This window comes from Delphinapterus leucas, chromosome 10 (genome assembly GCF_059928025.1).
Source record: "Delphinapterus leucas isolate spDelLeu-1000000601 "Yukka" chromosome 10, BTC_Dleu_Yukka2, whole genome shotgun sequence".
Taxonomy (NCBI): Eukaryota; Metazoa; Chordata; class Mammalia; order Artiodactyla; family Monodontidae; genus Delphinapterus; species Delphinapterus leucas.
This window is the reverse complement of record NC_143138.1, coordinates 66,595,800-66,878,059: the sequence shown is the minus strand read 5'-3', so window position 1 is coordinate 66,878,059 and position 282,260 is coordinate 66,595,800. Positions and strand designations below refer to the sequence as shown.

Below are 282,260 nucleotides of genomic sequence, written 5' to 3'. Positions count from 1 at the left end.
CAAGCAATGCCCCTCCTCATCTGCTGTCCTGGACCAGGTGTTTCCTCACAATGGGGCTGGTTATGGAGGATACCTTGGGGCTTCCAGCTGTTCAGGCAGGGTCAGTTCCCGCTCCCTGTGTCACTTGTTGATCAAAGGCACAACCCCTATCCCCCCTTCCTCATCAGATAAGACTGCACACCCTGTGAGTCCTGGGCTCTGGAAAACTCACTCCTACCCATCTGCTCTTCCCACGGGTCCGCTGGACGAGATCTCCACAGCGTCCCATGCCAGCGACCCCTCGCCCCCTACCAGGACAAACCTCAGACAAACGTGCCACTTGGCAAATGGGGAGAATGAGGGCCCTGAGAGGGTCCCATGGAAAGTCTGAGTCAGAAGCAGCACAGCCCAGTTTGCCTGCGCTGCTCAGTCAGTCAGAGGGGCCTCTACGGGGAGGGGTCTCCCAGGCAAACCTCAGTGCCTGGAAGCCAGGTCCCTAAGCCCTAGCCAGGTAACTCCTCGGGTCACTCCAAGGTTCCTGGAGGGCCACTGCCCCATCACACCTAGTACCACGTTGCTCTCAAGCCCTTGCCCAGGCTGTTCTCCCACCAGGAAAGTCTCTCCCATCTCCCCAGGGAGGTTCTCCTGGTCCTTCTGGCCTGATTCCAATGTTGTCTCTCCCCAGAAGCCTCCCCTGATTGCCCAGCTAGTCTCTGTCCTCTAAGCTTCTAGGAAAGAACCTCTCTACCTGTGTCTTGGTCAAATGTCATTTATTCATTCATTCGGCAGACATAATGTGTGCCCAGCCCTGTGCCAATCGTTAGGCCACAGAGGCTGACATCTCCACACATCTCACACTCATTCTGGACCGTGAACTTCAGAGGGCCTGGTGGAGTCTCCTCTGAGCTAAGGGTGCAGAGCTGGTTCTGGGAGGTTGGGCAAAATGGACCAGACTGCCACTGAGCCCCTGCTTACTGGGTGAGTAAGCCCTCAATCCCACCCCCCATGCTGATTCGACACCCCAGTGTGGCCTGAAATTTTAACAAAATTGTCTCTAAGGAGTGGTAGGCTAAGCTTATAGGCCTGGGGCTGAGGGAAAGGGGTCACCTCAGAAGACCTTAATGGCACAGAGTCTGGGGGATCAAGTCCCTGCAGGGCCCAGGCCCACCCTGGACCCTACACCTTGGAGAGGCCCCATGAGGGCTGGAAGATGGACTAGAGAAGCATGAGTCCCACAGAAGTGTGGAGACCAGTGTGCAGCCTGGGCCGTGACAGAAGCCCTGCAGCTCCGGCCTTGCTCTCTAAGCAGCCACTAGGGCTCCTGTGGACATGGGAACATGGGCAGATGCAGGCAGGGCCACTGAGCTCTTTGATCTCACTGTGCCTCACTCTACCTACCCAACCATCAGGGCCAGCAAGGCTGGGGCTGCAGTATGAGTGCACACATGTGTGGGCAGGTCCCCACTGGCCCCATCAAGGACCCCCTGACTCCAAGCCTAGCGTCCTGAGGGTCTTACCCACCCATGGCCCATGTGCATTCATTTGCTTATTCTCTGGAGACCAGTTTCCTCATCTGTAAAATGAGAGCAAGTCCCTCATCTCAGGGTGCTGAGAGGATGAAATAAGCCACTAAGAGCAGATTGCTGGGAGCAGCATCTGGTATATAGGACACACTCTGCCCATGTCATCTTTGTTATGACTCATTGTTTCTCCCCAGTGGATGACAGAGAAACCCAGGGGCATGAGGGCTTACCTGAATTGCTCTGCCACAGGCTGGGGCCCCAGGAGAAAGTAGGCACCCTTCTCACCTAGCAGAAGTGTCCACTCAGGATGGGGCAGCCTTGACCCCCATATCCAGCCACTGCCTCAGCTCCTCAGGCATCCAGGACCTGTAGGGCAGCACACAGGATTGCCCCCACTGGAGCCTCTACCAGTAAAGACAACCTTACTGTCCTCCCTGGGAGAGGCCAGCATGCAAGTTGTCATGGGAATGTGGTGCTAGCAAAGCAGGCCACCTGGGACTCCCAGGCCACACACCTGCTTCCCTCCTTATACCGGCCAACCCCACTCTGGGCCTGACCCCAATGTCCAACCCACAGTTCCTCCCAACATTTATGAGCCAGGAGCTATTGGAGTTAGGAGGGTGACTCAGGGAAGGCTGCATAGAGGAGGCGACACTGTCACTGGGTCTTAAATAACCAATCAGAGACCTCCCAGCTTGATGGTTGAAGGAACAACTTGGGCAAGAGCCTGGAGGCATAACCTGTCAAGGTGTGTCCTAGAGGCCAGATTATGGGGCTGTCTTGAGGGGGACTCAGTGTCAGAGTCTACTAGAGGTATGCATGGGACAGGGGCAGGGGCCAGGGCCAGGGGTAGGGGGTAGGAGAAGTGGCACAGGAATTCCGTTTTGACTGACACAAGAGCCAAGAGGGCCCGAGCTGAGCTCAGCAGAGGCAGAGTGAGGGCAGATGTGGACCCCAGAACAGTCCTTGGGGAGGTGTCAGTCAGAGGAAAAGGCCCAGTGAGGGGACAGCAGGTGGCCCAGACAGCTGGTGAGCTAGTCAGAAGGGGAAGCTGCAAGGAACCAGGTCAACCCTTCCCAAGGAGCTGGGCTTGGGGGCTCCTATTTTTTTTTTTTTATTAATTAATTATTTTGTGGCTGTGTTGGGTCTTCGTTGTTGCGCGTGGGCTTTCTCGAGTTGCGGCGAGCAGGGGCTACTCTTCGTTGCAGTGCGCGGGCTTCTCGCTGTGGTGGCTTCTCTTGTTGTAGAGCACAGGCTCTAGGCGCGTGGGTTTCAGTAGTTGTGGCACGTGGGCTCAGTAGTTGTGGCTCGCGGGCTCTAGAGCGCAGGCTCAGTAGTTGTGGTGCACAGGCTTAGTCACTCCGTGGCATGTGGGATCTTCCTGGACCAGGGCTCGAACCTGTGTCCCCTGCGTTGGCAGGCAGACTCTCAACCACTCTGCCACCAGGGAAGCCCTGGGGGCTCCTGTTGACTCCCGGCCTGCAGACCTTTCTGCCCCTGAGCATAGTCTATTGGTAGATTGTGAGTTATCCTCCCCAGAGAGCTAGGATGCCTCCTCTGGAGAAGAAGCTGCTTTCATTAGGGATGGGCAGCTGGGAGGTTTTGAGATTTCCAGGAGGGCACAAGGCCATAGGTTGTGTCCCTATCATACTTTCCACACTCCTCAGCTTCCTAGTGTCCATCTCTATACACCTGACTGCCATTCAAGCACACCCCCAGATGTCGCTTGGGCTGGGGCAGGGTCAACCTGTTTCCAAGGCGGTCTGGGCTACTCCTGTCCTGGTACTCTTGTTCACAAATGGTGAAACTGAAGCCCAGAGGAAGGGTGCCTTGCCCAGCATGCCAAGGGGCTGAGGGCTTCAGCCCTCCGTGGTGTCCATCGGCCTTCCTCCCAGGTCCCCATAAATGAGAATTCCCAGCAGAGAGTGGGCTCAGACTGCCTTCCAGAGCCCTCAAACCCTCTCCACCCTCCTTGCTTTGTCCCCTCCTCGGGGTCCCCAAGCTTAGCTGAGCTTCCCTATCCAGGGCGCTGCTCCTGGAGGGTTCCAGGCTGCCTGCTTTTCCCTGTAAAGACCCTCCACCCTGCCCCCTTGAAGGCTTCCTGTGGGCGCCAGTCCCTGACCACCGCTCTGCCAGCCCTGCCTGGGGACTCCAGGGATGGGGTCTGATGGGTTGTGGCTCCTCCAAGGGCTTTTCTAGGAAGTAAATGTGCTGAACCAGGCCCAACAAGAGACGGGGAAGTGTGGGGAGAGGGGGCCCAGTGGGGTTGCATGGCAGGAAACGCAGGAAGACAGACGCCCGGCCTCAATCTCCCCCAGGGGTTGCCTGTGTTCTGGGTGTCAGACAAGGCTCTCGGCTACCCGGCCCCCACCAGGTGTGGGGCGTCCGGCAGCTCAGAGGTCCCTTTGTCCCTTATCTTTTCTGCCTCCTAGGTGGCAGTATCCAGATAAGCATCCCATTCGGAGCTGAAATTCCAGCCCGGCTGCCCACTTCCCCACCTGGGGGTCTGAGACCTGCCAGCTGCACACTTTCCCCAGGACCCACCCAGAGTGTACAGTCTACCCAGGATGCCCCAGCTGCACATTTTCCCCAGGACCCCCTCCCCCACCTGCATGCTTGGACCTGCACCCACACCACTTGGCCGTGCGGATCCGTGCCCCCACACACACACTCACTGTGGGCCACTTTGAGGCCCCTCCCCTTCCCCCATTTCCACCCTTCATAGCTGGGGGTGTAGAGGTTTGCTTGCGGAGGAGCCCCTGACCTACGGGAGCCTGAAGCTGAAGAGCTGACCCCTGTGTGATCCCAAAGACCCCCAGGCAACCCCCAGACACATACGGACACATCCCTGAGCTTCCTGGACCACCCTCTCAGGGACTCTTGTCTCCATCTCCCAGCCCCACTCAGCTTCTCTTCTTCCCCGTCTCCCCCCTCCCCCTTCATTAAGCCTCCTAAACCCGCCAGCTCCCTGAAGCAGGAAATTGCATTCTGCCAAGATTAAATGGACTTGAACGCCCTGCCTCTGCCCGAGCGGGAGGGGAGCTGAAAGGATCCAAGTTTGCTGGGGGGTGGGCGCCCCAGGACACCGAATCCCAGGTTGGGGAGGGGATCCAAAAGGGTGGGGGTATTTCAGGATGGGGTGGGGGCTTCCTGAAGGGCAGAGGGTAGAGGACAGGGACTGCAGGGAGGCAGGGGGCCGGGGTGCTGGCCTCTCCCCACGGCGGTGGGAATGAGACCACGTGGAGAGAGGAAGCCACTCTGGGGGGGTAGGGCCACGTCCCGATTAGGAAGGGGGAAGGGGTGGGTAATAGAACAGGGGCAGGGGGAGGGGTGGGAGGCATGGTGATTGCGAGGTGAGAGGGGATGCCTGTCAGGTTGAGATCCGACCTACAGGAAATGGAAAATGAACTTTGGGGGATGCTCTTACTGCTTTACCCAGAGGGAGGGTCACCCTCCCCCTGGCCCAAGATGTCATAGCAAGGATACAGTCAGGCCGGTTAGGGACCCCTGCGTACCCCACAGCCCCTGCCCCTGCACTGTCCGGAAGTCCCCCATCAGGAGACAGAGAGCACTGACAGTCCAACACGGGAAAGATGCATGAAGGTTGATGTGTCCCCTGCCCCCACCCCTAGGTAGCAGGGGAAGTGGAGGGGCTGAAGCCTTCTGAGGGGTGCCAGGCACAGAGTGCCCAGATCGTATGTCTGCAGGAGCCCCACACCCCGTAGATGGGGCACTATCATCCCCATTTCTCAGGTGAGAGCTCGGAGGCCCAGAGAGCCTGCTCCTCCCAGGTCACAGGGCTCCGCCCACCAAGCCAATGCCAGATAAGAGGGGCATGGGGGAGGAGCCATGCCAGTCCCCTCTTTCCCCAGGTAGGCAGGGACAGGGAGCTGCTGGACCAAGTGTGGGCCTCACATGGGCAGCTCCCACCTGGGGGCCCAGCCCAGCCCAGCTCTGCATCTGGGTCATGCCTTCAGTGCCTGATCAAGCCACGTGAGCTGGAGGAGTGGGAAGAACAGCTGGTCCAAACTGGTCAGGCATTAACCCTGGGACCACTCACCCCACAGTCATGACCACGGGCAGCAATACTTACTGAGCACCCACTGTGCGCCAGCCTGTCCTTGGCATCGGGACAGTGGTGGACACTGGGAAGGACAGCCCAGCTCGACTGGCATGGTGGCAGGGAATGGAGGGCCATGGGCAGAGGCCCTTCGTGTACCAGGAAGAGAAGACAGGTTGTCTGGGGAGGGCCCAGGAGAGCTTCAGCCTGGCTGAACATGGGCAGGCAGTGGTTAGCCATGGGGCTGAGGGGTGGGAGGTTCATGTGGTCATCAAGCAGGACTGGGACAAAGGCAGCTGTGGGACTCCTGTGAGCTCCAGAGCAGGGCTGGGGGCACTGCCTCCCCAACACCACCCCCCAGCCCCACCCCACTCAGGGCTGTTTGTTCAGATGTTGGTGCCCATTTCAGGCAACCTGAGCTAGGCAGATGGTTTCCCAGGAAGGAGGCTGGCTCCTGGCTCCATTCTGGCGGCTGGTGAAAAATGGGCTTCACCTGTCCAGATGTGGGGGAACTGATCCCTGTGTCCCTGGGAGGTGGGGCAGGTGTATGCCTAGCTAGTGCCTCAGGGGTCACCCTGGCAGGCCCCGGGGGAGGCAAACCAGTCCCTGGGAATGGGGTGCCTGCTGAGAAGGAAGACAGCTGAGTCCAGATAAGGCCAAGGGGACAAGTAACCCCCCCACACCAGCCTGCTCCCCAGTGTTCCTGGCCAGAATGTCCCTGGTCACTTCCTGGTTGGGTTTTCAGTCTCCAGTCAGATCAGTGGAGCCGGCTGCCCGGGAGATCTGAGTTGGCCTGTCCTTCAAGTCAGTGACAGGCAGTGACCCGAGGCCCTGCCACTGCCTCATCTTGTCTTCACGTCCCCAGGCTATCCATCATGAACAAGAGGTGGCCCCTGCACTCCCCTCTGATCTCCCCTCTCAACACCCTCCCCTGAGACCTCTCTCAGGGAAAGCCAGTCCAGACAGCTCCAGCTCTGAGGGGTTCTTCCCAGGTCCTGATGTGCCTCCTCCTCTGGCCTGCAGTTTGGAGGCCCTGGGACCCAGCCAGCTCAGCCCAGGGACCTGTCCTCAAAGAAGATAGCCTAGTCCCTCCTCCTTGGGATCCCATGTGTCCTGCATCCCTTATCACAGGTCCAACCACTGGATCGGCTTTGTCCTCCTTACCCATGGGACTGTGAGCTCTGGAAGGATGAAGACCACATCTGTCTCAGTCACACTTGGTCCCCAGGTCCTGGAAGCACTGGGTAACAGCTCAGTCAACCGACTGACCACAAAGCACAGGTACATTTCCAATGCTTTAAGGCAAAATCATTCATTGCCTCACACACACAACTCCATGTGCCCCTCTCTTTCCCAGGCCCCAATGTGGCAGGGTGGATGAGCATTAGCATTAGTATGGTTTCTGCCTGCCCAGAGCTCAGACTCTTCTTGGAGGACAGGGCTGGGACTGAGGAAATAGGAGCCATGCCCCTGGGCCCCACAGAATCCTAAGATGAATGGGCTGTCAGAGCATCAGGAGACCAGGTGGGCTGGGAAGTTGGGTCTCAGGTGGGTGGGTTGGGAGGGCTTCCTGAGCTTCTAATCTCCAGCTTGCTCAGCCAGCAGTGGGGACCAGCCTCCATGACACCCAGTGCCCTCCATACTTCCAGCTCTGATCTGCTCCCTGCCCCTGTGGCTTGGTCGTCTAAGCAGCTGACAGGACAATTCATATCCTCCACTTCTTAGCAACCACCCCTATAGATAGCCAGACAGCCTTAGCTCCACGCAGAGGGAACTGGACTCCACTCCCCTCACAGGAGGCCTATTCAACCACCCTTTGCTGTTGACCAGGCCTGCCCAGCCTGGCCTGGGCTGAGAGCCCTGCCCTGGCCTTCTGAGTATATGTTCCCATCCCAGTGCCCCTCCCCAGCTATGCTGTGCCCTGAGTTAGGCATTGCCCCCGTCCTCACCGTCCAGCTCCCAGGGCTGTGCAGATCGTGAGCTGTGGGATTTCAGATAGGTCTGCTTTCTGAAGCTTTGGGGTCTCCTGCTCTAGTTCAGGGATGCTTACTCCATGGCTGGCAGGTGGCTGGCAGGAGAATGAGGGCATGCATCCTGGGTTGGGGCTGGCATATCCCACAGGCTATAAATAGTTGCTGGCATTTCCTCAGCTTCTCTTAAATGCCCCCTGGGGAGTCAGGCTTCTAGGCCCCGATTCCTGGTTCTAAAGCCCCAGGGACCCCTTTCCACTGAGGCAGGGCAATTTGGCGTCTCTTCATATTCAGGCATCGGGATGGTCCAGGGATACCACCCATGGAGTGTGAGGCCTGTTCCCTGCCTGATGTGAGTACACAGGATGTGGGGGAGAGGGTGCTGTCTCTGACCCTAGAGAAGGTGCCCAGAAACTAGTCCATCAGGTGTCCCAGGATGGGGTGGTCTCTATTCCCATGCCACGGACACCCATCCTGCCCTGCCCTGCTGTTCCCCCTCTCACCTGCACCCCTCCTGTGACTCCGGATGGGGGCTCCAGTGCTGCACAAGCCTGCCAGGGCCAGCAAGCCTTCTTGGAGGGTCTGCCCAGCTGGACAGTCCTCTAGCTGATGCCAAACCCCCATCAGCAGCTCGCACTGAGTGTGGCTCGTTGGACGCGTGCTGCTCACAAGAGAAACCTCGGGCAGCGCTGCTCCTCAGTACTTCAGCTGCAGGCTCTCAAGTGTGGAGGCCCTGACGGAGCTGTAGTGTGGTTCAGTATCAGTTCCCTAATACTAGGAAGCTCTTCAGGAGCCTAGGAGCCACAGATGGCTGGGAGAGAGAGGGGTCTAGCCTTCTCTGGGTCCCATAACCCTGGGAGGGGGTCACAGGCTGTAGAGAGGAGGTGCCTTGGTGATAAGCAGAGAGACTGCAGGTGTCCACCAGCTGAGCGTGGAGCAGGGTGCCCCACCTGGGACATCCCCACTCTCACCTAGGGCTGGGGCTGGGTTCCCTCCTCCCCAGCCTAGCCTGGGGCTTCCCTGGTCTGGCAGCCTGGAAGGAGCAGAGACTGAAAGAAAAGTGGGCAGGTGGGGGTAGGGTGGCCACAACACTCCTCTATCCTCTTCCTCCCCAACCCCTGCCCCATCACCTCCTTCCCAGAAGTCTCTGGTTTAACCCCTCCTCCCCCTGCTCTCCCATCAGCTGACAGGAGAACAGAAAAGAGTTAACCATACTTGCTATGGAGAACCCTGTGGCTTTGTCTAGGCCAATGGAGTCTACAGGGCTGGTGGGAATAGTAAGTCATGAAAAGTGTCAAACACAGACTTTATTATCCTACACGTGGGGGGCCACAGACCCAGGTGTTCAGGCGCTTGTGGACTCTGTAGGGTCTTGTGGGTCCTTGGTGGGAAGGGCATGAGTGACCCCCACCCACAGGTGGCATGGACCCTGGGGCTGGGGCTACTATTTAATAGAGGAGATTGGGAAGGGCAATGCTAACCCAGACAAACCTTCCCTGCCTGGGGTGAGGGAGGAGCAGGAGGGAGCAGGCCCTCAGGCAGCGTGAGCCTCAACCTGGGGGGGTTCTCTGTAGTCTCCCAAGGTTGGACTGCCCATCTATGGCCTCAGAAGGGCTGTTGCCATAGGGTCTTGGCCCTTGAGCTCAAGGGACAGGTAAGCTGGAAGTGACTTCCCTTTGGCCTTGGCACCCACCTGCTGGCCCTGCAGTGCTTGGCTTTGGCACTCCACGTCCATCCTGGGGGAGAAGGGCCCCTCTACCCAATTGACTGATGGAGTAGGAGAACAGGCATAGGGAGAGAACAGGGGAAGTGGGGAGGATACCCTTGCTGCAGGACTCTCCCCAACTTCTCCTTCCTCGAAACCTCTTCTTTGCGGGAAGCTCTGCCTGTGGGGCACAAACCTGCTACAGAGACAAGTCAAAGAATGAAGGAATTACATGCACACGAGTCATGATGGGGCAGTGCATGGGGCTTGGGTTCCCATCATCCCCTATATCCAGTCTACTCTGATCAGGGGGGCATCCACCTGTCTGTCCTGGGCTGTTGACTCCTCTTTTCCCAGCCAGGAGGCAGGCCAGGGCAGGGAGGGGATGCTGGGCCTCATGAATTTACAATGACCAGACTAATGAACCGGGTTCCTGGGGAAAGAGGAGACACTAGTGGGGAGGGGGAGGGGGAGGTACTGGACAGTGTCTGCATCCCTCTCCCTCCATCCTTCTCAGATGCCCTCTGCCCAAATCTGGCCAGCACGGGGCTCCACTAAGCTAAGCTCCTTAGCACCAGGACAGAGCATAAACAACATCTGTCCACTATTGTCATGGAGTCTGGGCCCTGGTGCCTTGAGATCCTCACGTGAGCCCTGGAGACACAGCAGGGAGGTCTGGGAGGGTCCCTGCTGACTCTCTCTGCTCCTGCATAGCCATACAGGCTGTACCCTCAATCAGGCCTCCCAGGTGTGCTGACCTTTGCCTGCCCAGCCATGCAAAGCCCTCATATTCCCACCATGGACCTGGATCTGGACAGGGAATGGGGAAGAGGCTGCCCTATTCTCTGGGGTCTAGTCTGCATGGAGGAATCAGTGAGGAATGGGGCCCAAGTCTTTCCACCAGCCCCTCTGACCCTCCACCTCTGACTGGTGGCTGTGGGCCCCCCTCCCTTCTAAGACTCAGAGAAGAAAAGAGAAGAATGAGGTGTCTGAGGATGAGGATTCAGGGGTGGAAATTACCTCAACTGAATTTTAAAAACCCCTGGCTGGTTGCCATGGTAACAAAAAAGGTGCATCCCATTGCCATGGCAACAGGCAAACACCGAGGTTTGCTGCTGGGATTGGGGATTTGGGAGGTGGCCGGAGGGAGTAGGTGGAGGAGGCTGAGCCTGGGCTGGAGCAATTTGGAGGGGGGGGGTTTGCTATCCAGCCTGGGATCACCTACCCCCACACTTCCAGAAGGCCAGGCTGGGTGCCTTCTCCTGGCAGTGGGGTCAGAGGAGAAAATATTGTCAGGAATAATCCCCTAACCCCTACCACCCACTCCTTTCTCAAATGTCTCCGGCCTATAGGAGCCCTGAGTGGGATCTTGAGCCTGCTTAACCGAGCTCTTAACTGGGCACAGCCTTGGGCTTGGGGACCATCCAAGTCTGCGCCTGACCTCAGGGAGTGGCAGTCTGGGAATCACCATCACAGTCACTGGTCCCCAAGAAAGAAAAGTGTATGGCCAGGAATTAGTTCCATGAGGCCTGGAGGACAACTATGTAGTATACCCTGAGGACAGCTATACACACCTGGAGGGTTGCTAGGTACACCTGGAAGATGACCAAACATACGTGGAGGATGGCTTCTCAAGGTGACAGTCCTCTCCTCCAACAGCCTATAGCCTCCAGGACTCCAGCCCTATCACCAGAAACTTGGTTTAATGTAAGGGTTCAGGGAGGGACAGAAAGGCTCCTGTTCTGTCACCACTGAGGACACTCTCAGAAACCCCAGGACAGCCTGGCAACCAGAAGCACAAGTCACGTTCAATAGTTCCTGGTGTGGGCTCAGGACTGACCTGTGCAGCCATTGGGTCCCAACTGACCCTCTCACACCACAGGCTCCATGCAAGGGGCTGGGTATTCAGGTTTACTGGCCCCATGGCCTGACATCCTACCATCAGAGTCGGTCTCCGGGGTTCCCAGTGACACCAGAAGATGCTTGTTAGATACACCTGGGAGCATCTTGGCTCCTGGAGTCTCAGGCTTTTCCATTAATGCATTAGTGTAGCCAAGTTCAGAGATTATATGGGCTGCCAGTGACCTTGGAGACCTGGGTGTGTGTGTGTGTGTGTGTGTGTTTGTGTGTGTGTGTGTGCAGGTCAGCAGAGGAGGCGGGGGTGTCTACCATCCCAGTCTGTCAGCCTCGAGCAGGCTTGTTACATTCTAGATTTCCAGACCCACGCCCAGAATTCCCTTCTGCCGAGAGCATGGCACAAGAGTTCTGAGGAGACAAGGGAGCATCAGGGAGGCTGTGTAGCCCCATGTGACTATGTGGGATGGGTGGAGAGAGGAGTGAGTCTGTCTAGGGGAAAAGCACCTCTCAGGCAGGTAAGAAATGCCTCCCGCCGCTGGAGAAGCAAGAACCCAAGGCACTCTGATGACTCTTGCCCGTCCTCACGGCTGCCTTGGCCTGGTCTTCCGGGAGGCTGGGTACTACTGGGTGAAAGAGAGGCATGCCTTCCCTTGCTCCCCGAGCCCAAATGCCCCTCTCGCACGTAGGAAAGCTGAGCCCAGAAAGGACCTACATCAGCAGAAGCTGCTCCACCCAGCCCTGGGAGGGGAGATCCAGCCCAGGGCTGCCCCCTCAAGATCCTGCCTCCCCACTAGCCCAGCTGGCCCAGGTTAAGGAATTGCGAGGTCTGGACGGTCGACAGTGTGCGCTAAACACAAAACCACCCTGGTGAAGGCTCCAGGAACCCCGCCACCCACATCCACCCTGCTCAGCCAGTCTGCCGGAAGGAAGCGCCTGACTGGGGTCAGATGGGGCGATTATCACTCAGCACTGAGAAGGCGGCTAGAACCGCCATGGCAGGAGTTATGACTGGTGGGGAGAGGGCACCGACCCAGAATCCTGAGGGGGGCGGCAGCTTGGGTGCAACCAGGCCACACCTCTCACTTACACACACGTTGGGCACACACACAGGGACCACAGGAACAATGGAGCTGGCTGGTGGGGACTTTGGGACCTCTTGCCGCCATACACTTTCCCCGAGGTGGCTGTCCTCTCTTCAGAGTAGGGACCCTCAGGCTGCCCCCAGGTATGTGTGTGTGGGGGGCAGCCTGCTTCAGGCTCCATCCCCTCCTCGCCCCGCCCCCGCCCCGGCCAAGTGGGGTGCAGTCGCTGCAGCCCCAGGCCAGTATCTGATGTCCCAGGAGCTCCTGGAGCCACGTGCAAGAGGCCAAACCCTGCTGGTTCACCTGGGACTCTGCCCCGCACCAAAAGGAGCCTGGCCTTTCTCTCAGAGGGCTCAGCCAGGCAGCACCCAGCTCCCAGGAGGGATGGAGATCTGGGGCCCACTAGGCAGGAGCCATAGAGTGAGGGAGATAGGGACTCCTCCCCCAGGCTTCCTTAGGCAGCCCCCGCCCCCTCATCGCCAGCCCTGAGCCCCGCTTGGTGGCCTTGTGACGGTTACACACTGTAGGCAGGTTTGGAATTAATGGGTGACCCCTTGGATCACCTGGGCCCCACCCCTTTAGCCAGGAATGCCCAGAGTCTACTGGACTTACCATTAATGGCGTTCATTCATTCCCTCTTCAACTTCACGGCTTCTTTGAATACCTGAACTCAGATTGCTCCTAAGTATGGCTTTAACCCTACCCTGGCTACAGCAGTTGTCCACACTGAGGAAGGAATTAAATGGGTTCCAAGTACGGCATGTACCCTCCCCCACCTCCCCCCACACAAGACCCGCCAGGGTTGGGGAGAGAGACCTTGTTTAGTGTGACACCTTGGAGGAAACTCCCCTCCGGCACCCCCTGCTCCAGCCACAGCCCAGCCCAGGCCCCTCATTAGTATGGAGCTCAGGAGGCCTACCCAGTCAGGCCTGCCCCCACCCAGAACCGGACTCCTAGCTCTGCCCCCAGACACTCAAGTCCTGAGATTTTGACCCTGCCTCTCCCTCTAGCTCCCACGACAAAGGTTTGGGCTGGGAGGTGGCAGATCCTACTTATCTTGTCATAAATATTTATCAGGCTCTAGGGGCCAGAGCCTGCAGCTGACTTGGAGGTGGGGGGCTCGGGGCAGATGCTTCAGGAGGATCTCAAAGCCCTTTCCTAATGAGGGTGCTGGGAGGGGAGAGTGCCACCTGGGCCTTGGGCTCCTGGGGGAGGGGGTGGACAGATGGACAGCGGGACAGAGTCAGAGGGAGCCTGGGGGGACTTGGGCATGCTCCAGCAACCAGACCTCCCCTTGCACCCCAGGAATGTGGGGGAGGAGGAGTCAGAAGAAGCCAAGGCTACCAGAAACATGGCAGCATTCTTCCTGGACTGTCCTCTGGCAGAATATCCTCGAGAGCTGCGCTCCCCACACATATCAGCCCCCCCAGACTATGCTCCCCACAGAGTCCTCCCAGAACTGTGCCCCTTCCCGTTGCGTGCTCCCAGCTACATGGTCCTTCCAGAGCTGTGCTCCCTCCTGCACACTGTCCACAAGGAGCTGTGCCCCCATGTAAACCTCTCTCCACCGTCCCTCCTGACCCCACACTTTCCTCCTAGAGCTGTGCCCCAAACGCTACTCCATACTCTCCGGCCTCCAGAGCTGTGCTCTCCACACATTCAGGAGTCCCCTGTCACCCACCACGAGCCCCCACTCCTGGTCAAGAGGGACTCCTGACCACAGCTGCTGGGAAGCCCTCTGGCAAGCAGTGCAGACCCCATCCCCGGGGATCCTGGCAGCGCCTAAATTCCAGCTCTCCCGTGAGCCACGGGCACAACCCCCATCCCACCCCGCCTCCCTCATTGGCATGCTGGTGGGGCCCACAGGTGGAATCAAAGCGCTCTGCTCAGAGCCGAGCTGCACAGCAGGGAGCGGGGGAGCCTTTGTCTCCCCAGCCCTGGGGGAGGAGGGGAGCTGGGGCCGAGAGGACACATTTTGGGGTCCAGAGCCTCCTCCTCACTGCCACAGGCAGGCACAGCTGCAGATAAGGGGGGCAGCCTGAGCCAGTGAGCACCCCCAGTAGATAATGAGCGGCTGGGGGGAAGGGACAGCCTCAGGCACAGCCTGTGGGGGGAAGGCTGCCTCCCAAAGCTCAGTGCGCTCATTAGTGGAAGCCTGGGAGGGGAGGCAGCTAAGTGGGTCAGTCTCCCTCCCCCAGCCTGCCTGACAGGTGTGGGTGGGAGGGAGAACCGTCAGCCCATTGTACCCCATTGAAGTCGGTCCCACTCTGAGTCCCCTTTCCCTTCAACCCCCTCCCTGAGCCCCTGACCCTCCAACCCACCTCCCAGAGCCCACTTTCCCTCTCTGAGACCCCCAGGTGGCCTCCTCCCCTTCCGGAGCCCCTCCCCTTCTCTGCACTGCCCTCCCCCGCACCAGGTGCTGGCCCCTCAGTCAGCCTCCCCAAGGCATCCTCCAGACTGAGCCACACCTGGGAGAAATTGAAATCTTAGACTCTTCCCCTACCCCCACCGATGAAGCAGACATCCCTGTCCTGGACACGAAAGGCAGTAAAACACGGCTCTACTGGGGCCGGCGGGCGGAGGGCTGTGCCAGAACAAGCATCCAGATTTTGGGGCGGGAGCCAGGCAGGGTGAGGTGTGGGCTCCAGGCCAGGGCTTCGCTGCCCCCCCTACCCCCTCAGCTAGTTGTCCCTAGGCACTTCCCCTTGTATCTCAAGCTTCCCTCTTTGCCCCCGCTTCAGTTATGAAGATAATTGTCCTGGCAGATCTATCACAGGAGTAAGGTGGGCAGAGGAGGGATGGATGGGGGTGTACCACAGAGGCAGGGTCTTCTCCCTGCAGGGTGGGGAGGTTCAAAGAGACAGGGTCTGTTGCCTGGCTCCCCTCTCCCAACACAGGATAGAGCCAGATGAGCACAGGATGGGCAGCCTAGCTGGCGGTTGCCCACCCCCACCCCCAGCCCCCCTGCCTCTCCAGCCTTTGGCTGGGCCCCTCCCTGATCAAGGACCTTCTAGGGCTTCCTATTTCCTGTCAAGGCCACCTACTTCAGGCTCTGAGAAACCTCTGGACTGCCCAGCTGGTCTCGGGGCAGAGGGTATGTATGGTGCTCTGTCAGCCACCTTTGATGTTGCCGGGACACAGTTCTGGGAGGGGCTGAGTGACTGTCCTGGTTCTGCCAAGCCCCACCCCAGCCTGAGGCCCGAGGGGTCCTTATACAGTCATGAATCTCCATCTGACTGCACAAGGGTTAATCTCAGGGTGCCACCCCCTCCCACCACGTGTGCACAAATTCCAGGAACGCTTTCCATTAAGAACGCTGAGCAGATTTCATTTACATTAATAAGAACCAGAAAAATCTGAGAGGGGGGAGGACAGCAGTGTGTGGTTGCCGCTCACGTTCTGTATCTGAGTCTGGTAGAGCCTGAGGGGCTCAGGCTGGGGCTCCTAGTCTTAGAGGAGAGGCCCAGCCCAGTCATTGCTGGGGTACCCAGTCCTAAGGGAGAAGCCATCCAGTCCTAGGAGATCCCAGTCTGCGGGAGGAGGCAGAGCCCAGCCGATTCTGGGCACTCCTAGCCTGAGGAGGTGATCCTAGGGTCTGCCGGCCTGAGGGGATGGCAGAGCCCAGTCTTGGGTGGGAGAGGACACCAACCCATGGAGATGCCTAGGGGCAGGGACAGACAGAGCCCTGGGCTTCCCCCACGAGCTGTGGATGAACCCTATCAGTCAGGGTTTGCGGCAGGCCTTCTCTGAGCCTCAGTTTGCCACTCTGTTGGAGAAGGCCGCTCAGTCCCATCCCCACTAAGTGTAGCTGTAAGTAATAGAAGGGAAGGTTTTGAGCTTTGAGTTTTTTCAGGAGCACTATGTCCCCTTCCTCAGCCTCCTCTCCCCCTTCAGCTCTGCATTTCGACACTAGAGCTAAGCGGAGGACTCTGTTCAGTAAGCTCGGGAACCTGTTTAGGGTGGAAACCCCCAAGATCCACCTACCTGTGAAGGGGAAGCCGCAGAGGGACTGCGTGCATGTGTGTGTGCGTGTGCACGCGCACGGGGGGTACCTCTGTTCTGCCAGTCCGAGCCCTGCCCCACTGAGGCCTGTGAGCTCCCACCTCCTTCCCAGCTGCCAGACCAAGCTTCCTTTCTTCAAGGGTAGCAAGAGTCTGATTCCCACCCCCTTGGGCCAGAGCAGGTTATAAGTGTGTGCAGGGGTGAGCTTTCATGACTGGACCTGGCCTGCCCTTGTACAGGGAAGAGGTGTGGGTTGGGAAGAGGTGTGTGTGAGCTTGCATGCTTCACGCATGGGCGGGGTGGGCGCGGGAGGTTGGGGTCTGCAGGCATCTGCGTGTCCTACCCCCACGCATGTCGAGGGTGCTGGAGAAGCACTCCTGACTCTGCTGGATGACTATCCAGGCCTGTGCATGCATATGCATGTGTACTCTCTCATGCTTGTGCATGCAGTGGGCCACCCCTCAGCCCAGCCTAGGATTTGGGGAGAAAGGAGAAGCCCCTGCCCGGGTGCCCCCCAGGATTTGGGCCCAGCCTTGCCTTGCTCCAGGCTGGAGTTCTGGAGTGGGTGACCTGAGGCACTTGGCTGTGCTTAACCCCACCCTTGCACAGCAGGCCGGGGCTCCCATATCTTCATCCTCTTCCAATTCCCTTTCCCCCAATCCTGCCTGAGCAAGGGGATGGTATGGGGACACTTAATTGCATCCATGAATCATTCTCAAAGAGCTCCTGTCCAGCAGCCGAACTCAGGGTGCTGGTGCCTGCCTGGAGCGGGAGCCAGGCCTGGTGGCCCAGACTCTGTGGGGCTGCTCAGTCTGGCAGGAAAGCCGGCAGGGGTTCCGGGCCAGGCCTCCTGGCCCCTCCTCTTTCCCTGGCCTGCTGCGCCTGGCCTCCCCGCTCAGCATGCAGAATTCACCGGCTGCTCCTTGGCTGTCTTATCTCCTCGGCGGCCAGGGGGGTGAAGCGGAACCGACTCCCCCAGACCTGGTGGGCCGCCCCCACTCCACGTTATCTTGCCCCACAGCCTCCTCCCGCCCCTTGCAGCCGCTGCAGACCTTTCCTGCTCCTCTTCCTGGCATCCTCTAGGCCTTGCTTTGTCTGCAGTTGTCTTTTTTCCTGCCTCTCCCTGTCTGTCTTCTCTCTCCAGGGTAGTGGTGGGTGGGTGAGGGTGGTGGTCATCCCCAAGGCCGAGCTTCTCCATCTCTACCGGTCCCTTTGGCTGGCCCAGATGTCAGTTGGGCAGAGGTACCTGAGTCAGAACCTAGGCTCAGCACTTGCCAGCCTGGTAATTTCCAGCAACTGCTCTGCTTTGAGCCTGTTTTCTCTTTAAACTGGATGAAAATGATTCAGGGACTAAAAGTGGTTCAGAGACTAATCGGATGCAAGGGCCCTGCCCCTGGCTATGCCTCCTGCTGGAAAGTTCCCCCTCCTTCCAGCTTTTGGGAGGCTGGTTGAGGGCATGTGGGCATCCCCTGCCTCCACCTGAGAGCCCTGGGCAAGCTTAGCCCAAACTTCCTCTGGCTGTAGAGACAGAGGCTCTGGATCCAATGTGGGCTCTGCCAAGGGAGTATTTCTGTGAGTCAATAATCAGGCAAATGGGTAAAGAGAGTGTGAGAGGCAGAAATGCATTTTATCGACCACAGAAATTATTTACCTGGGTTGAAAAGAATTGCTAAGAGACTGAAGCACTTACTGTGCACAGGGCTAGCCTGACCCTTTGTCCCACAGCTGGGCAACAACTTTCCTTTCTAGCCAGTGGTGATCCCTGGGGGTAAGGGACCTGGCAAGAACCTGCAGGGGAACTTCCCTGGTGGCCCAGTGGTAAAGAATCTGCCTTACACTGCAGGGGACATGGGTTCGACCCCTGGTCAGGGAACTAAGATCCCACATGCCACAGGGCAACTAAGCCCGTGCACCATAACTACTGAGCTTGTGCGCCTCAACGAGAGAGCCCACATGCCGCAACTACAGAGCCCATACGCTTTGGAGCCTGCACACGCCACAACTAGAGAAGAGAAAACCCGCACACCACAACTAGAGAGAAGCCCGCGTGCCTCAACGAAGATCCTGCGTGCTGCAACTAAGCCCCGTCGCAGCCAAAACTAAATAAATAATAAATCTTAAAAAATAAAAAGAACCTGCAGGGCCCCAAACTTGTTGCCTATCCTGCTTCACACAGAGCTTCGAGGCCTGAGTTCTAGCCAGGTCCCCTTGAATCTCAGAGACCTGGAAGAGGTCCTAGGATCCTCCAGCACCCCAGGACTTGGTGAGATATGGTCCCAACGAGAGCACCTAAACGAGTCTAGCCCATAAATGATGAAGTGCTGCCACCTGGTGGCCACCAGTAGCACAGCCCTTCTCCAGGGTCCAGTCTCCAGGGCAATCTCCCCCCCATCCCCCCCCATCCCACCTGTCCCTGAGGGCATTCATCCTTCGGGAATCAGGATAGCCGATGGCTGGACTCCAGGCGCCCTTGAGACCTCCAGCCAAACTGTGCATGCCTGGGGAGCTTAGCTCAGGCCTGACTGCTCATCTGGGCTTTGAAACTCTTTTGATGCATGGCCATGACATCTGCTCCTGGATGGCCCTCAAAGCCCTGCACATTGCAGCAGCTGTCCCAACAAAGGGCAGGCTGGACTTGGGATCCCTGGAGGCTCCCTCTAGGTCAGCAAGAGGCCCTTCCAAATTCAGAATTTGGGTTTCCCTGATTGGGAACTTTGCACTGCTCTCACAGCACCCCCGTCGGTCATGGCTGTAACAGCGGTCCTATGGTCAGGGTAGGGCAGGGCAGGACATGACACAGTCATCCCTGGGCTTGGGGATGGAGTAGAACCTGACAGGCCAGCGGGGGATGCCTGGGCCCTTGGGCTTCAGCCTCAGGTCCTCAGGGGTTAAAGAGTCATTTAGCACTACTGGCAGGATCTCCCAAATACGGTCTTCTATGAGAGATCTGAGCCAAAGGTACAGCCTGTCAAACTTTAAGAAACTGGTCCATGGGTTCAGATGCAAGATGAGGGCTGAAGTCACCTGGCTAGGTATGCTGGTGACAGGTATAGCTGTGGAACAGGCTGAAAGTGGGAGAGGGAGCCGCCAGCTTCTCTCAGGATCTGATCAGAGGATGGACACTAAATTCATGTTTATAGGAAAGCCCATGCCAGTGCAGACAGCAGATGCTGTGGTCCAGAGCTGTCTTCATGGGAGCCTTGAGCAGCTGAGTACGGCAACTATCAGCACCAAGTAGGGCTGGGACCGATTCAAGTGCCCTTCCTGGTGTGGGGAAGTCAGAGGCTCAAGATGGCTGATGGAGGCCTGGCGCTCCTGCCAGGGCTCAGCTGTAGCTTCCCAGGGAAGAGGCTTACACTCACCTGCCCTTTGATGAGCTGGCTATACGTAATTAAGAGCTTCCCCGATTTCATAACATGTGGCCTCACCTGTGTGGCTGCAGCCTTCCAGGCTGGCTGTCAGATGTGTCTAATTAAGCTGCTTGCGACTGCTGCTCAAATGCTAAGAGAACCAGTGTCTGCAAGGACTCTGGAGTTGGGGATGGTATCTCCCCACGGCTGTCCCTGGAAGATGGGCATATCAGTTGGGCCCTCATTTGTGAGGTTCCCAAGCCTTAGCCCACAGAAGCCCAAGCCTGAGGTTTCTGCATTTGCCTCCACATCTCCCTAGCAAAGCCAGGCTCAACCTCTCTGAGGCAACCCCTAGGAGGCTGGGGTGAGGGCCCGTGCCCTGAAAGCTCCTCCTGAGCATTTTTCATCCTGATTTTATAAGGGCCAGGCCTGCCTGAAAACAGAAAAATATGACCATTCACAAAAGCCATGGAGGTCTAACTTTAAGAACAAGTTCCCCTTCCCTGACTAAATGCCAAACAGGGAGCCCAAGCACTCAGTTCAGCTAGATGGGCAGCATGGGTACCCCCATCACCACATCTGGTCCCGGGAACAGCCTCAGACTCAGACACACTTCCTGCTCTTGTCAAGCATGGTGTTGCTGGCCAAATGATGACAAGGACTGGATGACACCACCCTGAATGGAAAACCCTGCAACGTCCCTGACCACCTTACCTCCTCAGCAGCTGAGATGACAGCGGAGAAGTAGAGTGCTTTGGGGGAGAGAGATGGCCTCTCAGCTCCTCCACCTCAGCAGAGGTCGCCTGTATTGTGGCCAAAAGCAGGGAGGCTCTTCCTCACAGAGCAGTAACATGCCTACCCCCCACAGGTCTAGGATAGTCTGTGAAAAGTGAAGAAGCCCAAGTTCTCGCACTCACTTAGGCCTATACAAAGTAAGGAAGTGGAAAAGCCGACTCAGTTATGATGGAGTTTTCATGATGAATTTTCACACACTTCCTTCATCACCCCAAGAATAAAGAGACACAGACACACATTTTTCAAGGTATTTCTTTTGTAAAGAAGCCAGATTTGGCAACTAGACTGAAAATCTTCCAAAATTCTGTACAAATGTGTAATATACAAATATACACAAGGCTTTTGCCGAGAAAAGACAGCACAACAAATAACAGAGGCGGCTTTGGTGTTACATACCACCCTAGGGCATCTCAACACCCCCTAGGAATGCAAGGGGCTGATGGACCACAACATAGGCTACACATGTAAAACACACTACAATTACACTATGTACACTGAAGTATAAAAGACCCACTGTCCCCTTGGCCAGCTCATGAGCCCTCTGGCAGGAAGGCAGGCCATTCACCAGATAACCCATACTAGGGGGACTCCTTTAAGTGGGAGAACCTTGCAGAAGTGGTTTGCCCTAAAAACTATTAACAGCACAAGGCATGCCCTTAAACAGAAAGGTGGTCAGAGTGAATTCAAGAGATGGAACACTCCTTGTGCTCTCTGGAGCTCCTTGTCATATCTGTCTCTCTCTCTCTTTCTCTCTCTCTCTCTCTCTCTCATCCTCTCTTGAGTCTCACTCCATCTCAGTGAACCGGGCAAACATGGCCTTCCGGACAGCATCTTTGTAGGAATCTGCACCAGACAGTCCGTATGCGCTGCCTTTGGCTCCTAGGCCAGCTCCTTTTAGCCGGACTTGAGCCTGGGAGGGATAAAACTGCTGTCAGCAGCTGGCAGGTAGGGTGTGGATGGCTCCCTCTCTCCCTTATCTAACCCACTCCCTACTGAGCTGGACCACCCTCTGGAAGACAGGAGAGGAAGTTTTAAATGAAGATATGGATTTCTATATTGGAGACCTGGAGTAGGTTTAAGGACTGAAGGGATCAAATAGGTAAGGGAGACAGGCAGATAGAACCACACCCTCCCCTACTCCTCTGCCTGTTCAGCAAGCATTGTAAGGGCCCCAAAGCACAAAGCGTTGCACTGAAGCCCAGGGAAGCTCTGGTAATTCTGGGCACAGATCACAGCAGGACAGCTTGAAGTCAGCAGAACTCACTTGCACAAATCAACAGTAAGAGTCTGACCTAAGCTATGTTACCGGGTCAGAGAGGGAGCAATCACTGGCGGTGCTTTTGTCTAGAAGGCCAGTGGTTGAGGGCCTCTGCTCCTGAGATCTGAGTAAAGGATTTCTTACCATGGATGGAAATCCTACTAAATTATAATTTGTTTTATACATAAGCAAAATCACTTAGAAATGAAAGCACAGTACCTTTCTAAAAATCCAATCTAAGCTACACGGGTCTGAATTGGTATTAAATTAGGGTTTGTTTATAACAAAGGACATGGAAAGACACAGCCCTTAGGAGAAGGTAGGTTTTACCCAAAGATACCAAAAGACCAGAAAAATCAAGTAGGGTGCCACACCCATTCCTTCCAACTGACATCTTAAAAGGAGCGTGAAATATGGGAGGGCTGCAGAGAAGACAACTCCCACTGGGTCCTAGGCCCTCTGGGTTCTTCAATCTCATCTCATCTCTGGGATAAGCCTGCAAGCCACTGCTTACCTCAATGGGGGCTGTGATGCCTTGACACTTTCTTCCCAAACCTGAGCCTTCCCGCCAACCCATGGCCTGCAGCATCTTGTTGCCAATGTTACTGTGGTCAATGCCATCTTTGGTGGGCTGCTCGTAATTCCTGCCAGTGGCAAACACACAGTTACTTAAAAAGCCAGAGCCCCGGCTCACAAAGTGGAAAATGTGCACAACACATACACAGTGCCAGCATCAAACTGCTTCTTGCGCTTAGGTTCTGGAGGTTCTGGAATGCCGTACTTCTCCCGTCTTTCTGCAGCTCGATCCCGGTATTTCATCTATGTGAGAAAACAAACATGGTTAGAGATATTCAGACTTCAATCTGTAGCAGTCTCATGCACCCACACTTCAAGATTATCACCTCAAGTGCTTTCTTCATCTGGAGCTTGGCCTTTTAGAGTGCTCCCAAATACCACATGCCCTGTCTCCCTCGCTGCACTCAGTCATATCCAAAACGGCAGGTTTGTAGAGATGAACTGTGTGTGGAACCTGGGGTAGAACTATGTTTCCAACAACCAGTTTTATTTAACGAGTCACCTCTTGTCAAGCTCTTCAACCAGCCTGCTGGGCGTGGGCACAGCTTGCCAAGGTCCTCGAGGGAGAGGAGGGCAGAGCTGCTGTACCCCCTCAGCATTTGGACAGGCCCACCTCCAGGGAGACAGAGCCAAGGAGACTTCCAGAGACCTGTTCTACAGTCCCTGGGGAGACGGCACCATAAACAGTGGAAAAAAACAGGAAAGCAAAAGCCCTAACTACAGATACTATCTTGGGGTGAGAAATTTCAAGTAACTTGCTCACTGGTTCATCTCTAACCCATAGGCCTCTATTTGTATTTAAAACCCTGCCCAGCTGGCTCTCAACCTGCCTTGTCAACTACCAAATGACTGCCCATTAGTGGCCCCACAAGTTTCTCCTGCCCACTGCTTCCTTCCACATCACCTGCAATCATCTTGTGTCCTGCTGTTCCCTGGGCCTCATTTGAAGCTCCTCTCATTGTTCACAAAGGCTTCCCTGGCCAGGCCAAATGAGCTCACTCTCTCCTTGCTAAAATCCAGCATACTTCACCAGCAAGTATTTGGCACTCAGGACTTGTGAGCAGCCTTGAGCACCCTCATTAAGCGTCAGTACAGGGCTCACAAAGCGCACAGAGTTGGGTCCAGTCTACATGAGCCACAATGGCCAGGTGACAGGTATGTGGCAAACCCTACCCTGTCCCTGGGACCTGAAACAAGTGCTACAAATAAAAACCAAAGGCAGTTACCCCAAGACACTCTAGCGGCACATTGACCCCCATTCACCTCTCTCTCCCTCAGCTCCAAGGCTTCCAGCTCCTGCTCGCTCAGCCTGGATCGTCGGTAGATGTCCATGTTTTGCTATACGAGAGATTTTACAGACAGTAAGAATTCACACCTAATTTGAGATATCACATTATCCGTATCTATTATATTCTTTTTATTTTTTTTATTTTTTATTTTTTTGCGGTATGCGGGCCTCTCACTGTTGTGGCCTCTCCCATTGTGGAGCACAGGCTCCAGACGCCCAGGCTCAGTAGCCATGGCTCATGGGCCCAGCCGCTCTGCGGCATGTGGGATCTTCCCGGACCGGGGCACGAACCCGTGTCCCCTGCATCGGCAGGTGGACTCTCAACCACTGCGCCACCAGGGAAGCCCCAGTATCTATTATATTCTAAGAGTCAAAGCCTAATTCACTACACTACAGCATGAAAGCCAGAGCCCGGTGCATATGGAGCTGCCACGGTCCTTTCCACTCCATAATCTAGAACATACTATAATCAGGAGCAGCCTTCTAAAAGGCAATCATCTAATACAGGTATTTACTGAAACTTCACTACCGTCAGGGCAATCACAGCATCTTGCTGCCTCCCCTCCCTGCCTCAGATCAGCTCAGAGAAGCATGGCCACCTTGTGTAGGTCTGAGAGCTGCTGGTGCCTGACCAGGGCGTCTCTGTTTGGGAACTGGCGCCGGCAGAGCAGGCAGGCCATCTTCTTCCAGTCGGCCAGCTTTTCTTCTTCACTCTCAAGTCTCTCCACCAGCTCCTCTTCATTGTCACTGTCACCACTGTAAGCAGCAACCAGACCCCTCTAGGGACAAAAGGAGGGTGGGTCATTGGAAATGTACAACAGGAAGATAGCAATGGCTAAAAGTAATGCCTAATCCAAACTGTGAGAGTACGCATTACCCATACTGAGTGGAGCAGCCAGGTCCTCCAGTGCTGGGCTTGAGAGCCTCCTGGCACCAACCCTCTTGGGGCCCCAAGAAGAGTTCCTGGATGGCTGTTCTCAAACTGCTGACCATATTTGAAAACCCCAAATACAACAGATCAGAGTAACGGCCCACCCACATTAGTATCTACCAATAAAATACGTTTTTTTCTTGTCTTAATTTTCTCTTTCCAGTCTGTTAAAACTCTCTATTTACAAATGCAATAAAACTCAATTAACTGAGCTCAGGAATTCGGGCTTCATTCCCTGCTCCATCTCTCCAGCTCTCACACAGGGAAAGCAAAGCCCTGAACATGGATTCTATGTGCAGAAGCTGCTCCGAATACCCACTGACAGGGACCAATTAAGTAGAAGTCACATTAGCCACGATGCAGCTGAGTTTCAAAGTGAGACACAAAGCACAGATATGGTCTTTAAACTGGTGGTACTTCCTTACCTTGAGGGGATTCTCCTCGTCTCCATTTCGCACCAATTCGGGGATGAGCTGCTGCCTTTCTGCTAAGGCTCCCTGGGAAACAGAGAACACGTCATAAGCCTCAAATTTTACGTAAGTTCCCCTCATGAAGTAAGGTCATTCCTGCTACTGTTACCTTCTTCTCAAAGAGAGCAAAGCCAGCATCTGCTGCAGCAGATTCTCTCCTTTCTTCTTCCCTCAAAGAATTGACAGGTTGAAAGCTGTTTTTAAAATTTTCTTTCTGCTTGTTTAAACTCTTAGCCCAGCGTTCCATGTCTTTGGCAATCTAAAGTCAAACAACAATCACAAAAAATACACTTAGGTAGAGGAACTTAGAAAACAGTCTCCTATGCCATGAAAACAAGCCGTTATTGTAACAAACTGTAACAAAACCCCTTTTGCCCTTACCTTTATGAAGTACATACAACCAAAGTCATTAAAGGTCTCAAAAGTCAATGTATTTTAAATTCCATAAATAGTTTTTATGGATGGCCTCTATCAGCTTCCCATTGAAGTTACCTGTATAAACGACTTTTCCTCCCTGGACTGAAGCTGGGACTCATGCAGGGTCCTGCACTATGCAGGCTGATTAATGACTCTTTTCTTCCTGCTGCTCCATCAGAGGGAACTCTTCAGTGAATTCTTCTAACCGCCGAAAGGCACAGGAAACCCCATACAGCCTTATACAACCTAAATCTCAGGGACTTCCCTGGTGGTCCAGTGGCTAAGACTCTGTGCTCACAATGCAGGGGGCTCGGGTTCTATCCCTGGTCAGGGAACTAGATCCCTCATGCCGCAACTAAAGACCCTGCACGCGGCAATGAAGATCCCGCGTACCGCAACTAAGACACGACGCAGCCAAATAAATAAATATTAAAAAAGTCTTTGAGTCTTTCAGGATTTTTTTCCCGTAAGTACATAGGCAACTGACAAACAACATATGGTAACACTAAAAAATTGCAAAATGCTCTACAAACTTGATATAAATAAGATGTGTGGCCCCCTTTTAAAGAATCCAAATAAAGCAGATATAAATGCCTCGCCTCCCTGCCCCCCCAACAAAAAAAAACATAAAAATTAAGCCCAATATCCCAGAGAGAAAGATGGGTCTGCTGGATGGGTCATGACCTTACCTGCTGTGCTGTTTTGCTCTTGGGTTTCTCCTTCTTTTCCTTCCCCTCTTTTGCAGGAGGTAGGCCTGTCTGCTGGTGGGAGTTAGACTCCGCAGCCAGGACGTAAGTCTCCTTCTCTCCATCCCAGTACAGGTACTGCTGGGTTAAGGAATTGTAGTAGTACTGGGAAAAAAATACCATTAATGCAGATTTCTGCTGTGTTGAACCATTAACTTAAAGGAGTATTTTGTCAAAAACCCACATCAAAGTTGTTTTGTCAAAAAAACTAAACATAAAAACAAAGCATGCTGCAGACAAGTAATATTTTCTACATAGAGAAGAGGTGCTGTACACCTTGGTGTAGGTGAGGATGATGAACCAGCCAAGAGGTGTGAAACCTCTTGGGCAAAAGTAGAGTGTGGTTTCTTTTCAAGAGTCTAGTTCCTATTAACTTAATCCCTGGACCTGGAGGGTACCCAAAGAGAAACGCGTCTGACTCCTTTCCATAGACAGACCATTTACACAAACCAAGTGGCCAGAACAGGTGGTTCAGGAGGAGCTTTTTCTCATACGTCCTCCATGACAACCAGTTAACATGTCATTGTTGGGTTCAACCATACAGAACACGGCCTGTGGACATTCAGGCAACCAAATAGGTTTGTAAGAGGCTAGCTCGGGAGCCTGGAAGGAGGTGACATGTGAAGGAACTTGATCTGAAATTTGTGGGGAGAACCACAACAGAGAATAGGTAGCAGTTATCTCTCCTCTTCTCTATTCTTCAATCACTCACTCTACCTGCTCAACAGGGACCCAGGAGAGACTGCCTGTTGTATCTCTTCCAGGGAAGGTGGTGCGGGTCAGGCACAGGAGCCACAACTTCTATGGCCGCCAAGAAGAATGGCCTGGGAAAGGTCAGACTTCACAAGCAAGAGCAGTGGAAGAACCATGCACAGGCTCAGCCTCCCTGGCAGGTCCCACACAGCTTCACACCTGACTCTCAGAAACCACAAGCTCTCAATACCAAGTTCCTGTTAAAAGCACTTATTTTTACTGTTCTATATATACATACAGCTCCTGGTCATAAATAGCTGTTTATTTTTGGAGTGTTAATGTTGCTTTTCCTCTTTAAAAGTTATACACACCACCAAAAATAAAATATCACTCCACACATCTGCTAATTTCTATTCTCAAAAATACAAAGGGTTGCTAAGTAAAAGCCAGACACAAAAGGTCACATATCTGATTCCATTTACACAAAATGTCTAGAATAGGCAAATCCATAGAGACAGAAAGCAGACAGCATTTGCTGGGGTGGGACGGGATTAGGAAGTGACTGCTTAATATATAGGGCATAGGGTTTCTTTTCAGGTTGATGAAAAGGTTCTATAATTAGATAGTGATGATGGCTGCACAACACTGTGAATATACCACTGAACTGAACACTCTAAATGGTTAAAATGGTGAATTTTATGTTATGTGAATTTTATCTCAATTAAAAAAAAACAATATATAGTAAGAAAAAAAATCACAATTAAAATTTTTATCTAGTCTTTACATGAAGGTTAACAGTCACCTATAAATTTTAACTTGACAAAATAATCCATGGTTTAGGAGTAAGAATAGTGGCTACGGGTGGGGTTACTGACTGAACAGCAACAGGCACCAGAGAATGTCCAGTGTGCTAGGAATGCTCTCGTTCTTATCTCAGCGCTGGTGTATGTATGAACGCATATACATGTAAACATTCAAAGAACTGCAAGAACTGCACGTCAGTTTCATGCATTTTTCCGTATGTACATTATACCTCAAAACATGTATTTTAACCCTTAAATTACCTGTGAGTTGGGGTCATAGTACAGCCCTGTTGTCGGATCATAGTAATATCCTGAAGATTCATCATACTGGTAAGTGGACGTGTCAGGCACTGCTGCAAAAAACAAAATCCAGCATACAGTCATTCCAGGTAAGAAACTGGCTTTACTTTAAATTCTAAGCCACTGAGATGCAGCAGGCCTTAATGGTCTTCTCTCACATCCCCAAGTGTCCCTCTGACACCCACAAAGGGAGAGGAACTCTTATTAAACAAAGACAACAACTAGGACCTTCCAACTATCAACAGCCCCATGAGGTTTGGCTTACCATATTTGGTACCAGGAACTACACCAGTGGGGGAAGCGGCTGGGGCCTGTGTACTAGTGCTAGGCTGTGCTTCCTCAGTCTGGAAAGAACAGCAGCTTCAATATAATTTCAACTGTAAAGTCTCTCAAGAGAACTAAATCACTGCAATCATCCAGCAGGAAGGGCCCCCTGACAGACCCACTGTAGCAACGATCTAAGGCAATCCTTGATCAAAACACATGTTGACAACTTTCTTCCTAAAGGTCAAGTCGAAACATGCATAGTATAAATACACCGTTTGGAATCTTGCACTTAAAATACATACACAAAATTATTTTATTACCTAATAATATTTGACAGAGAAGTGAGACTGGAATGTGTATTATTCAATCCTAGCTCATACAGCAGGCAAAGACAATACTAGTATGGCAACACAAAGCTTCCCCAACAGTCACCAGTTCTGTATCTAAAATGACAGGATTACCGGAGAGCCGGGTGGATTGGAGGTCTGATTATATAGCTGGGGACTCTGAGATACTACAGCCGCTGAGGTGGTGGTCACCGCTGTGCCTGATAATAAACACAGGAGTTAGAAGAGCCAACGCACTGAACTCTAAGCCAAACATCCTTATCTGTAATGCCCAATCTAGCATCTTTGTATATGTCAGTTCTTAACAACCTAATTCCCAATACGTACTCTTGAACCTACGATATTTTCATTTTTATAATCCTACTAGAGTGTGACACACAAAGTCAAACATTCTGTATGATGGTTAAGAAGAAGGAAGAGAAGAAAGTCTCCATATCTGCTCTGGGGTTGCGAACAGATTTAACTGCCACACCTTTATAATTCTAGAACAACAACTGAAGCATAAGCTTTTAGAGTGACCCTTCTGATTAATGTCTGGACACCAGACTGCAGGGCCACACCGTCTCTGCTTACCTGAACCTACATGGTCACCCATGATTCCTAACAACACAGACAGGGAAAATACTGAATTCCAGGAATGAACATTCATCACATGGTCTCTAAGAGCTTCTTATCAGCTCCTGATGTACACGAGCAATCCCAATATTTCCCTAGGACCTTAGGCACATGGTGACAACCCTGAATGTGTCCTGTCCCCAAGTTTTGCAGGGAAATGGCCCTCATAGATTTATTTGGGTCTAGTGAGAACATCTAGTTCTATCTCCTCAATTGTATTTGCTTAAACAAAAATAAAGGGAATATGAAGTTTATTACCTGATGCAGATGATGCATCAGATTCCAATCCTCCAGCCTGTTGCTGATAAAACTGTTGGTAATCCTGTGAGTACTGTAGAAGAGTCCACCATTAAAGCTGCTATTCTCAGACACACTCTGGAGACCAGAAGTTGGATGCTGGTCAAATCTACCTACCTGAGCATACTGGGCGTAGCCATCTTGGCCTGGCTGCAGGTAACTGTAGTCAACATTGCCTCCTTCGCCACTCTGAGACTACAAAATATCAAAAGAAGAGGAAACACAGACATCAAGTTTTTAAAATGTCCTTGGAGAGCTTCTAAGGCAAGCACCGCTGGAGAGGTTACTTCTGTGAATCCGGGCAACACCACCACACTACACTGAGCAAAAAGATCCTCCATCTTACCTGGGTGGAAGACCACTGAGCGGCAGCAATGGCTGTACTAGCCACGGAGAAAGCACTGACCCGGTTACCATCTGGGAGGACCAAGTCTCTGAAACCACAATGATCCAATCATGTGATTCTATTTCAGTATGCTTCCAATCACTAATGCCACATTACCCAGAAAACAGCAATTCACTCCAGCCTTTGTTGGAAGGTCTCTAATGCCAGCAAGGCCACATTTCAGATGAGGAAGGGTTCCCATGGGCAAAGCCCTAAGTGGGCAAGTGTCCCTGTAGTATTTCTATTCTTCTTTGTACCCTTCCATCTAATAAGGTGTCTGCTGGATGAGCAATGACACCAGAAAGGGGGAATTTACATCGCTAGAATGAAGCTCTATATACATGAAACTGCATGTTGTTCTGGAAGTAAAGAATTATATCCAGATGGGTTTGCACCATCTTGAAGCAGTTTGCATAGCACTTATTCTCAACCCATCTGCCATGTCTCTCTTTGTCCTGCTCTGAAGTTTTCTGGCAACTGGTTATTGAGACAGGAGGGAATAAGCTCTAAGAAGACAACTGTATCCTTCCCAGCCAACCAGGAAGGATAGTGTCTCAATGTAGAGAACATGGGCTTTGAATGCAGTTAGCAAAGCATCCCTGGACAAGCACGCAGATGCAGCGGTTTGAAGTAAGGACAATGAAGCCACTCACTTTCTGGCACTTTTTGCAAAATCAACCCCAATAGTTTTGCCATCAATTTTCAAAGGAGGATGGAGACTCTGTAGTATCTGAAGCAGCTGAGAAGCGTCCTGAAGGAGAATGTGAAGAAAAACAATTTTGTCACATAATTGAAAATCTCTCTCTACTACCTAGCCCAGTCAAAGAAATATTAAAAAAAGAATAGCAATTCATTCTTATTTGCGGATATGAAATTGTGAGAAAAAAATTAGCCCTCTTTCCTCCAGGACATGAAGGTATCCAGTATTATTAAAAGAGTAAATGCTAAAACAGTCTAAAACAAAGCATGATGAAATGACAAAACTATGGCTCAACCTTCAGTTATCTACAGGTATATATGGTATTTTTACCACTTACTGAAGTCATCAGCCTATAATTTAGCACTGTAATAACTGTCATTTCTTAAGTCTTGAACTTTGGGCTCCAGGAGCCTTACACACAGTATCACAATTGGATGAACCACATTTGCCTCTTAAATCTCAGTTTCTTTTAAAAGGAAAGATTCAATGAACATCTCACCATTGCAGAAGACAGCTGCACAAACGCGAAGCCTCTGTTCTGCTGGGTCTGTTTGTCTTTTATGAGGCGAATGTTATTGACAGCTAAGGATGCGTAGGGAGACAGCGCTGTCATGATGGAATCCACCACAGTGTGTGGAGCTATGTTTCGAAGTATGATTGCTGCAGGTGAATGAGACAGATGACAGATACATGCATTCCCACAACCAATGCTTTTCAAGGCAGGTTCAAGTACAAACAAATCCATTTTGGGAGGTTTCTAGCATATTTGACCCTTGAATGCAGGGGGATGAGGGGTGCTGACCCCACCCCCATCCCAGCCACGCAGTCAAAAATCTGTATATAACTTTATAGTCAGCCCTCTGTACTGGTAGTTCCACATCCCCAGATTCAACCAGAGGATACTGTACTACTATAGCATTCATTGAAAAAACCCACATTGTTCGTTAAACCCATGTTGTTCAAGAGTCGACTGCATATCTTTCACACTTTGACATGGAGAAGATTCTAAAAACCAATCTTTTATGAGGCAACCTGAAGCTACTGCTCCTCATTAAAAAACGGCAGGATGAAAAAAACAAAACAAAAACAAACGGCAGGATGGGACTTTCCTGGTGGCGCAGTGGTTAAGAATCCGTCTGCCAATGCAGGGGACATGGGTTCGAGCCCTGGTCCGGGAAGATCCCACATGCTGCGGAGCAACTAAGCCTGTGAGCCACAACTACTGAGCCTCCGCTCTAGAGCCCACGAGCCACAACTGCTGAGCCTGCATGCCCAAACTACTGAAGCCTGCATGCCTAGAGCCCGTGTTGTGCAGCAGGAGAGGCCACCGCAATGAGAAGCCCGCTCACTGCAACTAGAGAAAGCCCGTGCGCAGCAACGAAGCGCCAGCCAAAAATAAATAAATAAAATAAATGCAAAATAAATAAATAAAATAAAAAAGGGTAGGAGAACAAAAACATCAAATGGAGGTTAATTTCCAACATAAAGGCCAAAAGATTACATTTGAACTTACTATCACAGTAGTAATCCACAGACTGAACTGATTCTGTGGTTCCAGGGGGCACTTCCTGTTCAGAGTCTACAAGAAAGGAAAGAAAGAGGAAGAATCAGTAACTGAAGACAAACAAACAACAAACCAATATAAAAAATACATTGAAATACCAAAGTTTTAATTTTAAGTAAATGTAGCAGTTGTTTTTTCTTTTTTAACCATTTGTGGCTATAGTAAAACCTCATTGATTTTGACATGAATTTTAAATGGGGAATGCAAAAATTGGGCCAGTGGAGGACTGACATTACCTCTATACTAAAGAAAAGCAGATGCAGAATGTAAACAAGGCGAGCAGACTTAATTTTGGAACATAAAAGAACTATTTGTACTCTCACAATCATCAGCAGGATCTACCTAACCTAAGGTAAGAAGGTTTAAGGAAAATATATAGGTTACTTGTTTAAATGCCCTACAACCTGTACTTTTCTTTAGGTTCACAGACAATCCAATTAGTCAGGGTTTAATACATATTCCCAAACAGCTGAATCTGGGCTTACCAAACTTGTCTGCTCCACATCGGAAGCATTTTAGTCTTTTCCTGAAATTGTTAAGGCAGCACTGGAAAAAAAAAGTTTTATCTTAGTTATTTCTCACAGTAGGCCGGGCTTACTAGTAACAATGTAGTAAGTTAGAGCAAGAGGGCCACGGGCAAGTCCCAGTGAGGAACAACCAAAAAAAAAAGCAGAAAGTGATACCATGTATCCAAGATAAAGGGATATTAACCTAAAAATTTAGAATGCTTTTACTATGTGAATTCTCCCAAGAAAAACAAATTTTGATGTATTCTGAAGTAGAATTCCATTTTTACCAAGCTGGGGAAAAGTTTTAGTTCACCCCAAAATCCTATAGCAAGCCACTGGCAAAGTTCTCCCTTATATCAGAAGAGCACCATAAGGACTTCCCTGGTGGTGCAGTGGTTAAGAATCAGCAACTAAGCCCGTGCGCCACAACTACTGAGCCTGTGCTGTAGAGCTCGTGAGCCACAACTACTGAAGCCCATGCATCTAGAGCCCATGCTCTGCAACAAGAGAAGGCACCATGATGAGAAGCCCGCACACTGCAATGAAGAACAGCCCCCATGCACAGCAACAAAGACCCAATGCAGCCAAATAATAATAGAAAAAAAAAAAAAGAGAGAAATTGCCAAAAGTTGAGAGCTCTAGAATTCAAGAAACCATAAAGTGAAATAAACTTAAAATCTTAATTGAAACACTGGGCTTAGAACCAGGATCTTAAACAAAATCTCTCATGTTTGAGGGATTCTGTCCTTTAGTACCTACTCAGGAGGACCCAAGAAAGTCAGAAAGTACGAAAATCACCTTATGATAAAAGCTGGTGATTGTGTACTTACTCATGTCCTTGTTTGGACAATCAAACAAACAAATAGAAAACAACAAAACCCCGAAAATCACCTTATGATAAAAGCTGGTGATTGTGTACTTACTCATGTCCTTGTTTGGACAATCAAACAAACAAATAGAAAACAACAAAACCCCAAGAGTTTTGTCTATTTGGGAAGAACGCATGCTTACCTTGTTACAAAGCCAATCTTCAAACTTAGGTCTGGGATTGCTATAATGCATTGCAATATGCTTTCCTTGAATCACCAGCTTTTTCTGTAAAAAAAGAAGTAATTAGTTATTCCCATTGTGAGGAACATGTGTCCATTTTCCCAGGGCAGAGCACACTTCGGAAAAATCAGTGCTCTGGAATTAAATGGACAACATACGGGGAGGACCAACCACCGCCACCTATACTCTGCCCATCCAATCCTTCAGATAGGCAGTAAGAGAATGGGATGCGGAGTAAAGGTAAACGGAGTCAGGGAGTGCTGAGAAAGCTGCCACACACTAAACGCTGACATGCACCAGGCCGTGTCTCCAGCAGAGACAGAAGTCCTAACATTCATCATTGACAGGCTGCCTGAGAGTGACAGTCTATTTCAAAAAGCAGAAGACACAACTCTCCCAGTTCTGAGGTTGTCTCCTACTTTAGCCCTTAGCATGGTGTCCTTGGGCTTCGCTTCACTTTTTCCCCAGTCCCCCATCCTTATGCAAAGTGAAAGCCTTTACATTTCCCCTTCCCTCAAATTCCTGCTTCAGGATGTGTCCTTTGGGCGACAATGGGAGGGGAACTCATTTTTAAAGGGAATCTGGTTACAATTTTCTCAGGAGGAACTAGTCTGAATGCCATCGACTCTAAAACAGCTAAATGAGATTTCTTCCTGCCAAGTGCAACCACGTCATGTCCTGAGTGACAGATGTGTTTTTCACTGAAATAGATGGTACTCTCCTTCAAGATGAGTAACCAGGAGGCCAATGAAGTTTCTTCAGGGGGTTAGGAAAAGTTTGTAAATGTTCATATACCACCTCATCCTTCAAGTCAACCATGTGACTAAAAAGGACTTAATTTTCAAAGGTCAAAAACTCTGAGCTGAATCAGTCTACCAAGAGTATACCCAGCACCTGCCCCCAAAGAGCCTTCATTTAACAGGCATATCTTTTCTTTTTCTTTTTTTTGGGGGGAGGGGAAGGGAGCAGGATGTTCTGACACTGTCAGAACAGATTTAAGTAGGAGGTTAGATATCCAAATTTTTTTAAAGGAGTCTAACCCCTCTAAACATACATACTGTTGAGTAATTTGGTTCTTGCAAATCCTGGAAGAGTTAAGACATGCTGTGAATGTTGTCTCTGCAATATCTAAAGACAAGACTGCATGTCTGGCCAAGAGGGAAAGAGCTGAAGGCCATCCACTCACTGTGTTGTAAAGAAGCAAAAATAAAGAAGCTGGCAGATATGTCAACAGATCATCCCACTAGGAGGGATGTGTGCTGGGGGAGACTCCAAACTATCACTGAGTCCCTAATCCTACTGGTCTTTTATTTCTGGAGTGAATTTGAACTGTAATGAAATATTACACATTAACATAGCTTTGTATACATTAAAATTGTGGAGATTTTTAAGTGTCTTACAGGTTTTAATTTCCTAGGAGTTTTAAACTCCCAAGCAAGTCATTCTGATACATCCACCATATTAAAAGATGCTGTCATGTAAAGAAAGCAGATTCACATGAAGCTTGTGTATGTCTGGTGTCCATGGTATGAAATGAATGAAGATCTACCATTATAAGATCAGGCTGTCACCTCTGGGTTAAGGAAATGAGAGGCTTAGAAATCTAACAAGTCAGTCAAAATGATACCCTCATTAGTGAGTCTTGTTATAAATGATAATAAATCATCAAAGAATATAACTCTTATTTATGAGTGACAAATCATAAAATGCTGCAGAGAAGCAACATAATGAGTTAAGCAGACTTCCCAGAATGCACTTGGTTAAGGCATTCAATACTGTGCTTTGGAGTTCTGGCAAAAAACGTTATTTAAGTGCCAAGCACTGAACATTATCTTGACAAACTGTAGAACACTTCAGTTAATGCTTCTTAAAGAATCATCAATGATTTGCTTTGAACAGACTATAAAAGGCATTCTCAGGGAGATTAGAATGTTAATGCCACTCTAACTAGATCAGACAGCAGCAGGACACCAGCTCCCAGGCTAATATCATCAGACTTATTGTTCAGAAATTCTACTGGGTCCTTACATAGTCCTTGAAGACCCACTGAGCAGTTACGCCTCCAGGAGGCTTGCAGTCTCCAAGAGAAATAAAAAATTACTTACAAAATGCCTGTAGCAGACTTCAATTATATTCTCTTCACTGTCAAATCGAGAGTTGGATAATCTAAGATTACTCTCAATGGACATAATAGGAATATAATCAGGTAAGGAAAAGGGGAATATTAAGATGTCTTGATAACTACCAGACAAATATTCAGTGGTTAACAAGGCCCTGCCAGGTAGCCATGTTTAAAGGCAGAGCAAATTCTGCAATGTAGTGCTTGGTACTGTATTTATTCTAGTAACAGCAATTTTAATATATACAAAGCTTTTCTTTTTTTAAAGTCACTCCTTTGGAACAAACCACTCCTTCAACCTTTTTTTTTTTTTAATTGTACAGACTTGTTCCATTTTCATGAATATCTAGACTTGGTGAGTGAAGCAACCTGATTGGCTTCCATCCAGCTGGTAGCATCTTGCAAGTGATAAAACTCCACGAAGGCGAAACCACGGCTTACACCTAGAGACAGCATTCAGATATAGACGGGATACTCGTGTTAGTCAGTTCCTTTATAACAGGTGAATCTCTCTCCCACTGCTTCAACACTGCGTGACAAAGCCAATTGGGAAGCAGCTTTACAAATGTGACTTGACTTGGGGATCTTCTTGATACTTTGCCATGGCAAGGAACCAAGCCGCCTGAACTAAATGCCACTCGATTTGATTCCACGCTTAAAAAGTAACCATGCAACCGACTACAAACAGTCAAACAAGGAGTTTATAAATCACTACTTACCGAAGGGAAAAAAAAGCCCCTAAAAACAAAGTTTTTAAAAAGGTCCTCAGATGCTTTCTAACATCGTTTTCAAACAGTCACATTCCTTAGCCATGGCAAACCTTTCATTCTGAATTCATGTGCTTGAAGACTGGGGATATCAGGATGTTCTTTAGGGACTGAGGTGGGAATGGGGAAGAGAACCAGAACAGCAGGAACTAAGCAAGCTCTCACCTGTTTTCCTCTTCATCAGCCTCACGTCCGCAGGCTGAGGGCCTTCAAAGGATTCCATCATTTCTCGAATCTGCACAGACAGGGATTTACACATTTACAGTTAAAGCTTTAGCCACAAACTATTCCACACTAAAGAGAGGTCAAAGACTAGGGATTACATTAACTGCTTAATTAACCAAGCTTTTAACTTCTATCATCAAAATGTAATTATTCTAAAAATAGAATAAAAGAAGGAACACTTCTCATAGAAACTGATGTACTGTAACAGCTTTGAAGGCATTCTTTATATGCTGACTGGGAATTTCCTCAGGCACAATTATTTATTTTGTGATATACAGTCTTGCTCATGGTATGCTGTCCCTCAAGCCTCCCTCCTTTAGTCTAATCTTGTTGTTCTTTGTACTAAAGGACCAGAAAGAAAGATGAGATTTAAAAAATGCAGAAGATATGTCACTGTCTTCTGAAGTACGCAACCAAGTATCAATGCCAAAAAATGAGGAACTCCCTTAAGATAAATATTTTTTGCACAATATCTTAAAGAAATAGCTTCCTTACATTTACATTAATGGTGAAAATTAACAAAGCTCATAACGTTCTTCGGTTCCTAGTAAATCAAAGTAAACAATTGGGCCTGAAGAAAGACTTCTGGCTGGTAGGTTTGTTATTGATGTCAGATCAAACCCTTACTGCAAAAGGCAAAATACATTAATAAATACATTAGTCTCTTTATCAATCATACCAGGCAGCGATACTCCCAGGGAGAAAACCAGGGCCAAATTTGTGAAACAGAGATTCTTCGTGGCCTCCACTTTCCATAATTACGTGTAAAGGCTGCAGGGTTATATACAGTCAATCCTCATTATTTGGGGATTCTGCGCTTGTGGATTTGCCTACGCATTAAAATTCGTTAACTCCAAATCAATACTTGTAAGTGCTTTCATGGCCATTTGCAGACACGTGCAGAGTAGTAAAAAATTTGAGTCACCTGATGTATGTGTTCCCGGCAGAGGTGATGCTCTGCCTTGTTTCAGCTTTCATACTGTAAACAAGTGTCCTACTCATAGTCTGTTTAGTGCCAAGTTTTTCACATTTTTGTACTTTTTGTTGGTGATTTCACTGTTTAAAATGGCTCTCCAAGTGCAGTGCTGAAGTGCTGTCTAGTGTTCCTAATGCAAGAAGGAAGGCTGTGATGTCCCTTACAGGGAAAATATATTAGAAAAGCTTCATTCAGACATAAGTTACAAGGCTATTGGCTGTGAGTTCAATGCTAATGAATCAACAGTATATATTAAATAAGGCACCTCTAAACAGAAATACACACAAAACAACAAGGTCATATATTGATCAGTTAATGTAAATGTTGTGACCAGAGGCTCACAGGAACCTAACTTTGTATTTCCCCTAAGAGCATGGTTCCATATCCCCAGTGCCTTTATAGACTGCAACTACCATAAATATAAGGAAAATCGACTATTTTTTCACAAAGAGTATGTATGAGAAGCACTACACTGAGCCAGAGCCAACCACCTGACTTGAGTTCATGCTTGGTAACACAGTAAGTAAAAAATCAGTCACCAGAGTAACTAAAAACAGTTTCTAAAAAGTAGTGATACAGTAACATACATAGTAACATAATTAACTAAAGACTGTTACTCTAAGAGTTCACATGTCAGTGGAGGACTAAAATAAAATGACAATACTGAAAGTGATAAACTGAAATTCAGGAGAAGATGAAATACTATAATTTTAAAAGGTTTTAAAGATCCCAATAAGCAAATTTTCTACAAATACTGCACAAAATTTGGCAACCTCAGAAAGTCTACTTTGAAAACCTGCCTTCTTAAGGTAAGCACTTCTAGTTCTCTGAGAAGCCTGAAATAAATAAGCATTTCAATCTTGTTTCATTACCAGAAGGGAGTGCCCCCAGAGTCAGCTAAGGCACTGCTCTCCCCATGCCACCCACTTCTTCTGCACGCTCCCAGGGCCACAGGCCTAAAAGACTCAAGGGAACAGTATGATCAACAAGTAAACTTTCCTCAACTGACTCCTGCAAGATTTCTTGTATCCCCTACTCCACATGCTCATGGCTGCTACCTGAGCTCAGCTCTGCCTTCTTTCTACCCCCTACCATTCTAACCTACATAGCTTTTGTTACCAGGTAAAAACCTCAGTAGCTTTCTTTTATACTTAGCTGGGCTTTCAAAGACTCCATCACTGGCCCCCAGAGCACCTTCCCATCCACCTCTCTCCTGTCAAAAGCTTTTGATTTCAGTCAAATCAAGCTGATTTGGGCCAGTCCACATCTTATCCTCAGTTCTCCACCAGACCAAAACATTTCTATCCCCCAAGAATCAACTCAACTAAAACCTCCCTGGAGCTCTTCCTTGCCCTCGACCAGTTAACTCAGCTCCCTTAAAGAATCCTCCAGAGTTACTCCACAGAACCACTTTCAACAGGACCTCTTCCAACACCTATCCCTTTCTACTCTGCATTGTCTTCATTATCTGCTGACCTTAGCTATTCATCCTTAAGCTTTTATGAGGCAGGATCCATGGTTCTGCATCACTATAGCATAGCAGTACACAGTGTAGCAAGTGTGCTGTGGATCACAAATACCCACTATTAATTCTAATATCCCATCTCACATTTGTCACTTCCAATGTTTAGAAGACCAAGGCTGTGTGAACTCAGTACTTATCTTTAGCTCTAAAATTCACTAAACATTAGTCAGAATATTACTCTGAATACTCCAAGACAATAGATACTGGCATAATGCATGTTTTATAAACGTATTTCAAAACATCATTCATTTCACAAACAACATTGGCTGAGCAGCCTCCTGCATTCAAGGGTTGGGGATACACTTAAGAAATTCTACCTGGTAGGTCAAGAAAGGCTTCAGGGACTTCCCTGGCGGTTCAGTGGTTAAGACTCCGTGTTTCCACTGTAGGGAGCATGGGTTCGATCCCTGGTTGGGGAACTAAAGTCCTGCATGCCGCACAGAGCTGCCCTCCCAAATGAAAGATGGAAGGAAGGGAGGGAGGGAGGGAGAGAGACGGAGGGGGAGAGGGAGGGGAGAGAGAAAGAGAGGAAGGAAGGGAGGGAGGGAGGAAGGAAGAAAAGGAAGGAAGGGAGGAGGGAGGGAGGGAGGGAGGGAGGGAGGGAGGGAGGGAGGGAGGAAGGGAGGAAGGGAGGAAGGGAGGGAGGGAGGAAGGAAGGGAGGGAGGGAGGGAGGGAGGGAGGGAGGGAGGAAGGAAGGAAGGAAGGAAGGAAGGAAGGAAGGAAGGAAGGAAGGAAGGAAGGAAGGAAAGAAAGAAAAGAAAGGAAGAAAGGAAGGAAGGAAGGAAAGAGAAGAAAGGAAGGAAGGGGGAGGGGAGGGGAGGGGAGGGAGGGGAGGGGAGGGGAGGGGAGGAAGAGGGCTTCAAGAAGAAAAAAAAGGCACACTGGTAGAACGGTGGACATGTCCAAAGTGGCCTGTAGCAGAAGCAAGTGGTGGATGTGGCTGGAAGGAATGCATGAGGGTCAGAGATACCACTGGAAATCAGGCAGTGCCCAGTACACCAAGGCCGTAGTTGACCAGTCTGAGAAGTGGGGAGCCAGGCTTTTCTACAGGCTTTTAAGAAGTTTCAAATGGATAATATAATTTCCATTAAATCAAAGGATGGCCAAATCATAAAATGTTCTTACAGATACAACCTCACTGAGTAAGTAACCAATTCAATAAAAACGTACTGGCTACCTTCTAATAGCTATTATTGAAGGAATAAGAACTGCTCCCTGTAGTTCTTCTGAAAACTCTACATTGAGCTTCAAAGCCTAAATACAAATGATTCTATCTGTGAACCAAGTTGAGAGAACTGAACCCTAATTACAGAAATGTATTTCACTAGATATTAGCTTGAGATATAGTAACACAAGAAAATAATGGTAGAAGCTCAAAGTTCATTGTGCCTATTGGATTGCTCATTAGAACTGTTGGTTCCCCTTACATCGCTCTCCGTGATGGTGATGGGAAGGCCGCGAAGCATGATGGTCTTGCTCTCCCTCTCATCACTGATGTCATGCCTATAGTCATGCTCGCCATAGTCACCATCTGAATGGTAGCCATCTTCGGATCGGTCACTGTTCCTTCTTTCACGTTCTCTCTGATTTACAATAAAGAAAACTGTAATTCAAATCACACTGGGCTTATTTATACCCTTTGATCCAGTCTCTCCACTTGTAATTTATCTTTAGGAATAGAGATAATACAAGAACTCCATGATGATGTTCACTGCAGTGTCTTCTAAAACAGCATAAAACAAAAAAAACAAGAACAGAAACCCCCAAACCTGGCAACCATCATTTAGTTCAGGAAGAATGGTTTAACAACTCACCAAACAGTATAACAACACACAATGAAACACTATTACCTGTTAAAATAAGATGATTATATGCATAAGAAAAAAAAAAAACAGTGCAAAATTATGCTGGTTGCACAATTACTGCTAAACAAAGCTAATGCATATGGAAAGAAATGTGAAAAAAGCTATGCTACAATGTTAAACTACAACTTTTAGAAACACCATCTGAGGCAAAGGGATGGTAAATAATTATGCCCCAATTGTCTCATCTTTAAAATGAGAATAACACCTACCTTATAGGGCTGTAGTGAGACCTGAATGAGTTCATGTAAGTCAAGTGCTCAAAAGAGTGCCTGGAGCATAGTGAGCCCTAAGTAAACCCTGGCCAGTATTTCTATGACTACAGGGCACAGTCTGTCTTTGAGGGTTATAGTCGACTCAGATTTCAGAATAATAAAGAGTTTGAATATAATACTCCTCTTGAGAGATTTCTGCACTTGGTATACTTATTTCAAGAATCTTGGAGGTTCTGTGCATATAATTCATAATTCTAACAACTCTATAAACAGTTGTTGGTCACTCACCTCTGGACTGTCATAGTCTCGGTAGTCATCATATCTATCACCCCTCCGATCATCACTAGATCTTTTGTAATCTGAGTCCCTCCTCCTGCTTCTGGATTCACGCTCATCACGATCATCCCTGTCTATGATGGACCCGTATCTTCCACTGCGTTCTGTTCTACTCACTCTGCCACGGAAAATAATTTTCATTTACTCTTCAGTAAATCATATTTTGTCCCTTTAGAAAACATGGTTGAAAAAACACACAACCCACATCTCAGTTTACAAGACATCCAACTAGTTCAGTGTATCCCTTAAAATTTATCACCAAATTCCAATTTACAAAGACAATGACTGGGAAAACAGCTATATCCCTAAGTACAAAGGTAGTTTTCAGGAATTCATACTAAATGTAAAAATATAGCTATCAAATGTATGGGTTTAATATTTTTGAGAGAGTCAAGCTGCCCAAGTTCATCCTGCATTTTCCCAAGCCTGTGGCCTACACATCACTCCTTTCATCCCTGATTTCAGATCTTAGTGATCAATCTAGACGGGAAGAATGTAATTATAGTTGTTCCCGCCAGGGACAGGTTCCAGGACCTGCTGTAGATACCAAAACCCATGGATGCTCAAGTCCCACAGTTAGCCCTCTGGTATACACAGTTCTGCATCTGCAGATTCAACCAACCACGGATCATGTAGTACTGTATTTATTGAAGAAAATCTGCCTATAAGTGGACCTGCAAAATTCAAATCCATGTTGTTCAGGGGTCAGCTGTATTAGCATTTCACTCAATTACAAAGGAGGACATGTCCTGACTCATCCACTCTGAAGGGTATCTCACTACTAAGAAATGGACCAACAAACTGGATAACCTGTCTTTTTTCCCCATTAGGCAGTTAACCAAGTTCATTTGTTAGATATAACTAGCACCATCAGAGAACATTATTTCCTATAACATCTGATTGATTGATTGATTGATTGGCTGCGTTGGGTCTTCACTGCTGTGCGCGGAGGCCACTTCTTGCTGCGGTGCGAGGGCCTTTCACTGCAGTGGCTTCTCCTGTTGCAGAGCACAGGCTCCAGGTGCATGGGCTTCAGTAGCTGTGGCTCACGAGCTCTAGAGCACAGGCTCAGCAGCTGTACATGGGCCTAGTTGCTCTGCAGCGTGTGGGATCTTCCCGGACCAGGGCTTGAACCCGTGTCCCCTGCATTGGCAGGCAGACTCCTAACCGCTGCACCACCAGGGAAGCCCCTGATTTATTTTTGATTACTGAGCAGCACTGGGCTTCACAGGAAAACCTAATAATAAAAGGCTTAAACCCATTTGACCACAGATATAAATAGTTCTTTCATAAATTGTTTACCAGGTTCTTAAAACTACTATGTAAGGACAAGACAAAGAGAAGGCTTATAAGGGCCTCATTTAGAGTATACAAATTTCATAAAAAGAAACAAATGAAACAAGTAGCCTAGGACTATTTTGAAATGTTAAGTATGTAGATGAGAGACCCCAAAACAGTAAATGTTAATTTGTTTGGAACCAGAGTACTGACAAAGCATTAAAACAATGATATCATGTGACATGAACACTTCATGAGTCCCAGTGCGCCATCAATTTGATCTATCACTGGGACTGGACTCAATATTAAGGAGGCAGCTGGATGTATAAATAAACGTTGTGTGTTTAAATCAAATGGTTTGAGTCAGAGAATCCACAGATGACACAGGAGTCAAATGCTCTCATCTTAATTCTTTACTAATTCTTTAGCAGTTTTCCTTTCTTCTTCTTTTTTTCTTAAAAATGTAACCCATGGTCCAAAGCTTCTCAGCTCTATAAATCTGGATCATCTTGTCATGGAGGGGACAATAACGAGAACTGGCATTCACTGACTGCTTTCTACAGCCCAGGTACTGTGCAAAGTGACAGACAGTATGATCTCCTAGCTTCTTCCAGAGGCTGTTTGTTATCCACACCGGGAACCCTCATGACTTACTATTCCACCCAGCCCTCCTTTGCCTAATTCTTTCTTACCCTTCAGGCTTCACCTTAGAGAATACTTTCTCCAGGAAGCTTTCCTGGCCGTTTCCAAGAAAACACATGTTCCTAAGTGTTCTAACAGCACCCTCAACTTCTTTTACCATAGCACAGTTCACACAGTATTTTAATTATCTCATTAAACTGTGTGCTTGTGAGAGCAAGTATCATGAAAGTGCTCACAGCAATGCTGGATACAAAACAGACACTCAAATATTTGTTTGATAAACAATTTTTAACAAATAGCTCAGTCCCCATTGAAATGCTGAGATCAAAGGCATGTAACAGTAATAACTTACCGTTTGTCTGAACCCATTGTCCTGCTGAAGATCTAGCACACTGCTCCAAAAGGTTCAAATTTTGTTTTTCCTAGGAGACAAAAGAGATAGGTTGCTGCAAGTCAGAGAGATCACGTAAGTCAACTGTTCCATAGCCGGAACACTACTGAGATTGGAATTTCATTAAACCATTAACAGTGGTTACCTAAGGTTGGGGGGGTGGGGAGGGAAGTGGGGACCAACTGTCAACATTAAAATCAAGCTAACATTTTGTTAACAGTGGGCATAGCAGGTAGGGGAAGCACAGTGAAAAATATGAGATTCCACATTCAATAACAAACCCATAAAAGGATACGAGCAGAAGGTTACTTCCCTGCTCCTGCTGTAGGATTACAAAGCAAAAAGGGCACAGCTGCAATCAGCTCCCTGTGTTCTGAATCAAAGCAACTCCATTGCGATAGTTGACCGTTAAAACATTAATCAAAGTGTATTAATACAAGGAGCGAAACGAAATTCAAAAATTACTTAGGAAAAACTTAAAACCTTTGAGAAGCCCGATGCTGAGTTGATTGAAAATCTACTCCATTTAAAATGCAACGGCTGATCCAAAGCTATCTCAAACAAGAGTAAACCTCCACACGACTTAATTCCTAGGTAACAATGATCATCACAGGTTCTTGAGGTGGCCAGCCTGGCTCAGCTACGCACCGGCGGTGATAAAACATCACAGAGCTGGACTGCGTTCGATGCGTGCGCGGTCCGAGAAACTACTTACAGCAGTCCCTGGCGCCTGTTCTAGGCAGGGGCTGAACGAACATTTGCTTAATTAATAAATGGAAGAGAACCATCCAGGAGAACCAGGCCCTAGGCAGAATCTCTGATGCCTCCCCTCTTCGCCTGGGCAGTGCCCGGACCCACCTCCGCGGGGTGTCGCGGCCGAGATGGCGGCGCCACGGCCTGCGCGACCAACTCAGGAGTCCGGCTTTCTCTTCCTGCCTGCACACCCGCCTCCCGACCCCCAAGAGGTTCCCAGCCCGTAGATCAGCCTTCACCGAACAGCTTTCCGGAGAGGGCTGATTCAGGTCAAGCTGCGGGGCGATGGCGGCTGGAGACTGTCAGGGCGCCCCTGAGAAGTACCCGAGGGACAAACGTCGGCTTCATGCTCAGCTGGGCTGGGTAGTCGGAAACACGTCCCGACAGGGGCACACTCAGAGCCCGAAAGAAGCGGGCCTCGGGCTGGGCGGGAGAACGCTCTCTGAAAGCTGACAGCGCTAGCGGCGAGGAGGGGCGCGGCTCTCCAATGCCTCCGGTAGCCCTTCGAGAGATCCGGCTGGAGCTGATCGACCGCCGCCCGCGGCTGACAGGGAGGCTCTACAGGGCCTGCTCCAACAGAAAGAACCGCGGGTCATTACGGGCGGCCGCCGCACTCACCCCCAGGAAGGACGGAAGCAGCAGCAGTAGCGGTTTTGTGCCAAGGGATTCCAACAGGGTACGGCCGCCTCACAAAATGGCGCCTCCGTCGACGGCCGTCTCCTACCCACAGTACCTCGCGCCTATCCCCTCCCCCCGCTACACGCTTCCTATGGAGGTGTCCAATCCGCGAAGGTGTCTGGCTGCGCGAGGGCTGCTGGGGAGTGTGGTCGCTAGGGCAACCTGTCACTTAACTACGCCCTGTGTCAATTTCCTGCGTATTTCCCTTTCTTCAAAACCCAGGCCTAATCTCCAATCTGCCTTTTGCAGATACGGATTAGAGCTTTTACCTTTATTAGGCATAGTAATTATTTGCTTTGCTACAAGGGCCTTAGAAAGTACAGTTTTCTTTCACCGACGCGGTGTAAACCATCACGTTTAATCTGGCTTTAAGAGAAGGAATGTAGGTCGATCACCTATTGCATTATTGAATGCTAGATTAGATTGGGCTACATGCTTTACAAATTTCTATTTTCATTTCATAACCTATGAGGTGGTTATTAAATCCATTTTTCAAGTAAGGAAATTGAGGTTTATGGAAATTAAGAGGATTTTAAAAAAATATTTGGTTGCATTGGTTCTTAGTTGTGGCAGGCAGGCTCCATAGTTGTGGCACACAGGCCCCTTAGTTGCGGCTCCAGGACTCCTTAGTTGCGGCATGTGGGCTCCTTAGTTGCGGCATGCGAACTCTTAGTTGCGGCACGCATGTGAGATCTAGTTCCCTGACCAGGGATTGAACCCGGGCCCCCTGCATTGGGACTGTGGAGTGGAGTCTTAACGCCACCAGGAAGTCCTTCCAGGGTTAATTTAACAGTTACTACTTGGTCGTCTAATAGAATCTCAAAATTAACACAGCCAAAAACCAACCTTGTCTCCTTCACAGCCTTCCCCACCCCATAGTTAGCAACCCCCTGCTTCCAGTTACTCAGGACAAAAACCTTGGAGTCATCCATGACTCCTTTTTCCTCGCACTCAATCTATCAGCAAATCCTGTTGACTCTACCTTTAAACTATATCTTGGATCTGACCACTTCTAGCTGGCTCAACTGCCGTTCACTTAGTTAAAGCTATTATCACTGTCCTTGTTTTAGAGAGTAGGTCACACTAACATGTCGCACTATAGATTCCAAACTATAGTGGTGGAACTGGGATTTAAACTAGTTAAGTTTAATTTGAGTCCACGCCCTCATTCATTAGAATGTAAACTCCAGAAGGAGAGAGACTTTTGTCTGTTTAGTTCACTACTATATCCCCAGTGCCTCTACTGCTGCCAGGCACATGGGATGCACTCAGTTGTTGAATGAACAAATGAATCCACTACCAAAGCTAAAAGTGCAACATTTGTGGCAGAAAGAACCAGGGATCCTTCAGCAATTCAGAGAGATATTTTGGACGCTCACTCATCAGTCATATGGTGGTATTTCTATGTATCCAGTTAGCATAACTTGCCCACTGGCATTATTTATAGATATAGATTTAGTGGAACTGATTTTTCAGGTCACATATACAGATTGAATAATTAGACCATGACAAGGCAGAGGAAGATATTAGATGTGGAAAACCACACTTAATACTCTTTTCTTTCTGGATAAAAAGAAATCTTTCAAGAATAAGTAGAAGGGGGACTTCCCTAGTGGTCCAGGGGTAAAGAATCCACCTTCCTGTGCAGGGAATGTGGGTTTGTTCCCTGGTCAGGGAACTAAGATCCCACATGCCACAGGGTAACTAAGCCCGCACACTGCAACTATTGAGCTCGCGTGCCTCAACTAGAGCCCGCGTGCCGCGAACTACAGAGCCCACGTGCCCTGGAGCCCGCACGCCAGAACTAGAGAGAGAAAACCCACACGCCGCAACAAAAGATCCCACGTGCCGAAACTAAGACCCAATGGCAGCCAAAAATTAAATTAATAAAATAAAAATAAAGAAAAAAAAAGAATAAGTAGAAGGACGTCAAAGAGATTTCAAACCAGAAGCTCCAGATATACTGGAAAATCTTTTCCTTGGAAAAGCATCTTTAAACATGTTCTAACTATGGCTTATCCTTCTACGTCGAGGGCATTAAGTGACTGACACTGGAAACTCTTTGGATAATTAAAAACATGACAATAGATGGAAAGGTAGGAATTTCTGGATTTTAGAATAATGGGTAACTTTTCTCTCTCTCCTCATCTCTATTTCTATCTTCCTATCTATCCACCTACCTACCTACCTATGTCTGTTCGGGCTGCTATAACAAAATACCACAGACTGGGTAGCTTGTAAACAACAGAAAATTTTTTCTTACAGCCCCGGAGGCTGCAAAGTCCAAGATCAAGGTGCCAGCATGGTTGGGTGAGAGCCCTCTTCCAGGCTGCAAACTTCTTATTGCATATTCACATGGTGAAAGGGTCTAGGGAGTTCTGTGGGATCTCTTTTATAAAAGCACTAATCCCAGTTATGACAGCTCTGTCTTCATGACCTTATCACTTCCCAAAGACTTCACCTACTAATACCATCACCTGTGGGGATTAGGTGTTGGTGGTGGTTGTGGGGGAAGACAAGCATTCAGACCATAGACTACCTACACACACATATTTTTCTACATTTTCATATGTATGTATGTATCTGTATATAATATCCAACTTATGGGGGAGTGTATATATATGTATATATATATATGCACACATATATATGTAAAACTTTTATCATCAGAATAAAGTAAGTGTATGTGACCCTCGGAACTCCAATATTAGTTTAATGATATTTAAAACTTAAATATAGATGGGTCATTGCAAACCCTGCAATGGATAATGCAGATGCCGAGAACCCAGAACTTGCTAGACTTAATGGTCACTAGAAGTCTGCTCATTTCCAAAGCAGTTAAACAAGCACTTCTGAGCATCCCTGAGGTGCCTGCTGGGCTGGGCTTGTCACCAGCCATAAAAGCTATATAGCCGTTCATAAATGGTACAAAATCATTCTTAAATACTTGAAGGAGGTGTCTAGAAAAAAAGATGGATTCCACCAGAGCAAAATGCCATCCTCAAAATTCTCTGGTACCTGACCTTCTTTGTGGACACTGCCCTGTTGAGTTCCAGAGCTGTGCCCCCAAAGGCCTGTCTGGCAGCTGATGTGAGTCTGGAAAAGTTTAACAAGTTCCTGGCCAATTAAGGAAAACAAAGACAACAGAATGAGTTGGTTTTTTGTTTTAAAGAAAGCCACAGATGTTCAACATAGAATAGAAGACAGTCCTTTAAGTTTGCCTTTACTACTTTTTTTTTTTTTTTGCGGTACGCGGGCCTCTCACTATTGTGGCCTGTCCCGTTGCGGAGCACAGGCTCCGGACGCGCAGGCTCAGCAGCCATGGCTCACGGGCCCAGCCGCTCCGCGGCATGTGGGATCTTCCTGGACCAGGGCACGAACCCATGTGACCTGCATCGGCAGGCGGACTCTCAACCACTGCACCACCAGGGAAGCCCTGCCTTTACTACTTTTTTGATGGAAAAAAAAAAAAGTTCTCTTAATGAAACGATCTTAGGTCTTTTTCTTAATTTCTCACCACTTGACAAAAGAAAAAAAACTAGTTCACATGTTTTGGTCCCAGGCTGGGAACTACTGCTTTAGAATTAGTAAAAAGGCTCATGTGGGGAAGAAAAAAAAAAAAAAGACAACGTGAGAACTCTTGCCTATACCAAGAAACCAAAATATTTAATTTTGTCAGAAATGGGCTTAAACTGAGAGAGATATACAATCAAAATTTAATTCAACAAGTATTTACCATAGACCTATGAGTTCAGCATTATTCACTCATTTATTGGGTGCCAACTGTGTTAGGCCCTGGGCCAGGCCCTAGGGATATAGTAGTGAAGAAAATTACCCAAGATCTCTGCCCTTATGTAGCTGGCATTCTGATCAGAGGCCTCAGGGAACCTCCTAGGAACATCTTAGGGTGACATACTTTTCACACCCATTCTGAGTTTCATACAATACCCAAAGTACTGCTTTAAAAATGTATGAAATACTTTAGACCTTATTTCCAACCATAACATCTCCACTAAAGTGGCAAAATAAAACCAGAAGACAAACCAAGACAAAACTAGGCAGTGGCCTAAACTAGTCCGGAGGTCTGAGTTTAAACACATCAGAGAAGATGCTGCTGCCATCAAATGAGAATTAAGTCCGTGTCATACCATCCCAGTAGCTTGCTATACTTCTCCCTTGCATCTCTCATCACATCAGAAATTGTGCAACGTCCATCTTCCCCAGAGGACTGAGTCCCATGGTCACAGAGACCCACACTGATCTTGCTATAAGCCCAGTAACAAGTAAAGTAGGCTTTCAAAACATTCAATGACCACTTAATAACTTGATGATGCTACTGCTGGGCAGCCAATAACCTGGGTCAACCAAGTAGCCTCTACAGGATCTTCAATACTGAAGCATTGGATGTGTTTCACAGCTCTGGTTAGGCCAAACAGGGTGACACAAAGTTAGGAGGAAAACCTAGTCTGACCAGTTCAGGACAAATTTGGAAACTTCCAAAAAATGTTTTGACCTATTCAGTGAAGGTCAGACAGAGAGTAATTGGACACACCATAGATGCACCTGCAGACCAACAGTTAGACCAGAAGGGCTCTTGGAGTACATCTGTCTGGGGCTGAAAGATCCAAATAGCCCATCTTCTAAAATGCTGCACTAGTGGTAGCAAGGCCCAGAACTAGGGGCTTTTGATCCCTAAGCCAATGTACTCCTGTTTGTTTTCCTTTTTCGGAGGGGTAAAAAGATATATTAAAGATTAAGAGAAAGGGATATATGGACACAGCATGGCAAACAATTTAAATTCACATTTACCATTCCTGTTGCTAGAAATGTTTTCTCCTTGGTATACTCCCACCTCTCCTTACCTCTCCCACCCCTCACTGCTCATCCTCTCCAAAATGCCAATACTCCCACTCAATTTTTACAAAACCCTCCTTGGTCCTGCCTTATGCATCCAGACTATGTCGTTAGACCAAGGGTTGGGAAAAGCCACAACCCCTGGGCCAATTCTGGCATGCGACCTGTTTTTGCAAATAAAGTTTTATTGGACCACAGCCAGAATCACTTGTTTGTGTATTGCCTGTGGCTGCTTTCTTACTACAAAAGAGCTGAGTAGTTGCAACAGAGATCATATGACCTATAATATGAAGTCTAAAATATTGACTCTCTGGCTCTTTACAGAAAAGTTCACAAACCCCTACCTTATACAATCAAGATGTTCTTCAAAACATGCAGTTCTAAGAAACATTCTTCCCCTGAGATACCTGAAAAGTGCAATTCTTAGTACCATATGTTCCCTTGAGAAATTATTTTTTAAAGTTTTAATAGGTGCCTAGGATATAGCAGTCTTTTTAATTATAAAGAATTAAAAACACACAAAAAACTCACTTTTGAAGCAAATTCTGTGAAATGGTATGAGTGATATGGTGGGCAATAAAGATTTGAAAGAGGGCAGACATCTCTTTGGAGAGTTCTAGCCATGGAGGAAAGGAAAAGCTGGGGCAGTGGCTGGAGAGAAGTGGTAATTCTTATTATGCCAACTTGCTGTGGTGACCACAATGTGTGAAGCAGTGAACATCCAGCAGACACTCAGAAAAAGAGCTGTCACAACACTGCCTCCCCCCGTCCCCCAACAAAGTCAGAAGAGGACTTCTGAAGGTCTAATGACTAGTAAACCAACATATGGAAATATGTTCAGCCTTAGCAGTTACAATAATGTGTGATGCTATTTTCACTAATTAGATTAGGAAAATAATTTTAAAAAATCTGACAGTATGCGTACAAGCCAGAGTTCAACGGTCACTGCAACCAGTCCACTCACACTGATAGCAGGCACTGTTCCAGGGCTCACTACAGCCCTTGTTGCCATTTCAGCATCACCTCAAATGGGCCCACACCAAGGGATTCTCTTCCTTCTACCATTAGCCCCACCCCCCCACCCATGGGAGAAAAATTTAACCACCAAAAGAAGTCACATTGAAAAAAAGTTTATTTAAAAAAGTTCTAGCAGCAAGAACAGTAACAAAACAAAAGGAGAGACGGACAAACAAAACAAGAAGGAGGCTGTGTCCTGTGGGACTTGTCTCCACTCTTTAATCGAGTTCTTTATACCGAGCAAACATGACTCTTCGCACAGCGTCTCGGTAAGTCTCATTGGACTGTCTCTTGCTGGTTCTTCCTGGAGCTCCCACATTGGGACCCCTCATCCGGCTTTCAGTCTGTAAAACAAAGACAAACAATGAAGTGGGCTCTATGAATTAATTAGCCTCAGGGCTGGTCTTTGACTATAAGCATTTCTGGACTAGTAAGGAGCAGGATATAGGAGAATTTTTAAAGAATGCTTAATAAACAAACACTCAAGATGAATAAGGAGGGTGGCGGTGCCATGATTTCAGGATACAGGATTCAACACCAGAAATGTGAGAAGCCCATCTCATATATGTGGCATTTTCAGACAAGGACTAAGACAACACAAAATGGAGAGGGTTCCCTCTTATCACCTTTTCTATCTTCTCTTCTTTTCCTTAAACATGAGGGGTGAGGCCCTTCATGGGACCCAGGACTAGTCTGTCATACAGAGTGAAGTAAGTCAGAAAGAGAAAGACAAATACCGTATGCTAACACATATATATGGAATTTAAGAAAAAAAAAATGTCATGAAGAACCTAGGGGTAAGACAGGAATAAAGACACAGACCTACTGGAGAATGGACTTGAGGATATGGGGAGGGGGAAAGGTGAGCTGTGACAGGGCGAGAGAGAGTCATGGACATATACACACTAACAAACGTAAGGTAGATAGCTAGTGGGAAGCAGCCGCATGGCACAGGGATATCGGCTCGGTGCTTTGTGACCGCCTGGAGGGGTGGGATAGGGAGGGTGGAAGGGAGGGAGACGCAAGAGGGAAGAGATATGGGAACATATGTATATGTATAACTGATTCACTTTGTTATAAAGCAGAAACTAACACACCATTGTAAAGCAATTATACCCCAATAAAGATGTTAAAAAAAAAAAAAGAAAGAGAAAGACAAATACCATATGCTAACACATATATATGGAATTTAAGAAAAAAAAAATGTCATGAAGAACCTAGGAGTAAGACAGGAATAAAGACACAGACCTACTAGAGAATGGACTTGAGGATATGGGGAGGGGGAAGGGTAAGCTGGGACAAAGTGAGAGAGTGGCATGGACATATATACACTACCAAACGTAAAATATATAGCTAGTGGGAAGCAGCCGCATAGCATAGGGAGATCAGCTCAGTGCTTTGTGACCCCCTGGAGGGGTGGGATAGGGAGAGTGGGAGGGAGGGAGATGCAAGAGGGAAGAGATATGGGAACATATGTATATGTATAACTGATTCACTTTGTTATAAAGCAGAAACTAACACACCATTGTAAAGCAATTATATTCCAATAAAGATGTAAAAAAAAGAAAAAAAAGACTGACAGCCTTCGGGGCTTTCCTGGTGGCGCAGTGGTTGAGAATCTGCCTGCTAATGCAGGGGACATGGGTTCGAGCCCTGGTCTGGGAGGATCCCACATGCCGCGGAGCAACTAGGCCCGTGAGCCACAATACTGAGCCTGCATGTCTGGAGCCTGTGCTCCGCAACAAGAGAGGCCCGTGCACTGCGATGAATGGCCCCACTTACCACAACTAGCGAAAGCCCTTGCACAGAAACGAAGACCCAACACAGCAAAAATAAATAAAATAAATTAAGAAACTCCTACCCCCAACATCTTCTTAAAAAAAAAAAAAAAAAAAAAAGACTGACAGGCTTCTCAGCTCTCACGTTCTTTGCCAGCAGTGGTGAAAGCCCAGCTAATAGGCAAGGACATAGCTCTGGGCCACAGAATGAGAGGAAACTAAGTATATGCCAGGTTCATGCCACCCCTAACAAGATGGAAACCATTTCACCTCCTCTGCTGAAGCCAATCCAGGATGGCCATATCCGAGGCCTGCCCCCTTCCTCCAGCCAGTGGCCTGTTGGACACAGCCTCCTTTGCTGCTATTGTCGATGCCTTCTTTACCAACAGGCTTACGATCACTGCAAAAGAAACATACATACTTAGACACCAGCACTTTCAAAGTGACATGCTTGTGAGCCCAATAAAAACCTCTGTCCTCTTGATTCAGATTTGCCTCCTCTTAAGAATATTAAACAGTATCTTTGAGTGCCTGCTATCTATGAAACTGGCTTTGTCCTGGGGATACAGAGATGACCAAGACCTGACTCTGTTCATGGGGAAGGATGTGAGAAGGATAATATGTCAACAGATGCTTACAGCACACTGAAGAGCTCAGCCATGGATGTAGCAACAGTATATACCTACTATGGAAATACAAACAGGGAACACAAACCTGAAGGGGCATCACCAAAAATGAGGAATTCTAACAGGAGGGTATACCTGAACTGGGTCTTAACAAATGAGGAGCTTGTGAGCTAGAAAAAGCATGGGAGGAAAGGAGGACACAAGCAAGGAGAAGTGAAAGAATACAATTTGTCCAGAGGAAGAGTGGCAGGAATTGATAAAAGGCTGCTTGAGCCAGATTGTGAAAAGCCTTGAACATCATGCTAAATCATGACTCTGTACTTCATACTTCAGGCAAAGAATCTCTAGAACCCAGGCCTCCCTTTAGGCAAGGTATATGTTCACAAAAAGGCTAGTTTTAGGAGATTTCTGTTTATAAAAGTCATTTTGGCGGTAGGGTAGAAAGACTGAAGAGCAAAGATGGGGAGTAACCAGTCCAGTTTGGAGGTAAGCTAGGAATTGGGGCAAGGCTTAATTATGGATGTGGCCACTAACGATACAGAGGATAAAGGAGGAAGATTGGGACAGACCAGGTAGACCATGATGCGATGATGTTACTACTCTGAAATAGGAATACAGCAGGTTTAGCAGGACTGGACTAGAAAATAATGTGGAATATAATATTGAGTAATTGTTTAGTGTGAGGAGGCTGAGGAGTGGCCAAGAGGATATGCCCAGAAGGTAAACAGAAATAATGATTTTTGAGCTCAGAAAACAGAAATGACTTGAGATGGAGCCATAGGACTTGTTAGCCTGTGAGTGGTGGCTAAAGCCTTGGGTACCGTAGGCAGTCCAAGTCAAGAGGATGGAGGAGCAAGAATAAAGGAAAACTGAGGGCAGAGTCCTGGAGAATATCTGGAATAACCCAGAAAAGGAAGAGGAGCAGGAGAGAAGTCTTAGAAGGAGGAGAGCCAGTAGAATGTGATGTGATGGGTGCTGAGAATAGAGAGGCATCTCTTTCTACACCCAGCTACACCCAACTGACTCAGGGCTAAGGTGCTCTTCCTCCTCCTGGCTGACTCCTTCAGTTTTGTCATCGTTCGGTGTATTTCAAATTGCAGAGAATGACCCAATGGGATGCTACATTGATTAAGTGGTCCCAACTTAGCACTTCTTACAAATGCGAATAGAATAGACTAAAATAAAAATGTCAGTGTTTATTGCACAGTAAGGAAGTATTTTTCATGAAGATTTCTTTTTCAGTTATTTACACGCATACATATATTCTGGGCCATGATTCAAAATAATCTCTTACTGAGGGCTGTGAACAAATAAGTTGGAACGCCAGAACCCCAGACCCCATCTAGACTTCTTAGGGGTCTTTCTCCATCAATCATCTCCCCTTTCCCCACAGGCATACTCTACCCTGGCTACTAGTTCTTTTGCTTACCAATGTAGAGACTTGTTCAAGTTTCACTAGATCAATACCCTGCTTAAAACCATTTCATAACCTCCCACTGCCCTAAGACAAAGTCTTAGCAAGGTGTTAAAGGAGCATGAACTTCAAGAACTGGACTGTGTCTGTTGAGCCAGCCTCATCTCCTTGTCACTCAACCACTTATCTTCAGTGTTCAGCCCATCAAGCTACTTACAACTTCTCAAATGCATCATGACCTCTCTCTCTTTCATCCATGAAGCATGCAGTTCCCTCCAATTGAAATGCCCTCCCCTTCTCCACCGGATTTCTGTGTCTGCCCTACAAGACAAAGTATCACCTAAGCCTTCCTATTCTCTGTTCAGACAGTCAAGGATAATACGTGTCTTGTCCACATGAATATTCCTTGCCCTTGGTGCAGTATCTGTACACAGTGGGCTATCAGCAAATTCTGTATAACTCCGGACTCACAACTTGGGAGCTCTCTGACTAGAAACAAGCACAGGAAGCTAGAGATCATATATTTCTATCAGCAGCCAACCATTTATTCAGCACCTAATGTGTGAGAATGGAGGTTCCCTAGAGAAAAAAGTCCAAGAGTGTGACATTCTTATCAGGCTAATACGGAGGTACAGTGTTACTGATGAGGAGAGAAAGGGTTCCCAACTATAGCCACTCCAGCCCTGGTTTTGAGCAGCTAAGCAGCCAGTGATTCTTACATGCAAACATACATATTCCCTGTGTTAAGACAGGTGGTAAAAAGGCTGGGGTGAACTTCATGCTCAAGAGTTCAGACAGAACCTGCTCCTGATAACCTCACTCCCCGAGAGAGAAAAAGGCAGCATGTTAGAGAAAGTGATGGTTTCATCATTAGGCTTGAGACCTAGGCTGAGTGAAGAGTTTCTAGCTTACCTGTCAGTTTCCCTGGAGTATTTAATTCGTTTCCTTTCTGGAGAATCAAAAGATTGGAGCTTTTCCCTGCGATCATTTCCTCTTTCTTTAAACCTTCCCTGTTGGTAAGCAGAAGAACAGATCTGAGACTCCCATCTGAGGGGGTGGGAGAGTGCGAACGCTTCACTTTATTCCCGATATTTCTTCTAATGTGAAGGGATTCAACTGGTAACTCCTGGAATCTCTCATTCCTTCAAACATTCTTCTTGAGAAAGTAGTGGCTTCTCTAACTGGTAAATTTGGGAAGAAGAGGCTATCTTTTCCTCTTCTGAGGAGGAGGTGCTCTCCAATACGCCTCCACAGGTGGATTCTTGACCGTCACATAAGACCTGTCATGGGCCAGTGAAGCCTGTAGCTGGGTAAGTGAGTCTGCCTAATTGGTCTAGATAGCAAGTCCATTTGGCTCTCACTCTAAGCTACTTCCTCCAACTTGGCCTTTAACAGTAAAAGATGCTATTTCAGCAGCCCTATCCAACGCTCCTTCATTGATTTTAAAAGCTGGGCAGGAAGGAGGAATGTTATTTCACCTACCCAAAGACCCTAACATCACCTTTAAAAAAAGCAACTTTATTAAGGTATAATTTATAAACTATAAAATGTACCCACTTTAATGTAGTTTGATGAATTTTGAAAAATATATACACCATCTTTTGGGGCTTCTCCGTTCTTTATCTTCAGCACAGCCTACAAATGCTACACCAGAAAGTAAAAAGAGTTGGGGGTCAAGGGAGTAACAAGTCACCAAATCTTACCTCCCGTTCTCTCCTCTCCAGATAGGCTAGCTCCTGCTCAGACTGTTTTATCTTCCGATGGATTTCCAGGTTTTGCTGAGAAGAGAGGGAGTTCTATGAGTGTAGGTCTAAAAAAAGTGGTCCTAGAAATGCTCTAGGCCTTTCCTGATAGCTGCTCTAGGACTGTAGCTCCTTTCACTGACCAACTCTCCCAAGTGATCACGGCACCATGCAAGCAACAATCCCTAACTGGTCTTGCGTTAGGCTCACCAATGGGAACCCAGGTTCTAACACTGGCTTGTCACATAGATTAGTTACATGTTGTGGCACAAGACAGAATTTTATCCTACTTCTCTCCAAAGTGTAGAAGACACAAATCTGGTTTATATCTCTTTACCTAAGGTAAAAATGGGAGAGGGGAATCTGACTACACCAGTGAAGAAAACCAAATGCCCACATGCTCTGCCTACCACCACTACCACCTGCCATCCTCAGATGCTATTCTCTGTGGGCACTATTCAAGCCCACAGAGAAACAGGAAAAGGAACTCCAAGGTCACAAATGAACAGATTTCTCTGAGAGTCCTGTACTCCTTGAGGGTCCTACACTCCTGAAGTGTGGCTCCTTCTGGCATATATAAGAAACTTAAGGTGTCCAGAGCAGCTCTTGTACAGAAAGGGGATTCTTTGCATTGGATTACTGCAAGGAAAGGAAAAGTTCTATAGTCCACGTTCCACTGTCCCAGGGCTAGTTCAGTTTGTGGATTCATCAGACCTCTGGCTCCTCTTTCCTGACAACAACTTTTTAATCTCTTCAGCAATTTATTAGCACTTTCATAAGAGAGCTGAATTTTAAATGTTTTGTCTGATGACTCAGAATTCCAGAAGGTCAAAGGAACTTGGAGGTAGTCTGTTGCAGGGGTTGTCAGAAGGAGCCTCTCAGAATCCTAGAAACTTTGCAGAGCCTCAACAGAGGCAGCTGGAAGAAGAGGTGTGCCTATCATCAAAGCAGAGCTTTTCAGCTTTTAGCTACATAAGACTTGGGGTTTTATATTGAGAGAAAGTCTAAATCTAATCCCCTCACGTGCTCTAGCAACATCTGCTAGAAAAGGAGTGTGAAAGAAATTACTTTATACTGAGAACACGAGTCCATCTAGGGGCCTTACTTGTCCAGAATTTGGCTCCTTGGCCAGTACATATAAATGAGAAGACTGCAAGGGAGGACCAATGTATGTCAGTTTAACACCCCAAGAATAGTTGTTGTGCCATGGCTTATAGCAATAACTCACTACATGAAGAGATGGCAGAATGTGACTCACGCTTGGGGAAAACCACACACTGTCAGAGCTAGATGGAACCAGGTGAAGCCACCAAGTATCAAAGAAGAAAAGGACCTTATCTGAAGTCCAACTGTTAGGTTAATGGTAGAGCTAAGATGAGAAACCCAGCAGGTGAGTTTCCTTTTCCACGACCCCTTCTCCTCCTGTCTTCAGCACAGCTTCCATGTTTGGTGCCCCAGCCACAGCCATGATGCTTGCCTTGGGTCTACACCCTGAAGTTTTTTGAAGGTGGGCACCATCTTAATGCAGAGCAACTCATGAACAAAAGGTGGAGGAACAACTCATTTTTGTCTTTTTTTTTTTTTTTTTGGCCGCGCTTTATGGCATGTGGGATCTTAGTTGCCCAACCAGGGATCGAACCTGCGGCCCCTGCAGTGGAAGGCGAAGTCTTAACCACTGGACCACAGGGAAGTCCCAGCAACTCATTTTTGAATTAAACTGATTTAATTAGAGGAGTTGGGGAAGATACAGGCTGAGGAGGACAGCATAAGCTTCTTTAGTCACTGTAATGCTCAACAGTGATAAAGAGTCAAAAGTTCGAAAGGTCAGGGCCCTTCCCTTAATACCTTGTGCAGGTCTGAAAGCTGCTGGTGTTTGCTCAGAACTTCTTTATTGGGAAACTGCCTTCTGCAGAGCAGACAAGCCAGTTTATTCCAGTCAGTGAGTTTGTCTTCTTCATTCTCCTTCTTGGTCAGCTCCTCCCGCTGCTGGGGCTGTGCTGTGCGGGGCTGTGGAGGAGGGGTCTGCTCCTCCTCCTCTTCCTCCTCATAGTCACTGTCTCCTCCATATTCACCCAGAAGGCCGATCAGTGGGTTTACCACTTTAGGCTGGTAGGAGAAGGCCAGGGATTAACGCAAACTCAACCTATATTTGGGGCCTGTTTTCTGGATATTCTGATATGGGCATCTCATTTCTTTTAGCCTGAATAATGAACTGGGTTCAAAATAGGCCCACTGACCATGTTGCTCATTTCCCAGATGGAAGCAACATGGCTCGAGCTTGACTTGTCTCCTTGTCCACTGAGATAAGCCAGAAAGTTTCCCTTAGGAGTGACTCTAGCAACAGAACAGTGATGAGAAGGAAGAGAAAGGGAAACTGACAGAGACCACAGGGAGAGTTTAAAAGTTATAAGTTACTTTTGAAGAGGCAGAGATAGCAACCACCTCCAAGTCACTGTAACCCATGGAGAAAAGGAAAGATAACTTTCATCAAGGCTACAGTAACTCCTAGAGCAAAAGAGATTTAGGAGATGGACTAAAAGCAACTGAAGGATAAACACTCAGGTAGACAGATTCAGCTCCTGAGTAAGGTAAAGACAAAGGCATGGTTAGGACAGATGTTATAGTGAACTGAATCAATAATGTAGAGCAGGCAAAAAGTATTTATCAGTAGCTTATAGGAAATGTTAAATAATGATGCATGATCACTGGCATATGATCAATCAAAATAAAAACAAACAGAGGGTCTCTATTGTTATATATTTATATTTAGTCGAAATAACTTGTGATTAGATTGACACTATCACTTAAAGGCATCTAAAAAATGGGTACGAGTGTTAGCATTGTTCACTCTGGCAGGCAAACTATAAAAATGACCATGCATGCACTCGACATCTAAGAGATTCTCATGCAGCACCAAAAGGTAGGAAACATCAGGGCCAGGAAAATGGGTTTCCTTGGTCATTTAGAAGAGAAGAATTAACAAGACCGAGATTCTAACTTAAAAAGGGCCAGTCTGGTGGGAATGTCACAAGGCAGAGGGAAAGAGGACAGATAACTGCCTCTGATTCTTCATCAATACCCCTATTAGCAGACAGGAAAATTTACCTCATGCTTATACTCAAGAAGAGTCTTGTCTGTGAGACACAGAGAGCTAAAGGACCAACACCAAAGTGAGGCATCAACCTTTGAACTTCCTTTCCCATTCGGAACCAGCCCCAGCCCTAGCCCAGTGCATCAGCTTAGCCTTACTGGTGGAGGACTCTCTTCCTTCTTCACAGTGGGAGGCAGAGGCTTCTTAAAGACATCTTCTGGGGGAGCTGTCCCCTCACTGGCATTTTCCTGAAACTGATCAAAATCCCAGATAATTTTTATATGATACTTATAAAAGCTGGGTTTAGAGTTAACCCTGTTGAAATGAGTCTGATTTTCCAAGCCTCTTAATTTGTGAAGTATCTGTAATGTTACTATAATGATTCCAAAATTAAAAAAAAAAACTTTAAAAACATCACATTTAGTATATATTGAGTGATTACTATATGTCAGGCACCAGATGATGCATTTATATACATTTTCTCCTTCAGCCTTTACTATAATCCTTCTAAATAGGCATTAATATGCTCATTTTACAAATGATTGAGAATATGGTTAGAAAGAATAAGGGGCAAAAGCAGAATCCAAGTATTAAGCCAGGGGCTTCCCTGATGGCGCAGTGGTCGAGAATCCGCCTGCCAATGCAGGGGACATGGGTTTGATCCCTGGTCTGGGAAGATCCCACATGCCGCAGAGCAACTAAGTCCGTGCGCCACAACTACTGAGCCCATGCTCTAGAGCCCATGAGCCATAACTATTGAGCCCATGTGCCACAACTACTGAAGCCTGCGTGCCCATGCTCCACAATGAGAGAAGCCACCGCAATAAGAAGCCTGCGCGCTGCAATGAAGAGTAGCCCCCACTCGCCGCAACTAGAGAAAGCCCGCACGCAGCAATGAAGACCCAACACAGATGAAAATAAATAAATTTATAAAGAAAACAAAAAACCCCCCACATATTAAGCCAGTATAACTTTAAAGTCTAAGTTTTCAGTGGTGATCATTTTGTAATGTATAGAAATTTTGAATCACTATGTTGTGAACCAAAACTAACATAGTGTTGTAGGGAAACAAAAGAAAAACATAACAAAACACCCAAACAAACAAACAAACTCAAAGAAAAAGAGATCAGATTTGTAGTTACCAGAGGCAGGGTGGGAGTAGGGGTGGGGAAATTGGATGAAGGTGGTCAAAAGGTAAGAACTTCCAATTATAATATACATAAATACTAGACATGAACAGTGCTGTATGTTATTTATGAAAGCTGTTAAGAGGATAAATCTGAAGAGTTCTCATCACAAGGAAAAAAACATTTTTTTCCTTTTATTTTGTTTCTTTATGAGTCAATGGATGTTCACTAAACTTACTGTGGTAATCATTTCATCATGTATATAAGTCAAATCATTATGCTGTATACCTTAAACTTATACAGTGCTGTATGTTTATATCACAATAAAATTAGAAGAAAAAAGTTCTCAGACAGATTCTTTCTCTATATATATGTATCTGCATAAACACTAGTAGTATTAGAAGGGGGGGAAAAAAAAGACAAGTTATGAATTAAGCCACAGGCTAATTCATCCATTTGCATTAATGCATAACTGGTGTCAGGGTGAATCAATATAATTCTTTGGAAAATAATTTGATTTTATGTCAGGAAATGTAAAAATGTTCATCATCTTTGTTCTTGAAAATTTATCCTAAGGAAGTAATTTAAAAAAGAAAAAATAAAATGCTAAATGCTGTATATTATAACAGAATAAGATTAGAAAGAGGAGACAAACAATGTAGGAATGATGAAGAAAACAAGGTCACAGTTTTACTACAAATTTTTACCATACAGGCATGGAAGTAATAAAGAGTATTATACAAACATGAAAAAATACTTATGATCAAATATAAAGTGAATAAAGAATAGAAAATGGTATCCCCTGCTACAATTACACCTATAGAAATGTGTATACGGAGTCAAGAACTGAAAAGGGATGTAGGAAAGTGAAACTGTGTGGAGCTGAGGTATTGGGGTTTGAGCTGAGCCACTTTGTTCCACCATCCACAGTTTCTGTATTTAGAAAAGAGAGTGACGACAGGCTGTAAGAGGCTAGTGGACTGCCTGCTTTTTTAGTAACTCTACACCTCAAACCCAGACCTCGTCTGTCTATGACTCTTTTCTTTTAATCTGTAATTATGTGGTGAAAAGGGAGCAGATTCACAAGTCCTCTTACCCTTGTCACCCCTCGGTCTTTTTTCTCCTTGCTATCTCTTTTAGACGTTTCCTTCCTGCTGCTTGACTTTCCTTGACTGGTGGGTTTCTTTTCCTTGATGTCTTCTTCCTCAGGTGACCCAGGGTCCTGGGGCACATAGACTTCTTGCTGCAATACAGTTGGAAACAGTTAAGTCTACAGAACGTTTCACTTTACCAGTAATTCCAGATCTAAGGAGCACAGTTCCCTTCTGAGGGAAAGAACAGCTCTCTCCCTCAAGCCTAAGAAGAGACCATATCAAACAATCGAAAACTCCACTTCAGGGGCCAGGATGTAGCCAGACCACTCACTGCCCATTTTTCCAAGAACAGCACTGTTCTTGCCTGTAATGCCACAACGCATTGATTTTCTATATGTATAACAGTTAACATGAAGATTATCATCTTTAAAATCCACCTAAATAAATATAACTCAACATAAAACCTGGACTTTTTAAAACAAGAAGTAGACATGAGGTACACATAGTACAACAGTGGAGCAGCTGCCTTGAATGGAGAAATATTCAGCTTATATAAACTTTTATACTTTTCATGTAATGAGCAACCAGAGAATACAGGGAATAAAACCTTCAAAGTAACAAATCACAGGTACTTCTCTCAAAAGAATCACTGACAAAATAACAAAGCCAAAAACTCACCTGGGTATTGGGGTCATAATAAGTTCCTGCCAAGGGGTCATAATAGTAGCCAGTAGCAGAATCATATATGTAGCAGTCAGATGAAGCTAGAGGGAATAAAACCAGAGCCAGTGTTAGTCCCTGTCCAATGAAGCCCTTGCTGGGGACTCATCAAGAACAATCTAAGAACGAGGCTGGCCAACCCAAAACAGTACAGAACCTGTAGATGATGCTCTCTGAGACATAACCCCTAGTCAACTGCATCTCTTGCCAACTTTGTGACCATAAGGATTTCAATGAATGAGTAGTCAAGCCAAAAAGAACAATAGAAATAAGACAAAGGTCACTCACACTGTTGTCCTTGTCGATTTGTATCTGAAGACCAGTCTGAATTTCTGCCACCTCCCCGCCTATCTCGGAAATATTTTTTACCCTATCACAGAAAGACAAGTTAAAATTATGGAACTTCTGATAGCCATTTACCTTAACAATTACCCACTAGAGAAAATTTAAGATCACTCTTTCAGTCACTTGAGGATTTTAATAGAGCACCCCCCAACTGCTGAAGCCTACCTGATAGTAGTGCATGTGGTCAGAATGGTCCCCAGAATCATTTCTGCAACAAACAATACAACATGTCTTGAGCCTGCTACCAAAAGCCACTTGAGGAGTGCCCAACCCTACAGATTTGCTGAGAAACTCTTTTCCCTCTTTTGTATGGAAAGGAACCAACCCAGACAGTAAGCAAGTCTGGTGATGCAGAGACTCCCGAGGGGAGGGGCAGTGGGACTCCTACAAAGCTATCGGCTGAAGCAAAACAGCAACTGAGTTGAGGATGCCAGAGCAAGATCTGCCCCATCCCTGTAAGCTTGCCTCTCTGATGCAGCCATTTCCCAGTTACCACTCCTGGGTCAAGATAAATGAAGGAGTAAAGAAGAATAAGATTTCCCAGCACTATGGGGGTATGAACAAAGTCAAGACAGCATTTTCTTAGGATTCCAAGGGGCAAGGATATATTGCGATTTTTTCCCTGCACATCCAAGACTGTACCATCACCTGGGACCCAAAGATACCAGAGAATCAAGAGGGAAAAAACAGAAGTACCTAGTACTGCTATTTAAAGGGAAAAACAAAAACCTAGAGTCAGAACAAGGCAAGCTTCAGAAAAAGAAAACATACACACGTACCTGAAGCAACTCATACTGGGAAAGCACCACGTTTTACTATCTGTCTCTCCAGCCAGGAATAAGAGTTTCCTCCCAAAAACCTGAGTGGGGGTAGCACCCCTCTGCTTTACCTTCGTTTTCCAGTGGCCAGGTTTACAGCTACCATCTTCCCATCAATGCTAAATGGTGGATCAAGGTTCTGCAAGATCTTCACTACGCGAAGAGCTTCCTGGGGAAGCAAAGACTCATTTGAACCCAAAGAAAGAAAAGGACATGTCCCTTGAAAGAAAACTGAACATGGATTTTCCTTCTCAAAAGAAAAATTTCTAGGGCTTCCCTGGTGGCGCAGTGGTTGAGAGTCCGCCTGCCGATGCAGGGGACACGGGTTTGTGCCCCGGTCCGGGAAGATCCCTCATGCCCCGGAGCAGCTGGGCCCGTGAGCCATGGCCACTGAGCCTGTGCTCCGCAACGGGAGAGGCCACAACAATGAGAGGCCCGCGTACCACAAAAAAAAAAGAAAAATTTCTAAACATTATGTTCTGGTCATAACTGTAATACTAAGAGCACACTGGCAAAAACAGGCAACTCTTAATGAAGGGTTGATCAGAATAATGGTCAGAGTAGACATCAGTTCTTGGTATAAATTTCAGAAATTCAAATCCTCTTCTAGTCTGCAACTGTCACTGCATCAGATTCAGTTTACAAAGTCTCTTGTGATTTCTGAGCATGAAATCTAAGAAATATCAATGACTTTCATTGCTATCCTGTGAAATCTAAGAAATATCAATGATTTTCATTGCTATCCTCACATTACTTCCATAGAAAAGGGCCCCACAACTAAAACTTCAAGCCACAAGAAATCTATTAAAGCAACACTTTGAGGAAAAAGAGGAAATGCTCTGTTTCCATCAAACATAAAACTGTGTGTGGCCAGGCAAAATGATTTTAAGAAATCAGAAAATTCACTAAAATCTTGAAAAGGTTTAGTCCTCAGATTTTCCACAAGTGACTAAGCTGTCACTTTATTTTAACTGGAAACTGTACATGCCACAAGACAAAAATGGATCTGGAAAACCACTCAGAGTTCCAACTTTCAAGGGCAGTCATTTCATCTGAATGAACCCCAAGAAAAGAGTAAGAGGGGTTATGGTACCAAGTAGCAAATGAGAATTCCAAGATTAAAGTCCTTCAAACCTTCTGGAGGTTTCTATAGCCAGCCATCCCTAGGCTGTTCTGAGGTAGTAGGAGGTGAGGGATCCGGGGGTGGGGGTGGTGGTGACGGATAACTACGACTCACCGCATGGGAGTCAAGGTCAATAAAGCCATAGGTGTGGCCCATGGGGCCTGTTCTGTTCTTGATGATACGGACGTTAGCAGTAGTAAGGCGGACGTAGGGCTCCAGCACTTCCACTATCACCTCAGGTGGAGTGGAACGATAGATGCGTTTTAGCATGATTGCTGAACAAACCAAGCACAAATGGGAGAGGAGAAAGGAAAGAGAGAGAAAGGTTTACATTTTTGAAGTCCTCAGAGCCTGAGAGTGTGTGTGTGTGTGTGTGTGTGTGTGTGTATTTTTTTTTTTTACTGCAGATGACTGCAGATGTTACCCTGCTCTACCAAGGCTGGTTCTATAACAAAATGCTAGTCAAATACTTCATATTTTTCTTCCCCAATACTTAGATATCTAAAGTTATGCTTTGCTGCATCTGAATAGCAACTTGCTATTTGGAGGATATAGATTACTTCAGTGAGGCCGGGAAAAGCATGAGCCTCTTCAATCAGGCCGAGCAGTTGTACTAGGGTGTAGGAAGCTGCTGGTCCAGAGCCACAACACAAGCAATCTATGTTCCAACCACAGTGGTCACGGTCTGGTACATGCCCCAACAAACCACTTACTTTTGCTTTCCCCATCCTGGCGTGTCTCCCCAGACCATGGCTCCTTCTCTCGGTCTCTTCGGAAGGTGAGCCCTTCCCTCCGCGAAGGAGGGAGATACCTTTCTGCTTCTCTCTTTTGATGTCCCAAGCGTGGTTCTTGTCCTTCTTCCCGCTTCTTGGGTTCAGATTCCTTATCAGCTGACCTTGGTTGGCTGGGTTGTTTTTCTGATGGTACTGGTATGGATGTTTTCTGAGGCTGAGGGTAGGTTATTAATTCTTGCTTGGCCTCTGTCGCTAGAGGAGCAGAACAGAAAGAGAATCTCCAACAGGTTTTATCCCCCCAAACACTGTGATTCCTCCTTACCTGCCACCAAATACTCATACTGGAATGCTTTTATTTTGTTTTGTTTGGCTGCACCACGTGGCATGAGAGATCTTAGTTCCCCGACGAGGGACTGAACCTGGGCCACAGCAGTGAAAGCACCAAGTCCTAACCACTGGACCACCAGGGAATTCCCTGGAATAGTTTTAAAAGTCAAAGAAATACCTACAAAAAAGTCCTCTGACAGACTTTAAGCATGGCTAATAAGACAGCATATAAAATAGTTAACAGAAGAAACTACCCAGTATTTAAAAAATTTAATCTTACGAGTTTTCTATCACTTCCCCAACATTTAAATCTTTCATGAGACCCTGATCTTTATTATTATAACCAATGATAGAACAGATCTGGGGACAAAATTACCAAAGATATGGCCCTTGCTAGAAGTTTGCTAGAAACACTTATCTCAAACGTGTATGGCTAGGGGCCTTGTTTCTTCCAGTGTTACGGTACTAAGATAGCTGCTCAAATTCTGTAAGACCAGACACCCTATTCTCCGGCGAAGCTAAGAAGAGACCTACCTGCACACAGCTCATTTATATGCAAATAATTACAGTGGGCAAATGTCCTTCAAAATATAAATGACTCATTTCAAATCTCTTTCTAAAGCAGGATAATTTGTCCAGTTAATTGGAGGTATTTCTGCAATTAATTCATTCTTAGAGGAAGTCATGAGGCTCAAAAAGACATTCTATGGGAGCAGTGTAGAGATTACTTAACAGCAGTGACAGGCAACCAATGAATACTTGCTATGTATGTTTCCATGTTAAAGTTGTTTCAGCCATCTTAGTGGTATGGTGCTCAAGGGTTTTTATAAACCATCTGTTCATTTGTTAGAGTAGACTGAGAAAGAAGTCTTTCTTGAGGGAAAAAGTACAATTTTGCCTAATTGAAGTAATACAACAAGCTAAAAATCTCCAACCTGTCCATGGGGAAGTTATTTACTCACCTTCCCATATGCTGGTTTGGTCTCTAGAGCATGTAGAGCCTTCCCCAAAGATTTTCAGAACACCTGCTTCACAGCCCTCACTGGAGAGTAGAATCTCCACTATAGGCCAAAAGCCCAGCTAAGGAATTCTTTGTAGGCGTGCTAAGTTCTAACCTTGGAACAAACAGATCTTTCAGAAGACTAACAGGATCCCAGCACTGAACTGTATTTTATGGTCATGCACTAGCTTTCCTTACAGAATAATATCAGAAAGAGGCACATAACAGTCATTGTTATAGGACTATTGTTACAGATGCCTTTGACAGACTCTTCAAGGTTGTTTACCTACAGGTTCTCAGGAGAAATTAACTTTAAAACCAAGTTACTGAGAAGCTGTTAGGTTTATTACTCTATAAAAATAACACAAACCCTCAATCCTGATTATTGTCTCTTGTTTATATTTTTACTGTTACTTTAACAAATGTTTTTGTGTTGAAGATCCTCAAATGTTTAGAACGTAAATGAGAAAATAATAACAATAGCAAATTATTCCCAATAACTTCAAAGAAGCTGGGGTAGGGTGGGTGGGGTGTCCACATGGACTAATGCTATGTAGACTCTTTCTCAATCTAATATCCTTAAAATGTATTCTGAGTAACAATACTACTGACATCTGGTCAGCTGTGTTATGGATAAGGAGCCCATAACCCATCTCATTCCCCTGGCAGAACTCTGAGATCCAAAACGATTTACTAACAGGTCACACGAAGTTAGCTATCACACTGCACTTTTAAGAGCTTTACAGATCATCTTGTATTTAGGGATGATCACTCTTTGAAGCCAAGGAAAGCATGAAATTTGTTTTGCTCAGTGCACAAAATAAAAACTACCACCTCCATCTCTACCACCACTCACCTTCCCTTGGGCACTTGCAGAATGAACATGAAGATCGGTGTCCACCAGTGCTGGCCTTACACTACAAGGGAAAGGAAAAGAATTCAAATTGACCAAAAAAAAATTTTTTTTTAAATCTTACTTATATCCAACACAGCAACAACTGCCAAAAAATGAAAGAAATAAGCCATATCCCAGATCACGGTAAAACCTAATCAGTCTGATGTCTTCCACTCATCAGAGCTGACGTGGACTCTGATGAGCTGCTGTTTGAGAGCTGCCTCTAACAGGGTATATGGACCTTGGAGCAGCCCCAAATGCTTTTGCTCTGGACAAGGATTTCTACAGGAAGTAAACTTGACTAAGAAAACTGGACTATTAAGTGGTTTATAGGATATACTGCCCTAAAGCTGTTACCACTCAGTCTGCATCCAAAATTTGATCCTGAACTGGTTATGACAACCCTATTCAGGCTTGGCTGGAACTGAGAAGAATCCAGTGATCAATTCCTTTCTCAAACACTGATTTTAAAAAGGGCACAGAAGGAGGAGGAAGATCCATAAGTAGTGTCTCTGGCAGCTATTCTGAGGATGTTAAAAGGAAAAGTTAATTCACTACCCTAGAACAAGGGAAGAGACACTTTGCATTGTGAATGTAGTTCTTCTTATCTGAACCTATGAACAAAAAGGCAAGTCTATCATTGCCCAACCCCAAACACAGCCCCAAACCTGAACTTTTGCCACTGAGCTCAGAGTGTTAGAAGGGCAGAGTTGACTGGTAAGAAACCAAAAGAGCAGGAACCATGAAAAGGATTCTATGAGTAGGGCCTTGTAGGTTGAGTAAAAGAATACCAAATGGAGAAGGAGAGAATAATAATAAAAGCAGCAGCAGCTAATGATTAAACAGCACACAGCATGTACTGGGCTTACTTTACTTTACATGTGGTCACTTGCTGATCCAAACAACTATTATCTCCCCAATTTGTAGATAATGAAACTGAGGCCTGGAGAGGTTAAATCACTTGAGCAAGGTCATTAAAGTCAATTACTTTATTGTTCCCTTCTCTGTAAGCAGATCATACACACAGCCCTGCCCACTGTCAAGTGACTGTGGTGCCTCCCTGTAGAGTGAGTGACTTCACTGTCAGCCTTGCCACATGTCTTGCTTTGGTCAATGGAGCATGAGTGAACGTGATCTACACAGGTCTGGCAGAAGCTTTAAGAGCCAATGCTTGTGTAGATGAGCGTCCTGTTCTTTCCCTTGGCCAGGAGTCCCGATGCGGGACTAACTCCTTCCACCTGGGTCCCAGACTGAGCCGCCAAGACGAACTGCAGCAACTGCCCACAGCCCCTGGACATGTAATGTGAGCAAAGAATATGTTTGTCAATGTAAATCACTAGGATTTGAGGGCTATTTGTTATTACAGTTGGCCCTCCATATCCACAGGTTCCACATCTGCAGATTAACCAACTACAGATCAAATATATTTCGGGGAAAAAAATTCCAGAAAGTCCCAAAAAGCAAAACTTGAATTTGCCACATGCCGGCAGCTATTCACATAGCATTTACATTGTATTATCTACTATAAGTAATCTAGAGATGATTTAAAGTACACGAGAGGACGTGCCTAGGTTATGTGCAAATACTACATCATTTTATATAAGAGACTTGAGCATCTGTGGATTTTGATATCAGCAGGGGGTCTTGGACTCAATCCCCCACAGATACCATTGGATGACTGTACAGCAGAGCTGTAAGTGGGGGAATCAGGATCCTAACCTGAGTAGGTATAATTTAAATACCATAAAATCCATCAGTTTTAAGTGTCCAATTCAATGATTTCTAGCATATCTATAATACAATCATCACCATAATCTAACTTTAGAACATTTTCTTCATCCGCAAAAGAAACCTGGTGGAGTCATCTCCCATTCTCACCCCCAGTCCTAGAGAATTAATCTTTTGCGTCTGGCATAGTCTTTTCCCAGTTCATTCATGTTGTAGCACCTATCAGTACTTCATTCCTTTTTACTGCTAAATAGCATTCCACTGTATGGCTATACCACATTTTGTTTATCCATTCATCAGTTGATGGGCATTTGGGTTGTTTCTACTCTTTGGTTATTATGAGTAATACTGCTATGAATTTTTTTAAAAGTCAGTGCATTTCACATCAGGCCAAAGATCACATATGCAGGGTTGGCACCTCAACTCTTCAAGAAAAGCACAAAAATTACAAAGTACCTCTGAAACAGCTGAACAAGTGGCCTGCCATTTTAGGGAACAATTTAACCAAGCTATTCTGTTCTTTCAAGCAACAGCCTTGGCAACAGCTATATAATTCTGATGTCAGATATTAACATTTTTGTCTGCTGGTTAACAGAAAATAGAGTTCAAAACTTTCCCTTTAATGCTAGCTCCCTCCATCTCTGATTATAAAATAAACAATACGTGTGCATTATAGCTAATAATGGAAAGTTTAAGAGACAGGGGAAAATCACTCATAATTCTAAGACGTAGAGGCAATCACTATTAAAATGCAAAATGTTCTCAAAATTCTAATGGCCTTTTTTGCAGAAATGGAAAAGCAGATCCTCAAATGTATATGAAATTGCAAGGGACCCTGAGTAGCCAAAACAATTTTGAAAAAGAAGAACAAAATCGAAGGACTCACACTTCCCGACTGCAAAACTTACTAAAGAGTTACAGTAATCAAAACAGCGTGGTGGGCTTCCCTGGTGGCACAGTGGTTAAGAATATGCCTGCCAATGCGGGGGACGCGGGTTCGAGCCCTGGTCTGGGAAGATCCCACATGCCGTGGAGCAGCTGGGCCCGTGCGCCACAACTACTGAGCTCTCACGAGCCACAACTACTGAGCCCTCATGAGCCACAACTACTGAGCCCACATGCTGCAACTGCTGAGGCCCGCGTGCCTAGAGCCTGTGTGCCACAACAGGCGAAGCCACCGCACCACAGCAAAGAGTGTCCCTGCTCGCTGCAACTGGGGAGGGCCCATGCGCAGCAACGACGACCCAACGCAGCCAAAAAAACAAAAACAAAAAACAGTGTGGTACTGGCATAAGGATAAAAATATAGATCAACAGAATAAAACTGAGAGTCTACAGAAATAAACCTATACATCTATGGTCAAATGATTTCCAACAATAGTATCAAAACCATTCAACGGGGAAATAATAGTTAATTCAACAAATGGTGCTGGGAAAACTGAATATCCACATTCCAAAGAATGAAACTGGACCCTTACCTCATACCTGGAACAAAAATTAACTCAAAATAGACCAAATATCTAAATATAAAAGCCCAAACTATAAATTTCTTAGAAGAAAACATATGGATAAGTCTTCAAGACCTTGGCTTTGGCAATGGTTTCATGACACCAAAGGACAAGCAATAAAAGAAAAAAAAATAGGGGCTTCCCTGGTGGAGCAGTGGTGAAGAATCCGCCTGCCAATGCAGGAGACACAGGTTTGAGCCCTGGTCCAGGAAGATCCCACATGCCGTGGAGCACCTAAGCCCGTGCACCACAACTACTGAGCCTGCGCTCTAGAGCCTGTGAGACACAACTACTGAAGCCCGCGCTCTGTAACAAGAGAAGCCACCGCAATGAGAAGTCCGCGCATCCCAATGAAGAGCAGCCCCCGTTCACTGCAACTAGAGAAAGCCCGTGCACAGCAACAAAGACCCAACACAGCCCAAAATAAATATATATATAAATAAATTTTTTTAAAAAAAGAAAAAAAATAGATGAATTTGACTTTATCAAAATTAAAACCTTGTGTATCAAAGGACACTATCAAGCAAGTGAAAGACAACACACAGAATGGGAGAAAATATTTGCAAATCACATATCTGATAAGGGATAAACATCCAGAAAATATAAAGAACTCTTACAACTTTTTTTTTTTTTTGGCCACACTGCACAGCTTGTGGGATCTTAGTTCCCTGACTAAGGATTGCCACTGCAGTCAAAGCACCAAGTCCTAACCACTGGACCACCAGGGAATTCCCAAGAACTCTTACAACTTAACAGGAAGACAGAGGGGAGGGATATATTGGAAGATTGGGATTGACATACACACACTACTATATATAAAATAGATTAACTAATAAGGACCTACACTGTATAGCACAGGGAACTCTACTCAATACTCTGTAATGGCCTATATGGGAAAAGAATCTAAAAAAGAGTGGATATAAATATATGCATAACTGATTCACTTTCCTGTACACCTGAAACTAACACAACATTGTAAATCAACTATACTCCAAAAAAAAAAAAGACAACCTAATCAAAAATGGACTTGAATAAACGTTTTTCCAAAGAAGATATACTAGTGGCTACAAACATAAGAAAAGATGCTCAACATCATTAGTCATTAGGGGAATGCAAATCATCATCATAATCATGATGATGAGATACTATTTCACACCCGCTGGTGGTTGTGAAATAGTTTGATGGCTACTATCAAAAAAAAAAAGGAATATAACAAATGTTGGCAAGGATGTGGAGAAATTGGAACCCTCAGACACTGCTGGAGGGAATGCAAAATGGTACAGCTGCTGTCTGTGGAAAACAGTTTATTGGTTCCTCAAAGAGTTAAAAAATGAAAAGTACCATATGACCCAACAATTCTACTCCTGGGCACTTCCAGAAGAACTTAAAGCAGGTTTTCAAACAAAAATTTACACATGAATATTCATAGCAGTCTTATTCTCAATAGCCAAGAAGTAGAAACAACTCAAATGTCCATCAACTGATGAACAGATAAACAAGATGTGGTATATCCATATAATATTATTCAGCCATAAAAATAAATGAAGTACTGATACACACTATAACATGGATGAACCCTGAAAACATGCTAAGTGAAAGAAGGCAGACACAAAAGGTCACATAATATATGGTTCTACTTACATGAAATGTTCAGAATAGGTACATTCATAGAGATAAAAAACAGAATAGTAATAGTGGTTTCCAGAAACTGAGGGAAAGGGGAATGGGGAGAGACTGTTTAATAGATATGGGGTTTCCTTTTAGGATGATGAAAAAGTTCTAGAATTAGACAGTGTTGATGATTGCACTTCATTGTGAATGTACTTAAGGCTACTGAATTATATGCTTTAAAATGGTTAAAGTGGTAAATTTAATGTTATGTGTATTTCATCACCTTTTAAAAAATAGTTAAATGTTTTCCTAAATTGACAGCTTAAGGTACTACATCCATGAACTATGAACACTTTGGTCAATGACAATCACAGCTATCCAAATTATATTCCAAAATGTAAAACTAAAACTTTTACTTAATTTTATCAAGTTCTACAACACTTTTAATGAATCTTGGTTCAGAAACTTTATATGGATTTTTCAAACTTATTTTTGAAACTAAACAGTAGCAATGAAAAAATATATTTTCATGCTCATTTGCAATCAAACTGGACTTCTAAAAAGAGTATAGCCTAAAATCTTTATATATGCCATTCAAGAACAATATGAAGTTGAAGAGAGGAAAAATACCATGGTACTTAAAGTTCTATATCCTTGGAAACCCCTGAATATCCAAAAAAAATGTGTATCTCTCACAGAACCAGCCTCTTTATATACATCATTCCAAACACTAATAAATCCTCTTTACCCCAGGAAGGGTAACTGGGGAGAGGTTATAAGTCAAGGGACTGTTTTTCTTTCAGTTCGTAATCAACAGAAAGCATGGCATATGTCCTTGGGAAAAGGTCTCCAACTACAGGCCCAGAACCCTCTATGGCCACAGGCAGTAGCTGGGAAGCAGAAATTATAGATGATCTTGCCCTGACCTCCAGTTCATCTGAAGTGAACCAAGGAAGAAGAGCTTTGCCCTTGGCAATGCATACTACACCAGGCAGCATTCCTGTAGACATGGAGGAGCTGTGATGCTGGATCCTTACTTCTAAGGAGAGGAATTCTTGGCACTTACCCGTTTGCAGTACCAAAAATCCAGGCTTGGTACATACTCAAGGGTGACCTCTTTGTCATGGATCATTAGAGTTCCCTGTAAAGACAAAGACAGAAGCCATTAACATTAATCTTTGGAGAAACAAAGAGACAGGAAAGCACAGAGAGCCTTTCCAGTCCCTAAGTTGAAACATTTTACAAAGAGTGGGCTTATTCACCAGCAAAAGGAAATGGCTGTTATAAGCCACAGACTTGAGACAGTGTGGCAGAGCAAGCTTAAGCTTAGGGAAAGGGAATGGGAGAAGGTGAAATCAGTCTTCAGCCTTGGCTCCTGTGGGTTGGGGCGCTGTCTTTGGGCAGGTTAGGCCCAGTCTACTCCTCCAGAGGTCATGTAGTCCCAGCACGTCCCCCACCTGGCTAGGGAGCTGGCACACTGTCAAGAAGCAAACTCTTTCCTTCTGAAGCACAGAGGCACAGGAGCCCTCTCAATTATCTTCTTTTCCATAGCTAACTCAAATCCCCTTGGTGAGGTAGTAAGGGCTCTTAACTTTGGTGCCTGAAAACTTTTTTTGCAATACTGCTGCATGGCAAAAGCACCAAAAGAAAGAGGTACAACACCGAAGACAGGAAGAAAAGAGGAATGTGAAAGCTTCATGGCAGGTCACATCCTTAGAGCAGGAAACTGAATGGCTGGTGGTGGCAGCAGTGGTGGTAGTGGCGGTGGTGGCAGCAGCATCACTGTGGTTTGGAGCCTTCAGAGTGAGCTGGCCATGAGAACTGAGGAGCAACCATTGGCAAATAAGCACTTTGGGAAAGCCTGGCACCAGAACAGGTGGGAAAAGGGGTTCAACAAGCCTGCAGTTACAGAGCTCCTTTGCCTCTGCATTTTGGACAAGACACGAATTCTTTCACACCAAGAAAAAAATAAATTTTGTTTAATAAACACTAGACAGCAGATATGTGTTAGAGCAGAGGAAAAAAAAATCTCTGCCTACTGACAAGGGACCCTCACCCACACTTGCAAGTGAACTAACCGAGGATGCGACTCTGGAACTAGCCCCTGCGCTGTGTTCATTCTCCGCCCTCTAGGGTCCTCTGTGTCTCCTCAGACAGGGCTCTGAGTTATACAAGGCATTTCTTTGCAATTGGACCTCAGTTTCTTGCTTGAATCCATACATCTGTCAAATAATGCTTTACCTCTCTGCTTTTCACACCAAAAGAGTCAAGAGAAATACATAGAATAAAATTATTGTCTTGTGAAAACAAAACAAAACAAAAAAAAAACCTGCCCACCTACCTAAGTCCTAGAATCTGGTCTCTGAGAATCAACTGTTTCGTGGTTTGTTCTCAAGGCTAGAGGACAATGATAATAAAAATTTGCTAACATTTTTTAAGTGCTTACTCAGAGCCAGAAACTGTTAAGTATGTTATCTCATTTAACCCCTAAATGATCCCATGATCATTATCTCCATTTTACAGATGACGAAACATGCTCAGAGAGGCAAGGTTACCCAGCTGGTGAAAGGGAGAGGCAGATTCACTTCTGGGGCTGTAGATAAGGGACTGCCTGCTGCATTTGGCAACTCCTGCTCACTCTTAGGGATAGGTAATCTGCTCTAGGAGCCAATCCAGGAAAGAGAAAAGGCTCTGCAGACAGGGAGGGTCGGAGGATTATCACTCTGCCAAGCTCTACCTATACAGGAGGTTGGTCAAGATGATACCCTTCCACCCAGAGGCAGTATATCATGTCATTTAAGAATATGGACTCTGGGTCAGGTTCCCTAAACTGGCATCCTGACTCCACTGCATGACCTTCATCAGCAGGGTCCTTAACTTCTCTGTGCTTCAGTTTCCTCATTTGTAAAGTAGGAATAACAGTACCTACTTCATAAGGTGGTTATGAAGATTAAGTAAATTAATACATGTCAAGTGCTTAGCATGGGATATAGTTAGGGCTCAATACCTGTATTTTGAGCCCTAAGTGCTAGAAAAGGACTAGTCACTCATTCATCAGATTAGCTACTCACTTCATCTTACTTGCTTGTCAGGTGATAATACTTCACACCCCATTTCAATCTACTGAAAGACTAAGCTTTCATAAGGGAATGGTCACTGCATGTCAGAACCTGTATCTTTATGACAGCGCTTAGTGTTAGTTTTCAAATGCTGGGCCAAATCTGATCAACCAGGCTAAATCTTGCTGGTCTTTTATTATCAGTACCAAGCTCAGTACTTGGTACAGAAAAGGAGCTTAATAAGCAGTTATGGAACGAAAAAAAGACTGAATGGATCCAACTATCCCTGGAAGACTGGAGTGCTTTAGCACACAGTGGCTCTAGAGGAAGGTACTGTTGTCGTGTACACCTGTACACCCAGTCCATAAAACATGTGGGTTGCCATTTGAACAGTGAACAGTGCCATCAGAACAAGGCACTACTGTGAATTGCAGTCAATTGCAAATTCTGATTGTACCACTTGGAGGCATCAGTAGACTCAGGAATTCCTAAGGCAAGGAGCACGTTATACTTATCAGATAACAAATATGATGTTCCAGAAGCTGTTGATGACTTTCTGTCAAGGCTAGGGAACTCGCCCTGCTAGGAGTACTCACAGCATATCAATTTGAGAAGATTACCTTCAATTCATGTGTTACAAAGGCATGCATGATTTCTTTTTTTTTTTGGCAGCACCACGAGGCTTTCAGGATCCTAGTTCTCGGACCAGGGATTGAACCCGTACCCCCTGCAACGGAAGTGCAGAGTCCTAACCACTGATTTCTTATTCCTCAGAGCCCCCTACAACTAAGGCGGCCCTTTCTTTTCAGTCTGCACATGGTTAGACATGAGGCTACCAGACACCACTGCTAAAGAATCCAAAATGGCTGTTAAACCCATCACTATTGAAGAACAGAGCCAATTGATTTTTTATAAATTTATTTATGGCTGCATGGGGTCTTCTCATCGCGGTGGCCTCTCTTGTTGTGGAGCACGGGCTCTAGGCATACGGGCTTCAGTAGCTGTGGCTCGAAGGCTCTACAGCGCAGGCTCAGTAGTTGTGGCGCACGGGCTTATTTGCTCCGCGGCATGTGGGATCCTCCCAGACAAGGGCTCGAACCCATGTGTCCTGCGTTGGCAGGCAGATTCTTAACCACTGTGCCACCAGGGAAGCCCAGGAGCCAACTGTTTTAATAAGAATAAACAGACACGGGATTTCCCGGGTGGTCCAATGGTTAAGAATCTGCCTTCCAATTCAGGGGACAAAGGTTTGATCCCTGGTGGGGGAACTAAAATCCCACTGCCTCGGGGCAACTAAGCCCACGCCCCACAACTACTGAGCCCATGCACCACAACTAGAAAGAAGCCCATGCCCCGCAATGAGGAGCCTGTGTGCTGCAGTGGAGAATCCCACGTACTGCAACTAAGACCCGATGCAGCCCAAAACAAATCAATAAATAAATATGTTTTTTAAAAAATTCTAAGAAAAAAAGAATAAACAGACACAAAAAACTCGAATGAGAACAATCAGGTTGATTTATGATTTGATTCCCCAGGTGTTATACAGCAGCTGCCCAGATGTACCAAGCACAGGGGTGACTTATACTGTACTCCTCCCCATTCCTGTCAGGTCTTTTGTTCAGATTTCATAAAGATATGCCAGTGTCTCCTAAGGAAACAACCTGTGGGGAGTTGGATTAATAAGTGGGTAGGATGATTTTGTAACTTTTTGGTTGATCACTTTTTTTTTTTTTTTTGCGGTACGCGGGCCTCTCACTGTTGTGGCCTCTCCCGTTGCGGAGCACAGGCTCTGGACGCGCAGGCTCAGCGGCTCACAGGCCTAGCCGCTCTGTGGCATGTGGGACCTTCCCAGACCGGGGCACGAACCCGTGTCCCCTGCATCAGCAGGCGGACTCTTAACCACTGCGCCACCAGGGAAGCCCGGTTGACCACTTTTAATTGTCTATTACCTACCACCTTCACACACTAGAATTTTTATTCATCATTTGAATTATTGGGTTATTTATTAAGCCACTTGAAGCAAAGGTACCATGAAGACAAGTCTGATTAACCACATCTGGCTTCTAAAGATGTACCACCACATATTTGAAAGTAAAACCAAAGACACCCCCTTTCTCAGTCGTGTTAGATTAGGCGTAAATTAGATTAAAACCTGCTAGAATCCTCCCAAGCCCAAAGCTCTCACTTGACAAAGTCACATATATGTGTCCCTAAGTATATTTCAAAGGGTCTTAATGTGAAAAAGCTGCAAGCAGCGAGAGATAATCACACTCCTGAAGAGCAAAGCAAGTCCTTACTCTCCACCTCAGGGACACTAGAGAGTAGCATATTCTGGGTCTGAGGGCTGCTAAATTCAACATTCACATTTCCATTTCCCTTTTCACCTGCTGCTCTTGGAGACTTCATAACTCCATTTTGTGACTGCTAACCTGTGAAAAGGACTTGGGTCAGAGAATTGAGGCTCTATCGTAACTTCTAGCTGGTTTATAACCAAGCCCAAGGATTCTTAAGGTACTGGGGAGGTACAAGAGAAAATGGAAAGGAAAGAACGTTTCTGGCCAGCAGCTTTGCATCTTTTCTGAAGATCTCCCACAAGCAGAGTCACAGTTATACTCTGTATTGAGAATATGATTGCTGTGTGACATAAAAGATCACCCCATTCAAATATGGAGAGAGAGGGAGACAGACAGGATCAAAGGCAGGGGGAAATTATGTGAGCCTTGTGAATACAACTCACGCTGAAGAATGAGCAAGCCCTCTTTGTAGATTTGTGCTTCTTCCAAACACAGGATGGGAGAATCAAGTTACTGGTGGCTGAGAACTGGTACTGTCTATCAGAGATAGTAATCTTTATTCACAAAGCAATTACAGTTTATAAAGGCATTCTTCACAAATGTCATCTTGATAAATCCTCACAATAGGACATATATAATACCTACTTCCACATGGGAAAGTATGGCTGAGATACATGGAGCACCCTGCCCAAGATTATAGAGCTAGTTAGCAACTTATATGGGACTGAATGTCAGGTTTTCTTTTCACCATATTGCTTTTCTTTGTTTTTAAACTTCCAAGGTGTCAGTCAACTCATAATACTTGCCACACCAAAGAGGTGGCTTCTCTACTGAAGCCCGCGTGCCACAACTAGTGAGCCCACGTGCTGCAACTACTGAAGCACGTGCGCCTAGAGTCCATGCTACACAAGAGAAGCCACCGCAATGAGAAGCCTGTGCACCACAATGAAGAGTAGGCCCTGCTCGCCACAAGTAGAGAAAGTCTGCGTGCAGCAACAAAGACCCAACGCAGCCAAAAAAAAAAACCAAAAAGAGGTGGTTTCTGATGAAAAGGTGCACAAGGCAAGTCTAAAGAAATTTACAGGCAATGGCCCCACAGGGAGTTTTTAGAGAGACTGCCATAAAGACTCTGTTTCTTGATAGCATTGCCAATCCTCCAACTGGCCTGCTCAAGGTGCTCTTTATGTTCTTAAAGTACCTACAATTACTTTAGGTGCTGTGTCTAAGACAAGGAGGGCTGCTAATAAGTACATTACCAGGAATTTCAACACCAACAACAATCAAATGGACCTGCTGAAAGAGTAAAGCAAGAGGAACAAAATAACAGGTTTAAAACAGATGTATCTCTTGGTAACTGTGGGAGATTGGTTTCCAGGACCCCCACGGATACCAAAATCCAAGGATGCTGAAGTCTCATCTAAAAGCCTCTAGTAGGGCTTCCCTGGTGGCGCAGTGGTTAAGAATCCGCCTGCCAATGCAGGAGACAGGGGTTCGAGACCTGGTCCGGGAAGATCCCACATGCTGCAGAGCAACTAAGTCCGTGAGCCACAACTACTGAGCTTGCGCTCTAGAGCCCGCGAACCACAACTACTGAAGCCCGTGTGCCTAGAGCCCATTCTCCACAACAAGAGAAGCCACAGCAATAAGCCCGTGCACCACAAGGAAGAGTAGCCCCCGCTTGCTGCAACTAGAGAAAAGCCCGTGTGCAGCAACGAAGACCCAATGCAGCCAAAAATAAATAAATTTATACAAAAAATAAAATAAAACAAAATAAAATGGTGTAGTATAGCTGGCCTTCTGTATCTGCAGATGCAGAACCTGTGCATATGGAGGGCTGGCCATATGTCATTCCCCTCAGTATAAAAGGGTAGTTTTTATAGAACTCTTTTGCATAGCAGCTAGGCTCATTCCTTCTGGTACAAGGATATGTTACAGTTCAAACATCTTGTAAAACTCAGTATCCCCAAAGGCCAAAACCAGAATGAGACAGAAAGAGAAAAGGAAAGGAAGGAAGGAGGGAAGTAGAGGCCAAAAATCCTGAAGGAAGTACACAGAATGCTCTGTGACACCTCTAGCTTGGCCCACTGACAACAACTCTAGCTTGGTCCACTGACTGCCATGTACCCTCTGCTTAGAATGGCCTTTCACCCAACAGAAGCTGAGTTGCCCTCTGAGCCACCAGGAGGGCAGCCACCTGATGGAAACTCCACCAGAAACAAAATAGCACTTGAGGGTCCAATTAATACTGAGGAGCAAAAATAGAACTACCATACGACCCAGCAATCCCACTACTGGGCATATACCCCGAGAAAACCACAATTCAAAAAGAGTCACGTACCACAATGTTCACTGCAGCTCTATTTACAATAGCCAGGACATGGAAGCAACCTAAGTGTCCACTGACAGATGAATGGATAAAGAAGATGTGACACATATATACAATGGAATATTACTCAGCCATAAAAAGAAATGAAATTGAGTTATTTGTAGGGAGATGGATGGACCTAGAGTCTGTCATACAGAGTTAAGTAAGTCAGAAAGAGAAAAACAAATACTGTATGCTAACACGTATATATGGAACCAAAAAGAAAAAAATTGGTTATGAAGAACCTAGGGGCGGGACAGGAATAAAGATGCAGATGTAGAGAATGGACTTGAGGACATGGGGAGGGGGAAGGGTAAGCTGGGACGAAGTGAGAGAGTGGCACGGACATATATACACTACCAGATGTAAAATAGCTAGTGGGAAGCTGCCGCATAGCACAGGGAGATCAGCTCGCTGCTCTGTGACCACCTAGAGGGGTGGGATAGGGAGGGTGGGAGGGAGACGCAAGAGGGAGGAGATATGAGGATATATGTGTATGTATAGCTGATTCACTTGTAAAGCAATTATACTCCAATAAAGATGTTAAAAAAAAAAGAAAAGATTGAGCAAGGAGACACTGCCCTCTGGGCGGCTACTTATCTGGATATCTTTTCTTCTCCAGACAAAAGCACAACAAACATGTTTTCTAAAATGCTCCTTAATAACACTGTTTACTGCCTGACCAGTTTATCTGTCATTTCCTAAGAGGACACAACCTACCTCTTGCTAAAACTAAAACCTTATTTGTGCTCTCTGAAGCAGTATGGCTGACCTGTGTTTCACTGGGCCCTACTCACCAGGCTCAGAGTTGGTGGAAGTAAGGTCTCTGTTCCAGAAACACAACACAGGCGCTGACGACACAGGCATCTGGTGCTGAGAATATATTCCACCCACTCCACCACCATTCCCTGCCATTCTTTTGTGTATTTTAAAGTAAGATCCCATAAAATGCCTCTATCATTGTGAAAGAAAATCAGTGATCTGCAGTGTTGGAGATGATTTCATTAACTTAGGTCCTGGAAGACTTAGGATGGATAGACTCATCTACCAGGGGATCTATGAAAGACTTCTATTCTAAGAGTCATTTGAGTCAAAAACAAAGAGGCAAAACATAAACAAACAAACAAATAAATAATCAAAACAGCCAAAAGTCTTTTCGTTCCTTGTGAGAAGATGAGGTCCTATTACAAAGACTGAGACTGCCAGGCAGATGGGGCACTCAGCAAAGTCCCTCACCACAAATATCTTACCATAAAGAAACAATTTACAAGCTCCAGTTAACAGTGCTTAGAATAATCAAACAACTGTGAACCACTAAAATGCAAATATTTTTGAAACTTTCAGTTTGTTATAATTTTGTATGTTTTAGAACAATGTTTCAGCCAATGTTTATAGAGACCTCAGTTTAGTTAAGATTTCCCTGATTATTCAATTACTTATTTCCAAATAAAGATACCATCTAGTTCTTAGTGGAAGTAGAAAATTAGGTTTGAACATATCTTACTGATATCCTCAGAATTCCTTTCAGAATTCCGGTTTCTATAACCTCCATTTTATTCTTTCATATTCTAAGGTGACTATTGTTCTAGATCCCCTGGCTCTTTTCTTCTGGGAAAAGTGGACCCTAAATTCAACATATACTCATGCTTCATTGTCTAGGTCTCTAAACTGAGTCACTGTAGGGGAAGAAAAAGCAAGTTGCTAAAATCAATGCGGAAAATATACAGCTTCTTATTTTGCTTTGTTTGCTGAATAATGTTCAAACCATTTCTCTCTCATTTCTTTTTCTTACAGAGCTGACGACTGGAGGTAGCAGGAACAGCCAAGAGAGCAGATGAGGCCCACAAGTCCTAAGACACTGCACAGGCCACACTGCTGAGCCTACCACAAAGGCTGCACAATATTCCCCAGGCATCCCCCAAAGAACCAGCAGCTATTCTTCTGGCCTCACGATTGAAAAGAGATTATTCCTCCTGGCTCTTTACCTACTACCTCCCACCCAAGAATCTTAGCTCTCTTGAAGGTGGTCTCTATTAGCCTCTCTGACTTCAGTGTCCTGGGCTCAGACACTTCAGAGAATCCTGCTAACATACTTTCTGCAGAAACAGGGCCTTGAAAAGATGAATAAAATACAAAGCTGCCAGACTTCTGAACACTCACTGTTCAACTGCCATTTTAGCAGAAGTAACCACCCACCATTCTTTATTTCTTAGTCAAAAAGCTACAGACCCACTGCCACTCTGACAGAAGCTACAAGACTAACAATGGAAGTTTCAAGTCAGAAAAGGTCCACTAGAACAAGTTGGATCCCTAACTCTTTTAATTAATTAATTAATTAATTTTGGGCTGTGTTGGGTCTTCATTGCTGCGCCCGGGCTTTCTCTAGTTGCGGTGAGCAGGGGCTACTCTTCGTTGCGGTGCGTGGGCTTCTCACTGCGGTGGCTTCTCCTGTTGCGGAGCACGGGCTCTAGGCGCACGGGCTTCAGTAGTTGTGGCACATGGGCTTAGTTGCTCCACGGCATGTGGGATATTCCCGGACCAGGGTTTGAACTCGTGTCCCCTGCATTGGCAGGTGGATTCTTAACCACTGCGCCACCAGGGAAGTCCTCCTAACTCTTAGATCTACTCATTCTCACATGCAAATAACAGAATTATCAAACTTCAGCCCCTAATAAAAACAAGGGATGGCTTTTCACATAGAAGATGTGCCCACATTAAATTAGTCCATACTGAGGAAGCAACATCTGCTGAGCTGTAATATCATGGCTGCCATTGCAACAGATACGTATAGAGAATGAGGGAATGATCTCTGCACAGGGCAGAAGTCTCTGGTAATCCAGTAGTTTGGGAGAACAAAGCCAGCAGGTCTCCAACACTATCCCAGCTAGAGGTACTATCAAGTGCTACAAAGGCACAGCCTCTGGCCATGAAGAAACCCTCCTGGTCAGATCTGTATGCCCTGGAAATATAACAGAGACTTAACCCTTGGATGCCTTGAAGCACTCTCAAGACCTAAGATACACCATCCAATGTATTAAAAGGCATCCCTTATATTTGTTTGAAGACCACCAAAATAACCAAGATAAGTGATCATATAATTGAAAATTTCTCCTCTTTATAAGAAAAACTGGGGAAAAAAACACATTAAAAAGGGGAGACCCTTGAGCAGTGTCAGGAAGCATCTTGAGGTTTCTAGCACACAGAATAGCAGGCATGTCTAGATTTTTTAGGAAAGTTCCAACTTCATGTTTTGTCCTATCAAAAGGCTATGTGGGGCTTCCCTGGTGGCGCAGTGGTTGAGAGTCCACCTGCCGATGCAGGGGACACGGGTTCGTGCCCCAGTCCAGGAAGATCCACATGTCACGGAGCGGCTGGGCCCGTGAGCCATGGCCGCTAAGCCTGCGCGTCCGGAGCCTGTGCTCCACAATGGGAGAGGCCACAACAGTGAGAGGCCTGCGTACCACAAAAAAAAAAAAAAAAAAGGCTATGTGTCAGGCAACGCAAACCCATTTGACGTTTGAAGATGGTTAACATTACAACACAGCTGGCTCCTCTCCAAAAGATTTCAGTTCAATACACTAAGATTATTTCTTCTTGTGGAAAGACTTCTAGAGTTTTACAGATTAAAAAATGCCTTTACCCTTTCCCTACCGACTCCTCATCCCCCAAAATCAGTAGCCAGAACAGGCTATGTATTCATTATTCAAGAACAACTATTTTCTCACAGCAGACTAGGCATGGGCGGGTTCAGTGGTGAACAAAACCTAGCAAGGCTCTCATGAAGATTATTTTTTAAAGCACTAGGACAACAAACAAGTACAGTTTTAAACAAATAAACAGCACATATCTCTATCTGAAATTCTTATCAGGAGAAATACAGAATGGAAAGTGTTCTTTAATATTGCCAGAAGCGAAGAGGGACAAAAAGAGAGTGAGAAAGTTTATGCTAAGAGGTCAACTGTGTGACACAGTTCACCAGGTATAAAGTGCACTGTGAGCAGCACATACAATGGACAAAGCTGGATGTGACCCAGAGAGGAGAAAATGATAAACCACACTTAAGAAAAGTGAGAGAGGCTGGCTTCCCTGGCGGCGCAGCGGTCAAGAGTCCGCCTGCCAATGCAGGGGAAACGGGTTCAAGCCCTGGTCCGGGAAGGTCCCACATGCTGCAGAGCAACTAAGCCTGTGTGCCACAACTACTGAGCCTGAACTCTAGAATCTGTGAGCCACAACTACTGAGCCCTCGTGCTGCAACTACTGAAGCCCGCGTGCCTAGAGCCCGTGCTCCGCAACAAGAGAAGCCACCACAATGAGAAGTCCGTGCACTGCAACGAAGAGTAGCCCCCACTCGCTGCAACTAGAGAAAGCCCACAAGCAGCAATGAAGACCCAACACAGCCAAAAATAAAATTTAAATTAAAAAAAAAAAAAGTGAGAGAGGGACTTCCCTGGTGGTCCAGTGGTAAAGAATCCACCTTCCAACACAGGGGACGCGGGTTAGATCCTTGGTCAGGAAACTAAGATCCCACATGCCGCGGGGCAACTAGGCCCGCACGCCACAACTACTGAGCTCGTGCGCGTCAACAAGAGAGCCTGCGTGCCGCAAACTACAGAGCCCACATTGCTCTGGAGCCCATGCACCCTGGAGCCTCCGCGCCACAACTAGAGAAGAGAAAACCCGCATGCCACAGCTAGAAAGAGGCCTGCGCGCTGCAACAAAAGATCCCACATGCCTCAACTAAGACCCAACACAGCCAAAAATAAATAATAAAATAAATAAATAATACATAAATCTTAAAAAAGAAAGAAAGAAGAGTAAGAGAGCCAGAAATAAATAAGATCAAGATATATTCTTTTTCTTGCTAAGATGGGCCTGGCAGAAATGCTAGTGCCTTCAGGAATGGGGCATTCTACTTCTGCCCTCTATAAATCTTACAGTTTACATATAAGTCGTAGAATAACTCATACAGAAAAACTACATCCAAAGCTGTCTAGGTAAAATATGGTCTTTATCATACTATAACTTCTCTAGCTTCTGAATATATTGATCTTATATTCAAATTTTAGACACTGACATCAACACTGGTCTATTCCACATCATAAGCTTTAGCTACTAGTCGTAAGTCTATGTGACATTTTAAAAAATACAAAAACAGAAGCATACATTTTAATTATATTTTATTTATATAGTTTATTATTGTTTAGTATATTTATTATTATTATCAGGATAACTAAAGTTTGAAGAAATAAGTTCCATAACCTAAAAGAATTTGGAATCTGGTTCTTAGCCTGGAAAATTAAGAGACTACAAGTAGTTTCCCAATGCCTATTTGCTTTCTTTTTCTTGGAAGCAAACCCTTGATTTTTAACTGGGTACATGGCTGCCTGAAATAAAGAAGTTTTCCAGCCCTCCCTGCAGTTAAGTGAAGCCATAAATTCTAATACACTGGACATAAGCAGAAATAATACTTGCAAAGTTCAGGAACTATTCTTTTTTTTTTTTTTTTTTTTGCGGTATGCGGGCCTCTCACTGTTGTGGCCTCTCCCGTTGCGGAGCACAGGCTCCAGATGCGCAGGCTCAGCGGCCATGGCTCACGGGCCCAGCCGCTCCGCGGTATGTGGGATCTTCCTGGACCGGGGCACAAACCCGTGTCCCCTGCATCGGCAGGCGGACTCTCAACCACTGCGCCACCAGGGAAGCCCCAGGAACTATTCTTAAAGGGAGAACCATGTCCATTTTCATCCCTTCTTCTTTTCCACTGGCCAGCAAGTCAAAGTGATGGCTGACACTCAAGCAGGTAGAAATCACAGGTTGAGGATGATAGGGTTACACAACTAAAAGAGCTTGGGTCCCTGATGATCATACCACCATAAGAAAACCTGGATGGCTTAGACTTCATTTAAGATAAAGAGAAATAAATCACCTCATTTTAAGCCACCGTTATTTCTAGTGTTTTGTCACTCACCAAATCTAATCCTAACTGATATAGATGCTTTTGGAAATTATTGGTGATAGGCAGAGGTACGTATTTTGCCGTAAAGACTATGAAATAAAAAGAAAGCTGTAAATTAGTTAAATAGTGAAACGAAAGATACAAAAAATGACAGTGAAAAAACTGCATGTTTATTCTGCCAGGCATCAATCTTGCATCTCTATCAGTTACCTAAAGGTCCTGCTGTCACTTCACACTCAACAACCATCTTCGTCCCTCCCTTCCAAACGCCTTCCTTTTCCAGATGTTTTATTTCTGTTCAAGGTACTACTGTTCTTCTAACCTCTGAGTGGCCCCTGAGTCTACCCTCCCTCTTGCCCCTCTGTCCAATATCCAGTGTTACCAAACCTCAGAGAGTCTTCTTTCAAACCTGACTTCTTCATTACATACCTGCTCCCAGCCCCTAGTGGAAGCCATTGGCTCCTCACATCTCAATTTCTGCTCCAGATTCTAAAACACCTTTTCCTCTTCAGTTTCACCCCTCTAGTCAAGTCTATATACTACCACAAGAAGAGTTTCCCTATAGTGTCATTTTGACTTTGTTACATTCTTGTGGTTCCCTCATGTTTTTAAATTAAAGACTAAATGTAAGGCCCTTGACAACCTACCTTGCACTTTCCAAGCTATTCCTTTCACTACTTCCTGGAGTATGAGGACAAGAATCAAACAGAAACTTGGAAATTAGAACAAACAAGATGTGGCAACCTCTGTTAGAATAGAAACAGTATATTACTATCTGCTATCAAAGATAACAAGGTAGAAGCCTAATAGAAGTACCAGAATCTGGCAAGTCAAGAGGCTACTCAGGTTGGGAGAACAAGAGACTTCTACGTTATGCAGAAACTAAAAAGATCACTAAAGGCTTATGAAGAAGGAATACAGAGTCAGAAACTACTTTTAAGTTGTATTAATATCCAGAAACAAATATTTATTTAGCACATCATGTGTTGCCAGTTATAGGTCTAAACCATTTAGGCAGTGAAGGAAATAAAAGTGAAAAAAAAGAAACAGTCCCTGCCCTCTTGGATCTTTAAATCCAGAGACGTCTATTTCTGGTAACACCTGCTTTACTGTACATAGATCTTTGTTAGTCATGACCTGGGCACTTTGTCTGGTTTAGCTATTTACTCCTTTATTCCGTATTTCTCAGGGTTCCAGTGCTATCTTGAAACTACCTAAGCAAACGCCTGACAACACAGAGTCCCGTTCCTCCCAAGCACTCAAATGAGCCACAAGAAGCATTTTCCTAGGCAAGGCGCCCAAACTAATGTTCTCTGACCTTAAAGAGGTCCAGCTGAGCTTAGAAACCAGCTAGGAACAAACACAAACATTTCTCTGAGCTGGCAGTCCTCCAGTTTATAGGGAACCGAACATATCCTGCATTGCTCTGGATTCACAGTGCACAAGAATCACATCGAAGAAGAAAGAAAAAGACTTTTATATCTTTAAAATACCTCAGGAAGGGCTTCCCTGGTGGCACAGTGGTTGGGAATCCGTTTGCCAATGCAGGGGACAAGGGTTCGGGCCCTGGTCCGGGAAGATCCCACATGCCACGGAGCAACTAAGCCCGTGCGCCACAACTACTGAGCCTGCGCTCTGGAGCCCGTGAGCCACAACTACTGAGCCCATGTGCCACAACTACTGAAGCTCGTGTGCCTAGAGCGTATGCTCTGCAACATGAGAAGGAGAACCTATAAGGAATGGAAAGAAGAAAACTAGCTGTTCAACCATCAACTGCAAATCCTGGATATGCTCAAAACCCAAATAACAAAGGCTGATCTATGTCCAGGGCAACAAGTGCCCTGAGGCATCTGGCTGAAAATAACAAAACAAAACAACACAAAACAAGACAAAAAACCCAACAACAACAAAAAAACAATCCATAGTCCAAGGGAGAATTCAAAATGGCAGCATGAATGCCCAAAGGCATCCAAAACAGAACTGAAACCTGGCCATTGGAACTGTGAGTATTCCATGTTTTCAATAACACACCACTCCAATATAGGGCCTAATCCATTTGGAGAAAGCACTTGAAAAAAATACCTGAAAACGTTATCATTTCCACTCCTAGACATACATCCAAGAGAACTGAAAATGTATGCTTACACAAAAATTTGTACATGAATATTCATAGTAGCATTATTCATAATAGCCAAAAGTAGAAACAACCCAAATGTCTATCAACTAACTAACGGATAAAGAAAATGTGTTACAACCATACGATGGAATATTCAACTATAAAAAGAAATGAAGTACTAATTCATACTACAACATGAATGAACTTTGAAAGCTTTATGCTAGGTGAAAGAAGTCAGTCACAAAAAAGTGTATGATCCCATTTATATGAAACATCTCAAACAGGCAAATCTATAGAGACAGAAAGTAGATTAGGGGACTTCCCTGGCAGTCCAGTGTTTAAGACTCCATGCTTCCACTTCACGGGGCATGGGTACGATCCCTGGTCTGGGAGCTAAGATCCCGCATGCCATGCACAGCACGGCCGAAAAAAGAAAAAAAGAAAGTAGATTAGTGGACGGTAAAAGCGTGAAACAGGGAAAGGTGAAGGGAAATGGGAGCAACTGCTAATGGGTGCAGGTTTCTTTTGGGGTGATGAAAATGTTCACGAGTTAGATAGTGGTGATGGCTGCATAATTCTGTGAATATATTATACTAAACGCCACTTAAACTGTACACTTTGAAACGGTGAATTTTAAGATATGTGGACTATATCTTAATTAAAACAAACAAAACAAAACAAAAAAAGCTTTCAGGGCTGCAAGACTATTGCCAGAACAAAGACATTCAGTTATTTCATTCCTCTCTCTTTGCCATACCCTGGCCCACTTAACCTGTCCCCACCCCACAGCCTCTCACTGAGTACTCTGCCCCCAGCCTTTTCTCCTCTAACTGTGCATACCACTGCCACACTCATCCTCCTTAGCACACCTCAATTCTTGCCCAAAGCTCTGGTTCCCAATGACCATATATAACTGAAAATTAGAGAACTCTAACTAGAAGGGAACATCCATTTTCCCAACAAAAAGATGGCCAAAAGGCAATTTGACCAACCTTTTTTTTTTAAAAATTTATTTATTTTTGGCTGCACTGGGTTTATTTTTGGCTGCAAAAGGCAATTTGACCAACCTTTTTTTTTTTTTAAATAAATTTATTTTTGGCTGCATTGGGTCTTCATTGCTGCACGTGGGCTTTCTCTAGTTGCGGCAAGCGGGGGCTACTCTTGGTTGCCGTGTGCGGGCTTTTTGTCATGGTGGCTTCTCTTGTTGTGGAGCACAGGCCCCAGGTGCACGGGCTTCAGTAGTTGTGGCACGTGGGCTCAGTAGTTGTGGCTCGCGGGTTCTAGAGTGCAGGCTCAGTAGTTGTGGTGCATGGGCTTAGTTGCTCCGTGGCATGTGGGATCTTCCCGGACCAGGGCTTGAACCCGTGTCCCCTGTGTTGCCAGGCAGGTTCCCAACCACTGCGCCACCAGGGAAGCCCAATTTGACCAACCTTGAATGAATAAACTTTAGGGATATGAAATAGCCAAATGTTTACTTAATTTATTAATTAGTTTTATATGTTTAAATTATAAAACAACATGGTCTGAATTACAACTGTACCCCCAATACCTATACACTGGCAGGCATATAAACACAGCAAGGAGCTCAGCAGCTACTGAATGACTGTATCTAGGCAGCAATCAATGAAGTTTAAACTACTAGATGACAGACTGAGGATACACTCAAAATCCAAGTCCACCGATGGGTATATGTTAACAGGAATGAGTGTACCTATTCACCAAGAGAAGTAACAACTATGAAATAGCCCCAAATGGAAAAAAAAACAAACAAAACCCAACCCTCCGTGTTCTTTGACAGTGGAACCAATGAATAAATTGTGGTATGTTCTTTTTCTTTCTTTAAATATTTGTTTGTTTATTTATTTATTTAATTTTTGGCTACATTGGGTCTTAGTCGCGGCAGGCAGGATCTTTGTTGTGGCATGCAGGATTCTCCGCTGTGGCACGCGGGCTCAGTAGGTGCAGTTTAAGGGCTCTCTAGTTGCGACACGCAGGCTCCAGAGCACATGAGCTCTGTAGTTGTGGCGCACAAGCTCTCTAGTTGTGGCCCGTGCTCAGTAGTTGTGGCACACGAGCTTAGTTGCCCTGTGGCATGTGGGATCTTAGTTCCCCGACCAGAGGTTGAAACCGTGTCCCCTGCATTCGAAGGGGGATTCTTAACCACTGGACTGCCAGGGAAATTCCTGTGGTATGTTCTCATACTGAAAGACCGTACAACAATGAAAATGAACACATCCCACTTAAACACAAAATGAATTTTAAAAACAATACTCAGTATAAAAGTCAGGTAGAAGAACACATCATGTGTAATTCCATATACATAAGGATCAAAAGCGAGTCAAAGGACTCTACAGAATGACAACTTAGGACAGTGACTACCTCTGGGAAGGGGAGAAAGATTAATGGCCAGGAGAGGCTTCTTCACATGGAGCAGCATCCTGTTTATTAACCTGGGCTGCAGTTACATAGGTCCTTGGACAGAACGTTTATGTCCACCCCGCTACCCCAATTCATATGTTGAAGCCCTAATCCCCAATGTGATGGTATTTGGAGGTAGGATATAATTAGGTCATGAGGGTACAGCCTTCATGAATGAGATTAGTACTCTAAGAGACAAACGAGAGAATCTTTCTCTCTACCATGTGAGGATACACAACAAGGCAGCAATCTGCAAACCAGGAAGAGGGCCCCCACAGGGAAACATACTGGCTGGCACCATGATCTTGGACTTTCCAGCCTCCAAAACTGTGACAAATTTCTACTATTTAAGTACTGTAACCAGTCTATGATATTTTGTTATAGCACCCAAACTAAGACAATATGTGTATTCAACTTGTGACAATTCACTGAATAGTACGCTTATGATCTCTGCTCTTTACTGTAAGTACGTGATACTTCAAAAAGCAAAGAAGAGAGAGAAGAAATAATGATTTAGAGACAGTACCCCTTCCATTTGTACACTTCTATTTTATTCAAGCTTTTTACATGCTGCATTTTTAATCACCAACAGAGCCATTTTAGGTCATCTAGCAGTTCTCTAGAGCACATCATTCATTCATTTATTTACAGCTGCGTTGGGTCTTCGTTGTTGCACGCTGGCATTCTCTAGTCGTGGCAAGTGGGGGCTACTCTTTGATGCGGTGCATGGGCTTCTCATCGCGGTGGCTTCTTTTTGTTGTGGAGCAGGGCTCTAGGCACATGGGCTTCAGTAGTTGTGGCACACAGGCTCAGTAGTTGTGGCTCGCGGGCTCTAGAGTGCAGGCTCAGTAGTTGTGGTGCACAGGCTTAGCTGCTCCGCGGCATGTGGGATCTTCCCAGACCAGGGCTTGAACCCATGTCCCCTGCATTGGCAGGCGGATTCTTAACCACTGCGCCACCAGGGAAGTCCAAACATATCATTTTTTAAAAATTTATTTTATTGAAGTTTAGTTGATTTACAATGCTGTGTTAATTTCTGCTGTACAGCAAAGTGATTCCATTATACATATATATACATTCTTTTTCATATTCTTTGACATTATGATTTATCAAGGATATTGAATACTGAGTTCCCTGTGCTATACAGTAGGACCTTGTTGTTTATCCATTCTATACATAATAGTTTGCATTTGCTAATCCCAAACTCTCAGTCCATCCCTCCCTCTCCCACTCCCCTTCCCCCTTGGAAACCACAAGTCTGTCCTCTATGTCTGTGAGTCGGTTTCTGTTCCAAAAATAAGTTCATTTGGGCTTCCCTGGTGGCGCAGTGATTGAGAGTCTGCCTGCCGATGCAGGGGACACGGGTTCATGCCCCGGTCTGGGAATATCCCACGTGCCGCGGAGCGGCTAGGCCCGTGAGCCATGGCCATTGAGCCTGCGCGTCAGGAGCCTGTGCTCCGCAACGGGAGAGGCCACAACAGTGAGAGGCCCGTGTATCACACACACACACACACACAAAAAAAGTTCATTTGTGTCATATTTTAGATTCTGACTTAGTATGATAATCTCTAGGTCCATCCATGTAGCTGCAAATGGTATTATTTCATTCTTTTTTTATGGATGAGTAGTATTTCATTATATATATGTACCACATCTTCTTTATCCATTCTTCTGTCAATGGACACTTATTTAGGTTGCTTCCATGTCTTGACTATTGTGAACAGTGCTGCTATGAACAGAGTGGTGCTTGTATCTTTTTGAATTATAGTTTTATCCAGATATATGCCCGGGTGTAGGATTACTGGATCATATAGCAACTCTAGGTTTTGAGGAACCTGTATACTGTTTTCCACAGTGGCTACACCAATTTATGTTCCCACCAACTGTGTAGGAGGGTTCCCTTTTCTCCACACCCTCTCCAGCATTTGTTATTTGTAGATTTTTTTAATGATGGCCATTCTGACCAGTGTGAGGTAGTACCTCATTGTAGTTCTGATTTTCATTTCTCTAATAATTAGTGATGTTGAGCATCTTTTCATGTGCCTGTTAGCCATCTGTACGTCTTTTTTGGAGAAATGTCTATTTAGGTCTTCTGCCCACAAAATGTGGTATATCTTAAGCAAATTTGATGGCAATTAAAATGATGTGCTCCAAAAAGGGAACCATTTGTACAACCTAAGCCCAAGACATACACATCATGCTGTTTGGAGTTGCTGATAATGCTAATAAATGCTTTATGTAGCAAGTCTTCACTTCAATCAAAACATGTTGGGAGACTTCCCTGGTGGTCCAGTGGGTAAGACTCTGCGCTCCCAACGCAGGGGGCCCAGGTTCGATCCCTGGTTGGGGAACTAGATCCTGCATGCGTGCTGCAACTAATAGTTCGCATGCCACAACTAAGGAGCCCGCCTTTCGTAACTAAGACCCAGCACAACCAAATTAAAAAAAAAGGGAGAGAGAGAAACAGAAACCGACTCACAGACATAGAGAACAGACTTGTGGTTGACAAGGGGGCTAGAGGGGTGGGGGAGGGACGGATTGGGAGTTTGGGATTAGCAGATGCAAACTATTATATATAGAATGGATAAATGACAAGGTCCTACTGTATAGCACAGGGAACTCTATTCAATATCCTGTGATAAACCATAATGGAAAAGAATATGAAAAAGAATGTATATATATATATATGTATAATGGAATCACTTTGCTGTACAGCAGAAATTAACACAACATTGTAAATCAACTAAACTTCAATAAAATAAATTTTAAGAAGATATACCACATTTTGAATCTGTGAATAATGTTATTGTGGGGAAGTTTATCGTAAGCCAGGAGTATTTTTTGGCATGAAACTACAATAGTCAATTCTTTCAATGGTCCTGTAAGTGAATTTGAATACTTGTTTTATTAAACATGTTATCCAACTTTTTATTTTTGAGATTATAACCCTGGAATAATCACCAAAACTGTGTTAAATTTCTTTGCCTGCTTAAAAAAAAAAAAAAGGATTCTCTTTTCTGAGGGATAAAGTTTTGAGAAACCCCATGTCATATTCAGGTAATATACCTATTTTCAACATTTCAAAAAGTCTAATAGATATCCCTTAAGACTAGACAGGGTAACTAAGATGTCCTATTTTTTTCACTTTTAGCTGAATATTCATCAGGAACCAACAATTTACAAAAGAAATACAAATAACTAGTAATCAAATGTAAAAACATTCTATTTCACTAATAACCTAAGACAGAAGATTAAATCACTCCCTTCTTTGCTACATGGGCAACATTTTTTTTTTAAATTATGAAATATTTCAAACACACAGAAAGTTAGAGAACACAATAACACACATCCATGTACCACCACTCAATAAAAATATTTTGTTATTAACACTTGGCACCCGTTGGGATGCAGGGAAGACAGGTACTCTCAAACACTGTTGGTAAAAAATAAATCAGGAAATTTCTGGATGGCAATTTGACTATGTTTATTAAGTCATAAAATATGCTTACCTCTTAATCTGGCAAGTCTACCTGGAGGAATTAACTTAAAGAAGTAATTAAGGATGTATGACTATTTAGCTACAAGGAGACTCATCATAGCATTCTTTAATAAAATAAAGAAATAATCTCAAAATATCAAATGAAGAACTCGTTAAATCATGGTAATCTACACTATGGAGCATTACAGAGCCATTAAAAGTGATATGATAAAAATGTATTTAATGACAAGGAAATATGCCCACAATACTTGAAAAGAAAAGGTTATAAAATCATGTGTACAAGATTATCCTACTTTGTAAATACAAAGGTTATGGATGATATGTACATAGGAAAATTTGGAAGGGTACACATCAAAATAACAGCAATAATCTATTCAATGTTTATAGACTATTTCATCCAAAAATAGAAGAATACACATTCTTCTCAAGCTCAGATGGAACATTCACTAACACAGACAACATTCTGGGCCAAAAAACACACCTTATCACATTTAAAATAGAAATTATAAATGTATGTTCTCAGACCACAACATAATAAAACTAGAAATCAATAACAGAAAGACAGCTGTAAAATCTCCAAATACCTGGAGATTAAACAACACATTTCTAAATAACACATGGATCAAAGAAGAAATCTCTCAAGAGAACTTTTATTTTAAAATTTGAAACGAAATGAAGCTGAAAACACAACTTGTTGAAATTTGTGGGATGCAGGGAAAGCAGTGCTCAGAAGGAAATTTATAGCACTGAATGCACATAATAGAAAAAATGAAGATCTAAACTTAATAATCTAAACCTCCACCTTAGAAAACTATAAAAAGAAGAGTAAGTTAAATCCAAAAAGAGCAAAATAAATGATAAAAGTAAGGAAAGAAATCAATGATACTGAAAACAGAGAATTCATAGAGAAATAACAATGAAACTAGAAGTTAGGTTTTTAAAAATATCAATAAAATGGATAAACATCTAACCAGGCTAACTAAAAAAAAGAAAGATACAAATTACTAATAGCAAAAATGAAATAGGGGCCATCAGTACTGATTTCACGGACAATAAAAGGATAACAAAGGAATATTATGAACAACTCCATGCCCACAAATTTGGTAACCCTGGTGAATAGGAGCAATTCTTAGGAAAACACAACCTGTTAAAACTCACACAAGAAGAAAAAGACAATCTGTATAGGTCTATATCTACTAATGAAATTGGATCAATAATAATCTTCCAAAACTGAAAGCACCAGGCCCCGATGAGTTCACTGATGAAGCCTACCAAACATTTAAGGAATTTATACTAATTTTCTACAGTCTCTTCCAGAAGACAGAAGTAGAGGACACATTTTCTAACTCATTCTATGAGGCAGACATCACCCTAATACTAAAACCAGACAAAGATATTACAAGAAAAAAACCAATATCTCCCATGAGGGTAGATGTAAAAATCCTCAACAAAGTATTAGCAAAGCAAATCCAACAATGTATGCAAAGAATTATATGCCATAAACAACTGGAATTTATTCCAGGTATGCTATGCAAGGTTGGTTCAACTTTGAAAAATCAATTAATATAATCCATCACATCAACAGGCTAAAACAAATAAAAAAGAATTACAAGGTCATATCAATAGAAGCAGAAAAAGCATTTACAAAATCCAACAGCCATTCATGATAAAAACTCTCAGCAAACTAGAATAGATGGGAACCTCTTCTACTTGCTAAAGAACAATGCGGGTGGAGAGGGGTGGGGCAGAACCCTAGAGCTGGCAAATAAGCTTATGAAAAGATGCTCACATTCTATGTCATCAGGGAAGTACAAATTAAAATGAGACACCATTACATAGCTATTAGAATGTCCTGAATACTGACATCAAATGCTGGTGAGGATGTGGAGCAATAGGAATTCTCATTCACTGCTGGTGGGAATGCAAAATGCTACAGCCACTCTGGAAGACAGTTTGGCAGTTTCTTACAAAACTAAACATACTCTTACCGTGAAATCCAGGAACTGCACTCCTTAGTATTACCCAAATAAATGGAAAACTTATGCCCATACAAAACCCTACATATGGATGTATCCTATAGCAGCTTTATTCATAACTGCCAAAACTCAGAAGCAACTAAGTTGCCCTTTAGGTGAATGAATAAACAAACTGTGGTACATTCAGACAATAAAGTATTATTCAGAGCTTCAAAAAAAAAAAAAGAGCTATCAAAACACAAAAAGACATGGAGGAAACTTAAATCCATATTACTAAGTGAAAGAAGACAATTACTAGCAAGTGCATATTACTATGTGAAAGAAACTAATCTGCAAAAAGCTACATACTGTATGATTCCAACTACATGAGATTCTGGAACAAACTATGGAGACAGTAAAAAGAAAACGGTCGCTAGGGGTTTGCAACCCAGCAACCATTGAGGAAAGGATGAACAGGTAAAGCACAGAGGATTTTTAGGGCAATGAAACAACTCTGCATGTACTATAATGGTTGATATATGTCATTATCAATTTGTCCAAACTCACAAATCTACAACACCAAGAGTGAACCCTCATGTAAACTATGGACTTTGAGTTGATAATGATGTATCAATGTTGTTTCACTGATTGTAATAAGTGTACCACAGTGGATGGTGAAGAAGGCTGTGGGTGTCGTGTTGGAGGTGGGATGCTCAATTTTTTTTGCGAGCCTAAAACTGCTCTAAAAAAACAAAGTCCAGGGCTTCCCTGGTGGTGCAGTGGTTGCGAGTCCGCCTACCGATGCAGGGGACACGGGTTCGTGCCCCGGTCTGGGAAGATCCCACATGCCGCGGAGCGGCTGGGCCCGTGAGCCATGGCCGCTGAGCCTGCGCGTCCGGAGCCTGTGCTCCGCAATGGGAGAGGCCACAACAGTGAGAGGCCCGCGTACCGCAAAAAAAAAAAACAACAAAGTCCATTAATTTATTTTTTTAAAAAAAGCAATATAGGGCTCCCCTAGTGGCACAGTGGTTAAGAATCTGCCTGCCAATGCAGGGGACACAGGTTCGAGCCCTGGTCCAGGAAGATCCCACATGCCGCAGAGCAACTAAGCCCATGCGCCACAACTACTGAGCCTGCGTGCCTAGAGCCCGTGCTCCCCAACAAGAGAAGCCACCACAATAAGAAGCCTGCACACCGCAACGAAAAGTGGCCCCTACTTGCCGCAACTAAAGAAAGCCTGCGTGCAGCAACGAAGACCCAATGCAGCCAAAAATAAATAAATAAAAAGCAATATAGAGATCACTGGAGATACTAACCCTTTTCTCTTAACCTGTGTTTTCTACTTTTTCTACAGTAAAATGAGTAACAACCACACAGAAGAGTGGGTGAGGTGGTGAAGAACCACCCTAACTAACTTTGGGAAACAGTATTTTGACTATGTACTCTCAGGCTAAAGACAAAAAGAACTGTACCCAAACACTGGATTCTAGTTTTTCACAGGGGGATGAATTAGCAATCTGAAACTACTTTATGTATACTCTGGGATTGAGCAAATAAGTAAACATATTGTGGATAATGAAAGCCAGGATTTTTACTATTAGCAAAAAGAATTACAAATAAGGAATGAGGTAAAGCTAGAACGAACTCTGTGATATTGGATTAGAATTGGAATTTATAACATCATGAAATCATAGTTTTTAATATATATACACAGATAGATATAAAAATGCATATGTGTGTATACACCGTATTTTTTAGTTCTATTCACTACATAAAATAAGGGAGATGGGATGGTTCAACCTTATAGTCGAATTCTAACAAATGTGTAAGAAATGATGGAAATAGAAAATTGCCCTTAGATAAAAACCCACAGTAGTAACTTTATGTGCAAAAGCTATCAATGGATGCTAAAATTATTAAGTGAAAAAGGCATGCTGAGAAATAGGATATTTATAATCTCAAAGTATGCCCCCACAAAATACTTATTAATTATAATTTATAATTAATTAATTATAACTTATAATAGTAAGTTAATTATACCTAAAATAGTAACTTTACAGTGGTGAAATCTGACAAACACCACCTTAACCAAGGGGTCTAACTTAATATCACTAGTAATAGGACAAAACCATGTGCTACCTGATGATATATAAGGAAAGACACACATCACTCCTGGGGTATTCTTGCCAAAAAATGCATAACCTGAATTTAATCACAAGGAAACAGACAAATCCAAACAGAGAAATGTCCTACAAAATAACTGCCAGTACTTTTCTAAAGTGTCGAGGCCATGAAAGACAAAGAAAGACTGAGGAGTGTCACAGAGAATAAAAGGAGATATCACAACTCAATACAACATACGATCCTGGCTTGCATACTAAACCAGAGAAACGACATTAGCGGACAACTGGCAAAATCTGAAAAGTTATGTATATTAGATAATGTTATATCTATGTTAACTTAATGATTATGAAATGTTGAAGAGTATTGGTATTCTTTCCACTACTTTGTACCCCCTTGAAAGACTGAGATTATTTCAAAATGAAAAGTTCTAAAAATTAAAAAATTTTAAACAGTGTCACCCCACTAGACCATAAGGAGACATGTCCATTTTTTCATTAAAAAATGTATACTACTTAGTCCAAGGTCTTACACATAGAAGAGCTCAGTATTCACCATGTTAACAAAAGTTAAAATGAGTTGTTTCTGATATATCCAACATGATTCCAGACAGACCAACCAGTTTTGCACAGGAGGGTATGTCCCATTTACAGTAAAATGCTATTATATTAAGATAAAATATATGCATCTTTTACTTTGAGTTGAGTCTCTATAACTAGTTCAACATGCTGGCTCCAGTTATAAGGCTCTGTGAAACCTTCTTCCAAAATAAAGCCAAATGAAAAGATATTCATTTGGCTTCCAATATTTGATACACTATAACCAAGGGCTATGAAAATCAGCACCCATATTTTAAATACTCCCTGGAAAACTGACAAGTGAAATACAATCTGTTTAGGCAATTCTCAACTTGTTTTTCTAGCAACTGCTATCAAATGTGCGTGATCTGCTGACCCTCAAGCCCCATATCTAGCTGGTATGTCTGCTGGATAACAGAATATCTTAGTCACTTCTCAGACTGATTCTAAAAATCACCTTTGGGGGGGAGTTCTCTGGTGGCCTAGTGGTTAGGAGTTGGAGCTTTCACTGCCAAGCCCAGGTTCAATCCCTGGTAGGGGAACTAAGACCCTGCAAGGTGCGCAGCATGGCCAAAACAAAAAACCAAAAAAAAAAAAACCCCAAAAAACCCTTTGGTTCTTTAAAGAACTTATTCTGGGCAATACATCAAGTAGGTCTCATTCTGAAGCTCCTACCCCAAGGGCACAGGCTAGGCTTGTGACTGGCAGTCTGGAGGGTGGGCAGGAGCCATGTCTGCACTCTATCACTACACTCTTAACCCCACCCACCACTCCCCATTCTGTTAGGACCAGGAGGAAGGTAAAGAGAAAGGTGATTCATTAAAAGTCAACCCATGGGGCTTCCCTGGTGGCGCAATGGTTGAGAGTCTGCCTGACGATGCGGGGGACACGGGAGGATCCTGCGTGCCGCGGAGTGGCTGGGCCCGTGAGCCATGGCCGCTGGACCTGTGCGTCCGGAGCCTGTGCTCCGCAGCGGGAGAGGCCACGGCAGTGAGAGGCCCGCGTACCGCAAAAAAAAAAAAAAAAAGTCAACCCATGGCAAGTTGGGTCATCCTCTCTATGGCTAACCATAACTCCCGTCCCCTTATACCAGGGTTTCTCAAACTTGGCACTGTTAAAATTTTGGGCCAGATAATTCACTACGGGGGCTGTCCTGTGTGTTGTAGGATGTTTAGCAGCATCCCTGGCCTCTACTCACTAGTGCCAGTAGTGACAACCGAAAATGTCTCTGGATATTGCCAAATGTCCAGTGGCTGGAGAGGCGAGAAAAGGATATCCAAACTGCCTTACCCCCGCCCTCTCCCCACTGTTAAGAACCACTGTATTACAAAAAAACATCAGGCCAATGGATGTAAGCTTGCTTTGCCTTTCCCCTGGCTGCTGTTGCTTCTTGGTCTAACGCTAGCTAGCACACAAGTCCTTCTTTGTGTATCAGGCATCCAAATGCCAGCTCTCTCACGGGGGAAAACATTTGTTGGGTTTTTTTTAAGCCCCACAAAAACCTTACAGTGTGCAGCAGTGGGAGATTTGAATCTGGTCCTATTTCCCATCCTCCAACCCCAACCCCCAACCTCAGCTCTGCCCAGCAGGGGACCGACCCTCTTGGGAGTGCTGACAAGATAGCTTAAGCCCTCATCACTTTCCAAAGCATCCACTCAACCCACCAGAAATTTACTTACTTTCCCCAACCAAAGAGTACCTCAAACCACCAACGGAGGGGGTGTGATGGGAAGACAAGTTAAATGATGCCTCTTCAAGAGAAGGGATCATTCAAAAATCTCTGCATTTGTTAAGGCTCCCCCTCCCAGGTTTCTCTCCTGGTCCTTGCATCCCTCCACAAAGTGATTTAGCATCCTGAGCGAGGAACTGAGGCCTGAATCGCTTGGCATTCTCCAGCTTCCGTAGGGCCATGGCTGCATGTGCTGCCACTGTGTTTCTGGTTTTTTTTAACTGGGTTTGGGGTTTGATTTTTATTTCTCTGGGGGCTTTATTTTTCTTGGCAAATACTAAAAATCTCGTCAATGTAATTTCTGTGGTTTCTATTCAGCTTGGGTTTCATGTTTTAAAATAAACAAATTAAAAAAAAAAACAAAAAAACCCAAATGTGGTAAAATGTTAACATTTGGGGACTGTGTGTACAAATCACATAGAAAGTCTTTGTACTGTTTTTTACAACTTTTCTTTAAGTCTGAAATCACTTTATGGTTGCACGACTTGGTAAATTTACTAAAAATCACTGAATTATATACTTAAAATGGGTGAATTTTATGATACTTAAATTATCGTAATAATTTTTTTCTTTAAAAAAAAAAGAACCTCTGTGACCCTCTGGTACTAGAGGTCAAAGATGACAGCTACAGTGTCAATACTGCTGAAAAGGGACTTCCCTGGTGTCACAGTGGTTGAGAATCTGCCTGTCAATGCAGGGGACATGGGTTCAATCCCTGGTCTGGGAAGGTCCCACATACTGTGGAGCAACTAATAAGCCCATGTGCCAGAACTGCTGAGCCTGCGCTCTAGAGCCCACATGCCACAACTACTGAAGCCCTCACTCTTAAGAGTCTGTGCTTTGTAACAAGGGAAGCCACCGCAATGAGAAGCCAGGGCACCGCAACAAAGAGTAGCCCCACTCGCGCAGCAACGAAGACCCAACGCAGCCTCCCCCCAAAAAAAGAATTAAAAAAAAAAAAAACTGCCGAAAAGAAGCCTATGAGAAAGATACAGGGAGGGAACCTCCCTCAGCAGTGGTTTGTTCTTCTCTACCCACATTCCAGTTTTGAGCTTTGGTTAACAATCCCAGGAAACCAGGAAAGATCCATGTTGGTACCTACAAAGCATTCGGTTACAGGAATGTTGTCTCTGTAAAAAAAAAAAAAAAAAAAAAAAAGCCCAAGGATTTCCCAGCGGCACTTTCATTTCAAATCTATCAATACTTCAAAATAGTCCTTTCCTTTCTTTCTTTTTTTCCTTCTTTTTTTGGGCTGTGCCGTGAGGCTTGTGGGATCTTAGTTCCCCAACCAGGGATCGAACCCAGGTCCTCAGCAGTGAAATCGCTGAGTCCTAACCACTAGACGGCCAGGGAATTCCCCTTTCATTTCTAACTGTGTGGATACTAAAACAGAAAGCCCACTCTGTACTGAGCAACTACTGTGCACTACTGAGCAACTACTGTGCAACTACTGTGTTGAGCAACTACTGTGCACAAGCTACGTGGCCACTTCAAATGTGGCTTGTTACCAATTCCATCCATCACCTTTCAGACATTTAGTTTAAATGTTCTTCTGTGGCATGTAGATACCATTAACAAAGAAATTCTTCAGACATTTTACGATCAAAGCTTTAAATCTCTAGCTGCCAGACAAACTGACATACCACCTTTTTTTCTGTAAGTGAATCTGTATTTTATTTTAGACCCGGATTCATTCCCGTCAGGCTGGGATCCTGAACTAAATTCCACGCTAAGTTTAAAGACTTTAAAACTTGAGATATAGTTCACATACCATAAAATTCACTCTTCTTTGGTACTTTGTACAATTCAGTGGGTTTTAGTATATTCACAAGGTTGGTCAACCATCACCACCAACTAATACTAGAACATTTTTACCACCTCAGAAAGAGCCCCTATTACCCATTAGCAGTCACTCACTATTCCTTCTTGCTTTCCCCCTCTCTATAAGAACCTGGTAACCAATTATCTACTTTCTGTGATAGACCTCTTTTTCTCTTTATATTTTCCTTTGGAAACGGTGTTCATACAGATTAAATACAAATTTCACTTGGTCATAGATTTTGGTAAAATATGTATCATTAGTATACAACATCAGCATTACTAAATCTCACCATGAGAGATTAAAGATAATCATTTTTTAATACATTTATTTATTTATTTTTGGCTGCATCGGGTGTTCATTGCCGCGCATGGGCTTTCTCTAGCTGTGGCGAGCAGGGGCTATTCTTCGTTGTGGTGCCGGCTTCTCATTGCGGTTGCTTCTCTTGCTGCGGAGCACAGACTCTAGGTGCACGGGCTTCAGTAGCTGTGGCACGTGGGCTTGGTAGTTGTGGCTCGCGGGCTCTAGAGTGCAGGCTCAGTAGCTGTGGCGCACGAGCTTAGTTGCTCCACGGCATGTGGGATCTTCCCGGATCAGGGCTTGAACCCGTTTTCCCCTGCATTGGTAGGCGGATTCTTAACTACTGCGCCACCAGGGAAGTCCCAAAGATAATTATTAATCTAGATAAGCTTATCCATGATTATCAAAGTCATACCATCAATACTCTTAACAAGAAATATGTACATATTATATATAATACACATTACATAGACACGTATTTATGTATCTAGCTCACATACAAATGAGCCAGAGGGCAGAATGACAACATCTGAACAATTAGCCCTGTGGAGAACCGAGACACAAAGACACATGATAACCTCCAAGTTCAACTTGAATGGAGAAGACACCCAATAAACATTCAATGCCACCTGTGGCCTAAGTGAATTCTGTGACAGAACTACCAGCAATGCTAGATTCAGAAACAAGGCTCTCCACCATATGAGTGCTGGAATGGCCATGATCGTCTGCCCTCACATGCCTGGATGCCTGTGCACTCATCCCTCAGACACTGTCAAGACAGGTGCTACCCAGCCTCTTTCACCTTCAGTCCAGACACCCCAAGTTTCATGGGAGAGACACTGTGCAGCACCACGGAACTGGCTGTCAAAGATCTAGCTGCCACCCAAAGCACTGCCTCCACTTTTCAGGCATCTCTGCGTCCCAAGAGGTAGATAAGCAGCCAAGAAAAAGGAAGGCAACCAAGTAGAGTCCAGTGTTATAGAATCACCCTGTACTACTGAGTATATACCATATGCTAGCTGCCATACCAAGCACTTCACATACATTACATACTTTAATCTCACAATTGCTCTGAGGTAGGTACTGTGATTATCCCTCCATTTTATAGATGAGGAAACTGAGCTTCAGAAGTTACAAGAGCTAGGAACTGATGAAGCTGGAATCTTAAACCTGTCTGTGCTCTTAACACTATACTGTCTGGAGGTATACAAAGTCATAAACCAAAGCTATAACCAAGACCACAAAGGGAACTGTGCCTTTGTATAACCCCTGTACTAGTTAGTTAGAATTATACAAATTCTGCTTGTTTTTTTTCAATAACTGTCTGTAATCAAGTTCCAAAATTAGCACTTTGCACAATCCCATTTTTATAAAAAGTCAAACATTAACTAAAAATACAAGCTGGGGGCCTCCCTGGTGGCGCACTCGTTAAGAATCCACCTGCCAATGCAGGGGACACGGGTTCGAGCCCTGGTCTGGGAAGATCGCACATGTCGCAGAGCAACTAAATCCGTGCACCACAACTACTGAGCCTGCGCTCTAGAGCTCGCAAGCCACAACTACTGAGCCCGAGTGCTGCAACTACTGAAGCATGCATGCCTAGAGCCCGTGCTCCGCAACAAGAGAAGCCACCGCAATGAGAAGCCCACGCACCGCAATGAAGAGTAGCCCCGGCTCGCTGCAACTAAAGAAAGCCCATGTGCAGCAACGAAGACCCAATGCAGCCAAAAATAAATAAATAAATTAAAAAAGAAATACAAGCTGAAAGAAATATGGCAACAACAAAGCACAAGGTTAAAATATACAGGCACATGCCCAATTTAGAACGAATTAGGAACTAAATTTCTTCCAACCACAGAAATGAACCATGTGTAACAAAAATAATCATAAACCTCATTATAGGAGACACATTGGAAATTTCCCTTAAAACTGCCAAATGATAAATACTTACTTTTCAAATTCAAGAAAACTAAACTGACTCCAGTTTAGAGTACCTTTTACAATTATTGGAAAAAATCTGAGATAGGCAACGCCAGTGGCTAGTTACCAGAGTTTAGGGTTTTAAGGTCACAGGCTAGATTCCCAGTGTGGTCTAACCATACTCCATGCCCCACATGTGGTATGTCTCTTGCACTTCCTCTTGAGAAAATTTAAGATTTGATCACTGAGGCAGGAGAAACACCTAGAAAGACCTGATAATCAGTCCCAATCAGCAGGCTAAATAAGAAGTACTGTTGATGTAAAAATAATCCCCTGGACACTGCCACCAAATCCTCTTTTTAACCATATACTCCATGAAGCCAAAACTGGAGCTGCTATAATTTAGGACTTTCTTGTCCAGTCAGATGAGAAGTTGTGTGCTAATAACAAACACTCAATGTTCACTGCGCGCCAGGCCCAGTTCGAATCACCTTACATGCATTAACTCATTTAATCCCTAGAAGTATGAGAAGACATTGAGACACAGAGATGTTATGTTATGCCACTTGCCCAAGTTACACAGTAGAAGGTGACAGAGCTGAGAAGCAACCCTGAGCAGTCTGCCTCCAGAGTCCATGTATTTACCTACTGAGCTAGTTGGATGGAGATCAGAGTCCATATATTTAACTACTATGATATATTGCCTGGTGCCCAGCCAAGACTCAATCACTGGACAGGTAACCAAACTGCATAATCAGAGCATCAATCCTTAAAATCATTTTAAAAAAATATTTTATTTATTTATTTATTTGGTTGGTTGTGCCGGGTCTTAGTTGCAGCAGGCGGGCTCCTTAGTTGTGGCATGCAAACTCTTAGTTGCAGCATGCATGTGGGATCTAGTTCCCTGACCCAGTATTGAACCTGGGCCCCCGGCATTGGGAGCTCAGTCTCAACCACTGCGACACAAGTGAAGCCCCCTTAAAATCATTTTTAATTCTCCAGAATTCCCCAACTCTCCGGTGAGTGAGAATCTTCAATTGTTGATTTACACACATTTTAGAATTCATTTTCCTTTCTGTTTCCCACCAATACCTCTACTGAGGGCACTCAAGAGAGGGTACTGAAATTGAGATTTCCAGAAAGAATGGCATGACTCAAGCCACAAGTTATACAGCTGAGCTCTGGCCAGGATGCCACATTCTCTTCAGTGAAGTAGTTTTAGGGTGAGGGTTTAGGCAATGCCACAGCCTTGAAGGTATTTATAAAGATTATTTTTTTTTGTTACCTGGAAAGCACACAATTCAAGTACTGAAATGTTTCATACAATATTGCTAACAACTTAAATAAGATTCCAACAAACTGAATCTCAGCTCATTTTTTCCATCATGGCCTCAACAAAGTCTTTCCCATCCCCCAAAACATAAGCGTTCCCTATTCATCTCATTTTAATCACAAGGACGGATCCCATTTAAGATTTGGCTTCCTTCACATACCTTCAGAAATACCCTGGCCGTCCTGGTATCTTCAAAAACTCAAACTCTCTTAAGTTTGTTGACACAAAAAAACACTATTTCATAAAACTTCATGTATTCTACAATCTTCATCCCACATACTAGAAAAAGCCAGTGTTTGAAGGAATTTTCATGTTAGGTGATAACAGCATCCTTTTCCCTTGCACTATATAAAGTCAGGCTGATTCTGTCATGTAGCCAAGTCATCTTTAGTTAAAGAAGGTCACTGATGCTAATAAGGTTGAGTAAAAACTGCAGAGAAATGAATTATTCTCCCAGAGCCCTTTTATAAGGGCACTTTAGTGACTATTTGGTCAAACAGAAATAGGCAACAAACATCATACCTGCAAATTTGAGAAAATAAAATGCTGCAGACCAAATGACAATGGTTTGAGAGAACTAGCACAACTGGGCAACCATTGAGAGATATTCTAACACAATGCTTCTTACTCCCCTCCCCAAGTCCCAGTGCAATGGCACACAAAGAGAAAGGAGATAATAGTCGCTCTCAATCCTCAGGGACTTGGACAATAAAGAAAGCCAAGGGTATATGACACTGCTAGAAATACCTTTCCCAGGAAGGGACAGAATAAAAGGTTCTGCATCTCAGTGTTTGCTGGCTTTATACTTCTCCTAGACAGAGATGGTGAAGGTATGAGCTGACAGACCTCTGTAGGAAATTACTTTCCCAGACAGACAGCTGCTGGCTAAGTGATGCCCTGATGAGTCCCCTTGGCCACCATGCTCAGTACTGCTGCAGAGCATCCTATTAGTTTGATGTCTCCATTAAGGCACTGGGAAAGGGCTAGAGGGGCCTTAGTTATCATCCTGAACAACCTCATTATGCACACATACCCCACAATATCTGACAAACCAAGCTGACAGAAGGCTCCTTTATCCCCTTTCCCAGACTTACAAGTATCAGTCAATGATAAATAAAAGACATTTCACATCAAGAGTCAGGATAGTGAAGAGTTATAAAAATCTCAACCCAAAGCATTTCATAGAACCCTCCTCAGAAGCATATACACAGACTACTCAAAGGTGCCCTGTAGATGGTGACTCAGAATTCATACTAATTTTGTCTATAAGTAAAACTTGGACGGAAGGAGAATGGATGAATAGACATCTTCCACAAACACTTGCACCTTACTCCAAGGAGTAAGGACTTCATCCCTCACATTCTTATATCTCTCATAAGATTTTAAACTGCTGTGTTATTGGGAGCTTGATCCACATCCATTTCCTTAAGGAAAATCCAGATATAAAATTTTTTTTCCCGGAATTATGATTGGAAATTACTTGACATGAAGAAGAAGAAGAGGAGGAGGAGGAGACGACTGTCTAATTTCAAATGCTTACTAGGTATCAGATGCTATGCTAAGTGTTCTGTATACATTATGCACCAAGAGTCACTACTCAAATTCTATGTTATTCCTCAAGAAGTTTCCCTAACCACCTCGTCTAAAACTGCCCTCATACGCATTCTCTCAATACCCTGCTTCATTATCTTTATAGCACTTAGCATTATCATATATTATTTTAAATTTGTCTACTTGCTTATGCTCTGACTTCTATCACTAAAACAGAAGTTATATAATCTGTCTCATTTACTGCAGCATCTCCAGCATCCAGAAAGGTGCCTAGTACACAGCAGGCACTCGTGAACGCATGATCTCGTTTAATCCACTCCAGGGTCCCATGAGGTACTGGTAACAGAGGGAACTGAGGCCAAGGGAGGTTAAGAAATTTGCCAGAGACAACCCAGCTAGGAAGTAACATCTGACTATAGAAGCTACACTCCTCTTTTCTATGCTATACTACGTAATTACAAAAATCCCCCTGAATATTCCATTCTCAAAATTTTTCTCATCAGAATGATTTGTACACATCTGAGCTGTGGTAAAGGTTATTAGAAGAATACTGACTGGGTCATGAAGTCTATGCAGTTCAGCGAGAGGATTCTATTGCATGGCAGTGTTAGCAGTGTGACCTCTGTCCCATGGCTAGAATAAAAATAAAAATCTAGGAAATCGGGTTGACTGAATAAGGATATGGTGATATCTTATTAAGAAATAACTCCAGGGCTTCCCTGGTGGCGCAGTGGTTGAGAGTCCGCCTGCCGATGCAGGGGACACGGGTTCGTGACCCGGTTCGGGAAGATCCCACATGCCGCGGAGCGGCTGGGCCCGTGAGCCATGGCCGCTGAGCCTGCGCATCCGGAGCCTGTGCTCCGCAACGGGAGAGGCCACAGCAGTGAGAGGCCTGCGTCCCGCAAAAAAACCAAAAAAAAAACAAAAAAGAAATAACTCCAGTGAATACTGAAAATGTTATCGGACAGAATTTGGAGTTTATCTGAGAGAACACTCTATGGAACCCATGAGCACCACATAATCTCTGTCACCTTTCTTAGTATGAGATTATAAGGTCCTAGAAGACAGAGGCTGTCTCTTATTTGCTCTCCTGCACAGAGTGACATACGCAAGAGCATGGTTACCCGTCAAGACATTCTATTTCACATCTAGAAAAATTCTGGCCTTGCTCCTGCTTTATTCTGGTGTCCTATTCACTGGGCAAAGGTCATTCATGAGGGATCTGGGAGAGTGTTCAAAGAATGGGTGGGAAGGGTGGGGGGAGATATGTCTATAGGCCACACCCCCTTGACACTGCTTGTGTAAATGAACATTTTTCTAGATGTACCTCTAACAGAAATCCAGCATTATGATAATCCTTATTTTTAAAGAAGGCTGCCCTAGTTCTATTTGACATTACTCTTTAGGAGGCTGGATACTTTAGATAGGATTTTTTGGGGGATAGAAGGAAGAGGCAGTTAAGACACAATATAGTTATTTTTAAGATTATATAGCTCTGATAAAAAGCAACATCCCTCTAGGAGAAACACACAGTTGGGAGAATGATACTAAAGAAATGGCATCTGCCATGGCTCCCCATTTATGTTTCTACCACTCACAATATTCTTTAGTACAGTGGCAAAGGATTTAAAGATTACTCACTGATAAAGACAAGATGCTTATGAATTAAATGAATGTTCTCAAATTAGGACAGATTGCTAGAATGGAATCAACCATAAGCATACAGACTAGGACTTTATTCCTCTCTCCAAATATTGGCAGATAGCATTTTCTGACACATAATTAGTATCATTTAGACTGACTCAATGATGGACACTGAACAAATCAGGCAACGAGAACTCTGTGAAGGGGATATAGTCCTACTGCAGTCGTTTTCTGAGGATCTAACAGTATTTATGCTACTAACAACAGGAATGGATACATCAAGTTTCCTCTAATTACTTCTTGATCCCAGAGGATTTAGAGCATGTCATCTCCATTGCCATAAAGGGGGAACATGGTCAAAGAAGGGAAAAAGTTAAGTGTGATGAGCCATGCTGAATGGAACAAAGCTGATGAAAGGGCATTCGGCTATGAAAGAGAAACAGTTCTCATGCAATACTACTCTTCTCTGGCAGAGCCTTCTTTTAAGATTCTGGGTGCATCGCAATCACAATGTTAAGCACAGGCAGTGGGTACATAAAAATCAAACTGTATCACTAAGCTTCTTTCTCCCACTTTACAGATGGAGGAACTAACACACCACAGAGAAAACAACTTTCCCCAAGGAAACACGATGACAAGGATTCTATCCATTTCATAATTCCTCCCAAAACTACCAGGCAGCGTTCAATTAAAGACCCAGATGACAGTTCTAGGTGGCAAGCTAAATACATCTAGGTGTTTCAAACATAAGGTAAGTACAGATTCAGATTCACCAGCTCTGACTATATGCAGCTAAGAACTTGAGTACGAAACCCCAATTTGCAAAGAACAATGATGAATGCAAAAGACCCCAACAATCAACAACTAACTCTCTTCTCCCCCTTGGCCCTCTTCCAAAAGTAGCACTTGCAGGCAGGACCTGAGTGCCACAGGAGTTGCCATCAGTGGTCTTCACCCTAGGTCTGGGTGTTAAGTACTGACCTAGAATTCCTGTGCCAGGAAGTTCCTTCAGATCACAGACAGGCAAGGATCATTCTTTGCATCTGGATCCCAAGCTCAGTCACATCCCAAAGGGAAGCACTCCAGACCTGTCATCTTTTTCCATCTACTGTCCTTGGAATATGGTGCAACTACAACTGAATGCTATTTTTAAAAATATACTCTGTGCCCATTAACTCTTCTAAAGAAACCTTCCCAGCTTCTTTTAAAGTTTCTCCTGGTTGGAATGTGGTATGCTCCAAATACAGATTTCTGGTACCTTTCCAAAGTTTAATCATTTGAAGCTCTCCCTCCCCATACATAAAAAATATATCCTTCCAGCATCATTTGACCGAAGTATAAAGCAACCTGGTTGGCCTCCATGCATCCGATGGCATCTTCCAAGAGTGAAAACTCCACGCAGACATAGCCATAGTCGTAACCTGGGGACAGCATTTAAATACAGACGGGAGTGGTGTTAGTGCCTTGAAAACACAAAAGACACACTTAAATCCCCTGTTTCTGAACCCCTTAAACACAAGCCCTCCCCATGCCCCCCCCCTCCCCTGTACTAGGCAAAGCTGCTACCCCAAACAGAAAAAAGTACTGAAGGAAAGTCTGGATGTTTCTGGACTTAGAAAGTCACTCCAAAATGGCCTTTTCTATTAACCAAGAAGATTCTTTGCCCTCTTTAGTACTGTTGATCTGGTGAGGGTGCCCCAGAATTGGGTAATCGCACAGAAAGTTCAAAGGGGGACCCGAAACATTTTAACCACAGGCTGAGTCTTCTGGAAAAACAAGGTCAACAAGAACAGGAAAGTATCTGGAAAAAAAAATGTATACCGAGAGAGGAAGGAGAAGCAATTATCTCAAAGCTATACTAATAGTCACCACTTATCAAGCAGAAACCACCTTCAAAGACAGAAGTGCTGACAGACTGAGGCAACTATATACCACAGGAAGCTTCTGGTTGGCAGGGGACAGACCATATCAGGTCTCCTCTTTTTTTCCTTGTTTCAACTCAAGTCATAAGCCAGCTAAAATCTTTATGAAAGGAAGAAGGTGTAAAAGCATAAGTAAGTACAAATGGCTGGGTCCAAAACTGTGCTTATGCACAAAGTTGGGGTAGGCTGGGGGAGAGACAGGAATTGTTAGCAATCAGTACATGTTCAAGAATTGTATGTACCATCAGAGCACAAAACACCCTTCACCATTTTCCTGAGCAAGTGTCATTTGTGACTCTCGTGACCCATGAGATGGGAAGTCATGGGATTTACAAGCTGACAAACTCTAACACTAACCCCATCCTATAATTTCCTTGATACTGCCACCATATGACTACAAAAATATACTTATTAAAGCAATGCTCCACAAGTGGCTTCCATGTTTCCTCCACTCTACTGCCTCACAGGATAAAGAAGTTCATCTTTAGGAGTGACACTGTGCAGATGGAACACCAAGAAAAAGATGTGATTTGCTCAAATAAGAAATAAAACTCAGGGGCTTCCCTGGTGGTGCAGTGGTTAAGAATCTGCCTGCCAATGCAGGGGACACGGGTTCGATCCCTGGCCCGGGAAGATCCCACATGCCGCGGAGCAGCTAAGCCCATGTGCCAGAACTACTGAGCCTGAGCTCTAGAGCCCGTGCTCTGCAACAAGAGAAGCCATGACAATGAGAAGCCTGCGCACCGCAATGAAGAGCAGCCCCCGCTCGCCACAACTAGAGAAAGCCCCGCGTGCAGCAATAAAGACCCAACACAGCCAAAAATTTTTTAAAAGACACAAATAAATTTATTTTTTTTAAAAAAAGAAATAAAACTCAGGGAAAGAGAAACCACACAAAACCTAGGTCAATTTTGAGCAGAAAGTATATATAATAATAGAAAACTGGTATCATTGAATCAAGGTAATAAAGGCCAAAAAAAGAAAAAAAAAAAAAAAAGGAAAAGGAAAACAACAACAAAAAAGCTAGGGCAAGAGAAAATATAACTTAAAAACAGACCAAACTTGGTGAAATGGGTTGGATCCCTTGTCACATGGAATGAATGGCCTGAAATGTTTTATTATGATATAGGTAAGGCTTTAGATCTGTTACATACTCCAAGTTCATTATGAAATGTTACAATGGTATAATTTGATTCTTCCTTTGAATTATAGGAAATGACCAGGAAGAAAAGAAAGCTACTAGAAATCTCAGCACCCCCTTAGGTGGACAGACTTTCTACCTGATTTCACAGCTTTGACCAACACAGATTAGAACTAACCCCTGGAATCTCTATTTAAACTTACCACAACAAAATCAGTCTTCTCTAATTAGTAACTATTTAGAGAAATGAAACTGCTTTAGAGAAACAGTATATGCATTTGTATATACCCTATTAACAGGAGAAATTGTTCTGTTACATATTTCCTTTCAAGTGGATTTCTTGATTCAACTCAGTGAACATCTCATACATAAAACATTTTGCATTTTGTAAAGGGCTCTGAGTGTTCTTGGGAAACACTGCAGAAGAGCAGAAGCAACTAAAGTGCCTTTTATCACCAAGTATCTACTGTAAACATTCAAATGTATGTCCACAATCAGAAAGGGGCAGCCACAGAACAAGCAGATATACTCTCAAGTGTGTTGATTACCTCTACAGAACATTGTCAAAGGAGCATCCAGGTGTGTGGAAAGCAAACCCTCTCCATAGCTGCCAAAATGAAAAACACAGAACACCAACACCAAATTGGCAAAGCCCTGAGTTTCCTTTCTGTTCTTAAAGTAACTATTGTGGCCCAGAGGAGCACACGGAATCTATGTGCAGAAAAAGAAAGGATTCATAGCAACATTCATACTTTGCTAAAGAACAAACAGACTTTGATACTAATGTCACTGCAAAGGAAAAGATACTAGAGGAGACATAATGAGCATCTAGAGGAGACATAATGAGCATCTAATAGCATCTCTATACATTCCTGAGATATTATATGTTGACAATGTACTTCAGATATAATATTTAAATTTATAAGCCCAACATTCAACTTCTTCTGCCTGAAACTTTATCAAACAAAAACAGAAATTTAAAGTTTAGGGAATTCCCTGGCGGTCCAGTGGTTATGACTTGGTGCTCTCACTGCTGGCGTCCACGTTTGATCCCTGGTCAGGGAACTAATGTGCTGCAAACCATGCAGTGTGGCCAGAAAAAGCAAAAAAGTTTAACTATAATACCTAAAACTTTAAAAATAAATAAATAAAAATTAAAAAGGACCAAATCTCGATCCAAAGCATTTTGTGTGTCCAAGACTCAGAGTTGTACTATAAGGATTTTCATAAATTGCCAAAACAGGTGATGATACCAAGTAATATTTACAAAGCACTTGTAGGTGCAAGACTGTATTCTAAATATTTTACATATAGTTAACCCTCACATGACTATCCTATAAGGTAAATATTATTAACCTCATTTTACCCATCATGGGGAAGCAGTCAAAGAAGGAACAAGCAATTTGTTCAAAATCACCTCAATGGTAAGGAGCAATACCTGGCTTCAAACCCAGTCAGTCCAGATTCAAATTGATGCTATTAACCACTACACTGTATAAATTAATCTGATTTCCAACCTCCACGGAGCCCAATCACAGAAAGGATCCCACATGCCTGAGCACAGATAAGACTATGTCTATAGTTAAGAAATATTGAAATTTGAGTACAACAGTTATTTTTATTCTAAAATATCTATGGCAGAACCATTGTGAGTGGGCCTGACTGTGCAAGTTAGAAAGCATTCACTTTCATGGACTGAATATACTGGCTATCAAAATTCTTCTGAAAAGACAAAAACCCAAAAGTCTTGTTGTAAATGATGGCTATAAAAATTACAATATGATAAGATACTTGATATAGTATACTGAATATAGTATATTTTTAAAACTTTAAAATTGAGAACAATTATATAAAATGTGTATAGGAAAAAGAACTAGAATTAAATACAATGAAGTTGCATCTAATTCAGAGGTCAGAGACAAAAGTCAGCATACGAGATGAAAACCATGCATTTTCAATATCATACTTGAACACCCCAAGGTGAAGAACAACATACCATCTCTCAATATAGGTTAAGTCCAACACTGCCAGTTTTTCCTCCAGCGTCGCAACAGATCACTTTTCTTTTGGCTGACACCAGATGAAGAGGTTGGCTTGCATTTAAGGGCCATAATGTATGAAAAATATATCACTTTAAATGACAGAATCACAGCCAGCATAGTGAACGCTCATACTCAGAGAAAACTGGAGAGACCACCTGAAGTCATAGCCGAGTCACACCCCCACCTCTCATGCTCACTCCATGAGAGGGAAAATGGGGTGTGGGGTAGGGGAGAGGAGTTGAGCAAGCACAGGTGAATATACAGAAATCTGAAAATGATGTAATGTGACACAACTGTAAACAAAAATGATTACAGTGGTTGTATTGAGATAATTGTGATTTTTTTCCTTTAGTTCTCAAATGTAATTTTATAATTCACAGAAAAAGTTCTAGTAGACACAGAAGATGTTCCACTCAGAGACCTAAATGTTCTGAAGACTACCAACCAACCTTGCATTCAGAATTGCTAGGAACCATCTGGAATCATCAAGATGGTAAACTCAGTGTTAACAGTCCCACAGACAAATTCTCACCTAAAAAGAGTAATAAAAAAATCTCTTTTATTACCTTTTTCTTCCATCATCACATGCTGGGAAGAAACCTGGTGGGCTGATGGGTCTTTGTGGCTTATTTGTATGACTATTAAAAAGCATATCTTTCTCCATTTTCTAACCTAAATGTATAGATTTCTCATAGAAATGTGAATGCTCCTTATACTTTTTTTTGCAGTTGAGAAGGATGAGAACAAGGCAAAGGAAGGAAATCTATAAAGGTAATATTAAATTTTCAATTCTTCTCCATCTTCATTAACCATGTGGTTGCCTGTTCCCCAAAAAAGTATCTGTGATAATAGCTAACCAGGTGCTTAGGGGAAAACAAGGTACAGAAAACAAAGCCCTGATAAATAATATCCAATCCCAGAACTAATTCTTTAGTCTCTGTCCCTAGAAAAGCTGACTCAGTGATGCTGACAAACATGGCCCTTGATCATTCAAGCCAACTGTTAGTCTATACCAAGCCCTGTTTTCATAACAGTTATACACCAAGATTTTTATTTAGGCAAATGAGATGAGCAGCCCTATATTCAACCTGACCAAGAAAAACCCAGCTAAACATAAACAAGTCCAGTTGAATTTCCCATTAGGAGAGTACTGGTTGACTTTGAAAAAGGCCAGAATATACACACCAACTATGAAATGTAAAAAAGAATCAGGATTTTAAAGGACACAGGCAGAGGGAAAAATTAATTTTTTAAATGTTATTGGGTATCTTTGAGGAAAAAGAAAACACAGGGATTTTCCCCTTTAAACAAGGAGTAATATTTCTGTGGAAACAAAGCATTATGAATATAAAAAGCACCATGAAAAATATTAATAGAGATTCAAGAGGGCTTAGTTCTATCGGTCTTGTTTTCCTAATTCCATTTCACTGGGAATATAGGTGTTTAGAAGAAAAGTAAAATATTATCAGGTTAGAGATTTTAACAAAAGTCAAACAGAACTGATCCAGGTATCTGAATTCCCATCAATGGAAATAACATGACAAAGGAGGCCTGTGTGAAAGATTTCCAACAGGTACTTTGCTATGTTAAAACCTCAAATGAGTATGTACCTGCAGCTCTCATTAGGAAAATTAGGAAAATATCTGACTTACATGTCAAAATACCATCTGGAAAGAATGAAATTGGCCTATATGAAATCATCACTTTGACATCTTATAAGCACTTTCAATTCTCTCTCCTTCAATTATGCATATAAGGATTGCTGGTTTATAATAAGACAGATGAAACTACGAAGATATGCACTGATGATTACTTGCTAAATTTTTGAAAACTGCATATGGTTCTATTATATCTAGCTTTCCATCTGCACCAGATGGTTATTTTTTTTTTAATATTTTTTATTGGTTTGTATTTTCAAGTAGTTTTCAAAATCCAAAATTAATCTTAGGGTCACTTCATCCTGATGATGGTTCTCGGGCCCAGATTAACATTTGTTAGGAAATTCTCACCCTTATTCAACTCATTTCAATTCCACTGACATTTACAACGCTATGTGAGCACAAAGGAGGGGAGGGTCCTAGCCCTCAGAGAGCTTAGCCTAATGGAAGAGTTATGACAAGTAGATAAGCATACACCATCTCAAAATGCTATGTAAGTCAGAAAAGGGAACTTTTTTTTTTCTGAACTATAATTGACAAATAATACTGTATTACTTTTAGGATACAACATGATGATTTGATATATGTATATACAGCAAAATGATTACCACAATAAGTTTAGTTAACATCCATCACCATACACAGTTACGATTTGTTTTCCTTGTGATGGGAACTTTAAAGATCAACTCTTACTGCAACCTTCAAATATCCAATACAGTACTGTTAACTATAGTCACAACCCTGTATATTAAATCCCCAGGACTTTTTAAAAATCTGGGAACAACTACTCTTTCTAGAGCCAATGATCTAGCTCAATTTTTGTTCACTTGAAAACAAACAAAAAAACCTACAGAGCAACCATCAGGAATAAGATCTGAGTTTCTCCCCCCAGCTAAGAACACTCCAACCTGACAGGAAAGATGGTACAGGAGTGGCAAAAGGATCACCCAAGAGAGGAGTAGCATCAATGCTGAAGCAAACTGCCCATGCAGAGAGATGATGCCAGAACAATAGAGGTCCCAGACTAAGTGGGGGAGGGGGGTATTTTCATTTCTGTACACCCAACACTAGCATAATACCCGGCACGCGGTGGCGCTCAGTCAATGCCACATCACTTGTAATGAGTATCTTCACTGGAGCAACACACAAAGTAACTTCTACAGTTATGTACATAGGCAAGAAGCTACAGCTAATTCATCATGTGCCCTCAGGCAAGCCACTTCTCTCTGGGCTTGGGTTATCTCATATGCCAAGTAGCAATGATGGTACTCCTTTGAAGGGTGGTTTCAGGGGTGCATGAGATAATACATTTCAGTACCCCTGTGCTTCTATTACAAAGCACTCTCAGGGACTAAAGATGAGACAGCTGCCCCTGTATTGCTGCTAACTTACTGACAGCACTTGTCCTCCATGCAGCCATTTTAAAATACAGGACTGGGCTTCCCTGGTGGCTCAGTGATTGAGAGTCCGCCCGCCAATGTAGGGGACACGGGTTCATGCCCCGGTCCGGGAAGATCCCACATGCTGTGGAGCGGCTAGGCCTGTGAGCCATGGCCGCTGAGCCTGCAGGTCCGGAGCCTGTGCTCCGCAACGGGAGAGGCCACAACAGTGAGAGGTCCGCGTACCGCAAAAAAATAATAATAATAATTTAAAAAATAAATAAATAAAATACAGGACTATTCTTGATTAAGATTTACCAAAACCTTTCATCAGATATGCTTGTACACTGTCAAACATACTCATTGTCTGATAAACAAGGTGAGCCCTTTCTAGGACTTGATATTAATCTGAAAGCTAAAATGAAAAATTTTCTAAAAAATATAGAATTTTAAATTACTTACAATTATACAAACAGAACACTCTACTCCCTCAACATAACACCATTGCATAGTTTTAGAAATTAAAATTAAGTATGTCAGAATTTTTGACAAAAATTTCTTGAGAGGATCTACTCATCCAATATTTTATTTCCAAAGTTAGCACATACATGTTAACTAATGTTAACTAATACTTTCAGGTTGAAGAAACATATTCCAATACTTACACAAATATTATTTAACCACCAATTCACACATAACCTCACACATTGCTACCAGGAATTTTTGTAGCTTGGCTAATATTTTCTTCTTTGATTTGAAGACAAGCAAAGGCAGGAAATCATTTAATCTGTGACACAAATTCAATTGCTCGGTTATTAGGAAAAAACTAATGAAGCTTAAGCTTCATTTATTAAGCAATGATTTTCCTACCCTGTCAGGGTACATTTGATTCATTTTTTAAAATGATGTTATCTAACCAACAAGGTCCTACTGTATAGCACAGGGGACTATATTCAATACTTTTGATAAACCATCATGGAAAAGAATATTAAAAAAGAATGTCTATATGTATATAACTGAGTCACTGTGCTGTACAGCAGACACTGGCACAACATTGTAAATCAACTATACTTCAGTTAAAAAATAAATAAATAAAATTAAAATCATCTTATCTAGTCACTTTCCCTCACCAGAGAGCTATGAAGTACTATTCAGCAGCTCCCACCCCAACTCCTGTACTATGGGATTTTCTAACATGTATCTGACGACTGTGACAACCAACATTCATTTCTGATAAATGCAAAAGCACTGGTGGGCATTCAAATAAACATGAAAGGAATTTTTTGTTTTGTTTTACTTTGTTTTTCCTGTTCCCCCTGTCCCTAAAACAACTGAATGAGCCATGAAAGATATAAACCAAGCCAGTAAATAACTTTTTTTCTCTTTCCAGTCCAAATCTAGTTTTTAAAATCATGGTCAAAACAAAAACAAGGGCTTCCCTGGTGGCACAGTGGTTGAGAGTCCACCTGCCGATGCAGGGGACACGGGTTCGAGCCCTGGCCCAGGAAGATCCCACATGCCGCAGTGTAACTAAACCTGTGCGCCACAACTACTGAGCCCACATGCCTAGCACCCGTGCTCCCAACGGGAGAAGTCACTGCAATGGGAAGCCCTTGCACCGCAACGAAGAGTGGCCCCCGCTCGCCGTAACCAGAGAAATCCCGTGGACAGCAACGAAGACCCAACACAACCAAAAATAAAAAAAAATAATAAAAAATAAAATAAAGTGAGTCTTTCATAGACAGCATACAGTTGGATCATGTTTATTTAAAAAAAAATGCATTGGAACAGAGGTACAATGAGCCTTCCAGAAAGCACACAAAAAAGGTCCATCTGTATGCATTTTTCTCTACTTCTTGTCTGATCATTTCCTATAATACCCATGAAAAGTCTTGATTTATTTTACTTCTCTGAAACTCAGGGGACATCACTTTATTTGCTGATCTCTTTGACCAGTGATTACCTTCAAGCATTCACTTAGGTGTTATTCTCTTTTAATCCTGTTGCCTCTAAAAGTTGTCAACCAGTTTTCAAGAAGGCTTATTTTTTAAAATTGAGATGTAATTCACATACCATAAAATGCAGTGGTATATTCACAAAGTAGTGTAATTCAGTAGTGTACAATTCAGTAGTATATTCACAAAGTAGTGTAACCATTACCACCAAATAGTTCCTAAGAGGCTTGTATTTAAATTAGATAGAAGACCTAAGTGATAACCTAAGTAAGAAACGTGGAAGTAGGGAAAAATTGCTTTAATTTACATTCTGAGGGTAGAGAATGTAAGCTAGAAAGGGCGAATACAAATCAGATGTTCTGCAAGGGGAAAGTTAAAGGAAGAAGCCAATGTACTTTAAATCCCATAAATAGTTTTTATGGATGGCCTCTATCTACTTCCCATTGAAGGTAACTGTATAAATGACTTTTCCTCCCTGGACTGAAGCTGGGACTCAAGCAGGCTCCTGCACTATGCAGGCTGATTAATGACTCTTTTCTTCTTGCCACCCCATCAGAGGGAACTCTTCAGTGAATTCTTCTAACTACCAAAAGGCACAGGAAACCCCATACAGCCTTATACAAACAAAGATTCGGCCAAAGCCACCTAAGCATTTGACCAAAAAGACAAGTGAGGACTATAGCAATTCTACCTAAAGAAGAGTGAGGAGCTCAGAAAGGCAGTGAACTGACACAGGGCTATAAACAGAGTTCAAACACCTTCTGCATTTCAGAGAGGCAAATTCCATCTCAGCCAAATAGTTCTAGGGAAGAGAATATAACCTGCCAATTAAGGCATCTGCTCATCACTGTCATGCTACACTGTCTGTTCTACCTACAGATGTCCTGTATGGTTTAGATAGAGACCTCCAATGCTACATAGTCTACCAACCAAAAACTGCCAAGCTGGTGGTCCCTGCTTATGAATAAAGTGATGCCTTGGGTTGCGAAAGATGTCCCATTCTCAGATCCAGATTAAGACTCTGCACCCAGGACTTCCCTCGTGGCGCAGTGGTTAAGAATCTGCTTGCCAACGCAGGAGACACAGGTTTGAGTCCTGGTACAGGAAGATTCCACATGCTGCAGAACAACTAAGCCCGTGCACCACAACTACTGAGCCTGCGCTCTAGAGCCTGTGAGCCACAACTACTGACCTGTGTGCCTAGAGCCCGTGCTCCGCAACAAGAGAAGTCACTGCAGTGAGAAGCTCTAGAGCCCATGAGCCACAACTACTAACCTGCGTGCCTAGAGCCCATGCTCCGCAACAAGAGAAGCCACTGCAATGAGAAGCCCGCGCACCACAACAAAGAGTAGCCCCTGCTCGCCGCAACTACAGAAAGCCCGCGCGCAGCAACGAAGACCCAACACAGCCATAAATAAATAAATTAGTCAATCAATTAATTAATACCATATTAAAAAAAAAAAAGACTCGACACCCAAAAGCCCCAAGGAAAGGTAGCATGCAGGGAGCCCAATAAAAAAGTCAATAAAAATATTAAAACTTCCCTACCAGGGCTGCAAACTACCACTACCATCCTTGCTAACTTAAGGGGTTTTAATAAGGAAGCTTAAATTGAAGAATAAGCCAGCTCCCAGAATACAAAATGAGTTTCATCTTAAGTGTTAGGAAAGTTAACTACCCCAAAGAAAAAGATTAAGTAAAACCAGAAATTATAAAGTCTTGCTTTCCAAAACAGTACTGGGATTCTACTTTAAAGTCAGCAACAAACCCTCAAAAGTACCCAGCCCTGACCAAGCCCTGAAAACATACTTATATCCTCTTAGGCTACCCCTCCCCTTACTAGCTGACAGACCTAAACTCAAACTTCCCTTAGTCACTAAACCTTAGTGCCTTACTGCTCCTATAAATTCTACAGGGACCTCAAGCTATCATTCCCAATAGTCCAGTGAGCCCCTATTCTGCAGTAAGTACCACACCACCTAATGAGGTTCAGAATACATCATCATCAGAGACAACTCGCTCATGTCTCTGCTCATGGTACTTAGCCAAGTTGTCCATTTCCAGAGTCTACACCAAGGTAATCTCTCAGGAGAGGTAATCCCTTAAAGTGAGGGTAAGAGTCACAAAACATCCATATTCTCTAACAGGACCTTCTACTCAAAGTCTTTGGGGTGGGAAACGTTAAAAACGAAATAAACAAGACCAATCCCCAGGTAATGCCAAGGATGACTAAAATTAACCTTAGTTCCAGCACCTCTCCCCAGTTCACCTGATCCCTCTAGGACCGCATCACAGGATTCTTCTCCAGGTGTACTGTTCTCCACTCAGCCATAGAGTCCATCCACTGCCTCCACAAGACCCACCCAGCCCTAAAAAGTGCCTCTTGGCTTTCCAGACATTCTTATTTTTAAAGCTCAGCCACCTTTCCTTAAGGCTCATCTGTAAACACCCTCCCCAAATGTGGTACCAAACCCAGTAAGTCTCCTGGCTGAAAACATCTTCTGTAGTTTTAGAGATGTGACAAGTAAGTGTGATATTTTCTGATTTGTCAGTTTTCCCCTAAGAACTGAAAGTTTTACTTGTCTATTCTGTAAGTGCCAGGAAAAAGAACCAAAAACGTGTATTTGCATTTTCCAACTATAATTTATTTTTTCTAAATGATGTTGAGCTACTCCATCTGGAATACCATAAACTATGCATGTTTTGTATCATCCATGTCAACCCATTTCACAATGGATTTCTGCCCCTAAACTGAAAGATTCTCTTAGAGTTTTTTCTTTTCTTAAGGAAGGCACTTCTGTTTCATCAACACAGACGTAAAAACTCAAACCATTTCAATTGTGAAAAATGAAAGGATATGAGCCTGTTCCCTTAATAAATGCAGAGAGCCTCTGACACTTTCAATATACCCAAAATGCTAGGGTACGAGACCAAGTGACTCGGTTGCTGCAAATGCTTACTTCCTAAGAAGAAATTTCCTTCACAGGGTCACAAAAACTGTGTCCACTCACTATATGAACACTGACAGAATCAAAGCAAGATATTGCTTCTTCCTACTAACACCACCCTATTAACCTTCTACCTTTCTGACACTACTTAATGAAGCAGTACTAAAACAATTCTGTAGCACTGCAGTTTACTGTAAGAGAGTTACTTTCTATGTCTGAGACTTATTAGGAAACATAATCCATAAGCTATATTGTTTTTACTTAAATGATACAAATTCCTTTGGGAAAAAAATCACAGCAAGCTTTATACTGTCAGTATTCAAGTCCATCTAAAAATCAACAGCAGTTCTGTCTGCATTCAAATATCAGAAAAACACTGAGAATGAGAACATCTACAACCATTCCAAGACCTCTGGAGGAAGTATGCTACATAAACAGAAAGAACAACTAAGAACATAAAATAACATCAACACTACTCCAGTTCCTGCCCCAGCTCTGTACAGGAGAACTGATATCAGGTAGGCAAGGCCCTGCCATGGGCTCCTAAGGCACATATGCATTAGGCTTTTCTACTTACTGAAGGTCCACTTGCTTACTGTCTATTTTAAACGGTGCAAAAAAGTTCTAGAATAAAGACTATAAACAAATAATCGAATGCAATCATTCTCACAATTCAGGGTGCAACAAAAATCGCATGGAGGGGGCTTCCCTGGTGGCGCAGTCGTTGAGAGTCCACCTGCCGATGCAGGGGACACAGGTTCGCGCCCCGGTCCGGGAAGATCCCTCATGCCGCGGAGCGGCTGGGCCCATGAGCCATGGCCGCTGAGCCTGCGCGTCCGGAGCCTGTGCTCCGCAACGGGAGAGGCCACAACAGTGAGAGGCCCGTGTACCGCAAAAAAAAAAAAAAAATCGCATGGAGGGACTTCCCTGGTGGCACAGTGGTTAAGACTCCACACTCCCAATGCAGGGGGCCCCAGTCTGATCCCTGATTAGGGAACTAGATCCCACATGCGTGCTGCAACTAAGAGTTCACATGCCACAACTAAGGAGCCTGCCTGCCGCATCTAAGACCTGGTACGACCAAATAAATAAATAAATACATAAAATAAGCATTAAAAAAAAATCACATGGAGGGCTTGTTAAAGCAGAGATTGGTAGGCCCCACCCCCAGAGTTCCTGATTCAGAAGGACTAGAAAGGAATCTGAAAATATGTATTTCTAACAAGTTAGAGGTAGTACTGACACTGCTGGTCCAGGATCCACTCTGAGAACCACTGCTCTATAGTTTGTTGACAGAAATAGTTCATTGTAGTCTTTATCTTGCGAGATTTCTGCTGATTGTTTTAAAATAGGATACATCAGATTTATGTCAGTTTTTCACATTTTTATTGGAAATAATTTCCAAGTTACAAAAAAAGTTGCAAGAACAGTACAAAGAACACACTCATATGCCCATTACCAGTTTCATCTATTGATACATGTTGTCATATCTACTCCCTTGCTTCTCCATATTCATCAAATTTTTTTTCTAAACCCCATGAGAGAAAACTGCATACATCATGGTCCTTTACTTCTAAAAACTTCACTGTGTATTTCCTAAGAATAAGGATGTTCTCTTACATAACCACAGTAGTTACCAACTTCAGTGAATTTAACATTGATACACCACTGCCACAATCAATATATAAAACAGTTCCATTATGCCCCCCAATTCCCTTATGCTTCCATTTTACAGTCAACTCCTCCCCCAATACCTTGGCAACCACTATCTTCTATTACTATAATTTTTCTTTTTCCAGAATGTCATATAAATAGGATCATACAGTATGCAGTATTTTTTAAAATTATAATCAAGTACAGAGAACATAAAATGTACCATTTTAAAGTGTACAATTCAGTGACATTAAGTACATTCACCGTGTTATGCAACCATCAGCACTATCTAGTTCCAGAACATTTTTATCACCCCAAAAGGAAACCCCATACCCATTAAGCAGTCACTCCCCTTTTCCCTCTTCTCCAGCTCCTAACAACCACCAAACTACCCAATCCATTTTCTGTCTCTACAGATATGCCTATTCTGGATATTTCACATAAATGCAATCAGACAATATGTGGTCTTTTGTGCCTGGTTCTTTCACTGAGCATAATGTTTTCAAGGTTCATTCAAGTTGTAGCATGTATCAGTACTTTATTTCTTTTCAGGGCAGTATGTAGCCTTTTGAGTCTAGTTTCTTTCACTTAGCATAATGCCTTTGAGATTCATCCATGTTATTACATGCACACACAGTTTCATCATTTTTGCTGCTGAGTAGTATTCCATTGTATGTGTATATCAGAGTTTATTTGCTCAGTTACCAAAAGACATTTCATTCCTGGTACTTTCCCCAGGAATATAATCACGTAAGTCAAGGTACTTTTACAACTAATAGGGTTATTATATATTTGCACATGGCAATAGAAAAACTCAAATGTACACAATATGTGTAGGTTCACAGTCCCTTATCTGCAATTCCAAAATCCAAATATCCCCTAAATACCAAGTTTTTGGTAAATTTTCAGTGAAGTCATTTGGAGACAAATCTTAATCTATATACTACACTTAGTCTCTTTATAGTCATCTTCTTAGTAAGAATATTCATTTTGCTGCAGAAGTATTACGTCTGATACACATCCCACTGGGAGAAATAATTCATGTATGAGCTATGTACCACATTACCTTTCTATATTCAAAAAAATTCATAAATTCATCTGATCCCACAGACTTTGGATAGAAGTTGTGGCCCTGTACTTACACAGCTCTAAATGAGACAAAAATTAAACTGGTATTACTTGAGTCAGTGAAGAGGCATTAATGTTTTCTCTGTTACAGACTAGCTCCCCAATACATCAACTAAAAGGATGAACTCTACCCCACAATCCCCCTCTTATGATCAACATCCATCCTACATGGTCTCTGCAGGTTATCCTAGCCTAAAAAATTGACTGCCATTTATAAAAGACACCATTTCTAACAAAATTCACACAAAACCTTTGAACAAGTAAATGTTAAAGTTCTCAGAACATCTGATTGTTTCAAGGTATGTTCTTCAGCAGATATATAAGAGTGCACGGCTGTGAAACCTAAACTACCCTTTAATGCACCTCACCTGAAAGGAGACCACAGCTGCTCTCCATATACATTACTCCACATACACCACATTATTCACTCCAGGCATGCTGGGAACCCATCAGGGCCTGGCAGAGTGTCAAGAACTGGGTAAACAGGAGGGAACAAGACAGACGAGGCTCCTGCTATCATGGAGCTAACTCTCTAGTGAGAGGAATAAGACACACAAACCCACTGAGAAAAATATCAAAGTGATAAATCCTATGATGACAAACCAAGATACAATAAAAAATGACTGAGGAGTGATTTTAGATTGGATGTTGAGGCAAGGCCTCTGAGAGTTGAAACTGAAGTCAAGAACTAAACCCCAAAAGACAAGTGAGGATCAGTGGGAAGAGCAGTGCAAAGGCCTTGACAGAGAAAGAAGTCTTTATTCGCCAAGGACTAGAGAAAGGCTCAGTGTGGCTAGAGTATAATAAGAAAGGTGGAGAGCAGTATGGGATGAGGTCAGACAAACAGCCAAGGGCAAACTCATGCAGGACTGTGTAAGTCAAAACAAGAAGTTGGGAATTTCTTCCAACTGAGATGGAAAGGTGTTAAAGGGTGTTAGGCAGGGGAATAACATGATCTGACTGATAATTTAAAAAGTTCATTCTACTTGTCACACAGTGATGTAATATGGATAACATGGGACTGGTAATCCAATCCATTCATTTTAAAAGGTATATATATATACACATATATGTATGTGCATATATATATTTTTATTACACTATCACTTCATATATTAAAATGCCAAGAAAAGTGCATTTCCTGAAAGCTGATTTTTTTTTTTTAAACCACTGTCCTGTCTTGAATGATTTCACATGTGTATCAATATCTCTGGTGTGCCAGCTACAATTTTAATAGCTACCACAGCCAGGAAATTTAAGAACTCCCTCTGTGAACCATGTAAGTTAATGTAGGTTTTACTCTGCTAATAAATCTGACAATACACATAGAAAGTCAATAACTACTACAGAAATGGAAGAATTGCAATTGCTGCTATTTAAACATCAAGACATGTCTTTTTCCTAAAAATACCAATACTTAACGAAAGCACAGTTCATGAAACAACATAAAAGCTGAAATTATTGCCCTATGAGTCAAAAAGCAACGGCAGCCTATAAATTCTATTTTTAATTCCCAAAGTTAATAGTAAATAAAGAAAGTCTGTATGAGACACATGCCCCTCCCTGCCAAAAAAGTGGTGTGCAAGAACAACTTAACTACTCTTAGTCATGTTTCCAAAAATTTAGAGTTGACATATTTAAAACAAAGAAACAATAGCTTTCTGAGAAATAATGCTTCTGAGTTTGTTGTCAAATTACAGGGAAAAAAATTCTGTACTTAACTCAAACACCAGATTATTTCAAGCACAAAAATTTATTTGTGCTTGAAATTGTGGATAGTTTTCCTCTGTAGAACCAATTGAAAGAAGCTATCTAGTTAATGCAAAAATTTTATTCCATGGTAAACTGTTTAAAAGTAAACTATCTACTCAAAAATATGGCTTACTCTTACTTGAAGAGTTCTTTAACATGAATTACTGAAATTCTAAGTTTTGTGAAAAGACTAATGCTCTACTTCTTCAATTTAAAATTCTGCAAAATAGATCACTTAAATATTACCTTTATTTTTAAACCATTTCATATGTGTAGTCCTAAAAATATTGGTCCAATACCTTGAGTGCATAGCATTTCACTTTTGATTACTTTTTCTGTAATAAGAGTTGAAGAAACTGACCAAACTTGGTACTCTAAAATACTAGGAGGATATTCTGAAAATCTAATCAGCAGTTCAGACCACAGAACAGAGGTCAAAAAGAAAGCTCTTCTGGATCTATTCATGGGTTTCAACAAAACAGCTGTTGCAGGAGTCTGTTCGCAGAATAAGACTAAAATTTCAAGAAACCACTAATTTGTACAATTTCTCTGGAAAGTTGAAAATTCCACGCTGAAGAAATGAAATGTAAAAGTTTACATATAGTAAGATAATTAAAATCTTACCAGGCTCAAACGTAAACATTCCACCACCATGAAGAACATAAGCAGTAAGTTTAATGATTCAATTATATAAAATATATTTGGGGACAAATGCTACAACACTCACTTTATATCTCACAGGCACTCAGAAGAACTGGAACATGCATCCTTATTGCCCATGTGTGGAAGAACATCCACAAAGAACCACAGCTAACACTAAAGCTGGCTGCTATTTGAAGGCATCAACAGGAGACTTCCGAAAATCTTAACTATGGTTTCTTAAAAAAATTTTGAGTAGCACAAGATGCAGAGATCTGACAAAGACTCTTCCTAACCCAAGGCTGCATGCAAGTCGTGAAACTCACCTGTGTTATACTCCTTCAACTGCAAGTCCTTTACAGGCATGCCATCAGGAGTCCGAAAGGCATTAAGAATCTGCAAGAATATGGTATGTACAGTAATGATACACATCATAATCAAATACTGAATATTCTATTTCCCCTAGTGGCTTTTATTCTACATAATTTAAAGCTATGATTACTTTACAAAGGCAAAATTGAGCCATACACACTCCAGGCATTCAAAAACTGCTGAATAAGCAGAACATAATTATTTAAAAATTCTCAAGTACATAAAAAAAGCAGAAGAGCATAACCTCAAGAACTCAAGCTCTGAAATCAGACTGCCTGTATTCCAAGCCTCTCCTGCTCATGTGCTGTGTAACCTTTCAGCATCTGGATTCTCATCTTTTAAACATAAGATGATGCACTGAGCTCTTTCCAGTCCAGGGCCATGGCACCTGAACTCCCTCAGCCTGGTCAGTTCTTCTCCCCATTTTCAAATGGACTGTTCTCTCACTTGCATTCAGGCCTGGGCTCAAATGTCACTTCCTCAGTGATGTCTTCCCTAACTACCCAATCTAAAATAGCCTATACCCCAATGATGCTCTAAACCCTTACTTTAGTTTCTTTCAGGGCATTTATCACTGCTTGATTTTTTTTTTTGGCTTATTTTTTATTATCCATGGAAGCAGTGACTTCATAATGCTCACTGCTATATCACTCAGTGCCTAGAACACTGCCTGGAATACAATAGTGCTTAATATTTGGAATGAATGAATAAAGAGTATGTGTTTCATAGGATGTTGTGATAATTAAATGAACTAATGCTTGTAAACATCACACACTGCCTAATACAGAGTAAGGCACGGTCTGCTCTGTGTTGTATATTCTGACCAAACTCTTCCTTAAGGTCATCCATAGTTTAGTCACCAAGTCTTTACCACTGAGGAGTTAGGCAGATCCCAGTTTTTACTACTGTCAATAAACTGCATCTTTATGTATCTTTATGTAACTGCATCTTGGATCATCCCCTAAAGGACGATCATCAGGCCTAAGGACAGCAATCATTTGTCATAATTTTTTTTTTTTTTTAACAAACCTCACCTCAGTTGAGTACATGTGTAACTGGTGAAAAATGAATGAGCTCTATGGATTATACCAAAGCCAATTTCCTGGTTTAGCTACTGTACTACAGTAATACAAGATGTTGACACTGAGGGACGGGCAGGAGAAAGCTGGGTGAAGGATAATCAAGATTTCCCTGAATATTTCTTTATGCTTTCCTGGGAATCTACAATTTTTCAAAATAAAAAATTAAAAAAACAATTTTAATTGATGAAAAGAAAGGAAAAGGAAAAAAGAAAATAAGCCTTACCTCTTCTTTTGATGCATTTTCAGGAACCCCATTTAATCGAATAAGCTTGCTTGGTTTCTCCTCACTTGGGCCAGTCCTATAGTCTTGATCCTTGAATCCAGAATAAAAAATTATTTTAGAAACAAATACATGTTAATGCGCAAAATGAAACAACATGAAATACAGGTACTCAGGATCAAAAATCAAAATGACTTACATCATATGAAGATATGAAAAATTATAATTGTCTATTTTTCTGAGTTCCAAAATTTGATTTCTTTCTTTCTTTTTTTTTTTTTTTTTTTTGTGGGATCTTAGTTCCCCGACCAGGGATTGAGGCCGGGCCCCAGCAGTGAAAGCGCTGAGTCCTAACCACTGGACTGCTAGGGAATTCCCCAAAAATTTGATTTCAAATCATTAGAATACAAGTGTGCTAAGATCCATGGTCATTGAGGGAATTTTAAAATAGTAAAGCAGAAAATTAAGAGAAACAACAATGAATATGACTTTTATAAACAGGAAAAAAAATCACCTAGATTCTCAAAACTAAAATTTTCTTTTTCTGAATGAGAAAATAGCAAATAAATAAATAAAACCAGATGTCACTTATCAAAGATGTCATCTATAAACAAATTCCAGAACAGTCAAAAGGTGTCATCTGACAATATAACTTAACAGTACAATTCAGAGAAATCTGCATTTTCCATATTCACAAAAGTCTCAGCTCTCAGGGCTTCCCTGGTGGCGCAGTGGTTGAGAGTCTGCCTGCCGATGCAGGGGACGCGGGTTCGTGCCCCGGTCCGGGAAGATCCCACATGCCACAGAGCGGCTGGGCCCGTGAGCCGTGGCCGCTTAGCCTGCGCATCCGGAGCCTGTGCTCCGCAACGGGAGAGGCCATAACAGTGAGAGGCCCGCGTACCACACACACACACACAAAAAGTCTCAGCTCTAACTGATTCTCTTTCATTTCAACAGTTATAAAAAGGGTTTAACTTTTGGGAAAAAAAAGTCTCCTATAACTATGTGACCACACCTCCCATTTATGCCTACTCTCCTGGCACAATTTCAAATAGTGTCCTCTTTTACTCTTTTTTTTTGCAGTACATGGGCCTCTCCCGTTGCGGAGCACAGGCTCCGGACGCGCAGGCTCAGCGGCCACGGCTCACGGGCCCAGCCGCTCCGCGGCATGTGGGATCTTCCCGGACCGGGGCACGAACCCGTGTCCCCTGCATCACCAGGCGGACTCTCAACCACTGCGCCAGCAGGGAAGCCCCCTCTTTTACTCTTGAAAGTGTCCTGACTTGAACAATAAATTATATGGCCATCCACCTCTAACATTCTCAAAATCCATTATTTGGTTAGCATGTCTTAGAATTACTGTCCAAAATAACAGAAACTTCAATAGAGATGGGTAATACCTATTTTAAAAGATAATATTTTCAATGTCCAACTGCAAACATAATTCTCCTCGCTTAGATTATATATACATTAGATTATACATTATACATACAGAAATCCAACATTTACGTCAATTAAGTTAGCTTCAATAGAATACTTGCAACATTAATATCACCTCCTCATAACTAGGTATTCTCTATCTCTATATCCTAGGTATTCTCTAAATGAGTTTAAATAAGAAAATGAGCCCTAAACAGCCACAGGCCTGACTGTGTAAGAGTTGAGAGAACCAACTCCCAAAGACAAATACTTTCAAACTAAATTATCCCAAAGCATTTCGATCAGTACCATCAAGCAAAATAATGAAGAGACACACATCAAAAATATGATCTGAACTGAGGGCCCTTTCTCTAGAGATGTACACTGAATACAAATCTTGCTTTTTAATGGATGTACAAAGTTAAGACCTAGGACTAATGGTCCTGGACTCTACACTTCACCCTTCAGAAAAGCCTTATGAAAAAGCAAAATTCAAAAAAGCAATCCACTCCATTAACATACCTGAAGGTCCCGTTGGGCATCTTGGGAAGTTTTGCCCTCTGGAAAAGACTTGCTCTGGCCATAGCCAAATATCTGGCTTCCTGGAAGCCTGTGATCCACATCACGGTACTCCATGCTTCTGTAATCAGTGTCTTGCCGGCCAAGGAAGTCCAGACCACCTTCTTCTTTAAACATACCAGCATCCGAACTCTGTTGTTCACCTCCAGAAAGCTGTGACTTGTCCTGGTCTTGAAGTGGACTTTGGCTGGTCTGAAAGTCTGGTGGAGACTCATGTTCAAAAGCTACACCTTGTGTTTCTCCTTCTCTTGTTTCTGAATGCTCAAATTCTCCCTTCTGAATGCCAAAAGCAGGCCTTTCTGTTGTATGGTCATGTGCAGATTCTTCTCTCTTGTTCACATTCATACCAGAATGTTCTCTATCTTGTGTAGAGGGCTGAATGTAATCCAAAATATTTGGATCCACAGAGGGCATCTCCCTATCTTTAAATTCCATACAAGGTCCCACCTCTCTGCCCCTAAAATCCTGATCAGTCCTGGACCGGTGTCTACCTCTGAAATCTGAATGTGGTGTATCCCTGTCCCTAAAGTCTAGATCACTAGTACCTGAACCTCGGCCTCTAAAGTCCATCTGTGTTCCGTCTTTGTCCCTGAAGTCCAAATCAGATACATCTCTATTCCTAAAATCAGAACGGGACTGATCTCTGGCCCTGAAATCCAAATCTGATATATCCCTTCCCCTAAAATCTGCATGGGATCCATCCCGGCCTCTAAAATCTAAATCATAAGTGCCCCGGCCCCTGAAGTCAGGTGGAGGAGCATCCCTACCTCTAAAGTCAACAGTATGAGCATCCCTGTCTCTGTAGTTCATGTGAGATGTCTCCCTACCTCTATAATCCATAGAAGTACCATCCCCACCCCTATAGTCCATAGGTGGTCCTTCTCTATCGCGAAAATCCCCAGAATGTATGTCCCTACTTCTGAAGTCCAACTGTGATGAATCTCTGCTCTGGAAATCAGAAGATGAAAAATCTCCCCCCCTGAAATCATGTCCAGGTCCCTCCCCTCCTCGATAGTCACCATGCTGTCCGTCTCTAGCTCCATAGCTGAAAGAATGCTCCTCTACATTTGCAAAGGGAGGCCCCGAATGCCCCTGGAAATCAAAGGGAAGTGAATCTCTGCCAGGAAAGTTGCCAGAGTGTCTCTCTTGAGCATGACTCTTAAGGGGAGGAGGAGGATAATCCCTGTTCCACCCGGGAGCAAACCTTTCTTCTTGGCTCCCACTGTAGAAACAAAGACAGTGTTATTCATATTGTCCAGAGAGTTTGAAATCTACACACCAGCATATTCTTCTCTAATCACAGCACATTCTTCTGTAAACATTTTTTTTTTTTTTGGCAGAGTTCTGTAACAAGGTCCTAGATCTGCAGAAAACAGCAATGTTTTGCTATTTTAAGACGAAGTGGCGTAGTAAACTTTTATATTCCCATTTCAGAACACGAGGAAAGTCAACACAAGGTTTTCAACATGACTGCTGCAGAAAAAGCTTTCACCCAGTCCTGCAACAGGGAAAATCCGCAACACCAGATAAGCTAGCAATGGTGACACTCTACAAAAATTTCCATTTCCTATAGCCAGGGAACTTAGAATTCCAAGATCAGCATGATGATTCCTATACATTAGAAAAATCAATGCACTGTAAATTTTATACAGGAGGTTTCAGGAGGTGTCTTTCTCATTGGTGCATACAGGAGTAACATTCCAAAATATTTGATTACAGCCACAGTATGGACACCACCCAGTCAGAATGGATGCAGGCCCAAAATGAAGAAACATTGGCTGTAAATCACTAGGAGTATACCAGTGTTCATGAGCTGAGCATCAGCCCTGGCTGCATCTAAATCCTAGTTCTACAGTGGCTCTGCCTAGAACTGCTCTCACCTGGGTCCTATTATTGTAACTACTCAAGGGTATCTCAGAAGGCAGCATGAATCATGCCACAAAGCATGTGTTAAGTCGACTAAACCAAGCGACAGCATCCAGGAGCTTAATACTGAAAGGGACCTAGAGAGAGCATTAGGCCTTCAAGCATTATCACCAGGTCCCAAAAAAAGAAGCTGATTTTCTAGATTCTAATGCCTCATCTAATTTTTCATGGTAATACAATATATTTTAAAATAAGCATAGTATTAAATTCACATTCTCAGTTTACAGAACTCAAGAGATAAATGAGAATTGGCCCAATCTTTCATACTACCTAACTTCCTCCCTTTGTCTTAAGCTCCAGACCATTTTATACGTTTTGACTTTGGTAAAAGATTAGGGAATTTAAATAGGCAATTAGGTACCTAGGATACTGAGCTTGAAGGGGAGGGGAGAGAAGGGCATGAAAAAGGAAAACATGAAATGATCTGAATGGTTTTTAGCAGTAAAACAAAAGTATTAAGAGATCAAGTCCAACTCAGTTCTCTCCTTCCAGAATATACAGGTTCTATTACATGACCCTTCTGAACTCAGACTACACTGCTATAGAAAGATTCAACAGACAACTGCTTCTGGGTTACTCAGTGCAAGCGAAACAGTTACAATGCCAAACTCTTTCCAAAAAGTAATAGGAATTTAACAATAGTAACCTAAACAGTTGAATGATGCATATTTAATGGATTTTCAGAACATGGTAACTTCCAGTAGCTCCTATTAACATTAGTTATATCTATGGGGTTCATCATAAGAGAAGCAACTTTAAATGTTCTTCATAAGTAATACAATATAACACTAAAATTAAGACATTACCACTAATTCTGGTGTCACCCATATTTAAAATCATTCAAATCCCAATAGTTAGGGACTTCACTGGTGGCGCAGTGGTTAAGAATCCGCCTGCCAATGCAGGGGACACGGGTTCGAGCCCTCTTCCAGGAAGGTCCCACATGCCATGGAGCAACTAAGCCCGTGTGCCATAACTATTGAGCCTGCGTGCCACAAAAATTGAGCCCACGTGCCGCAACTACTGAAGCCCATGCGCTGCAACTACTGAAGCTCACGTGCCTAAAGCCCGTGCTCTGCAACAAGAGACGCCACTGCAATGAGAAGCCCGTGCACCGCAACAAAGAGTAGCCCCCACTCGCCACAACTAGAGAAAGCCTGTGCGCAGCAACAAAGACCCAACACAGACAAAAAATTTAAAAATTAATGAAAAAAAATCCCAGTAGTTAGCTTGCAGGAAGACTTAAGCCTCAGCAGACACTCACAGGCTAGTGCTGAGGTATCTAAAGCTACATGTTCTCTGACCAGAACACATCCAACAGTGTCTTTGAATACTACCCTAAGGATTACCTTACCCTCTTAAGTGGAGAAGATCAAAGAGATCTAGAGTAACCACTGTACTAGGGTTCTTAGAACTGTATTTTATGTAGACTATTCAAGAAACACTTCTATTAGTATAAAATAGCAGTGGCTATGAAAATCATTTTCAACCAAATTTTAAAAAATTTTAAGAAGATGAGTTGTTAAAATAAATACAAAATTATTTTCCTGCAAGATACCTTTTTCACCCAAATTAGTCCCCCCAAAAGTTATGCTATATAAACTATGTCTCTTTCTGGTCAAACATCTTAAAAAATAGCATGTAATGACTTATATTTAAACTAAAATTAAGGTGGAGAAATACAATTTTAAATAATAAATTCAAAGAGAAAATGTTCTGAAAAAAATTTTTAAGTGATGCAATAGAGCTAAAGTTACCTAATTCCTGAAGGCTTACAGGAAACAGCCTTACTTACAAATAATTATCCATAAATATAAGTAAAAAGGAGAGATTTTTAAATGTTAAAGTACAAACTCACTAATCTAGACTAGGGATCTGCAAACTTTTTCCATAAAGAGTCAGACAGTAATTACATTAGGCTTTGCAGTTTCTGTCAGAACTATTCAACTCTGCCATTGCAGCATGAAAGCAACCAGAGACAATTTGTAAATGAATGATCAGGGCTATGTTCCAATAAAACAAAAACAAGCTGCAGGCTGTACAGCTTGTTGTTGTTGACCACTGATCCAGACCTTAATACTGTGAAAGGAAAAACATAACCAGCATCACCACCACTGCTTTAATTTAAAGACTGCTAAGCAGAAAGTAAAGACCCCTTTATTCATGAAACTAGTTTTACTAAATATTATACGGATTTTGTATTTTTTAATTTTTTTTTTTTTGCAGTACGCGGGCCTCTCACTGCTATGGCCTCTCCCGTTGCGGAGCACAGGCTCCGGACGCGCAGGCTCAGCGGCCATAGCTCACGGGCCCAGCCGCTCCGCGGCATGTGGGATCTTCCCAGACCGGGGCACGAACCTGCGTCCCCTGCATCGGCAGGCGAACTCTCAACCACTGCGCCACAAGGGAAGCCCTATACGGATTTTTTTAAAACTTAGTTCTCTCCCTAAATTTTTCATTGGAACCCCAAGCTTCAAAATAATAAAACATCTGTTGAATTTGCACAAGAAGATCCTGCAGACTGCCAATCAAAAAGAAAATTTACTAGTAACAGAAGTTTCAATCAGAACATAAATTTTTTTTTTGGGCCACACCACGTGGCTTGTGGGATTTTAGGTCCCCCACCAGGGACTGAACCCAGGCCCTTGGCAGTGAGAGTATGGAGTCCTAACCACTGGACCACCAGGGAACTCCCTGGAGCATAAATATTTTTTAATGTATAGCTTTAAAGGTCAGATTTCTTTGCCATATACCAAGTAAAGCCATAACAATCATATTCCAATTGTAAACACAATGCAAAAGTTTTGAAATACCATCATCAGTGTTTATTATACTGGCTATAAAAAATTAACTTCCCACAATTCTAAAATATAATCCATTTACAACTGAACGGTACCATCTTCTCCACTTATCTTTGTACCTAGTAATCCTTAAAATTGAAATGTAGCTTAGAAAATTGCATCGAGTAATTTTTCTTTCTCAGAACTATTTTTGGTAGCTGAAACACAATGTGTCACAGGAAAGACAGAGCTCTGGATTCTAGACATAAATTACTGAATTTAATGAAACATTTACATACATTTATGTACATTTTTTACTAGCTTTCCTTATTAATCAAATATGTATTACTTTGCTAAAAGAGACAAAAAATATTTTTAGAAATTGGGGGATTTTGTTAATGCTTTTAAAAATGATAAAACACAAAACACTTGACACACTGGGTATTTAGTCTCACAATCACTTTAGAAATGACTAGAAAAATTTTAAATAGTTTCTATTTTTAAAAAATCAGAGCTATTTCTAGAAAATATCCCTCTTTATGGTAGGCCAAAAATATTATACTGTATCATTAAAATACTGACATTTCAATATTCAAATTTAAAGACTTACCGAAAAGGTCCTGTTCTGTTAGCAGATCGAGAATCCCCCCACATCTCTTTCTATGTCAAGAGGGTCCAATAAGTAGATCCTTGCTACCAAACTCTGGTTATCACAGTACCTGTACAAAACAAACCACAAAAAATGAGTACATTGGAACATGAAGTAAAGAATAAAACAATTTCCTCCTGTTTGGCTTATCAGGGACAACATCAGCAGGTATACTTTTGGAAGTCACTTTTAAACATTTACATGTTAATTTATAGCAAGAAAAATACATTTTAAATTTAAAATGTGCACTCTAGGGCACCATCAACTTCTCAATGTACTAAGAATGCTTCATAATGTATTTACTAATTTTTCTGGCACCCATTCTATCTTCCTTTTCGGAAATAGCACCTTAGCATAAACACCACTCTCAGTCTGTGCGGCTAATCCTACTCTATTCAGCCTGGCCAATCAGAATAGTCTATTACCAGGACTTCCCTGGCTGCCCAGTGGTTAAGACTCCAAGCTTCCAATGCAGGGGCACAAGTTCAATCCCTGGTGGGGGAACTAAGATCCCACATGCCAAGAAGAGCAGCCAAAAAATAAATAAAAATTAAAAAAAAAAAAAAGCAAGAAAAGAATAGTCTATTACCTCACCACAGTGATTGCTTTGAAGATGGGCATGTAACCTAAGGCTGAGAAGTCATCAAAGGACCTGTGCTCCAGCTACTAAAAAGGTGGCAAACTTTTTTTTTTTTTGGCCATACCATGAGGCCTGTGGGAGCCTAGTTCCCCGACTGAACCTGGGCCCAGGCAGTGAAAGAGCCAAGTCCTAACCACTGGACCACCAGGGAATTCCCAAAAAGAGGCAAACTTTTATGACCTTGGATTTGGCAATGGTTTCTTACTATGACAACAAAAGAAAAAATAAAGTAGACTTCATCAAAATTGAAAACTTTTGTGAATCCAAGTACACTATCAAGAGAGTGAAAACACAACCCACATGTCAGCAAAACAGCAGACTATGAAATTCCAAAGCCTCATTCCTCAACAGAAACATCAAAAAACAAGCAGTCTGAACCAACTTTGTTGTAGCTTTAGAAAACAGTCAAAGCTTTACAACAACCAACTGAACACTCAATCAAGAAAAAGTCATCCTCGGGACTTCCCTGGTGGTCCAGTGGTTAAGATCCGGCGCTCCCAACGCAGGGGGCATGGGTTCGATCCCTGGTCAGCGGCACTAGATGCCGAATGCCGCAACAAAGATCCCACGTGCCATAATAAAGATCCCACGAGCCGCAACTAAGACCAGGCGCAGCCAAATAAATAAATATTTTTTAAAAAGAATAAAAAATGAAAAAGTCATCCTCAAAATAATAGGAAAGTTTTTTGGTGTTTTTACGGATCCTTGCCCCACCCCCACCCCAGCATGGCAGTGGTTCTTGTCTTGAAGGCAGCCCAGTTTTCAGTTCCCTCCCTAAACCCAAGGGAAACCTGATTTGTAAATTATTGTGTACATCTGTTCTAATCTGTATGGGGGCTATCTGAAGGACTGATGCAAGGTACTTGCCTCTGTTTTACCTAACTCAGAACTCTGGGGGGAAAAGCGGCAGGCACTGCTAATAAAAGCTGCAAAGCAGACTACAGACTCACAGATATGGAGAGGTTGGGGTGAAAACACTTTGGGGAGTTAGGACATTCCCAGGCACCATGTATATGAGAAGATTTAGAACACCACAAGCATACCCACACACATGATCAGACAAAACCTGAGAAGACTCTAAGCTTTCACCTCAGGCTGATCTCTAGGTTCAGAGCAAGCCTAGCTAAGTGTTGAAGGAATGGCTCCAGCACAGAACCAATCTGCAAAAACAAAGAGAGGTGGGTTTTTCTTTGTCTTATTTTTGTTGGTGTGTTTTTTGTCCATTTTTGTTTTATCTGTTTGAGCTCCTAGCATTCAAGGAAATCTTGGTTAACACATTAGATGAACAAAGGCTAAGAGAACAGGTGTCAGTGATCACACCTAAGGAATATAGCCTTTGCAAAAATGGTATAGGAAAAGAATTCTGTATCTAGCAAAACTCTCCTTCAAAAATGAGAAAGAGGGACTTCTCTGGCGGTCCAGTGGTTAAGACTCTGTGTTTCCACTGCAGGGGGCACGGGTTCAATCCCTGGTCAGGGAACTAAGATCCCGCATGCCACTTGGCGTGGAAAAAAAAAAAAGAGTAAGAAATTAAGACATTTCCTGATAAGCAAAAGCTGAGGGAATTTGTTACCAGTAGATGGGCCCTGCAAGAAATGAAACAAAGTCAAAAGTAACTTGAAGCCATATGAAGAAATAAAGCTTCAGTAAAGATTAAAAAAGCAAGAGCAATTATAAAAGCTAGTATTATTGTAACTTCAATTTTTAACTCCAGTTTTTACTTTCTACATGATTTAAAAGACAAACGCATAAAAAACAATTATTAATCTATGTTAATGGGACACAATTTATAAAGATGTTATCTGTGACAACAGTAACAGAGGGAAGGGGGACTTCCCTGGTGGCGCAGTGGTTAAGAATCTGCCTGCCAATGCAGGGGTGACAGGTTCAAGCCTGGTCCGGGAAGATCCCACATGCCGCGGAGCAACTAAGCCCGTGCGCCACAACTACTGAGCCCACGCACCTAGAGCCCGTGCTGCGCAACAAGAGAAGCCACCACAATAAGAAGCCTGCTCACCACAACCAAGAGTACCCCCGCTCGCTGCAACTACAGAAAGCCCGCGTGCAGCAACGAAGACCCAACGCAGCCAAAAATAAATAAATAAATGAATACATTTATTAAAAAAAATTATTAATCTAGGTTAATGGGACACAATTTATAAAGATGTTATCTGTGACATCAACAACAGAGGGAAGGGGGACTTCACTGGTGGTGCAGTGGTTAAGAATCCACCTGCCTGCGCAGGGGACACGGGTTCGAGCCCTGGTCCGGGAAGATCCCACATGCCGCGGAGCAACTGACCCCGTGCACCACAGCTACTGACCCTGCACTCTGGAGCCCGCGAGCCACAACTACTGAGACCGTGTGCCACAACCTTTGAAGCCCATGCGCCTGGAGACCGTGCTCCACAGCAAGAGAGGCCACCGCAGTGAGAGGCCTGTGCACTGCAATGAGGAGTAGCCCCCGCTCACTGCAACTAGAGAAAGCCCGCGTGCAGCAACAAAGACCCAATGCAGCCAAACATACATACATACATAAATAAATAAATAGAAGCAATGGGATAATATATTTAAAAAAAGACAGAGGGAAGGAAAGGAACAGTATAGAAGCAGTTTTTCTATGCTATTGAACTTAAGTTGGTATAAATTCAAATTAAATTGTTATAACTATACGATGTTAAATGTAATTCCCATGGTAACCACAAAGAAAATATCTTTAGAATATACACATAAGAAAATGAGAAGGCAATCAAGACATTTCACTATAAAAAAATCAACTACACACTAAATAAGGTAATAATGGAAGAAATGAAGGGGAAAAAAGCTATAAGGAATATAGATTACAAATAGCAAAATGGCAGAAGTTCCTCCTTATTAGTAATCACTTTAAATGTAAACAGTTTAAGATCTTCTTCTCAAAAGACAAGATTGGCATAATAGATTAAAAAACATAATCCAACTATACGCTGTCTACAACAGACTCGCTGTAGATCCAAAGACACAAATAGGTTGAAAGGGAAAAGACAGAAAAAAATATTCCACGCAAATAGTAACCAAATGAGATCTGTGGTGGCTATACTAGTATCAGACAAAACAGACTTTAAATCAAAAAAGGTACAAAAGACAAAGGACATTATATATTAATTTAAAGGTTAAAAAAACACAAGAAGATAAATCATAAACATTATACACCTAATAACAGACCCTCAAAATATATGAAGCAAAAACTGAAAGAAACTGAAGGGAGAAGTAGACAGTTCTATAACAGTTGGAAACTTCAAACCTCACTTTGAATAATGAATTGATCAACCAGACAGTATATAAGTAAGAAAACAGAGAACTTAGCACAATAAACCAAACACATCTAATTGACACAGAACACTCCACCCAACAACAGTAGAATCACATCTTGTCAAGTGCACATGGGATATTCTTCAGGATGGACCATTTGCTGGGCCACAAACAAGCCTCAATAGATTTTATAAGATAAATAACCGTACAAAGTATCCTCTCTAACCAAAACAGGATAAAGTTAGACATCAATAACATAAGGAAAAATTCTACAGTTTTCCATAGTTTTCCTTCTACATAAACTAGAATTCACAAAATTTTAAATGCATATAACTTCTGACTTTCTAGTTTCTCTTCTAGGAATTCATTCTCTAGAAACTTACAATGTGAGGTGACATGTTTACAAAGGTACATAGTGCAGCACTGTTTGTAATAGCAAAAGATTATAAAATCTATATTACATCAACAGAATATATTTGTACTACTGAAATACTATGCAACTCTCAAAAAATGAAATAGCTATGTTAATTTATATAGGATAAACTATTATATATTAAGTTTAAAAATATGTGCAAAATATTATTTGTAATATGGTATCATCTGTGCAAAATAGAAAAGAACACATACCACAAAGTTAGGGGACTCACATTTCCTGACTCTAAAACTTAACTACAAGCAACCTAAATGTCCATTGACACATGAATGGATAAAGAAGATGTCGTATATACATATACAATGGAATATTACTCAGCTATAAAAAAGAACGAAATAATGCCATTTGCAGCAACATTTAGATTATCATTCTAAGTGAGGTAAGTCAGAAAGAGAAAGACAAATATCATATGATATCGCTACTATGTGGAGTCTTTAAAAAATGATATAAATAAACTTATTTACAAAACAGAAAGCGACTCACAGACATAGAAAACAAACTTGTTGTTACCAATGGGGAAGGGGGGATGCAGGGAGGGATAAATTGGGAGGTTGGGATTAACATATACACAATACTATATATAAAATAGATGACCAACAAGGACCTACTGCATAGCACAGGGAACTATACTCGGTATTTTTTAATAACCTATAAGGGAAAAGAATCTGAAAAGGAATGTGTGTGTGTGTGTGTGTGTGTGTGTGTGTATACGAAAAACTGAATCACTGTGCTGTATACCTGAAATGAACACGATATCGTAAATCAACTATACTTCAATTTAAAAAAAAGAAAACAAAGCTACAGTTATCGAGACAGTGTGGCACTGACATAAGGATAAACAAAGATCAATAAAACAGAATTGAGTCCAGAAATAAACCCTCACATTTAGGATCAAGTGTATTAGACAAGAGTTCTAAGACAATTCAATGAAGAAAGAACAGTCTTTTCAACAAATGGTACTGGGACAAGTGGATGTCCCCATGCAGAAGAATAAAGTTGAACCCCTACTTCATGTCATGTATAAAAATTAATACAAATGGATCAAAGACCTAAATGTTTTAAGAGGTAAAACTATAAAATTCTTAGAACAGGCATAAATCTTCATGACCTTAGATTAAGAAATGGCTTTTTGGATAAGATGAATACCAAAAGCACAAGCAACAAAAGGAAAAATAAAATAGATCAATTGGATATCATCAAAATTTTAAATTTTGTGCTTTAAAGGATACCATCAAGAAAGTGAAGACAGCCCACAGAATGGGAGAAAACTTGTGTAAATCATATTTGATAAGGGACCTATATCTAGAATACATAAAGAACTATTTTATAACTCAGTAGCAAAATAACCCAATTTTTAAAATGGGCAAAGGCTATGAATAGACATTTCTCCAAAGATGGTACTTTTAAAAGGCCAATAAGCACAAGAAAAATGCTCAACATTACCCATAAGGGAAATGCACATCAAAACCATAATAAGGGGGTTCCCTGGTGGTCCAGTGGTTAGGACTCAGCACTTTCAATGCCGTGGCCCAGGTTCAATCCCTGGTCGGGGAACTAAGATCCCATAAGCCAAAAAACAAAACAAAACAAAACAAACAAAAAAACAAACAAAAAAACCCACAGTAAGATACCACTTCATATCCACTAGGGTGTCTCTAACAAAAAGATAAGTTGACAAGAATCTGGAGAAATTAGAAGCCTCATATACTACTGGTGTGAATGGGGCCAAAGATATGTACAAACATCTAGTGGTTCCCTCCAAAATTTTCCTCAGAATAGCTGGAATTCTTCAGACAGTTTAATCCAGCAAAGCAAATGATTACAGGTCTTGGGGCTGAAATGATGTTAAACTATCCTTAAACTTTAAATGGGTAAAAACTCTTGAGTTGGGCTTCCCTGGTGGCGCAGTGGTTGAGAGTCCGCCTGCCGATGCAGGGGACACGGGTTCGTGACCCGGTCCGGGAAGATCCCACATGCCGCGGAGCGTCTGGGCCCGTGAGCCATGGCCGCTGAGCCTGCGCGTCCGAAGCCTGTGCTCCGCAACGGGAGAGGCCACAACAGTGAGAGGCCCGCATACCGCAAAAAAAAACAAACAAAAAAAGCAAACAAAAACTCTTGAGTTACTGGCATGGATCCAGGGCTACTTTTGGTAAACAGAACTGGCACTGCGGGATGAACTGAATGCCAGATTAAGGCTTTAAATTCTGAAGCTCATCAGAACCCAGCAGGGATATTGGTTGATATACACAGCAAGACAGGAGCCAAGAAAGTCAGAATCCACTAAGGAATGTATAACAAGTCACCTGCCATACCACCTAACTCTGAAAATAAGTGGCACTATAACACTAATTACACAACTGTACCTGGCGGTGAACATGCAAGTGGGAACGGAAGGCCTGCCACCTCAAATGCCCAGATCCCACCCCTAACAGATGCAACATAGCAATGAGTAAGAGGGCCCCTGTGGTAAGGCTGAGATGTAAGTCCAGGTGAAGCTGCTGCAGGTGTAGATCTTGGTGGCAGTAGTAAATAGTCAAATGAGAGGCTTTTGTTTGTTTGTTAATTTTTATTGTAGTATAATTGCTTTACAATGTTGTGTTAGTTTCTGCTGTACAGTGAAGTGAATCAGCTATATGTATACATATATCCCCTCCCTCTTGGACCTTACTACCCCCTCATCCCACCCATCTAGGTCATCACAGAGCACTGAGCTGAGCTCCCTGTGCTATACAGCAGGTTCCCACTAGCTATCTATTTTACACATGGTAGTGTATTTACGTCAAACCTAATCTCCCAATTCATTCCACCCTCCCCTTCCCCCCCACGTCCACACATCAGTTCTCTACAACTGAGTTTCTATTCCTGCCCTGCAAATAGGTTCACCTGTACCATTTTTCTACGTTTCACACATATGCGTTAATATCTTTGTTTTCCTTTGACTTACTTCACTCTGTATGATACTCAAATGAGAGTTCTGAATGCTGAACTGAAAAGTAATTTCACGTGAATACTGGCTGAACAGGAGTCATTTAATCCTGAGAGATAGCAAGCATCACATTAAACTACGGATTGCACTCCTAGTGATGCCCTTCTCATCAGTTCCTTTAATTTTCAGCTTTACAATTATACTCCCCCAGAACATAAAGACTTTGGTTTCCTGGAAACCAACCAGTGGGTATGGGAATAAAGCCTCCCCACTGTATAGGGTCAGCAGCCTTTAAGGTTAGAATGATGATGTTAGCTGATTGTTTCTGAGCCTCCTCTGCCTTTGACTCTTGATTAATAAAAACATTATTGGCGGGACATCCCTGGTGGCGCAGTGGCTAAGAATCCTCCTGCCAATGCAGGGGACACAGGTTCAAGCCCTGCTCCGGGAAGATCCCACATGCCGCGGAGCAACTAAGCCCGTGTGCCACAACTACTGAGCCTACACTCCAGAGCCTGCGAGCCACAACTATTGAGCCCACGTGCCACAACTACTGAAGCCCGCATGCCTAGAGCCCATGCTCCGCAACAAGACAAGCCACCTCAATGAAAAACCCGCCTGTCGCAACAAAGAGTAGCCCCCGCTCGCTGCAACTAGAGAAAGCCCGCGCGCAGCAATGACGACCCAACACAGACAAACATAAATTAAATAAATTAATTTAAAAAAAAATTCTCGGCAAATACTTTCACTTTGGTCCATTCTGCACATGTCCAAGAAATTTACCTCCAGCAAAATAAAACCAATACCCAGGGCCACCCCTCTTACTCATGACTTCAGTTCCAAAAGCCAACAAAGCAGAACCAGGGGTACTATTCCATTAGTTTTAGCTGTGGTATATAGCAGCCTGTTCCTGCTTTAAACATTCTAATTTTTTCCAAAGTAAATGCTTTGAGTCAAACAGGACACTCAGCTAAGAGGATCAAGGGGGCACCAACAGGCAAGGATTGGTGTGAGCACCTACCCAACTATGATCCAACTATGAGTTTTTAAACAGCAGTAATTTTAATATGCACTATTGGACCTAGAATTAGTGACTGCTGGAAGCACCATTGCTCCCCCAACCCCTACAAATTCCCATTAAAAAAATTTAAGTGTATTCATTTCAATTACACTTAAAAAGATTTGTCCTCGGGACTTCCCTGGTGGCGCAGTGGTTAAGAATCCACCTGCCAATGCAGGGGACCCAGGTTCGATGCCTGGTCTGGTAAGATCCCACATGCCACGGAGCAACTAAGCCCGTGCACCACAACTCCTGAGCCTGCGCTCTAGAGCCCGCAAGCAACAACTACTGAAGCCCACGTGCCCTGGAGGCTGTGTTCAGCAACAAGAGAAACCACCACAATGAGAAGCACATGCACCACAGTTAAGAGCAGCCCCCGCTCACTGCAACTAGAGAAAGCCCGCGAGCAGCAATGAAGACCCAACACAGGCAAAAATAAATAAATAAAATAAAATAAATAAATAAAAAAAGATTCCTCCTCAAATGTAATAGCAATTTTTCAGGCTTCCTCTCCAGAATCATATCCTAAATCCCCATTGATGGCATTTGCTTTGCCTACTATCATACCACATTAAAAGTGGATCTACATAAATGCAGAAGCTAAAACTATAATGTTTCTAAAAGAAAACACAGGGAATTCTCTGGCGGTCCAGTGGTTAAGGCTTCACGCTTTCACTGCGGGGCCCGGGTTCAATCCCTGGTCAGGGAACTAAGATGCCACAAGCCAAGAGGCATAGCAAAAAAATAAAAGAAAACACAGGAAAAATATTTTTGAGCTTGGTATCAGCAAAGACTTTTGTCAAGGACCTAGAAAGCATTAGCCATAAAGAAAAATATTAAAATCAAAATCTGTTCTTCAAAAGACACTGTTAGGCTTCCCTGGTGGCGCAGTGGTTGAGAGTCTGCCTGCCGATGCGGCGGACGCGGGTTCGTGCCCCGGTAAGGGAGGATCCCGCATGCGGCGGAGCAGCTGGGCCCGTGGGCCATGGTTGCTGAGCCTGCGCGTCCGGAGCCTGTTCTCCGCAGCGGGAGAGGCCACAGCAGTGAGAGGCCCGTGTACCGAAAAAAAAAAAAAAAAGGCACTTAAAAAAATGAATAGGTAAACTACAGAACAGCAAGTAAATATTTGTGACACATGTCTGACAAATGCTCCCTATTATTAGTCAGAAGGAAAAGATTAAAACCACAATGAGATACCAATACACACTCACTAGAATTGCTAAAGTTAAAAAGATTCACAAAATCAGATACACAAAGATTTCCAGCAATCAGAACTCATACACTACTCGAAAGAATGCAAAATTGTAGGGCTTCACTGGTGGCGCAGTGGTTGAGAATCCGCCTGCCAATGCAGGGGACACTGGTTCGAGCCCTGGCCCGGGAAGATCCCACATGCTGCGGAGCAACTAAGCCCATATGCCACCACTACTGAGCCTGTGCTCTAGAGCCCATGAGCCACAACTACTGAGCCCGCGTGCCACAACTACTGAGTCTGCGCTCTAGAACCCGCGAGCCACAAGTACTGAAGTCTGTGCACCTAGAGTCTGTGCTCCGCAACAAGAGAAGCCGCCCGGGCATGGCAAGGAAGAGTAGCCCCCTCTCACTGCAACTAGAGAAAGCCCCGCGTGCAGCAATGAAGACCCAATGCAGCCAAAAATAAAATAAGATAAATTAAAAAAAAAAAAAGTTCACACACACACACACAAAGAATGCAAAATTGTACAATCACTTTAGAAACTGGCCTGAGAAACACTACCCTATGACCCAGCAATTCCACTTCTTTTTTTTTTTGCGGTATGTGGGCCTCTCACTGTTGTGGTCTCTCCCGCTGCAGAGCACAGGCTCCGCACGCGCAGGCTCAGCGGCCATGGCTGACGGGCCCAGCCACTCCACAGCATGTGGGATCTTCCCGGACCGGGGCACGAACCCGCGCTCCCTGCATCGGCAGGCGGTCTCCCAACCACCGCGCCACCAGGGAAGCCCAGCAATTCCACTTCTAAAGTATTTGCCTAAGATAAATGAAAATAAAAGACCTCTACAAAAATGTTCACAACAGCTTTATTCATAATAGCTTTAAAAAAAAATGGAAACAACCCAAATATCCTTCAATGGGGGATGAGATATAAACATTGTTTGGTGTCCTAAAGGGTATCCTCCCTGGCACAGTGTACTTCAGTTACATTGCAAATGCAAAGGTGACTTTTTGGTAAAGTGGGAGAAGGGTTAGTAAGAAAGAGGAAGTGGAAAAGGAGAATCAACAAGAGCCATTTTTTAAAAATAATTTAAGTTTACCACTTTAACCATCTTTAAGTATACAGTTACAAGGGATTAAGTACATCCACAGTGTTTTGCAAATATCATCCCCATCCATCCACAAAACTTTTTTCATCTTGCAAAACAGAAACTCTGTACCCACTAAACAGTACTCCCCACTCCCCTCTTAACCTAGTCCTTGGCAACCACTGTTCCACTTTGTCTTTATGATTTTGACTACTCTAAGTACCTCAATACTAGTGGAATCATACAATATTTGTTCTTTCTGGCTTATTTCATTTACCATAATGTCTTCAAGGTTCATACATATTCCAACATCTATCAGAATTTCATGCCTTTTTAAGGCTGAATAATATTCTATTGTGTGTACATTTTATCTATTCATCCACTTATGGACACTTGGTTACTCCCATCATTTGGATAATGTGAATAATGAACAAGGGTGTACAAATATCTCTTTGAGATCAGTTCTTTTGGATATATATACCCAGAAGTAGAATTGCTGGATCATATGGTAATTCTATTTTTAATTTTTTGAGGAACCACCATACTGTTTTCCACAGCAGCTACACCATTTTACATTCCCACAAATAGTGTACAATGGTTTTGTTATGGACTGAACTGTGCCCCCTCCAATTCATACGCTGAAGCCCTAACTCCCAATGTGACTGTATTTGGAAATAGGGCCTTTGAGGAAGTAATTAAGGTTGAAAGAGGCCATAAGGGCAGGGCCCCAATCCAACAGGACTGGCATCAGTGGAAGAGACACCAGGAATGCATGCACAGGGAAAAGGCCATGTGAGGACATGGACAGAAGATGGCCTTCTGCAAGCCAAGGAGAGAGGCCTCATCAAAACCCAAAACTGCTGACACCTTGATCTTAGACTTCAGCCTCCAAACTGTGAGAAAATAATTTTCTGTTGTTTAAGCCACCTAGTCTGCGGTATTTTGCTATGGCAGCCCTAGCAGAATAATACAAGTTCCAATTTATCCACATCCTCACCGACACTTGTTATATCGTTTTTCTGTTTTGTTTTGTTTTTTAATAACAGCCTTCCTAATGGGTATGAAGTGGTATCTCATTGTGGTTTTGATTTGCGTTTCCCTAATCAATAATGATGTTGAGAATCTTTTCATGTGCTTATTGGCCATCTGTATATCCTTTTTGGGAGAAATGTCTATTCAAGTCCTTTGCCCTTTTTTTTTTTTTTTTGCAGTACGCGGGCCTCTCACCGCTGCGGAGCACAGGCTCTGGACGTGCAGGCCCAGCAGCCATGGCTCACGGGCCCAGCCGCTCCACGGCATGCGGGATCCTCCCGGACCAGGGCACGAACCCGCGTCCCCTGCATCGGCAGGTGGACTCTCAACCACTGCGCCACCAGGGAAGCCCCCTTTGCCTATTTTTTGATTCAGGTTTTTTGTTGTTGTTGTTGAGTTTAGAAGTTTTCTATACATTCTGGATATTAATCCCTTGTCAGACGTGTGATTTGAAAATACTTTCTCCCATTTTGTGAGTTGCCTCTTTACTCTGTTCATAGTATTCACTGACCACAAAAGTTTTTAATTTTGATGAAGTCCAATTTGTCTATTTTTCCTTTTGTTGACTGTGCCCTTGGTGTCATATCCTCTAAACGATCATTGCCAAACCCAACGCATAAAGCTTTCCCCCTATGTTTTCTTCTAAGAGTTTTCATTCTTACACCCAGGAGCAAGATTCACTCTTTTTTTGTTTGTTTTAATATTTATTTAAGCTGCACCAGGTCTTAGTTGCGGCATGCGGGATCTTCATTATGGCATGCAGGATCTTTAGTTGCAGCACGTGGGATCTTTCAGTTGTGGCACACAGACTCCTTAGTTGCGGCAGGTATGCAGGGATCGAATCTGGGCCCCCCACATTGGGAGCATGGAGTCTTACCCAGTGGACCACCAGAGAAGTCCCCAGATCATTCTTAAGAAGAGTATTTATGGAAGGCAAGTTCTGCATATTGATTCCTTTAAAAATATACATGCCCACAGTCTCTCTGGGATGTTTTTGTGTACCCATTCATTAAAGACTGTAGTCTGAAGAACGTGCCCTTACCTTGCTCCATCACTTAACTCATTTTTTGACCTATATTACCACTCTGCTGACTACTTCCTTTTTGTTTGTAAACATACCCAAGTCTCCCTCATGCAAAACACACACCCACACACCCAATACAAAACCTTTAAATATTTGTTCAATATATAAATGAACGTCCACCAAATACTGCTAATCCCCTAGCCTCTATTCTGTTCCCCAGCATGGTTCTTGATGCCGTCTCTTGGTGCTATAGACTAAACTGAATGTTTGTGTTACCTCAAAATTCATGTGTTGAAGTCCTAATCTCCAATGTGACAGTATTTGAAGATGGGGCCTTTAGGAGGTAATTAGGTCATGAGGGTAGAGCCCTCAGGAATGGGGTTGATGCTCTTATAAGAAGGGACAAAAGAGGACTTCTCTGGTGGTGCAGTGGTTAAGAATCCACCTGCCAACGCAGGGGACACGCGTTCGAGCCCTGGTCGATTCCACACGCCGCAGAGCAACTAGGCCCGTGCGCCACAACTCCTGAGCCTGCGCTCTAGAGCCCGCAAGCCACAACTACTAAAGCCCACACACCTAGGGCCCGTGCTCCGCAACAAGAGAAGCCACCGCAATGAGAAGCCCATGCACCGCAACAAAGAGTAGCTCCCACTTGCTGCAACTAGAGAAAAGCCTGCACGCAGCAACGAAGACCCAAAACAGCCAAAAATAAATAAATAATTTTATTTTATTTAAAAAGGGACAAAAGAGAGATGCTCTCTCTCTCTCACTGCCATGTGAGCATACAGCGGGAAGGCAGCTGTCTGCAAATCAAGAGGATCTCACCAGGAACCATATTGTCTGGCACCTTAATCTTAAACTTCCCCGCCGGCACTTCCCTGGTGGCACAGTGGTTAAGAATCCACCCACCAATGCAGGGGACACGGGAAAGAGCCCCAGAGCAGCAATGAAGACCCAACGCAGCCAAAAAAACAAAACAAAACAAAACAAAACTTCCCTGGCTCCAGAACTATGAGAAATTTGTATTGTTTAAGTCACCCAGTCTAGGGTATTTTGTTAGAGCAGCCCAAGCTAAGACACTGGGCAATCTTACCCATTCCCAATTTAACCACTATCTCTACCATCTCTATGATGATAATTTCCACATCTCCATCCCCAGCTTAGACTTCCCTATAAAGTCCAAATGCCTGCCAGAAATGGCCACTGAGCTATCCCATAGGAATCTCAAGCTCATGTACAAATGAGATTTTACTACTATAGGGAGACATTTAAATACTTCATTAGAGCTGCTTTTTCTTGTGAATAGAAATTTCCCAGATTTTAAATATTATATCCTGGTCCCTTACACCAGCAAATTACAGTCAGGTTCCTAGTTTAAAAGTGAGTTTTATAAGAAAGCACAGTGTGGTGGTGAAGGGACAAGAGTGCAGTCTCTGGACATACTCTGCTGGGGTTCACAGTTAGATTGCTTGGAGGCAAATCTTGGCTCTGCACAACGTAGATCCTTAAGCAAGTTATTTAACTTAATGCCTCAGTTTACTTCTCTCTAAAAATCAGGATAAAGATGTCTACTTCATAGTTATCAGGATAAAATGACAATGTAAATTCACTAGAACAGTGCCTCATAAATAAATGCTCAGTAAATGTTATTACTCTTTTTAAGAGTTTATTTCAAAAATCATTGGGATTTGGAATGTTCCCATTGATGCAGTCTGGTTTGGCTAAATGATTGACATTAAAGTTTGATTTGCCAATTAAATTATATGGCAGACATTTTCCATAAATTAAATCTGCAGTTCCAAGGTTTTGTCAACTACATATTTAAAGCATATATGCAGTATATATATTATACCAGAAAATACATCCTTTGCAGCCATTTATGACAGAAGTGTTAAGATGCCAACATAGAAATGTACAAGGTGGTAAAAAATTTTTTCGAAATTTTAGGGGTTAAAATTTTTTTAAATCCTTTTAGGTGGTTCAAGAGTAAAAGGGTTTCAAGACCATTGGCCTAGTGAATATGTTTTAGAGTCAGACTGCCTGGGTTTGAATCAAAACTCCAGCTTCTGGGAATTCCCTGGTGGTCCAGTGGTTAGGACTCCAAGCTTCCACTGCACGGGGCATGGGTTCCATCCCTGGTTGGGGAACTAAGATCCCGCATGCCACGCAGCATGGCCAAGAGAAAAGAAAAAAAAAAAAGGAAGACAAAACTTTAGCTTTCTTTCTCTTTTTTTTTTTTAATTTATTTTTGGCTGCATTGGGTCTTCATTGCTGCGCACGGGCTTTCTCTAGTTGTGGTGTGTGGGGGCTACTCTTTGTTGCAGTGCGCAGGTTTCTCACTGCGGTGGCTTCTCTTGTTGCAGAGCGCAGGCTCTAGGCACGCGAGCTTCAGTAGTTGTGGCTTGAGGGCTCTAGAGCGCAGGCTCAGTAGTTGTGGTGCATGGGCTTAGGTGCTCCACAGCATGTGGGATCTTCCCAGACCAGGGCTCGAACCCGTGTCCCTTGCATTGGCAGGAGGATTCTTAACCACTGTGCCACCAGGGAAGCCCAAAACTTTAGCTTTCTATGTACCCTTGGTAAGTTATATTTAATTTCTATATGCCTCAAAGCTCTCCTCCTACACAAGGGGAATAATAATGGTACCTACCTCATATGATTACTGTAAGGAGTAAATGAGATCATGCATCAGAAGCAACTGCATTGATAGCAACATTATTCATGATAGCCAAAAACTGAAAAGAATCCAAATGTCAATCCACAGGTAGATGGATAAACAAATGTGATATACTCGTAAAAAGGAATGTAACATGGATAAATCTCAAAAAAGATTACAAGTGAAAGAAGCCAGACATTCCAATTATATGAAATTTCTAGAAAACATAAAACTACAGAGGCAGAAAGCAGATCAGTGGATGCTAGGACTTGCAGTTAAGAGTGGGAAGTGGAGATTAACAACAAACAGGAACTAGGGAATGTTTTGAGGTGTTGGAAATATTCTAAATCTGAATAGTGGTGATGACTGCATCAAACTGAACTGTTACAATAAGTGAATTTTATGATATGTAAATTATGCCTCCAAAAAAAAGTTTTGAAAAATTTTAAAGCAATAATGTATTAAATATTATTACTACTGCTACTATGGTCAGGTGTTTAAAATGACAATAACATTAAGCTGGAAAGGACCTTTCTGAGTATGTCTATTCCTACTCTCTGAAACAAGAGTAATAAAGGCAGGCATAGCTGAGTACTGACTCTGCCACAGTTGCGCATTTTACATGGGTTCTCTCACTTAATCATCACAGGTCCTCCATGGGGTAAGTTCTGTTACAATCCCCACTTTACAGACTATGAAACTGAGGCTCAAATAGGTTGAGAGACTTGCCCCAAAACAATATAACTAATATGAGGAAAAGCCAAAATGCAAACTCAAGACCATCTGATTCCAAAGCCCATCCTAAAATTTGTATAGAATTTCATAGGTCTCTGAATAGCCTTGAAAAAGAACATAGCTGGAGGACTCTCACTTCCCAATTTCAAAACTTACTATAAAGTTACAGTAATCAAAACAGTGTGGTATTGGTATAAGGACAGACATACAGAACAACGGAATAAAGAACCCAGAAATAAACCCTCACATACATGGTCAAGTTATTTTCAACAAGCGTGCCAAGACCATTCAATGGGAAAAAGACAGTCTTTGCAACAAATGGTCATAGGGAAACTGGATATCCACATGCAAAAGAATCAAGTGGGGCCCTTACCCAACACCATATACAAAAGTTATCTCAAAAAAAGGATTCAAAAGAGGGAAGAGGGCTTCCCTGGTGGCGTAGTGGTTGAGAGTCCACCTGCCGATGCAGGGGACATGGGTTCGTGCCCCGATCCGGGAAGATCCCACATGCCGCGGAGCGGCTGGGTCCGTGAGCTATGGCCGCTGAGCCTGCGCGTCCGGAGCCTGTGCTCCGCAACGGGAGAGGCCACAACAGTGAGAGGCCCGCGTACAGCAAAAAAAAAAAAAAAAAAAAAAGGATTCAAGACCTAAACTTAAGATCTAAAACTCTAAGAAGAAAACAGAGGGGAAGCTTCATGCACTGGATTTGGCAATGATCTCTTGGATATAACATTAAAAGCAGAGTCAAAATAAAAGACAAACTGGACTTCACCAACATTAGAAACTTCTGTGCTTCAAAGAACACTATCAACAGAGTAAAAAGGCAATTCACGAATGGGAGAAAATATCTGCAATACACACATCTGATAAGGGATTAACATCCAGAATATACAGCAAACTAAAAGTCAACAACAAAAGACAACCTGACTCAAAAATGAGCAAAGGACTTGAATACACATTTCTTCAAAGAACATACAAATGGTCAATAAACACAAAGAAAGACTCTCAACATCATTAGCAATTAGGGAAATGCAACTCAAAATCACCAGATACACCTTCACACCCATTAAGATGGTTATTAAACAAAACAAAAATAAACGAACAAACAAACAAACCTAACAGAGGCTGGTGAGGATGTGGAGAAATCAGAACCCTCTGTGTTGCTGGTGGGCATGTAAAATGGTGCAGCCACTGTGTAAAACATATGGCAGTTCCTCAAAAAATTAAAAACAAAATTATCATGTGATCCAACAATTCCAATTCTGGGTATAAACCCAAAAGAAATGAAAGCAGGAACTCGAGTAGATATGTGTACCCGCCCCCATGTTCATTCCTGCATTACTCACAACAGTCAAAAGGTGGAAACAACCCAATGCCCACCAATAGATGAAAAAATAAACATAATATAGCATACATATAATGGAATACTATTCAGCCTCAAAAAGGAATGAAATTCTGACAGATGCTATAACATGGATGAACCTTGGAGACATTCTGCTACGTAAAATAAGTCAGTCATGAAAGGACAAATATTGTATAATTTATGATTCTATTTATATAAGGTACCTAGGACAAGCAAATTCATAGAGATGGAAAGTAGAATGGTGGGTACCAGGGGTTGGGGGAGGGGAGAATAGGAAGTTATTGTTTAATGGGTACAGAGGTTCAGTTTGAGAAGACAAAAAAGTTCTGAAGCTGGATGGTAATGATGGTTGCACAACAGTGGGAAGGTACTTAATACCACTGAAGTGTACACATTAAAATGGTTAAAGAAAGAGAGAGAGAGAGAGAGAGAAGAGAGAGAGAGAGAGAGAGAGAGAGACACTACTTCACACCCATTTAGGTGGTTACTGAAAAAAAAACAAAACCAAAAAGCAGAAAATAAGTGTTGGGATGTGGAGAAGTTGGAACCCTTGTGCATTACTGGTGGGAACAATGCAACTGCTGTGGAAGACAGTATGGTGGTTCCTCAGAAAGCTAAACACAGAATTACCATATGATCCGCTTCTGGGTATATACCCAAAGATACTGAAAACAGGGACATGAAGAGATATTTGTATACCCATGTTCACATCAGCATTATTCACAACAGCCAAAAGGTGAAAACCCAACTGTCTAGCAAGTGAACAATTAAACAAAATGTGGTCTATACATACCAACTGAGTTTTGTTCAGCCTTAAAAGGGAATGAAGATGTCAATTACATCTCAGTTTTTTTAAAAATCTTTAATTAAAAAGGAAAGAATGGGGACTTCCCTGGTGGCGCAGTGGTTGAGAATCTGCCCGCCAAAACAGGGGACACGGGTTCAAGCCCCGGTCCGGGAAGATCCCACATGCCGTGGAGCAAGCCCATGCACCACAACTACTGAGCCTGTGTTCTAGAGCCTGTGAGCCACAACTACTGAGCCACCGTGCCACAGCTGCTGAGTCTGCGCGCCTAGAGCCCGTGCTCTGCGGCAGGAGAGGCCATTGCGATGAGAAGCCCGCGCAGCGCAATGAAGAGTTGCCCCCGCTCACCGCAACTAGAGAGAGCTCGCGCGCAGCAACGAAGACCCAATGCAGCCAAAAATAAATAAATAAATTTTTTTTAAAAAAAAAGATGAAGTTTGGACACACGCTATGACATGAAAACATTTTTACCTGAAATAAGTCAGACATGAAAGGACAAATATTGTATGATTCCACTTATATGGGTTACCCAGAACAGGTAAATAAACAGAGACAGAATACAGATTAGATGTTACCAGGGGCTATAGGGAGGGGGCAATAGGAGTTACTTGCTTAATGGTTAGGGTTTCTGTTTGAGGTGATGAAAAAGTTTTAGAAATAGATAATGGTTATGGTTTCATTACATTGTGAATGTAATTCATGCAATGAATTTTATGTGAAGTTTACACATAAAAATGGCTTAAATGGCAAATTTTGTTACAATGTATGTAACAAAATATATTCATCACAACTTTGTAAAAAAAAAGTAACGTAATATACGAAAAAACACTGAATTAAGCACCTTAAATGGGTGAACTGTATGGTGTGTGACTTATATCTCAACAAAGCTATTTCTTAAAAAGGTAACCATGGCTAACATTTAGTGAACACTTTCCACACACCAGGCACTGTTCTAAAAGGATTACATAAGCCTCAAAACAACCTACCAAGGTGGCTACATTTCTTAACCTCATTTCACATATGAGGAAATTGAAGTTAAGTAATTTGTCCAATGTCACTCAGGTAGTGGAAGAGTCAGGGGTTCAAACCCTACCAGATTTTAGAGCTCCTACAGTTACCCACTCTGCTCTACTGAGTCCCACAGTGTGATAGGAAGGTTATTAAAGGCACCCAATAGATGCCCCGTTAACTAAGTGAATGAGATGAACAACTACTGTGGAATTCTAGCAGGAAAATAAATTCTAAGCACTTGGAATGTAGCCAGAAGAGTCCATCATTTATCATCTTTAAAATTTCAGAACTTTCCAATAGCGGGAATTTCCTGGTGGTGCAGTGGTTAAGAATCCGCCTGCCAATGCAGGGAACACGGCGGGTTCAAGCCCCGGTTTGGGAAGATCCTGCATGCCACGGAGCAACTAAGCCCGTGCGCCACAACTACTGAGCCCGCGCCCAGAGCCTGTGCTCTGCAACAAGAGAAGGGACTGCAATGAGAAGCCCGCACACCACAACAGAGTAGCCCCCACTCACCGCAACTAAAGAAAGCCTGCACGCAGCAACGAAGACCCAATGCAGCCTAAAATAAATAAATAAATAAAATTTAAAATTTTTTTCAAAAAAAGAATTTTCCAATAGCTTTAATGTTAATACAACTCCGAGTTAGATTATTAACACACCATTTCATACATTTAAACACCGGCAGAAGAGTATAACCTTGCCCGTGTATCTTCAATAAGACTGGAGAGTTCTTAGTAACCTCTCCATTGACAATTCTCCTCTGAAAGGCTACAAAAAACTAGGCTCCTAAAGGCAACAAAAGTAAACCCAATTCTGGTAACAGAATTCTATAAAGAAGGGTGCTACAAATGTCCAGAAACAGAGACCTAGTACCTATTCTATAGGTTAGGTACCTAGTTAGATGCCTGTTAACTAGGCAAGGTTCAGGTCCAACTTTTGTGTGTTTCACCAGAATGCTAACATACCATTGTCAGTCCTACCCTCACTTGTCAGTTCTTGATACCTCTCCTATAGTCCTCACAAGTTTGCTGATGTTGACATTAAACCATTCACATTGGTGGCACTACTCAACAGGAAGTTGAAAACTAACAAACCTAGGGCACAATCCAGAGTTCAGAAATGAATCAGGTGACCAGGCGCATCTAAGTCTACTGAACTCCACCTAGATCCCCGCAATTCTGACCTTCACAAGCAAACCTGGAATGTGCAAAAAATACAAGTACTCTTACAGTTTATGTACCCTACAAAACAAGGCCCTTTGTTTTATTAAAAAATGCACGCCCAGAGTTGAGCCCATAAGCACAACATCAATTCTAAAATTAAGAGAAAAACACAGATTTACAAAGCCAAAAGGAATCTAAAAAGCGAATACGAGGAAACTTCCCTCTCCTCCTACATGCGCCCAACGGGTGCAGGACCCACCAGACCACTCCCCTGGCTCCAGACTCTACAGCCCCGAGTGCCGGGCTCCAAACTCTCGCGCCCTGTGGTTCGGCTGAGCCCACTCGGGTCTGTCCAGGTCTGAGAGTGAGGCTACGTGCTAAGCACAAAAAAAGCTCCCTCTTGAACGATGCCTCAGAACTGTATCAAAATCTTTAAAAAGCAGGAAAAAAGGAGGAAGAAAGGGCCGCCTGCTTGGAGCTCCTCAGACCAGGAGCACCGAACCGCAACCACGCGCCAGCTACAAAACACCGCAGCCGGCCGCCCCGAGACTGGACCGGTAATTCCACCGCCGCGCCGGGCCCCGCCCCGGGCCCGCGACCATTCTGGGGCGTTCCTCCCGTGGGCGGCGCCTGCCTCACCACACCGCCACTTGGCTCTCTTCCTGAGCGAGGCCGCGGCCGCGCCGCGACAACGAAGCTGCAGCTTCTAGCCCGCGCGGGCCCGCGACGTCCAGAGCGGCCTGGCAGGCCGGCTCTTTTCCCCCAGGCTCCGGCACGCCCTCTCTACGGCCCCAAGCCCTTACCGAGGCAGCGCGGCCTCCGCGGCCCGCTCCTCCTAATCCTCGGCCGCTGCCACCGACCCAGCGCCGCGGAGACCGGAACTTCCTCCGCGCCGAGCCGCTGCCTTCACAAAGGCGCCGCCGCCTTTAGCGCTCTGCCCGCCGGGAGATGGAGTACCGCGGCCGGTCGCACCGAATCCACTCCCGGCGTACCCCGCGCGGGGGGCGGAGGGCGGGGCGGGAGGGGGGGTGCTTGCCTGCGCGGGCGGGACGTAAGGGCACGCTCTCGTCGGCGTCCAATGGGAGGGCGCCCTTCCCTCCCCCCCGACTCCGTCCGCCGGGGCTGCTGGGGGTTGTGGTTTGGCCTCTGGCCCACGGGTTCTAGTTCTTTTTCGGTCTTTGGAGTGGAGCGAGGCGTGCATTTTCTTGGTGGCTTGGCCTTCTCGAGTTTTGCTCCCCGCCAGAGCGCACATATGGCCCCGGCCTGCTAGCTTGAAAACGACTTATTTTCCGTTAGTATGAAGGAAATGGAAGGGAGGCGTCTCCAGCCTAAGACTTCCGAGGCAGGGGCTTCTGGCCCACACAAGAGCCTGTTTTCCGACCCTCCCATAGGATAGGGAAGCAGTAGTCACAGAGGCTCGTCTCCTTTTCCTTCTGATGGGTTTCCAAGTTAGGTATTACCGACTCAGGAATACCAGGTGGGTGTCATCTGTGTTAAAGGTTTAATAGCCCTACCTACGAAGGAAAATCTACTCAGTTTACACAGAGCCTTGCTAGCTCGGGCAATACACCTGGCCAAGAGTGACTGGTGCGAGGTCACAGAGGAACTGGAAAGTATCTGCAAATCAGCAATCTAGTGGAAAACGGGGCAGCACAACTTTCAGTTTGCAGCTCATGTCCAGAATCTCCTTACAGCTAATGTTCTTCAAATGGCCAGCTCCAAGCTTCCAGGTAGATCATCTACATTGTTGAAATGCTTGCTGGTTCCAGCTACCTGGTATCGCCAGGTAGTGGCTCCTCAGGGAAGGTAACCTGATTTTATAGCCTGAATTCAACATCATGGAATCGAAGAAGTCTGCTGCAAGAAAAGCCTATAAATCATTCTAAAATAAAGCAAGACTTATCTGTAGAGAAAAGAGATTGTTGAGTTAAGTAGTCTTTAAAGTTACCTTCCCACTTTTCAGACATCTTGTCTGGAAGTCATTCAAGAACTGCATGAAGCTCTTGCTGTGTGCCAGGCGCTGTATCAGGTGCTGGGGCCACAGGAACCTGAACAAAGCTGATAAACTTTGCTGCTCTGGGGACTTACCTGGTGGTCCAATGGCTAAGACTCTGCCCTAGCAATGCAGAGGGCCCGGGTTTGATCCCTGGTCGGGGAACTAGACCCCACATGCATGCCGCAACTAAGAGTTTGTGTGTCGCAACTAAAAGGATCCCACATGCCACAGCAAAGATCCCGCGTGCCACAACTGAGACCCGACACAGCAAAATAAATGCTTAAAAAAAAAACAAAAGCAAAACTTTGCTGCTCTGGTGGAGATGGGAGTGGGGGTGGTTACTGAAGACAGACAACAAACTAAACAAGATATACAATCTCTGCTGAAATGAGTTTGGTTTCTGTAAGGAGGGAGATGGAAAGCTGTCGGAGGGCTCTAAACAGAATAATATCATGGCTTCCGTGTAACCGGGATCCCTCTGGCTGCTGTGTAGAGAATAAACTGAAGGTGGGAAGGGCAGAAGCATGCCAGCTGATTAAGAGACTGTTGCGGTAATAAAACCACAGAAGGATAATACTTGTACCTATGTGGCCACAGTGGAAACAGGAAACATGGACTGGGGTGAGGGGAAAGAGGGAAGAATGTCAGAGGAGCAATTTTGGTAGGAAGAGCAGGAGCTCAGTTTTGGGTAGGTTGTTTTTTTGTTTGTTTGTATTTTTTGCGGTACGCGGGCCTCTCACCATTGTGGCCTCCCTCATTGCAGAGCACAGGCTCCAGACGCGCAGGCTCAGTGGCCATGGCCCATGGGCCCAGCCGCTCCGCGGCATGCGGGATCTTCCCGGACCGGGGCACGAACCCGCGTCCCCTGCATTGGCAGGTGGACTCTCAACCACTGTGCCACCAGGGAAGCCCTGGGTAGGTTGTTTTTGATGCCTAGTAGACAAGATGTGGAGTTGGCAGTTGGCTACATGAATCTGGAGTTCAAGGTAAAGGTCAGGGTTAGAGATGCAAATCTGGGAGGTATCAACATATCGCTGGTGCTGGTATTTAATGACATGGGCCTGGATGAGCTGACCTAGGGAATGAAGGAGTGAGAATAACCGGAGAGCAGAGTTGCAGCCCTGAGGCCTGGGGCACACCAGCACTAAGAGGTTTCAGGGAAGAGGAGGAACACCTACACAGAGCTGTGGGTACTTTGACTTTGCTTCCCAAACTGGGCCATTGTTGGTGGTTCTTTCCCTTATCGGATAGTACTTTGTCCTCTAAGGAGGTAAACGTATGAAAGAACTAATTAGTTTTGCCTTATGCCCAAGCTCCTTGGGCAATAATAATTGCTACCCTTTATCACAACTCTTTGCCTGGCCTTGTGCTGACCTTTCATTATCTCATTTAATCTTCACAATAACTGTATGATATCCCCTTTTGTAGTTATGGAAACCAAAGCCCAGAAAGATTAACTTGCTGAAGCTGGAAAGTAGAGGGTGGGGGGATTCCAACCCAGGTCAGTCCTACTCCAAGGCTCATGCTCCTGCCTACTTTCCCCTTTTCCTTATGGTGATTATTGAGTTTTCAGAGGAAGCATCTAGAATTTTTTTTTTAACTTACATTGGCCCATAGTACTTGTAAGGTTGTTTATATTGCCTAAGACCAGGAATATGAGTATTTAGAATAGCTGACCCAGAACAGCGCCCTCGCCCAGAATGGGGAGCACAACGTCCAGCTGCAGAGGTAGCTTGACTCACTTTCAGCCCCTAAATTCTCACATGGAAGAACCCAGCAAAGAGGAAGACTGTTGTGCTGCCTGTTGTTCTTTGTTGCCTTGGTCACACTTGGGACCATGACTCTTCAGCATCGAAAGTAGGGACTTGATCAAATGTTAAAATGAGAGACAGGAACCAGGAGAGATACAGATAATACAAGGGCCACAGAGGAAATTTTCCAGCAGAGCAGGAAAACCAGCTGCCTTACCAGGAACTGCAAAGTAATAAAAACAGGAAGGAAAACCTCATCAAAATTTCCAGGGAAGAACTGACTATTCTTTTTTTTTTAATTAATTTATTTATTTTATTAATTTATTTTTGGCTGCGCTGGGTCTTTGTTGCTGTGCGCGGGCTTTCTCTAGTTGCGGTGAACGGGGGCTACTCTTCATTGGAGCACGTGGGCTTCTCATTGTCGTGGCTTCTCTTGTTGTGGAGCACGGGCTCTAGGCGCACAGGCTTCAGTAGTTGTGGCACGTGGGCTCAGTAGTTGTGGCTTGCGGGCTCTAGAGCTCAGGCTCAGTAGTTGTGGCGCACGGGCTTAGTTGCTCCGTGGCATGTGGGATCTTCCTGGACCGGGCTCGAATCCGTGTCCCCTGCATTGGCAGGCGGATTCTTAACCCCTGCGCCACCAGGGAAGCCCGGCTATTCTTATTATTAGCTCAGAATACTTCATATTATATAATCTTGTATTTGTAGGAGGGAGAAACTGCTGAAGATGCTGAAAGAGTCATTTAAAAATTTGACCTGAGTCACACCAGCAAGATAGCAACAGGGCTGGTAACAGATCCCAGCCTCAGGATACAATCGGGTCTTTTCACTTCAGCTACAACATTTTCACAGCACCTCAGGTTCTGAAATGTCCACTCAAGCTATGAAAGAAAAGACATCTGGGGAAGAACAGAGGTCTTATTACCTTTGCTCCAGTTCCAGCTAGTCCTCACCACTGCCCAAGGCTAATCCTCACTCAAAGCCCAAGGCTTGAAGCAGCATCATACAGGGCAGCAGAGCCATCACAGAATTGACATGTATTATTATTCCAAAAGACCTAGATTTATTTCCTGGTAATTCTATCAGTAAAAAGTGACCTTTAGGGCTTCCCTGGTGGCACAGTGGTTGAGAGTCCGCCTGCCGATGCAGGGGACACGGGTTCGTGCCCCGGTCCGGGAGGATCCCACATGCCGCGGAGCGGCTAGGCCCGTGAGCCATGGCCACTGAGCCTGCGTGTCCGGAGCCTGTGCTCCGCAACGGGAGAGGCCACAACAGTGAGAGGCCTGCGCACCACAAAAAAAAAAGTGATGTTTAGGAAGGGTTGTCCCAATATTCAAATATAGGTCAATAGGTTGACTTAAACAGAGTTTTACATCACAACCTTAAAACGTTTCGTAAGTAGCCACAACGGTTTGCTCTGAGTGTCCTAGGCTCAAGAGTTAGCCAGAAGCCCATGGGGTAAATGGCCACTTGCTTGGCTAAGGAGATGCAATACTTCCAAATGACAGTGGTGCTATCTGTTTGAGCTGATGTGCTTGAAAGCAAGAGTGGGACTCAGATAAGCCCTGAGGTCACGTGGAGACTGTTGAGGAGATTGGTTAGGTATGTTAAAAAAACTTTAAATTTGTCTTCTATAGGGATCAATTCTATGGGCTGCAGCTTCTGGTTAATGGAATGTAGCCAGGATATTTCTGTATCAACCAGAGAATATGAGACCTTCTTGGCTTGAACTCTCATAATGTAATATGGCAGGATTAATGAGAGTAAAACTATATAAATGCTATTTACTCTAAGGGTGGGAGCCTGTCCTGCTGAGCTAGTAAGGAGAGAAAATACTGAGTGACCTGTGGAGACTGGGAGAGACTCCTCTCTCCTTCCCAGGGGAAAAGATAGTTAAGGAATTCGGCATTTTCTCACATGTTCTTAACTATCAATAAAAGGGAGGAGAAAGCTCCCCTTAAACTATGTGCGAAGGTCTAAGTCCTGTGCAAAGCCATCTCCGGTAAAAGGCCACAGCTTTGTCACAATGTCAGTCACAGTCCAGTGTTGTGGAGGTAGGCTCCAAGTGGCAGCTGTCTGAGACTATGAGAAAAGCCCAGGGGCAGAGCTCTCCCTCAATTCCAGTGTAGGACTGAGATGGAGACAGAACACTGCATTGGGGTGTTTGGAGCAGCAGAGAGAATCAAAGGAGTGACTTCATACTTTTTCCTTCATCCCTGAACTGTTGGGTGAATTAACCATGAGGCTATTAAGTGATTTAATTGCTTCAGAGAAAACATGAGCAGTATTGTTGTTAATCCCTAATTTTATTTCTTTAAACTACTCTCCAAAAGTAAACTTGTTGATTTTATGTTTTCCTGTTTTTTTCTAGAGGTGGTATCCAGGCATTCATCTTTTTTTAAAAGTTCCCCAGGTCATTCTATGTGCAGAGTTGAGAGCTACATTCTAGAGATTCATACTGATATATGAAAACGTGCCTAAAAGGATGTTCTGGGACTTCCCTGGTGGCACAGTGGTTAAGAATCTACCTGCCAATGCAGGGGACACGGGTTCGAGCCCTGGTCCGGGAAGATCCCACATGCCGTGGAGCAATTAATTCTGTGCACCACAACTCCTGAGCCTGTGCTCTAGAGCCAGTGAGCCACAACCCCTGAAATCCGTGTGCCTAGAGCCTGTGCTCCGCAACAAGAGAAGCCACTGCAATGAGAAGCCCACTCACCGCAACTAGAGAAAGCCCGCGCACAGCAACGAAGACCCAATGCAGCCAAAAATAAATAAATTTATAAAAAAAAAATGTAAAAAAAATAAAAGGGCGTTCCTTTAGCAGCAGTTGGTGTGCCTACATCCTTTACAGTCAGTGTGGCCGGGTCCACTAATGACATTTATCCAGCCCCCAAACTTGCACTGTCCTTCCACAATTAGTGGAGGAAACAATGCCATAGTCTCTTTCTTTCGCTTTAAATAAACCTCTTGTTGGGTCGGGCGGAGGAGCTAGGGAGTCTGGGCCTGCGGTCCACCCCAGGCTTTGGGTTTGGGGAGGTGCCTGAGTTTGGCCGGGACCCTGTAAAAGGCGGTGCGGGATGATGCCACCGCTGACCCGGGTCAGGCCCCGCCCAGGTCTCTGCCGGGACCTGGCGCCCCGCCCCACCTCGCGGCGGCCGCGCACTGCGAACTACATTTCCCATAATGCACACCGGGGCGGGCAGGGCCAGGCCCAGCGACTGGAGCCGGGCCTCCGCCGCCAGAGGCCGGCGAGTGCTGTCTTCCTGAGCCGGCAGCCAGGCGAGGGGCCGTGGGAGGGAGCGGTGGCCTGCGCTGTGGCCATGTCTGTGTCTGCAGGGGGCCGTGGTCCCGCGAACCTGAACCATCAGTCCGGGCCCGGCCGGACACCCGTGACCTCCCGGGGGTCCGGCAGAGGGCAGTGACCGGCAATCTCTGTGCTTCCTGACCCCTTCCCCCTCCCCGAGAAACAGGTGAGTCCGACTGCCAACCCACGTGGCTTGGGGGCGCCGAGAGACTGGAGAGCTGTCATCTTTGAAGGGAGGGGCTTGAAGACTGGGGGCCCCTGCAGTCTACGCTGCCACTTGCGGTAGAAGGACTGGGTCTCTCTGGGGTCCCTTCGCCGGTTCCCAGCTGGGGAATACAAAAGACGAGGCCTGGAACTCTTCCTTCGGCTGGAAGGGCAAAGTCCTGTAGCCCCAACGCACACACATTCGGCCCAGCAGAGTGCTCTCAGAGACTGGCAGAGGTTGACTGTGGGGTGAGCAGGAAGCTCCTGAAAGTGTCTTGAGGCTTGGGACTTTGCCTTCAAGGGTGCCCTGGCTCAGATAACCAAGCTGCCTCTTGCACCTGTTGAGCCACACTTTCTGGGCTCGAGTTTGCTGGGGAGGGTGAGCAGCCTTTGTCAGAAAGGGGAGTGACCACTAGCAGTGACAAGTACCAAGCTATACTCTGAGCGTGGAGTAGGCATCCTGCTGAAGCAGTTACAGCACAGCCTCACCTGGACCCTGTCTGCCACACATCCATGCATCCTGGCACCATCCTCCCAGATAGCCCACTCCCCAAAGGGTCAAGGCAGGATAGGACACTATCTAAGCAGGAAGAGGGAGCAAGAGTGGTAGGGACCCAGTAGGGAGGGGTTCTTGCAAGGCCCTTCCTCTCTCCAGGCCAGGCACCTAGAGGAGGGAGGCATACCAGAAGGGCTGATTGAGCTAACTTGTTTGGTGACATTGCTCAAAGGCACAGCAGAGCACTTCTAGGGAAAATAGCAAGCCCTGGGGGCTTCTAGAGAGGCTGCCTGAGAAGGGGCCCCAAGGGAGTATCTGGGACTGGTTCCAAGAGACCTCTCTTGCTTAACTGCTTCAGGCCCAGCCACCCAAGAGCTTCAGCCACACAGGTTATGGCTCCAATGGGGTTTGGGGTGGGTTTTGCTATGAGTCATTCACCCTCCCTGCTTAGTTTCCAGTGTAAATGTCCAGAGAACTGTTTGCTTCACCAGGGCTTTTGGCTGGACCCCGATACTTGCCTTGGAGACATTGAGGTACTACATGATTTCAGGTGGTTGGAGAACTGTTCGGAAGGAGATGTCCACTAGCCCCAGCCAGCTGACCCTGCCCTCACAACATGCAGGTACCATGTTGGGTAGTACTCAGCCATGCTGGGCGCAGTTACCTAAATCCCACTGGGATCAGTGGGTAGTGGGCCCTCAGGGCTAAGCTGCTGTAGACCTTGTTTTGGTCTTTGAGCCAGAGGCGCAAGGCCACAGAGCAGGGACATGTGGTAGAAAGGAGTTCAGCTTGGGAGAGACTTCTGGGAGCAGCAGGGAAGTTACAGGTCTGTCCTGAAACTTCAGGATGAATAGCCAGTTAGCCTGGAGGAACTCCCAGCCCTAGGCCCAAAGGCATCTCTTTGTCCCAGCATCACAGATGGGTCATTTCAGGCCAGAGCCCACCTGGCTTCATGAGGTCAGAAGCACGTCCTGCTCACTAAGGGCCTGGCTCAGGATGAGCAAACTCGCAAAGGACTGATTTACATGGCAGAGATTACTGGATCTGTGTATAAGTGCAGGTACACATGGTCTGAATAAGAATAATCATGATGTGCTAAAGACAGCTGAGTGTATATGTACCTACTCTGTGCTAGGGTAACCAAATTACATGGATTATCTCATTTAATCCTTCCACAACCCAATGAATCAGTACTGTCATCATCCTCATTTCATAGGTGAGAAAGCTGAGATTTATAAAACCAAGCCAGGTTAATACAGGCCCCTCTGACTCCAGAGCCATTGTTACTGAACACTTAACTACTACCAAGGACTAAGTCTTCCCTACAGGCAGGAGTCTCCCAAGGCTACATTGGAGCTGGGTGTTCTCTGAGGATCTTTCATCTTCTCCCTTCCAAAGTTATTTATCTGACAAATGTTAATTAAAGCCCTGCTTATGGAGCTGACATTCTGAAATTTGCGACAGCTCACAGGGTTACCTTCAATGTAGAAAAATAAAGCAGGGCAAGGGAGATAAGAATCCAGGATATTCCAGGAAGGCCTCTCTGATAAGGTAACACTTGAGCAGCAACCTGAAGGAAGTGACAGAGTGAGTCATGTAGATATTTGGCCAAGTAGTGGAATAGGTGAGGTGGGGGGCAGGGGGAAAAGTAGGGAGGTGTGGTCCAGGCAGAAAATTCAGCAAGAGCAAAGTTCTGAAGTGAAGGAATACTCAGGATTTACATTTACAGTATACTCAAGGAAAGCCATAATGTCAGTGTGGCTGGGTTGAAGCAAAGCAAGTAGGGGAAAGAATAGGAGATGAGGTTGAAGAAGTAATTTGGGGGGTGGGGTGCAGTGCGTGTAGACAGAGAGGTTCTTGTGCACCACTGTGAGGAAATTGGCTTTCTCACTGGGTTAGGTGTGACCATTACAGACTAGTGAGCAAAGGAGCTACGTGACTTGACTTCTGTCTCAAGCAGATCACTTTGAGTGCTGTGAGAAGGATAGACTGTACAGGGACAAGGACAGAAGTGGGGAGACTGGTTAAAAGACTGTTGCAATGCTGGAGAGGGTGTGAAGGAAAGGGAACCCTCTTATACTGTTGGTGGGAATGTAAATTGATACAGCCACTATGGAGAACAGTATGGAGGTTCCTTAAAAAACCAAAAAGTAGAACTACCATACGACCCAGCAATCCCACTACTGGGCATATACCCTGAGAAAACCATAATTCAAAAAGAGTCATGTACCACAGTGTTCATTGCAGCACTGTTTACAATAGCCAGGACATTTACAATAGCCAGGACCTATGTGTTCATCGACTGATGAATGGATAAGGATGTGGCACATATATACAATGGAATATTACTCAGTCATAAAAAGAAACAAAATTGAGTTATTTGTAGTGAGGTGGATGGACCTAGAGTCTGTCAAACAGAGTGAAGTAAGTCAGAAAGAGAAAAACAGATACCATATGCTAACACATATATATGGAATCTAAAAAAAAAATGGTTCTGATGAACCTAGGTGCAGGACAGGAATAAAGACACAGACGTAGAGAATGGACTTGAGGACACGGGGATGGGGAAGGGTAAGCTAGGATGAAGTGAGAGAGTGGCATTGACATATATACACTACCAAATGTAAAATAGATAGCTAGTGGGAAGCAGCCACATGGCACAGGGAGATCAGCTTGCTGCTTTGTGACCACCTAGAGGGGTGGGATAGGGAGGGTGGGAGGGAGACGCAAGAAGGAGGGGATATGGGGATATTTGTATATGTATAGCTGATTCACTTTGTTACGCAGCAGAAGCTAACACGACATTGAAAAACAATTATACTCCAATAAAGATGTTAAAAAAAAAAAAGACTTGCAACAATCTGCTAGAGAGATAATGTTGACTGGGACCAATGTGATAGTGGTGGAGGTGATGAGAAGTGGTCAGATTCTGAATATGGGCATTTCCCCATGGAACATCAGTAATCCGTTCCATGAAAGTTGGACATTCTGTCTGGAATCACTAACTTAGTATCTGTTTCCCACTTTTTTTTTTTAACATTTTATTGAAGTATAGTTGATTTATGTGTTTCCCCATTATTTCAAATGGGAAAAAGTATAATTCTTCCTTCATCAACCCCAAATCCCCAATTTTCTAAAATGGCACTAAAACACAAGGAAAAGACATACCTAATACATGCCAAATAAATTATAATGTTAGGATACAAAATGCTTAAAACACTTCCTCCTGATCAAACAGTGTTGCTTTGATACAGCATCATGGCCTCTTTCAGTACCTGCAAATAGCCATGATGTAAGTAAACCCCTTTTGTTGGCACTCAATGATCTATCAGTTCTATTTGAAATGTAATTTGAGGCTTTAAATGCACATTCCTTTATTAAAAAATATAGATCAAGTGTTGATAATAGTTTTTTTCTATGTAAACATAAGCTCAATCAGTACAAGTTTGTTGTATTAGTTATCTGTTGCTGTGTAACAAGTTATCCCAAAACTTAGCAGCTCAAACCAATAATAAATATTTATTATCTCATGCAGTTCCTGAGGGTCAGGAATTTGGGAGCATCTTAGCTGGATGATTCAGGCCCAGTGTCTCTCATGAGATTGCAGTCATTCAAAGGCATGACTGGGGCTAGATGATTTGCTTCCAAGACTGCTTGCTCACATGACTAGCACATTGGTACTGGCTGTTCTCAGGTTTCAGTTTCTTACCACGAGCTCCTCTCTTTAGGGCTGCTTGAGTGTCCTCACAACTGATGGCTGATGGCTGCACCTAGAGAGAGTGATCCAAGAGAACAAAGCAGAAGCCACAATTATGACCTAGCCTCAGAAGTCACACATTGTCATTTTCACATTATCCTGTTGGTGACATAGATTAGTTCTGCTCAGTGTGGGATGGGAGTATATAGACTTGAATGCTGGGAGTTGAGAATCACTGGGGACCATTTGGAAGGCTGGCTACCACAGCTGTGTATTAAAAACCAAGAGGCATTCTATGTGGCAAAGGTTAATGAGAGACATTTTGCTGGGTGTACCTGTATTCTGAAGTAAAGCTGACAAGATTTGCTGGTGGTTTGGTATATGAGGTACGGGAAAAAGAGAGGCATAAGGGATGCCTCCAAGATTTTTTGCTAAATAACTGGAAGTATCAAATTGTCTTTCACTGAGATGGAGAAAACTCTGAGAGGAACAACTTTTTAAGGGGATGATCAGGAACTCAGTTTTGGACATAGAACTTTGAGATACTATAAGATATCCAAGGGCAGACATCAAGTAAACAGTTAAATGTGTGTGCCTCTGGAAGTCAGAAGAGAGATTAGGGCTGTGAATAAAATTTGGAATCATTAATTTATCAGTGAAATTTAAAACCATGAGACTGAATAAGGTCACCAAAGGATCGAATGAAGACAGAAAAGAGATCCAAGACCTGAAATCTTGGTCCCTCCACAGTAAGAAGAACTGTAAAGAGAACTTAGAAGGAGTGGTCCATGAGGTAGGAGAACCATGAAAGGAGAGTGATGTGCCAGAAGCCAAGAGAAGAAAGTGTTTTGAGAGAGAGGAAATAATCATTGTGGCTGCTGAGTGAAGTGAGATGATCCTGGAGGTCACTGGAGACCTTGAGGGAGCAGTGTTACTGGAGTAATAGTTGGAATGGATTCAAGTGTGAATGGGAAAAGTGGAGAGACACCTTAGCGCTCCACATTTCCCAGTCCCTCTGGCCACATGACTAGTTCTGGCCAATCTGGACTTTGAAGTATTTAAGAGTTCTGACATGACCCTCCAGCCCTGTCTTCCATTGCCAGGTGATGGCAGAGCTATAAGATGCTAGTAGCCTGGATTCCTGAATCACTGCCCGGAGGGAGCTGCTCTGAATTGCTACCAAACCCACAGTACGTGAGCAAAAAATAAGCCTTTAGTGCTCGCTTCGGCAGCACATATACTAAAATTGGAACGATACAGAGAAGATTAGCGTGGCCCCTGTGCAAGGATGACATGCAAATTCCTGAAGCGTTCCATATTTTTTGGTTCAGGCGGTAATGCGAGTGATGGGGAGCGGCGCGGGGTGGCAGATGAAGGTTCGCTCTCCCGCTGCTCACCTCCTGCTGTGCGGCCCACTTCCTAACAGCCCACGTCCCAGATAGAGGTCCGCAGCCTGGGAGTTGGGGACCCCTGCTGTATATAATGGAGTCAGCCTGTCAAATTAGGAACTTGTAAATATTTTAATACATATTATCCTTTAGAGATTATTAAAAAATGCTTGCAAAATCTGTGAAGGTGGTCAAAAGGTACAAACTTCCAGTTATAAAATAAATAAATCCTGAGGATGTAATGTACAGCATAGTGACTATAATTAATAATGCTTGTATATTTGAAAGTTGCTACAAGAGTAGGTATTAAAAGTTCTCATCACAAGAAAAAAATTTTGTAACTATGTGTGGTGATGGATGTTAACAAGACATGGTGGTGACCATTTTGCAATATATACAAATATTGAATCATTATGTTGTAGACCTGAAACTAATATAATGTTATACATAGATTATTTCTCAATAAAAAACTGCTTGCAATAAAAAAAAAAAAAGAAAAAGCCTTTAGGGAATTCCCTGGCAGTCCAGTGGTTAGGACTCTGCACTTCCATTGCCTGCAGCCCAAGTTCAATCCCACAAGCCATGTGATATGGCCAAAACAAACAAAAAAAGCCTTTATGTGTAAAGCCTCTACCATTTTGGCACTCATTTGTTACACAGCATAGCCTAGCTTACGTGACTAATTAAACTCCAAGTACTGTTTACTGTTTTGAGGTTTGTTTGTTTGTTTTATAAAGGACAGCAAAAAAAAAAAAAATAGGGTGGTACCTAGAGGGGAATGTAGAGTTAAGGGGAGGTTTGTTTTAAGGTTTTAATTGAAATAAAACAAACATAAAGTTCACAAATCGTAAGTACAGCTCAATGAATTATAACAGAGTAAACACATCTAAGGGAAGGTGTTTGGAAAATGGAAGAAACATCAGTATATTGGTGATGAATAGGGGAGAAGGAGACACTGATGATCCGAGAGAGAGAGGGACAGCTGCTGAAGCCATATGCTTGGATGGGTGAGAGGGGCTGGAGTGGAGGCGTTAGTGGAGCCCAGACAGCTCATCTTTAGTAAGAAGGAGGAAGGCAGAGTCTGGCAGGTGAGGTGAGGTGGTAGTGGGAATCTTGGAAGTTCTCTTTTGCTGACTTCCATGTCGTCAGTGAAATAGAAGGTAAGGTTATCACTGATAGTGCTGAGGGTGAGCATTGGAGAAGATGATGGAAGCTTGAGAAGAGAGAAGATGTGAAGCTCTCCACTAGGGGAGTGGGAAAGTGAGTACACATAGAAATGTAGGGCATTCCCATTTAAAGTAATTGTTCTGGACCCTCTCCTCAGAAAAAAGCACATACCAATCCAGGCCTCCATCCAAGGAGCCAGGTCCAGAAGCCCTGGCCACAACCCCAGGACTGGCAGTAGCAGCTTGCCCTCTGCCTGTATATGGACAGACTCATCTCTCTGGGGTCTCTTTCTCTTTACACAGCAATGCAGACCCCAACCGGGCTTTTAGGTTAGCTTGTAAAATAATGGTCTTCAAGGTTCTCATGTGGCCTGTGTCTTCTTGCTCAAGATCTGGACATGCCCTAGTTTCCTTAGCACCCACTGCCCTGGGCTCCGTGGTGTTGCGGTGGCTGTTTTGGCCTGTTTTGGATTGCTCCTCTTGGTCTCAGTCTCAGAGGAGACCTCTCTGGATGCCTCCCCAGGTTCCTGTTGAGGGCATGCAGCTTCTTAATTACTCTTCATCAGAAAAGGTGGACCACACCTTGGTCTTCTGGGCTCTGACCCTCGCTGGGAACCATCACTCTTGATTGTCCTGATGGACAGGATTGGTGGCCTAGAAAATCCCAAAAGGTAGATGTTCTCCCAAATAATCTTCCTTTGAAGATTATTCAAAGCGCAGTCTGTGTGGGGTGATGCTGTTGACCAGTGGTACCCAACCCCCACTTAACTCTGTGGTGCTCCGGGACCAGTGGGGGCGTGGCCATCAGGCCAGTCTCTGGCCCTGCCTCCCTCTCTGTCTGTTTTGCACATTGAACTGCTTTACAAGATTAATTTGAAGAAAGGATTCCATAGCTTGCAACAAAGATGACAGAAGAGCTTGAAAATCAATTCTTTGGGTACACTTGCAGGAGCTGCCTGCTAGGAACTTGTGGTCGGAGAGAGTTCTTAGACACAGGTAAGCGGGGGCCACACAAATGTTAGTGCTGGTGACACTGTTTTGAAATCACTCTTCTCGTGAATGTTTTTGAGCACCTACTTCATGCCAGGCTCAGGGTGGAGTCATTTGCCCAAGGTTACAGAGCTAGTAAGGGACAAGCCTCAATTATTCCCTATGGACTCTGCTCCAGGAGGGCAGGGACAGAGTCGGCTTTGCTCACACTAACACCAGTCCCCCCCAGGCCCCTGGCCTGCCTGCAGTGCCTTCCTCATGAGTCTCTGACTAGTCTTTGCTGCCCTTCTAGCCCATCCAGCCAAATTTCTATTCCCTAAAGGGTTAGTGCCTCAGATGGAACCCTTCTCCTATGGATTGTTTGTTGCCTGCCAAATGAAGACCCTTCAGCCTGACATTAAGGGACCTTAGAGGCTGATCCCAAGAGAGCCACCCAACTTCGTTATCCCTGACATCCACTCTTGGCCACCTCCACCTGGCCCTGAGGCTGCAGAAGGACTGGGAGATCAGGCTGAGTTTGTCCTTAGTGTCCATCAAATGGGCACTGAGAACTGACATGTCCATAGTTGTTTTTAACTGGAGAGGTGAGCCCTGGTGCCAAATTCAAAAGGTACAGAATGCAAGGAGAAAAGCAAGGCTTGGGCCTGTTTACTCTGACTTACTTTGTTCATAGTAAATGTCTAAATATCAAAAAGAACTGATTTGTCAACTCAGTTTTGAATGGAGAAATGTTCATGGTAGGATGTACAGTGGAAGATATCAGGATACAGAATGGTTTCAATTCCCAGCTCCAGCGCTTCTTTCCTGTCGTGACATTGGACAATGTACTTACACTCTCTCAGCTTCAGTTTCTTCATATGTAAAGCTTGTCTGACAAGAGTGCCTGCCTCAGAGAAGAGTGATCAGGATTACATAAAAATCCACATAGGGACTGGGACTTCCCTGGAACTTCTAGGGGTAAAGAATCCGCCTTCCAATGCAGGGGATGCAGGTTCGATCCCTGGTCAGGGAACTAAGATCCCACATGCCGCGGGGCAACTAAGCCCGTGTGCCATAACTAGAGAGAGAAAGAAACCCTGCACACCACAACTAGAGAGAAGCTTGAGTGCCGCAACTAAGACCCGACACAGGGACTTCCCTGGTGGCGCAGTGGTTAAGAATCCGCCTGCCAATGCAGGGGCACGGGTTTGATCCCTGGTCCAGGAAGATCCTGAAGATCGCAGAGCAACTAAGCCCGTGTGCCACAACTACTGAGCCTGCGCTCTAGAGCCCGTGCTCCGCAACGAGCAGCCACCACAATGAGAAGCCTGCGCACCACAACGAAGCTTAACCCCTGCTCACCACAACTAGAGAAAGCCCACAAGCAGCAACGAAGACCTAACAGCCAAAAAAAAAAGTATATTTATTTATTTATTTTGGCTGCACCGGGTCTTAGTTGCAGCATGCATGATCTTTAGTTGTGGCATGAGGGATCTTTTAGTTGCAGCATGCCGCTCTTAGTTTCAGCATGCGGGAACTAGTTCCCTGACCAGGGATTGAGCCGGGCCCCCACTTGCCTGGACCACCAGGCAAGTCCCCCATGCATTCTTTTATAATCAGAAAGAGAACAGCACGCTTCTTTAGAAGGGAATATTCAGAACCCATTCCCCAGAGGTTTGAGTTAGCTGGGTCCTGGTGAGGGATACTTTCCTGTACTTAACCACTCTTAATTATGCCAGTGAATCCTGCCACTAGCACCTTCCCCCTTACCCTCAATGATGCCTTTGTTTGCCCCACAGGAGAGCCCAAGGGATGGCTGCTGACATGCAGAGGAAGAGAAGCAGCGAAGGCCCTGATGGCACGTTGGCTCCTTCTGATGGGCAGAGTGTGGAGAGAGCTGAGAGCCCCACACCAGGACTGGCCCAGGGAATGGAGCCAGGTATGGGCAGGGTGTGCAGCCCCAGCCAGCTTACAGCTAGAGCAGCCTCCAGGGCAATCGGGATTCCCAACCACTCTTTCACTGTCACTCATTCATGCATGTGTTCACTCACTTGTTAGCTATTTGTCATGTGCTGGGGATACTGCAAGGATCCAGGCTCAGTGTGCATCTGGCCTTCCTCTCCACTTCATTTTGTGCCACTTGCTCTGTGCTGTCTTGCCACCAGTGTGGGCTCTTCTCCTATTTCCTGTGTCTACAGGTACCTCCCTGGCTCCTTCTCTCTCTCAGCTCTCAACTTAAATGTCACCTCCTCACAAGAGAGGCCTGCTCTGACCATGCTCTGCACAGAACACTAATTTGTAGTCTTATTTGTGTGTGTATGTATTGCCCATCTTTCTTGTCCACAAGATTGTGAGCTCTTTGAGCACAGAGCTGTTGTATCCCCAATGCCTGGTACAGTGTTGAACTCATAATAGAGACTCAAAACATATCTCTTGAACTCTTCTGTCCAAAAAAAAATCAGTAAAGGAAAACTGACCTGGTCCCTGCCTTGGGGGAGCCACAGGCTAGTGAGAGCATTCCAGTGGAGGGGGCTAGGAACCATGGGTCCCTGTGCAGGGTCAGGGAGCCTTCTCCCAGGGAGAGAGATTTGCTGAGCACAGGAGGTATTCCAGGCACAGGGCGAGGTGCTGGGAACACAGCAGGGAAAAACCAGGTTCCTGCCCATGAGGGGGAACCCCACTGCAGCTGGGGAGAAGGGCAATAACTGATAAGTGCCCCAAGAGAAGTCAAGGAGGGGGATATGATAGAGTGCCTGGGTTTGGGGGTCAGGTGACAGGGACAACTAACATCTTTGCTGTGAGCTGAAGTGTGACAGGGAGCTGGCATGCAAGGAGGTGGGAGTGCCTTCCATGCAGAGGGAACAGGAGATGCAGAGGCCCTGAGGTAGGTGGGGATATCCAAAGAGCAGATGCACGAAGGGCTGTGAGGTGAGAGTGAGAGGGGCAGGCAGATACTGGCTACCACCACAGCCTTGAGGGGTTGGGGTCTTATTCCCAGGGTGAGGGGAGGAGGCTGGTGGGCTATAAGTCACAGCAAAGCATGACTTGTAGCCAGAAGGAACAGTGGCTTACCTCATCAGGACAGGCAGAGTACTGTATTGGGCACCTTGCTGGTGAGGTGGTCTGCCAGAAGCTACTGCTCTAAACACCAGTGCTTTTGGCTGGCAGGTGCCGGACAGGAGGGTGCCATGTTCGTCCATGCCCGTTCCTATGAGGACCTGACTGAATCAGAGAATGGGGTGGCTTCTGGGGAGAGCCCCAAGGAGGGTGCTGGTGGTCCTCCACCTCTGCCTACAGACATGCGCCAGATCAGCCAGGACTTCAGTGAGCTGAGCACCCAGCTGACAGGTGTCGCCCGAGACCTGCAGGAGGAGATGCTTCCAGGAAGCTCTGAGGACTGGCCGGAGTCCCCAGGGGCAGCTGGGCGACCAGCCACAGAGCCCTCAAGAGAGGGCACTGGTGAAGGGGATGAGGAGGAGACTGCTGAGGCATGGCGCCTGCACCAGAAGCATGTCTTCGTGCTGAGCGAGGCGGGGAAGCCTGTGTACTCCCGCTATGGGTCAGAGGAGGCACTTTCCAGCACCATGGGTGTCATGGTGGCCCTGGTATCCTTCCTGGAGGCTGACAAGAATGCCATCCGTTCCATCCATGCAGGTGAGCCACCAGGAGGAGGGTGCCAGGAGGTCTCCCTGGCCAGGAGAGACCATACCAGGTCTCGGACTCCCAGGGACTAGAGGGCTGGGATGTGCTATGTGACCAAGGGTAGTCCCTCCACCTCACCGAGCCCCAGGTCCTCATCTGAACATGGGAAAACAACACTGACTGCCTCATAGGGCTGTTGTGGGGGCCAAAGGTGGCTCGCACATGGGCTTTGCCCTTGGAGAAGGTGAGAAGCCGGGGGAGGTGGCCAAAAAAATCCCAGGTCTTGAGCCCCACCCAGCTCTTGCCACTTAGCCCAAGAATGAGTGTCTTTCTGAAGTGCTTCCTGCATTTTAGCTGGTCCCAGTCTGTGAAACAAGTGGCAGGAAAGGGGAAAGGGGGGCCCATGGGCATCTGTTTTTCTTTCATCCTGAAGCCGCCTCTGTGTGCACAGTTCTGAGGGGAGGTGGAGAGATTGTGGAAAGCTGAACGGGAAAAGCAGGGCTCTGAGGGTGCTAGGGCAGGCCATTCAGGGAGGGCTTTCCGGAGAAGGGCTGAAGCTGACACCACCCCTATCCGTCGGTCCCATCAGATGGCTACAAGGTAGTATTCGTGCGCCGGAGCCCACTGGTGCTGGTGGCGGTGGCCCGCACGCGGCAATCGGCACAGGAACTGGCGCAAGAGTTGCTCTACATCTACTACCAGATCCTGAGCCTTCTTACGGGCGCGCAGCTGAGCCACATCTTCCAGCAGAAGCAGAACTATGACCTGCGGCGCCTGCTCTCAGGCTCTGAGCGCATCACGGACAACCTGCTGCAGCTTATGGCGCGAGACCCCAGTTTCCTGATGGGGGCGGCGCGCTGCCTGCCCTTGGCGGCGGCCGTGCGCGACGTCGTGAGTGCCAGCCTGCAGCAGGCGCGCGCCCGCAGCCTCGTCTTCTCCATCCTGCTGGCGCGCAACCAGCTTGTGGCGCTTGTGCGCCGCAAGGACCAATTCCTGCACCCCATCGACCTGCACCTGCTCTTCAACCTCATAAGTTCCTCCTCGTCCTTCCGCGAGGGCGAGGCCTGGACGCCCGTGTGCCTGCCCAAATTCAACGCAGCCGGCTTCTTCCACGCACACATCTCTTACCTGGAGCCTGACACGGATCTCTGCCTGCTGCTCGTCTCCACCGACCGTGAGGACTTCTTTGCAGTGTCTGACTGCCGCCGCCGCTTTCAGGAGCGCCTGCGGAAGCGCGGAGCGCACCTGGTGCTGCGGGAGGCACTGCGCACACCTTACTACAGTGTTTCCCAAGTGGGCATCCCTGACCTGCGCCACTTCCTCTATAAGTCAAAGAGCTCGGGACTCTTCACCAGGTGAGGGAGGGCCTTGGGGAGACTGCTTGGGGGAGACAAGGGCGTGGTGGGGGGGCGGGCGGCCGGTTGGGCCTGAGCTCTGTTGCAGTCCTGAAGCTGATGACCCCTCTGGGAATGGACCGACCTGCTGTGTCTGTTTGACTCTGATACCAGGGGCCCAAACCCCCTATCACCCTACTCCCCATCAGCATACACCTCTCTACTTCAGTCATTTCCCATAAGGCCTTGAAATACCCAATACACCCAGGGAAGGAAGCTGGAACAGAGGTCTCCTCTGTTTGGTCAGTTTGGTCCAGCCCAGGATGCACAACTCCTCCACTTCCTCCTCCAGCAGAGGGGCTGGGGCCAGATGAGGCATCTTCTATCCTCCTTTTACCCCTTTTTGGTCCAGAAGGTTCCTGGCTCACTTTTCCTTCATCTCAGACCTGTCACTCTGTCTAGGACACCTAAACCCAGATTGGTTTTTCCAAGGGAGGGTCACCAAAGATGCCATGAACTTGGGGGAGAGGGGAGAACAGGGCTCCAGTCTGGGTGGGCCCAGCTTTGTCCTGGGGAGTCTTCAGTGGTGAGGAGACAATGCCTTGTCCTGGGGTGGGGGGGCATTTGGAGGGTAGGACCCATGGTGGAGTCTCCCTGGCTAGGAATAGGTGTTTCTGGATCTCCAGAGAAGCCAGTGGAAGTCATTCCTTTGCGAACCTACTCCCCCATCTCCAGCCCTGAGATCGAGGCCCCGTACACCAGCGAAGAGGAGCAGGAGCGGCTGCTGGGCCTCTACCAGTACCTGCACAGCCGCGCCCACAATGCCTCCCGCCCACTCAAGACTATCTACTACACGGGCCCCAACGAGAACCTCCTGGCTTGGGTAAGGCAGCCCTGGGATGGGCTGGGCTTCATCGGGGTCCTGGGCAAGGGCCACGAGGGTTGTCTAATCTGGATGACCACCCTGTGCCCCCTTCCTCCAGGTGACAGGCGCCTTTGAGCTCTACATGTGCTACAGCCCCCTGGGAACCAAGGCGTCGGCCGTCAGTGCCATCCATAAACTGATGCGCTGGATCCGCAAAGAAGAAGACCGCCTCTTCATCCTCACGCCCCTCACATACTGATGAGAATTTGTGTGGGCTCGGCCCTCCTAGGCACACCAGGCTGTGGAAGCCATGGGAGCTTCCAGGTGGGGCTGGCCTCTCTGGCCCAGGCAGCAGGCAGGGACTGTGGGTTGGTGTGTGCATTAAAGTGCTTTGGGGAAGACACTTGGGGGCCTTGTCACTGGTTCCTTCACTCTCACTCACACACAGACACTGGATCCTCCTCCCTAGGCCCTGCCCATGCTTCCCCATGCACAGCATCACATGTGCTCAGAGTTGGCCCCTGGGCTGGGGCTGTTTTCATTCAGCTGAAGTCCTGCCACGTGTAAAGTGTTCTCTAGGACCCCACTGGCCTTCCCCACCACGACCAACCTCCCGCAATGCCCTACCCCACGCTCAGTCTGAGCCCCTGGTGCCTCCCCTGTCACTCCTAGGTGGGATTCCCAGCTGCATGGCCTGAAGGACCACCCAACCACCTGGGATCCCTGACTGTGGCTCTGCTTAATGGACTGCTGTAGTTCAGCAGGGGCTGAGCTGAGTAAGACAGGGACAGTCAAGTGGAGAGAGTCTGAGCCCGAGCATGGGTGGGAGCCCTTGGTGAGGTGGCCCAGTGTTCAGCACAAATTCAGAGTCCAGCCTCACTATAGCTGTAGGCCTCTGGGGAAACTACTCCAGCTTAGGGTTCCTCATGAAGGCTGTCTACCTCAGCTCCCCTACCTCCAGCCAGCACATTCCTCAGGATGGCCCCCAGGAGTGAGCCAGAGGACCTGAAAGAAGACCCAGCTGACCTCTGGGGCAGGAGTGGACCCTGCCCTAAGAAGGGCTGATGCCCTTTTCAGTCACCCTGTTCCCTGGCATGGCCCAGCCTACGTGGGCCACCAGGAACATCCCAGGAGGCTCAGCAGTGAAGGCCCAGCCCCATTCACTCTACCATGAGACCTTCTTAGGACAGAGCCCAAGGCACAGTGCAGAAAGGTTCTACCTCCCTGCTGGGGACTCTCCTAGTTATGCCACAACTGAACCATCTCACTGGCCAGGGAAACAGAAGACCTAGGAAGTGTTTGGGAGAATAGTGTCCATGGAATATGGTCTTCAGACTATAGAGTGAATCACCTTCATGCAGCCTCTGAGTGCTGGACCAAGATACTGTGCCACTAAAACCAACCCATGCTGGAAAATGTGTCTTTGTAGGTGGCATAGGCCAAGGATACACTGGAATGAGTCACTTACTGTCCCAGGAAATGGCAGCACAGCCCCTGCCCTTGGCCCCACCCCAGATCACATTAGAATGGGTATGGCAGCAGGCCACCTGCCCAGACCCCAAAGCCCCTCTGGAGCAGCCACAGGCTTGGTGGGTGCTGCTCACACTGCCCACATGCCCTGGGTCTCTTTTCTGTCTGCTTGCTGTTTCTGTTCCTTCCCTGAATCCTGGAAAGGGCACCAAACCACTGCCTCTGGGGCCAGGGTGATGCCAGGCTAGCTGTCTCTGACTGCTACCGGTGTTCTTCTGGTCAGCAGTCAGCCTCCAGGTGTCCCTGCTGGCTACCCTGATCCTTGTAGGGCTTCCAGCTTCTTGCCGTTCAGCACCTATTCTGGGTGGGGGTGGGAAGAGATAGTCACAATTAGATAAGTGTGTATACCTAGGACAGTAGGCACCTAAGAGTGCGGGGTTTACCTGTTTGGGGAGCAAGGAAGGGACAACAGGCAAACAGGAAAGGTGTTCCTAGTGGAGCAACGAGCATGTGCAAAGGGATGAAACTGGTATGAAACCTGGTATGGTAAAGAACCTTGTCCGACTGGGTAACAGTGAAGCTGGAGGAGTCTTTAAAGCCTAGGGTTCTCAAACTCCAGGTAAAAGTCTGGCAGTGGGGAGCCACAGAATGTTTTAAAGCTGCAGAGTGACATGGTCATATTGTGGTTACAGAGGTGCCCCTGCTGTCATTAGGATGATCTCTTTGCGTTGGAGAAAGAGGCTGGCACTAGTTCTCTGGAGTAGTGTTCAGAGGGGAGTGAGAGCCCAAAGAGGGCAAAGTGGCTAGCACTCCTTCAAGGTGACAAATGCAAGGGCAGTGGGGTAGGTCCTTAGCTGAACGTGGGCCAGGCCTTGTGAACTCACCTTGAGAAAGTGCTTGTATTCGGCACTGCAAGGCTCCATTAGCTGACTTCCCCCACATGGCTTGCCTGCCCCCCTCCCACAGACCAAGTGGATGAGGAGGAAGGAAGGGGCACTCTGTGGATGCCTGCTGTCAAAGACCAAGGCTACCTCAGAGGAGATGCCAGCCTGGGGGCAGCCAACAACTTGGCCACATGATGGCAGCAGAGAACCAACTGTTGACTGCTGCACATCCACCCCCAAAACAGGTGAACGGGGAGGACCCCTCAGGTTTCCTCCCAACCCCTATAAGTCTCTCCCACTGTCCTGAGGCAGAATAGGGGTCACAAGAACCCATGTCTCAGCGCCGGGCAGGGAATGTTTCATATCACTTTTGCCCTGCATGACTATCTTTAGACATGTTGACTGTGGAACACAGGAATGGTGCCATAATTTCTGATGTGTGTTTATTCATTTCCGGGCCAATTCTGGTTAGCGAAGGGAGTGCCTTTTATGTTGCCTCAGGCACGGTATCCTCCCAGCACTGGGTGTGGCCGCCCCGGTGCTGTTTCCACCCTGTCACCAGATGCTCATTAAGCTCCAGCCTGGAGGGGTAGGGGAGTCCAGCATTAGGAATGGGGGATGGGGGGAGTCAGGTATCCAGAGTAAACTGTGCTGGGGTAGGTGTAGCACAGGGTCTGTGGGACCCACAAGATGGACTTGTCACCGCTTGGATCAGGTAGGCTTCCCGGAGGAGATGCCACCTAAGTTACAAGAGAAGGAAGGGAAAAGTGTGCTCCTGGAAGGAAGAACAAGGAGTATGGGCTGGATGGTGAGTAGAGGAGATACTTGTAGGGTCAGGGTGAATCCTGTTGGGCTGAGGGCTCCTCTCCCCACCCCCACCCGTTACCCTCCAAAGCTCTGGGACTCACAGTTCACAGGTCCCTCAGACCTCAGCCTTGGGCCACCCTGTGATGCTTTCCCTCCCTCCGGGGTCCAGGCCCACCTGGCTGAAGGGGATGTCAGGCTAAGGATGTGCCCCCGGGCCCCCCTCCAGTGTTGCGGGGAGCCAAGTTACCAAGGAGCAGATGCTGAGAGATGGCAAGAGCAGACCTGAGTTGACTCCCCTATCCCTGCCCCGCATATATCACAGCCTGGAGAGAGAACTCTGGGTTACCACCTAGCGAGAACTACACCCTCATTTCAGAGACTGAGAGGCTGAGGCCCAGCATGGCTTACAGAGCAGGTTAGAGGTGCCCTGAGAGCCAAAGCCCATGTTTCCCTCATATCAGGGAGGCCCTGGAGCAGAGCCAGGAATGAAGGCCAACATTTTGTGTTTTATTGTCCCCATCCTACAGCTTCCACCTACTGAGGCAGCAGTGGACAGACCAGAGCTAGGGTTGGGCCTCCACATAAGTTGCTTCTCCTCTGACTCTAATGTCCAGCCAACAGGGCTGGCCCCATCTTATAAATCCCACCTGCCCTGGGCAGGCGGGATGCAATGCACCATGCTGACACCATCCTGTCGCTGTCAACCCAGGGCAGGCCCACAGAGGGATAGTCTCTGCCCACAGAGGCTAGTGCCACTCCTGAGGTCTCTCCACACCTCCCCTCTGGTTCTCCACACATTCCTGGCCTCTGTTCCCTACACAGTGGGTCCCCCAGGCCCTGCCTGGAACGGGTGTCTGAGGATGTTGCTGTATCCTGGCGCTAAGAGAAGAAATAGGCCAGGTGGTCCTCAAATGCGCTGAGGCAACACGCCCCCTCACTTCGCCCAGTCGGTCGTGGGGGGCGGGACGGGACAGCTCAGATCTACTTAACCTCTCTCCAGGCCACTCCACGCACACCCACCCACAGGCCACTGAGAAAAAGGGGACCAAGTGTAAGTGTAGGACCCAGGCTTCCGAGGGCCAGGAAAGTCGAACAGGCAGAAGGGCTGGGCTAGGCCAGGCATAGAGCAGGCCCCGCCCCCAGCCCCGCCCCCACACCCTGGCCCCGTCCGCCCCGCCCCTGGCACTCAGACTTTGCTCCAAGCACCGGCTGGGACCGGCAGCTGGGGCAACAGGTGCGGGGGCCTCTCTGCGTGTGTGTACGCCCGCGCCAGGTGCTCAGACCCGAGGGCAGGAGAAGGCGGCGGGCATCTCAGGAGTCCCGGTGGGGTCGGTGCCCCAGGGCTCCCAGGACCGGCGCTCGACGCTTGTCCAAACCCAGAGTTCTCGTTGGCTCCCAGCCGGGCAGGAACCTCCGCGGGCCGCCATCTGGGCCTCGATGGAGCTCCACCCGCCGCCATTGCAGCCCTTCCTGTTACTACTGCTGCTACTGCAGCTGCTGCTTCTGCCGGCGGTGCCCGAGACGGGAGGGTCCTGGCAGTGCCCGCGCATCCCCTATGCTACCTCCTGCGACTTTGACGTGGAGTACTTGGTGCCCAGCTTCTCGGCCGGCCGGCCGGTACAGGCTGTGGCAACCTACGAGGGCGTCAGGGAAGGGAGTGCCGTGTTCGTGGCCACACGCAATCGCCTGCATGTGCTTGGGCCTGATCTGCAGCCAGTTGAGAGCCTGGCCACCGGCCCTGCTGGGGCCCCTGGCTGCCAGACGTGTGCGGCCTGTGGCCCAGGCCCCCACGGCCCACCGGGAGACACAGATGCGCAGGTTCTGGTGCTGGAGCCGGTGCTGCCTGCACTGATCAGTTGTGGCTCCAGCCTTCGGGGACGCTGCTTCCTGCATGAGCTAGAGCCCCGCGGGACAGCCCTGCACCTGGCGCCACCAGTCTGCCTTTTCTCGGCGCACCACAATCATCCGGAGGACTGTCCCGACTGTGTAGCCAGCCCGCTGGGCACCCTCGTGACCGTGATTGAGCAGGGCCATGCCTCCTACTTCTACGTGGCATCCTCACTGGACTCGGCGGTGGCCGCCAGCTTCAGCCCACGATCCGTGTCCATCCGGCGCCTCAAGGCCGACGCCTCAGGATTTGCACCAGGCTTTGCGGCACTGTCAGTGGTGCCTGAGCACCTGGCTTCCTACCGCATCGAATACGTGTACAGTTTCCGTGCAGGAGCCTTCGTCTATTTCCTGACTGTGCAGCCAGCCAACGTGGTAGATGCTCCTGGCGCCTTACACACGCGCCTGGTACGGCTCAGCGCTGTCGAGACTGACCTGGGCGACTACCGCGAGCTGGTCCTCGACTGCCGTTTTGCACCTAAACGCCGGCGACGTGCGGCCCATGGAGGCGCGCAGCCCTACCCGGTGTTGCAGGCGGCCCACGCTGCTCCAGTGGGCGGGCGACTGGCCACTGAGCTGAGCATCGCTGAGGGCCAGGAAGTGCTATTCGGGGTCTTCTCGGCTAGCAGAGACAGCGGCCCAGGTGTGGATCCCAACTCTGTCGTCTGTGCGTTCCCTGTAGACTTGCTGGACACTCTCATCGAGCAGGGTGTGGAGCGCTGTTGTGAGCCTCCTGTCCACCCTGGCCTCCGGCGAGGCCTCGACTTCTTCCAGTTGCCCAGTTTTTGCCCTGACCCGGTGAGCAGAAAGAAAGGGCCCTCACTTGTGAGCAGTGTGCACATGCTTCTCTTCCAGCACTGAGAGGATCTGGGACGGGGAGGGCAGGCAGGGAGAAGTTTTCTCTTCCACCCAGTTTCTTAGGGGGTGGTGTGAGGGAATCAGCCAAACAAAGACCACACTGGAAGCTCATCTCCCAGCCAGGCTAGACCCTGTTGCTACACCATTTTGCTCTTTCACCCTCTCACTTACCGTGGCCCCTTGCTTTTTTAGGTAATTTCTGTTGTTATGCGAAAATTGGATTACATCATAACTGTCTCTCTACCAGGCACACTTCCAAACTCTGGGTACAATGATGGTTGTCCCTTCCTACCTGCCCACCACATATACCCTTAGGGACACATAAAACAATAGCACCCTCCCCCCCACAGGCAGATACTCACAAATTCACCCAGACTCACATCTACTCACCAACACGTTTTCGCTTTCCCTGCGGGAATACTTGTTTTGCTCTGCTTTCTCAAGAGGGTGGGGCAGGAGTTGTCAGAGAATGCTCCCCTCCACCCCTGTTCCAGAGAGCCTTCCGGGCCTTGGAAGATGGGGGCTTGTCAGGGAGCCTGCATGCCTTGGGCTTTCCGGACCCACTCACCCCTGATTGTTCTCCGTGGGGTGACTGGGGGAGGATTCAGGACATAGTGAGAAGGTGGCTTGGCTCTAGTAAATTCCAGGAGGCTCACCCCGGACTTGTGCAAGCAACTAAACATCTGGGGATGAGTAAAGGCCTAGGAGGGGCTGGTTGGATTTGGTTCACCATGTAGGAGTCCCAGACTTTCACCATAGTTGGGGCCCTTCTCACCCCAGGCAGGAGGTCTCCCAGCCTATGCTGAACTAGGTGCTCCTTCCTGCAGACCCTACCCAGGTTCTCTTCAGCCATGGTGTCAGGGAGCTAGAGCAGAGAGTAAGAGGACATTCCTTAAAATGCTTCCCTGATGACAAACCCAAAACTTATCCCTTGAAGCCATTGAAACAGTCCCACCCTACATTACAAGAGATTAAGCCAAGGAAATGGGGTGAACGAACAAACAAATGGCATTGGACAAGTGGCCTTTCAGGGAGCTAACCCACAGTCACTGCTCTCTGAGTCTTTGGCTGCCCTGGGGCTCTGGCCCTGCTGTGACATTCTTCACTGACTCCTTTCGCTCTGATTGATACCCCAGTGGTGGGAGAGAATTTACACACAATGAGGGGTGGGGGGATCTTCTGCCTCCCTCCTTCAACTGACTCCCTCTGGGTTGAGGAGGCCCTAGGGGTTGAGATCCCTAGTCTGGGTCTGGGCAGCCCTGACTGCCCTCCTCTCCTTCTCTCTGGGGAGTCAGAACCTCTCCCTGACTTGGCTAGTGGTCAGGGGATCAGAAGACACCCAGCACGACTTGGCGGTGCAAGGCTCCAAAAGGGCTAATCTCAAGCCCTGGAGCCCAGGGGCAAACAGGCAGCGGTGCAGCTCTGACCAGGGTAGGGCCTCTATTCCACCCCACAGCCCCACCTGTCCCTGAGTCATACTGAAAACACCTGGCTGGCTTCCTGCTAGGGCCAGGACTTTTACTCACCTCCAGTGAGGACAGAGTCCCAGTCCCTACCCACCCACCCTATAGACCCAGTGTGTGGAGTTTCAGAGCCCAGCTCTATGCTGAGGTCTTTTTCCCAAGACTTACAATCAGCACTGAGGTCTCAGGACTGAGTTAAGCATACTTAGTCTGATAGGGGCCTTCCATCAGCCTTGAGGAGTACCCTTAGGGCTGGCAAGGGAGGGTCCCAAGCTACTGGGCTACAGAGCCCTGCCTCCACCTTGCACCCAGCTCCAATACCCTGCATCCATCCCCTCACTGCCTGGTTTCTCAGAAGCTTCCACAGCTCTGCACTGGGGCACTGAGTGTCCCCCAAACACCCACCTGCTAAGAGCAGGGGAGAAATTAGTGTCTTCTCTTACCCGGGCCTTCAGGCCTTGGTTTATCCCTCCTGTACCCTGAAGGAAGTACAGGTAGCAGCTGGAGGTACAGAAAGACCTTTGGCGTCTCAGGGGGAAGGACGACGTCACCAACCCTGTGCTGGCCAGTTAACCTCAGAGTTCAGCCCCTTAAGCAGGTGGAGAGACTGAAGGCTGAAGAGGGGACAGGGTTTGTTGAGGTGCAGGGCAGGACCAGGAGGGGGCAGGAGAGCACTCTGGTCAGGAACTCAGACTTCCGACCTGGTTCGTCTTCTGAGAGGCGATAAGGCCTTTGACATGTGAGCAAACCTCTCTGAGCCAGTTTCCTTATCTATAAAATGGGGGTGATGAGAGAACCCACTCTACAGCGTGGCTGTGAGGACAGAATGGGGTTGGCTCTGTAAAACTCAGTAACTCATTATCAGAATGGCCATGGCAGGGTAGGGCAAGGCGTAGGGGGAGCCAGCATTCCAGCCTTGGCCTTCTTCCCTGGCCTTGCTACATCTGAGAGCCCCATGGAGGCAGTGGGGTAACTGGCAGGACTGGGGCCTTCTCCAGCCAGGCCAGGTGAGGGGTGGGAGTTTAGGCTGCTGTGGTCACTGACAGAAGCCCCAAGGGGTCAGTTCATGGAGATGAGCCCTGACTCCTTCCCTGACCCTCCCCAGCCTGGCCTGGTGGTTCCCAGCCCCAAAACCAGCTGCCGCCACTTCCCTCTGCTGGTCAGCAGCAGCCTCTTACGGGTGGACCTATTCAACGGGCTGTTAGGACCAGCGCAGGTCACTGCATTGCACGTGACACGTCTCGACAATGTCACAGTGGCCCACATGGGCACAGCCGATGGGCGCATCCTGCAGGTAGGTCCCTCATCTCCACGGCCCCTTGTCCCGGGATCCCTGTCCCCATTTTGCTCACAGCCGACCTGTCCCAGGTGGAGCTGGCCAGGTCTCTCAACTACTTGCTGTACGTGTCCAACTTCTCACTGGGCAGCAATGGGCAGCCTGTGCATCGGGATGTCAGTCGCCTTGGGGACCACCTGCTCTTTGCCTCTGGGGACCAGGTAAGGTGGGCAGGGTAGGGCCTGGGGCTGGGCTGTTGGGAGCACAGCTTCTCCATCAGATCCAAGGAGGCATTGACACGCAGGTCCCCCCACCCTGATCTACAGTAGGACCAGGGGTTCTAAGGGGCTTAGTCTCCCCCCTTCAGCCACCCCTAAGCCACCTGTTTGTCCAAGGTCTTCCAGGTACCTATCCAGGGCCCTGGCTGCCACCACTTCCTCACCTGTGGGCGTTGCCTGCGGGCACAGCGTTTCATGGGCTGTGGATGGTGTGGGGGCATGTGTGGCCGGCAGAAGGAGTGTCCTGGCTCCTGGCAACAGGACCATTGCCCACCCGAGCTTACTAAGGTATGGCTTGCCTGGCAGGGCACAGGTAAGTGTGGGACAAACCGGGCCTGGGGTGGAGGTCAGCAGGTCTTAACCATGATCTTCCTCAGGCCTGGGATGTCTTCAGTGTTTACAAGGAGAACATTCTTTTTTTTTAATTTTTAATATATTTATTTATTTATTTATTTTGGCTGCGTTGGCTTGGGTCTTCGTTGCTGCGCATGGGCTTTCTCTAGTTGCGGTGAGCGGGGGCTACTCTTCATTTCGGTGCATGTGCTTCTCATTGCGGTAGTTTCTCTTGTCGCGGAGCATGGGCTCGAGGCGCGCGGGCTTCAGTAGTTGTGGCTCACGGGCTCTAGAGCGCAGGCTCAGGAGTTGTGGCGCACGGGCTTAGTTGCTCCGCGGCGTGTGGGATCTTCCCGGACCAGGGATTGAACCCGTGTCTCCTGAATTGGCAGACGGATTCTTAACCACTGTGCCACCAGGGAAGTTCCAAGGAGGGTATTCTTGGCAGAGGGGATGGCACGTGCAAAGACTTAGAGGCAGAAAAGTATTGAGTGAGGACAAGCAAGTGACCTAGAGTGACTGGAGTGTGGGGCAGGCAAGGAGTGTGGCAGAAAACTTAGGGAAAAGCAGACAGGGCTGAGAGTCCTGACCCATAAAGGGACTCAGGCTATCTTCTCCTCCCCTCTCAGTTCAGCCCCCACAGTGGACCCCTAAGGGGCAGCACAAGACTGACCCTGTGTGGCTCCAACTTCTACCTGCATCCTCCTGGTCTGGTGCCTGAGGGCACCCATCAGGTCACTGTGGGTCAAAGTCCCTGCCGACTGCTGCTCAAAGGCAACTCAAACCTCAGGTACGACTTGGTCCCTGCCCTTTCTATCCCTGATGGGGATAACCAAGCAGCCCCTTCCCTGTGAAACCCTGTCCTCTGCTTGTATGGGGCAAGGAGGTATGAGGCAAGCTGTAGTAGCTCTGGTTGCTTTCTGTCTGGGGGGACATCTCTGTCCCTTCTTGAGCCTACATATGCCCTACCTGTCTGTTGAGTCATGGCAAAGCTAGTCCCTTCCCCGTCAGATCCTGCCGACCCTGGATGAAGCCATGGCTAGAGAGATGCTATCTTCAAGCTCAGATGAGACCTGTGATTTGTGGTGGGCATGCAACCAGGCCTGTGTGACCCCTGGCTGACCTTGAGTTCCCCTGATGTCCCAGCCAAGTACCCCGGAAGGACTTTGTAGAGGAGCTTGAGTGTGAACTGGAGCCCTTGGGCATGCAGGAAGCTGGGCCTGCCAACATCAGCCTCACTGTGACCAACATGCCACTGGGCAAGCACTTCCGGGTAGATGGCACCTCCATGCTGCGAGGCTTCTCTTTCATGGTGAGGCCACTTTTCCTTGTTTGTGCCCTTGGCCAACTGGGCAGTTCGGGCAGGGAAGAGTTTAGAGTGGAGTGCCTCCTGCTCCAAGCTAAGCCACCTCCATGCCCTCTTAGGAACCCGTGCTGACAGCAGTACAACCCCTCTTTGGTCCACGGGCAGGGGGTACCTGCCTCACCCTTGAAGGCCAAGGCCTGTCTGTTGGCACCAGCCGGGCTGTGCTGGTCAATGGGACTGAGTGCCTGCTGAAACGGTAAGTGCCAGTGGGAAAGGGGATGGGAGGCCACAGGGTCCCACATAGGGGAGCCCTCACCAGGTGGGGCTTGAATCCCCGACAGGGCAGGGGGAGGAGGGCTCAGTCACTCAGTGTAGGGAACAGGTCCAGGAAGAAGTGTCTTCTGCTCCCTCCAGCCCAGAGGTGGTTTGGGATGGCAAGAGAGCCCATTACAGAGTCCACTGGCTGCAGCCAAGGCTGTGGGGGGAACCTGTTCCCTCCCTGACTTCTTGGAGGCCTTTCTGGGACCACCCTATCTTCAGACAGACCCATGGAGTATGGGCAAGTTAAGGAGATGACCAACAGAGGAATTGGGAGGGGTCAGCAGGCTCCTGGAGGAGTCGGGCCTAGCCATCACATGGAGGGTGCCCCTGAGCCTAATCCCCCTGTTCTGCAGGGTCAGCGAGGGGCAACTTTTATGTACCACACCCCCCGGGGCTGCTACCGCCCGCGTTCCCATTCGCCTGCAGGTGGGGGGCGCCGAAGTGCCTGGCTCCTGGAACTTCCACTATCAGGAAGACCCCATCATGCTGGGTATCAGCCCCAACTGTGGCTACACGTAAGTGCCACCTCCTTGCCCACTCTGGCCTCCTAAGAATGAGGGATCCAGCCTCGGAGAGCACCCCAAGTCCACCACCCTGCTCTCCTCCATAGTGGTTCCCACGTCACCATCCATGGCCAGCATCTGACTTCAGTGTGGCACCTCGTGCTGTCATTCCATGATGGGCGCAGGGCAGTGGAGAACAGGGTGAGTGGGCACTGGTAGCTGCCGAGTGGGCACTGGCCAGGAGGGAGGAAGGCCACACCAGTCCCCTGAGTTCCAGCCCCAGCCCATGCTGGGCTGAGGGGTCTGGGGTGGCTGTAGGTGGTGTACCGGGCTAACCACTCTCGCATGGACCCAGCAGTGTGAGGGGCAGCTCCCGGAGCAGCACTGGTGCCGCCTGCCCGAATACGTGGTCCGAGGACCACAGGGGTGGGTGACGGGGAACCTGAGTGCCCAGGGGGATGGAGCTGCTGGCTTCACACTGCCTGGCTTTCGCTTCCTGCCCCCACCCCACCCACCCGGCATGGACCTGGTCGCACTGAAGCCTGAGGAGCATGCCGTTAAGTTTGAGGTAAGTGGGGAGGATAGGGGGTGGAGACAGTGGAGCGTTAAGGCTGCAGCCTGCCCGAAAGAGATGGGGGCAATGGCCAGCCCTCATGACTGTCTCTGCAGTACATTGGGCTGGGCGCTGTGGCTGATTGTGTGGATGTGAACGTGACCGTGGGTGGTGAGAGCTGCCAGCATGAGCTGCGGGGGGATGTGATTGTCTGCCCCCTTCCCCCCTACCTGCAACTTGGCAAGGACGGTGCTCCACTGCAGGTAGGCAGCTCAGCTGGCCCTCTATGGGAAACATGGGTTGAGGACCTACAGGCTGGGCCTGAGCTGCCACCTGCCTCCAGGTCTGCGTGGATGGTGGGTGTCACATCCTGGGCAAGGTAGTGCGGCCAGGTCTGGAAGGGGTCCCACAGAGCACACTCCTCGGTGTCCTACTGGCCCTGCTCCTGCTTGTGGCTGTACTGGCCACCATACTGGTCTTCAGTTACCACCAGAGAAAACAGCTAGGTGAGCTCTCCACTCCCATCCTGACCCAACCCCACCCCCAAACTCTGACATCTCCAAGTCCCTATATCCTCTCTCTGCCCAGGCCTTAGGGGTCTGCCCACACCTCCTGGGTAGGGGTCAGCCTCTAGGAGCTTGGAGTGGCTGGCTACCAGGAGCCATTTTTCCACAGTCCTTTCTCCGAACCTGGATGACTTGGCATCCCTGGACCGGACCACTGGAGCCATGCCTCTGCCTCTGCTCCGCTCAAGCTCTGACTATAGAAATGGCCTTGGTGAGATGGTGGAGGTGCTAGAAGCTGGGACCATACTCTCTGGTCCACCAGCGCCTCATTCCCTCTCTTCCTCAGCAGCCCCTGCCATTGATGGCCGGGATTCCACCACTCAGGTCCACAGAGCATCCTTCTCAGGCAACGGGGATGGGTCCCATGTCCCACTGCTGCGGAAAGAGTCCATCCAGCTTGGGGACCTGAACTCTGCACTCCTGGCCGAGGTCAAGGATGTGCTGATTCCCCACGAGCGGGTAGTCACCCACACTGACCGAGTCATTGGCAAAGGTATGGGGGCCAGGCCAGGTGGGGTTGGGGCTCAAGGGATAGTTGGGCAGGACTCTGAGCCTCCATTTGCTCATCTATGAAATAGGAATTCTGTCTTCCGTGGGTTCTGGTGCAGATTAAGTGGGTGTGGGAGGGCTGCAGGCTCTGCCATCATGAAGCTGCTGCTTGTCTTTAATGTCAGGTTGGCCAGTTGGGGCTCTGAGGTCTGGTTGCCAGTGGGAGGGTGTGGTGTGAGCCCTGGGCACTGGGCCCCCTCTCACTGTCTCTCCCTCATCAGGTCACTTTGGGGTTGTTTACCATGGAGAATACACAGATGAGGCCCAGAATCAAATCCACTGTGCCATCAAGTCGCTGAGTCGTAAGTGGAGCAGAGGCTGGGAGGATACTCGTCCCTGCTGTGCTACCACTGCGCTGAGTGACCTTGAGCAGGAGACCTTTCTTCTCTGTTTCCCCATCTGACCCTTGTAAAGGGCCTCCCTGCCCTGGGCCTGACTCCAGCCTCTCTGCAGGCATCACGGAGGTGCAGGAGGTGGAGGCCTTCCTGCGTGAGGGGCTGCTCATGCGCAGTCTGCACCACCCAAATGTGATGGCTCTTATTGGTATCGTGCTGCCGCCTGAAGGGCTGCCCCGCGTGCTGCTGCCCTATATGCACCACGGAGACCTGCTCCAATTCATCCGCTCACCCCAGCGGGTCAGTGCTCAGCTGGCCCTGGACTGGGGGGCTTGGGCAACAGCTGGGGATGGAGCTGCTCCGTCCTCGCCTACTGACCCACCTGTGCCCCCAGAACCCCACAGTGAAGGACCTCATCAGCTTCGGCCTGCAGGTGGCCCGTGGCATGGCGTACCTGGCAGAGCAGAAGTTTGTGCACCGGGACCTGGCTGCTCGGAACTGCATGTGAGCAGCCAGAGTGAGGTTGGGGTGAAGCTAAGGGGCAGAGCACCAGGGCGTGCAGCTAAAGGTGCCTCAGGGAAGGCCCATGCTCCAGTCCTTGCTGTGCAGCCCTGGGCATGTCCTTCCCTCTCTGGGCTTCAGTTTTCCTGTCTGCCCAATGCAGGCTTGAGTCGGACACTGTGGCTCAGAAACCTTGTAAGGGCCTGAAACAGGTGGGTTCAGGGCCTGGTGGGGGCCCGTCCTGAGTGTGATTCTCCCCTCCCAGGCTGGATGAGTCATTCACAGTCAAGGTGGCTGACTTTGGTCTGGCCCGCGATGTCCTGGACAAGGAGTACTACAGTGTCCAACAGCGCCGCCATGCTCGCCTGCCTGTCAAATGGATGGCGCTAGAGAGCCTGCAGACCTACAGATTCACCACCAGCTCCGACGTGGTTAGGCCCCACCTGCCCCAGAGTCCACACGGCCTCAGAGAACACTTGGCCTTGCCCATTGATCTCCGGATGGTGATGAGCCCGGGGAATCCCCACGCTGGGCAGCCCCACAGCCCATTCGCCCACCTCTGGGCAGGTGTCAGGGCAAGAGGAGGCTGTGAACTCATTGGCTTCTCACAGACAATCCAGGCCCTGCCCAGCCCCAGCTCTGGACGGCTCTGGTGGTGGGCGGGGACAGAGGGAAATGCTTGTGAGGTATTGAGGAATGGGCTCTGACTGGGGGGGTTGAGCCCCTCATTTCCAGCTAGAGGGCTCTGGGAGGTAGAGGACCTGGGGGGGGCCCACCTGTCCCCCCCAGGGCGAGAGCTGAGTCCCTTCACCTGTCCCCTCCCACAGTGGTCGTTTGGTGTCCTCTTATGGGAACTGCTGACACGGGGTGCCCCACCGTACCCCCACATCGACCCTTTTGACCTCATGCACTTCCTGGCCCAGGGTCGGCGCCTGCCCCAGCCTGAGTATTGCCCTGATTCTCTGTGAGTATGTGGAAATGGCGATGGGGAGGGAGCTGGGCCCCAGAGACAAGGAGGGGAGGAGGGGGCCAGAGACAGAGTTATTGCCTGGCTCTCTGACTGATTCTCTGGTTGACCTAGAAAGGGACCCTCTCTGGACCTCAGTTTCCTCATCTGTGGTTCCACCACCGTTCGAAGCTTGGTGCTGGAGGGATATCATGGTTGCCATGGTAACACCATTCCCAACTCAGAGTCTGGGTTGAGGCCAGTGATTTGATTTCCCAGCACTCTTCTCCCCTCACCACGCCAAGAGGGGCTGTTTTCCATTTATTCCACTTACTTAACCTCAAGGAAAGGTTCCATTAGCTCTCACACTAGCCCCCTCCACGTCTCCAGATCAGAATGTTTTCTTCATTGGATATAGTTTCGGATTCCCTGTTCCCAGAGGCATGGCAGCAGCTGTGTTTCATCAGTGCCTGTCGCGTGGTTCAACTTCATAAGCAGCATGCATGCCTTAGCTGTGCTGAGGTCTTTGCGGTTAGAACAGGAAAAGCCAGGTCATAGGTAAAGGTGGTTGATGATTACTGTCTCACTCAGCTTGTGCTCCAGAAGGGTATGAGTCACCCTTCCTCACAGCCCTGCCTGCCTTGATTTTGCTTTTTATTATTGATTTCACTAATGAACCTGGTTCAAAGTAAGGGAAATTAACTTCACTGCCTATCTGCCTCCAGGTCAGGCTCCCTGAAACAGATTCTGAGATGGAGGTTTACATGCAGGGGGTTTATTGGTAGGTTAGGGGTGAGGGAAGCAGGACTAGGTAGGGGGAGAAGCTGGGCTGTGATGCAGATGCAGCAAAGGCTGCAGCCCATCCCCTGGGGACCTCTGGAATTGGGATGGCCCTTCAGAGTTTTCTGAAATTGAGACCAAGGGGCCCAGGTCTTTGCTCCAGACATCCATTAGTCACTGCTTACAGATGTCCCTGAGGAAGGAGTGTGAGCTTGGAGGAGGCATTTCTTTTCTGCCTAGGCCAGTTCCTAGAGGGGGCCTCAGCCAAGAGCCATCAGAAGTCACAGGGAGAATGAAGGGGGGAAACTGGGTGGCATACCATAGCATCCTCCATACCAGGGGAAGTCCCTTCTCTCTGGGCTTCAGTTTCCTCATCTGCAAAGTTGGAATGATAACAGTACCACCCTCAGAGGTCTGAGAATTATATGAGATTATTGTGTGTAGGTCACTTTTAGTATCATTTAAGGCAGGGATGACATTTCCAAGATAAAGGGTCATGTGTTAGGACCCAACAGACAAACCTAGAGAAACTCTGCTTGGAATCCATGGTGCCATGAGCTGCCCCACACATCTCAGGGCTTTTAATCCCCATTTCACTGGACCTGGGCTTCCTTCCTGGAAGACGTGATGATAACCATGATAGCTTGTGAGCCGGGCCCTAAGCTAAGAACTTCACAGGAATCCTCTCACTTTATGCCCCAATAGCTCTGTGATCAGAGAAGACTCCAGAGGCACACACAGGTTAAGGAACTTGCTCAAGATCACATAACCCAGGTCACAGGACACAGGAGTCCAGCCTCTCAGCCCTGAGGCAATTTGACCTCTGCCAGGGTGGGAAGGCAGTCGAGAAGAGCTGCCCCTAATTGGCTGATGCAAGGCACCAGGCCCTGTCACCCGCTCTCCATCCCATGTGGCCTGCCAGGGGGCTAACAGCAGGTGGATAACGCAGAATCTCTGGGTAGGGGTGCATGGTGCCCCTCATGTTTTCCTCTACCCGCTAGGTACGCAGTAATGCAGCACTGCTGGGCTGCAGACCCTGCAGCACGACCCACCTTTGGAGCACTGGCAGGGGACGTGGAACGCTTGGTGGCCGCATTGCGAGGGGACCACTACGTGCAGCTGCCTGTGGCCTACGTGAACGTGGGCCCTGGTGCCCCGGACAAGGCAGAAATGCCCTCGGAATAGTCACCATCCCCACCAGTGCACAGGAGTATAGGTGGCCCGGCCCCTCTCAGAGCCACCAAAGTCCCCGTGACCTCAGCCCCAGGCAGGCATTGGGGGGTTGAACCTGCATAGTGGTGGGAGTTAACCCCAAGCTGCCTCTGGGCTGGCCTCTGCCCTGTCCCTGTCCCTGTCCCTGCCCCTTAACCTTCAGGGGCACAGGAGGGCTACAAGGCACATTGGTCTCTCACTCCCCATTGGGGGCCAGTGACGGCATCCTTGATGCAGTGAGTATTTATGGAGTGTCTGCTGTGTAACTGGCTGCTGGGCACAGGGGACTCAGTGGTGACCACTGGCCCTTAGATCAGTAAATGAACAAATAAATATTTAATTACAAATTGTGGTAAGTGCTATGGAAGAAAAAGACAGGCTGCTTTGAGGGAATGGAGGACAGCCTTAGATAGATGAATAGAGAGGTAAGGGAAACCACCCCAGGAGGTGACATTTTTGCTGAGACTTTGTCAGGTGGGAACTGTGCCAGAAGCGGTGGGGCGGGGGGAGAGTTTTTGGCAGAGTGAACAGCACATGCAAATACCCTGAGGCTGGAAAGGGGTTGAGTCAGCAAGAAGGCTCCAGAGAACAGGAAGGGGAGGCCAGGCCCAAATCCAGGTTACAGGGTCCTGGGGGCTTTTGGATGGAACCGAGAGGGGTGGGTTGAATACCCAGATATACAGCAGCCAGGTTGGCTTCTCCTATTGCCCAGTCTGCCTGCCCCATTCCCCAGGCCCTAACCCCACTCCAGGGCTCCCTGCTCTACCTGCGGCCTTCCCCCAACTCTCCCCGACACCCCCCCGCCACTGATAAGTCATGGAGACTTGCTCCCCTTCGCCCCAATCCTGCCAGCATTGCTCTTGCAGCCTTGAAAGAGATGAGCCAGCAGCAAGGACTCAGCTCCACACTTTCAAGGCACCAGCTTCAAGGTGCAGACTGCTTAGGCTATTTATACTCGTCAAGGCCACTGTACAATACCCACTAGAGGGGCAGGCTCCACCAGAGAAGGAGAACAGCTTCCTCCTTGTACTATCCCTCCCCCGTGCCCTCAATGCTGAGGGGGTCGCTGGCCTCTGCTGGTGTGGATAACTGGAGTATCAGGGTGACTGAGCCCGGGACATGCACTATGGCGGTTCCTCTCTCTCTCTTTTAAAAAAATATTTATTTATTTATTTATTTGGTTGTGCCGGGTCTTAGTTGCAGCAGGCAGGCTCCTTAGTTGCGGCACGCAGGCTCTTTAGTTGTGGCATGCAAACTCTTAGTTGTGGCATGCACGTGGGATCTAGTTCCCTGACCAGGGATTGAACCCGGGCCCGCTGCATTGGGAGCATGGAGTCTTAACCACTGTGCTACCAGGGAAGTCCTGGTTCCTCTCTCTTGCTCGGGTCCCCCATGGCCTCTATCTCATTAGTTGGGAGACCCTGGCTCACGCTAAAGGGCGTAGGCTCCCTTCCCTTTGAGTCCCCAGCTCTTTGCCCTGCCATGCATGGAACCCTGGGTTTAGGCAAGAGCTCCCTGGTAAGCAGAGTGGGGGTCTCCTTGGGACTGGAGCTGCCTAGCTGTTTTCTACCCATCTGTTGCCTACTCTGTCACCTCAGGCCAGAGGGAGGCCCAAATATGGGGGCCCAAAGGACTCTGAGGACAGGGGTAAAGCTTAAAAGGAGACTCACGCTCAAGTGCAAGGGTCTGAAGATCAGGGCCCTGTGAGCTGGAGAGGGGAAGAGATGGACTCTGTCTGCCTGTTTACCCCTACACCTCTGATGCCAGTGAGTGCAGGCACAGAGGAGGTTGTAGCCTTGCATGCTCTGCCAGGGACGCTTGGGCTCTCTCTCCCCCATTGTGTCACCCCTGAGGCTGGGAGAGAGGCGAGTGGAATGTCCTGGAGCACTCCCACAGCTGTGGTCCCCGTACCAGTTGGAAAGGACTGTCTCCATCCCTCCAACTAGTAGTCCTTGTGCCCTAACCTCATCTTGGGGATCTAAGGGTCACCCGGGGCTTGGAGCTGGGTGGGGAGTGAGAAGAAGGCTCAGAGGCTTCACTGAAGCTGAACTGAGGCTCCTTCCCCACTGGGCCTCTGCAACTTATGGACCATGGGCTTCTCTGTTCATAAGAGAGGGACTCAGAGAGAAGGGGGTCTCTGGATGGGAGGGAAGCTTAGCGAGGAGAGGAGTCCTGGAGAATGGAGATGGAAGAAGCTCAGGGGATGTCAGGTTTCCTGTGTAGCCAGAATGTGGGGCTTTGGGCCTGTTTCTGGGCCAAGGGCCTCCAGGGCCAGGATTCTCCAGGGAGGGGACACAGTTAAGCAGGTGCTTGCCACAGCTGCACCCCCTCTCCCTGATGCTGCAGCCCCCGAGCTCTGAACTCTTTTCTCAGAGCCACTCGATAGTCCTAAGTCCATCTGGAGTGTCGGGAGCTGGAACTACTTCAGGGTTCCAATTCCTGACTGGGCCGCCAGGAAGGAGAGGAAGGGAGGATAGGTTCTAGGTCCTGTGGTGGGCTGGGGGACCAGGAGTTTTCTGAGTGGTTTCCAGGGCTAATGAAGCCTGGACTGCCTTTGCCTTGGGGGAGGCCTGAATAATGGTTGGTCCAAGGAGAAGGTTGCTGGTGGCCCTGGTGGGCCTGGGCCTGCCACTAGGGTGGGATGGCGTGAGCACAGGTTTCTCCCAGGGCTTTGGGAGTCCAGCATTGCCATCATGAGCTGTGGAGAGCGGGTGTCAGTTCCTCTCCTCATCTCCAGTGGGGCTGGGGCCCAGCAGGTGCCAATAAAGGCTGGAGGAAGGCCAGGATGAAAGCTGGGGCTGAGGAAGCAGCAGATGACTCACATCCTCCTGATTGCCCACTGGTGTCGCTGTTGTCTGGCACCTGGAGGGCAAGCATGGGGTAGACCGACCTGCTTTGATAGGGAACCATGAGCCTGGTCTGAGATTCCCCTTATGCCAAAGCCCCAGCCTACCAGAGAATTTCCTCAGGGATCCAAAGGCTCTCTAGGGGGTCACACCTGAGGGCTCTAGACACAGCCCCATTTCAAATCCTGAGAACTTTCTGGGACAGTGGCTTCATCCGTCACTCCCTTGGTGCAGCCCATGAGATCCCGGGTCCACCTCTGGCGCCATTTCATGAACTAACTCCCTGCACCTGTAGGAGAGAGCAGGACCCTCCAGTGCCGGGTGGGGTTGGGGGACGTGGGCACTGCTGGGAGTGTCTGAGGCTCAGGAAAGCCTGGGATGCACCTCTCACACTTATTGCCTCTGCCCAGAGAGAAGCAGCCCCAGGAATCGGTAGCTGAGCACTGATCCAGTATCTGCCAGGCCCTGATGAAAAACACCGTTTACTCCATGCTGGGCTGGAGAACTCTCCCCCATGAAGACCCCAGGAACCAAGCATCTCTTCACTCAGAGCCTCTGTTCTGCCCGTGTGAGGGTCCAACCAGCTTGGAGGTGGAGCTACTCCGGCCTGGAGGAGGGGGGATGACTTGATGAACCACCCCCAGCATTCCCCATCCGGCACAGGGGGGCCAGTTGAGCCTCAGTCTCTCCCTCCATTCTTTTGGGGTTTGTTCCAGTTGGTTTTTTAACCCAATGAGCCTAGATGCCAAGAGAGCCCAGGGCCAGCTCCTGTCCCTCCACAGCTACCCATTCCCCCACAATTTCTGCTCCACCCATCCTGCAGCCCAAACCTTGGAAGGGAAGCAGACGCACTAGTGGTCCTGAGAGCCAGCCTTTGCTGGGCAGGTGGCAGGAGGCCCCTTGTATTTGGCCCTCGCCTGTCTCACTGTTGCTCTGTGGGAGCTTGAGGGCCAGGCCCATGATGGTTCCTATTCTGAGCTCAGGTGGTAGGAGCTGAGGGAAGTTGCTGAATCCCTGGGGCTCAGCACGGGCAGAGGCAGAGGGAGCGCGAGAGCCAGGGGCATCCTTGCCTTCTCACCAATCTGTTGCCTTTCTTGTTGGTTTAGCCACTTGCACACTTGTGGTCAGTCTTGGACTGGGCAGTTGGGATCTGGGAATGCATCAGGGAAGGCAGGGGACTCAAAAGCAGCAGCTGGTGGCCAAGATCACAGGATTTGATCAGCTTTGAAGCCAGAGCTCCCTCTCTCATGCTACAAGTCCACCCCCCTGACCGACTCCATGCGGCCTGGACCATGGAGACTTAGAGACCCCCAAAGAGTCAGCTCCACCCCTGGGCTCCACCGTAGTGACAGCTTCAGCCAGGCATCGGTCCTGCTGACATGTCTCTCCAAGCTGGGGAGGCCCCTCTTCAAAGGGTGAAAGGAATTGTTTGGGCTGCCCCAGTCACTTTGCCCACGTGGGCTCCTGCCCTGGTCTCTCTGACCCAACCGTCTGTTCCTTTTTTTTTTTTTTTTTTAAATTTATTTATTTAATTTATTTATATTTGGCTGCGTTGGGTCTTCGTTGCTGTGCGTGGGCTTTCTCTAGTTGCAGCGAGGGAGGGCTACTCTTCATTGTGGTGCACGTGCGCGTGCTTCTCGTCACGGTGGCTTCTATTGTTGCGGAGCATGGGCTCTAGGTGCACGGGCTTCAGTAGTTGCAGCACACGGGCTCAGCAGTTGCGGCATGAGGGCCCTAGAGTGCAGGCTTAGTAGTTGTGGCGCACGGACTTAGTTGCTCCGTAGCATGTGGGATCTTCCCGGACCAGGGATAGAACCCGTGTCCCATGTATTGGCAGGCGGATTCTTAACCACTGCACCACCAGGGAAGAGGGAAGTCCAGCCATCAGTTCTTTTTTTTTTTTTTTTTTTTTTGCGGTACACGGGCCTCTCACTGTTGTGGCCTCTCCCATTGCGGAGCACAGGCTCTGGACGCGCAGGCTCAGCAGCCATGGCTCATGGACCCAGCCACTCCACGGCATGTGGGAATCCTCCTGGACTGGGGCACGAACCCGTGTCCCCTGCATCTGCAGGCGGACTCTCAACCACTGTGCCACCAGGGAAGCCCCAGCCATCTGTTCGTAAAGTCGCCCCCACCCTCCACTGGGCCCGGGTTCCTCAGGGACCCTGAGGGAGGGCAGCTTTCCTTACATCCCCGTCACAGGTGTGGTTGGAGGTCTTTTCTTGCCGGGCATGAAGTCCTGCCTCCTCCCCCCACTCCCCGCTGCTGGCTCCTGGATGGGAGGCTGCTCCCAGGGAGGGTGAGGAGCTGGCCGCAGCCCCTAAGCCAGCTGTGGACAGCAGTCAGGGGGGTGCCAGTGCTGTTGTCCTCCCTCCTGGCTGGTGCGGCTGGCCATCTTTCACGCAGAGTTACGTAAGCTTGAGTCAATTGGAGCTCAGAGCAGTTCATTGTGGGCTATTTTTAAGCTGTAACACATCACAGCAGAGGGGTCACTGCACCGTGGCTTGCAGGGAAGGTTGTTTAAACATCTGTTATTTAAATTTCCCTGTGCCTTAAAGCTCAAAAGCCATGTCCTCCTGCACTCTCAGGTTCTGCATTTCACATCCCAGATGAGGAGTGGATTATCACCCCTCACCCTGCCATAGTTTCCTCTAGGACTGGGGTTTTCTGCACCGTGACTGCCTTTCTTTGGGGTGAAGCAGCGGGGCAGGGAGAAGGTGCCAGCTCCTTCAAACATGGTGCTGCCTCCGTGGAATGGGTGCACCCTGAGCAGGAGAGACTTCCAGGGAAGCAGGAAGTTAGAGTTCACAGGGTGGAGAGGAAAACACAGACAGAGTGCTGGGTATAGAGCTGAGAGACAGACAGAGGGTACAGCCTTCCTCCTGGGGGGCTTTGGTTTCCCATCAGGACCCAGAAAGTGTTGATCACAAGGTCCTTGTGGGTCTCTTCAGAAGCCTGCCACTGCTTGGGCTGTGCTCCTACCTGCAGTGCCCTCCCTCCACAGACCTAAGTGCTACCCACGTGCAGCCTCTGGGACAGAGGGCTGGTGTCTGAGCCCTTGGACAGTAGGCAGAGATGAACCTCTGGGGAAACAGGCATTGCTTTTCACTCCATTATCAAGTGGTTAGCTGCACTGGGAGCCCTTTAAGGCTCCTTTTTAATTAATTATTTATTTTTGGCTGCGTTGGGTCTTCGTTGCTGCACGTGGGCTTTCTCTAGTTGCGACGGGCGGGGGCTACTCTTTGTTGCGGAGCACAGGGTCTAGGCGCGCAGGCTTCAGTAGTTGTGGCTCGCGGGCTCTAGAGTGCAGGCTCAGTAGTTGTGGTGCACGGGCTTACTTGCTCTGCAGCATGTGGGACCTTCCTGGACCAGGGCTCAAACCCATATCCCCTGCGTTGGCAGGCGGATTCCTTAACCACTGCGCCACCAGGGAAGTCCCTAAGGCTCCTTTTGATCCTAGATTTTTGGAGATGTCGAGTCTTCCCAGAGTACAGGGAGGGGAAGGCAGGTAGACTGGAAGAGTGCAGGGCCAGGGACTTGACAGAGCTGACACCTGAGAGCACAACAGCGCCCAAAATATGTCTGTGTTGGAGAAGCAAGTCTGGGAGACTTGGCTGGTCATGAGGTAGAATGGGGCCTTCTGTGCCTCTCCTCTTGATGCCCTTCTTGCCCACCACCCTCAAGGTCTCCTAGGTAGGAGGATTCCAGCCTGATCCACTGGGAAGGAGGGTTTCTCAGAGTGAGGTGACTGTCCCCATCTTCTGAAGTCTGACCCTCTCCACAGGGTTTGGGGCCTTCCCCCAAGCCTGCCGGGAGCGGGTCAGGTGAAGTGTGAAGGGAGGCAGTGCTGGAACCCGCCCTCATAGAGGAGCCTCTGTATGGCCTCGCCCTCAGACTGAGCTCCTTCCTGTTGCTTCCTGGCCCCTCCATCCCAGACAGCCCTCAGCCTGGGGAATGGGCTCAGCCTGGGGGAGGGGCTCTCTAGGTTGCCATGGTAACATGTTGGCCCTCCTCACTTTCCAGAATCAGAAATAGAATTGGATGCCCTTCTTCCTGGTGAGAGACTATTTAAAAACATGTTTGGGGGAGGGGTACAGGGGCAATGTCCCTGCCTGATGAGGGAGGAGGGGATGGGGGGGATGAGGGGTGGGTGCAGGAGGGGGCTGGGTAGAAGGGGCCCAGCCTGGGATCCTCTCTAACTGCCTGCTGCCCCTCCCCTCAGCTGGATAAAGCAGAGGGGCTTCAGCTAGCCAAGAATTCTGAGTACAAGAGACTCAGCCAGGTCCCACAGGGTATGTAACTAGCCCCTACTCAGTACTGACAGCTTCCTGGGAGGCACTGGCTTAGTGCCCCCCAGGAAAATGCCCCCTCCCATGCCTGAGCCACCTGCTAAGCTATTGGGAGGAGGAACAGGGCCATGTGGGTTACAGCTTGGGTGGGGGCTTGGGGCTGCAGCACTCGGAAGGGAGGCATGTTGGCTCCCCTCCAGCAGGGTCCATGCCAACGTGGCCCTGCGCATGACACCTGTGATGGCATTGTAGTTTCCTGAAGTGTGGGTCCAGAGCCTGGTGGCCTGGCTTCGGATTCTGGCTCTACAACTCACTGCAACCTCTGTGAATTCTCTCTCTTCCCTGTGCCTTGATTTCATCATTTATAAAATAAGGGTGACAGCACCCGGCTCTTGTTGAATTGCTGTGAGGCTGGGTTACAGTGCTCAGCACTGCCTGGCACAGAGGAAGGGCCCAGTCAATAGCAGTCACTGTTCTTATTGCTATAAGGGGTGTTTGCTTCCCAGGTGGGAAAAGCTTTCTCCTCTCTCCGGGCTGCCTTCTTTGGTCTTTCCTTAGTGGGGCACACCCTTCTCAGATCAGTTGTTCATGAGGACTCCAGCCCTGAAAGGGAGAATTATGCCTCACTTTCGCAGGAGTGGGGGGATGGCTCAGTGGTCGGACAGGCAGGGACTTTCAGGGCCTCCTACCATGCTTCTCCAGCCCTCCCACAAACACAGGAGGCTGCTACTAGCATCTCTGTCATGGGGAAAAACAAAATAAAATTAAAAAACAGTTTGCTTGGGGCCAGAGATTAATGAAGTTAATAGTGTTCAGCAAGTATGTGTGTGTGAATGCACACATGTGCAGACCACAGACCCTTGGGCTCTGTCACCTTCCTGGGCCATAGTGTGTGGTGAGCAGCAGTGTCCAGCCACATCTATCCCCATTCTTAACTGAAGGCAGCATCTGGGGAAGGGGGAGGGGGTCCGGGGGCCTGAGACATGGCTGAGTCAGGCTTTGCCCAGTGCCGAGTCAGGAAAGTGCAGACGAAGCACAGAGCTAGCCTTGGTCCCTGGTCACATCGCTTCACACCCCACGGCCAACCGTAAGCACTATTTTTAACTTCTGTGAAAACACACCGCTTCAGAGGACGAGACTACAGCTTCGTTCTCCACAAACCTGTTTCCTGCGTAGAAAGACTGAGGCCTGAAAGGATAGCCCTGGAGGACAGAGGGAGGAGGCCCAGAGCTCATAGCTGGGGGAAGGAGGAAGGTCTGACCCCGCCCCAGTCAGAACCTCCAGACTCAGGCCTGTAGCACTGGTCAGTTCCCCAAACTAGGCCTGTCCTCTGTGGCTGCAGGGCACATCTGGGCCTCGGCTGGTTGTCCAGGCAGGTCCCACTCCTCCCTGACCCTCTGCCCATCTACAAAATGGAGGGTAGGACTGCCCACCTCGTCTAATAGCTTTCTTTTCTGTGTGCTACCCAAGTCCAGTCCTTTGTCCAACTTGTCCTCACTGCGTATGCAGTTGTGCCCAATGTGTACCCAGTTCTGCACCCACCATACCCGCACTGTGTAGCCAGCCCTGTGCCCACTGTGTGGACAGCCCCCTAACCACTGTGTCCCCACTGTGCCCCATCCTGTAATTTCCACTGGTGGCCTAGCCCTATGCCCAGTGTTCTGCCCCCCTTCTGGCCAAGGTGAAGTTGACACAATATGACAAGAGCTAGAACATTCTGACTTGAGGGTTCTGAGCAGAGGCCCCACTCCCACCCGTGTCGTCCCCATCCCCACCTCTGTGGGATACTGGTCCTGGGCCTCAAGGACATGTGACTCTGGGGAGGGGGCTCTGTGAGGCACAGGCAGGGGAAAGCCATCTGGAGCAGAGAGACTGCCAAGGAGCTGATGTCCCTGGAGCGGGAGCTGGGGAACATGGGGGAGGGGAGTTAGAGCCTGAGCCTGGGCCCCTCACCCACTTCTGCCTCTCAGGACTGAGTGGTGAAGGGGCTTTGCCCCCCACAGGGGCCTCGGGTCACACACTTGGAACTGCATCCCTGGGTCAGGGCTTAAGTCTCAAGTTGCCACGTGGGAAATGGGGAGAAAGAGCCAAGTCTGGCATCTGAGGTAAACTGGGAACCCAGGGGCTTCCTCAGTATCTCCCCTGCCTACCTTTTTCCCTTGGCCTTATACACGCTCTCGCCTCTAGGAGCACTGCCCTCCCTCTAGGGCTGGCCTGGGCAGAGTGGCCACCTGGCTGGCAAGGAGAGAGGAGGCCAGTCTAGGGTTGGCAGAATTCACTGGGGTCCCTTGGCCTTTCTACCTCTCAAGATTCCCTGGGCAGGCCCCCATTCCTAAGGGGGGTGGGGCCCCTGGTTTCCCACACTCTCTCACCCTCCCCCAGGTCACTGGGGGCTGTGATGTGTGGGGTTGCCACACATGGCAATGAAGTGGGTGCAGGGCACCTAGGGCATGGAGCAGGACTATGGAAGTCACCAAGAAAGTGGGGGCCCTTGATCCATCGGGCTCCCAGGGCCACCCCTCAGCTGGCAGCCAGCAGCTGGGCGGTGGCCCTAGAGGGTCCCAGGGACCATGGATAAGCTCAGGATCTGTATACTTGAGGCAGGGGTTGTCACTGTCCACCGAGGCCATCCTTGATGGGTCCTATGGCTCAGCCTCCCAGGCCCATACCCACGAGCCCAGTCACCAGCAACTCTGGGACCCTGCTGAGGTTAGCTCCCAATGTGGCTGTGAGCGGGCCTCTGAGGATTCCCTGAGACTCTCCTCCACTAGCTCGTTTCCAGGCTCTATCGTGGGAGCCCAAACACATCTCGTCACAGAGAACAGGACCCCGGCCCTACCGGTGTGCAGGCATGGTGACGGCACCAGTGACGTGGCCCAGCTCGGACTCTGCTGTTCCTGGCTTCAGGTGCAGATGGCGGGGGAGGGCAAGGCTCCAGCTAAAGTCCTAGTAGGCTGGGGCAAAGGCCCCTGCAGCCCCAAACAGATAGCCCCATTGGGCATTAGGAAGAGCCGGTGGCTACTGTATTTTCTTTCAGGGGAGGATGGCTCAGCTGCAGCCCAAGGTCCTCTTCTGGCTCCGGCCCAAGCTCAGGGCCAGGGCCAGTGCCCATGTTCAGCTCAGGCTCCTCCAATTCCAACTCCAACTCAGGCAAATACTCCAGCTCTGGATACAATCTCAATGTCAGCAGCAGTTGAATCTTACACCTGCAACCTTGACCACCTGATGGATACCAATGCCATCACCAAGGGCCTGTCCCAAGACCTCTTGCCCAGGAAATGTGGCAACCAATGGTCTATCCAGTTGGAGTCTCCCAAAGGGGTCACATCCTGCCAGGACAAAGTGAATTTCCATTCTCAGGATGAGCCTGCCACCCCAGCACGCACTCCAAAAGAGTCCCCAGACCAGGCCCAGGAGCTCGAGGTTGCCCAAAGGCCGGTGTTATCAAGGCAGCCTGAGAACCAAGTGGAGAAACCCATGGTCTGTACCTCCAGGCCAGGCAGCCCCAAACCGGGCTCAGGGCCCCCAGAAACCCCCAAGTCCAAGCAGGGTAACCAGGAGATCTGCAGCTCTCAGCCAGGTCAGCAGCCCCTCAATGCTTGCAGCAACACCTGCTCCAATGTGGCGCCGTCTGCCTACCAAGTAACCTGCCACAACTCCCCCACAGTACGGCCTCCCAGGGAAGCCATGCAGATACCCGCCTCCAGTGCCCCTACCTGCCAGCTCCGGGATGCTGTGGAAGACCGTGTGCTGGTGTTTGATATGGCCATGGGCAACACCAGGATGGGGCTGCTGTGCCATGACCCCATGGGCTCAAGGGCAGTGCTGGTGGGCCTCATGCCCAGCCACCCATCCATCTATGCCTCTGAAAATACGCTGTCCACCCGGCCATCGGCCATGCCTATCTTCTCCCCTGACAGTGATGGCTCCAGCTCCTGGTCCACCACACCCATGGTGTCCAGCCCTGTGCCCTTCAGCCTTTCATCTGGAAGCTACCGAGAGGTGGCCCTGGTTCCCAAAGAGGCCAGGCTCAACCTGGAGTCACGAGGCTCCCCTGGTACTGAGACACCCATCAGGATGGGGATGCTCACTGGGCATGTTCCACTGGGAATGCCCCTCCAATTTGGAGAGAGGATACTGAGCCATACCCATGATCCTGGCTGGTCCAAACCTGACGCTGAAAAAACCGAAACTAGTCACACCATCTGGATGCAGGATGCCTCCGGGATGCAGGACACCTCTATGGTCCAGGCCAAGAAACTGCGGTAGATGAACTCAGAGCAGACCCCAGAGCCTGTACCACCAGCCAAAAACCAGCAGGTGCCCAGACCCCTGCTCCTGGAGGATGTAGGCAACCACAATCAGAAAGAGGTCGTTATTGCTCACCCTGACAGCCCTCAGGTCAAAGGTGCTGGGCACGCCCCACTCTGTGGTCAGCCCCCACTAGCTGAGCAGCATCCCCTTTCCCGGCAGCCCCCTTCGGCCGGTCAGCCTCCCTCTGCAGAGCAGCGTCCCCTTCCCAGGCAGACCCACCTTTCTGGATAGCCACCCCTAGCTGAGCAGGCCCCCTCCACCAAGCAGCCCCCACTTCCTGGTCGGGCCCCTCTCACTGGAGCCCCTATTGCCAGGCAGCTTTCTCTCACTAGGCAGCCTCCCTTTTCCCAAGAACCCCCCATCTCCAAAAAGCCCACTCTCTCAAGAGGTCCCCCCACCACTAGGGACCCTGGTCAGGCCTCCACCCTGTGCCAGGAAGGTGAGCCATTGGGCCCGCCTACCCATGTGGGGGTACTTCGGGTGACCCCGGCCCCTGAGGAGACCTGTGTCTATGTAAACAGAGAAAATGTTGGTGTCAGTGCTGGTCAAAGCTTCAGCTCACTTCGGCTCTCATCCTGGCAAGCTGGCAGCTGCCCCAGGGAGCGGGAGGAGCAGCCTTCCCTGCTCACATTCACCACACCTGGTCCTGGCTGCAAGGTCTTGCCCACGGCCACGGTGGGCACTGAGGCCCACGGTCCCCGGTTCAAGCTGACAGCTGAGGACATTACACACTCGCCAGTGGTCGCGCAGCTTGGCCTTCTCCGAGGGGCCTGCTATGAGCTGGTGCCCACCATGGATGTTCTGCCAGTACGGTCCCCAGTGCTCTGCCGCCATTCACGGGACCCCTACCAGGACATGGCATCTGTGGTGATCGACACAGGCTCAGGCTTCACCAAATGTGGGCTGGCTGGAGAGGACCACGTCCTCAGTGTGCTGCCCTCACGCATCCAGCTGCTCCAGCATCCAGTCCATGGCCAGCCCAGGTACGCAGTGCCTGAGAACCGAGAGGGTTCCTACTCGGTGCTGAATCGAGGAGTGGTCTCTGACTGGGATGCACTGGAGGTGCTGTGGCAGCACCTGTTCTATTGCAGGCTGGGTGTGCAGCCCGAGGAGCTGGCTGTGCTTGTGGCGGACTCACCCACCTCACCATGCACCAACCGAGAAAAGGTGGCTGAAATACTCTTTGAGCATTTCCATGTGCCAGCCATGCAGACAGTGCATCAGGCCCTGCTGGCACTCTATGCTTATGGGCGGACCACTGGGCTGGTGCTGGGCAGTGGCCATGGCACCTCCTCTGTGGCACCCATCATCACCGGGGATCTGGCCCCACTTGACACCTACCGGCTGGATGTGGCGGGTGCTGACCTCACTGAATACCTGGCTCAGCTGTTGCCGGCAGGTGGCCAGTCACTGTTCAAGGCATGGCTGGTCAACCAGATTGAAGAGGCCTGCTGCTATGTGCCCATTGACATGACAGCTGAGATGGCCCGTGCCCAGGCCCCGGCCCGGGTGGACTTTTTGCTTCCAGACAAGCCGGTTATCACACTGGGCTCTGAGCGCTTCTGCTGCCCCGAGGCCCTCTTCCAGCCCAATATGCTAGGCCTCAATCAGCCAGGCCTTCCACAACTAGCCATCCTAAATATCAGCCGGCCGGAGGCCAAGCCGCAGGAGCAGCTGCTGGCCAGTGTGGTGCTGGACGGTGGCGGCACCCTGTTGAGTGGCTTTCCTGAGTGTCTGAGACAGGAGCTGGGCCCCGGTGCCACTGTGCTGGGCTCTCTGCACCGTGCTGCTGCTGCTTGGCTTGGAGGCTCCATCATGGCGTCCCAGGACTCCTTCCAGAGCCTGTAGCTCAGCCACCGTGAGTACAAGGAGGAGGGCCCATGGGCCACCTATAAGTACCACCTGTGAGCACATAAAAGTTCTTTCTGGTTCTGCTTCTTTTGACCACTGTGGCATATTTTAGGCACAGGGTGGTGGAGGGAAGGGCAGGGATCCAGGCATGTGGTCAGGGATGGGGCCCTTGGCACTGCCAAGGCATACCCTGCCTCTACACACTGGAATTCCATGGGCCTTGGCAATCCTATCCTTTCCAGAGAGCCCCACAGCCCCACAGCTGACATTGGCCCTGGTCTAGCCTGACCTTTATTGCACCCCAAGGGCAACCACAGAGAGTGGCGGCTGTGGGTTTTGCCCTGTTGCCCTGGCGACAAGCTCAATTACCCTTGATTGCCAGCTCGTTGCCATGGCAATTTCAAACATAATGTAATAACCCACACAGCCTGGAGTGAGTCATGGGGGCGGGCAGCCCCCTCCCCTAGCTCCAGAGGAAAAGACTGCTTGCCTTCCCCCATGTTGGGCCCTCTACGGGGCGCTGAGGCCAGCAACATTGACAACAGCCAAACAATTCTACAGATGGCTGGGGCCCTGGAGCACTTGTTACCCCCAAGGAGGGTCCCTGTCAGAGTCTGGGCTTCCTGGGGGAGCTGGCCTGATAATGCAGATACCTCCTAAAGTCAGAACCTTGGCTGGAGCTCTATGCTGGTTTGGCAGGTGCTTCTGTCAGCCAGTCAGAATATGAAGGTATAGGAGTGCTGGCCTTTGGTTCCCTGGGGCAGGAAATCAGGGTGGGGGGCTGATAAATCCTGAATCCTGGGTGGGAGATACAACCTGAGCTGGGGGATGAGGCTCTGGCCTGCTTTGTAGTCTCTGAGGACATGGAGACTCACACCTTATCCTGCCTCTCTGACTATCTAGTTTTGGTGGGAGCCAGAACTGTCAACTTTGGGCTCCCTTCGCCTCCTGTGCCTCCCAAACTGGGCAGCCTCTGCCCACAGGGTGGCCAGGGTAAAGGCCTCGTCAGGAGATCTTCATAGAGGCTATGGGGCAATGCCAGTGCCAACTGCCCTGCTCTTGTCCCAAGCTCCACTCTGTTTTAAAGGGCCTCCCACTGTCCCTCTGGCCAGGGGAGTGGCTAGAAGCCACGGCCCCTGACCTTGTCTGGCTCTGAATAGTGGGGGTAGGAATAAAGGTCCATGTCTTCCATGGCCTGGAAGAGCTGAGAAGAAGAATTCACCTGGTGTTGCTACTTCCTGCCTGGAGGGCAACTGGAGGTTGAAGCCAAGACACTGAAGCCAGGACTTCCCTGGTGGTGCAGCGGTTAAAATCCGCCTGCCAATGCAGGGGACACAGATTCGATACCTGGTCTGGGAAGATCCCACATGCCGCGGAGCCAATAAGCCCATGTGCCACAACTACTGAGCCTGCGCTCTAGAGCCCGTGCTCTGCAACAAGAGAAGCCACCGCAACAAGAAGCACATGCACTGCAACAAAGAGTAGCCCCTGCTCGCTGCAACTAGAGAAAGCCCACCTGCAGCAATGGAGACCCAATGCAGCCAAAATAAATAAATAAATTATTTTTAAAAAAAGACACTGAAGCCCTACCCTGCTGGTGCCCCTCTGGCTGGGAGCTGAGGGACAAGCCATGCCCCTGTCCCAACCCTGGGTTCTCGTCTTAGGTTGTCCTCTCCACAAAGGGCAAAGACCTGGCTATCCCCACACACACCTGAGAGTGAGGGGCTGCCCTTCGTGGAGAGACTATAAATGGCCAATGATATAAGGTCATCACAGCCCCCACCCACCCCTGGGCATGGTCCATGGTCCACCCTCTTCCCATGTCCAGCTTTCACACTGTAAGTCCGCCCCCACGATCCTGAGGCCTGTGCCAGGTAGGAAGAGGACCAGTGGCTCTAGGGACTAGCTAGCTACAGCGTCCGTGTGCACATGCAAGCAAGCATGCCTGGGTGCACACAGAATGCAAACACATGTGCCCCTGGGCACCGCTGCACACACTGTGCTGTTGCCATCTCCTTTGGCATAAGAGCACATACACACAGACATAATCGCACGTGTGCACATACACCCTGCCACGTGCTCACCCACAGGCACATGGAGTGTGCACGGGACCAAGAAGACGTGGAGCACTGCCAGCAGCAGGCAGGGCTCTAGCGAGCCACCTCTTCCCCTGCCTCTAAATCCCCCACATTCCAGCTTCTCCTTGGCCCAGCTTTTCTGTGCCTGGATAGCCATGATCTTCAGGAAAGGCAGAAAATGTGTGTACCACGTGTGGGGTCAGCAAGCCAAGGATCAGATGCACCATACAACACAGGGAAGCATTGTTTCAATGACAGTGGGCAGACAGCAGGAAAGACTGAGTGCCAGGCCATTCATTAATTCTGCAGACATGAACTTAGCATACTGAGATGAGACTCAGAGCTCTGCCCTGCAGATGCCCAGCTTGCCAGGAGATTCCTACCCAGTGGTGGAGTTGGTGCCATGAATGAGACCACCCAGAGCCCAGGGAGCCCAGAGGTGACACCCACCTGGCCTGGAAGCAATGACCAAACCAGGGAAGGATGTGAAGGGCTCCTCGACACCCCCTCTGGAGAAAGATATCGAGGGGTCCTGTTCGAGCAGTCATTTCCCAGGCTAGACTTCCAGCCCCAGCATGAGCTCCAACTTCCTCATTTGGGCAGTCACTCCTGTCAGCAGCTGTGGGGAACCATCCAGGAGAGACTCACTCAACATAGCCAGGGGTTTGGAGATGACCCCACCCAGGATGGGGTCAGAAGGCTCACTGAGAGGGTTCTGGTTGGGTGGAGCCCAGTTTCAGGCACAGAGAAGCGTAAGTCTGGCCTTCAGATACTGGCCTCAAGGCTTGTGGTGGGGCGGGGCAAGCATTTCGTCCATGTGCCTCTGTGACAAGGGACAGAGAAATGGCCAAGGACTTCCTTCAGAGGCTCTTCCCAGCAGTTCTCAGCCTCCTCCAGTCAGGGGCCATGTCTGGTGGCGCACCATGGTGCTGTAGTTCACCTGTATCCCCATATCGCAGCCCAGGCCACCAGTAGTGATGCTGTTCAGGAAGGGTTCGAGGGTGATTAAACTGTCAAGAAAGCAGAGTCTATGCCATGTCATAGGTAACTTTTAGAGCTTGAGAAATTCAGTGCCACACAGGAGGGGGCAGGCTGAGCCAGCCACCCTGGATGGGACCTTGCAGGAGGGGAGGGGAGGTTGGGTAGAAGACTCTGCCACCAAGGTCTGGAGCCCTCACTTGCGCACACACACCCCGGTGTGTTTACTAGCTAGGGGAGGCCTGTCTGTAGCACAGCTTGCCCTAGCAACTGCCCACTTGGTTCTAAGTGGGTTCCGCTCTTTGGGTCAGGTTTTGGGAGCTGGGCAGAACGCCAGTCCCCTGGGGACTACTACCTGCCAAGACACTCCTGTGCAGCTCCAGGACTCAGGCTTTCCCCACACCTTCTACTCCGCACCCTCTACAATGGGTATAGGAAGGCCCCTCCGGTCCTTGTTGCCCGGTCAGTCCAAGGGCCTAAGGGAGCCTTTGAAAGCCTGGCCGGGGCCGGGAAGGCCAGCGCTCACCTTCTCTGCTGCCACCCCATCCTCAGCCCTCCTTCGAGTGAGATTCCGGGCTCAGGCTCCTCCAGGGTCGGGGCGGAGCCGGCTGAGGGAGGCCCCGCCCCCAGCCCGCCCCCGGCCCGGGGTGCGAATCCGGGGCGGCGAGCGGCGGGAGATGCTGAAGGTTCGCGAGCCGAAGTGGCTGCAGCTGGCGCCGCGTCTGCCCCGCGTGCCCGGAGCGGATTCTGCCCGCCGCCCCCGGAGCCCTCAGCGCCCCACTGAACCCGCGATCGCTTCCTCCCTGTGACCGACCAGCGCTGCAGGTGCGGGGTGACCCGGGAGGGGGTGGCGCCCCCGGAACGTACGTTGTGGGGTCTTAGGGGATTGAGTCTCTGGCTCGAGGTTCGGGTAGCCGAGTGCGCCGAGGCGCTGCAAGGGCTTGGGGTCCCGGCGGGGGCAGAGCACGCGGGCTCTGCAGATACAGGGCTCGGCGTTCGGGGTTGGGCTAAAGTTCCCCATCGCCTCAGACGGGTCGGGGGTCCCAAGGGAAGCCTGTGAGACTCAAGTCCAGGCCAATCTCCCCTCCTTGTCCTCCATCCCACCTCCGTCTCGCTGGGCTCCTAATTGTGGGAACATTAACCCTCCAACATTCGTGGTGCCCCGTGGGGGTAGGGGCCGAGGGCTCAGCTGTACCTCTGGACTCCCAGAGCTGCCTCCGGCCCCTCCCAACTGCCCCCGGGCCCCCTCCCTCCCGCTAAGCAGTCACTAATTTCCATGACAACGAGAGTTCTTTATGGACGACAACCTGAAGGGGGCTGGGCGGGGCTGCCGCGGAGTGGGGGAGGAGGCTCAAGCCCTTGGGGACCAGCAGCCCCCTAGCCAAGATCCATCTTCCAAGCCTGAACTCGAGGGCCAGCCGGGGGTCCAGGACACCGACCCAGCGCTGCGCGGTGGGGCTGGGGGACGCACATGTTTCTGCTGGGAGGTGCGGGGCTGGGTGCTCACACGTGTGCCTCCCGCATGTGTGTTGCTGTGCCAGCGGGGGCGAGTCAGCAGCACTGGGGAAGGGGGTCAGGGTGGCAGCACGGTGGGGAGCATGGCCCCCGGCTGGCAGGGTGAACAATGAGCGAGTGAGTTTCTGCTTTCCCCAGCCTGTAGTGTCTGGCAGAGACCCTAGGCTCTCCCAGCCCCCCATAGCTCTGCCAAACTGCTTTTGTCCGCACCGCTAGGCAGAGCCTGCTTCACCAGGTTCCCTCCCAGGGAGCAGGGCTCTCTGTCCCTCACCAAAAGCTCAGTCTGCAGCAGTCCAGCCCCTGTCCTGCCACCCTCCTCCAAGGCCCAGGCTTTGAGCAACACCCCCCCACCCCCGCCCAGGACCACGCGTGGAGACCTGGTGCCCTTCCTGCCCCCCCCCACTCCCAGTTGATTCCTGCCAGCTTTAGGCACCTGCTGGGCCCCAGTTTCCTCAGCTGGGCAATTGGTGACTCTACTCCCCTCGGTGTCAGGCGCTGGGCCCTGTGGTGGAGAAGAGGTCTCTCTCCCTTTCTTTTACAGCATTTGGTGTGGGCCCCCAGGTACCATAGACTGCCTTTCCCATATCAGCTTTTGGCCCTCCTCTCCAGCCCTTGTCCTGGCAGGTGGGCAGTCCTTGCCCTGGGAGAAGACTACAGAGTCAGTGATATCCATCCAGGGAAACTGAGGCATAGTGGAGGGATGCTGTGCAGTTGTTATCCTGTTTCTAGGTTGCTTGGGGTGCTGTTTCTGGCCCTCAGACAGGATCCACTATCAGGGAGGGGGACGGTGGTGGCAGGGAATTAGGCTGAGCTGCAAGAGAGGCCCTGGGGACCCAAGGCCTCTAGAGGACAGCAGATGGGGGTGGGGGTGGCTGGGGAGTCTAGGCAGAGCTGGGTCAGCTGAGAGGAGGGGCTGTAAAGGGAAGCAGCCAGGTCTCCAAGCTTCATTTCCATCCCCCAAGCCTGTGCCTTCGACATGTTGGACCTTCCTCACCTAAGCTGCTGTGATGACAGGGAGAGAGGCTGAGGAACTGTTCTGAGGGGACCGCAACAGCTGGCCTCTTTCCCAGAGCTACGGCTGTCCCACACCAAGTTCAGTGCATGTCTAGGGGAATACAGGAGGGGTCAGTCTCAGAGGTCCAGGCATCAGGGGCAGCTCCTGGTCCAGGTGTGCAGAGCACATGGTCATGGAGGCCTTAGGGCTCTGCTGGGCATCCACAGGCCCCTTTGAAACCCCCTGCCCACCTTCCCTCCTGTGTCCTTGTGCCTGCATCCTTTTTGCTGTGTCAATTCTTTACTCCCCTTCCATCACAGGTTCTGCCTTTGTCTCACTGTGTCCCTGCCCCTCTCTTTTCTAAAGTCTCTCAGTTCCCCACCTCCCCTTCCTTGATGGGGACCAGGGTCACAGAACCCATGGGGAAGGAATCAGGCCAAAGTCTCAGGGAATTCTTGGAGAATTTGAATAACACCTCTCCTCTCCCCTCCCCTCCCCTCTCCTTTTTAAAAAACTTCCATCACCATAGCAACCCTTTACTCTGGGGCCTTCCCTGAATTTCCCCTCCTCCGCTCACAGGGAAGCAGGGCCCCCAGTGAATTTTCCTTCAGGGGCTCAAAGACTGGGACCCCAGGTGCCTGGAAGGGGCCAGCTGGCTCTTGGCTCTGCCTGCTTACTGAAGGCTGAACTTTCTGGAGGCAGCACCTGATCCTATGCCCACCCCTGAGACTGGAGAGCACCCCCGCCCTCTGCCTGCGCCCTCATTAGATGGGAGAGAGTCAGCAGCAGGAACTACGGACCATGATTTAGCTAGAGCCTGAGGCCCAGCCAGGGCAGCCCCCTGCCCAGTTACCTAAAGCAGTTGGATAGTGGGCGAGAAACTTGACTCTGCCTCCTGACACAGACCTGAGAGTGAGGTCTCTATTTCTGCTGGTCCTGCATCCTGTGGGTGAGGTCTCTGCGGCAGGCTGGGCAGAGCTTGGGCCTAGGCATGTCTATTACAGCAGGAAACCCAGCTCCAGTCCCTGAGAGAGGAGAGCAGGGAAGGGGAGGGGTTGCCTGCAGGCTGGTGTTCACAGCTGCCACTAAATTGGGAGGTGTTGCCCACAGTTGTTGGGAGGCAGCTGGAGGCCTCCTGGGCCCCCCCTGGCCTCCCTAGGTTTACTGCAAGGTCTGAAGCCCCACATGGCAGAGGACCAGGGTGGCAGGTAACTCCTGTTTATGGCTACGAAATGTGGGGCTTGAATCAGGCTGACCCCAGTAGAGGAGGGGCCAGGACTCTCTGTGGGACCCCTGGGCCTCTGGAGCTGGCCTCTGTCCTATTCGGGCCTCCCCTGGGCCAGACTTGTCTTAGGCTACAGTAGGGTCCCTAGGGGACCCTTTATTACCAAGGCAGAGGCTCCATCAGCATTGCCTGAGGGGCCAGACCTGAGGAGCAGGCAGTAGCTAGGGAATGCTTGGCCCTCAGGCTCCCTTAGAGGCTCCCCCAGGCTCTGCACTTCCCCCAAGCTCCCTTTGGACCGCCCCGTGTGCACACCAGTCAGTTTCTCTGCAGAGAATGGAAGGAACCACGTCTTTAGGGAAACGGCAGCTATGGGACCTCTGTGCCCTCCCATGTCCCAGTGTGGACTTAAGGCCGAGCCCAGGTCCCTTGTCATTGCGGGGGAAGCCCTCTATTGTTGGATGTTGAGTCTGGGCTGTCCAGGCCATGGGGGTTAGAAATGCACGCCCTCTTTCTGCCTGGCCTTCTACTGTTCTTGAAGCCGTCCCTCAGTTTCTCCTCCCTGCTTTGGGGCCAGGGCCCCCTTGTTGCAAGCAGGTGCCAGGGGCTTGGTACGCACACCGGCAGCCTCCTAGGCAGCAGCAGTGGGTAGCAGATGGTAGAGTGGGTGGGGGTGGAGGGGACCAAGATGCTAATCTGAAGCAGGGCCCCCTTTTCTCCTCTCTTTGCCCTGGGGCCAGGTTGGAGGTGAAGGCAAGTGAGTGCAGTTAGGTTGGTGAGGAGAGTCAGTGACTGGCTGAGATCAGGGCCGCTGTGGGAGGGAGGAGACAGATCTGTCCCTGCCCCTGCCATGAGGCTTCAGGACATGGCTCCAGGCTGATGTGACTGAGCAGAGGTCCGGATTTCCGTGGTGGAGACAGACCCCCATGACCAGCCCTGGGTCCCTGCGGGTACGAGTGCCTGTGCACGGCCAAAAGCTGGGCCAAGATCAGGGACAGGCACGTACAAAACCTCCCACGCCATGCGGCTGAGCAGGGAGCTCTTGGTGTGGGGTGGGTGGAGGTGGAGTTTGTGGAAGTTACCTCAGCGAAGGGTGGTTTTGAGCCTGGAGCTTCAGGATCGTTGCAGCCAATCTGTGGCACAAATAGCCTTATAATGTCAGAAACCACAATGAAAGAAGAGATTTAGCCCTGGTCTCAGCACCTAGCTCATGTGGAGGCTGCTCCACAGAGAGGCCAGGATGGGCAGTGCCCTTGCCAGTGCCCACAATTCCTGCCATTGGATGGACACAGTTGAGCTGGCGAGTCACCTGTTGTTGGTTGTTTAGGTAGTTGCTGATTTTTTTAATGTTAAAAATAACTCTGCCGTGACAAATAGGATACTGATGGGAGGCTTTGGGGGAAGGGCATTCCTGCCAGAGGGAACAGTGTAAGCAGAGCAGCAGAGCTGGGACACAGGTCCCTCCCAGCCCTCCTGGGGGACCTGTAGGCTGAGGTACAACCCTCCCACCCAGTACAGGGCCCTTGGATTGCAGCCTGGGAAGGGAATCGCTGCACATAAGACCAATGAGGGGACAGATGCAAGCCCCCTCCCCCGGATTGTTTGGGCATAGAGATGGGCGGCCGGCAGTGGTGGGTGGCCATGCCTCTGCTCTCAGCTGTGAGAGTGGGATTCTAGGCACAGGCTCCTTCCCGGCAGATGCAGGAGCAGGGCTGTGACCATGGCGGCAAAGATACGCAGTCAGGGACGATCTTCAAAGCTTCTCTTGTTTGCCTCTGCAGTGCCTCACAAGATGGCTTAAGCCCTAGCTTGAATCACACTGATGAAATGCGTTTGTGTTCCCTGAGTCCAAAGAACCTGGATGGAATTTGTTCCCTAAAGCGGAGGGCAAATTTGAGGGAGAACTTTCAGGACTGGGTGCCCTAGGAAGTGGGTAGCCTCCACCCGGGAGGAAACAAGCAGCAGCCAGCACTGACCAGGGGGCTTGTGTGGGTCCTGGCCTTTGACCCTGGCTGGCAGAGTCCCTCTGACCAAGCTGCTTCCTCTGGTGGTGGCTTCCTCTCTCCTTCACTACCCTGTGGCTATGAGTCACTTCAGGTAGGGGGGCATCTAGGTAGCCAAGGCCCCAGCCCAGCCCCTTAGCATAGCGAGTGCTAATCGGGGTGGAGGGAGACTATGCCCAGTCAGCAGAGGCAGAGCAGTTTCAATGCAGCCTCAGTGTGAAGTGTGTTATCATCCCAGTGTCACACCAACCAGGCATTAAGGAGGCTGACTCTGGGTCAGGTCTGGAAAGGTCCAGACACTGTCACCAATTCCCCTCCTGAAGTTTACCTCTGAGCAAGGGCCGTGAGTGCCTTTTCCTGTGGGTGCTGGAGCCAGTTCACTCAGCACCGCAGGTGAGGATTGGGCTGGCAGGGTTGCAGACCTGGGGGGTGCCATGCTCCGGGTGCCAGAGTGCCTGGAACCTACTGGAGTCAGCTGCGTGTGGTCATCCTTGTGCCTGGAATAGCCACCCCTGGCCAGGGGCCTCTCCCCTGGACCTGATGGTCCAGGTCTCCTGCGGGCCCTGGCAGTGAGGCACTAGGCAGGCTTGTCTTGCTTTTCTGGACCATTACCCCTTCATGCCTCCTGGCAAATCCTTTCCCTCTAAGGCCCAGCCCTAATGCTGCTTCTTCCTCAAAGCCTTTCCTCATTTCTCCACCCAGATGGGGGTTCTCCCTCTGAAGAATCCCCAAGCAATATTTATTTATTTATTTATTTATTTGCACCGGGTCTTTGTTGCGGCAGGCGGGCTCCTTAGTTGTGGCATGCGAACTCTTAGTTGTGGCATGCATGTGGGATCTAGTTCCCTGACCAGGGATCAAACCCGGGCCGCCTGCACTGGGGGCGTGGAGTCTTATCCACTGCGCCACCAGGGAAGTCCTGCAGTATTTATTAAATCAGTAAAAGTAATCACAGTACAAATCCTAACAGAAAATTAATAAACAATAGGTATAAATCTGCCCCTCTGACACCCAATTCTTTCCCCCAAAGAGAACTCTTATTTTCGCCCAGAAAAGAGTCTGTGAGTGTACACAGGTATATAAACTTTAAAAAATTTTTCCCAGTGTAGCACGCTTTACCCACCATTCTGTCCCCTGTTTTTTTTCAGAGACTGTCCTACAGTAGCACATTTTGATCTATTTTATGCTTTTTAATAGCTATCAAGTATTCTTCAGTATGGATAGCCATAATTTTTATTAACATTTTTTTATTGTGAAATATAAGATCTAGGAATGTGCCCAATATGTGTATGTACATTTTTACAAATTATTATAAAGTTGAACACCTGTTAAACCACGACTCAGGTGGTTCTCAGGTTCAGAAATAGGTCCTCCAGAATCCCCCCGCCCCCAATCACAACCTCTTTGTTTCTCTTAGAAAGACTCATGGTGTTTATTTCTTAGTGTTCCTTTATAATTTTACCAGTATGTCTGTATCCTTAAACAGTATAGGTTAGTTCTGCCTGTTTTGAACTCTGTATCAGTAGAATCACACTATATGTATTAGGTATTTTTTTCACTCAACACTGTATTGGTGAGATTGACCATGTGCTTGCGTAGAGCTGTAGCTCCTCATTTCCATTGTTTTGTAACAATATTCCATTGTGTGACTGACTCTACCACAATACATCTTGCTCTTGATGGATATGTGGGCTGTTTCCAGTTTGGGGCAATTCTGAATATTGCAGCCATGAGCACTCTTGTACCAGTGTCCTGCTGCACAAATGTACATAGTTAGCAGTGCAATTGTTGGTGCACAGGATATGTTCGACTTCAGTAGTTTTACCAAACTGTTTAGCAAAGGGGAGACTTGCCCTCCACCAGCAGTGCTCGTGTTCTCCACATCTTTGCCAACACTTGGCATCTTCAGACTTGTGGAGATGATTCTCTGATGGGTGGGTAGATACAGCCCCTTTCATCTGTGGAATTACTGAAATTTAAATAAATCATTTGATAAATCTTCTTTAGATGGTATATAATGCAAAGTGATTCACGGATATGTCAGTTTACTATATTTTTCATAAGCGCAGGGGCTTGTTGTAGTTCGGGCAGCCAAGCTGAGTGGTTGGAGGTACAGCCAGAAAAGCAGGCACTGGATCTGAGCCTGATCACCCTCTAGCCCTTCCTGGTGTAGACTCTGCCTCTGACTTGGTCTGAGACAGGTTGGGGTTTCCCAAACGCAACCTTTACATTGTGGGGAGAAGTGGGCTGTGGTACAGCTGAACCAGACCGCATCCTGCCCACAGCTCAGAGCCCGGCAATGCCGTTTGGGTGTGTGACTCTGGGTGACAAGAAGAACTATAACCAGCCATCGGAGGTGACTGACAGATATGATTTGGGACAGGTCATCAAGACGTGAGTGCCGGGTCTGTTGGGCAAGGGTGGGTGGGCAAGGGCTGGGGAAAGGGGAGCGGAGTACAGCCCACGCTGAAGCCAGGGCTGAGTGGAGTGCCTGCTGGCTGCAGTGAGGAGTTCTGTGAGATCTTCCGGGCCAAGGACAAGACAACAGGCAAGCTGCACACCTGCAAGAAATTCCAGAAGCGGGATGGCCGCAAGGTGCGGAAGGCAGCCAAGAACGAGATAGGCATCCTCAAGATGTGAGTATGAGGCCCAGGGGTGGGGTGGGGTAGGGGAGGTAGCCGGGAAGGGCTTCGAGGTCCGGAGGTCTCAAGCAGTACCAGCCTCTGGCCAGTTAGTCTGCTGTGGCTCACAGTGGCGACCAGAGCCTCTCTTAGGGGTTCACCCAGCCCTATCTATTGACTCTTCTCTCTGTTGCCAGGGTGAAGCATCCCAACATCCTGCAACTGGTGGATGTGTTTGTGACCCGCAAGGAGTACTTTATCTTCCTGGAGCTGTGAGTGTGGGTCTGGGGTTCCAGGATTCCTCAGTCCCCCAGGTCTTTACCTGCTCTGCTCTCTGCAGCCAGGGAAGGCCCCCCTTCTGGACCCTTGGGGTCCCAGGTCCCTGTGCCTTGCCCAGCCAGCTGCCTGGTGTAGGCAGCCTGCCCACATGCTCCTGCCCCACCCCCGATCCTGCCCACGCCGGGCTCAGGGGCTGGTGTCCCTCAGGGCCACGGGGAGGGAGGTGTTTGACTGGATCCTGGACCAGGGCTACTACTCGGAGCGAGACACGAGCAACGTGGTGCGGCAGGTCCTGGAGGCGGTGGCCTACCTGCACTCACTCAAGATCGTGCACAGGAACCTCAAGGTGAGGCCAGCAATCAGGTCAAAGGGTCAGCTGGCAGCCGGCCTGGGGCTGGGGTGGGCAGCACCTCAGGGCCGTGGTCCAGCCTCTGAGGGTTCCATGGTCTCTTCCTCTGCCCACCCACATGCCATTCCTGGCTGGAGCAGCTGGAGAACCTGGTTTACTACAACCGGTTGAAGAACTCAAAGATTGTCATCAGCGACTTTCACCTGGCTAAGCTAGAGAATGGCCTCATCAAGGAGCCCTGTGGGACCCCCGAGTACCTGGGCAAGCAGGGAGTGGGGCGGGGCAGGGTGGGACACAGCCTTCAAGGAGTGGCTCTGGGTGGGGTGCGGGGGGGGGAAGGAAGTCCCTATCCCAGCAAATGGGTGTGAGTGGTACAAGGCCTGGCCAGGCCTGATATTGACCAGCAGGTGGACACTGTTTGCAGCCCCAGAGGTGGTAGGCCGGCAGCGGTATGGACGCCCTGTGGACTGCTGGGCCATTGGAGTCATCATGTACATCCTGTGAGTGGATAAGCCGGCAAACAGCCTGGCAGCCAGGTGGGGTGGGGGTCTGTGTCCACGGCCTTCCTGAGTGACCCTGTCCTTGGGCCCCTGTGCAGGCTTTCAGGGAATCCACCTTTCTATGAGGAGGTGGAGGAAGATGACTATGAGAACCACGACAAGAACCTCTTCCGCAAGATCCTGGCTGGCGACTATGAGTTTGACTCTCCATACTGGGATGACATTTCGCAGGCGGGTGAGGAGGTGCCCAGCATGAGGGCAGAGTGAAGGGTTGGCGTGGGGGACTGCTCTCAGCCTTCTCTGTTGGACTCTGATCCTATCCCCGAGCCCATTCATCACCTCTAGACAGTGAAATGGGGTGCCCAAGCCTAGCCTCTCCCTGGCTTTGTCCCCAGCCAAAGACCTGGTCACAAGGCTGATGGAGGTGGAGCAAGACCAGCGGATCACTGCGGAAGAGGCCATTTCCCATGAGTGGTGAGCAGGGCCCAGGGAGGATGGGAGGAGAGGCCAGGGGTCCCTTGGCCTCTGTCCTCCTCACACCTAGCAGCCTCTATCCTTGAGGCCTCAAATTGGGGTTCGGGGGCACCCAGAGCTCAGGCCAACCCAGAGGGTCTGCCTGGTAATCCTTGGGTCTTACAAGGAAAGGGCTGGGCACAGTCTCCATGAAGGCCATACCCCCTCAGATCCAGACGCACTTGCACCCTTTCCAGGATTTCTGGCAATGCTGCTTCTGATAAGAACATCAAGGATGGTGTCTGTGCCCAGATTGAAAAGAACTTTGCCAGGGCTAAGTGGAAGGTAAGGCTTGGATGGCTCCCTTTCCTGGCTTGATCCCAAGTGCTCCTTCTGGCACCACAGTTTCTTGCCTGCATCACACCCCTGCAGCCACACACAGGCTTTTCTTCAACCGTCAGGTGTAGCTGTAGCCACTGCTGCTACCTTAGGCAGGTGTGCTGAGCAGCTGGGTCCCCGGCCCTAGGTTGGTCAGAGGCAGCCAGGGCACGATGGAACGGTCTGGGTTTGGCCTTCGCAAAGGAATGGATCCAGCTTCTGTAAGCCTCGCTCTGAGCCTCTCTCCACTGTCCTTCTTTCAGAAGGCTGTCCGAGTGACCACCCTCATGAAACGGCTCAGGGCACCGGAGCAGTCCAGCACGGCTGCAGCCCAGTCTGCCCCAGCCACAGACACTGCCACCTCTGGGGCTGCAGGCGGGGCCACAGCTGCAAGTGGAGCTGCCCCAGCCCTTGGGGGCAGTGCCACCCCAGCCACAGCGGGTGGTGTTACGAAGAGTGATAATGTAGCCCCTGTAGACCGTAGTGCCACCCCAGCCACAGATGGCAGTGCCACTCCAGCCACTGATGGGAGCATCACCCCAGCCACTGATGGGAGCATCACCCCAGCCACTGATGGGAGTGTCACCCCAGCCACTGACAGAAGTGTTACTCCAGCCACTGATGGGAGAGCCACACCAGCCGTGGAAGAGAGCACCGTGCCCACTACCCAAAGCAGTGCCACACTGGCCACCAAGGCTGCTGCCACCCCTGAGCCGGCTTTGGCCCAGCCGGACAGCACAGCCCCAGGGGGCGCAACAGGCCAGGCTCCACCCTCTAGTAAAGGGGAAGAGGCTGCTGGCTCTGCCCAGGAGTCTCGGAGGGAGGAGACCAGCTGAGTGGGCAGGCTGTGGGGGGGCGGGGGATGGGCAGGAGGGTGGGAGAGTGGATGAGGGGCTTCTCACTGTACAGAGAGTCACTGGCATGATGCCCTCGCTCTCCCCTGCCCCTGCCTCCCAGCATGGGGCATGTCTGGGGGCCACAGGAGAGCAGTTTCGTCTCCTGTGTGTGTGTGTGTGTGTGAGTGGTGGGCAGGCCAGAGGCAGGACCAGCCCCAGCCCCTGCATGGATTCCTTGTGGCTTTTCTGTCTTGCTAGCTTCATCAGTTTCTGTTTCTTGTGGGATGCTGCTCTAGGGATACTCAGGAGGTCCCTGCACCCCTCCCCCTTCCCTTTTTGCCTCACAATTCCCCCAGGCAGGCCCTGCAGGTCCCATCCTCTCCCAGGCCCTAAATTGGGTGGCCTTGCCCTGAGAGCTGGTCCTCCAGCGAGGCCCTGTCAGCGGTCTTAGGCTCCTGCACATGAAGGTATGTGCCTGTGGTGTGTGGGCTGCTCTAGGAGTGGAAACAGGTTGGTATAGAGAATGCTATAATCTCAGGCAGTATGCTTTAAGACAAGACTGGTCACATGGCTGGGGGCACTGCTTGGTAGCCATGGGGGTCCTCAGAAGTGAAAGAGAATGAGTTGGAGGCTAGAAGCCTCCATCTTTGTCCCTGGGAAGTCTCTCCCAAGATTCTTGTTCTATTTCCTGCCCTCCTGGGTCCTGCAGTGGGTTGCCCTGTGCCCTGAACTGCCTGAGCCTGTAAGGGGAAGGAGGAGCAATGAGGATGTGGCAATGAGATCTGGGAGGGCAGAGTGCAGGCCCAGCACCTAGTGTATCAGCCTAGCTGGGTCCTTACCCTGGGCCAAACAAGGAGTGCTGCCCCTGGCTCTTCCCACATGGGCTCCCTCAGGCTCAGTCCACAGTCCTCTCCATACCTGGGGGCCTGCTGTATGGCAGTGTCCCATAGTCTGATTCGGGGTTTGCCTTTCACAGGGGCAGATTTTCTGCTCTCTCAATTCAACAACAAAATAGAGAGGAACCCCCTCTATGTCTATGACCCACTTTCCCTTCTATCAAGGCTTGGAGAGAGGCCCAGGTGCCTCTGAGCCACGCTGAGTTGCTTTTGCTGGAATGAGGGAGTGGAACAAAGCTCCCCAGTTTCCTAACGGAGGCTCCTGGCAGGTGCCCTTTGTCAGACCCCACTACAGCCTGGGCAGGCAGCTGCACTGGTCCTGGCCCTCGCTTGGCACTTGGGGGTAGTCCTGCCCTTCTCCCTGCATGCCTGTGGGTCTGCTCTGGTGTATGAAGGTCGGTGGGCTGTGTACCTGCTGAACCTGGCAAATAAATGTCACTCTGCCAAAGCCTCTGGCCACCCTCTCGCCTTTGCTTCCTCTATATTGCTGGGGAAGGGCCCCTGGAAGGCAATGGGGAGGGGAGAGGCCGGGAGTTAGGTTCACAGGTAGTGAGTGGTCTGTGCTCAGTGCCATGCGGATTGCTTGGGCTGAGAGTACAGTTCATCCCTGCCACAGGGTGTTCCTTGATGGTGTGGCAAGGTCCTCCTGGACTCCAGAAATCCATGTGGGTGGTGGGTACTGTGCTGGGCGTGTGCCAAGGAATAACCTCTGGTCTATGTTCTGACAAGTCCTGTTGAACAAGGAGCCCTTATCTTAACTTAGGCGTAGACCTGGAACCCACCAAGTGCCATCCACCATAGGGAGGGACCTTTGGGCTTCCCTGGGTTGGGGAGTGGATGCAGGGTGGGCATTACACAAAGATTCTAGCCTGCCCTTTGTGTTGATTCCTCTTTCCTGTAAACAACACCTTTGCTTTCCACATAGGCCCCAAGGACTTTACTGTGGGTCTACTTCAGGTGGAACAGATCAGCTTTATATTATGGGGCTCTGTACAAGGTTTTTTTCTGGCGAGACGGGAGTAACACTGCTAAAAATAATTAATCATGAAAACTCCTAGGAATACTTGTTCCAGCCCAGATCAGCCCAGGTGAACTCACCAGGTATGCTGCTCTTTCTCAGAGAGGACCCCAAAGATAACTTCTCTGATGTGGGAATAAGAAAAAGGTTTGTTAGCCACTCATCTATGAAGCATCTGGACCTCCAAAATTCCAACCCTACTGCAGTCCCGAGGAAAAACTTGTTCCTCCTGAGAGCTAGGAACTAAAGTCAGGATACTGACCCTGCCACCTCTAAACTTAGGGATCATCAAGCTTTGCTTGTATAGAGCCAGGGTGAGCTTGAGGTGTCTGGACCTGTGTCCATCTTTCTAGGACCACTCAGAGCGGAAGGCTGAGAGGGTGGAGCGTTCTTTTGGTCTGGGAACTATGGGCTTCCACCATATGGTCGAGCACTGTCCAGAGGCCAGGGGACCCGCTCTCCATCGGGACCGTCGTCCCATTCCCCTACGGCCGCGGTCTTCTCGACTCCCCCGAAGTGCAGAGGAGGCTACGCCGAGAGAACAAGGCTGAGAAGCCCGTGTCTAGCGCACCTGGCACCAGCTCTGGCTTGGGACCATAACTCCCAGTCTTGCCCCAGAAAGGGGCCCGGCCGGCGGCGCAGCTGCTCTTCGTGCCAATCCAACGCTGCGCTCCTGCGGTACCGGCTGTCTTCCCGCGAGCCGCCTGAGAATTACCGCTAACAGTTTCAGGCCCGCGCTCGGCCCCAGGATTCTTTACGGCCGGTGGGCCGTTAAGCCCCGCCCCTGAGGGTTCGTCCAATCCGGACCCAACCTTCAGTCCGCGCTTTCACGTTCCTTGTTGCCACTTCCGATCCGCTCCCGGAAGTTGCGCTGGGGAGCCAAATTTGAAGCAAGCTGAGGCGCGGAGGCACGGCCAAGAAGCTGAACCCGTCGCGTTTTCCTTGGCTACCTTGGCCACTTGAGACCAGTCATCATGCCTATCCGTGCTCTGTGTACCATTTGCTCCGACTTCTTCGATCACTCCCGCGACGTGGCCGCCATTCACTGCGGCCACACCTTCCACTTACAGTGGTGAGTGACTGCTCTGTTGGAGCTGGGCGCTCGCCCCCGTACGGCTACAGGACTGTGGGGTGTCGGGCCTCCGGGCGACCCGACCCCGGAGCCCAGACTGGTGATGAGGACGGCATTAGACGGAGCCCCACGAGAGTTCCTGACCTGGGCAGAGGCGGGTTATGGCAGGCTTCCCGGAGGAGGTGACAGCTGAGCTGAGGTCGGGGGTACAGGATTGGTTTAATGAAGACAGAGTAGGGGTTTCTTTGATCGACTTGCAAAGAGATGTGATTTCAAAATTAGCACCCCGGGCAGAAATGAACTTTCACCACATTAGCGAGCCCTTTTGTTTCTTCGAGACCTAGTAGACTACTGGCTACCCGATTTCTTGTGGCTTGTTTGATGGTTTGGAATGATTCTGTCCAGAGTCATCTCGTTGGTCAGACACTTCAGTGTATTCACTGACCTCAGCAAACCCAAATTAACATCGAAGGGTAAGGAGATGCTTTCTAATCAAGCCGTTCTGTTGAGTGTGCAGCTAGCGGGGAGATTCCTCTAGCAGCTGTGAACAGGCTGATTCCGAGCTCCTTTTTTAATTGTGGTGAAATATGTGTAACATAAAATTAACCATTTTTTCATTTTTTTTACTATACACTATTTTATTATAGTAAAAAATATATAAGATAACATTTAACATTTTAACCTTTTAAAAACTTTTGCAAAAGTTTGCTTAACAAAAAAGTTTAGTATGAAAATGTACACAACCTGATTTTTATATCATCGTAAAACAGGCCCTTTGGAAAGGGAACACGTGGAAACAATTGATTTCTTTGGTGAACACAGCCATTGTTTATACTTGTTCCAAAACTTTTAACATGCTACTATTTCTTCATATTACCACCATTTCAGTATTGTTCTGTTGCCCAGTAGTTGCCATCTCCACACATTCACCTATCACAAGATTCATAAAGGGATCAAATTCCTGTAATATTCCTTGGACATGTCTGCCACCATTTAATTTCAATGATAACTTCTTCATAAAATTTTAAAATTTATCAGAAGGGTGTTTACTCAGTGAGCTCAAAGATGCCTTGCATTTTAACCTTTTTTTTTTTTTTTTTTTCGGTACGCGGGCTCTCACTGCTGTGGCCTCTCCTGCCGCGGAGCACAGGCTCCGGACGCGCAGGCTCAGCGGCCATGGCTCACGGGACCAGCCGCTTCGCGGCATGTGGGATCCTCCCGGACCGGGGCACGAACCCGCGTCCCCTGCATCGGCAGGCGGACTCTCAACCACTGGCGCCACCAGGGAAGCCCTTTAACCATTTTTAAGTGTACAATTCAGTGGCATTAAGTACATTCACAACGTTGTGTAAGCATCACCACTATCTATTTCCAAAACATTTCCATCATTCCAAACAGAGCACTGTATCCATTAAACAATAACTTTCCATTCTCCCCTTCCCACAGCCCATGGAAACCTCTATTTTACTTTCTGTCTCCTTGAATTTTTCTATTCTAGCTACCTCATATAAGTGGAATTGCACATTTGGTTCTTTCGAGTCTGGCTTATTTCACTAAGCGTAACGTTTTCAAGGTTCATCCATGTTGTAGCATGTTTCAGAATTTCATTTTTATGACTAAGTAGTATTCATTGTATGAAAATACCTCATTTTGTTTATCCCTTTATCTGTTAATAGACATTGGGTTGTTTCCATGTTTCAGCTACTGTGAGTAATGTTACTATGAACATTGGTGTACAAGTATCTGTTCACGTTCCTGCTTTCATTTCTTTTGGGTTATCCCCAGAGGTAGAATAGCTGGATCATACAGTAATTCTATATTTAATTATTTGGGAAGCTGCCTTACTGTTTTCCACATCAGCTGCACCATTTTACATCCCCAGCAACAATGCACAAGGGTTGCAGTTCCTCCACATCCTTGCCAAAACTTATTTTCTGTTTTGTTTTTTTTCCATAATAGCCATCCTAATGGGTGTCTTCTCTTTTATTCTGTGTGTTTAAAGCTATCAGATTCCCTCTTAGCACTGCTTTTGCTGTATTACACAGTTTTGGTATGTTTTCATTTTCATTAATCTCATGGTATTTTCTAATTTCCCTTGTGATTTCTTCTTTGACCCATTGGTTGTCTAAGAGTGTGTTGTTTAATTTCCACACATTTGTTCATTTTTCTTCTGTTATTGATTTTTAGTTTCATTCTATTTTGATCAGAAAAGATACTTCGTGGGATTTCAGCCTTTTAAAATTTAAGTCTTGTTTTGTGGCCCAACATATGACCTTCCTAGAGAATGTTCCATGTGCACTTGAGAAAAATGAGTGTTCTGCTGTTGTTGGGGGGAGTATATGTCTGTTAGGTCTGTTTGGTTTAAAGAGTTGTTCAAGTCCTCTATTTCCATATTAATTATCTGTATGATTGTTCTATCCATTATTGAAATTGTGGGGTACTGACATGTCCAACTTTTGAAATAATTTTTTTTAAACTTTATTTTTTTGGCTGCATTGGGTCTTCGTTGCTGCGTTCGGGCTTTCTCTAGTTGTGGTGAGCGGGGGGCTACTCTTCTTTGCGGTGCGGTGTACGGGCTTCAGTAGTTGTGGCTTGTGGGCTCTAGAGTGCAGGCTCAGTAGTTGTGGCACACGGGCTTAGTTGCTCCGCCGCATGTGGGATCTTCCCGGACCAGGGATTGAACCCTTGTCCCCTGCACTGGAAGGCGGATTCTTAACCATTGAGCCACCAGGGAAGTCCCAACACCTCCAACTTTTATTGGAGAACTTTTTGTTTCTCCCTTCAATTCTGTACAATTTTCTTCCATGTATATATTTCATATATATTTTGTTAGGTGCATATATGTTTATAATTGTTATGTCTTGTTGGATTGAACCTTTTATCCATATGTAAAGTCGTTCTTTGTCTCTTGTAAACATTTTTGACTTAAAGTCTATTTTGTCTGACAATAATATAGTTACCTCAATTCTCTTTTTGTTACTATTTTTATTCTGCTTGAGAATCATAGGTTTCTTTAACTTGTGGAACAATTTCTTTAATCAGTTCTGGGAAATTACCAGCCATTATCTCTTCATGTATTGCCTCTATTTCATTATCTTTTCTTTCTATGTTAGTTCTTCATTTCTGCTATAACAAATTACAACTAACTTAGTGGCTTAAGAAAACACAGATTTATTATTTTATAATTCTGGAGGTCAGAAGTCCAAAATGAGTCTTGCTTGGTTAAAATCAAGATGGAAGTGGGGCTGTGCCTTCTTTGGCTCATGGCCCATTTCTCCATCTTCAAAGTCAGCAGTGTTACATCTTCAGCTCTCTCTGTATGACTCCAATACTCCTGTTGCACTTACAGGGACCCTTGTGGTTACATGGGACACACCTGGATAATCTCTCCATCTCCTTAACTTAATCACATCTGCAAAATTACTCTTGTCATATAAGGGAACATATTCACAGGTTTCAGAAATTAGGACGTACACTTCTTGAGGCGAGGACATTATTCTACCTAACACTTTCTTTCTGGAATTACTAGTTATATGTATGCTACACCTTATCACAGTATCTTTTATATCTCTTATCATTTCTCATATATTTTCCATCTTTCTAATTCTCGGTGTTTCCTCTGACCTATCTATCAATATACCAGTTCTTCAACTGTGTCTAAACTACTATTAAACTCATCCATTGAATTCTTAATTTTGGCCATTTTTTTCAGTTTTAGAATTTCTGTTTGGTCCTTATTAAATTCTGATATGTCACCTTTTATTTTCGAATTCTCTGCTGATATTTTCTTTCTTTAATTTTTTTTTTTTTTTTTTGCGGTACACGAGCTTCTCACTGTCGTGGCCTCTCCCGTTACGGAGCACAGGCTCCGGATGTGCAGGCTCAGCGGCCATGGCTCACGGGCCCAGCCGCTCCGCGGCATGTGGGATCTTCCCGGACCGGGGCACGAACCCGTGTCCCCTGCATCGGCAGGCGGACTCTCAACCACTGCGCCACCAGGGAAGCCCTCTTTTTTTCTTTAATTTTAAAAAAGTTTTTATTTATTTATGGCTGCGCTGGGTCTTCGTTGATGCGTGTGGGCTTTCTCTAGTTGTGGCGAGCGGGGGCTACTCTTTGTTGTGGTGCGCGGGCTTCTCATTGCAGTGGCTTCTCTTGTTGTGGAGCACTGGGTCTAGGCACACGGGCCTCAGTAGTTGTGGCTCGTGGGCTCTAGAGCACAGGCTCAGTAGTTGTGGTGCACGAGCTTAGTTGCGCTGTGGCATGTGGGATGTTCCCGGACCAGGGCTCGAACCCGTGTCCCCTGCATTGGCAGGCGGATTCTCATCCACTGCACCACCAGGGAAGCCCTCTGCTGATATTTTCAATCTTAATTTTTATTTATTCAGCATAATGTGTTTATTATGGTCTGTGAAAATCCGAATATCTTAAGTCTTTGTGGATATGTTCTGGTTTGCACTATGTAGTGCTTTTTTCCTTGTATAACTATTTACTTAAAAAAAAATTATTGAAATACATTACAGGGACTTCCCTGGTGGTGCAGTGGTTAAGAATCCGCCTGCCAATGCAGGGGACATGGGTTCCATCCCTGGTCGGGGAAGATCCCACGTGCCGTGCCGGAGCCACTAAGCCTGTGCACCACAACTACTGAAACTGCACTCTGGAGCCCACAAGCCACAACTACTGAGCCCACGTGCCACAACTACTGAAGCCCACATGCGTCTAGAGCCCGTGCTCCGCAACAAGAGAAGCCACCACAATAAGAAGCCCGCACACTGCAATGAAGAGTAGCCCCCGCTCGCTGCAACTAGAGAAAGCCCATGTGCAGCAACAAAGACCCAATGCAGCCAAAAATAAATAAATAAATAAAATTTTAAAAAAGAAATGTTACATAAAATTACAAATATAGGGCTTCCCTGGTGGCGCAGTGGTTGAGAGTCCGCCTGCCGATGCAGGGGACACGGGTTCGTGCCCCGGTCTGGGAAGATCCCACGTGCCACGGAGCGGCTGGGCCCATGAGCCATGGCCGCTGGGCCTGCGCGTCCGGAGCCTGTGCTCCGCAACGGGAGAGGCCACAGCGGTGAGAGGCTTGTGTACAGCAAAAAAAAAAGAAAAAAAGAAAAAAAAAAGTACAAATATAGGGGCTTCCCTGGTGGCACAGTGGTTAAGAATCCGCCTGCCAATTCAGGGGACACGGGTTCGAGCCCTGGTCCAGGAAGATCCCACATGCCGCGGAGCACCTAAGCCTGTGCGCCACAACTACTGAGCCTGCGCTCCAGAGCCCGTGAGCCACAACTCCTGAAGCCCGGGTGTCTAGAGCCCATGCTCTTCAACAAGAGGAGCCACCGCAATGAGAAGCCCACGCATAGCAACAAAGACACAACACAGCCAAAAATAAATCAATAAAATAAATAAATAAAACCTTTAAAAGTACAAATATAATAAGTGTGTAGCTTGCAGAATTTTCACAAACTGAACACGCCCTTGCAATCAGAATTCAGAACAAGAAACTAGACATCAGCACTCCAGAAACCTCCTCCTGAGACAGGCTGGGACCTGGGACACTGCCAGAGTGCTTGCACTTGCACCTAGACAAACCTCTCCTCAAGCAACAGAATACAGAGAAACTATAGGGGACTAAAAATAACTACATGTGTGCAGCAGCTGGGGCAAATTACAAACAAAAAAATACAAAAAGGCCAAAACCCAGCTGTCGCTTCTGAAGTGCCTGGAGCAAAAGCAGGGTACTGTGCATGACCCCTGCACATAGCACCACCAAAGGGGTGGGCAGACTACCTAAGCCACCCCTGTGGCTCAATCTGCCGACCCACCCCCTACACTCACCCCATTTAAGGAACCAGCTCCCCCCCCCCCGCCCCGCCCCACAGTGAGCAAGCAAGGGCACCTGTTGCTTGTTTTTGCTCCCTCAGGTGCAGCACAAGTCCCAATAAAGCCTTGCCTGAATTTCTCCTCTGGCCTTTTCTCAGTTTCTATTGATTAAAGAGTCCAACGACCCAGGTCGGTGCACTCTTTCAGTTACTCCCACCTGCCCGCCTTTCCGCCACACATAAGGATAGCCACTGTCTTGACTTCCAGCAACATAGATGTTTTGCCTACTTTTTTACTTTACGTAAATGGAGTTATACACAGTATACCTTTTTTTGTATCTGGCTTCTCTTCCTCAATGTTATATTTATGTAATTCATCCATAATTTGTTCTTAGTTGTAGACTCATTTGTTCTCATTGCTGTGTAGTATTCCATTGTGCATTGTTAGCTTTGTATTATATGTATTTGAAAAATTATTTATAGAAAAAAATTGAGGCCTAGGATTATGGTATCATCTTCCTGAAAAGATTCTGTTTCTCCCTGGTTCCTGGGGGTGGGATTGTTTACCAGTAGGAGACTACGTTTTGTTTTTGGTTTTTTTTTGACTACGCTGCACAGCTTGTGGGATCTTAGTTCCCCCACCAGGGATTGAACCTGGGCCCTTGGCAAAAGCACGGAGTCCTAACGCCTGGACTGCCAGGGAATTCCCTAGCAGGAGACTATTTTAATTAAAATTTAAAGCAGATGGTGCATAGCTGGGCTGTGTTTTGCTTTTACTGCTACTTGCTTTTACCTCTAGTTTATCCTTACTTTGAAAGTGTACCCCTTTGGAGCCCTAGCTTACATGGGGGTATTATTACAACTCCCATCTCTGAGGGAGTCTGGCTTTGACTGTTGCTCCCCCATGCCCTGCTCCAAGCCTAGAAAGTTGACAAAATTGCAGCTCAGGGGTAGGGAAATCTAAGCCAACAGGGCCCAAAAAAGGGCCAGTTGGTTGGAGTGCTTGTACCAGTCAGGCCTTGTGGGATATACCATCATGGCCTGTGGTGCTGCCCTCCTGGGTAGGCAGGCATTGGGTCGAGGAGGAGCAGGACAGGCGCTGTTCTGGTCGGGGTGGCTACCTGGTCTGTATGTCTCGCTCCAAGCCATGGCTCACAAGTCTGTTTTTCTGTTTCTCATTCCAGCCTAATTCAGTGGTTCGAGACAGCACCAAGTCGGACCTGCCCGCAGTGCCGAATCCAGGTGAGGGTGGTAGGATGAAAACACCTCAGCTAAAGACAGCTCCTTGCCAGGGAGCAGGAATGAGGAAAGAACTCTGAGGCTAAGCAATGTCTTTGACCTATTTGGACCCTCGTGGTTTGAGGCTGGTCGAGCCTCACTTGTGCTTTTGAGCGGCTCGGGAGGCCTGCTTGTGTCCAAAGATAGCAGGCGGATGGACTCATTGCCTGGGCCAATCTTCACCTGGGTAGATTTGGTCTCCTTCCCTGCCTTTCCCCTGCAATGCCCAGCACCTAGAGTTGGGGTTTCTTTTGAGCAGTTACCACATGGGTCTGCAGTGACATGACTTCAGTAACCGCCAAGCTAGTGGCACCAGCTTGGGCCACGTACAGGGTTACAGAGGTCCTCTCACTCCAAGGGATGTGCTGTGAAAGGTTAGGCCTGAGATGGGCTAGGCTGAATGTACACCCTTATCCTTGCCCATGACCCAGCTGTGCAGTCATACTGTATCTTGTTCTTTCATTCAGGTCGGTAAAAGAACCATTATCAATAAGCTCTTCTTTGACCTTGCCCAGGAGGAGGAGAGTGTCTTAGATGCAGAATTCTTAAAGGTACCCAGAATTTATCTCATTCTACTGAACCCCAAGCCCTCTGAGAGTTCACTTTCTGCTCCTACCCAGGGAGAGCACCTCGAGTATGGAGATGGAGTTCTGGAGGGAAGACTTGGTAGAGATTTCAAGGCAGAGGCTGAGAGAGCAGAGGACAAGTGATGATGCTACAGTCATTGGAGAAATACGCTGTTAGCGGGGAGGGGAGCCCCTTGACTGTGAGCCCTCCCCTGGGGATTTCAGAGCAATTCTGACCATAGTTCAGAGTGCCTCTCCTGAAGTTCCCCCACCTCACAAAGGGTCTACAACCATCTTTTCAGTCCTCAGCCAGGGAATATGTGTGAACCTACTGTTCACAAACCTGCCTGTGCTTCAAAACTGCCTGGGGAACTTGGTATATATCCAGGTGCCTGAGTCTTTCTCAGAGCAGGAATGGAGGGCAGAGCCCCTGGAATCAAGATATGCAGCCAGGATAGAAACCCACACTGCAGGGGAGGATGGGTGGATTCCCTCCTACACTTATACTGCTTCCCCTCCAAGTGTAAAGTTTAGCTTTCTTTGTGTACAAAGGGATTGGATTGGCAGAAACCTCTCAGATAAGTGGGATTGGGGTTTGCAAGTGAACCTGGACACTGAGGGTTAATTTGCTGGGCATCTGTCAGATCAGGATTCATTTGGCCCTGGTCCCAGGGTGCTGTGATGTCCTTGGAACCTCACTGCTTCAAGAACGTGGAACTTTTATGCCTAAAGCTAACATGTTCATCGTCATGGTAACTGCTTCCAGTTTTAAGCCGTGTCCTCCCTGTGATAAAGGCAACAAAGGCAGCTTCATTTCTTTCTGGCCTTCTGAGCCAGATCTAGGAGACAGGGAGGCAAAATCTTGAGTAGTTTGGAGCAAGGGCTTGGAAGGTACCCTGCTTGGGTGTGGAAGGAGCCAGGGGACTAGCGGTAGCTTTGGGCTGGCAGCCATTCTCAGGTAGCCCGTGTGTGCCCTTCTCTACCCACCGCTTCCACCCCGGATGTCTGGCCTATTTGACCAGCTCAGCCACCAACAGCTCCTGCCCCAGAGTCCTGGGTAGAGAGTTTGACAACAGGGACTTATCCACGCACTGGGGCTAGGCCTTAGTATTGGTCACATGTGATATTCTGAGCCTTTTTTTTTTTCTAAACTTATTTTATTTTATTTATTTTTTATTTTTGGCTGCGTTGGGTCTTTGTTGCTGCGTGAGGGCTTTTCTCTAGTTGCATTGAGCGGGGGCTACTCTTCGTTGCGGTGCACGGGCTTCTCATTGCAGTGGCTTCTCTTGTTGCGGAGCACAGGCTCTAGGCACATGGGCATCAGTAGTTGTGGCTTGCGGGCTCTAGAGCGCAGGCTCAGTAGTCGTGGCTTGCCGGTTCTAGAGCACAGGCTCAGTAGTTGTGGCGCAAAGGGCTTAGTTGCTCCACAGCATGTGGGATCATCCCGGACCAGGGCTCGAACCTGTGTCCCCTGCATTGACAGGCAGATTCTTAGCCACTGCGCCACCAGGGAAGCCCGATATTCTGAGTCTTGCGTTGACCTGGGAAGGGTAATCTGGAGGAGGATTTTTCTGGATTGCATCTAGCTACCACCATGAACCCTAGGCCAAGCCTTTCAGGTCTGCCGAACCTGGTTTTCCTGCTTACGGAGTAGGCATGTCTCTTGCCCACAGGGGTGTTGAGTACATGGGACTCCTGAATGGGAGCTGGGCTCAGTTCTGCTTCAGCCTCTCAGTGGTTCTGTGGCAGTGGCTTCGGAACATATGCACGCACTTTGAGAGGCCCATTTGACCCTCACGACAGTCTGGTTAGAGCCTAGCGCAGGTGAGGTTTCATCCAGGGGTGCAAAGTTGTCCTGGTTCACCTACCTGTTGGATTCTGGGGCTGGAAGATTCATGGTGCACAGAGCCAGCTTAGAGCTTGGAGAGGGGCAGACCATGAAGCAGGCAGGACCCAGGGTGGAGGGAAGCAGTGGTGGCCCAAGGTGCTTGGACATCCCAATTCTGTGTCCCCAGTGAGTGCAGCTAATGCCAGAGAGGGTCAAGGCCAGCACAGGCCCAAGGAAGCGATGGAAGCCTCTGCCATGAGACTGACTGCACAGGCGCAGCTCCACTTCTTTTGCCCCTTTTATGCCTCTTTTCCTGTCCTAGGGTCTTGTACCTGAGATTATTTTCGTCCATTTTACCTACTTTTTAAAAAGGCACACAGAGATAAAGCAAGGTTTCTCTCTCCATTGTTGACTTAGCTTGGCCTTGAGGTGTGCAGGGTTCATGCTTCCCTGGGCCCATAGGCCTCCTTGTCCCCTCCTGGGGCTCCCCACAAGCCTTATGGGAGGCTGAGCGGAGGCCAGCTCTGATGCCTTCTTGCTGCTTATTGTGGGTATTGCCTTGCAGAATGAACTGGATAATACCAGAGCTCTGCTTTCCCAGAAAGGTGAGTTCCCAAGGGGCCCTGGGAAGCCCCTGACTTGGGTAGTGGAGGGAGAGGCCCTGGGAGGAAGGCCTCCAACCTTCTGGCAGAGCCAGGGGCTCTCCCTGCTTCATATGTCCAAGAGTCCTATCAGCTCTTGTGATTGGCAGAAAAGGAAAGGAAAGGGAGGTGACCGAAGCTGTCCACCTAGATCAGGTGAGCCTCTTCTCTTTGTCTGAGGCTGCTTGCCTAGGACCTGGGCTGGGAGGGGGCTATCTGATAGGACAAAGTATTTGTAGGTGAGGGTTCCACTGCCAAATTTGGCAGGAACTTGTTTGAGTTCTGGGATGATGAATTAACTAGACCCACAGGAGCACAGAGCAGTGAAATCTTTACTCAGGTAGTTCCAAGCATCAGAAAGAGGGTCTCATCCCCTGAAGGAAGAGACTCTGGCTGGGTGTCCCTGGTTTGGTGTCTGCCAGAGAGAGAAGCGGGCCACCCAACTTTCTGGCCTGAGACTTGTTCCTCACCTGGCTCTGGGGTGGTGTGCTGGAGCCCAAGGGCCCATGTTCTCATACTGCAGTGTGGACGGGCCTCTCCTCTCCCTCTATCCCCCACCCTTGCTCCAGAGAAGGAAAAACGAGACGGCCAGCTTATCATTGACACTCTGCGGGACACGCTGGAAGAACGCAACGCCACTGTTGAATCCCTGCAGAAGGCCTTAGACAAGGCTGAGATGCTGTGCTCCACCCTCAAGGTGGGTCCCCAGGCCTTGTGGACACAGATTGCTGGGGAGATATAGTTTTTGTGCTGGACTCATCACTCTGGGCTTGTCTTTTGGTTCTGCCTTGGTCAATACCTTGGTTTGTGCAATCGTAAAATGGAGGCAAATCCCATCTTCCCCAGGCTTCCCATGCTGTACCCATCCAGCCCATGAGAAAAAGGTCGTATTGCCTGCACTTATGGATTTTGTACTAGGTAGTTTCGAGAGGTGAGGCCTGCCCAGTGCTTCATGGAGGGGCTGCTCAGCCAAGACCTCAGTGAGGCTGGGCCGTGTTTCCAAAAGTGGTTTGTACTCCACTGACAAAGCCAGCCTGAAGAACCTTCCATTAGCACTCTAGTCCTTTGCTGGGCTGCTCTCTGGAGCCAGATCAAACAGCATCCCAGGGAGGAGCAGGGGGCCTTTGAAGTCGGCTGTGCTAAGCTGACCGGGCAGATCAAAGCCTGCAGAGAAAGTGGCTCTAGACCCAAATGAATATTGTATCAGCCTGGGTTGGTGAGCCTCTTGCTCTCCGAGGGGCATGAGGTGATTGACTTGAATCCACAATTGATATTCTGGCCTCGTAGGAAGGAGCAGTCCTTGCTGGATGCCATTTGAAAGGGAAAGGGAGCCATCCTTGTGAACAGATAGGGCCCCAGGGTGTTCATTGTTTCTGTCTCTGCTTCGTGGCTGGCCTGGATCACGTGGCCTGGCCAGTGGGAAGGAAGGAATGAACCAGCACCTGGCTGTAGAGCAGGAGTCTGCTGGCAGTCCCAGGTCAGAGATGAAGTGGCCAGGTACTGAGGGCAGCCTGGCCAGCTGCCTCTGGCTCAGCTCTCCTACCCCAGCAACTGTCCATAGGTCTAGATGGTGGATAGCGCAGCCTGGATTTGTGCTCCAGGCTTCTTCAGCTTCCTACACAGCAGGCCACAGGACCCTGGCAGCCCCCAGCAGGCCTATAGATCCTGGGAGTGGGCTGTGCCTATGGTAAGACATATCTCAGGAGGAAGCAAACAGGGAGGTGAGGAAGCAGCTGGCCTAGGGCCTCTTAGCAGAAAAAGCACAAGCCAGAGTGGGGCCCAGGAGCCTTACCTCCTGGGGGTTGGAGCATATGCTTATCAGCATTTTCAAAAGCATACAGTTCTAGGGTAGTGTTCTCCCAGTGACTTTAGCCTTGGCCCCTGGGAGCCTCCAAGCAACAGATATGTAGGGGTACGTTTGCTCTTCAGAAGCAGATGAAGTACTTGGAACAGCAGCAGGATGAGACCAAACAAGCACGGGAGGAGGCCCGCCGGCTCCGGAACAAGATGAAGACCATGGAGCGGTGAGCTTGGATCTGGGGCCTGCCCTGTGCCCTTGCACCTAGGGCCCTCTGGGGCACAGCTCTCAGGACTTCAGCAGGGGCTGGCTCACCTCTGTAGCTCAACTCTCTATAGGCCATGGGGGGCTCAGGCTAGCTGAGTATGGGCACAGGTCTTACTCAACCTCTATGGGCTCCTCTACTTTCTATGGGGGCTCTTGCCACACTCCTCCCTGTCCCTGTTGCCTGTGGCCAAATGACCTGGCAGGGGTTTTGTTCCAAGAACCTCTCTCTGGGGATCCCTGACCTGAGGCTCTCTGTGAACACCCCTTCTTCCTCAGCAGCATCGCTGCAGCTGTGCTTAGCTCTGCTGTGGGGCCTTTCTTTGGACAGACCTGCCTGCTGAAGCATCCTAGCAGCTCAGGCTGTCACCATAGCAACGGCAGCAAAGGGAAGCAGAGCTGCACTGGGTATCTACCCATCAGCCTCCAGATTTTAAATGCCGTGGGCTGGGTGTTTTTCAGAATTGAGCTCCTACTCCAGAGTCAGCGGCCCGAGGTGGAGGAGATGATCCGTGACATGGGTGTGGGACAGTCAGCGGTGGAACAGTTGGCTGTGTACTGCGTGTCCCTCAAGAAGTGTGTACTCTGGCCTCTCTATCCAAGCCCAGGAGCTAAGCCATGGCACCCCAGCCATGCCTCTCCGTCTGTTGCCCATCTCTTGTAAAGCACAGCAGGTGGAGTTAAGGGGCAGGCTCTGGAGCCATGCTGCCTCAGTTTGAACCCTCACCCCTTTCACCATGTGGCCAGGACCCAATTTCTTAACCTCTCTGATCCTCAGCTTCCTGAATGGAGATAATAATACCTTGCCTCACAGGATTATTGAGAGAATTGAGTGTGAATTATAAGTGTTATTTCTAAAGACGTTGGCACAGCTTTCTGAGCCATGAGCCCCATCATGATATCTGGAGCCTGTTTCCTATTAGCACTGTTACTGATCCTGCCTGGCTTGCATCAGAAACTCAGCTCAGATGTTTACTACAATGGGTGTGAGGTGGGAGAAAAGGGACCACTTGGCTGACAGGCATGGAGGATCCCAGATGCCTCGTGTAGGGGTCAGGTGGTGTAGGGGGCCTCGTAGTGGGGCCGGGGCTTCCTGCACATCCTCTCAAATCGCCAGTGCCTGCAGGCAGGCAGGGAACAGAGACTCACCAGCTCTCCTTGCATTGGGTGCCAGACCCTCCACAGCACCACCTGGTCCCCTCTGGGCTCAGGTGTCAGAGTAGGAATGAGAAGGGCTGAGGGCTTGGGCTGGGCTTTGTGTTTGGTTGGTGCTGTGGCTCAGTCTGACCAGCAGGTGTCTGGTGCTGACATGTCTTTCCATGGCCCCTTTGTAGAGAGTACGAGAATCTAAAAGAGGCACGGAAGGCCTCAGGGGAGCTAGCCGACAAACTGAAGAAGGATTTGTTTTCTTCCAGAAGCAAGGTAATTCAGTGGGGAGCTGACAGTGAGGGGAGAGGTGGCTGTCCTTTTGTCATGCTCATGTGTGTCTCCTAAGCAAGGCCATGGGGCTGTTGGATGACTCACAGAGGCTGGTTTCTGATCCTTACTGGGCATTGACTCTGGCTACGTGGCTTGTCCAGTTAGGGTGGCAGATCAGGCAGGTATCCCCCCAGCCTCTGCACACTTCTGTTCCTCTCTGCTCTTCTGGGTACCTCTCAGCTGGCTGGAGCACACAGGTCCCAAATGTGACAGTTTCAGGGGCCTGTTTTTTGTTCCAGGCCCAGAGTATGAGGCCTCTTGTTTGGGGGTATTTTTTGTTTTGTTTTATTTTGTTTGTTTGTGTTTTTTGGCCATGCCGCTCGGCTTATGGGATCTCAGTTCCCCAGCCAGAGACTGAACCTGGGCCATGGCAGTGAAAGCCTGGAATCCTAACCACTAGGCCACCAGGGGACACCCAGTAGAAGGCATCTTGGAACCTGATTCAGTCAGCACAGCAGTTTTTATTTCTGGGCATGGTGCATCCATGGGCAAGGGTGTAGGAAGTAGCCCTTGTTCCTGGGCAGCTCCAGATGGACATTGCCGGACTAAGGTCCAGCCCCATGGAGCTAGGGTCTCCCTCCCGTGTTCCCAGCTCTTCTGGACCCCGGGCTACCACGAGCTGGTGTAGCAGCAGGTGCGGGCAGGGCATATGGGCACCCCTTGGTTCATCCTCTTCTCCTTACACTTTCTTGTAGTTGCAGACAGTCTACTCTGAACTGGACCAGGCCAAGTTGGAGCTGAGGTCGGCCCAGAAGGACTTACAGAGTGCTGACAAGGAAATCGCAGTGAGGGACATCTCTGGCCAGGCGGGAACGAGGGGTGGCTTATGTGCCCTCCAAGAACAGGGCTGGCCAGTTCTGCCCGCGAAACCTTGCACCAGTCAGTGGTGGTGGCTCTGGGATCCCTGCGTCCTCCTGGGTCAGGGTGGGTCAGGACATGTGCCTTGGCCCTTGGTCTGGAGCCGGGGCCTCCTCAGCAGAGGACAGAGAGCACCTGGGTCTTCCTCACAGTCTGTCCTGTGCCTACATCCTTGAGACCACCAGAGTAGGGGCTCCACCAGAGAGGGGTTCTGAGGTCGGGTGGTCCTGGCCTCCTGAGCCTGATATTTGGGTTTCGGGCCTTGTTCTGTTCCCAGTGGGCTTGCCTTTCGTGTGTGGTGCTCAGTCCTTGGCAGTCCCTCTGGACTTGGTGCCTCAGCGGCTCTTTCACTCTCTTCTCTTTCCTTCCCCAAGAGCCTGAGAAAAAAGCTAACGATGCTGCAGGAAACCCTGAACCTGCCACCAGTGGACAGTGAGGCTGTCAACCGCCTGGTTTTAGAGAGGTTTGTTGACCCTCTGGGGTGGTGCAAGGGCTATAGGCTGGAGGAGCTCCCTGGTAAGGGTGTCCTCACTCTTCCTGGCTTTGTGGGAGTGGGTGGCCCATGTGGGCCTGAAGGCTGTGGACCCCCTGCCCTGGGAGATAGCCAAGATTTAGCTGGAAAGCAGCTTTGAGGTAGATTCTGGGCTCTGACAAGGAGAGGCCAGGGGAGGCCAGAAAGTACCTAGGGCTGGTCAGAGAAAGGGCAGGAGCACCAGCTCAGGGCATCCTGTTTATGGAATGGCTCACCTAATGTATCCGTCTGCCCCAGGTTCTGAAACAACCACGGAAATACTGTAACTCTCTTCTGGTTCCAGGAATATGCACATTAAAGCTGCCAGCAGAGGGAGCCAGAGGCAGAGGGATGGGTGTCCTCCTCCCCAGTGTTCCACAGAAGCCAATGGGCTGAGAGGGTCCTCAGGGCAATCTCCTGCCTAGCAGCCCTCCTGATGGTCCAGACAGAAAACACAACCCAGCAGCCCAGCCGCTTTTTTTTTTTCCCCCGAGCCACGCGGCATGCAGGATCTTAGTTCCCCAATCAGGGATTGAACCCATGCCCCCTGCATTGGTAGCGCGGATCCTTAACCACTGGACCACCAGCATAGTCCCCAGCCACTTTTTTTTTTTTTGGCTGTGTTGGGTCTTTGTTGCAGTGCATGGGCCTCTCATTGTGGTGGCTTCTATTGCAGACCATGGTCTCTAGGCGCGTGGGCTTCAGTAGTTATGGCACGCAGGCTCAGTAGTTGTGGCTCACGGACTCTAGAGCGCAGGCTCAGTAGTTGTGGCGCACAGGCAGAGTTGCTCCGCGGCATGTGGGATCTTCCCGGACCAGGGCTCGAACCCGTGTCCCCTGCATTGGCAGGCGGATTCTTAACCACTGCACCACCAGGGAAGCCCCCCAGCCACTTTTATTTGAGCCACTTTTTTTTAAATTTAACTATTTATTTATTTAGGCTGAGCAGGGTCTTAGTTGCAGCGTGAGGGATCTTTACTTGTGGCATGCAGTCTTCTTAGTTGCAGCATGCGGGCTGTTAGTTGCAGTGTGTGGACTTCTTAGTTGCGGCATGCCTGTGGGATCTAGTTCCCCGACCAGGGATCGAACCCGGGCCCCCTGCATTGGGAGTGTGGCATCTTACCCACTAGACCATCAGGGAAGTCCCTTTGAGCCACGTTTCAACGTTGGAAACTCATTATGCTCCCTCTTCCCCACATCCGCTCAGTTGCTAGAGCCTGCCCATCTAACTTCTGTGGTGCCTTCCTGACCCTTTTCCTTGCTCCCACCTCCATGTGAGACTTGTGACCCGTTGCCCCACTCCTCCCCGCTGTCCTGTGTAGCAGCCCCAGGGCATCATGCCACTCCCTTGCCAAACATCTCCCAGGACCCTTGGCACTGGCCTCAGGCCCTCATGGAGCTGGCCTTGTGGGCTGCGGTGGATATTCAGGCTTCAGCCAAATCACACTGCCCAATGCAGCAGAACACCCCTTGCCTTCCTGCTCCTATGCCCTCCTGTGTTTCTGCTCTTCTCCACACTGAAGTGTCAGCTGCCCTGCGGAGCCTTCCCTAGTCTCCTCAGCAGAAATAAGCTCACTGTCCTCTGCACAGGTAGCACTTCTTATTCAGATGCCGTCAGCTGCTAGGGTCCACAGAGGTGCTCTAGAGGCTTTCTGGAGCCTGGTCTACCCCCTGTGTACACACCCGGCTGTGAGTAGACCGGGAGCTGCCTCCTGATCTGTGTCCCCACCATCAGCTCCCTCACACACACGCTCCTTCCCCCACACCATAGTACCCGGTCAGCATCTGAGGGGGGCAGTGAATGCATGCAAGCCAGTTTCCTCTCATTCCTCAATCTTTCTCTTTCCTTTCATACCTCAGGTCCTCCAGTGTTTCTTTTTTTTTTTTTTAATTATTTAATTTATTTATTTTTGGCTGCGTTGGGTGTTCGTTGCTGCACACGGGCTTTCTCTAGTTGCGGTGAGCGGGGGCTACTCCTTGTTGTGGTGCGCTGGCTTCTCATTGCGGTGGCCTCTCTTGTTGTGGAGCATGGGCTCCAGGCGCGCTGGCTTCAGTAGTTGTGGCACGTGGGCTCAGTAGTTGTGGTGCACGGGCTTAGTTGCTCTGCAGCATGTGGGATCTTTCTGGACCAGGGCTTGAACCCGTGTCCCCTGCATTGGCAGGCAGTTTCTTGACCACTGCGCCACAAGGGAAGCCCCTTCCAGTGTCTCTTTACAGAGCCAGGGCTGCCTGCCTGCCCCAGTTTAGGTCTGAGGGCTGTGGGAGTGTGATGGGCACATGACTCTGTGAGGTCCAGCCTGTGGCTGATTTTGACAAACTGAGCTCTGTTTCTGGTCTCTCCTACCTGCTCTACACTCAGAGTCCATCGGCCCAGCCACCTTGGAAGCCCCAGGTAACATGAAGGCTCTGTCAGGAGCTTGGCAGGTATAGTACCCACCCTCAGGGAGCTGTTAGTCTCAGTGACCATCTCATGTAGATAGACCTTTAGAACCCAACCTGAGTCAAGGCAGAAAGTAAAAATCCTTTTTTTCAGGATATCACTCAAGGCTGCTGTCTGCAAGCTCCCCATCGTGCTCCCTCCACTTTCTATTCCATGGGCCGTGGTGTTTCCATGCACTTGTCATCTGTGTCTGGCGTCCACAGTAAGGGGGAGCACAAGCACAGAGGCTTCCTCTAGGTGCCCAGGGACTTTCCATTCCTGCTTTTGCTTACTTTCTTTTTATTTATTTGTTTGGTTGGTTAGTTGATTGCACTGGGTCTTAGTTGCAGCAGGCAGGCCCCTTAGTTGCAGCTTGCATGCTCCTTAGTTGCAGCACGTGGGCTCCTTAGTTGTGGCAGGTGAGCTCCATCATTGTGGCATGCGAACTCTTAGTTGCGGCAGGTGAGCTCCATCGTTGTGGCATGCGAACTCTTAGTTGCGGCACGCATGTAAGATCTAGTTCCCAGACCAGGGATCGAACCTGGGCCCCCTGCATTGGGAGCTTGGAGTCTTATCCACTGCGCCACCAGGGAAGTCCCAATTTCCTTCCTTTTTAAGGCTGAATCAGCAATCGCATTTTAAATTTGCACACATTCTTTCTTGCTCGCTGAATACATCCTTGGCAAAATATGCTATCCCTTGTTTTATGGTCTAGCATTTTCATTTCTGTCAGGGCCAGTGTTTGCACATCATGGCCTTTCTCTTGGACTTCCCTCTCATGCTTGGGGGTCCTTGGCTGCCTGTGGCCCTCTGAGGAGGAGTAACAGAAAGGTGTCCTGGGAACCCAACCTTTATGGGCAGGGATTGGGGGAATGTGCAGTCATCTGGTATCATGCTGAACCTAGGTGCAAAGGGATTTGCTGTCAGGTCCAGTACTGGCTGCCGTAAGATCCCGTGGATGGTTTGCAGGTGACTTTAGGAAAGGCCCTTCTCATTCTTGGCCCCAGGTAGCAGGCTCACTTCCTGGTGCTCACTCCCTGATGTAGGGAGGGGTGGCACCAAGCTCGAACCTTCCATCAGTACCCCCATTTTCAGGCTTGTTTAATGCATCTGTAAATCCAGGTCTTCCCCGCTCCTCCCTTGCATCCGTAGCCCTCTCCTGGTGGGTTCTGGCTATTGTGTAAGTCTCCCATCCCCTGGCCATGCTCTCTCCCAGATTTTTGTGGAAATCTATGGGTACTGATGATGGCTGCCCATTCCATTTGTTGCAGTAGGGTTATCCTTCACTCCTGTCATTTTAGGGAGACCTCAGGAGGTAGCTATCACCCCCAACCACAGAGGAGGTGTTTGGAAGACCTCTCTCATGGACCCCAAGAGCCCCTGACCTCCAAGCTGAAGGGAGTTGGGGAGGCCTTTGCTTAGGGTAGGCCTGCCGGTTGCCATGAGTTCATGGAGGACACACTGACTAACTCCCGTGCCACACAGGTAATAGGTCTGCCCAGGGCCTTGGTTGAGTTTTGGAAAGAGGGGTGTCTTGCCCCAATTCCTGAGTCCTCTGGCATGAAGCCCTGTATGTTGGCCATGGGTGACTATCCCAAAGATGATGGTATCACCCAGGAGGACCTAAAGCCAGGCCCTCAACCAGTTGGGGGGTGTATATGGCCACTAAGCTCTAGACTCTTCCACCTTGTCAGACAGACAGAAGGTGGGAAGGAAAGAAAGACCATTGGCAGGAAGAAAAACAGGGTTCGAGCTTATAAAAGAAGAAGGATTTACCAGGAAGTGTCTGAGGGAACAAGAAATGTGTTCATATGAGCCAGATGGTGTGGGGGAGTGAGGGAGGCACTGAGAGAACCTCCTGAGTCTTGAATTTAGTGTTGGGGATGGCCAGGAGGTGTGAGTGAAAAAGACTGGCTTGGCTTGAGCCAAGGCTGGGCACATGCCATGAACACCACTGGGCAAGGTCTGAGGCAATGGCAGCAGGAAGTCCTACCCTGAGCCACCTGGAGGGCAAAATGGCTCTCATAGCCAGACCCTGCCTGCCTCCTGAGTGCACCTCTCTTAACCTGGACCTGGACTTGCTGAGGTTGGTAAAAAGTGGCAGAGTAACAGATCTTACAGAAGATTGGCATGGGGCTTCCCTGGTGGCACAGTGGTTAAGAATCCTCCTGCCAATGCAGGGGACACGGGTTCAAGCCCTGGTCTAGGAAGATCCCACATGCCGCGGAGCAGCTAAGCCGTGCGCCACAACTACTGAGCCTGCACTCTAGAGCCTGCGAGCCACAACTACTAAAGCTCGCGTGCCACAACTATTGAGCCTATGCTCTAGAGCCCCTGAGCCACAACTACTGAAGCCCACGCGCCTAGAGCCTGTGTTCCACAAGAGAAGCCACCGCAGTGAGAAGCCCGAGCACCACAATGAAGAGTAGCCTCTGCTCACCACAACTAAAGAAAGCCTGTGAGCAACAACGAAGACCCAATGCAGCCAAAAATAAAAATAAATAAATAAAATAAAATTATTTAAAAAAAAAAAGATTGGCATGAGTGGTCCTGACTGCTGCTTTATGCTGTGTTTCCCAGAGTGGGAAGCAAAGTAATGCGTGAAGTTGGTCTGAGGTGGGTCTATGCAGCCTTTGCTTCCACCTACAGGCAAGGAAAGGGTAGAGCTTCCAGGGGTCTGGCCAGGGAAAGAAAGAGAGAGTCCAAGCTTCCCAGATTGCTTACCTACCCAAGTCAGTGCAGGTAGTTCCTTTCCTCTGATTTGCACACCCCATCTGGCTCCTGGCCAGAGACTAATACGGCACAGCTCATCCCTCTGTCCCTGAGTAGTGACAGTAGGGCTGTGGGCAGCTCTGAAAGGCTCCTGAGGGAAAGAGTGGTCTTGGGGCTTCCCCTGCCACTCCCCGGAGTTCTCTGATCACAGGAGCTGGGGAGCCCCGCCAGGTCTGGATGGGCTAGAAAAAATCCTGTTGGCTTAAATTTTCTAATAGAATTATACCCTTCCCCCATTAAAAAAAGTAAAAACACATTCACTGTTTAGAATTTGGAAAATATGGACTTATCCCAGAGGTAGTCACCATTGACCAGTGGAAAATCCCTTCAAGTCCTTTTTCTGTATGTGGTAGAGTGGGGGATGTGTGTGCACAAGTCATGTGATTGTACTATACATAGAGTTTTCTTTGGTTTTTTTCCCCCAATTTTATTGTGGTAAAATATACATAACATAAAATTTACCAACTTTTTTTTTTTTTTTTTTGGCTGCATCCGGTTTAGTTGCGGCACGTGGGATCTTCTTTGTGGCATGTGGAATCTTTCACTGTGGCGCGCGGGCTTCTCTCTAGTTGTGGCGTGCGGGTTTTCTCTCTCTAGTTGAGGCACGCAGGCTCAGTAGTTGTGGCGCATGGGCTTAGTTGCCCCGCGGCATGTGGGATCTTAATTCCCCGACCAGGGATCGAACCCGCGTCCCCTGCATTGGAAGGCAGATTCTTTACCCCTGGACCACTGGGGAAGTCCCTTACCAACATTTTTAAGTGTACAGTTCAGTGGTATTAAAGATGTTCATAAGGTTGTGCAACCATCACCAACATCTATCCCCCGAATTTTTGTCTTGTAAAAAATGCTATACTCATTAAACAGTAACTCCCCATTTCCTCCCCCTCCCCCTCAGCCCCTGGCAACCACCATTCTCCTTTCTGTCTCTATGGTCTTGACTACTCCAAATACCTCATGTAAGTAGAATCATACAGTCTTTTTGTGACTGGCTTCTTTCAGTTGGCATAATGTCCTCAGTGTTCATTCATGTTGTAGAATTTCTTTTTTGAAGCTGAATAATATTCCATTGTATGTATATACCACATTTTGCTCATGCATTCTTTTGTAGATGGACTCTTGGGTTGCTTCCACCTTTTGGCTATTGTGGATAATGCTACTGTGAACACGGATACACAAATATCTCTTTGAGATCCTGTTTCCAGTTCTTTTGCACATACACCCAGAAATGGAATGGCTATATCACTTGATAATTCTAGTTTTAATTGTTTGAGGAACTGTCTTTCTGTTTTCCACAGTGATTTAATCACTTTACATTCCCACCAACAGTGCACAGGGTTCCAATTTAAGAACATTCTCACCAATAGTTGTTATTTTCTGTTTTTTTTTTTTTATGGTAGCCATCCTAATGAGTGTGAGGGGTGTCTCATTGTAGTTTTGATTTGCATTTCCCTAATGATTAGTGGTATTGGGGGTCTTTTCATGTCTTCATTGGCCATTTGTTTGGGGGGGGGTGGTTTCTTTTGGCCATGCTGAGGCTTGTGGGGATCTCAGTTCCCAGACCAGGGATTAAACCCGGGCCACAGCAGTGAAAGCCCAGAATCCTAAACATTAGGCCATCAGGGAACTCCCCTTTATTGGCCATTTATAAATCATCTTAGGAGGAATGTCTGTTCAAGTCCTTTGCCCATTTTCGATTGGGTTATTTGCTTTTTTGTTGTTGGGTTCTAGAAGTTCTCTATATATTCTGGATTTTAATCCGTTAACAGATATATGATTTGCAAATATTTTCTCCCATTCTGTGGATTGCCCTTTTACTCTATTGATAGTATCTTTTGATGTGCGAAATTTAAAATTTTTGTGAAGTCTAATTTTTCTGTTTTTTCTTTTGTTGACTATAGAGTTTTGTATTGCTTTTTAAATTTAACATGTGAGCACTTTCCCATGTTATTAAGTTTACTCTCTAGAAACACTACTTTAATGTGTATATCATATTCAAGCTATGAAAGTACCAGTCCCCTAGGGGAGTCATTTTGACAGTTTCTAAGATTGTGCCATTTGTCATAATAAGTAGCACTGGAAGGGACATCCCTTTACTTCAGTCTGTGGTCACCTCTCTGACAGGATCCTTGGCTTGCATTCTGAGAAATGAGGCTACGTGAACAAAAGACCTTTTAGTTGTACATCTGGGTTTTGTGTGAGTTTTTGCTTGCTTCCTTTCATGTCTTCCAGACTTCCACTGTGTGAAGGACCAAGCCAAGTGGTTTTTTTCTGTAGAGATTTGGGCTTCCTTGCAGGATGGCTCTAAACCAGGTGTGGGCTCCAGGCCCCTGGAGCTGAGCCATCTCTGATGCTTGAGGGGCTTTTGTCTTTCTGGGCTGCCACTGTGGTCTTAATTAACCAGGCCATCTCTGCCTATAGCCCAGCTCCTGTGGAGATGCTGAACCTGAAGCTTCGCCGGCCAGCCTTCGGCGATGATATTGACCTCAATGCCACCTTTAATGTGGATACTCCCCCAGCCCAGCCCTCCAGCACCCAGCATGGCCATGCCAAGAGGCTCTTCCCAGAGAAGGCACAGTAAGTGGTAGCCCCTGGCCCTTCCACAGCCTGGAGGGAGGATGGCTAAGAGATCTCTGCAGGTCCTACCCTAATAGCTCTGAGTGGCTGACAGGGCAGTGAGGGTCACCTGGGCTTGGCCGTGGCAAGCACAGCTACCTTTCTGCCCTCTCCTGAGTACTCAATCTGTACAAAGCCCTTCTGTTGCTTGTCTCATTAATCTTCACAATCACCCTTCAAGCAAAGTTGGGGATGTGAATTAGAGAGAACATGGGGGTCCCAGCAGGGGCAGGTCTGGGCTGATGCTGTTGGGAGGCAGGGTGCTCCCAGTACCTTGAATGGGCTCGCTGGAGTCTTAAGTCAGGGACTCTGAACTTTCTCTTCCATTGTGTGCCCCACAGGCTCATGCTTGAGGCAGGACCATATCAGACTATGGAACCAGAGCCCTACCACTTAAGGAGGTAGCCCACAGGGGCAGGCATGAAAAGCTATGAGGAGCTGCAGTGGTATGGGTGGGACCTGCACTATTGGTACAGTGGGACTGGGAGTAGGGAGGCTGTCTCCTTGGCCAGGCAGGCCACTAGTTCATCATGGAGACAAGAGCTACTCCTGTACATCCATGTAGGTGTATGCTGCTCAGGTAAGGGAGTCGGGCTGAGCAAGTTTTTTCTCAATCAAAGACTTTGGACATGAGAGAAAGAAATTGAGATGTTAGGCAGTGGAGGTAGAGGAGGCCCAGGGAGAGGACAAAAGGGAAAGCCAGCTGGATTTTCCACCCCTCCCCAGACTCAGGGGCAGAGGCACCAGTGCTGTATAGGGCCAGGCCTGGTAGCAGTGAGAAACAAACCTAGAGCATGTGGGCTACAGTCAGGGGGCCTATCAGTGCCTGCTCAGTACTCTGGCTTCCTCTTGTTGCCTCTTTAGCTATAAAGGTTGAAAGTGGGCACCTGGGGCCTGCAGGCTACCATACCTTTTAGAGACATTTCTACCATCTTCAGTGCCTGTGATGGGGGTGAGGGAGCCCAGCCTCCCCAGAACCAGACTTGCAAGTGGAGCAAGAGGAGATTCTTCCCATGGTCATCATGTGGCATCACCACAGGCTATGGGGGCAGAAACAGAGGGGTTCAATATTTGCAGGCCCTGATCCTGCCCCTGTCCTTATGGCTTTGAGAATCCACAGGGTCAGCCTTAGGTCACCATTCTCCCACTCTTCTGGGAAGATATGAGAAGAGGGTATCCACCTGCTAGGGTCCCCAGGAGTTGGATGGAAACACTGGGTCCAGCTCTGGAACTAGGAGTGGCAGACTAGGGCCTGGGGCCATGATCTGTTCTGCCCCAGACCCTACCTGCACAGATTTATCTAGGGAGATGGCCTAACGCTGTGTTCTGAGAGTACTTTACGGGCTCTCTAACTTACTGAGGGTCCTCTAGAGGTGGTGACCCCTCTCTGGGCAGATGGGGCTAGGCCTGAGCTCATTTTCAGGGCATGAGTGGCCTTCCTTCTGTGGGTAGTGAATTTGTTGGGCTCTCCAGCCCCACATACAGCCCAGGATGTGGTGAGGTGACTGAGAGCCCATCATTCCAATGGTGAGTGGAATTGGTTTGTCCCTGAGTAGAAGCCACAAGATTAGAATATGGCCCAACCTCCCCTGCCTCCACCACTCCGGTGGCTGTGGATATCCAGCTGTTCACAGACCTGCTCTTGGGGTGGGGATTACTGAGGTGCCTTGCCCAGCACGCAGCCATGCCAGCAGCCATGCCACGCGGTGGCTCCCCAAGGGGAATGTGCTGAGCCTGGTTCGCCTGCCCCCCCCCTTTAAAAATATATTTATTTGTTTGCTTGTTTGTTTATGGCTGCGTTGCGTCTTTGCTGCACGGGGGTCTTTCTCTAGTTGCGGCGAGCGGGGGCTACTCTTCCTTGTGGTGCACGGGCTTCTCCTTGTGGTGGCTTCTCTTGTTGCAGAGCACGGGCTCTAGGCATGTGGGCCTCAGTAGTTGTGGCTCACGGGCTCTAGAGCACAGGCTCAGTAGTTGTGGCTCACGGGCTCTAGAGCACAGGCTCAGTAGTTGTGGCGCACAGGCTTAGTTCCTCCGCAGCATGTGGGATCTTTCCACACCAGGGCTCGAACCCGTGTCCCCTGTATTGGCAGGCGGATGCTTAACCACTCTGCCAACAGGGAAGTCCCTCACCTACCCCTTATGTCTTGCTCACCTGTCTCTTGTCTTCACGTTTTGCTCTTGCAGTTCTCCCGTTCAGGACATTCTCAAGAAGATGCCCAAAGGCCCCAAGCAGGTAAGGCTTCCCAGAAGAAGCTCAGGCAATCACCCTCCAACTCTGGCCGGGACTGAGTATGAATCTGGTTTTCTGAGAGGTCAGGGTCTTGCCAGAGTCCTCTCACCCCTGGAGGACTGAAGCACTTTGGAGCCACCCTGGGAACCCTACTCACTGTCCTTCCTCCTGATGAAGCATCAGAGATCCTGATCCTATTCCAACACACCTCCTACCCTCCTTGTTTGCTGCCATCCGGCTTATCAAGCCTGGCTCTGGGGTCTCTTCTGCAGGAGTCCCAGCTCTTGCTGGGTGGCCAGCGCTGTCTGGGAGAGCCTGATGAGGAGCTGGCTGGTGCCTTCCCCGTCTTCATCCGGAATGCTGTCCTGGGCCAGAAACAGACCAAGAGGACCAGGGCAGAGCCCTGTCGCAGCACAGATGCAGTGAGTGTGGTTTCCTAAAAGTGGCAAGTGCCAGCCTCCTTGGGGGTGGGGCTGGGTGGCCAGCCCCCTAGCCCATTAGCCTGGCCCACTCACCTCTTCCTTCTGCTTTAGGTAAGGACTGGCTTCGATGGACTTGGAGGCCGGACAAAATTCATCCAGCCTGTATCCTTGTTCTGTAGCATTGGGCTGAGCTGAGCTGTGGCGCCCACATCATCCCTCACCTGTACCCCCAGACCCCAGCCCACCAGTGGCTGCAGCCCCAGGTGTGCAGAGCCAGACCTTACTCAGTATAGCAGGGCTGCCCACCACCAAGTCTGAGCCTTTCCTGCCCTGCATTCCATTCCAGTCCCCTCTTTAGGCCTCTTCCTTGACATTTCCTTCAGACTGACACGACTATGATCCGCTCACTGCCCGTTAAACCCAAGCCCAAGGCCAGGGCTAAGCAGAGACTGGGGGCCAGGACAGTGCTCCCTCCCTCCCAGGCCAAGCTGGACACCTTCCTGTGGTAGTGAGAACAGTGAGTCTGATCAGTGGCCAGATACATGCCTCTGACTTATAGGCCGAGGACTGCGGACTGGCTCGGCAGATGGTTTGCGGGGCATGGCCCCTCTTCTAGGACCAGCCCTGAGGACAAGGATAAACAAGAAGATGGGGGTGAAGGTGAGGCCCAGAAACTGTGCTTTTCCTGCACACACACCCTGCCCCACCCCCCATCATACTGGGTCTCCCTGTGAGAGCTGATGTGATCAGCTCACTGTTCCTGCCAGCAGGGTTTGCTCCTTATTCCAGGCTCCCATTTATAGCCATGGTCAGATGTGGCTGGGCTGCTTCTGGTCCTCCAGACCAGGGTTTTTTGTTGACTGTAAGGACCAAAGTGCTTGAGGCTTCTCAGGCAGCTTCAGCCTGCCCAAGCTTCTGCCTGTCTCTGACTTGCTGTTGGCCTGGACCAAGCAGGGCGGGGAATGGGGGATGGTGGTAGGGAGAGGAGGGGGGCCAGATTTCTTTGTGAAATAAAAAAGATAGAGTCTTTTCTTCCTGACTCTGGGAATGTAAATTTACCCTCACTTTGGAGAACTGTCTGGCTTGATTTTCTAAAGCGGGACCTTCACCTAGACCCAGACCCAGCAGCTTCACCCTTAGGCATTTGCCCTCTCATAGGGCACAGGGAGACTGTAGCAAGAGTGACATCACCTCAGCTTTGTCCACAGTCTCTAACCTGGGCACAGTGCAAAGGCCATAAGCAGGAAAGCAAATGGGTGAACTAGGGTTTAGACACACAGGGAACTCACAGCAAGCACAACAAATGACCAGTGACACCCCCCTCTTCACCTTTCAACTGTCAGACAAATTGCTAGCCTCTGCATCTTAGCTCCAAAAGCACTTTCTCCCAGAAGACTTCCCTTTGAACTTCTAGCTTGGATGAGGACCCCTAAACTTTCCTCTCTCACTACTGGATGGGAGTTCACCTGTTTCTGCAGATCCCAGCATGGACCTGGCACAGGGGAGAATGCTTCAGGCTGAGAGTGCCCAGCTGCTCTCCAGCAGGTGTGGAGGAGCCTTGGGCTTCTTGGGGAGGAAGTGACGCTCTTGGTTATGGGAGTTGGACCCCTCTGGTGCTGTCTTGAGACGGGGACAGTTAGTGAGGGGAAGTGTAGCATCAAGTTAAGGGTGCAGTGGCTGGCTAATAGCTTTCTTATAGATCAGTAATGAACAATTCAAATTATTTTTAATTTTTTTAAAAATGTTTATTTGGCTGCATCAGGTCTTAGTTGCAGCACATGGGATCTTCGTTGTGGCATGCAAACTCTTAGTTGTGGCACGTGGGATGTAGTTCCCTGACCAGGGATTGAAACTGGGCCCCCTGCATTTGGAACATGGAGTCTTAGCCACTGGACCACCAGGGAAGTCCCAACAACTAAAATTAAAAACCCAATACCATTTACTTCAGCACCAAAAAAGAAGAAGAAAAAAGAAAACAAATATTTAGGTATAAATCTAACAAAATATGTACAAGATCTCTGTGAGGGAAAACTACAAGACTCTGGGTCTATACATACAGTGGAATATTACTCAGCCTTTTAAAAAATTCTGAAACATGCTATAACATAGATGAACCTTGAAGACATTAAGCTAAGTGAAATAATCCAGGCACAGAGGACAAATACTGTATAATTCCATTTATATGAGATACCTAGAGTAGTCAAATTCATAGAGACAGAAAGTAGAATGGCTGTTGCCACGGGTGGGGAAGGAAGGAATGGGAAGTTATTATTTAATGGGTTGAGAGTTTCAGTTTAGGAGGATGAAGTTCTGGAGATGAATGGTGGTGATGGTGGCACAACAATGTGAATGTCTTTAATGCTACTGAACCGTACATTTAAAGATGTTAAAATGGTAAATTTCATTTTATGCATATTTTATCACAATAAAAAAAAGGACCGAAATTCTGATACATGCTACAACCTAGATGAATGTTGAAAAGGTATGCTAAGTGAAATAAATGAGACACAAAAGGGCAAATACTTTGTAATTCCACCTACATTAGGTACCTAGAATAGGCAAAGTCATAGAGACAAAATAGAATAGAAGCTCCAGGGAAACAGGGGATCTAAGATTGTTGAAGAGTTACTGTTCAATGGATACAGTATTTCTCTTTGGGATAAAGAAAAAGTTCTGGAAATAGTGGTGATGGTTACACAATATTGTGAATGTACTTAATGCCACCGAATTGTACATTTAAAAATGGTTAAAACTACAATTTAAAAAAATCTATCTACTTCTATTTTAATAAGAGTTAAAAAAAATCAGGAATGGATGTTGAATTTCATCAAATGCCTTTTGGTATCTATTTGAAGATACCACTTACTTCAGAATCTGGCCCTGGTTTCTGTACCTAGTATGTATAACACAGCCAATAAATGTTCACTGAATGAAAAAAAAACAAACACAATTACCTACTACTTTACACCCTCTAGGATGGATATAATTTGAAAAAAAAAAAAAAAAAAAAGGAAAACCAGTTTGGCCATGATGTGGAGATCACTTCTGTACATTGCTTGTGGAAAATAGCTTTTTGGTCTGTCAAAAAATTAAACATAGAATTACCATGTGACCCAGCAATTCTACTCCTAGACATATACCCAAAAGAATTGAAAACAAGTACTCAAGTACTTGTTCAAGAACAATCGTAGTAGCACAATTCATAATATCCAAAAGGTATAAACAACTCAAATGTCAACAGGTGACCGGATAACAAATTGTGATATATGCCTCTGATGGAATATTATTCAGCCATAAAAAGGAATGATGTACCGATACATGCTACAATTTGGATTAACCTCAAAAAGATTAAGTGAAGGAAAACAGATACCAAAGGTCACATTTTGTATGATTCCTTTTATATAAAATATCCAGAATGGGCAAATGCCTAGCGACAGAAAGCATATAAGTGTTTGCCAGGGGGTGAGATGTGGGATGTGGGATGGGTAGCAATTATTTAACATGGTTGTGGTGTTTTTCAGTGGGTGATGAAGTCTTGAAACTAGAGAGAGATTGTGGTTGCACAACATAGTCAATACACTAAATGCCACTACATTGTGTACTTTAAAATGGTTATTTTAATGTTGTATGGATTTTACCTCAATTTTAAAAAAAGAATTTATGATAGCACCTGGTTTAGCTATTGTGGACTTTTGTGGGGAGCTGTGGTCCATCCTCTAAAGAACTGGCCCCCAGTTCCTAAGAAGGCAGAAGGGGACATCTGTGGGTGAAGGGTACACAGGATCTCTCCTTTCTATTTTTGCAGCTTCCTCTGAGTCTATAATTATTTCAAAATAAAAGTTTAAATGACAAATAAGGACACGTGATCATGGCTGCCCCATGCCTCCCACTCTCGGGGCTGGCACTCAGAGACTGAGAACCCTCTTTGAGTCCTGGCACTCATCAGTGAGAGATCCTGACAGGCCACCTAGAGCTGCCGACTGTCCTGACCAGGCAGCTGTGGGCAGAGGGGAATCCCTGATCCCTGAGGAGATGGCTCAGGGGCACACAGGCGCTCTCAAAGATGTTAGGCTCCACCCCAAGTCTGTAGTCTAAACCCTGGATGTGGGACAACATAATCCATAAGCTCTCACAGCCTCTGGGATGGGACTGGCTCTGCCCTCTAGGGTCTCTAAGTCTCTGTGTGTGGTTAGGAGACCAGGCGAGTCCTCAGGACAAGGGAGTTCCCACCGGTACTCTGTGGGCAGGAAGCGCATCCAGGCAGGGGCCCCTGAGGGGGATAGGGGCCTGAGGTTCAGGACATCTAGGGAGCTACAGGAGACCGCATGGATCCCTCCTATGGCCCTGCCTCCTCCCTCAAGAGAAATACCTGCTCTCCCAGAGGGGGAACAGATCCAGGAATTCTGTCCTACCTTGCCAGTGCCCTAGGGCAGAACTCTTCTTTGCCAGGCTAGGCTGTGCTGGACAGGCTGGAGGCAGGACCAGGAGCCTGCTCAGTCTAGTTTCACTTTCACTTTTGCTTTCCCCCGAAATGACAGAGGAGCCAGGAAGAAAGCTGTGACCAGCAGTGTGCTTCACTCCTTAGCCTTAGTGCCTATTTGCACTGGCTCCTGCTGGCACTACCTGCCACGCAGAGACCCTATCTGTAAGCGCTGCAGCCTGTTTTCCGGCCCCAGGCCTCAGGATGGATGTCTTGGAGACCTCCAAGTCGCTGGATGAAGAGCTGTACTCGCGGCAGCTGTGAGGCCCGAGGTGGGGAGGAGAGTGGGGTGGCCTTCTGACTTCTGATCTCCAATCGCCTGCCCTCTTACTTCCCACCCACAGGTATGTGCTGGGCTTGCCAGCCATGCAGAGGATTCAGGAAGCCAAGGTGCTACTGTCAGGCCTGCAGGGCGTGGGGGCTGAGGTGGCCAAAAACCTGGTCCTGATGGGCGTGGGCAGCCTCACTCTTCATGATCCCCACCCTACCTGTTGGTCTGACCTGTCTGCCCAGGTGAGGGTCCTGGGGGGCTATGGGTTTCCAGACTATAGCCCTTGGGGAGAGGGCCCAAGAGAAAACTCCTTGCTAAAGCCAGACTGGGTCTCTCTTTAGTTTTTCCTCTCAGAGCAGGACTTGGGAAGGAGCAGGGCTGAGGCATCTCAAGAACTGCTGGCTAAGCTCAATGGAGCTGTTCAGGTGTGCGTCCACACAGGTGACATCACCGAGGACCTGCTGCTGGACTTCCAGGTGCCCTCCCAGCCCTACTCTCCAGGCCAGCCCAGTGTCCCCCTCCAGCCTTTAGCAGCAGGGTGGGCTTGAAGTGGTTCTGGCCCTGCTGATCATGAGGTCTACCCAGGTGGTGGTGCTGACTGCCTCGGAGCTACAGGAGCAGCTGAAGGTGGGCACCATCTGCCATAAACACGGAGTCTGCTTTTTGGTGGCTGACACCCGAGGCCTCGTGGGGTGAGATGGCTTACCTAGCCTGCCACATCACAGGCAGCAACTGGTCCCAGTGCTGTCCTCAGCTCCAGGCTTGCTCCAGATCCCCTCCACCCAACCTCAGGCCTGTCCCAGCATCCCCTCTTGATTATACAGTCCCCAGTCCCACTTGTGTGCTTCCTCTACCCCAGCCTCCAGACTTGATCCAGTAAATCCTTCAAGCCTCTCCCAGCATTCTTTTCCCGATTCCTCTGGGCTTGCCCTAGTGTACGTCACCCTTCACCACAACTGTGGCAGTTAACCACTGAGCCATCTCAGTGACCCCTCCCACCCCACCACAGGCAGTTGTTCTGTGACTTTGGTGAGGACTTCACTGTGCAGGACCCTACAGAGGCAGAACCCTTGGTGGCTGCCATCCAGCACATCTCCCAGGTGGGTGCTAATGTGGGGGGTGCTCACCTACTAAGGAGGGGCTGCCAGAGCCTGTGGAAAGCAGGGACAGGCAGCCCTGAGCAAGCCACCTCTTATCCAGGGCTCCCCTGGCATTCTCACTCTGAGAGAAGAGGCTGATGCCCACCGCTTCAACAATGGGGATTTGGTGACTTTCTCAGGCATTGAGGGCATGGTGGAGCTCAACGGCTGTGCTCCTCGGCCTCTCCACGTGCAGAGTTAAGTCAACCCCACTCCAACTCCAGGCTCAGTGCCCAGGTCCCCACTGGGGGTGGACACAGCCTGGTCCTTGGAGATAAGTTCTCCCTCCCCCTTCCTCAGGGTGGAGCAACATCAAGAATGTAGATGCAAGACAGGATGGGGTGTGGGGAACTACTCAGGTTCAGAGGGCATACTGACCAGGCTCAATCTCCCCCAGGAGATGGGACCTTGGAGATTGGGGACACAACAACTTTCTCTCATTATTTGCGTGGTGGGGCTGTCACTGAGGTCAAGAGACCCAAGACTGTGAGCCACGTGAGTTCAAGTGCATCTGAGGTTTGGGAGCTTGGGCACCTCGAGGGACCCACAGTGTCCTGGACATGAATGTGAACCGAGTGCCCCCTGCAGGAGCCCCTGGACACAGCCCTGTTTCAGCCCCGTGTTGTGGCCCAGAGTCCCCAGGAAGTTCACCGTGCCCACTGCCTGCATCAGGCCTTCCGTGCACTGCACAAGTTTCAGCAGCTCCATGGCCGCCCTCCTAAGCCCTGGGATCCCGTGAGTGGCCCCGATGCCCCTCCCTCCAGCCTCTGTCTTAACAGGGCCTCACCTACCAGGAGGCGACAATGACTGTCTTACAGATCCAAGACTGAATCCAGAAGCAGTTTCCCACTCATATAAAGGAGATGATACACAGTATCTATAGACCAGAGGCTGGGTCCATGAAAGGGCCAAGCACAAAGCCTGGGGACCCATGCTACTCCTAACCCCTAAGATCTGGCCTGGAAGGTGCCTCCAGGTTGGGGAAGCCTCCAGGGCCATTGTCTGGCACCGGGCATCCGCTAGTGGGACCCTCCCACTCAGGCTTCTGCTTCCTGTTCTGTGGAACAGGGTGGATGGCTGCCTGAAGGTTTCAAATGGGGAGTGGAGCTCAAGCTGGGGCTGCTTTACCAACGGAGTTCTACCCGATAGGTTGATGCAGAGATGGTGGTGGACCTAGCCCAGGCCCTGGAATCACTGAAGGGGACAGAAGGAGAGCCTTTGGAGGAGCAGCTGGATAAGGCTCTGGTGCGGACAGTTGCCCTGAGCAGTGCTGGTGGCTTGAGCCCCATGGCAGCTGTGCTGGGTGCAGTGGCTGCTCAGGAAGTGCTGAAGGTGGGTACAGGTAGAGGCAGGGCGGGGCTGGGAAGGGTGCAGAGGTCGGTGTGGGTGCCACAGGGTGCCCAACACCAGATAGTGACCCTGGGGGCTTCACCAACCTGGGTGCAGCCCTCAGCCAGGATCTGAGGGGATTAGGAGGTGGGAAGAGTCCCCAGACTGAAGTGCTGACTTCTAGGCAGTCTCCAAGAAGTTTATGCCCCTGGACCAGTGGCTGTACTTTGATGCCCTTGATTGCCTTCCAGAAGATGAGGAGCCCTTTCCCAATCATGAGGACTATGCACCGGTGAGAACCTGGGGTAGGGGTGCAAGCCTTATCCAAACTCAGGACTGGGGGGAAAGAGGAAGAACGGTCCCGAGATCCTGACCTGGAAAACTGGGTGCAGGAGGGAGATGCAGCACAGGCCAGTGGCCATCACTGACCCCTGTCTGTGTCCCCTAGAGAGACTGCCGCTATGACGGGCAAATTGCAGTGTTTGGGGCCGGTTTTCAGGAGAAGCTGAGCCACCAGCACTACCTCCTGGTGAGCTATGTCATGAGGTTGGGAGTATGTGGAAGGGCAAGTCCTGGCCCTCTGGCTAAGGTTGCTCCTGCTGGCAGGTGGGTGCTGGCGCTATCGGCTGTGAGCTGCTCAAAGGCTTTGCCCTAGTGGGCCTGGGGGCTGGCGGCAGTGGGGGCGTGACTGTTGCTGACATGGACCATGTGGAGCGCTCCAACCTCAGCCGCCAGTTTCTCTTCAGGCCCCAGGACTTTGGTGTGAGTGCTGACCTGTCCCCACACCCGTGTCCTGGACTGTCCTCCCACAATGCACCCCTTCCCCCACCCAACGTCTTCCTGCTTTCTTCTCAGAGGCCAAAAGCGGAGGTGGCTGCAGAGGCCGCTCACCGCCTGAACTCAGACTTGCAGGTGACCCCGCTCACCTACCAGCTGGATCTTACTACAGAGCACATCTATGGGGACAACTTCTTCTCCAGTGTGGATGGCGTGGCTGCTGCCCTGGACAGTTTCCAGGCCCGTGAGTGCTCAACCCTAGAACTCACCCTTTGTCTGAGGCTGTGCCAGCCCCACTTCTGACCCTCTGCCCCCCTCGCCAGGGCGCTATGTGGCTGCTCGCTGCACCCACTATCTGAAGCCACTACTCGAGGCGGGCACAAAGGGCACCTTGGGCAGTGCTTGTGTGTTCATACCACACGTGACTGAGGACTACAGAGCCCCTGCCTCCGCTGCAGCTTCTGAGGATGCCTCCTACCCTGTCTGCACCGTGCGGCACTTCCCCAGCACAACTGAGCACACCTTGCAGGTGAGAAGAACCCCAGAGACTCCTACCCACCTGGCTCAGTCCTCAGCTGCAGACCCCTTTGCCAACCGGCACCTCATGGTTCCTCCCTCTCCTCACAGTGGGCCCGGGATGAGTTTGAAGGACTTTTCCATCTGTCTGCCGAGACCGTCAACTGCCACCAACAGTAAGACCACCAACAAGGGTGAATGGGAGTCCAGGCTCCCTAACACCAAGAGGCTTAGGGCTTAGCCTCAGACTTTCTCCTCTGTACGCAGGGCACTCACGTCTCTGGCACACTTGGATGAGTCACAGGTGCTGACCGTGCAGCAGGTGGTGCTGGGTGTCCTGAGAGAGCGTCCACAGACCTGGCGAGACTGCGTGCTTTGGGCCCTTGGCCAGTGGCAACTCTGCTTCCATTATGGCATCACACAGCTGCTGAGCCGCTTCCCACCCGACAAAGTGGGTGGCTAGGGGTCAGGGGGCTGAGGGCTCAGGGTGACCCGACTGAGCCCAGCAGCCTCCATTTCCCTAGGTGCTAGAGAATGGAACTCTTTTCTGGTCGGGTCCCAAACAGTGTCCCCGGCCCTTGGAGTTTGACGCCAGCCAAGTGAGTGGAGTCCCTTGGCGGCCCTGAGATGGGAATATGGCCCCTCAGAACGGAGGTGGGCACCTCTATATTTTGTAGAGATGCACAGACGCTGAGAGGGAGAGAGCCATGTTTGTGCACATGTGGGTGTCCAAATGGGAGGCAGAAGCAGGCACTCAAACAGATCCACAAATGGGCGGTGACCCCCACCCCATGCACCCACACAAGCTTGCTCAAGCCCATGCAGCCACCCATGCTCTTGGTCTCATTGCAGGACACGCATCTCCTCTACGTGCTGGCGGCTGCCAACCTGTATGCCCAGATGCATGGGCTGCCTGGCTCACGGGACCAGACTGCGCTCAGGCGACTGCTGAAGTTGCTGCCATTGCCTGACCCCCAGGACTTAGCCCCCATTTTTGCTAGTGACCTGGAGCTGGCTTCGGCTTATGCTGAGTTTGGTGAGGTCCCTGACCCTGGTCCCCCGTGCTGTCACCCAAAGGCCTGACCCTCCTCAGCCTGTGCTGCAGAAAGAAGACAGGGTCTGGGGGCCCTGAAGCCCACTCAGTACCTCTCAGGCCCTCTGACCTTGCTTCTCTGTAGCCTTGGGTTCATCCTCTGGCCCCTCAGTAGGTCCTCTCCCTGCTGCCTACCCCACCCCCACCCCACTCCCCCACCCCCATTCCTTTGGCAGACTCTCAGCCAAAGAAAACAAAAACAAAAAACAAACAAAAAAACACAAACCACTGGGCCCTAGGGAGCAACTATCTGTGGCCCCCAGATGAGAACAGAGTCACATAGGTGTGCATGGGCGCACACACATACACACACACACAAGTGAGGGCTGGGGCTGCTGGACAGGAGACTGCACCATCCATCAAGGGGTCTCCTTGAAAGTGGTAAGTGATAGGCTTGGCAGGGACCAAGGATAGGCAGCAGGCTCCAGAGGAGCACAGGACATGGGGACTAAGGACTGCGCCAACACCCCCTTCCCCTGACAGGCCCTGAGCAGTCGAAGCAACTGCATGAAGCCCTGGAAATCTGGACTGTGGGCCCTCCCCTGGAACCCTTGACATTTGAGAAGGTGGGAGCCCAAGTGGGGGTGAAGGGCCGGGCTAGAGAGGTTGTTGGGGAAGGTCAAGAGCTAAGAAGGTAGCTTTGAAGCCCCTTGGCCTGAGTTTTCCTCCCAGAAGGACCCCAGAAGCAGCTCAGCTTCCCCAAGCCTCAGCCTCCTTATCTGTTAAGTGGGGAGATGTGAGCATCCACCCCACTGAATTGTGTGAAGAGCTGTGCAGTGGCACAGGCTCGGCCGAGGTGAGGGGCACTGGGACAATGCTAATACTACTGTGCCTTGGGCCTCACAGGACAATGATTTCCATGTGGATTTTGTGGCGGCAGCGGCAAGCCTGCGAGCTCAGAATTATGGGATCCCACCAGCCGACCGCACCAAGGTACCCTGCCCCTTGGGGCTCAGGCCTGGAGGTGGGGGTCAAACCCTAGCCTTATGCCTTGGGCCCAGACCAAATCTCCTGTCCTTGGCAGACCAAGCGAATTGTGGGCCGGATTACCCCAGCCATTGCCACTACTACGGCAGCTGTGGCTGGCCTGGTGGGCCTGGAGCTGTATAAGGTGGTGGGTAGCCCACGGCCCCGCAGTGCCTTTCGCCACAGCTACCTGAACCTGGCTGAAAACTACTTTAGCCGCTGGGTACCTCACGCCCCAGCCATCCAGAAGGTGAGCCCTTGACACCCCACCCATACCAGACCTGAGTTTTCCCTGCACCTACCCAAACAGGCCCTACTTTAGCTTCAGGCTCTCATCAGGACCCAGACTCTGGGGGAGTCATCAAGACTCCCTCCAGTCGCCTCCCTGCTGCAAAGCCAGGCTGGGACCTGTCAGACACAGGAAGCAGCCGTCAGCCACCCCCACCCCCCAACAGTCAGGGTCTGGGGGAGCTGCAGCTTTAACTCATTAGTGGAGCCAGACATCCCCCGCAGTTCCCTCCTTCCCAGAAGTGCCCCTGAGGGGGAGGGGGGACTAGGGCCCTAGCCCCAAACAGAGCCTAATATCGGCCTGCAAAGCATGGGGATCCTGGCCCGCCCCCTCGACCTGAGTTAAAGGGCACTGAGCTCACCACCACGGGTGTGGGGTGTGCAGCCCTGTGGGGATGCATTCATGTCACAGGTGTGAGTGCACACAGGTCTGGGCATCCTTGGCCCTGTGGTGTGTGGGCATGGAGGGAGCATGCTTGCACATCTGTGTGCCAGATGGGACTGCAGGGCTCTTTCACAATGTGGGCTTGCGTGTGTGTGCATGTGAGTACACATGTGGGCTTGTGTACATGTGTGTTCCTTCAAGTGTAGGGCTATGAATGCCCCTGGCTGTGTGCCCAGGCTCTGCAATAGTTGGCATTTCCTTAGGGCAGAGGAGAGGGTACAGAGAGAATTCCCTCACCAGGGGAGAGGGGAGAGGTCATGGGCCAGCACTGGGCTTTTGCTGAGCAGCCCTGGGGTCCCTCAGGGCACAGCACACAGAGCCCCTTTGTGAGGGGCCCCTCCTCTAGCTAGAACACAAGCTGCCTTTGTCCGTGGAGGAGGGGGAGGGGAAGGGCCCCCCATCTCACCTCTGGCCTCGTCTCAGCTTGACCCCACTGTGTTTTCTGGGGAGCTGGCAGAACTCCTCCTGTCTTGGTGCCTGGCTGCCTGCCACCCTTATGCCCTCAGCTCTGGGTACCAGAACCCCAAGACTCCAGAAATAAGGAAGGAACAAAGGGACAGGAAGAGGAGTCCTCTGTGGACTGTGTTCCTGCTAGAGTCACTGTGCCTCTTGCCATGTGCCCATGAGTAGTCCAAGGCCCTGGTGGTAAAGGATTAGGGGACAGGATTTACCCCACCCCCAGCATCCAGCCTTGCATTTGAGGAACAAGCAGTTTTATCAGAGACTGCAGCAGCCCTGCTCCCGCTTCCTCAGGAAGCATTGCTCCCCCCAACAACACACACACACACACACACACACACACACACACACACACACACACACACGACCGTGTGATGGATCGCCTGTTTCCCTCTGTGGGGGCCCCGTAGCCCCATTTCCTGTGCTGGCCCCAGCATGGGCGGGGAGGGTGTTGAGATTCTGGGCCCAGATCCCACCTTCCACCCCCACCCCCTGGCTTCTCCTTCCTGCCTCTAGTCCAGCTCCTCCCCTAGGAAAGGGGCCATAAGCTATTGGTAACTGAGGTAGGGGGAGGGTGTGTGTGTAAGAAGCTTCTCACTCCTCCCCACTACCGCCCCCCAGTTCCATCACTGGAAGTGGACCTGTTGGGACCGCCTGGAAGTGCCTGCTGGGCAGCCCGAGAGGACCCTGGAGTCACTGCTGGCCCATGTCCAGGTGTGCCCCATTCCTGCCCTTCCCCCAGGCCTGGCCCAGCCTGGCCCAGCTGGCACCTAACCTGTCTCTCTCTAGAAACTAAATGGGCTGAGGGTGAGGATGCTGCTGCACAGGAAGGCCCTACTCTACTCGGCAGGATGGTCTCCTGAAAAGCAGGACCAGCACCTGTCCCGCAGGTGAGCCCACACCTGGCTTTAACCTCATTCTGTCCCTGGAGGTTGGAGGTGGGGGACAAGCAGCCTTTCCTCTTCCCAATCCCATTTGGGCCCCTCACACCTTCCTGAAGTTTTCTTTTGCCAAATGGAGACAGCAAATGGGCTGGGGGCGGGGTGAGGGCCAAGAGCCTGAGGAGGGGCCTCTAGGAGCTGCCTGCTTGGCCAGCCCCACCAGCTCACGCCCTGCTCAGCTCCCCTTTCACGGCCCACTCCCAGAGGACTCACAGCTTCCTGCCTCCTGCCCACCCCGCCAGCCGCTCCTAAAATAGTTTCAGATGTTTCCTGTCTTGGGCTGCTCCTGCTCCTGGCTTGGGCTCCTTATGGCCCGCCAACACCCTATAGTCCATGCCAGGACACTCTCTGCCTGCCACTGCTCACCTACCCAATCTCCCCACCCCTCTCCCCCCCATGCCACCAGGGTGACGGATCTGGTGCTGGAGGTGACACGCCAGGTGCCTGAGCCTGGGCAGCGGGTGCTGGTATTGGAGCTCAGCTATGAGGGTGAGAAGGAGGACGTTACCTTCCCACCCTTGCACTACAAGCTGTGACAAGGCAGCAGCCCCACCACCCAGTTCTGTTGAGCCATGCATCCCAAGCCCACAGTAGGCGCTTAATAAATGCTTGTTGAAGGAAGGTGTAAGTGGACAGGATGGATGATGGAACACGGGGCAGACACATGGGGTGTGACATGGACATGACAGGGACCCCTGCAGGGAGGGAAAAGGCTCTTTAGATTCGCCTGCCTGAGTTGTGCCTTGCAGGACTGAGGCTGCCTCCTGGAGCCTCAGGGGTATGGAACCAGGACAGTGCAGAGAAAGGCCTTTATTGTCCCAGGCTGGAGGGCAGGGTCAGAGGTAGCTGACAACATCATTGCAGATGATGGGCTGGCGACTGCGGCAACTCATGAGGGCTGCAAAGCGTGAGACATCTGCAGGCAGTTCGGGTTCCGGGCGAGGTGGGCATGACAGTCGCTTTCCTGCCACTGCAGCCCGGCGTGCCCTGGCCAGCTGGCGCCGCAGCTGCTCAGAGAGGCCAAGCAGGAACTGGGGGGGCCGAGCACGGGCACGGGGCCCACCCCCACTGTCCCCCTCACCTGCTGCCTCGGGCAGCTCCATCCAGTTGTGCACCAAGTCAGCAAAACAGTTGTCTCCCAGCACCAGGGGCTGGCGACTACGACCTCTGCTAAGTAGGGCTGCTGTCCAGTCCTCAGCTTCCAGCCCCTGCCAGTGCTCCAGGCAGGCGTCTGGGGTGGACTTGGGCCGTGGTCGGTGGGCAGGTGGTACACTGGCCGCAGGAGCTCTGCCAGGCAGGGGGATGCCACTGGCCGAGAGGCGCTGTCTACGGGGGGGCCATGCTGAGGGTGCTGGATGCTGGAGTACAGGCAGCTCTTCCTCTCTCCATGTGCTGCCTGACACCTCTGAGAAGCCAGAGTCCCAGTCTAGGGCATGCTCCCTGGGGCCTCCCAAGGCTGCACCCCTGTCTCCTGTCACCACAGCTTCTTCCTCCTCTTCCTCCACACCACAGGCTGAGTCCTCTTCCAAGGCATCTGAGGCCCTGAGCCGGTGCTTGAGCCGCATGCCTGGGCCAGGTTTGGGGGGTTCTGGAAGGGGGCCAGGCATTGGGGGTGAGTCTGTGTCCCGGCCACACAGCTGTGGAAGAAGAGAGGGCAGAAGTCGAAGGAGCAGTGCTTGTCACCCGTCTGCCTGGTCAGGCCAATTCCAAAACAGAAGGCCCAGGAGGGCTGGATTGCCCTGCAGGCCTAGGCAGCAAAGCCTCTAGTGGGCACAGGGCCGGCCGGCATGGGGCGCTGGCACACGAAGCTCGTGTGGCTCCCATCGGCCGACCTGGTGGCAGTCCGGCAGGCTGCAGCACGCAGCGCCGGGCAAGTCGGTACCCGCCACCAGGGCGGGAGGCAGGGTTGCGGGCCTGCATTGGGAAATAAGTCCTGCTCAGGGCTGGGGGGGGCATCCTGTGACTCTTGAGGGATTCAGCTCCCCAAAGCCCGCAGCGTCTTTCAGAGAAGAATAGAGCACCTGCCAGGTGGGGTATAGAGGACAGAGGTACAGGCCAGCCTGGAATAGGGGGCATCCACAGCAGCGCCACACCTCTTTAGTCCCTCACAGCCCTCTGCTCCGCCCCACAAGAAGTTTCTCCCACCAACTTCCTCCGCCGCGCCGGCAGCACGGCCAGCTGGGCGGCTGTTACTTGATGCCCAGCACAGCTTCCAACCGTCCGAAACCCGACGCGGGCCATCTGGGCCATCTGCGTCGCCCCGCCCCCATCCTGTCTTGGATGGGCACTCGGGAGAGCCCCCCACCCGAGTGCCGTTCGGGCAGGAAGGCAGCCGAGCACCCCACACACGTCCTCACAAGCCACACCCGCTCCCAAGCCTCACCAGTTCCCAGCGGAGCTGGCCCAGGAAACTGTCAAGCCGAGCACTGTGCATGCCCGTTCCGGAGCCCCCGCCAGGCCTGCCAGTTCCTCTTCGAACTCCAGCCAGAGGGATGCGGAGAGGGCCCCGCGGGCCGTCCAGCGGCGCCCTTACCCTCCGCCTGGCTCCGCGGCTCCTCCCTCTCCCTAGCTCCCGCCGTCGCTGCCGCCCCAACATCTGGCAGCCCCGGCCCCGCCCCTAGCGCCGCAGCCAATGGGGCTGGGGCGGGGCTGATGTGGCCCCGCCCCCCGGACTCTGCCGGGTGGGTGAGCCGGACACCCACTACCAACTCCACAGCAGCTCTGGGGGGAGGGGCAGGACTATAGCTGGAAGCTGGGCCGCGTCCGGCCCCTGACTACCCGGGCCGTTGAGCTGACTCCGGGTTCGCTGCATGACCCAGGACAAGTCGCTGCCTTGCGGTAGCCTCAGCTTCCCCATTTTTCCCAGGATAGAGTTGTGGTCCCTCCCGCGCGGGTTCCCCGGCTGCGCCCTTGAGCGGGCAGAGCGCCCCCAATCGTCGGATTCGGCACTGATGTGGCCCACTCGCGGTTCGACCCACTGAATCCGCTCCTGTAGCCGGCCTTGACAGTCCCTGGAAGTCATGGGAGGGGTCCGGCCCCTCAGAGGACTCCGGGAACGCCGAACCTCTTTGCAGCACCGGGGAGGAGCCTCGGCCAAGGCCCAGACCCCGCCCTATCTGCCCCTCGTCTCGGCCTAGCTAAGCAGGGCTGCCCTCTAGTGGGCAGCGCCTGGTTAGCTGCGATTCCCGCGGCGACACTCCCATCCCCTCTGCCCCAGACCACATGCGGGCTGAGTACAGGGGGTTACGGCGGGGCTCTCTGACCCACCTTACCTGAGCCCGCTCCATAGTCGGAGGCTAGGTTCAAGGACACAGACTAACTGGAGACAAACTAGACAAGTCTGTAGACAGAAAAATACCAGGGAATGAGGGCGACGGGCCAGGTTGGGAGAGGGGACTCTCAGAGGAGGTGGCATTCTGTATGGGATCTGGATGAGCCATCAAGGGGAGATCAAGAAGAGGGGCATTCTAGGTGGTGGGATGAGCCAGTTACAGGCCCTGAGAGGACAGAAGCTAGACAGGACATAACATAAAGCAGACCTAGATATCTCTGATGGTGGCAGTTGGGGGAGTGAAAAGGTCAGCAAAACCAGGCTCCTAGCAGTCTTAGAAAGGAATAAGGGGTTTTGTTCTTGGTGTGATGGGGAGCAATGGGGGCTTTTGAGCATCACCTGGGCTGCAAAGAAAGGGGTCCCTTGGGGGAATGTTTTGGAGTTAAAAATCAAGCCTTGCTGATGCATGAGTATGGGAAGAGAAAGAGAAGCATGAAGCATGACTCCTAGATTTCTGGCCTGAACAACTGATTGGATGGAATGGCCATGAATCAATCCAAGCAAGACTGGAGAAGAGTGGGCTTGGAGACGAAAATCAAATGATCATTTGTGGACATGTGACCCTTAAGATGCCTGTTAGGCATCCAAGAGGAGATGTGGGGTCAGCCACTGGGTGTGTGACTCTGCTGCCTGGGAGAGAGATCAGGACTGAAGCTTTGGATCTGGGAGGCAAAGTGAGTGGATGGTATTTTTTTTTTTTTTCCAAAAGAGAAGTCATTAAGTAAGCAATGCTTTTATTTTTATTTTCACTTATATATTTTTTGAATTTTTGAATTTTATTTATTTTTTTATACAGCAGGTTCTTATTAGTTATCTACTTTATACATATTAGTGTATATATATCAATTCCAATTTCCCAGTTCATCCCATCCCCCCACCCCCACCCCACCACTTTCCCCCCTTGGTGTCCATATGTTTGTTCTCTACCTCTGTGTCTCCATTTCTGCCCCGCAAACTGGTTCATCTGTACCGTTTTTCTAGGTTCCCCATATATGTGTTAATATACGATATTTGTTTTTCTCTTTCTGACTTACTTCACTCCGTATGAGAGTCTCTAGATCCATCCATGTCTCTACAAATGACCCAAATTCATTTCTTTTTATGGCTGAGTAGTGTTCCATTGTATGTATGTACCACGTCATCTTTATCCATTCATCTGTCGATGGGCATTTAGGTTGCTTCCATGACCTGGCTATTGTAAATGGTGCTGCAATGAACATAGGGGTGCATGTGTCTTTTTGAATTATGGTTTTCTCAGGGTATGTGCCCAGTAGTGGGATTGCTGGGTCATATGGTAATTCTATTTTTAGTTTTTTAAGGAACCTCCATACTGTTCTCCATAGTGGCTGAATCAATTTACATTCCCACCAACAGTGCAAGAGGGTTCCCTTTTCTCCACGCCCTCTCCAGCATTTGTTGTTTGTAGATTTTCTGATGATGCCCATTCTAACTGGTGTGAGCTGATACCTCATTGTAGTTTTGATTTGCATTTCTCTAATAATTAGTGATGTTGAGCAGCTTTTCATGTGCTTCTTGGCCATCTGTATGTCTTCTTTGGAGAAATGTCTATTTAGGTCTTCTGCCCATATTTTGATTGGGTTGTTTGTTTTTTTAATATTGAGCTGCATGAGCTGTTTATACATTTTGGAGATTAATCCTTTGTCCATTGATTCGTTTGCAAGTATTTTCTCCCGTTCTGAGGGCTGTCTTTTCGTCTTGTTTGTGGTTTCCTTTGCTTTCCAAAAGCTTTGAAGTTTCATTAGGTCCCATTTGTTTATTTTTGTTTGTATTTCCATTACTCTAGGAGGTGGATGAAAAAAGATCTTGCTGTGATTTATGTCAAAGAGTGTTCTTCCTATGTTTTCCTCTAAGAGGTTTATAGTGTCCAGTCTTATATTTATGTCTCTAATCCATTTTGAGTTTATTTTTGTGTATGGTGTTAGGGAGTGTTCTAATTTCATTCTTTTACATGTAGCTGTCCAGTTTTCCCAGCATCACTTATTAAAGTGATTGTCTTTTCTCCATTGTATACCCTTGCCTACTTTGTCATAGATTAGTTGACCATAGGTGCATCGGTTTATGTCTGGGCTTTCTATCCTGTTCCATTGATCTATATTTCTGTTTTTGTGCCAGTACCATATTGTCTTGATTACTGTAGGTTTGTAGTGTAGTCTGAAGTCAGGGAGTCTGATTCCTCCAGCTCCATTTTTTTCCCTCAAGACTGCTTTGGCTATTCGGGGTCTTTTGTGTCTCATACAAATTTTAAGATTTTTTTGTTCTAGTTCTGTAAAAAATGCCACTGGTAATTTGATAGGGATTGCATTGAATCTGTAGATTGCTTTGAGTAGTATAGTCATTTTCACAACATTGATTCTTCCAATCCAAGAACATGGTATATCTCCCCATCTGTTTGTGTCATCTTTGATTTCTTTCAACAGTGTCTTATAGTTTTCTGAGTACAGGATTTTACCTCCTTAGGTAGGTTTATTCCTAGGTATTTTATTCTTTTTGTTGCAGTGGTGAATGGGATTGTTTCCTTAATTTCTCTTTCTGATCTTTCATTGTTAGTGTATAGGAATGCAAGAGATCTCTGTGCATTAATTTTGTATCCTGCAACTTTACCAAATTCGTTGATCAGCTGATTCACCGATCAGTTTTCTGGTGGCATCTTTAGGATTCTCTATGTATAGTATCATGTCATCTGCAAACAGTGACAGTTTTACTTCTTCTTTTCCAATTTGTATTCCTTTTATTTCTTTTTCTTCTCTGATTGCCATGGCTAGGACTTCCAAAACTATGTTGAATAATAGTGGTGTGAGTGGACATCCTTGTCTTGTTCCTGATCTTAGAGGAAATGCTTTCAGTTTTTCACCATTGAGAATGATGTTTGCTGTGGGTCTGTCGTATATGGCCTTTATTATGTTGAGGTACGTTCCCTCTATGCCCACTTTCTGGAGAGTTTTTATCATAAATGGGTGTTGAATTTTGTCAAAAGGTTTTTCTGCATCTATTGAGATGATCATATGGTTTTTCTCCTTCAGTTTGTTAATATGGTGTATCACATTGATTGATTTGCATATATTGAAGAACGCTTGCATCCCTGGGATAAATCCCACTTGATCATGGTGTATGATCCTTTTAATGTGTTGTTGGATTCTGTTTGCTAGTATTTTGTTGAGGATTTTTGCATCTATATTCATCAGTGATATTGGTCTATAATTTTCTTTTTTTGTAGTATCTTTGTCTGGTTTGGGTATCAGGGTGATGGTGGCCTTGTAGAATGAGTTTGGGAGTGTTCCTTCCTCTGCAATTTTTTGTAAGAGTTTGAGAAGGATGGGTGTTGGCTCTTTAAATGTTTGATAGAATTCACCTGTGAAGCCATCTGGTCCTGGACTTTTGTATGTTGGAAGATTTTTAATCACAGTTTCAATTTCATTACTTGTGATTTGTCTGTTCATATTTTCTATTTCTTCCTGGTTCAGTCTTGGAAGGTTATACCTTTCTAAGAATTTGTCCATTTCTTCCAGGTTGTCCATTTTATTGGCATAGAGTTGCTTGTAGTAGTCTCTTAGGATGCTTTGTATTTCTGTAGTGTCCGTTGTGACTTCTCCTTTTTCATTTTTGCTTTTTTTTTTTTTTTTTTTTTTGTGGTACGTGGGCCTCTCACTGTTGCGGCCTCTCCCGTTGCGGAGCACAGGCTCCAGATGCGCAGGCTCAGAGGCCATGGCTCACGGGCCCAGCCGCTCCGCGGCATGTGAGATCTTCCCAGACTGGGTCACGAACCCATGTCCCCTGCATCAGCAGGCGGACTCTCAACCACTGTGCCACCACGGAAGCCCCTCTTTTTTCATTTTTAATTTTATTGATTTGAGTCCTCCCCCTCTTTTTCTTGATGAGTCTGGCTAAAGGTTTATCAATTTTATTTATCTTCTCAAACAACCAGCTTTTAGTTTTATTGATCTTTGCTATTGTTTTCTTTGTTCCTATTTCATTTATTTCTGCTCTGATCTTTATAATTTCACTGAAATTATAACGCCCAAAACATTCTTTATTTTAAAGTCTATTTTATCTGATATGAGTACTGCTACTCCAGCTCTCTTTTGATTTCCATTTGCATGGAATATCTTTTTCCATCCCCTCACTTTCAGTCTGTATCTGTCCCTAGGTCTGAAGTGGGTCTCTTGCAGACAGCATATATACGGGTCTTGTTTTTGTATCCATTCAGGAAGCCTGTGTCTTTTGGTTGGAGCATTTAATCCATTCACGTTTAAAGTAATTATCGATATGTATGTTCCTATTACCATTTTCTTAGTTGTTTTGGGTTTGTTTTTGTAGATCCTTTTCTTCTCTTGTGTTTCCCACTAAGAGAAGTTCCTTTAGCATTTGTTGTAGAGCTGGTTTGGTGGTGCTGAATTCTCTTAGTTTTTGCTTGTCTGTAAAGCTTTTGATTTCTCCATCAAATCTGAATGAGATCCTTGCCGGGCAGAGTGATCTTGGTTGTAGCTTCTTCCCTTTCATCACTTTAAGTATATCATGCCACTCCCTTCTGGCTTGTAGAGTTTCTGCTGAGAAATCAGCTGTTAACCTTATGGGAGTTCCCTTGTATGTTATTGTCATTTTCCCCTTGCTGCTTTCAATAATTTTTCTTTGTCTTTAATTTTTATCAATTTGATTACTATGTGTCTCGGCGTGTTTCTCCTTGGGTTTATCCTGCCTGGGACTCTCTGAGCTTCCTGGAGGTGGGTTGCTATTTCCTTTCCCACGTTAGGGAAGTTTTCGGCTGTAATCTCTTCAAATATTTTCTCTGGTCCTTTCTCTGTCTCTTCTCCTTCTGGGATCCCTATAATGCGAATGTTGTTGCATTTAATGTTGTCGCAGAAGTCTCTTAGGCTGTCTTCATTTCTTCTCATTCTTTTTTCTTTATTCTGTTCCGCAGCAGTGAATTCCACCATTCTGTCTTCCAGGTCACTTATCCGTTCTTCTGCCTCAGTTATTCTGCTATTGATTCCTTTTAGTGTATTTTTCATTTCAGTTATTGTATTGTTCATCTCTGTTTGTTTTTGTTCTTTAATTCTTCTAGGTGTTTGTTCTTTAATTCTTCTAGGTCTTTGTTAAACATTTCCTGCATTTTCTCCATCTTTGCCTCCATTCTTTTTCCGAGGTCCTGGATCATCTTCACTATCATTATTCTGAATTCTTTTTCTGGAAGGTTGCCTATCTCCACTTCATTTAGTTGTTTTTCTGGGGTTTTATCTTGTTCCTTCATCTGGTACAAAGCCCTCTGCCTTTTCATTTTGTCTATTTTTCTGTGAATGTGGTTTTCCTTCCACAGGATGCAGAACTGTAGCTCTTCTTGCTTCTGCTGTCTGCCCTCTGGTGGATGAGGCTATCTAAGAGGCTTGTGCAAGCTTCCTGATGGGAGGGACTAGTGGTGGGTAGAGCTGGGTGTTGCTCTGCTGAGTAGAGCTCAGTGAAACTTTAATCTGCTTGTCTGCTGATAGGTTGGGCTGGGTTCCCTCCCTATTGGTTGTTTGGTCTGAGGTGACCCAGCACTGGAGCCTACCTGGCTCTTTGGTGGGGCTAATGTCGGGCTCTGGGAGGGCTTATACCAAGGAGTACTTCCCAGAACTTCTTCTGACAGTGTCCTTGTCCCCATGGTGAGCCACAGCCACCCCCTGCCTCTGCAGGAGACCCTCCAACACTAGCAGGTAGGTCTGGTTCAGTCTCCTATGGGGTCACTGCTCCTTCCCCTGGGTCCCGATGCTCATACTACTTTGTGTGTGCCCTCCAAGAGTGGAGTCTCTGTTTCCCCCAGTCCTGCTGAAGTCCTGCAATCAAATCCCTCTAGCCTTCAAAGTCTGATTCTCTAGGAATTCCTCCTCCTGTTGCCGGAACCCCAGGTCGGGAAGCCGGACGTGGGGCTCAGAACCTTCACTCCAGTGGGCGGACTCCTGTGGTATAAGTGTTCTTCCATTTGTGAGTCACCCACCCCGAAGTTATGGGATTTGATTTTGTTGTGATTGCGCCCCTCGTACCATCTCACTGTGGCTTCTCCTTTGTCTTTGGATGTGGGGTATCTTTTTTGGTGAGTTCCAGTGTCTTCCTGTTGATGACTGTTCAGCAGCTAATTGGGATTCTGATGCTCTCACAAGAGGGAGTGAGTGCACGTCCTTCAACTCCGCCATCTTGAACCAATCTGAGTGGATGGTGTTTAAGGCCATGTGCCTGGATGTGAGGCGGAAGGTGGACAGAGGATGGCAGCAGTCAGGACTGAGCCCTGGAACACTCCACTGGGTGGAGGTAGGGACGATGAAGCAGAACCAGCAAAGGAACTGAGCAGGAGCAGCCAGAGAGGTGGGAGGAAGCTGAGAGAGTGTGGGCACTTAGGAGCCAAGGGGAGCCAGCATCAAATGCTGCCGAAGTGGTGAGAGTAGAGAATAAACTGCAGTTTGAAGGTCTCTGAGGACCCCAACAAGGGCATTTTTATGGAGAGAGGGACAAGCTCAACTATAGTGGGTAGAAAAGAGAGTGAGAGGTGAAGAACTGGAGAGGGCATGTGTAGACAACCTTTTAAACATTGACATATAATGTAAATAAAATGAACAGACAACTCTCAAAGGTACAGCACTATAAATGTTAAAATCTGTAGACACCTGTGCAACTGTCACCCAGATCAAGATATAGAATATCACCAGCCACTCCAGGAAGCCACTTTTTGCCCCCTCCAATTGATACCCCTAAAAGTAACCACCATTTTTATTTCTGTCACCAAGGATACCTTTTGTTTGTTTAATGTACACAGGTTTTGAGAGATTTTGTTGATGGTTGGGGTCAGATTTTATAGGCAGATAATGTTCTTTCTTTTTTTTTTCTTTTCTTCGTTTGGCTGTGTTGGGTCTTCATTGCTGCGGTGAGCGGGGGCTACTCTTTGTTGCAGTGCACAGGCTTTGCGGTGGCTTCTCTTGTTGTGGAGCATGGGCTCTAGGCGCATGGGCTTCAGTAGTTGTGGCACGCAGGCTCAGTAGGTGTGGCTCATGGGCTCTAGAGTGCAGGCTCAGTAGTTGTGGTGCACGGGCTTAGTTGCTCCGTGGCATGTGGGATCTTCCCAGACCAGGGATTGAACCCGTGTCTCCTGCATTGTCAGGTGGATTCTTAACTGCTGCACGACCAGGGAAGTCCCTAGGCAGATAATGTTCTAATGGGAGTGGGCAGCTGGAGTTCAGACTCTGTGGGGTAGCAGGTCCTGGGCCCTGTTTTCCTGGGTTCTGTGCTTGCTCTGTCTCCAAGGACTGCATGACCAAGACTTCCTTGAGCCTCAGTTTCCCTATCTGAAGCTTGATCCTTCTCCCCTCACATCTCCTTTGAATTCTAGTAATAAATAGGGGAATTCATTGGGAGCAGTGAAAAAAATGCAGTTTTCCAGGCCTCTTGATGGCTGTAGAGTCTAGAGCTCAGTCACTAGGGATGGGCAGGGCTAGAATGTTGGAGGCCCAGCTTTGTTTGAGCAACTGACCTGGCAACGGGGTGGGCCTGACAAACACTTCTGGCTTTCTGTAGTCTCCTCTGCTGTCTGTATCTTCAGGCCACTATGGTGCTGCTCAGGACCCTGGTGCTTCTTCTTGCTCTGGTTGTCTCTGGTGAGGAGCTGGTGGGTGGGGGAACTCCAGTTCTCACCCCCTGACTCCACAGTGGAGTCTTGATCCCTCTCAGATAAGCTACCATGGAGGACAGGGGGTGGGGGGAGCCAGGAAATGGCAAAGATCTGTATCCCCGACCCTCATTCCTTCTCTTGGCTGCTTCGTCGACCAAGTTCTCACTCCCAGTCTGTGAAATGAGCTGACCCATGGTTGGATGTGGGGGACAAAGAAGGACTTTGGCTGCTTGTTTCCAGGATGTGGCCAGGCCGTAAGGCAGAAAGGAGGGACTCTGATTGTGTATATGGTTCCATGAGAATGGGGCCCTCCAGCCTGAATCATCTCTTCCTCACAGACCTCCACTCCCTGCCCTGGTTCATAAATGTCTCTGAGAGCCAGGGACCTGGCACCATCCTTCAGTCTTTCTCCTTCAACTGCTCTTCACACACACCCACCCTGGAGTTGCTCCATGTGCAGCCACCCACCACCTTCTTCAACCCGCCTAGCCTAACTAGATGGCAGGGGATCTATGTGGGCAAGGTAGGGTCATGGGCACAACTGGGGACCATGGGGGAACAAGGACAGACCCTAAATTCACAAAGCCAGAGGTGGCATAGGGGGATGGAGATCCTAGGCCCCACATGGCACTGCCTCCTGCCACAGATGACCTTGAGCAGCTCGGCCCGGCTGGATGCCCTGACAGTGAACCACTATGAACTGCAGCTGCGGTTCACATGTGGCAACCATGTGATGGAGGGGCCACTCTCTGTGGATGTGCAGCGGGACCCTGGCCATATCCAGTGTGCTGGTCGATTTGCCAGCCCAGGTGAGGCAGGGACAGCAGGCAGGGGGTGTGGGCAGGCATGACCTGAACAGAACCCCCCATGACCTCCCCTCTGGCCAGCTGGGGAAATCATTCAGGTGCCAGAAACTGTCAAACCTGGGGCCCGGCTGTACACTCTGCTGCTCCCAGGCCAGGGAGCCCAGGTGAGCCCTGCACATGGGCAGTGGTGGTGGTGGGGGGTAGGATGGAGGGTCGGGGGGAGATGCGGAGACCAAGCCCAGCCCCTGCCTGGCCAAGCATAGCCTGCAGAAGGATTCTTTAGTCTACAGCTGAGCCTCAGCAATGATGCATGTTTTTGGAGAGAGCCACTGAGGGCTGCCCACCCCCAATGACTATGGCTGTTCCCATAGGGACATCTCAGGGGCTGAGTTCTTCTTTAAATTCTTCTGAATTCTTCATGAAATTTCTGTATCATGAAATTTCTGTATCAGATTTCCAAAAGAAATCTAGATTAAAAACAAAATAATTAGTTTAAAAGCAGAGAGGATTGCGGATCAAGGCCCGGGGGAGCCCAGGCTAGAGTGGCAGTGGCAGGGTATGGGAGAGTTGAGAGTGGGCAGGTACCTGCTGGGTTGTTGGGGGACTTTGACAGGGATGCTTGGGGCACTGAGGGTTGGGGAAGGGGCCTCCAGCATCTCTGTCCTGTCAGATAAGCATCACCAGTGCCCAGGATCCGCCATACTTCCCTGGACCTTTCTCTATCAATGGGCAGGGTTGGCTGCAGGCGCCATCCCAGGGCCTCAAAGGCCAGGCTCAAAAGGTGAGCATGACTTGGGACCTGGAGATATCCATGAATTGGGCATAAAATGGGCAGAGCCACTACCTCCTGGAAGTTTGTTTGTTCCTGACCTCCTCAATCATGCTGCCTTCTCCAGACATAGCCCATACCTGTACCTGCTGCCCCATGCTGGCTGTACTCCCACCTTGGCGTGGTTCTGTGCTGGGCTCTGGAGTTCTAGAAAGAAGAGGGATCCCTGGCTCCAGGAGCCATGGTGCCCGTTATAGAAAGGAGAAAGTTCTGAGCAGTCACACAGGAAGTGAAAGCTCTTGGTACAGTGCCTAGTGTAGTCTGGAGGAGGTTAGAGAAGTTCCTTCTTTAAAACTTCCACGTCTTATTGACTGACTCTTAGCAACTCTAAGATGATAATTCACATTGTGAATGATTCATATATTACTCTTTTGGGGGCTGTATGCATCCTAAGAGAAGGACTTATGACCCAGAAGAGTGAGACACAAAGGAATATCTGTCAGCAGAGTGACAGGTCATAGGGAGGAGTGAGTGTCGGGGTTCCTTGCGGAGGTCCTGAGGTGGCGCTGCCTATTTGAAGGGACGACTGGGCACAGATACACAGGTAGACACACACCGTGGTTCCCTTCTTGTTTTGTGTGCACCGCAGGTCTTCCAGCTTCAGATCCTGGTGAACTTTGGACAAGGCCGAAGCTGCTGTGGGATGCTGACAGTGAAAGTTTTGCCTGCTCCCTCCAGCCAGGTCTCCTTCCTGTAAGGTTCCCCTACCCTGGGAACAGTGGGGAAGGCAGGACCTAGCCCCAGGGAATTAGGAGTAGGGTTAAGGTGTGGGGCTGCTTGAGCATCCCCAGCTGGCTCCTGTACCAGGGAAGACCCAGGGGAGGGGTCCGTAGACCCCGCCGGGGTGGCGGGAGAAAGTAGGAGCCAGTGCCCCCATTTTGGCCCAGGCAGCAAGCCCAGAATATCACCATCCCGGAGAACCTGGTCCCCGGAAGTAAGGTGGTTCAGGTCCAGGCCCGGGGCTTCGATGTGCGCTACGAGATCCTCTCCCCAGTGCCCTGCCGGCTCTTCTCCATCGGACGCGGTGAGGGGCACGGAGGGCGGGTAAGGGGATGCCTCTGCGGCTGGTCTAGAAGCGACCCGCACTACCTCATCGCTCTCTTGAGTAAACGAGCCTGGTGCCGAGGCAGAAACTGGGGCGAGGTCGCGTTTGGGGGCCCGAAGTTAGAAGCGAGCCTTGGAGGAGGCGGCCAAGTGGTCAGTCTCTGCGCCCTCCCCCGCCAGCGGATCCGTGGGAGGGTGGGAACTGGACTGAGCTGGGGGCGGGGCCGAACTCTGCGTCCCCCGCCCTCCCAACCCGCCCAGTCGACGGAGTGGTCCGGACAACGTCGCCCCTGGAGCTGGCGCAAGCCCCAGACGCCGCGGTCACTAGGCTGCGGGTGAAGGCCTTTGAGCGTCTCCGGCCGTGGGCCAGCGCCGAGCTTGATTTCAAGGTGGACGTGCAGTCGGTCAACCGCTGGCCCCCGCGCTGCACACCAGCGCTGCTGGCGTGAGTATATGGGAGCCTTACCTTGGCTATTGGGTAGAGCCATGGTTCGCCGCCCAGCCCCAGCTCCCGCCCTGCCGCCCTGCCCTCTGCTCCCAGGACTCAAATCCCCGAGACCACGCCTGTGGGCACCGTGCTGAATACCTTCACTTGCACTGACCCGGACTCTCCTGGCTCCACCCTGGACTACCAGCTACTGTTCCACAGCCCTGCTGGCGCAGCCAGCCTCTGCCTTCAAGACAGAGTCCTGGAGGTGCCCAGTCCCCGATCCCAGACCCATGTGCAGAGTGCTTGAACAGGAAGGGGGGTGGGCCAATGGTCTGCGGGAGCCGAGACCACGAGGGTGAAGGAGATGGTGGTGGAGCCAACCTGTTTTACAGTCTGGAAAACGGAGGGTCAGGGTAGGCTATCTGTGAGTAACCTGGCCTGAGGCAGCCCAGTGTGGCTCAAGGCTCTCCCAGGCCTTGGCTGGGCATCACCCTCTGGCCCCTCTGACTAGGTGAATGCCACACTGGACTGTGACACGCCTGGCACCTGCTTTCATCATGCAGCTTCCATTCTGGTGCTTGATGGTGGTCAGCCTCTGATGACCAGTGAGTGACCATGCCCAGGCCTGGACATTCAGGACCGGGTTCTTCTATACCTTCTTCCTATTCTCAGGATGGGGTCATCTCTCCTCCCTCAGAAACCAATAGGGCAGGGTTGTCTCCACCAAAGACCCCTGGCAGAGGCACATTTCTCCTCGCTGAGACCCCTTGGCAGGGGAGGGCTATTGTCCTTCCTCCTTCCAGAGCCTCTACCTCCTTAAGCCGCCAGGGCAGGGCTGGGCAACCCAGGCCAGCTCCCTGACTGCCAAACGGCTTCCAGCTGAGGTGCCAGTACTGGTGATGGTGACACCTGTCAACGAGTTCTCCCCAGCCTGTGTCCCACGCACATTCCGGGTTCGTGAGGATGCAGGGCCCCACGCTCTTCTGGGCTCTGTGGTGGGCAAGGACATGGATTACCCGCACGACAGCATTGAGTACTCCATCCCTGGCGGGTCTGCCACTTTTGCTGTGGACCGTCTCAGCGGTACTCCCACCCCAGGGCTGGGATGGAGGGGCGAAGCCAGAGTTGACTCTGCAAGCTGAGGCAGTGGCCACCCCTTCTAGGGGAGGTTCGCCTCCTGGGGCCTTTGGACTATGAGCTGCAGAAGTTCCACAGGCTCACTGTCCTGCTGACTGACCATAGCCAAGACCAGGACCCCACCTGCCACCGCTCAGGCTCTTGCACAATTACCATTGAGGTGGAGGTAATTGAGCCCCGAAGCCTTGGAAAGAATTGGAAAGAGTTCATATCTCCCTCTGGCCTTCTGCTTTTGCACTGTCTCAGGTTCCTCCACTGGTTGGCTGGAGAGGGGTGGGGTCTCACTGTGGAAAGCTTTGGAACCTGTTGCCTGATACCAAGGTTCTGGCTGTGGTGGGAGGAGGCTGAGGGGCTGGCCTGGGGGTTTGGGAGTGGGTGATCTGACTACCTGCCTGCAGGATGTGAACGACCATGCCCCCGAGTGTGAGCCCCCATTTCAGGAGCTCACCATCCACACTCACCTGGGCCGCAGCATGGAGGTGACCAGGGTGTCATGTCGGGTGCCCCAAGAGCCACAGCGCCTGGCTTTCTCCTACAGCATTGTGGGAGGTGAGGGCCAAGGGGACCACTGGGCTGTGGGGGAGAGGCAGGCCAGCAATGGTCCCCTTCTTCTGCCACTCTGTTTTCAGGGAATAGTTGGAGCCAATTCAGCCTGCAAGGAGCTGTCCTGGTGCTCAACGACCTCACGTTGGGGCCCTCCTGGCCAGAGCAGCCCCATACTTATGAGCTATTGATCCGTGTGGCCGATGCAGGTCCCTCCACCCCCCACCTCAGCACCACAGCCACTGTCATTGTGCATCTAGTTCCCTGGAGGGCCAGCACAGTGGCCACCAGCACCCACAGAGCCACAGTGAGGGGGGTCCTCAGGCCCTTGGTGGGTGGGAAGAAAGGATCTTGGAGGATGCAGGGACCTAGTTTTCCAGGTGGAACGATGGGGGAAGGCATTTCAGAGGGAACTGCTGAGTGCAAAGAGCCTGGCAATACAGAAGAGAAATCTGGGGTGTGGGGTGGCCCAGCCCTTGGAGGGCTTTGAAGGCTGGATGATCAGGGCATTTTGGCAGGGCAGTGGTGAAGCTGTGGCCCCATTTCAGGTGACTTCAATGATGACACCTCTGCTTGTGACAGACACGGAGGCTTTCTGGCAGCCGGAGCCCTGGTTTGTGGTGGTGCTGACAGTGACCAGTGCCCTTCTCCTCTTGGCTCTGGGCTGGCTCCTCAGCAGGCTCCTGTGGGGGTAGGGTTGCTATCCCTGTACTGACTGCCTCCCCCCAGCCCACTGGGGGGCTGGATCGCAGATGGATCGCATCTGTGATAGCTGGTTTTACCCAAGATTGCCCAAGTTGATGAGCAGACAAACTGATATTCAGGACTGCTCTCCTTCCAGTGGTCATCAGGTTAGAGGCAGAGATACACTGGGAGAAAGTTGTCTCCATCGCTGGCAGAACCCAGTCCTGGAATGAGATGAGGCCCAGGGCTTTAGAATCTGAGTCTGTCATGCATTGGGCATTTATCCCTATTTCTGACCCCTGCCCTCCATTTGAAACCTGACCTTCCCCTTAGACTCTGAGTTTCTTGTGAGTACAGGACTGAACCCAGGGGTAGGTGGGAGTAAAAATGTGGGCACTGCATACAGACATAGGCTATCCCCAATAAAAGGGGCAGATGAATGGTGCTGGTTTCTGGAGCCAGCAGGACTGCTGCTCTCACTGCTTGGTCCCTCCTCCTGGCATTTTAGGTTGGCCCAGGTGCTACAGGTACCAAGCAAACCAACCCAGGCTCTACTGCTGAACAGGTAAGCCTCCTTTGCATACCTCTATGCCTGGAAGTCCATCTCTTAAACTCAGGCTGGGGCCCAGAGCCCTATCCTGTACTCCAGCTCCTACTTTGCCCCAGTATCCAGGGAACTGAGGGGTCCGTTGAGGGGTTCATGGAGGCACCGAGGATGGAGACACCCCAGGCACCCAGCAGTGTCATGAGCCTGGTATGTCAACCTACCATCCTGTGCAGTGGGCACTGAGGCTGCTGCAGAGTGCTCCCCTGCCAAGCCTGCCCCTTTTCCCATGGATGGCTGTTCCTGTGGGAGGGCCCATACCAGCACCATCAGCATGGAGGAGGCAGGTGGGCTCCTGACCCTTCTGGGGGCAGGCCTCCACCTGCTCCCCATGGGCAGGGTTCAACTCATTGCACCCTCTCATTCTTCACCTCAGCAGTATTTTGATGGCAGAGCACAGGACCCCCGTGAGTCCCCCTCTTTCCAAACCATTCTCTACTTGGGCCCACTTTCTTTCCATACCCCATTTCAATATCTCTGCCTCCCACCAGGCATCCTATCTACTGTTTCCCTGAATGGGGTCTCTTCTCACCCCCACTCACCCCTCAGCCAGTGTTTGCCAAACACCTGGCGAACATGATCTGGTTCCTGCCCATGGGGGAAAGGGGGAAAGGTGGTGAGGGAAGAGGCCCCCAAATGCTCCACTGTCACCGTGAATTATAGCAGAGTAATCTGGCACTGGGCTTAGGGGAGCTGGTGTCCAGTTTTGGGGAATCATGGTTCCTGTGCATTTGAGCCAGACCTCAAAGGATGTGCTGAGAAAGGAGGGAGGGGACAAGCTGGATCAAGCAGAAGGGAGGGGGTCACACCAAGGGTGCTGGAATACCTTTCCCTGTCCTTAGGGGATGGAGGTAGTTCTGCTGAAGCCAGCAGTACCCTCCCTCTCCCCTGACCATCTGAGCTCAGGTACAGGCAGAGATTACCTGTTCAACACGCACACAGGAGCCCGGCGCTGGCTCTGAGGCCAAGAAGCTGCATCATATTTGTGGAATTTCTTCTTCACATGATTATGTGTTTTCAAGTTGATTCAATAATAAACAAAATTACAAAGAGAAGAGTCCTAGCCTTGTAACTTACATGTGGGAGAAGCTCTGAGATCTGTGCTTCCTTATTCTCACTTGGAGAATGCCCTGTCTTGTGGGAACATTGTAGGGAGTAGTAAGGTTATTTTTCTTTTAAGAAGGCATTGTACAATGCTCTGAAATGTAAGAAGCTGTTATCCTTGCCAGTGACTGAGGGGGACTGAGGGGGCCTCCAGTTGGCCTGTCCCCTCAGAGGACACCTGCTCTGGCAGATGGGAAGGGCCCAAGAGCTTCCTTTTCCCACTGAAAGGAGGGCATTGTTCGTTTGAGAGCCCCACCAACTTCCAGGGCAGTTTGCCAACTGTATGTGGAGGTTTTCTTGAAAAGGATCTGGAGCTTTTGCAGTGAGGTGAGGGTTGGTGCAGACTTGAGCACCCTGTGGCATGGGTGGCCATGGAGGGATTGAGAGTAGCCCCCTTTTGAGGTGTTCCCATTTCCTCCTGATGTGTTTCTTCTAGTTCCAGGGCCCTCTGTCCTCCCTGTGCTGAGCTGAGCTGCTGCACATGGCCCGGTGGCCTACAGTAGCCTGCAGGAGGGTGGGTTCTGTTGGGTGCAGTGCTAGCTCACTCCCAATACCCAGCCTGGCATCAGGTCTCAGGTT

At 48.1% G+C, this 282,260-nt stretch overlaps 10 protein-coding genes, 2 non-coding genes and 2 pseudogenes across 46 annotated transcripts; 10 read left to right on the top strand and 4 right to left on the bottom strand.

The window, feature by feature from the left end:
• Window positions 1-20,559: 20,559 nt before the first annotated feature.
• Window positions 20,560-45,363, bottom strand: RBM5 (RNA binding motif protein 5). 5 transcript variants are annotated; one of them, XM_022573074.2, is made up of 25 exons: window positions 45,248-45,363; window positions 43,838-43,907; window positions 41,518-41,683; window positions 40,580-40,735; window positions 36,591-36,660; window positions 36,028-36,101; window positions 33,501-33,584; window positions 32,466-32,526; window positions 31,930-31,995; window positions 30,916-31,076; window positions 30,370-30,467; window positions 29,678-29,765; window positions 29,449-29,526; window positions 29,293-29,365; window positions 28,534-28,619; window positions 28,071-28,149; window positions 27,767-27,858; window positions 25,953-26,114; window positions 24,956-25,105; window positions 24,802-24,873; window positions 24,045-24,224; window positions 23,421-23,495; window positions 22,303-22,400; window positions 22,096-22,225; window positions 20,560-21,233 (listed from the first exon to the last, which is right to left on the bottom strand). In XM_022573074.2, exons 2-25 carry the CDS (start codon window positions 43,852-43,854, stop codon window positions 21,108-21,110), a joined length of 2,442 nt encoding a protein of 813 aa, XP_022428782.1. In that variant the 5' UTR covers window positions 43,855-43,907; window positions 45,248-45,363; the 3' UTR covers window positions 20,560-21,107. The 5 variants fall into 5 exon arrangements, with proteins under 5 accessions (XP_022428782.1, XP_022428781.1, XP_089775468.1 ...); XM_022573073.2 differs by lacking the exon at window positions 20,560-21,233 and having other exon boundaries at window positions 21,240-22,225; XM_089919342.1 differs by lacking the exons at window positions 20,560-21,233; window positions 45,248-45,363 and adding an exon at window positions 44,735-45,241 and having other exon boundaries at window positions 21,240-22,225.
• A 5,912-nt stretch (window positions 45,364-51,275) lies between these two features.
• On the bottom strand, window positions 51,276-158,159 carry RBM6 (RNA binding motif protein 6). Of its 5 annotated transcripts, XM_022573077.3 has the most exons (22): window positions 157,982-158,158; window positions 156,529-156,574; window positions 136,718-136,826; window positions 131,345-132,623; window positions 129,407-129,496; window positions 128,056-128,125; window positions 110,860-110,933; window positions 73,925-73,999; window positions 67,974-68,034; window positions 65,770-66,042; window positions 65,171-65,331; window positions 64,005-64,102; window positions 63,281-63,323; window positions 63,059-63,140; window positions 62,729-62,814; window positions 62,053-62,199; window positions 59,988-60,083; window positions 58,584-58,844; window positions 56,700-56,774; window positions 55,909-56,006; window positions 53,227-53,356; window positions 51,276-51,522 (listed from the first exon to the last, which is right to left on the bottom strand). In XM_022573077.3, the coding sequence occupies exons 3-22, from the start codon at window positions 136,759-136,761 to the stop codon at window positions 51,397-51,399; spliced, it is 3,369 nt and encodes a 1,122-aa protein (XP_022428785.2). In that variant the 5' UTR covers window positions 136,762-136,826; window positions 156,529-156,574; window positions 157,982-158,158; the 3' UTR covers window positions 51,276-51,396. The 5 variants fall into 5 exon arrangements, with proteins under 5 accessions (XP_022428785.2, XP_022428784.2, XP_089775464.1 ...); XM_022573076.2 differs by lacking the exon at window positions 156,529-156,574; XM_089919338.1 differs by lacking the exons at window positions 59,988-60,083; window positions 156,529-156,574 and having other exon boundaries at window positions 157,982-158,159.
• On the top strand, window positions 142,603-142,674 carry TRNAE-UUC (transfer RNA glutamic acid (anticodon UUC)). Its single transcript has one exon. It is a non-coding gene; the product is annotated as a tRNA-Glu (tRNA).
• LOC149748279 (uncharacterized) lies at window positions 157,375-162,007 on the top strand (annotated as a pseudogene).
• Window positions 162,008-164,104: 2,097 nt separating this feature from the next.
• MON1A (MON1 vesicular trafficking associated A) lies at window positions 164,105-178,393 on the top strand. 2 transcript variants are annotated; one of them, XM_022573082.3, is made up of 7 exons: window positions 164,105-164,395; window positions 165,421-165,551; window positions 173,949-174,088; window positions 175,318-175,803; window positions 176,381-177,146; window positions 177,861-178,008; window positions 178,109-178,393. In XM_022573082.3, the coding sequence occupies exons 3-7, from the start codon at window positions 173,962-173,964 to the stop codon at window positions 178,247-178,249; spliced, it is 1,668 nt and encodes a 555-aa protein (XP_022428790.1). In that variant the 5' UTR covers window positions 164,105-164,395; window positions 165,421-165,551; window positions 173,949-173,961; the 3' UTR covers window positions 178,250-178,393. The 2 variants fall into 2 exon arrangements, with proteins under 2 accessions (XP_022428790.1, XP_022428789.1); XM_022573081.2 differs by lacking the exon at window positions 165,421-165,551.
• Window positions 169,843-169,949, top strand: LOC115803152 (U6 spliceosomal RNA). The gene has a single exon (XR_004023823.1). It is a non-coding gene; the product is annotated as a U6 spliceosomal RNA (small nuclear RNA).
• An 832-nt stretch (window positions 178,394-179,225) lies between the features above and the next one.
• Window positions 179,226-195,148, top strand: MST1R (macrophage stimulating 1 receptor). Of its 2 annotated transcripts, XM_022573088.3 has the most exons (20): window positions 179,226-183,836; window positions 186,465-186,653; window positions 186,728-186,856; window positions 187,031-187,201; window positions 187,876-188,036; window positions 188,393-188,558; window positions 188,672-188,808; window positions 189,227-189,388; window positions 189,484-189,577; window positions 189,735-189,944; window positions 190,046-190,192; window positions 190,273-190,435; window positions 190,605-190,706; window positions 190,782-190,988; window positions 191,266-191,346; window positions 191,498-191,679; window positions 191,774-191,883; window positions 192,146-192,311; window positions 192,708-192,844; window positions 194,608-195,148. In XM_022573088.3, exons 1-20 carry the CDS (start codon window positions 182,589-182,591, stop codon window positions 194,789-194,791), a joined length of 4,146 nt encoding a protein of 1,381 aa, XP_022428796.2. In that variant the 5' UTR covers window positions 179,226-182,588; the 3' UTR covers window positions 194,792-195,148. The 2 variants fall into 2 exon arrangements, with proteins under 2 accessions (XP_022428796.2, XP_089775459.1); XM_089919333.1 differs by having other exon boundaries at window positions 190,605-190,988.
• Window positions 195,149-203,803: 8,655 nt separating this feature from the next.
• Window positions 203,804-208,819, top strand: LOC111174160 (uncharacterized). Its single transcript, XM_022572493.2, is given in 1 exon segment — window positions 203,804-208,819. A coding segment is annotated over 1 exon segment (3,759 nt). The 5' UTR covers window positions 203,804-204,416; the 3' UTR covers window positions 208,176-208,819.
• A 3,047-nt stretch (window positions 208,820-211,866) lies between these two features.
• Window positions 211,867-222,412, top strand: CAMKV (CaM kinase like vesicle associated). Its single transcript, XM_022573090.3, has 11 exons — window positions 211,867-211,999; window positions 219,194-219,302; window positions 219,413-219,544; window positions 219,727-219,801; window positions 220,016-220,154; window positions 220,298-220,418; window positions 220,582-220,657; window positions 220,756-220,892; window positions 221,053-221,131; window positions 221,368-221,455; window positions 221,752-222,412. Exons 2-11 carry the CDS (start codon window positions 219,208-219,210, stop codon window positions 222,322-222,324), a joined length of 1,515 nt encoding a protein of 504 aa, XP_022428798.1. The 5' UTR covers window positions 211,867-211,999; window positions 219,194-219,207; the 3' UTR covers window positions 222,325-222,412.
• A 2,698-nt stretch (window positions 222,413-225,110) lies between these two features.
• Window positions 225,111-254,215, top strand: TRAIP (TRAF interacting protein). Of its 2 annotated transcripts, XM_022573091.2 has the most exons (15): window positions 225,112-225,310; window positions 232,320-232,377; window positions 232,881-232,964; window positions 235,373-235,412; window positions 236,018-236,145; window positions 237,378-237,472; window positions 237,973-238,086; window positions 238,845-238,932; window positions 239,685-239,774; window positions 240,222-240,310; window positions 247,968-248,123; window positions 250,347-250,395; window positions 250,665-250,814; window positions 250,926-250,976; window positions 251,198-254,215. In XM_022573091.2, exons 1-15 carry the CDS (start codon window positions 225,213-225,215, stop codon window positions 251,321-251,323), a joined length of 1,416 nt encoding a protein of 471 aa, XP_022428799.1. In that variant the 5' UTR covers window positions 225,112-225,212; the 3' UTR covers window positions 251,324-254,215. The 2 variants fall into 2 exon arrangements, with proteins under 2 accessions (XP_022428801.1, XP_022428799.1); XM_022573093.2 differs by lacking the exon at window positions 232,881-232,964 and having other exon boundaries at window positions 225,111-225,310.
• Window positions 225,371-229,513, bottom strand: LOC149748278 (small nuclear ribonucleoprotein G pseudogene; annotated as a pseudogene).
• Window positions 254,216-255,394: 1,179 nt separating the features above from the next.
• UBA7 (ubiquitin like modifier activating enzyme 7) lies at window positions 255,395-264,139 on the top strand. Of its 2 annotated transcripts, XM_022573094.2 has the most exons (24): window positions 255,395-255,554; window positions 255,639-255,807; window positions 255,907-256,041; window positions 256,151-256,257; window positions 256,575-256,665; window positions 256,766-256,901; window positions 257,102-257,199; window positions 257,293-257,439; window positions 257,854-258,036; window positions 258,218-258,325; window positions 258,482-258,562; window positions 258,640-258,795; window positions 258,889-259,054; window positions 259,134-259,339; window positions 259,438-259,502; window positions 259,594-259,777; window positions 259,851-259,925; window positions 260,179-260,362; window positions 260,903-260,985; window positions 261,266-261,352; window positions 261,444-261,635; window positions 263,199-263,291; window positions 263,367-263,467; window positions 263,925-264,139. In XM_022573094.2, the coding sequence occupies exons 1-24, from the start codon at window positions 255,499-255,501 to the stop codon at window positions 264,052-264,054; spliced, it is 3,033 nt and encodes a 1,010-aa protein (XP_022428802.1). In that variant the 5' UTR covers window positions 255,395-255,498; the 3' UTR covers window positions 264,055-264,139. The 2 variants fall into 2 exon arrangements, with proteins under 2 accessions (XP_022428802.1, XP_022428803.1); XM_022573095.2 differs by lacking the exon at window positions 258,640-258,795.
• On the bottom strand, window positions 263,902-266,137 carry INKA1 (inka box actin regulator 1). The gene is made up of 2 exons (XM_022573096.3): window positions 265,902-266,137; window positions 263,902-265,155 (listed from the first exon to the last, which is right to left on the bottom strand). The coding sequence occupies exons 1-2, from the start codon at window positions 266,112-266,114 to the stop codon at window positions 264,355-264,357; spliced, it is 1,014 nt and encodes a 337-aa protein (XP_022428804.1). The 5' UTR covers window positions 266,115-266,137; the 3' UTR covers window positions 263,902-264,354.
• A 5,423-nt stretch (window positions 266,138-271,560) lies between these two features.
• On the top strand, window positions 271,561-281,634 carry CDHR4 (cadherin related family member 4). 23 transcript variants are annotated; one of them, XM_089919359.1, is made up of 20 exons: window positions 271,569-272,557; window positions 272,720-273,149; window positions 274,839-275,023; window positions 275,147-275,309; window positions 275,388-275,470; window positions 275,977-276,087; window positions 276,725-276,828; window positions 277,023-277,159; window positions 277,441-277,624; window positions 277,721-277,874; window positions 278,121-278,214; window positions 278,489-278,692; window positions 278,773-278,912; window positions 279,145-279,295; window positions 279,376-279,596; window positions 279,838-279,902; window positions 280,482-280,538; window positions 280,623-280,727; window positions 280,954-280,984; window positions 281,484-281,634. In XM_089919359.1, exons 2-18 carry the CDS (start codon window positions 273,104-273,106, stop codon window positions 280,720-280,722), a joined length of 2,199 nt encoding a protein of 732 aa, XP_089775485.1. In that variant the 5' UTR covers window positions 271,569-272,557; window positions 272,720-273,103; the 3' UTR covers window positions 280,723-280,727; window positions 280,954-280,984; window positions 281,484-281,634. The 23 variants fall into 23 exon arrangements, 21 of the variants coding, with proteins under 21 accessions (XP_089775480.1, XP_089775487.1, XP_089775476.1 ...); XM_089919356.1 differs by having other exon boundaries at window positions 271,572-272,557; window positions 279,838-279,980; window positions 280,957-280,984; XM_089919355.1 differs by having other exon boundaries at window positions 271,573-272,557; window positions 279,838-279,980.
• Window positions 281,635-282,260: the final 626 nt, after the last annotated feature.

Coding starts and splice junctions, on each gene's coding strand:
- RBM5 (XM_022573073.2), bottom strand. Junction 26,115..27,766: donor ACTATGACCCCAACTCACAG/GTAATTTAAGGG, acceptor TTTTTTTCCCAG/TACTACTACAATTCCTTAAC. Junction 25,106..25,952: donor AGAGCAAAACAGCACAGCAG/GTAAGGTCATGA, acceptor GTTTGACTTTAG/ATTGCCAAAGACATGGAACG.
- RBM6 (XM_022573077.3), bottom strand. CDS start 136,761: ATGTGGGGGGATTCTCGATCTGCTAACAGAACAGGACCTTTTCG. Junction 60,084..62,052: donor AAGACCGAGGGGTGACAAGG/GTAAGAGGACTT, acceptor GATTTTGATCAG/TTTCAGGAAAATGCCAGTGA. Junction 56,775..58,583: donor AGCTTTCAGACCTGCACAAG/GTATTAAGGGAA, acceptor CTCTCTTCTCAG/CAAAACCTGGAAATCCATCG.
- MON1A (XM_022573081.2), top strand. CDS start 173,962: ATGGCTGCTGACATGCAGAGGAAGAGAAGCAGCGAAGGCCCTGATGGC. Junction 175,804..176,380: donor CATCCGTTCCATCCATGCAG/GTGAGCCACCAG, acceptor CGGTCCCATCAG/ATGGCTACAAGGTAGTATTC. Junction 178,009..178,108: donor ACGAGAACCTCCTGGCTTGG/GTAAGGCAGCCC, acceptor CCCTTCCTCCAG/GTGACAGGCGCCTTTGAGCT.
- MST1R (XM_089919333.1), top strand. CDS start 182,589: ATGGAGCTCCACCCGCCGCCATTGCAGCCCTTCCTGTTACTACTGCTG. Junction 187,202..187,875: donor GCCCACCCGAGCTTACTAAG/GTATGGCTTGCC, acceptor CTCCCCTCTCAG/TTCAGCCCCCACAGTGGACC. Junction 189,389..189,483: donor AGCCCCAACTGTGGCTACAC/GTAAGTGCCACC, acceptor TCTCCTCCATAG/TGGTTCCCACGTCACCATCC.
- CAMKV (XM_022573090.3), top strand. CDS start 219,208: ATGCCGTTTGGGTGTGTGACTCTGGGTGACAAGAAGAACTATAACCAG. Junction 220,155..220,297: donor TCGTGCACAGGAACCTCAAG/GTGAGGCCAGCA, acceptor TGGCTGGAGCAG/CTGGAGAACCTGGTTTACTA. Junction 220,658..220,755: donor GGAGTCATCATGTACATCCT/GTGAGTGGATAA, acceptor GCCCCTGTGCAG/GCTTTCAGGGAATCCACCTT.
- TRAIP (XM_022573091.2), top strand. CDS start 225,213: ATGCCTATCCGTGCTCTGTGTACCATTTGCTCCGACTTCTTCGATCAC. Junction 225,311..232,319: donor CACACCTTCCACTTACAGTG/GTGAGTGACTGC, acceptor TTCTCATTCCAG/CCTAATTCAGTGGTTCGAGA. Junction 239,775..240,221: donor GTGCTGACAAGGAAATCGCA/GTGAGGGACATC, acceptor TCCTTCCCCAAG/AGCCTGAGAAAAAAGCTAAC.
- UBA7 (XM_022573094.2), top strand. CDS start 255,499: ATGGATGTCTTGGAGACCTCCAAGTCGCTGGATGAAGAGCTGTACTCG. Junction 256,666..256,765: donor CCATCCAGCACATCTCCCAG/GTGGGTGCTAAT, acceptor CCTCTTATCCAG/GGCTCCCCTGGCATTCTCAC. Junction 259,926..260,178: donor TGGAGTTTGACGCCAGCCAA/GTGAGTGGAGTC, acceptor GTCTCATTGCAG/GACACGCATCTCCTCTACGT.
- INKA1 (XM_022573096.3), bottom strand. CDS start 266,114: ATGTTGGGGCGGCAGCGACGGCGGGAGCTAGGGAGAGGGAGGAGCCGC. Junction 265,156..265,901: donor GCCAGCTCCGCTGGGAACTG/GTGAGGCTTGGG, acceptor CTTCTTCCACAG/CTGTGTGGCCGGGACACAGA.
- CDHR4 (XM_089919347.1), top strand. CDS start 273,104: ATGGCAGCAGTCAGGACTGAGCCCTGGAACACTCCACTGGGTGGAG. Junction 278,215..278,488: donor TGGTCAGCCTCTGATGACCA/GTGAGTGACCAT, acceptor AACGGCTTCCAG/CTGAGGTGCCAGTACTGGTG. Junction 279,981..280,481: donor CTCAGCAGGCTCCTGTGGGG/GTAGGGTTGCTA, acceptor CTGGCATTTTAG/GTTGGCCCAGGTGCTACAGG.